The sequence below is a fragment of the Dasypus novemcinctus genome, chromosome 3, assembly GCF_030445035.2.
Source record: "Dasypus novemcinctus isolate mDasNov1 chromosome 3, mDasNov1.1.hap2, whole genome shotgun sequence".
Classification (NCBI taxonomy): domain Eukaryota; kingdom Metazoa; phylum Chordata; class Mammalia; order Cingulata; family Dasypodidae; genus Dasypus; species Dasypus novemcinctus.
Window position 1 is genome coordinate 142889615 of NC_080675.1, and position 288358 is coordinate 143177972.

Genomic DNA, 288358 nt, shown 5'->3' on the forward strand with positions numbered 1-288358 from the left:
CCTTTGGAAAAGCAGCCTTGTCCTGTTTACACATCCTCTCTCCAGATTTGCACAATCTGACCACAGAAACGTCACCGTCTAAGCCCAGGTAAACAGAGTTGACCAAATAGTCTCCAGTCAGCTAAAGCTCAGGGAGCCCAGAATCCTGTATGAGGCAACTGTGATAAACAGAGATGAAAACAGAGGAAACTTCCTGGTCTTCAGCTGCTGAAGGAGAGGTGTGTTCCCGTCTGGGAGAGGCCACGCAGAACGAGTTCTGTGCTCCTCTCTGGTCAGCCCAACCTTATGCCAGTCATGGTTGGAATGAAACCCACTCAGAGCTCAAGTGGGCTTCCAGGACTGAGATGACTGATAATATTCGTTGCTGTGCTGGGAGGAGTACTTGTTCTGACTTCAAGTGGGACAAAGAAGCTTTCTTTGGAGCTTCCTACCCCTGCCCCAGTTCTTGTCTTATGCATTTCTTCTTTCGATTTCCTGTTTGTATCCTTTTACTATAATAAAACTATAATCCTCAGTATAGCACTTTTGGTGAGTTCTGTTTGGTCACTTATGGACCCCCGACCCCTCCAGTTTGTAGCCAGTTAGTCACAAGTGCAGGTGACCTGGGCCGCGGAGCTTGCTACTGGTGTCTAAAGGGGGCAATCTTATAAAGAGAATTGCCCCTCACCTGTGGAGCAGGTTCTAACTCTGGGTAGTTAGAATCAGAATTGAGTTGTTGTTAGAAGTGTTAGAAGTTACTGCAGTATTTGAAGTTGGTGTCAGAAATTACAGAAGGTATTGAACTTAATGTAAGGAGGAGGAAGGTAGTCTTTTACTCAGCAGTAAGCGTTTGGGTGAATCAGGTGTCTTTCAAAAAACAAACTGAGAGAAGGGGCCTGTCTCTGGACTTTTAAATCATCTTCTTCAAAGAAGTTGGGTGGGAGAAGTAGGATGCAAGGACATAAGAGAACAAAAGGCTGTGCACTCCCCCATGGCTGTCAGCATGTGTCCACGTGGGGTCACACTATGCTGAGAGAGAGAGAGAGAGAGAGAGAGAGAGAGAGAGAGAGAGAGATATGCTCTACAGAAGCCAGTGTCAATGAGAACTCAGTTGGGGAAGGAGTCCCCAGGTCATACATCTGCATGTGTCATTGCCAAGTCCCCAGAAGCCAAAAAGCCTAGGTCAGCCTTTCAAGAACTGGATTTTCTCAGAACTCTGAAGCCCCAGAATGAAAACAGCCACCTTTAACTACCAGCTGTTTCAGGGACAGGATCAGAAGCACTTCACCTTCAGTCCCCATTCCAAGGCTTTTTTGCTTGTTTGTTTTTAACTTCAGTAAGGGAAAAAAAAAAAGTGTTTGTGTAGGGATCTATAACGTGGGTAAATCTCCACTGTAGAACGGAGGAGAGAATTTAAGAAGTGGCCCAAATCCTCACTAAGGGCTCTGCAACTGAGGCGAGGCCTTCACTTCCTAGGAGGGGAATGATGGGAATCAACTAAAGTAATTTATGTGAACTTACTGAGCCCAGCACTGTCCCTTAGAACCAGATAAATGTATTTGTTCTTTTCCATAGTAGATATTGTCCTTTGTGGGCAAACGGAGAGGAAGTAACTTCCACATTTAGCTGGTACTTTCTTGTGACTCTGTCCCTTCATCACTTTCATTCCCACCATCCTAGCCCCAAGACTTTTTTCTTACTGGCCTCTGTGATTCTGCTCTCACTACTCATATTCGACTCCTAGAGTCTATTCTCCACACAGTTGTCAGAATGACCCTTTTTAAAACATAAAATCTATTTTGTCATTATCTGGCTTATTTTAAACAGGAATGCCCCTACCACACTTAAAGAGTAAACTCTAAATTCTTCATCCTGGTTTATTGGGCCTTAACATGATGGCACCTTGCTGACTTCATTGCCTATCATTCTTCCCGTCACCCACTCCAGTCACACTCACCTTCTTTCTATTCCTGAGCTCACTAAGCTGGGTCTTGCCTGACTACCCAAACTAAATTAACTACCCCCATCACTCGATTTTATTTACTTCATAGGAAATGGTAATGATATTAATTCAAAATGGCCTTGTCTATCATTTGTTTACTCTTTTACTGTCTGCCTTCCCCACAATGCAAGCCCCTGGACTATTGCTTAATTTTCAGTGCCAACAGAGAGCCTGGCACATAGCAGGCTCCTAATAGTCGTTGGATAAATGATCCTTTCAAATCCTATCAACCCTGTGAGGTATGCAAGGAAACGGAGGTTCTTGGATGCTCAGAATTAGGATCCTGGTCTGTCAACACAGAGCTGGCCTTCCTTCCCAGGACACCTGGTCCACCCCTTCCCACCTTGGGAGCCGCTCCCTTAAGCCCCCCACCTTTCTCACACCCTCTCTCCCTCTCCAAGGAAGACAGGCCCCACTTCCAGGTCTTCTGCAGAGCCCGGGACCACGACGCTCGCACCATCCCACATTTGGGTGGCTTAGAGACACAGCCCTTTACCCCAAGTGGACCCTGCCAGGTCCCCAATCTAGGGCAGAAAGGGGTCCCACACCATCTATGGTAAAACAGGGCGGGACTCCAGGGCTACCGGTAGGATTGGCTCAACACGCCCACTTGGTCCCTTCCCTCGTTAGGGACCTTCAGGGCCAGGTGGGGAGGGGAGGGGGCTTCAGGTGTCAAGGACGAAGGGGACATCTAGGCCCGAACTGGGGATGGGCCGACAACGCACACCAGAACCTTTCTTCACTGCAGCCCTGTTTTCCCGCCGGTCGGCTTTGGAAGAGACGCCCCACCTAACCGTCCCTCCCCGCTCCCCGCCCCCCCCAGCCCTGTCTGCCGAGGCTCGCCTTCCTCCTCGCCGGGAGTTCTGGGGCTGCTGCTGCGGGAGTGTTCCGCGTAGCTCCGGGGCCCTACAGGAGTGGGTCGCTGAAGCCATCGACAGCGCCTGGCGCTTCCAAGCTCCGGCAAGCAAGGGCCTGCAGCTTTCCTCTAGCCAGGGCGGGCGGAGAGACGAGGCAGAGGAAGTTTTAGGCCTTAGGCTCGGCGGGCCGGGCCGGGTGAGACGCGCCCATCTTTCGCCATCCAGGACGCGCGCGGCCCACTCGGGACCCCGCCGGCGACCCGTACCACGGGCACGCGCCTGTCGCAGCCCGCAGGAAGGAGGGGTCCGGCCTGAGGCCCGGGGCGGCGGCCACCATGGAGATCCCCTCGGCCCAGCTCCGGCGCCTGAGGCCCTGGGGGCGGCCCTGACCGCCCTCTTCCCTGTCCGGGCTGGGTCGCGGACGTGCCCCTCGTGGCGCTCGGCCATCTCTGCGTCTTCGCCCTCCCCGGGCCGCGCTGCTGCCTGGGCGCGGCGGCGGCGGCGGCGGCGGCGCCCCGTTGAATGGGCTGTGGGGGCCCTGGCTTGAAGCGCTGGAGAACGCGGCCTCCGGGGGCGCAAGGCAGCAGCAGCGGTGGCGACCAAACGGGTGTTGGAGTTGGCGGCGGCCATGGAGGGCCTGGCTGGCTATGTATACAAGGCGGCCAGCGAAGGCAAGGTGCTGACTCTGGCCGCCTTGCTTCTCAACCGGTCTGAAAGCGACATCCGCTATCTGCTTGGCTATGTCAGCCAGCAGGGAGGGCAGCGCTCCACGCCCCTCATCATCGCAGCCCGCAATGGGCATGCCAAGGTGGTGCGCTTGCTGTTAGAACATTACCGGGTGCAGACTCAGCAGACTGGCACTGTCCGCTTCGACGGGTAGGTACAGCCTAACTCCAGCCTCCTCTCGGACGCGCACAGCACCCACCTCTTCACGAGTGCTCTCCCTCAGCCTCTTTCCATGTACATACTCACCTGTCCCTTTTAGTACTTTCTCTTGACCCACTACTGTCCACTTCGTCTTCCATCCCGTGTTTTACCACTCATCCTCATCGGTCCCTACCCTTTATTCCCTCTGTGGGTAGATAGCCACACCCTCTGTCTTGATATCTAATAGATATTCTCCTTCTCTACTAGATAGGCTGTGAACAAGCAGTGTGGAGGAAGTGGCTGCCTTTCCAGATTTTACCTTTATCAGTACGTGGGTTGTAACCGAGATCAGGAATTAACAAGGTCAGCAATTAACATTGACGACCTGTGTTTGATGAGTTATTTGGCCACTAAGTTTCTCCTTACCCCTTTTCAAGTGTGTGGTCCCATAAAGCTCTCAGCGGGGTTGCTGTGGCGTTAATGTCAAAATAAGCCCTTAGAACCAGTAGCAGTTCCAGCCTATTTTGGGATTGCCTCAACCAGACATTGGGAGGCATGATTTTGGCTCTTCCACATTGCTCAGGGTAGTTATATTAGGTGTAAAAATGGCACCAAACCAGATGTGAGAAATGATGCTATTACTAAATTAGTTGTTACCTTGTGATATTCTGGGGGAAGCGTTATAATTTACTGTTAATCCAGGTAGGATATTGTCGTAGTTAAAATTTGTCCTTTGGGTTTAATTGTACATGTTTCTTCTGTATAGTAATGTTGAACACAAGTTGTGAGGTTTTATGTTATGCTGTGTTCTGTGCTGGAGGATTTTAAAGTTTTGCAGATTACAATTGCATAAAGATTTTGCTTCATTCATTGCATTTTTTTTGTTGACCCCTAGCCAGTACCTAAGCTATTCTGGCATTTTTTTTTTCTTTTGAAATAAATGGGGTCCAAGCATAACATGTATCTTTAGCTTAGTTATTGAAAGGTGCCTGGTTAAAATCTGATTGAAAAAAGTATTTCTTTTTTTAAAGATAACTAGGAGTATTGTCAAATTTTGCTTGACTCTTTTTCAGGTTTAAATAACAAAGCTTTTTCTTCTGGGCTTTAGATGGGAGGAAAATATTTTAGCACATTATGTTTTAATAAAATGATAGCCCAAGGATGGTGGCTTATCTCCAGTACCACCTCTACAGACATTAAGGAGATGGTCCTCTTCATGTTGACCAAAGATGGCAACCTGATTCCTGCTTGCTGTCCTTTACTGGCTTCTGTGTCCTCTCTCTAACTCCCTGCATTCCCATGGCCTGGCCTACACCCAGTGGAGGAGTGAAGCGGAATGACCCTTGAACCTACATCTTCATTCCAACTGTTATAGGCATGTGCATCCACTGAGATGTGAATCTCTGCAATAACCCTGCTGGGAAGACTGCTAAGGAGATTGCGGAGGCCTATGTGGATAAGGGAGAATAGTGGGGAGAGCTTTCCTAGAGTTTGGAAAGCTTTACTTATTGTTCTCCTTCTCAACCATCAAAGAGGATGTTATTGAGATGGTAATTGAAAGAACCTGAAATGACTAGTAATATAGCATTGAGTCTTTATAATTGGACTCAATAAAAGTAGATCATCGAAACATTTTTGAGGCTCATATCACATCACTATATAGCTCAAGGAAAAAAAGGAAAATTATTAGACGATACTAAGAAAAATATTAAGCTGACCAATTAGTTTCCATTATTAAAATCAAGTGAAGTACACACTTGTAATTTAATTTTTACTTTTACATTATAAATTTTGGGAAGTTTGAGGTCAGAAAAATCTTTTAATCTTTTTGTCTAATGTTTTTCATCTTTAAAATAGGGGCAGTACTTGTAGGGTTATTGTGAGAGTTAAAGAAAATGTCTATGAGTATCTCTTTTCATGTAACATTTCCTAATTTGAGTTTTACATAGTTAAGGTTCATGTTCCTGACATATAATAATTTTATATTTTAAAAAACATTATGGGAAACAGATGTAGCTTAGTGATTGAGTATCTGCTTCCCATGTACGAGGTCCTGGCTTCAATTCCTGGTACCTCCTAAAAGAAAAATTAGTGCAAGAAAACATGGTAACTATGTTAGTATAACTGTGCTGTGTATTAGTTTTTCTTTTGTTTTTTATAGATTACATTAATGATCAATTTGAAAAAATGCTCTTTAAAATGAAACAAATGTTTGAGCAGTGACATATACTGTGTTTCCTTACATTTGATGCATTTTATGGTTTCACAGTACTTCAGTATTTGTAACCTCATATGAACTTTATAGTTACGTATCTGTAAAATGAGCATATTAGTATCTACCTGATGTAATTAATGGGAGGAGGTTGTTGAGAGGATTAAATGAGATATGTATTAAGTACTTAATATAGTGTTTGGCACATTGAAAGTATGTGATAAAAGCCATTTGTGTACATTTAAACTTTTTCTTTGAAGTGATTCGTGCCTCTATTTTTAAAAAATCTACTTTTAATTAAGGTATAATTTAAATCCAGTAAAGTGCATAAATCTGGTGCACAGCTTGACGAGTTTTTGCATGTTTACATCTATATAATCACCTCCTAGATCAATATATAGAACACTATTTTCACTCTAAACGTTTCCCTTGTGCCTTTTCTCAGTCAATTCCCCTCCTCTTCCCAGTGGTTATGATTATTTTGACTTCTATTGCCAAAGATCAGTTTTGCCTATACTTGGCCTTTCTATAAATGGAATCATACAAAATTACACTTTTTTGTGTCTGACTTTTTTTGCCTGTGAGACAGGGTCTGTGAGATTCATTGATGAAGTTGCATGTATCAGTAGTTAGTTCTTTCTTTGTATTCCATTGTATAAATATACTGCAGTCTGTCTATCCATTCTCTTAATGGTAGATATTTTGGTTGTTTCCTGTATTTGACTGTTAGGAATAAAGCTGCTGTGAACATTGTTGTATATGTCTTTTGGTGGACATTTACATTCATTACTCTTGGGTATAAACCCAAGGAGTGGAATTGGTCATTCATCGAGTAGGTGTATGTTTAACTTTAATAGATATGGCCGAATAGTTTTCCCAAATTGGGTGAACTAAATTATATTCGTAACATCAATTTCCACCAGGAATTTAGGAATTTAGTTGCTCCACATCCTACCAACAGTAATAAAAATGCCAGTCTTGTGTTCGTTGGCCATTTGGTTTGTGAAGTACACTGTTCAATTCTTTTGCCCATTTTAAAATTGAGTTCTTTGCCATTTTCTCATCAACTTGTCTTAGATTTTTTATGTATTCTTAGTCCTTCGTCAAGTATACCTATTGCAAATCCTGCATGGGTGGATTGCCTATTCACTTCATAATGTCTTTTGATGAGTAGAAGTTCTCAATTTTAATGAAGTTCAATAATTTTTTTCTTTTATGGTCTTTTTTTTGTATTCAATTTAAGAAATTTTTACTAACCCAAGGTTTACAAGTTTTTCTCACAAGCTTTTGTTGATTTGCTTTTCACATATATTTCTATGCTACTTTTCTAATTTTTGTTTGTAGTATGAGGTGTAGGGGTCACAGTACGTTTTTTCCCCCATAATAAGTATAATAAGTTGCTCCAGCATCACTTTTTGAGAAGACCATGCTTTCTACCTGAATTTAAGTGGAGCCTTTGTCATAAATCAAAGACTCTATATGTGTGGGTCTGTTTCTGGAGTGTTTTTTTTTTTTTGGTGGTTCCAATCTTTTTTTCTTTTGGCACACTATTTTAATTATTATAGTTTGTCCTTCAATTTTATTTCCCTTCAAGATTACTTTGGTTATTCTAGGTCCTTTCCATTCCCATTTCCACTTTAGCAGTGGCTTGTTAATTTACACATGCATACACACATACACTCTGCTGGGATTTTGATTTAGAGTGCATTTCATCTGTAGAACATTTTGGGAGAGAATTGACATCTCAACACTATTTAATCTTCAAACTATGAACACAGAATATTTCTCCATTTATGAAGGTTTTCTCTGATTTATCTTAGGAGTGTTTTGTAGTTTTCAATATAGAAGACTTGCACATTTTTCATTAGATTCATTGCTAGATATTGATGTTTTCTGTGCTGTTATAAATGGTATTTTTTTTATAGTAAAAATTTTTCCTTTATTGAACTTCATGTATATGATCATGGCAGTAAAAATATGTGAATTTAATTAAACCAAATTGTTTGCCGAAGGTACAATTTAGGCAACCACTGAAATGTGTCACAGTGTAACATTTCATTTTCTGGATTGATTTGTTTAAAAATTCAGTTAACAATTAAATGGATGTAGCTTATTGGTTGAGCACCTGCTTCCCATGTATGAGGTCCCCATGTACGAGGTCCTGGCTTCAATCTCCGGGTATTTTTAAAAGGACACTTCAGAAGGCTTTACATTTTTTTTTTTTTAAGTATATCTTACATATAGTAAAATGCACAAGTCTTCAATGTATAGTTAGATGAGTTTTCCCAAATATCTACCATGTAGCCACCACACAGATCAAGATATAGAACATCCCTACAGTGGTTTGGTTGATGGATATACATAGATACATATATGCTATATATATTTTAAACTTTTTAATTAGAGTATAACATACATACAGAAAAATGCACTAATTGAAAGTATATAAAAATTTCACAGAGTGAACATACCTGTGTTTAAGAGTTGCCTTTGTGCTTCATCCCATTCACCACTTCCTTCCAAAGGTAACCAGTAGCCTGACTTCTAACACTACAGATAAATATATACATGTAGTAATACAATATGCACTATTTTCATTTGACTTCTTTTGCTCATCATTATATTTATGTGATCCATCAATGTTGTATATAGCACTAATTGTTTCACTCCCATTGCCATAATAGAGTTAAGTATAATTTTTTAGCTTAGCTAACCTTAGGAAAAAAATTTCTGCTTAAATTTTTCTTTCTGATATAGTTTCTAAAACAACTAACATAAGTAGGGATTGGAGTGGCTTTATTGATTTACTAAGAGAAACTGTGGTACCTGGGCTATTGGGAAGGAGGAACATGCTGTGTTCTTAAAAGTCAATGCAACAACTTGGTGGTAAAGAAGTTACAAACTTCCATACCTTTCCTTTGCATTTTCTGAAATTTATTTAACCTTGCCAATAGAAAGTTGGTGATTCTTTAGAGTTTTTAAAATGGGTTTATGTATATTAGTATTAACAGTATTAGCACATGTTTGTTGAGCTTGTACTGTGTACAAGGTACGATGCAAAGAGCTTTACTTAAATCATCTGATTTTATTTTCATAAAAACTCTTGTCATATTAATATTCTGGAGAGCCAGGTCTCGGTCTCCAAGAAATGAATGCATCCTTTAAATTTGTTCGTGCTTCTGAGCTCCATTTTCTAACTGTTTGTTCTTTTCATGCATAGGTATGTCATTGACGGTGCTACCGCTCTTTGGTGTGCGGCAGGAGCAGGACATTTTGAAGTTGTTAAACTTCTAGTCAGTCATGGAGCCAATGTGAACCACACCACGGTTACTAACTCCACCCCGCTGCGGGCAGCATGCTTTGATGGCCGACTGGACATTGTTAAGTACTTAGTTGAAAATAATGCCAACATCAGCATTGCCAACAAGTATGACAACACCTGCCTAATGATTGCAGCATATAAGGGACACACAGACGTGGTCAGATACCTTTTAGAACAACGTGCTGATCCAAATGCTAAAGCACATTGTGGAGCAACAGCATTGCACTTTGCAGCTGAAGCTGGGCACATAGATATTGTGAAAGAGTTGATAAAATGGCGTGCTGCTATAGTAGTGAATGGGCATGGGATGACACCATTAAAAGTAGCTGCTGAAAGTTGTAAAGCTGATGTTGTTGAACTTTTGCTCTCTCATGCTGATTGTGACCGAAGAAGTCGGATTGAAGCTTTGGAACTCTTGGGGGCCTCTTTTGCAAATGACCGTGAGAACTATGACATCATGAAGACATACCACTATTTGTATTTAGCCATGTTAGAGAGGTTTCAAGATGGTGACAATGTTCTTGAAAAAGAGGTTCTACCACCAATCCATGCTTATGGGAATAGAACTGAATGTAGAAATCCTCAGGAACTGGAATCCATTCGGCAAGACAGAGATGCTCTTCATATGGAAGGCCTTATAGTTCGGGAACGGATTTTAGGTGCTGACAATATTGATGTTTCCCACCCCATAATTTACAGGGGGGCTGTTTATGCAGATAACATGGAATTCGAACAGTGTATCAAGTTGTGGCTTCATGCTCTGCACCTCAGGCAGAAAGGTAACAGGAACACCCATAAGGATCTTCTTAGATTTGCTCAAGTTTTCTCACAGATGATACATTTAAATGAAACTGTGAAGGCCCCAGACATAGAGTGTGTTTTGAGATGCAGTGTTTTGGAAATAGAACAAAGTATGAACAGAGTAAAAAATATTCCAGATGCTGATGTCCACAATGCCATGGACAATTATGAATGTAATCTCTATACCTTTCTGTATTTAGTATGCATCTCCACCAAAACACAGTGCAGTGAAGAAGATCAGTGCAAGATTAACAAGCAGATCTACAACCTGATTCACCTTGATCCCAGAACTCGTGAAGGTTTCACCTTACTGCATCTAGCTGTCAACTCAAATACACCAGTCGATGATTTCCACACCAATGATGTCTGCAGCTTTCCAAATGCACTTGTCACAAAGCTCCTGCTGGACTGTGGTGCTGAGGTAAATGCTGTGGACAATGAAGGAAACAGTGCCCTTCATATTATTGTTCAGTACAACAGGCCCATCAGTGATTTTCTGACCTTGCACTCGATCATCATTAGCCTAGTTGAAGCTGGCGCTCACACTGACATGACAAATAAACAGAATAAGACTCCACTAGACAAAAGTACAACTGGGGTATCTGAAATACTACTTAAAACTCAAATGAAGATGAGTCTCAAGTGCCTGGCTGCCCGAGCAGTTCGGGCTAATGACATTAACTACCAAGACCAGATCCCCAGAACTCTCGAAGAGTTTGTTGGATTTCATTAAGTGACTGGATATGTAAAATCGTTTAATGTGGTGCTAAAAAGTAAAGGACTTTAATCACAGACAATAGAATTATGTGTTCATAAATTCTACTTTTCTTTCCACTACACTTCCAATCTATCCTTCCTTAGTTCTATATTTGGTCTTCTTGCCCTATATTGATTTCAGATACCCCTTAAGCAAAGCCACATGGTTTAGGTGTGACTATAACCATGGTGTTTGGATATTGGTCACATAGAACTATTTGTTTTTCTTTTTCTTTTTTAAGTAATGAATATAAAATATTTTGTTTATGTGACAAGGGACATACATGATTTGAAGTTGATAATGTTTTGAACAGCTACCTACAAAAGTATTTCTGTGAAAAGCCTATGTCACAGTGTTATCTATACAGCAGTTCTGAGGATTTAATGAAGAAAAAACTAAAAAGTAATGGGATACCCAAATGTTGTGCACATACCAAACTGCTGTAGCTAGTTTTTACTCTTCCATGTTTATATGGAATGAAACAAAACATTGTAACATCAGGAAGTTTAAAAAATACATAGCTGCAGATTAATCTGAAAATATGTGCTAGCTTAATTATAGTTACACATTTTTAAAAAATAAATTATTGAAATCCAATTGCTTTCAAAGAATATTGATGGCCTTTTTGCCTTTAGGCTTAAGTTCTAAAACTCTTTAAAGTCTTTGTTTTAATGTAATTTATTTAAGTTGTGGCTACCTGCATTTGACTCATCCCCAGACATGTAAAATTATGAATGTAGTGTTTTCTTATGAAACAAATTGTCAAGATATAGTTATACATTCTATTTTTTGCCCCTTGTCCCTTCCTGTGTGGCATCTTTTAAAATTTAGAACCTGCTTTTCAGGAGGGCATTTTTAGTACCTACCTACTTTTGTTTTTTTCACATTTCTTTAGTTAGTTTGTGACAAGAAGTAGAAAAATCACTAATGTGGTATAGAAAAAGTAAATGTTCTCAATGATGAAATAATTTATAATTCCACTTTGAAAGGTATTTGAAAGCTGCAAATCTTCAACCACAAAATGTCCCTTATTCCTACAGGTTGTAGAGAGGCCTTTATAGTTTTATTGTTTTGTTTTGTTTTAACTACATTTTAACTAGCAGACTAAAAGCATTCTGTGGTTATTTTTTTAAGCATCACAGAAATTCAAGTAAAGGGTACACACCTTTCAATGATGTTAAAAATGATAAAGTAAAATTAGCTTGTATCTGTATTTTTTTCTCTAGTGCCAAATGAATGCCTTAGCTACTCATAGTGCATGTTTCTGTAAGTAAAGACCTGCAGCTTTTTTTTCCTTCCATAAAAAGCATTATAATGATGTTACAATATCAGGTATAAACAAACTTAAAAAAACAAAACCTATAATGTCTCAACCTTTTATGTGTGGATATTGTTTTGTGAAGTGTAAGAGAAAAGGTTGCAGTTGGATCAGTATAAAACAATGACCAAGCCAAAATTAACACCTAGGGCCTTAAATAAATGAGATGCCCCATAAAATGAAATGTTTCGAAGGGTGGGAGGGGAGCAAGGAGGGAGGTTTTAAAGACTTCCCCCCAAGAAAGCAGGATACTTTCACAGTTGTTCAGGTAGGAGTGTTCTGATGATAAATTCTGCCATGGCAATAGATTTCTAGTTTCCTAACCTGCGATTTTATGAGGAAGGTTTTTAGGCTGTTCTTAGGAAAGCATTTGAATGAGCCCTCATTTGAAAGTACTGGCCTTGATTTTCGCGGTGCGAATCAAGGAACCACTGTACCTTGCTCTTGTCAGCTCTGGTGGCCTGAAAATCCACTTCTTCAAGGTGAGTGAATCACATCTTTTCCATGGCTCAGGTCAGCCCCTTTATTTTTCAGATTTCGAGCCCTGCTTATTTGACATTTTGAGGAATAGCTATGACACTTGGTATTCAGTTGGTGCCATTATTAATGTGTATGATTTTTAAACACCAAAACTTAAAAATATCAGATAATGTTGCATGCTTTAAAAACATATTTTGTCCCTTTGGCTACCCAGGATCAGCACTTATTTTAGATATTACTTATTTATAAGGTGAGGATAATGATTATATGTGCATATTGAGACATCAAATTTTCATGACAATTTTTGAGAAGGGTGGACTGAATGCTGGAGAAAGGATAACTTGCTGATTAAATTGCTGACAAAGTTGAAGAAAAACTTGAACACAGTGGAATAAACTGAACTGTGCTAATGGTAACAGGATTTTTTTTTATTATAGTGTAGTACATTGTGCACTGTCTTGTAAAATAAATCCAAATATGTATTATGAAACACCTGTATAAAACCATTCTTGAAGCAAGCGATCTACATGCTGTTTTTTTAAAATTTGTTTTTAGTAGAATTATTTTAAAATCTGTTTAGCCAAACCTTTCCCAAACTTAAGTTTCTTTTATTTTTTTAAGGCAAATAAATAGGTACGAAAGGTGATATTCTACATTTCAGCTGAGAAATGTAGGCTTTTCTGCATTTTTCAGTCACCTTTGTCATTTTATGTTTATTATTGGTAGAATTATGGCTTATATTGTAATTCTTCCTTGTAGCATTACAAGTTCAATCTAAACTTGTTAGTCCTGCTCAGTAATTGATATATTAATATTGATTTGGATGAACCAGAGGCTTGGGTAGATGCTTTCATTTGGTAACCATGTGAAATTTAGGTGGGCCTTGCCCTTTTAATAGATAGAGCTGTTGAGATGGCTCTTGAGTTTAGGCAACTATTTAATTCAAGGTACGGACAGCAAATCCATCCCCTCAGTTGATAAGGGGAAATCTTTTACATAAGAACCCTGACATTAACCAGTTTCTTTCAGTTCACCCTGGGCTATAGTTCAACTACCTTAAAGTTCTTTGTTGTGGAAACTTGAAACAAACAAACCCCAAAGCAGACCATCTGTAAGCTTTGGTCTTGCTTGTTTCCGAGAAGGGTTTTATTTCATTATACTACTAGTTGATTAATAACTTGTAATTGTGAGAATCTTAGATAGGTATGACCACTATTTGAAGTAAAATATGTTTGGGGGGGGCAAGCTCCCTAAGTACTAACTCTGTATTTGAGTAGTGTTTTTAAAAATTAAAATCCTAAGGGAACTACACCCTGTCACCAATTTCCACTGTAGTTGAGGCAGCTACTTTATGAGTAAGACTACTTTGGATTCTTCAAGCAGAAGCATTTCTTTTTTTGGAATGGGGTGGGGTGAGGAGTTAGTTGCTAGATCTTAGATCACAGTTTGCGGATTTAGAAGCAGCCAGTGGTTGATCTAGTGAGTAGATGGATAGAACTATAAAGGACTTGTTTTTATGGTAGATTTTCTGTAAAAATCTTAAATGTTCCTTTTCAGGCTAGCCAGATGACAATTCTCTTTTCCTCAAACAAGGCACTCATTATACTGTAACATTAAAGTAGATGAAAGAAAACAAAATTCTGCCTTTTGCTCTGTGAAAAATTACTCGTCTATAAGATTTTATGCTGGTGTTTGTTCTGTTCTGAATATATACAGCTCTGTTCTGGGTACCCTCTTTTGAAAGTAGAATGCACCTAATTATGTATGTCAAATTGCAGGGCTTTTGCATACATTTTGGCAGACTTGCTCCAAATCTTCAGATAGGCTGGTTTGAACAGCATCCCCTCCCCCAAATATGGGATCTGGAATAAATAAATAATACACTGATGTTGGTGACAATTTATCAATTTTTTAAAACTGTAAAGTAAATGTGGTCTCTAGTCTTAGGTTTGTGGTGTGCATTCGTGTTAATGTATAGGGAAGGGACAATGACTTGATGGTTATGGGGAGTGTATCTTGATGTGTGTGCAAAGGTGAGTATTGCTAAATTATCAACAGCTCATTTATGGAGAGTCATGATGAACGGAACAATCAGAAAAATGAAGGAGAGGAGATACAAGCTTGCCAAATTATGAAGTGAACAAGGTTTTGCATCTTTTTATCAGGTGTGTAAAATTTGTGCATGGCTTTTTTTTTTTTTTGTCATTGCTTAGTAATTGGTAGAGGAGAAAAGATAACGGAAACACCTCAGCTTTCCTATCCAGTCTTTTCAGAGGTACTAGGTGGGGTGTATAATTTGACTGGCTTAACCTATTGAAACGATCCTGTCCTTTATAACAACTACCCCAACCCTGCAATCCTCCAGGTAGAGGAACCACATTGTTGTATTCTGGTAATTCACTGTGATTCATAACAAACCAGTGATGTCATTCTCTGTGCACTTTTGTCAAACCATTTATGTGACTTTAATAAAACAGTACACTTGCTGACTGCACCGGAGATCTATTAGTGATTTATATATTGCATGACATCTTCTATTTAAGTTTGACATGTAGAATCATTTTTAATTTCATAGTAATTGACAGTCCAAATAGCCCAGCTAATTTGAAACTAACAATCTTGCTGTGTAAAAGGGAAAAAATGGTGTTTGTCTTCAGTAAATGTTTGAAAATCTGCCTTGAAGTTTGTGTCTTTATTGTTCATTATGCCTTAGTTGAGAAGATCTTTTGTTGAGTTCATTTAAAAAAAGTCATCAAAGTTATACATGTTCATGGGATAGTAAATAAAAATTAAAAGAGTGAAAAAAAAGTTGCCTTCCCATTTCTCCCCATTTCCATTTGGACTGCAGAGTCAATCACTATTAATAGTTTTCTGAGTAGCATCTCAGAATATTTCTGTGCATATATGTATTATTTCTCCTTATTTAAAAAAAATGCAAACTTCCCTCTATTCTGCATCCTGTCTTTCATTTAATATATTCTGTTTTTGTCAAGGTGATTAATGAAAAATGGTATTTCATGGTTTTAATTTGCATTCCTTTATTATGAATGAAGTTGAATCTCTACTTTTTGCTTTTTGTTTGTCTTTTTCTTACTAGTTAGAAATTCTTTGGATGCTTAAGGAAATTTTTGGTCATATGTCAACAGTGTATAGTTTATTTTTTTATTTTAATTATGGTAGTTTATGTATTAAAGTTTGGATTTTATGTAACCAAATATGTCACTTTTTAAATGCCTTCTCTGTTTTGTCTCCTACTTATAAAGCCTTCCCCATTCCAAGGCTATAAATTTTACTCATGTTGTCTTCTAGTGTTTTTATGGCTTCTCCTTCCTCCGTTCTCTTCTCCCCCTCCCTGTGCTCCTTTTCCTCCTCACTGCTCTTTAAATCTTTCATCTATCTGGATTTATTTTGATATAAGGATTCAGCTAGCCAAGGGCCCTCTTAATTTTTTCCCACTGATTTGAATCATGAGCTAAATTCTCCTAATGTAGTTCGATCTTTTTATTCTTTATTTTGTTGTCCTGGCAGTGTGGTGGAGCTGTGGGGAATATTGTCTGGGTTCAAATCCTGGATGTTTCACTTATGAGCTCTGTGGCCTTGGGCAAGTTACTTTTATATCCAAGCCTCAGTTTTTGTAAATTGGGACAATAATATTATCTAACTTGGACTGCGATGAGCAAGTAAGATAATTGCTTAACATAGTGTCTGACAAAGAATGAAATGCCTGATAAATGTTAAGTATTATTAATACCTAGTGAGGCTAGTAATTCTTCATTTGTCTTTATTTGGAGAGGGGGATAATTATTTCCATTATTGTATGTCTATTTTTTTCATATAAATTTTGGTGTCATTTTGTCATGTTAAAAGATTTTTTTGTTTAGCATTGAATTAATAAATTAAGAAGACTTGACATTTGTACAATTCTGAGTCTTTTATTCCAGGAGAAAGACATGTCCGTTTAATAAAGTCTTTTATGTCTTTGTCCAGAGAGTTTTATAGTTTTTAAAAATGAAGCTTCTGCAAATATCTTAATTTGTTTTGTTTCTGTTGAGGATAAGTGCTTTTCTTCAATTATACATACTTCTAATGTTAATGTTTGTTCATGGGCACTTTAATAGTTTTGCCTTAAAATGTTTTTTTTTTTCCCAGTTGCTTCTTTGGATGTCCAAGATACAACTTGCAAATAATGGTAATTTTTCCCTTTTCGTTTTTTGGTATTCATGCCTCATATTTCTTTCTTTTATCTAATTACATTGGTTTAGATCATCAGAAGAGTATTAAATGGTGGTACTGGAATGCATCATTGGCACTTATTTGTTTTCAAATTTAGTTTTAGGGTAATCATTACATCCCTTTGCAGATCTGAAAAAACATTTAGTGCAACCCTCTCATTTTATTGATGAGGATACAGTCCCAGAAAGATATGACTTGGCAATCCAAGGTTACACAAAAACTGAGTGTTAGAGCAGGGCTTGGATCTGGGTGTCGGCCGGCTGAGCAGCACTTTTTCCCCTATTAGACTCATGCCAGAACCAGAGAATCTCACCTTAGAATCTTAGAACCAGTTCTGTGCCTGGTTACAATCCCCACCCATACTGCAGAAATCATCCAGGCAGATTTAAGGGCATTTTCTTCTATGTTTCAAGTAATGCCTGCTGTATTAAAATAACAGATGACCAAACTAAAGGAAATATTGACTGTAATGTTTTTCTTCAGATACTTCATCTAGAAAATTTCATTATGTGAGATGAAAAGCTTCAGGTGTATGTGCAATCTTAGCTTGTTGGCAAGCTTAGATGACATAATTTTTTTACATGTGCTTTTTAAATTTGCTGTGCTCAGTCCATCTAGAGAGCAGGACTAGGGTTTTGCTCTCACCCTAACCACTGGGAACAGATTTGGAAATGAGCATTTATTGAGTACCTGCTCTTTGTTAGGCACTGTGCCAGGGATGTGCATATGAAAATAAGAAAGATGGTCCCTGCACTTGTAAGCCTGTAGTCCTGCTAGATGCCCCTAGCATCTGAAATCTGATTTTCCATTTTTCCTCAGAAATTCTTATTTTTAATTTTCCAAATAAAAGTTAATGATGTTAACTTTTTGACTCTGGCTTAGGCAGCCTTCTGCAGACATTTCAGAAAATATCTTCATGTGAGTTGCTGCACATCATTTTTTTGTGCAGTACCAGGGAAAGAACAAAGAACATGCAAGACTCATTAGAAAGGATAGGTCCATCAAGGAATGGCACTATCCTCTGGCATGCCCCTTAATTTTTCTTTTTTTTCTGTGCACATACCCTGTTTTGAATCTAATGAGTTTGTTAGGTACGGTTTAGCCTATATCTTATTGAGAAGTTTCAGAGTCCAGGTGCAAACCGTCTGACCCTCTCCATGCTAAGTCAGCAGAGCTTCTCAATTCCTGTTTCAGTTTTTGAACATGCTGTCCTACTTTAGAGCGATGTCAAAGCTAATGGAATAGGCGCAATGCAGATTTTCTTGTGGTTGATGAAGCTTGACTGCCGTTTGAGGACAGCCTGGATGACGTTAATGTAAATAAATATAAGGATGATTTCTGGGATTTGTTTTTTACATTGTAAGAAGCAGTGCAGAATAAATGGTTGGTGTGATAGTAGCTGAAGGTAAAAGGAAAGGCCAGTGTGTTGTTGAATGGAAATATGGGACCCTGCATTACTATTATAATGGCTTTCTTAAGCCACCCAGGGCACATCTGGGCTGTAGAGAGACCTGTCCACTTAACTTCCTAGTTGGGAGGTGAGGGGTGGTTACAGTGAGTCATTAAGCCAGAAAAGGAGCATGAGTAAGTCAGCTGTTTCTATTACAGGCTTCCTGAGGCTTGAAGCCAAGGGACTGACTGAAACTAACATCTTATTTGGGGAGAATATTGATGCTCAAAGGTGTTGAATAGTGATTGAGGTGGCAACTTGTCTTTTTAAAAATGTCTAAGTGAGGAGAGTTCTATTTCTGGAAGCCCTTCCACTTTGCATGGGAATTACCTGGATACCTGCCTCCTGTTAAGGAAAACCACCTTCTATAACAAAAGTAAAACCCAGAAGCTCCACTGGACAAACAGTTTTTTGTTTTGCCAATTATTGCCATGACTAACAGGCCCAAGCACTGTGGAAGGACCACTGAGATGGGCCTGACTTTTTAAGAAATTGAAGATTAGGGAATAACACAATATTGTGTCTCTATATTGGTGGTTCTGTAAGTGTAATGTGCTTAGAATTACCTCATAGAAATTGGATTTGTGAGGTTAGGGGTGGAACTTAAGGCTCTGTGGTTCTGACAGAGGCCGCTGTTAGGACCCCACTTTGAGAAGCTCCGCTCTGAGTAGGTAAGCTGCTTTATGAGGCCTTCTGAACTTGTATGCTCATACCATTTAATGCCGGAAAAAAGTAGCACTGTTGTCTGGATTTCTTCTTTCCAGCTCCCGGTTGGCTGGAACTGAAGGATGCCATAATTAACAACCCTTTCTCAGCAGAACCCTGTACGACCGTATGAGAGCCTGAGACCTCTCTTGAATCTAGCCAGCATCTGCCTTTGGCTTCTGAATCTTCTCTTATGACCTGTCCCCATCCTATGAGAGGGGCCTCATGAGGGTGGGACTCCTCTACAGGCTCACCAGGTCAGAATCAACAGAGAGACCACCCTCTCATAACTCCTTGTTTGAGATCTGTCTCCTCCACTAGACAGACCTTAGACTAAGACCACCTCCTGTGGGCAGTTTGGTTTACAGCGAGTCAGAGCTTGTCCCAGGCATGTTTTCTCATGTTTTACTTAAATTGCCGTGGACTTGCTTAAGTACTGTGTGCCACTTAGAAATCAAAGCAGCTTGTTTATACTGTCTAGGGTGGACCAATAATGATTTAAAATATTGGGTCATTTCTAAGTTGGCTACAATTCCATTTTAGTACCATGCGTTTAGCCCTTAGTTCCATCCTAAATAATTATTCTTAACTACCAGATAGAACTTAATAGCTTCCATCTGTACACCACAGGATGAATTTTAATGTTTGTTTGAGTTTGTGCTTTGGGCTGCTTGCCTCTAAATGCCAAGATTTCTTCAGCTTCCTTCCCATATGGTAGCAAATATGCCCAAGTACTCCAAGAGTCCCCTGGGAAACTGGGTGACATTTACTGCAGCAAATCTTACCCTGGGAATTTGCTGTAACAAAAAGGTCTTCTAAGCTCCAGGCTGGAGCCTAGTTAACTTGAACAACATTCATGACAGCAAACTTCCCAATATTCGTCATAGAAGGTCGCCGGTGCATGCTAACCCTCTTTTTCTTCATTTTCCAGGCTGTGTGCTCACCTGCCTGTGGAGCTCAACTCTCAGCCTAATACAATTACCTGGGGAGCCTGAAAACAAGAACGATGCACTGGCTCTACACCCAACCAATTAAATCAGATTCCCTGACGTGGGTCCTCACATCGGTAGTTTTTAAACCACCTCAGCTGTTTTCAAATTGAGAAACACATGCGCTGCTAGCATGGGGCATTTTTTTTTTTTTGAGGTACTGGGAATTGAACCCAGGACCTCATACATGGGAAGCAGGCACTCAACCACTGAGCTACATTTGCTCCCCTGTTTTCTATTATATGCATTTTCTCTGTCTGCCCTGCCAGGCACACGAGGTCAATCCTGGATATTTATACTTAAGAGAAAATAAATTTGGGAAGGGTAAGTTGACAAGAAAGGGAAGAAGGGAGAGACATTCCAAGGGCTGAAGGCCTTGAAGATGAAAGTCTCCCAATTTCTCCACCTTTTGACAATTTAGTTGGTGTTAGTATAGGACTGGTGGGGGGCATGGCAGGAACCGAGAGGCCTCGGGGATAAAGAGTGCCTCTGACTGAGAGGCCAGAGGTTTCAGTCTAGCGACCTTTGGGCTGCATTCGACCTGAAGATACATTTTTTTTGGCCTAAAGTGTGGTCACACATGGCAGGGTTGTTTTGTTTTGTTTTAATGTGAATGCCATCCTTTAAAAATGAGGTTTCTCAGATCTGATGATGTTTACAGAGCACTGGGTCCTAAAACAATGCATCTTTAAGTGTAGGGTCATGGATTCTTATTTAACCAGGTTATCCCATTCGTGAGGGTGATGCCTGAAATGAAGAAATGTGATTTTAAAACTTCTCCTCCTGGGGAGCGGGTGTGGCTCAAGCAGTTGAGTGTCTGCTTCCCACATAGGAGGTCCCAGTTTCAGTTGCTGGTGCCTCCCCCAAACAAAAAAACAACAAGCACACAAATGATAGAACCAACTCAGGGGAGCTGATGTGGCTCAGTGGTCGAGTACCAGCTTCCCACTTATGAGATCTCCCGGTTCATTCCCCAGATCTGGCACCTGAAAAAAACAAAAATGAAAACAAAAAAACCCCACAAACTTCTGATTGTACTCGTAGAAGGAAAAGTGGGGTTTTGATACTCAGATTTTGGTTTCAGGGTTTGGTTTCAGTTACTTTATATAGATTTTTTGGTTCCTTCACTCCACCCTTCCCAGGTCAGGCTAGAATGACAGAGGCTAGCTTGGGAGATGGCAGTCCTGGCTTTGGTTTTGCTGTGGAACCTAGAGGCTACCGCTTAACTTCTTTGGTTCAGAGGGGCCTCACGTACGCAGGAATAAAACCAAATAACTTCTAAGGTTCTACTTCCGGATTCTTGGGATTACAAGAAGCCAACAGCACAAGAATAGAATGGAGACAACTTGGTTTAAGAGCAACCTATGTATAAAGGTGGTGAAGAAAGATGAGCACTGAGAAAGCAAAGCTGGAAGTAAGGGGGAGGGAAGCTCCAGCAAAACATTTAGGTTCTAACCATTTAAACCGGCCAAAGATCGAATGGGGCCTTTGGGAGAAATAAATGCCTCATCACTAGACATGTGGAACAGAACCAGACAGCCACTTGATGCTGTAGGGAGCAAATGGTGGGTTAATCCCTTCCCAGCATTTGCAGGCAATGAGAAGGAAGCAGGGAGCCCCTTATTTGCCTTCTCTCTTTCAAAGGAAAGTGTGACTATCTGGGACATGCTGTGCCCACAGAAGGGGATGTCAGCTCCTAGGTAGGGAGTTTTTAAATACTTTTTTTTTTATTTCTTAAAAATATTTACGACAGTAAAAGTCGTACTATGCAATAGGTAGACAAGTGTCTTTGATATGTTCCTCTTTCTACCTCAAAACAAGGTTAAGGCATAAATTACTCTGTTTGTCCTTGGGGCACCATCATGGGTGGTACCATTTGTCCCGCTGTGCCACCGAGGCCGCACAGGTTCCAGGGGTCCCTGCACGGGGTTGGTTCAGTGCATTCCAGGGAGGACCCCTCAGCAGGGCAGCTGAGCCCTTCTCCTGTGCCGCGGTGGACGGAACGGAGGACTGGGAGGCAGTCTGTGTGTAGGGGGGTGACGCAGGAAGGGCAGGCTCCCCATCCCTACTCCTCCCGCCCAGGCCAGGCCAGCGTGTCCCAGGGCGGCTGCGGCGGGAAGACTGGAAGAGGGACTTGGGGGCCTGGGGATCGCGTCACCGCGCGCTTCCCCGTGAGGTACGGAGGAACAGAGGCAGCCCGGGGCGGGGGCGGCGGGGGTGGTAGCAGGGAGGGGGGAGGCCACTAGCAGCTAGCGCGTGCGGAGTGTGCGGGTGGCAGTCAGTGTGAACGCACGGTGGAGAGGACAGCCCGTGGGTCTCCCCCACCCTGACCTTGGGGCAGGCGCCCCCATGCTGGGTCCCACCTGCCCGTCAGTCACAGTCTCTGCATCCCAGAGTCTTTCTTCATCCCTGGCCAGCAGCCGTCACCATCAAGCCCTTGGGCTGAGGTTCATTCATGGGAATGGGGGTGGTGGAGGGGGAGGACGGACGTGCTGGGGAGCCACTGGCAGCGTGGAGGGCGGGAGGGTGAGCAGAATTCAGACCCGGCTTCCTGCTGCCCCCTGGGGTCCCTCTGGGACTAGAGGGGAGGAGTGCGTGGGGTGGGTTTGTATTTACAGTCTTCCTCCCTGGGTCTCTTCTGAGGATAGGAATGCTTATGAATTCCTAGCACCGTAAAGGCTGGGGCAGCAAATGCCCCCCACAGAGCCTGGGGGAGGCGCTGGGCTGGGACTGGGTTGGCGTCCCTTTAAGTCCCTTGGGGTCTGTGATGGAGGTGTCACGGCTTTCCAGCAGGGCGCTCCCTGTAAGACCAGCTTCGGTTTCCATTCCAGAGGGAGCAGGCGCCGTCTCTCAGGAGGTGAGGTCAAGTGCAAAGCCGGCTGGCGTCCTCGCCGCCCCAGCCCTGTGGGGCCTCCGGCCTGGGCCCGCGCCCGCCTGGCCGAGTCCTGGCCTCCACCAAGTCGCAGCCTCCTCCAGAGCCTCACTCCAGCGCCTTGGGGTTCGGGTCCAGGCCGGGCTCCCGCCTGCGCTTGGCGTTTTTAAAGAACCCGAGCTGTGGGGAAGCAGAGGCAGCCGTCCTGGCAGGCAGGGTACACGCGAGGCCCCCTCCCCTCCCTGCCCCTCCACGGACCCTCCTCCTGCTTCCGTCCTCCCGGTGCGGACCCCAGCCCGCTCTGACGCGCCCCCCAGCACCCCCTCACTGGCCTGCACAGCGGGCCACGGCGCTGCTGGGCTGGACCAGGGGGGACAGGCCCTGGGCAGGCCCGCCCGGCCTCGCCCGGGCCTCCCTCACCTCCCCTTATCACAGGAGGAGGCTGAGACCAGGGGTCCTGAACCGGGTGCAGAGACAGGGAAGGGCTTCGGGGGCTTGTTAACCGCCTGACGATACTGGCGGCGTTTTGCGCAGTTGCGCGTCCCTGATTTTTTCTCGGATAAGGGGCGCCCTCGCTGCCAGGGTGTCAAGGGGCGCGTGACCCTCCGAAGGGTGGCGCCTCGGGCCGAGCGCTCTCTGCGGGCCGAGCCGGCCTGCCCGCCGTGGTGCGGGGCCCGGGCGCGCAGCGGCGCAGGGCGGGCAGCAAGGCCGGCGCGCGGGGGGCTCCCGGGAAGAAGCCCGGAGGCTGCGGCTCCCCGCCCCGCCCGTGGGCTCACCTTCCACAGTGCCAGGACGAGCAGGGCCAGGAGCAGAAGGCCCCCCAGGGTGCTGCCCGCCACGATCCAGATGGGCACCTGCGAGTCTTCGTGCTTCGAGACCTCAAACGTGACCTGCACCGGGAGAGGAGGAGCCAGGCCGGCAGCGTTACTGTCCTGGGGCCGGGCAGCTGGCACCCCACGGGAGAGGTGCGTCCCCGCCTCAGGGGGACGCTGGGTTATGGGTGGCACTTGGCCTGCAGAGGCTTCCTCGCTCCCAGCCCCTGCACCGTGGACACCCTGAAAAAATGCCCGGGCTCCCCGCCTCCTCCTGGAGGCCCCCTCTGCTTTTGGCCTCTGGGCACCCCGTCTCCCTGGAGTCTCACTGGCCACTTTTCTTGACACTTCCTCAGCATCTTCCAAACTCCCAAGGCTCAGTCCTGGGACCTCTTCTTGTCTACAGCCGCCCCCTGGGTGAGCTCTGATGGACTGACCCGTCAGGCACGGCAGGCACGGTGCCCAGGGCCCACGGTAATCTCAGGCTGATGAGAATATCTAATTTCTTTAAAAATCGGAGGAAATATGAATACAATCTAGCCTGGATTATCATATAGTCTTTATTCCAACGTAGTTGTAAAATGTAATTTTTAACATTTTTTATGGAGGAAGGGGCTCGCAGAGGCCAAGAGCCCAGGGCCCGTGAAAGTCGTCAGGCAGCCCCGTGTGCGCGTGCTCAGTCTGACAGCACTGACCCTCTATCCTCTCACCACCCCACATCTGTCACCTGGACTCTCTCCTGAATCCCTTCTCGTACCTGTCCAACTGTCTGCTTGGCCGGTTTGACATTTTTAACAGGCCCCAAACCCAACTCCTGCTTCCCCCCTTACCCCCAACCCTGCTCCTTCCCTGTCTTTCCCATCAGAGCAAACGGCAGCCTTGCCTTCAGTCCCAGTTGCCCAGGCCTGAAGCTTCGTATTCATCACTGATGCTCACTTTCACACCCACGTGGATCCATCAGCAAAGCCCATTCACTCCTCCCCACCCCAGAGCCCCCTGTGCTGCCTGGGCCCCCTCGTCTCTCTCCTGGAGCTGCAGTAGCTGCCTTCCTGCGTCCTGGCTCTGCCTCTGCCTCGCCCCGTCTATTCTCAAGGCAGCTGCTAGAGGGATATTTTTTTTCTTCAGGCAGTTTTGGGGATTGAACCTGGAACCTAGTATATGGTAGGCAGGTGCTCAACCACTTGAGTTACAGCCACTCCCCAAGAGGATCCTTTTGAACAGGAAGGATTCTCTGTTCCGCTCAAAGACCCCAACGTCTTCCCATCTCCCTCGGAGTGAAAGTCACAGTCCTTGTCCTGGCCTGCAAGGCCCTCTGCGCTCTGGCCTCCTCGCAGACCTCATCTCCTGTTCTCTCTACTCCAGCCCTCCAGCCACCTGGCCTCCCAGAGGCTGGGCCACGCCTCCATTAGGGTCTGTGCATCTCCTCTTTCCTCCGCCTGCAAGGCATTCCCCCAGACATCATCGACACGACTCACGCGTGCCCTCTGCCTGATGGTTTCTTCCTGTCTCTGTTTGATGGAGAGGCTTTCCCCACCTCCCCTGCATCAAATCCCACCTCCTGACTCTCCACCAAACATGCTTGCATTTTTCTGGACAGCCCTTATTACTTGACATTGCATATATTTATATTTATTGCCTTTCTCCCCACCTATAATATCCACCCCAGGAGGGGTTGTTTTGTTCATCACTCTCCTCAGTGCCTGGAACAGAGTAGGAGTTCAGGAAATGTGCTGCGTGCTGAAATGAATGAACCCCCTTCCACAGTACGATGCATTCCTGGTTCTCTACACTATCACCGCCTCTAAGTCAACACAAACCACTGCCCACGCCGCTCACTGCCTGCTTCTGCCGTATCTCACACAGCCTCGGTTTCCGTATCTGGAAGTGTTGTGAGCAATGAGCCAGCTAGCGCGTGAAGTGTCTGGTACAGTGCCTGCCACACAGCACAGCCTTAGCAAATGGCAGTCCCCTGACCTGTCTCCTGTGCCTGAAGGCGGGACATGGCTCTGCTTCCCACCCCCACAGCCAGTGAAGCCGAGCACAAGTGCTTATTTTTTGAGTTTCTGGATTTCTAAAAGAGAAGTTAGCTGTCCAGAGACTACAAGAGGAATTTTGGGGTGTTGGGGGGGCGGCTAGGAGAATTCACCTAAAACCCATGCACCATTGTGGGGGAGTGGGGCAATCTGGGGGTGCTGGTGCCTGTAACATACCTCCCCTCTCCTAGTGGGCTGGCAAATTCCAACATATCCTTCAAGATTCACTTCAAACCGTCTCCAGACAGCTTTCCTTGGACACCCTCGCTCTGACCCCCACAGCGCCCGTGCTCACCCTCCAGTTGCACCCATACTTTGTTGTCATTGTCCCTTGTTTGCCTAGTTCATCTCTACCCCCAGTGGGGTCTGAGTGCTAGGCACAGCACCCACCAAATGCTGAACGAAGGCAAGAACGAATGTAAACTGCTCCTTGGGCAGGTCCGTCCCCTCCGTGCTGCTGCTGGGCTTGGCACCCGCTATCGCCCTGTTTGTGACTGATATTTGTTTGATGGTTTTATTAAGGCCTGCCTCCCTGACCACGTCCATTTCGCTCCACGGCATGTCCTAGGGGCAAGGGGCAGGGGAGTTCACTGTGCACCTGCCACGCCAGTGCTGCCGGGCGCCCCGGCCGGCGTTTCTGGGCTGGCCGATGGAGGGCAGCAGTGTCCCGCTCCTGAGACGCCCGGTCTGCTTTTCAGAGGACTGGGTGTTTCTTCAGACCGGACTTCTCCTGTTCTCAGCAGAGCACCTCCCAGAGCCTCACCCTCTTCCGGACCCGACTCAAGCCAGTCTGACCTGTGATATTCTGGATTTACCCAATCACAAAAGAGTCCCAATGCGGAGACACCTCGCCTGCTTTGGTCTTCAAATTCAGTTTGCACCACACTTGCACATTTGAGATGCAAATGGGGGGAGGAGGGGGTGGGACGCCTTCCTGGAGCTTCCTGGAGTCTGCCCAAGGCCACGGCCTCGAGGCTGGAGAGCCAGTCAGTGGGCAGCCCCTCACTCCCCCGCTCCCCGGGAGGCCAGGGCTGGCAGCTCCCGGGACGTCTACCTCGGGCGCCCTGCAGGTCTATTTATCCGGCTTTTACTCTCTCCTCATCGCTCCGGTCACTGCTGGCAGGAGCACAGGGGCAGTGCGTGTGGGAGAACTCTGGGGGCCAGCGCTGGCCCGGGACCCCAGGAGCTCACCTGGCGGCTGGGATCCTCCTCGCGGAAGATGAAGGGGCTGTGGAACTGCCGCTGCAAGGCTGCGCTGACCGTGATCTTCAGGGACTTGTACTTGAGCTGGTGATGAGAGCCTGGTGGGCAGCTGGCCTGGGAGCAGCCCCCGGGGGAGACTCCAAACCGCCCTCCATCCCGCCTAGCCCCGTGCCCTACTTACCGCCTTGAGGGACCTCAGCCACAGGTTCCCCAGCAGGCGGAAACTGATTTCCTGGTTGGGGGCGAGCTTCACGTTGCAGTGGATGGAGACCACGTCGGAGTTGCTGTGGTTCTGAAAGGGACGACAGGTCTCGGGGGTGAGCGGCTGGGCCGCGGGGCAGGCGAGGCTGCCAGCCTAGCCAAGGGCCCGAGAGGGTCCAGCTGACTGCTGGACCACTGGGGTTTGCTGCCGAGAAGGATGCAAAGGGACAGAGGCCAGGGGATGGGGGAGAGGTTAGGGGTGGGGGAGGCCCCGGGTGGCTGAAGGACAGGTCCAGGATGGGTGTGGCCCGTGCTCCATTTGAAGTGGTGCCTAATGACCGGACCGGGTATGTTCCAACAACAAAGTTTGGTTCAATATTAGAAAATCTATAAATGTCAGCAACACACAAGGAAAAAAATTGTACAGGCACCATAACAGATGCTGAAAAAGCATTTCAGGAAATCCAGCCTCCATTCATGATTAAAAAAGAAACAATGGGAAACGGATTTGGCTCAACTGGTAGAGTGTCCGCCTACCACATGGGAGGTCCAGGGTTCAAACCCAGGGCCCCCTGACTCCTGCGATGAGCTGGCCCACGCGCAGTGCTGATGCGTGCGAGGATGCCGTGCCACACAGGGGTGTTCCCTGCATAGGGGAAGCTCCACACGCAACGAGCACACCCCATAAGGAGAGTTGCCCAGTGCGAAAGAAAGTGCAGCCTGCCCAGGAGTGGCACTACACACACAAAGAGCTGACGCAGCAAGATGATGCAATAAAAAGACACACAGATTCCTGGTGCTGCCAACAATAATACAAAAGGACACAGAAGAACACACAACGAATGGACACAGAAAGCAGACAATGGGGTGGGGGTGGGGTGGGGAAGGGGAGAGAAATAAATACAAAAATAAATAAATCTTTAGGGAAAAAAAAAAAAGAAACAACACAAAACTCCTAGCTGCTCAGGACAACTAACAAAATAATGTATGGACAACCCCCATCCTCAAAAGCAAAGGGTACCTATAAGTGCAAGCAAAACAGTTCCTGCCATCTGGCCTGTATGATCTAAGCCCCCTCTCCATCTGAAGCAGAGCGGGTGTCACCATTCCCAAATCCTCAAGACTGCGGAATGAACGAGCATAAGGGGGGAATGCAACCAGGACCAAAGTAGACCTATAGCAGTAAAGGAAGAATTTGTAACATTGGTATAATGATAGTGGTTACCGGAAGTTCTGAGTGGAGCGGGAAGGAAGAAAAGGTGAACATAAGGCTTTTTTAGGGCATTAGAATTGTTCTGCATAACACTGCAATGATGGATCCAGGCCATTATACATTTTGTACAAAACTGTACAATGCAAAATATAAACCACAATGTAAACCTATAGACCTTGGTGTAACAATGTTTTAACATTTGTTCATCAATTGTAACAAATGTACCACACTAATGTAAGATGTTATTAACAAGGGAAAATCTGGGAGGGGGGGAGTGGGGTATATGGGAATCCATTCTACTTTTTTTTGAGGTACCGGGTTCAGGGATTGAACCCCAGACCTTGTATGTAGAAGCTGGTGCTCAGCTACCGAGCTACATCTTCTTCTCTGAGTCAGCTTTCTTGTTTGTTTTGCTTGTTGTTAATTCCCATTTTTTCAGGAGGCAGGGGAACCGAACCTGAGACCTTCCACATGGGAGATGGACTGCTTGAGCCACATTGGCTCCCTCCCCTTTACTTTTGATGTAACTTTTCTGTTAGCTGAAAGTTCTCTAAAAATAAAGTTTATTTTATAAGGGGAAAAAAAACTCCCAGGGAACTTCCTGAATCTGAGTAGAGAATATTCATAAAATATCTACAGCATTATATTTAAGAATGAAAAATCAAAAACATTTCCTTTAAAATCTGGGTTGTGACAAGACTGTCACTGTTTCAATTTACTGTAACCCTGGCAGTCCTCACCAGAGCAATAAGAGAAGAACATTTTATTATGGGGATTGAAAGGAAAAACTATAACTGTTCAGTTTGCAGATGATATCTTAAGAGAAAACCCAAACAAATTGTCAGACAAATAGAGTTTAACAGGCTGAAGCGTTTATGTTGCTGCATGGCTGCCCACCCCAACTTTGCCCAACCCCAAATCTTCAGTAAAGTACACCACACAAAAAATGCTTTGGGCGAGGCACTCGCTTGGGCAAATAAGGCTAAAACAGCTACGTTTTACGGCTGGTAAGGAAGAGTGAAGGCATCTCAGAAATTGGTCAGTGGAGGCAGAGGGACCAAGAGAATGTAAACTGGAATGTGGCGCACGCCTTGGGGAGGGTTTTGGAATTTCTGACTCCTTCTGCAGCGCCAGGGAGGCCCCAGCCGACATGGTCAGACGTCTCCGGCACAAGCCCGGGAAGGCCCCGCCTCCGCAGGGCTGCTCTCAGGCTTCTGCTCCCGCCTCTGCTTATCTGTATCCTCCCAGCCTGGGAGGCCCAGGGGCAAGGCCATGGCTGCCCTTCCTGTTCAAGGCTGACTGTCCTCACTGTCAACCTCTGGCTTTATTGCAGGTTTATCACCTGGCTTCAGAAGCCCTCTTTTGTCTGTCCCACCATCTCCTATGAGATGGTGCGCTCAGGGCGGGCAGGAAGTGTCTTTTCCACATTTGGTTTCCTCTTGATTTGAGGCTGAGCCTGTACAGCTACCCCAAAAGAGCTTTTTTTTTTTTTAACTTTCATTTATTTTTTATTTTATTTATTTCTCTCACCCCTCCCCCCAGTTGTCTGTTCTCTGTGTCCATTCGCTGTGTGTTCTTCTGTGTCTGCTTGTATTCTCGGAGGTACAAGGAATCTGTGTCTCTTTTTGTTGCATCATCTCCATTTGTGCGGTGCCATTCCTGGGCAGGCTGTGCTTTCTTTTGCGCTGGGTGGCTCTCCTTACCAGGCACACTCCTTGCGCGTGGGGCTTCCCTACGCTGGGGACACCCCTGCGTGGCAGGGCACTCCTGGCGCGCATCAGCACTGCGCATGGGCCAGCTGCACACGGGTCAAGGAGGCCCAGGGTTTGAACCGCAGACCTCCCATGTGGTAGATGGACGCCCTAGCCACTGGGCCAAGTCCGCTTCCCAACAAGAGCTATTGACACACTTTTGGGTTGGGAGAGGAACAGCCCCTGAGGCGCAGGAGCGCCTTCCCGCACCTGGGCCCCACAGGGGTACTCACCAGCTGGCTGGTGCCGCTCAGGTCTTCCTCGGCGGGCGCTTGCCGGTACTCAGTGTTGTTCCCCCAGACGTTGCAGGACGCGTTCCCCTGCGCAAAGGACACAGCCGGCCCCACGCACAGCTCGGGCGCGCTCAGCCGCCCAGGGAGGATCCCCCGCTCCTCCTCTTTCCAGAGAAGGCCCCGCTGGGGCCCGCGGGCTCGTCTTCTCCTTCGGGCCCCCCCACGCCGGCTCCCGGGCACCTCGGTACCTGGTCGGCCAGGAAGGCCCTCAGCAGCAGCAGGCGGCTGCCGCCCCTGGTGGCGATGGGGACGGTGATCTTCATCATCACCCCGTGCACGGGGAACAGACCCAGGTTCTGGATCTGTGGCCAGAGAGGGAGGAGTCAGCGCAGCCGGCCGCCGCGCGGGGGCTGGAGAAGGAGGCCCAGGGCGGCCGGGCCCCGGGGCAGCCGCCCGCACCCTCCGCCCCGGACGGGCTGGGCGCTCTCTCGGGGTAGGAAACGGGGTCCCCCGGCGCCCCTGGGGTTTTCACTGTGCACGCTCCAAAGCGCGGCCAATGGGGCCGGGGCGCAGAGGCGAGCGCGTGGGCTGCCGGAGGCCGAGAGCGGGCGGGCGGGGCCGCGAGGCTGGCGGGCAAGGGCCCGCTGGACAAGCTGGGCAGAGCCCAGGGGTGGCGGGGGTGGCGGCTATTAATTGATTATGAGGTAATCATTAATGAATGAGGGCTATAAATAGTGAGCATGTGACCGCTCACATGAGGCTGACACTCGGTGCCAAAGCAGGAGGGCTCTGGGCAAGGCTTGGAACCCTAGCACCAGCACTGTATCCCCGGGGCAGCTGCTGCCTAGGAGCTGTGTGACCTTGAGCCGGTTACTAAACCTCTCTTGCCCAAGTTGTCCGTTTGTCTGAGGCCCAGTTTTCGGGTGTCTGTCTGCTCCCAGCTCTCACATGGCTGTAGGAGAAAGTGAAACTCACAGCAGTTCAGGGGTGGAGAGTTTGGGCCCACTGGGGCAGAGACTGCTCAACTGCCTCCCAATTCTCATTTTCTTCCTTCCTTCGTGACAGAACCCAAGCTGAAAAGCCATATTTCCCAGCCTCCCTCACAGCTAAATAACAATGTTTTAGCCAGTGAGAGGTAACTGGATTGTTGTGAATAACTTCCAGGGCAGTTTTTAAATAGGGGAGTGGGCATACTCTTAATGCCTTCCTTCTTCCTGCTGCCTGGAATAAGGACGTGATGGCTGGAACAGCAGCCAATTTTGAGCCATGAGGCTGACAATCAAATGCTGAGGATGGTGGAGCAGAAAGACAGAAGGAGACCCAATCCTGAATGACTTGTGAAACTGCTAGTTCTGCAACTCTGGACTTCCTTTGTGGGAGAGAATAAATCCTGGTGTGTTTGAATCACTGTTTTTTTCCCCAATATTTAAAAAATATATGTAGCTGGGAAGCAGCTGTGGCTCAATCAGTTGGACTCCCATCTACCATAGGGGAGGCCCTGGGTTCGCATCCCAGGGCCTCCTTGTGAAAGCAGACTTGCCTGCAAGCCCTGCAGAGTGCCGCCCAGCCCACAAGCACCACGGAATGCCGGTTCAGCAAGGTGACACAACAAAAAAGGGAGACAAGCCGGAAAAAACCCCCACAGAAGAGTGCACAGCAAATGGACACAGAGAGCAGACAGCAAGCAAAAAGCCACAAGGGGTGGGGGGGAGGATAAAATGCATATATATATATAGGTGTGTGTGTATATATGTGTGTATATATATATCTGTAGCCAAGCCCAACCTCGCTGATACATCCATCCAGCCCATCTGAGGACTAAGAGGCCTGAAGTCATGCAGCGAGTGGGTGACAGGGTTGAGGGTAGACCCCAGACATTAGAAATAATTCCAGGTTCCCTTCCCTGATAAACGAGGGGTCTTCAGCTTACGTTCCTTCCCTCTGCCTGGGCCCCTCCAGCCTTACCTTGAAGGCACAGCTGAAGGGAGGCCCAATGCCATCGTATCTCTCCAGCGAGCTGTTGGGCTTGACCTCGTAGTGGCTCAGGCTGCTGATCCTGCAGGGACAGAGGACAGGGTCGCCGTGAGCGCAGCCAAAGTTAGCTGGATGAGTAAATGAGCAAAAGAAGGTGTGGGCATGGGCCTGCCTCTCCCTAACCCAGGAAAAACAGGTTGCATCTTTGTCCATTGATTGGCTGCCCCAAGTGTTGTGCTGGGGAGGATTCTGAGGCCTTGCATGGGTTTAGCAGGAGCAAATGCTGAGCTCAGTCGGCAATGCCTGCCTGCTGTGGGATGGGGCAGGCATCACAGAGCCAGTTACTTGCCATCTGTGCCCTGGCCTCTCTGCCCGGGGATGGGGCCTCTTTTGTGCATGAACCTGCCCACGGTGCACTATAGAAGGTTCTGGGCTCGAGAGGTGGTCGTGGGGGGGCCTGAGCTTTCCTTCTGTGTGTTTGCTAAGTCTTAAGTTCTTCATTTGTCCGGGAGCTCCCAGAGGACAGGGGCTGCTTCCCCGTTGAACTTGGGGGCCGATAGCATCCCAAGGCGGGGTGGAAGGTGGGAGCGGTCTGCCCTGCGGGGAGGAGGGTTTTATCACCGACGTTGTTTAGAACTGCTGGTGCAAGGTGATGGTGGGAAGTAGACTGACTTTCAGAGGGCTCTGGTACCGTTTTCAGCTTCTTTGCAGACAAGCACCCGCTTACTGTCAGTGTGTGGGGTGGTAGCTCCCACCGTCCCTCCTTCCACCCTTGGCCACTGCTGGGGGATCCCCAGGGGCCGGGCCGGTGTCTCCTCCTTCCTTCATGGGACTCCCCGTCCCCAGCATGCAACAAGGCGGCCGCGGCTCTCTGATCCTCAGGGACACACGGGGCTTCCATCTCGCGGCGTCCCAGTGCCAGGGCCCCGGGACCTCGCGCCCCAGGAAGGCCCACCAGGCTGCCCCCGGTGGAGGCTCCCTCGTCCCGCGCCTCCCTTCCCCTGGCCCACCTGGTAAAGAGGATGTCGGCCTCATATTTGAGGGGGAAACGCAGGAGGGCCGTGTTGTCTTCCTTGGTGCTCTCCTGCTCGTCGCTGTCACTGCAAAGAGAGTCAGGCCATGACAGTCAGGCAGGAGCCAGCCCTGCCTCCGCCCAGCTCAGCCAGCACATCCTGGTGGCTCACGGCAGCAGGAGGGATCTAAGTCAGACTGAAGGAAGAACTGCCTGGCTTATCTAGGACTGAACAGCATTAGAACAGGCCACCGGGGGAGCAGGAGGTGTCTGCTTAGGAGAGGAAGGGCTGAGCTTTTGGAGGCAGAGGAATGGATGACATCAGCTTTCCTTGCCCCTTTTATCGGTGCGGTGCCCTGGGCCCAAGGAGTTAGGGAAAGCCTTTGGGCTGCATTTGGGAGGGCTTGAGCCCAGCTTGGCCACAGCTGCCTTGTGATCTCCTCTCTGGGCTTTGTCATCTGCTGCCCGGGGTCATCTGCTGCTGGGCTGCTGGACGCTCGAGGGTGGGAAGGCAGAGAACGCCCGTGGAACAAGCCTGCCTCCCTCCCCACGCGAGGAAAGACCATTCGGGTTCCCAGGAGGGCAATGTGTTTGTCCTTGAACCGCGAGGGACAGCGGCTGGAGGGGCCGCTCCCTGGGCCGGTCGAGGTCACTCCGCGGCGGCGGAAGGGCCTGAGAGTGAACCTCAGAGGCCTCCGCAGGGAGTCCCTGGCCCACGTGCTTTCCTTGACAGCGGAGCACCGGGAACGACCCGGGCGAAGAGTTGAGACTTAAAAACATGGTTTCTGCTCATCAGGACACTAAGTTTTATTCCCTTTGGGAGCAGGACCCCAGGACAGGTGTTGCACTAGAAAAGGGGTCCCCGGCCCATACAGACAGCCAAGGACCCCCTCGCCCACCCCCACCTGGCACACACGTGCCAAAGACACTGCCAGGCCTGTGCTTTCACATTCCCGCGAGAACGGACTGTGCTTTCTAAGGGCGTGGAAGAGCACGAGGGAGCCCTTCAGGGGGAATTCTTGCTCAGCTTTGTCTCACGTCAAGAATTTCCCCCAATGCACAATGTTGACCGGGAGCTGGGAAGCGAGCACACGCTGGAGACGTGACAGGGAGTGTGTGCGTGGGAGTGCGTGCGTGCAGGCGCGCGTGCGTGGGTTGGAGTGTTGGTGCGCAGGGTGCCTGGTGTACTTATTGCTCAGATCTGGAGAATTCCCAGGATTTTGGCTGTTTATGAGACTCCAGAGTAGAATCCCTCAAGTCACCACCAGGTCTGGGAGACAGGAAGACAGACAGTCCCACACAGAGTAAGCAGAGTTCTCTCAAAAATGAAAAAACTTCCAAAGAGAGAGAGGTGAACGGGAAAGAGCACAGGACAAGGATTAGCGTTCAGCTCCCAGTTTTACCCTTCTTGTGCTGTGTGTCATTGGGAAATTCCCTCAACTTCTCTGAGCCTCACTTTTCTTACCTGTACCTGGGGTATGGGGTGAGGAAATAATCTGTGCCTTGCATATCTTAAGGGGTTGCTGGGAGGATGGACTGAGCTGTTATATGTGCAGGACTTTATAATTGTAGTTTTAAAAAAATAATAACTGCTATATAAAGTACCATCTGAAGGTAAGGGACTGACATGGTCTTTTATATTCAAGCCACCCAAAATTGAAGAACAGCCATGCATGGCAGGTAAACACGGTGGTCCACACTCGGTGGGCCGACCCCGGGGGCCTTTTCAGATTTGGGCAATTAGAGACAGGACTTGGTGGTGGGAGGGGTCGTTCCCAGTGGCAGGATGGAGACAAGACAGCAGGACAGCAGGGCCCAGGAAGGGGCAGGAGTGGGGGGGGGGGCCCTGACCTGCCCGAGGCGAGCTGGATCTCCAGGTGGTGTAGGAAGACAGATTTGCTGAATTCAAAATCTAGACGGAAAGCCACCTGCAAGGAAGAGACATGAGCTGAGCGGGGCTGCGGGCGCTGGCGCCTGTGCATTTGCCTGGATCAGGCTCGGCCCCCCCGACAGCCCCACGGCCCCCCTGCGCCTTCTCCAAACGGGCTGGGGGAAGGGAGGACCAGGCGCTCAGGCGTGTGAGCTGAAGCAGGGGCTGCTGAGGACTCGGGCACAGAAAACAGCTCCTGCAGTGGGGGTTCCGGGCTGCAAGGCCAGCCCCGCGCCCTGCTTTTTGCTTTAAACGAAGGCAACGAGAAGGTGGCACCTCCAACCTCAGGCACCTTCTGAAGGAATTTTGGGGGAGGGGGGAGCCTGACGGTAGGAGGGAACGATGGGCATCGCCGTGTACCGCAGGATGTGGGGGCCCGAAGCGAGTGGCGCGGGCCCTCACCCACCCCTTGTCCCTGGGGTGGGGGAGAGAATGAGGCCTGGAGGGGGGCCGGCTGCCCAGGCACCTGGCAGGCTAAAGCACCTGCCTCCTTGCTCAGCAGCCCCCGCCACACTGCTGACCTGGGCCCTGACCTTGGCCCAGGAGGGGGCCCGGGGGTCCCCTGACTGCGACTCTTCTTGCCTCCTTCCCGCCCCACTCGGGATCCTCTGGGCTTCGGACCAGCCCCTCTTGCTCCCTGCAGGGTGAGCCTCGACTCGAGGTTTGCTCTGCTTCTCCCAGGTCTACGCGTCAAAGCGGGATCAAAGGAGCCCGTTGGTGCCTGCCCACCCCACCCACAGACTTGCCCGTCTCCCTGGAGGCGGGGGGCTCTCCGAGGGGCGCCGTCCCCCCTCGAGCCCGCGGGTCCTGCCCCCGAGCCCACTGTCTGCTCTAGCCCGGCGCCCGCCCCAAGCGCCCGCAGCCCATTCCCACTTGAGAAGCAGCGTGGCCTCCGTGAGGCCTTGCCCTGCTCCCAAGCCGGCGGGGAGCAGGTCTGCCCCCTGCCCCCGGGACCGCCGCACACTCCCCTCCTCCAGGAGCTGCCCCCTTGCCTGGCTGACCTCCCTCGGTCTCCCCACACCCCACCCTCTTCTCACAGGAGCTTCTGCGCCCGTGGCAGGTGCTCAGGGAGCCGTTATTCCCCCTCCTTTGCCGTAATAGAACGATGATGAAGGGGATGGAGATTTGAGAAACTTGTTAGGATCAAGGACAATGGGATTGGCCAAGAAGTGGTGGGAGAAGGGTGAGGGGCAGGAGATGTAGGAGGTCCCAAGGTCACGGGGCCTGGGTGCTCTCCGGGGGGTGGGCCAAGGCCAGGGCTGGCTGATGAGGTCGTTCGAATGTCATTTATGAGTCAGAAACAGATACACCTAGAAGGCACCCCAGGCTTCTCCATCCTTCTCTGTTCGCTTCACTGCTCTTTCCTCCCCGTGCCTCCCAGGGCCCCCCTGCCTCTCCCCCATGACACCCCGGCCTCCACCTTGGCCTTGGCTCGGAAGAAGGGGTAGCTGACGTTGCAGACTTTCTTGTGGAGCCTCTTCTCCTCGTTCACACACTCGATGCTGCCGTCCGCATCGTCCTGGGGGGTGGAAGGCACCGGGGACGCAGTTGGGCAGGGCCTGAGGCCTGGTTTGGGGGCCGCTCCCAGCTCCTCCCCCCACTCCCACCCGCCCACGCTGAAGCCCAGGGGCACCTCCGGGGCCCGGGCGCAGCTGGGCTCGTGGGTACCGGGCACAGGGGCCCTGCTCGGCGGCCTCCAGGGGCTGGAGAGAACGGGCGGGCGCTCGTGCATGTGCTTTGTCGTTCCTGCTGCACGTCAACCCCGAACGCGGGACCCAGCGTCCGATTACAGGCGGGATTAGCGAGGCCCAGGAAGGGCAAGTGGGGCCAGGCTCGGCCCGCTGGTTTGCACGCAGGCTCCAAAGCCTGTGCTTTTTCCACCTGAAGGAGCAGGAGGCCATTCCCCGGGCTCTGGCTATTCTGCCTCCCCCTGGCTTCTCGGGCCTTTGATTGCACAGTTTTCCATCAGAACCACTGGAAAGGATCTCTTTGGCAAAAAAGCGAAATTTTTGTGGTCTCACATGACTTTGCAACCTAGAAAAACTGAGTGGGCCGACCTTGTGGTGGGGCCTGTGGCTGGGTTGACCAGGGCTCTGTCCCCTCGGGGCAGCTGCCTTCCTGGCCGCCTGGGAGCACAGCCTCCCAGCACAGCCCCGGGCTCTCACCTTGCTGGGCAGGGCCCTGGGCCGCGATGCTCCAGGTTCTGGTCCTGCTTTGGAACCAACCTGCCGTGTGATCTTGGGAAAGCCTCTCTCTGGGCTGCAGTTTCAGTCCCCCCAGCCGTAGGCGCCCACCATCCCAGCCAGCCATAGGCACCCACCATCCCAGCAGGCTCTTCCTCCAGCCTCACGGCTGCAGGTCCAGCTACGACTGACCCACGAGGTGCCTTCAGGGGCTAAATGCACGCCAAGCACCCAGCGGTGCCCGGCCAGCCGACTGTAAGCCTGCAGCACACGGGTCCCAGGCTAACGTGTGGAACAGCAGAGTGTGCTGGGAAACAGGGGTGGCCCTGGGACTCAGTGGGGGGGGGGCGGTGAGGGGAGAGGTGGCAGGTGGTGGGTGGTGAAGCACGGAAGGGCTTGAATGCCACAATAAGGAATCTGAAATTTACTGTGACAGCAGCTGGTACTCACTGGATTTTTTTTTAGGAGGTACCGGGGACTGAACCAGGGACCTCATACATGGGAGGTTGGTGCTCAACCAGTGAGCTATACCTACTCCCCTCATTGGATCAGGCATTTTAAAGCCCGAGTAACTGGTTCTAATTCTTGATAGAAGGAGGCCGAGGTGTGTGTCTTGCCCCTGTTGGGGAGATGGAATGCTGGTCCCCCCACATTCCCTCACACACTCAGATACTCCCAGGGCAGTGGTGCTTGGCCCCTGCTGCACGTGCAAACCACTTGGGAAACTATAAAAAGACACTGATGCCGGCAGCCCTCAGACCAAACCGAGGAGACTCTCCAGGGAGAAGTCTGGGCGGAGGCTTAAGCTCCTGGGGGACCCTAACCTGCAGCCAGGCCCTGCCCCGGCCCCTTGCTTCCCGCCCCTTGCTTCCCCTCTGGCTGCCCAGGCAGGTGGCTGAGGTCTCACCTTCTGGATCAGGCTGGCAAACTGCAGGTTTGCTGACTGTGAAATGTTCAGGACGGTGCTGTAGGCGTTCTCACCCCTGTTTTCCAGGGAGGCCTCCACCGCCACTCGGCGGCGCGTGCTCTCTATGATGAACACCGCGGTGTCGAAGGACAGCGTGTAGGCAGAGCAGTCCTGCGCGGGCCTCCGCAGCACCCTCTGGCAGTACTCCCTGCAGGAAAGAGACCACCAGGGATCAGGCCGAGTGGGGAGCCCTGGGGTTAGCACAGATCGATGGACCTGGGGGCAGCCATCCCCTTGTTGTCACCTCCCCACTGTCATGTTTCCCTTTTGGTTTTGGCTGGTAGGAAGCTCAGAGTTGAATGGGAAGACAGGAGCCCTGATGGTCAGAATATTTGCTTCTTCATCATTCCACAAGGTTTGGGTGTGCTATTTCAACTTATTGTATATGTGATGGGATATATGTCTTCTCTCATAAATCCATCTCAAAGTTAGATAAACATTGAGCACGTATTATTTGAAAATGTATTATATGAATGTAAAACCCGACATTGTCCATTGTTCCCCTTGTATGCTAGTGCGTTTCTTCCTGGGGATTGTGGGCAACCTGCTCCATCTCTGCTTAGCATTGAGCCCAGGAGTTCAGTCAGTGGCCCGGAGGGGTCCCCTAGTCTAGGGGGTGGGAGGGTGAGCCCGCAGTGCTCTGGGCTCCCCTCCTTCACCTTTGGTCTGTTTTGTAGAGTGAGATCCAAAGAAAGGATTCATTTTCTAAGGAAAGTTGGAGAAGGTTAGGTTAGATGAGTGTTTTTTCGTTTTACAGAAGAGGCGACAGAAGGCCAGCGAGGAAAGGGACTTGACGGGAGTTGCACAGGAGCTGGAGGCAGAGCCTGGGCTAAGCAGGCCCCAGGTTCAGTGCTTGACCCCCCCTGCCTGGAGAAGGACGTGCAGGAAACTACCCAGACCCCAGAGCCGGGGCGGGGCAGGGCCAGGGAGGGCTGACTCACATGGCGGTGGGCAGGTCACTCCGGGCGTCCAGCACGAGGTCGGGGACACAGTGCTCGTCCTCATTGCATCCGTTCCAGAAGGGCACCTGGGCCAGGAAGAGCCAGGCGTGGGCGGCTGGGTGGGGGACCCACAGCCTCCAGCCCCCCACTGCTGGTCCATCCCTGCCCCAGCATACCAGCTCCTCTCCACCCACTGGTCGCCCGCTGGTCTTTTCTGCCCCTCTCTACACACCCCCGGCTTTCTCTCTCGCTTTTGCAGAGACTCCCTTCTCTAAAACAAGGGTCACAACTCAGCTCCTCCTGGGTCCCTCTCGGGTCTTAACCGAGCCGGTAGCACCCCACTTAGCCAGCGGGGCAGTTCTGGGCAACGTTTATCCATCATCTAGTGGGATGTGGGATGGAGGGCAAGGCCTTCGGTCCTGGGGAAAGAGGATGACGAGGACGTGGCTCCTGCTCTCAGCTCACGGGAAAGACAGGTGTGTGAACAAGCGATTATAGTGAGAAGTGGGCAAAAGGCGGGGATGTGGATGAGGAACAGAAGAGGCACAGGGAGGGAGCGGTTATTTTGGCTGATCAGAGACGGCTTCAGAGTTCCACAGGGTGCGGGGTCAGAAGGATGGGTGGTGGGGCGGGGGGGAGAGGGCGGCCCAGGAGGAAGGAGGCCCCGCGTGGAGGCAGAGGCGGCCCTGGGAGCTCTGGGTGCCCAGTAGGAGACGCAAAGCGGGCAGGAGATGGAGCGCTGGGCTGGGGGTCCCAGGGAGCGGGGCGCAGTCACAAACGCCCCGGGCAGGGGAGGGCCCGAGGCTGGGCTGGTAGCAGGGAGACCCCTGAGGCGGCTGCTGCCACCTCCGGGTGAAGGGTGACGCTGACGCTGTGGTGGTGGATGGGGAGGGCTCTCAGGCGCAGGGCGAAGGGAAAAGGGGCCTGGGACTCTGGCTGGGTGTCTTCTCCAGGTGCCTGGGAGGATGGCCATGCCGTTTGCTAATCAATGGAGGGGTTCCACTGAGGAGTTCTGTTTTGGGGCACGTTGAGTTTGTGCTGAGAGAGACGCTCGGCAGGCAGCTGAGGATTCGGGTCTGGAGCTGAGGGCCAGCAAGTGTCACTACGCGGAACACAGCAGAACCCAGGGCAGGGGAGGCGGGTGGCGCAAAGGCCACGCAGGCCTTAAATGCGTTAACTTTTCCCGGCGGAGAACTCCCTCGCTGGCTCCCAGGTCCACGGACTCTTATTTTATATAAGTTTCTGCCCAGCACGCCCCCAGCTCCCCATCGCATGACAATTTGCAGCTAGGAGCAGGCGCGCTGCAAGGATAGCTAGAAGGGCCGCTGGCAGGAGGCCGCACAGCCACAGGGAGTGGGCGAGCGGGCGAGTCAGTGAAGGGCGGGGTTCCAGACACTTAGGGGGCTCCTGAGGGTGTCATGCGTGGGGCATGATGCTCGTCCTGAAGACCTGAGGTCTCCACAAAAGACCCCTCCAGCGAAGTGGTGATGTTTGAGACAGATAATAGCCTTCAAAAGCTCACTGCCCAGTTGACTGAGAGGAACAATGTAATCTCTTACACTCAATTATATAGAAAGGCTCATTCACCAAGAGGCCAGATATTACGGTATTAGAACAGTATTGGCCATTTAGTGGATGCTAAATGGGAATTTGGAGAACAAGTCATGGGAAGAATGTTTCTAACTTGCTGGGGGCTGGAAATCCAGATCAACACGATTTTTAGAAATTTAGCTGCTACTCAAAGCCCTCAGTAATAAGCTCCCAGCCTTTTACAGCTTTATTTCTCATCTTTTCTTTTACTCACCTTTTCTTTACATGTACCTATACTCTGCTTCCCGCTTCCATGCCTTGGTTATACTCTCACCTCTCCTGGAATAAAAGCCCAACTTCCCCATCTCTGCATTTCTCAATCCTGTTTAGCCTTAAAGTCTAGCCAAAAGCTACCTCCTCCAGGAAGTCCCCCAACCTTCCCATTTGATTGCCTGATTATCTTTCCTCTGAGCTTAGGCAGCTTGCTCCCCAGTGACTATTATTACCATCTGTACTGAAATCACTGGTGTCAGAGCTTTGCTCCCTTGTGAGCTCCTGGAGGGCAGTGATTACCCTTCCGGTTAATTTGCATCACGGGCTATAGAGGGAATGCCAAATACTCCTTCATTCACTCTAGTGTCTTTGTAATTATTGCAATGGAAAAAAGATGAATGGCTTAGTGCGCCGGTTGCCCTCTCTCCTAGCTCTCTACAAAGGATTCCAGCTTTGCAGCCCAGTTTCCTCTCCTCTCTTGGACTGCATTTTAAGACAGCCTCCCTCGTGCTTCTGTGATGCAGACTCAGGAGCAGAGGGGGGGAGGTAAGGACAGGGGCTGGGCGCGTTGGGAGGTGTGGGCAGGGAGATGTCTCAGGAGCTGTGGGGGCTGATGGGCCTAACAAGAGAAGAGAGGGATTTGAAGAAGTCTTGCTGTTGACTCTACAATCCCTTCATTGTATTCAAGAAATACAAGTAAAGAACTCAAGTGATCCTGAAATTATTTCCTGCCTCAGCTTAACACTGTTCACAGAGACACTGCTCAGAGACTGGACTTCTTGGCCATGGTTATAAGAATATTGGGGTATATTGTGAAGTTGTTTCCTAAATTCTCAGGGTTCAGGCATTAGATAATTCATTTTATAAATTTTTTTCTGCTCTCTCAGCCCAGCTCAGACTTAATTGATGACTCTCTGATATTTTCTTTGAGTGGGATTTATATGGCGTTGCACACACAAGGAGCATCTGACTATCAGATAACAGAAAATTCTGGAACTCCTAGAGCCAGGGACTAGAAAATGTGATTGAGGAGCCTATGATGAGGCTAAAAACGCCTTATTTTGGAAATACTTAGTGGGCTGGGGAAATACTTAGTGGTCTGTTCATCAGTTAGTCATTCATCAACGAGATCAGCAGGCTCTAGGACTGGCTCAGGCTCTAAGGGGTGAGTCACCCTCATTTCTCAAGGAGGGAGATGGGTGGTTGAGATCTGAGGTGACCTGTGGTTCTCTGTATTACTTCTCGGCATCCACTCAGTGCTCTCCCCGTCTGGGCACATGGGAGCCTCACTCAGCAGACGCCCGGTTCTTGCCCTGCAGAAATCATCCTGCCAATACCGAGCATGGGTCGCGGGGGAGGAGGGAAGGTGCCGGGTTGTGGGTCTGCCGGGACGGGAGGTGGGGAAGGGCCTCTCTGCACTCGTCGCACCCCAGGAGCTTTGGGAGGTGGGGGACACGCGATGTGCCGAAGCTGCTGCCTGGCGCCAGGCTGTACCGAGACTCTGAGGGTGGTGGGCCAGCCGTCGTCCAGCAGGGGGCCGTGGTCGGGGTCCTCCAGGCAGTACTCCACTGAGAAGGCCACGGGCTTCACGTAGTCGGCGGTGTCCTGGGGGCGATGAGGGCAGCGTGAGGACATCCGTGTCCGCCCAGGATCGCTCCCGCTGAGTGAGAAGCTGCCGTAAGGGGCAGTGGCCCTCCTGGCGCTCGGGACAAGTTGGGGTTTTGTCCATGGCTGGATGGAGGCTCCCGGGGGCAGTAGCCGAAAAGAGCGCACCACGTGGAAAGGGACCCTGGCTCGGCTCCTGCCGGTCGAGCTGCCCGGGCCTTTCACCGAGCCCCGAGCACCCTCCCAGGCTGGGCTCCCACAGCCCCAGTGCCGCAGCCTCCGCCAAGTCAGGCAGCACCCACCACCCACCTACTCCTCCGGGCAGCCCTGCGCTGTTCAGACCCGTCATTGCCACTTCTCACGTGGCATTCGCACCACCTGGTTGTGCCTCAGCCTTCCCTCCCGAGCAGGGAATGGGCCACGAGCCTCGTAGCACAGTCCTAGCACAAGCTTAGTAGATACGTTGAGTTAATAAATGGAGAAACATGTGAATGAAGTAGGGAGTTCAGGCTGATCCTATGGATAGATGGTAAACAAAGGGGGTGCTCAGAGCTGCCTACACAGTCTTCCGCATGGAACCTACAGTTCCTGACACAAGTGGCTTCTTTGTATTACAGCAGTGGTTCTCAAACTTTAGCATTCACCAGAGTCACCTGCAGGCCTTATTAAAACACTGACTGCTGGGCTCCACCCTCAGAGTTTCTGATTTGGTGGGTCTGGAGTGGGACCCCAAAATTTGCCTTCCTAACAAGCTCCCAGGTGACTGTTGGTTTGGGGGCCCCACTTTGAGAACCACTGATCTAAACCACTGCACAAACATATCAGGGCCGAATATATGAACAGACATCAGGCCTCCTCGTATCTGCTCACTTTTCCGACCTTTGGTCTCTGCACACACGGACCAGGCCGGCTTGGAGTGCTCCCTGCGGCGTCTCGGGGCCCGGAGCTTGGCCTGGGCATTTGGTGACTCTGGATGCAGCAGGCTTCTTGTCCGCTTCCCTTTCTTTAAGAGGGGGCAGCAGGCCACTCCCCTGCTGGTGACACCACTGGCTTCCCTGCTTCGCCGGGCTGTGCCCTTCCTTCCTAGCCATGGGCCCCCTGGTTGACCCTTGTTCTCTCTGCTGGGCCTCCCTGAGGTCACGTCCCTCCTCTGATTTCATCTCCTACTGAAGAAACTGTGGGTATCTTCAATCTGGGAAGAAGGGATTTGAGATGGGGACAGGGAGGTGGTAGGGAGTGTGTCCTTTTCTCTGGGGCATGAGGTGGGGACCCGGGGGCCAAGGTCCAGGACTCTGGCCCCTGCCGGCCGCCTGCAGCCCAGCAGGAGCTCAGAACCAGGCTGGCACCAGCTGGGCTCTCCTCTCAGGGCAGGCACGTCTGCCAGCTCTGCGCCCCCTTCTCACAGGAGCTGGAGCTCTGCTGGCTGCTTTTTGTGTGTGTAGTATTTTAATGCACAAAAAGAACATCCCAGAACCAGAACACATATGACTTATTAACAAGGAGGCACTATATAAAGGAGACCCATCCCCCTTAGTAAATAGGAATATAGTGTAACTAGACATGAAAGGAGTGAATACTTCAGGGTTAAATGCAAGTTGAATACAACACTCATATATGGCTGATTATTAATAACTTATTTCAACTCCCCATCTGACGCCCTCTGCCGGGGTTTCGGGCTCACCAGGACGTGGAAGCTGATCCGCTCACAGTGCTCCTGGCCGGAGGAGAGCAGGACAGGCCTGTGGGTGTAGCGGTCCCCGCCCTCGTCCAGGTGTGCCCGCGGCATGTACCGCCTCTCGTCCATGGTGGCGTTGTACCTGATGCCTGGGGCGGGAGAGGGCAGGCAGAGCACACAGGTGGAGCCGCCTTCCCACCAAGACTCTGGCTCTTCCTTAAAACAGCATCACATCGGTCTGGGAAGTCTGCCTCCCACTTTGGTCAGGGAGGAGCTGCCCTCTTCCCCGCAGAGTGGGTGGGAAACTCCCGTGCAAAGAGCCAGCCATGGAGGGAGGAAGGGAAAGGAAGGGGAAGGAGGGAACCCAAGAGCAGAGGGAGGGACAGGGAGGAGAGGCAGAGATGGGACTGAGAGGGAGGGAAAGAGGAGGAGGAAGAAACGGAGGGGATGGGACGAGGCAGGAGTCGGCACACCCGCCCCTCTCTCCTTCACCTTCCCCAGCCCGCCCTGGGCTCCGGGAGGGCCCCTGCAGGGCGCAGCTCCTACTGCTCTAAGGAGGGGCCTGCCGGCCCTTCCCACCGGCTCCTCTAACCTACGACCCAGGGCGGGTTTCCCACCTGCAGCCTCCTTCCCTTCAACCAGGATGATCTTGGGCTAACCCCAGGAAGGGCTCCGTCCCTTGCTGCTCCCAGCCAGCCCTCCAGGGCTCCGGGGTCTGGAGGCTTTCTCCCTTTGTGGATGAAGGTGGAAGGAGAAAGGCATGGCGCGCGCCTTTGTCTTTAACTTTCCCCTGGACACACTTCTCATCTTCATCCAATCTGTCCTCCTCCTGGGCCAAGGAGGGGCTCTGCTGTCCCCATTTCTGCATCAGCTGGGTCCTGGGGCCTGCAGACGCTGCAGCTGTCACTTCCTGGGACCACGTGAGTCCAGGGCTGACGTGCTCAGGTGTTTGACCCCACCCGTGGCTGGAAGTGATGGGCCATCAGAAGGAAACCACCCTGCCTCCAATGCATAGCCTCTTACAAGCGGGGGCTCTGCTCCTGGGGCCTTCACTGCCTGGCCTCCTGGTTCCCAACTCCCTGTCTGCTGCACTCGGGGCCTGCCCTTCTGGATCCTGGCCTACCTCGTGGTGTCCACGCCCCAGTCTGCTTTACTGCTTTCAGTCCCCTGTTCTGATTCACATTCGGCACCTAGACAGACCGTTTCCTCATTCCCCTGCTTCTGCCTCTTGGCTGCCCCTGCCTCCACCTGGCTGGATTGCCCCTCTTCCCCTTTTGGAATTAGAGCATCGCATGAGCATCTGGCCGTCATCACGGGTGGCTTGAGGTACGACCTGGCATTTACAACCCATTTCAGCGAAAGCCCAGGCCTTGCAGCACGGCAATCACCTCTGGTGGGGCATGGGATGGGGCTGGGGGGAGACACTGGAGGAGCGGGGAGCGTGGAGGGGCCTGGTTTACCGACAGTGGCCGTTTGGAAATAGGGTGCCAGGAAGACAGGCGTGAAGCAGAGGAAGGCAGCCAGGCAGGTGGCGTCTCTGCCGCTGCGTTTGCAGTCCCTGTGGAAGATGTTGATCTTGGGCGGCTCAAAGTGGAGGCTGGCATTGATCTGAACTACGGGGCGAGCCCTGCAGAGAGAGAGCGAGAGAGTGAGCTGGGGCAGGGCAGGGACTCAAGGCTGCTCTGCTGGGACCAAGGGGAAAAGATGGGGCCATGCGGGAGCAGAATCTGCCAGTGGAGGGAGGCGGGTGCGGGCAGAGAGGATGCAGCGTCTCCAGAGGCCAAAGAGTTGGGTGGAAACACGCAGGGCGGATGAGGGGTTCGGGAAGCTCAGCGCCCCCAGGCAGCCCCTCATCACTTCCCTAAGGGCTGTGCTTGCTGCAGGCTGTATTGGCTTCCTTTGCCTCCTCGGTCACCTCGCAGAGCAGTGGTTTAGAGGAATCTGGAGAGCTTTGAGAAAGCACCCAAGCTGCACCCCAATTAAAGACCAATTAAAGCAGCATGTCTGAAGGTAGGGGTGGGCTTTGGCATCAATATTTTTTAAAGCAGTGCTTTTCAAACTTTAATTTTTTTGCAAATCCCCTGGGGATCTTGTGGAAATGATGATTCTGATGCAGTGATTGTGCACTGCTAACAAGGCCTTAGGTGATGGTGAGCTGTTTGTCCATGGCTCACACTTTGAAGAGAAAGGTTTTTAAAGAGCTCCAGGTGATTCCAATGTGCAGCTACTGTAGAGAACTTGTTACTGATCTATAGATTCCCCAGCTGCCCCAATACTATCTCATCCAGGTGGCTAAGGAAATGCAGAATTCCTCATATATTGCTCTAAGGCCAACATAATTAGGGAAGAAACTAAATGATGAGTCGAGGGGACTCTAAGCAATTTTACAAATTTTCTTTTAGTTATTATATTTATGATGAAAAAGTCAACATTTATGAGGAAGGGCTCAAATAACTATTATTTTTTTGGCTCAAAAATTAGCCAGCGTATGGTTAAATCCATGGACTCTTTCAGAAAGCAGTTTGTATCCCAGGCAGGTGTTTTTGTTTGTTTGTTTGTTTATTTATTTATCTATTTATTTACTTTTTAGCATCAGGCCATTGCTAAAGGGAGACCCTAAGTGCAGATGTATGGCAAATATTTGATGGGATGGTGCTGGAAACGAGGCCCTGAGAAAAGGAAACAAGAGGTCAGAGGGGGTTGGGTGGAAAGAAATTTTCTGTATTATATAAACATTCTTTCACACCAGGGGGGGAGCTGGAAGATCCCACAGGTGGTAAGAACACGCTCCGTCTGCCCCTGCAATTAGCTTGAAATGCTGAAGTGGAAGAAATGCTTGAGTAGCCAGAACTTGTAGGACAAATTCTAAGAGGGCCTTTTTTGACACCAGGTTGGTCTAAAATCCTAGAAGTCTATTGAGAAGAGGGCCTTGGACTCCAAGACCACTCATGGTGATTCTAGAAAAAGGACCACGATGGGATAAGAGCAGGCCGAGTTGGGCGGATGATGGGGAAAGACAAGGCACAAAGACGCTGAGCCTATCTCTGAAGCCCCATGCCCACCATGACCCTCTCAGAGCCCAAGAGTTCAGAGAAGTGGGGGGACCAACCACAAGATCACAGCGTTGCCAAGGGCGCCCACGGCTAGGTCGACGAGCCCGTCTTCGTTGAGGTCCAGTTGCCCGTGGATGCTGCAGCCAAAATACTGGAGGCCAGGAGCCAGCTCGGAGGCCGCAATTCTCTGCAGGGGCGGGAAAGCAGCAGCTGACCACATGCTCTGTTAGGATGGGGCAGGGCAGGGCAGCGAAACCTTAAGGGGTGGATACAGCTGGGAGCCATGGAAGTAGCCTGTTTGAAACCATCAAGAAGCTGCCTTATGCAAGGCGAATTCCTCCCCTGGCCTGTAGAGCACCTGAAATTCCTACCATTCCTTCAGATTATATATAGTGTCTGAAAACATTTCCCCATTCAATGTAAATACATATGTTCCTTGGCAGGCTTACTTAACCCATTGGCATCTCTGGCCTTGGCATATTAGACCATCTTTCTAATAAAATATGCAGTCTGAGGGGATGGGACATGGGCTGGGTCTGTTTTGAGGTGAGCAAGCTAGAAGGGAAAGGTTTCCCGCATAAAGCATTTCCAGAGAAGAGCAAGCCCCAGGAGTTCTTCGTGTGCAGGACTATGGGTGCCTGTGAAGGGGGTACGAGGGGGTCCTAGGCTTGGGAGTCTGTGCCAAAAGGGGTGATCAGAGGTCCTGCAGGCAAAATAGACCCATTTCAAAATTCTGACTCGAGGCAAGTACAGCTAGAATGTATCTGAATCCCCTCCTGTAAAGGAGCATGAGCTCCTGGCACCCTACTCCTTGGCTCCACCCATTGCTCGCACTGCCTCGGGGGCCCCGGGGAGCACCACCTGCTTGGGCTCCTTCAGGATGCTGCCTCGGAAGCCGTGGAAGATGTAGATGACTCCTCCGTGGTTGTCCTCCAGAGGGGCTCCCACCACAACGTCATTGTAGGAATCTTGATTGAGGTCTCGGACCGAGGCGATGCAGGACCCGAACCGGGCGTTGTGGTAGCCGTGGGAATCCTTCAGCGTTCCGTTGTAGACAAACCGGCTCTGCGGGATGGGCGCAGGGAAAGGCTCAGGGGCCAGGCAGGGGCTTGGGGGGGCTGTCCCCTCTGGCCCTCGGCTTCCTCCCGCCCCCTCTATTCTCCAGAAGAACCCTCTGGCCCCGGGATTCCAGCACAGAGGCGCTTCCTCTTGCCCCTGGCTGGCTCCAGCGGGCGGGCGCTGGCTTCTCTAGCACCCCGATTTCCCTCGTGGTCCCCTGAGTCCAAGCAGGGGTCAGGCGCCCCGGGAAAGGCTGCCCGCCCGGCCCGGCAGTACCTGTCTCAGGTGGTAGACGTACACCTTGCCCCGCTCGCGGCCCTCGCTGAAGTACATGGGCGCCCCCACCAGCAGGACGTCCGTCACGCCGTCGCTGTCCACGTCCACCGAGGTGATCTCGCTGCCGTAGTAAGAGCCTATCTGCGGCACAGGGAGCGGAGAGGCGAGTGGGGCCTTGCCCTGCGTGCCGGGCCCTGGCCTCACGGGACCCCAGCCTTGGGAGGGCGAGCACGTCCGGTGACTCGGAATCGTTGGTGACCAAATGGGCCCCTCTTCCCCTGCCGTCCCCTCTCCCGCCTCTCCCCCGGAGTGGCCATACTTCAGATTGTCCTTCTACCCTTGCCTCTTTTCTCCTTCAGTTACTTACCTCCCCTCCTTTCTTTCTTCCTGTTATTTATTTGAATTGATGGTCATTAATTCAGCTTACAAAAGTAATATAATGGCAAAAATTGAGGAAGATATTAAAAAATGTAAAGAGAAATAGTCCCAATACCTAAAGATAACTACTGTTAACATTTTGGTATATTTTCTTCTGGTCCTCTTCTCTAGGATGCGTTGCTTGTTTGTATGCATTTATTTAAAATAAAATTTAAATTTTTCTACAAATTGGGATCATACTGTATATGCACTTTGGGTACTGATTTTTTACTAAAATGATGCATTATAAGCACTTTTTTGATGATGTAGTATGTTTTTTCTACAACATGATCATTGTTTATTCCATAATATTTCAATTTGTGCAGGTACCGTAATATATTTGATGAATCCTCTGCTGTTGGTTATTTAGTGTGCTTTCAATTTTTAATGTCCCAGCTAACTCTGAGACCAGCACCTTAGATCATGAATCATAGTGACTTCTTGGCAGTGCTTGAGCATGTTCCTCTCCTGAGTTGGGTGCTGTGTGCCCACCTTAGTGAGGGCACCGTCCACCCAGCCCATCAAAACCCAACCCGTCAAGCCTGAGGGTCCCCCTGGCTCCATCCTCCACCTCTCCCTCCTGCAGTCTATAGCAAGTCCTGCCTGCTGGATCCCGGTATGTCTAGAATCCGTCTCCTTCCCTCCTCCACTGCTTCTCCTCTAAATGAGGCAACTCCCAAAGGGCCTTCCTGCCTCCAGGCTGGCCCCTCCGTCCATCCCCACGGGCCCCAGAGTGAGCCTCTCTCAGCTGGCCAGGCCTCTCCCTTGCCAGCAGGGTAAAGCCCAAACTCTTGAGCATGTGCCTGCTGGGCCCCTCCTTCCCTCCCTGCTGCTGTCCCACTACTCTCGGCTCCCACACTGCCATCCAGCCATGCTGAGTTATTTTTCTTCTCCAAAAACTCCAGACCCTGGCGGGGTTCTGGACTTCCCCCTGCACAAGCTTTTCTCCTGCCTGGACTCCCCTCCTCTTCTCTCTCCTCCAGCTAAAGTCTTACCATGCCTTAGATCTCAGCTGAAACGTCATTTCCTACCAGGAGCCTCTACTCCTAGCCTGCAGTGGGTGCCCCGTTTGCGTTACCTCGTCCTGGTTCTCCTCTCAGCCAGCACTGCCCCCTCCACTGGGAGCCCCTGAGTGCGGGGACTGCAGCAGGTACATCTGCTTCCAGATCTGCACAGTTCCTAGCATGCAGGAGGTACTTCATAAATGTTTATTGAACCAATGGCTTGCTTATGAAAGGGGACTGGCCCACGTGAGACATGTGATGGCTCTGGTTAGCGGGTGGCAGCCTCATGCTATCTTAGGACAGATTATCGGCCTCATTTCACAGGGGAAGGAACTGAAGCTCAGAGATTCTGAATCATGTGCCCAAGGTCAGAAAGCTGGGCATGGCCAGGTCAGGTTGGAACTCAGATCTGTATAATACCAGCACTCATGACAGTCCCTCCCTGCCATCTCCTGGCTTGGGTGCTTTCAGAAGAAATCTTTTCTCAAGGATTAAAAAAGCTTTTAACTAGAAGAAAGATAAAAATACAGGTGAGAAAAAGGAGACAATAAACGTGAGGGAGAGAGAGATGTGCCTATATAAAGTAATGAGGAGGCAGGCCCAGAGAGCAAGTAAGGGAGGAGGGACGGGGAGACTTGTCTAAATATGTGGCCTCGGCTAGGGGGTCATGGTGATTTGGAATTCACTTCATTTAGCTGCCTTCAGCACTGCGGTTTCTCCTTCGGATGTTGAAGGTAGAACTGGGCAGGGAAAATGTCATAAATTCATCAGCAGATTCCCTGCAGCTCTCAAGGTCTAGCCTTCCATTCCCGAAAGAGCAGGCCTTGGGAGGAGCGAGGGTGGGCAGGAGTGAGGCTGGGAGGGAGACTTGTGCCAGCACCCCTGAGACAGGATGAGGAACAGGGCACAATGGTTGCCTGCAGCTAGAGGGGTTTACATTAGACCTGGGGACGAGTCTGTCCTCAGGATGACAGGCCAAAGGCAGTAGAAGGCGCAGGAGACAGGGCTATTCCCAGGCTCAGGGGAGCAGAGGGAGGTGGGGCAGGCAGGGGAGGGCCTGCACGGGGCTCAGCCTTGGACAGGGATGGGCAGGGGGTGCCAAGGCCTAGTTTGGGAGCTGTTGGGGGCCAGTAGGTGGCATAATGCAAGAGAGTCCCATCGAGAGCCTGGCTTCTCAGCGTGTCCCAGCCATGACTCCATCACCTGACCTTGGACAGCGACGCTGCTTCTCAGGGCCTCAGCCTGGGTTAGAACCCCGCTTTCGGATCTTTTCACCATCAATGACTCTTACGGTTGCTTTCCAGTGTGCATTGATGACTGTGGTGGTTGGAACTATTTACTTGAGAAAAACATGCTCTAAATCCATTCCTGTGGGTGTGTGACTTTGTAAATAGGGCCTTTCTAAAACAATTTTTAGGAGGTACCAGGGATTGAATTTAGAATCTCGTACATGGGAAGCAGGTGCTCAACCACTGAGCTACAACTGCTTTTGATGAGGTTCTGCAGTTAAGGGGTGGCTCAACTGGATCAGGATGGGTCTTAATCCTATAACTGAAGGCCTTATAGGGAAGGTCACAGAGAGAGGAAGCAGAGGGAGCAACCAGAAGGTGAAAGTCAATGGAATCTGGAAGAGGAAGGAGAGGCCGGGAGAATGTGCACTACCATGGGACAGAGGAGCCAAGGACCACGATTCCCTGGCAGCCAGCCCGAGAACGCCACAGTCTTCTGGGTGGAAGCATCGCCTTGATGGCGCCTTGATTTTGGACATCTCCTAGCCCCCAAATCATGAACCAATAAATTCCCATTATTTAAGCCAACCTATTGCTTGGTATTTGCTTTAGCAACGAGGAAATGAAAACAGTGATCATTCTCAGAGGAGATTCGTAGCCACACAGTCTGGTTGCCAACCACCCCCCAGCTGGAGCAGTGGCACTGGCAGCGTCTGCCTTCTGCATTGCTACCATTCCAGGGGAAGAAAGAAGTTGGCCTCTTGGTGAGCCCCTGGGACCGTGCTGTAGGTGGATGCGCCGCTCCTGCCAGGCTGCCGGCAGCTCGAAGGTGGCTTGAGGAGCATGACTGCCCCTTCAGGATACCCAGCCTGGGAAGTGGAAGTCTAGATAGTCCCTCTAGCCCTGAACTCTAGGACATGGCCAGAGAGAAGCTGGCGGTCAGGTGCCTTGGTCTGCACCCGAGAGGTGGCTGGAATGGAACAAAGGCACCAGGGACAAGAGGGTCGTGAAGTGAAGGCAAGAAATTCCCCTGGGATCTCCTGCTGAAGCAGGGACCTGGCTTTGCAGAGGCTGTTTCAGAGCAGTAAGTAGCCACACAAGCAGGCCCCTTTGGCCTTCAATCTTGGTGTGAGTGAGGTACATGCCCCCCAAGTCAGCAAGGATTTTTGTGAGCCTGGGGAAAATTCCAGTCCTGTTAAGAGCAAGAGATGCACCCCAGAGTCCCCTCCCCCCCGGCCTCTGCCTGTGTTGGCTGGCCTTCCTGGCGGCCTGTCCCTCCTCCTCTGCCCACTGCTGCCCTCCTCCCCGCCTCCCCTCCCATTACCTGCTCTCCCCGCAGGGCCTGGTGGATGGTGAGGCTCCGGTTGTTGTGCATGGTGAACAGGATGACTTTGCCCGTGTGGTTGAACCGAGGTGCTCCAGCTACGTACACCTGCCCCTGCCTGGAGGCCACCACCGACGTGACCGTGTACCCTGGCACAGGAGGAAGCAGGCTAGTCTCTGGCGCCGTGCCCTCGGCAGGCCTTCCCAGAGCCTGGCGCTTGGCTCAGCTGTGCTGGAGAAGGCCAGCGGTGGGAGCGGATTTGGGAAGGCCGAGCAGATGCAGTCATTCCCAGGGATGGCTGGGGAGGCCTGGAAGAGGCGGGGCTAGGAGAGGGGTTTCCAGGGTGGGAGAAACCCACTGCACCCACCTCCTGCTGGAGGGAACGACGCAGTCAGTGAGACCCCTGGAAGACACGGCTGACCTGGAATGTCCACCCCCACCCCACCCCTGCCTCACAAGCGTATGGGGGAGCAGGGAGGAGGGAGTTGAGCATACTCTAGCTAGACTTCATTTTATTTTGGCCAGACTTTGTTTTTGATCCCCACCACTCTTGTCTCTTGGGGACCAAACAGGGCCCTCCTTATTACCATATCCAAGCTATGTGGTTTGCCAATACGTGGTGTGATGGCTGAAAAGGTGTGAGGAATTGCTCCGCTCTGGTTATTTCACAGGGGTCTCAAAGCTTTACAGACTCAAAGAAGGGAGCTACCCAGGCCCTTCTCAGCCCCACGTATATATTATGCAAATGAGAAAATAAAGGAAAAGCCAGTGGGCTCTTTTGGAACATCTACCAATCCATGGTCTCAGGATTGCTTTGCCAGATTGCTTTGAAACTCGAGCTTGAGTTGCCCCGCAGCTCCCACCCACAACCCAGGGGGTGACTGTGTGGCATCTTCAGGCAGCTCTTCTGAGAGTGGGGCTCCCAGCAGGTGTGCACAGCCCATGGCATCCGAGAGGCCCACTCTGCCAGATGATGACCAGATCTTGGATAACAGATCCCAGTTTCTAGATGAGTGGCGGGCTTTGTTGGCAGTTCCTGGACTGTTTCTGGGGAATGGATGTCACCTGTTGTGTGTGCATATGCGTTTGTATTCATGTGCTTGTGTGTACAGGTGTAAGTGTACATGTTGGGTGTGTATGCACGTGTGTACATGCATGTGTGCCTGTGTGTGAGGTAGCACTGTCATTCAACTCCCACTGCTTGCTCCCTGAGGGGCTGCCGCATGTGCAGATGGACTGCTTCAGTGCCAGGAGCGTGGGGTGAAGTAGGGTGGGCTGCTCTGGCTTCAGACCTCTGGATGGCCCAAGCTCGTGGAGGGGTGAGGTCTGAGGGGTGCTAGTGGTGAGTAACTCCACAGATGGTAGACTTGGTCCAGAAATTCAGGGAGACTTGGAGATACTGGGGGCCCTGGACATGCACCCCTTGCTGCCCTTGCCTCCAGCTCAGCTGTTTTAGAAAGGAATGAACCACAGTGGACAGGACTTAGCCATGTGTGGTCAGCGGGGAGCTGACCAAGAGTTGCAGGGTCAATGGCTCCCACTGGGACCTCTCACCGTCACACCAATGAATTGTGTGACATCTTTACATGTCCACTTCCAAAGTGCTTAATGAGAAGAGACTTCTGCTTGGATTGTGACCATTCGTAAATAGAAATGAGCCTGACTTTCTACCTGATTTGCCTTTTGCCTTGGGCAGGCAAGCCCAGCGAACATTTTGTATGCCAGAGGCCTAGTCAGGGCAGAAAGCTTTAAAGACCCGGCAACAGGTGACCTAGCGTCTGGAAGCATCCACGGAATCACATTTCAGGTGTGGGCAAGTTGCTTGTCGTTCATGCTACGTGTCTGGAGAGCCCAAGACCTGCCACCTCGGTGCTGGGTGTGCAAGGACCCCAGCTGAAGAGCGGGCAGCCTCAGAGCCTGGAACTGCCTGCGGGGTTGGGTACTTGAGCTGGCACAGAATATGGTTGGGGGACCCTCCCCCTGTGTGGTGCCCTAGGCATCCAGGCCCCGGGCCCACCCCTCCCGCCCGCGGCCACACCTGAGCTTGGGCTCTTACCCAGGTAGGCACCGTGGTTCTTGAGCTCCTCGGGGAACTCCGTCAGGTAGGCCTCGCGGTACGGAATGACCTTCCCGCTGCTGGTCTCCTTGAGCACAGCTCCGTTCCAGTCGTAGGCCCCGACAGCTCCCAAAAGAATCCCATCCTGAAGTGGGGGGGGGGGGGTTACACATCAGCTGGGTGCCCTGGGTGCTCCTCGCCCAGGAGCCGCACCAGCCACCTCGGGCGCCTGCTCCGGGCCTCTTCACACAGCGCTCTGCTCTTCCAGTTGGATTCTTGGCTTTGAATGAGCTGAGGAGACCTTCTCACCCCTTCCCATTCTTAGCACAAAATGGGTTAAGAAGGAATGCTCTAGAAACAAACTCCACATCCATAGCCAGAATCAAACCTCCAGTCTTCCCTGGACTTCAACTCCCCCAGGATATCTCTCCTTGCCATCCCTTCCCACACTCCCTCAGGCAGTGTCCCACGGCACTTGGCCGTCCTTGTTGTTCCTTCACAGTGTCTGAATTGCTTCCCTGTGAGTAAATCCTGCTGCCTGTTCACTGCTTGAGTAAAAATTCACTGTCTCCTTTGTGCCACCACTTGGCTTTGAGCCCGCCCAGAGCTCAAAGATATTAAATGAAAACACAAACAGATACAGATTGGGATAAATGTGATGAGGAAAAAAGCATGGTGAGTTCTAATTTATGCTGAAAGGAGGGCCAGGAAAAGCCTTTTTGGGTAAATGGCATTTACCCAGACACCTGAAAGACTTAAAGGAACAGAACCCAGAAGAGCTGGAGGCAGGGAGAGCTTGTTCAAAGGCCCCAGGCTGGAGAGCTTAGAGCTTTTGCTGTCAAGATATTGAAAGCAATTAGAAAATGACCTTGAATAAAAGGGTCAACTCAGACCAGCAGAATATCTCAGTCTACATATAATAACAGGAGTTAAAAGTGCTTTTTGACCTGAATAAAAGGGGGAAATGGAAAGGACAAATGAGTTTATATGGCTATGAGTCTTCAAAAAGAGCCGGGAGGTCATCAGAGGGGTTGCCCTTATGCACACCTCAGCAGAGTCCCAGAGACAGATAAAGTAGATATAACCTCAGGTATTGGTTCTTCTGAGGGCTACAGAGACCCACAGGTTCTATGCTCATGGCAGATGGAGTTCAGTGCCATGTCAGTTGGCCCTACTTTGGAGTTTGTGTTTCTGTGCGATGGAGCTGGACTCAGATGTGATCTTTGTTCCCAAGCCTCTCCTGTTACTTTTACCAGATCTGTAGTTGGGTTTAGTGTATATCCAGGGGACCTGAATCTCTGGACTGACCATGTGATAGCCAGGCCCTGAGCCTCAACAGACTTGCAGCTCCTACACTCTGGTTTATTGGACTTACCCCACTCAGCTAACAGGGAGGTGAAGAAGGTCAACCACCACATCAGGGAGCCAAGAGTGCCTACAACTGAAAGCAGGAGAATTGCATCCAGCATCCATGTGGAATCTAAGCCCCCTCTTGATATAGAGGTGGAGTGGACACAACCATTCCAGGGTCCACAGGATGGAGGAATAGAGTATGGATTAGAGTGGACTTACTGATATTCTATTCATGAACTATTGTGATTAGTAATTGAAGAAATGTGGCATCGGTGTGGAGAAAGTGGCCATGGTGGCTGCTGGGGGTAGGGAGTGGGAGGAAGAGATGTGATGTGGGGGCATTTTCAGGGGTTGGAGCTGTCCTGGGTGGTGCTGCGGGGACAGTTACCGGACATCGTATGTCCTCCCATGGCCCACTGGGTAGACTGTGGGAGAGTGTGGGCTATGGTGGACCATGGACCATGAGGTGCAGCGGTGCTCAGAGATGTATTCACTAAGTGCAATGAATGTCTCATGATGATGGAGAAGGTTGTTGTTATGGGGGGAGGTGTGGGGTGGGGGGGGGAGGTGTGGGGTGAGGGGGGTGTATGGGGACCTCATTTTTTTTAATGTAACTTTAAAAAATAAATAAAGACACACAAAAAAAGATATTGAAAGCGGTGTGGTGGGGCTGGAGCGTCGAGTGGGAAGGGGCAGAGGGGCTCGAGATAGGGCTGGCCATGTAAGCCAGGGCTACAACTGTAACAGCAAACCGCCAGGACAGGAGCTTGGCTTGGAGGGTTTTGCTCCACCACCAGTTTCAGGATAAGTGGAGGCTGCCTTGCTTGGGCAGGAAGACGAGAAGTCCTGCCTTCCCGAGGGCACCTTCCCATGTTGCTGACTCTAGGGCCCTTTCTGGAGTCCTGGGTCCACACACTCTCCAGGGTTCCCCTGCAGTCCCCCTTTGCTCTCAAACAATGCACACAACCAGCGAGTACAGGAAGACAAACAGCAAGCCCCTGGAAGAGGAAGAGAAGTCACCCAGGGCCTGTGAGGGAGGGGCTGCAGGAGGGTAGTGCGAGCCGGGGAGGGGCAGCTCCCTCGATGATGCGGTGCTTAGGGGGTGGGGGGGGGGGACTGTCTACATCCCAGCTTTGAGGCTTAAGCTGGTGGAGTCACCTCTCGCTCCCAGTGACCCTCCCTGAGCCTGGCTGGATGGCTGGGTCTGAGGTCCCCCCCACTGTTTGGGGCACCCCCTGCCCCGAAGCAACGGTGCCAATAGAAAAGTTTGATTTTGACTTTGTGCCATCAGAGCTGTCACTTAACACAGGCAGCGTCATCAGGCACTAGATTCTGTTGTTGGCAGTGGAAGAGGCAAGATTGTGGAAGGAGCAGCTTTCCAAGGTGTCCCTTTTAAGTCGCTCTTATCAAAGGCTTAAAGAGGGTAAACTACAACACAAACTATAATGCATGCGGTGTAGCAGTGCTCCAAAATGAACTCATCAAATGCAATGAATGTACCACCCTGAGGAGAGGGGTTGTTGATGTGGGAGGAGTGGGGGGTGGGGAGTGGGGTATATGGGAACCGCTCATATTTTTTAATGTAACATTCTGTGTGATTTATGCATTCTTTTAAAAAAGAAGATAAAAACAAAAACAAAGAAAACCCTAACACTCATCTTGAGTTTGCTGTTCTGTTTTTATGACTCTGAGGAAAGCTGCTCTTGGGAGGCCTGATGCACTTGGTTATGTTTAATGTAACACTTTATAATTTGCTGTCTTCCTCCTGCCCTGTGCTCAGGCCTCAGCTGGGAAGCTCCCACAGCCTGCGCCTGCCAGGAGCGGGGCCAGGCCTCCTCCGTGCTCTGCCACCAATGTTCACACTTGGGGTGTGCTTTGGGGAACTTTTTCTCATCCGGTCACCCATTGGGGCTTACAAAGTCCCTGTGAAGCAGTAGGACAGATGTTATTATCTGTACTCGAAAGATGAGGTCGTGAAAGCTCAGAGAGGTTCCTGAGGTCATGTCAGAGGCAGAGCGGGGACCACATCCAGAGGGTGGGCTGGACCCAGGAGAAAGCGCCCATCTGCTTCCCCAGGTCCCGTCTGGATCTGCACTGGGAGGAGCGCACTGTTGGGCTTCGCCCCTCTCTCTCCCTCTTCTCCCTCTCTCCGCCTGCTGAGTCCAGCTTGCAACTGTGGACCAGACGGTTTTGCTTCACAGAAAGGCCTTTGAAGATGAATTTTTGGCTTTGCAGATGACAGTTGATGTGCTGAGAAGGGCTGGCTCAGCCCAGGTGCCTGGGACACAGCTGGGGTTTAGGAATTCCATCAGGACTTTCTGGATTTGGCAGCCCTGGGCTGGTGATGCTCGCCTGCTCTGACCTCTGCCATTTTAATCCTTGCAGGGACGGCATTCCTGGCCCCTCAGTGGGAGTGTTTCAGAGGTCCTTTCCCAAGAGTGAGTTTTGGGGGCTGCAGGGGGAGCCTCACTGGAGACAGGCGTGGGCTGGGGCTGAGGGGGCAAGCAAAGGCCACGAAAACAAACCTCAGCGTGTTGCCATCTTTTTCCAGCTGGGGAAGATCAGGCATTTTGAGTTTGGAAAAAATCCGGAAGGACAGGTCACACCCCACCACTGCGGGCCAGAGCCTCGACAGGGGAAGCCAGTGTGCGGGCCCAGCTGGAAGCAAGCAGCAGGCATTCCTGGGAAGAGCAGTCCCATGCCCGGAGGCTTGGCACCGGCTCCCTGATTCATGGCCTCCTTTCCTATGGGCCACCCAGGCTCCCAGTAGATATCTCCAGGGCATGGCTGGGTGGCCCTGGACAGACGGACTCTTTGCACAGTAGATTTCCTGGAGCTCTGTGCAGAGAGAGGAAGCAGACTTGGCAGCCCCCAGAAGGTCTGAAGCCAGATCCACACCCTCTCTGAGGACCTGTTGCCCCCACTGTCTGGTCTTGCAAGCTTGACCCATAACTGTCCTCTTAGCCGCCTCTGCATCCATCCTGCCTTCCCAGCCATGCCGAATGCTCCCTGGGTATGTGACCACATCTTCTAAAACTCCATGTTCCAGCCATTCCATGTCCCAGACCAGGGACGTGGAGGCAGCATGGTCTGGACCAGTGGTCCCCAACTGGGGTGAGTCACCCCTTGGCCCCAGGGGACACTTGGCAATGCCTAGAGACATTGTTGGTTGTTACAGCTGGGAGGTGGGGAAGACTTGGCATCTGGTGGGTAGAGGCCAGGGATGCTGTGGACACCCTGCAGTGCTGAGGACAGCCCCTCCACAGAACTATCTAGCTTAAAAGGTCAGCAGTCCCGAGGCTGACAACCTCTGGCCAAGTGGTGAGAGCGAGAACTCGAGTCAGATATTCCCCAGTTCCAGTTCTGGCTCCAGCGTTCTCGGTGTGAGAACTGTGTGCCCTTGAGCAAGTTAACCCCCCTCTCTCTGTGTCTCAGGTTCTTCAGCTGTAAAGTAGTTTTGTTGTGAGAACTAGCAATGCTGATGCTTAGCACAGCGCTTGCAGCCAGTAAGTAAGACTCAGGGGTTCTTAACCTTTTTTGTTCCATGGACCCCTCTTCCAGTCAGGTGAAAACCACAGAGTCCTTACTAAGTCCACACTAGACTGTGTACTATTTAATAAATATATCACACCCGCACCAACGTGTCCCCACAAGAATAACGATTTTTTGAATTTCAGTTCAAGCTCATGGACCCCTGGTTAAGAACCCCTGAAGTAAGTGATACATTGTAACTTTTTCCATTCATTAATTCACCCATGAAGACTCCCCTGGGCAGGCTGGGAATTGAAGAAGAATCTGATCTCATAGTCAAGCTGGTGCAACAAGTGAGTAATTCCAGGATGTGAGAAGTGCGCTAATGCAGGTGAGGAGAGGCTATTTTGGGGGCCCAAGGCAGGGGATGACCAACTAAGGGAGAGGGTGGGGACATGGTGGGGTTAGGAAAGATGCTAAGGAAACCTTACTTGATTTATTTCTAAGTCTCAGACACTGCAAGTGCCAAGTCTCAAGATTCAAGTCCACAGATATTTTTCAGACATCTATCGACATCAGGCACTGGGGGAAATGTGGGTGCGTACGAGGCCCGAGGGGGCCAGTGCTGCAGGGAGAAGCTGCCATCCTCCTGGGGAGCGGGTAGGCTCCCCCGACCTGCTCTGTGGCCTCGGGCCTCGCTGACCCGGACACCGGGGCAGACCCAGGAGCGCTGCTCGTCCCGTGTTCTCAGACTGCATTCCCTTCCAGGGCAGGCACTAGTCGCCCTTCGCCCTGCGTGGCCCCCGCAGTCCTCAGCCCCACCTGGGAGGGGATCGCACTCCTTCCTCATTCGCTCCCTCTTCAAGTAACAGGAAGACTGGCTGCCTGCCCCGAGGTGTGGGGAGGGGAGAGGAGCTGAGGCGAGTGGTGTCTGGAGACTTCAGGGGACAGATCGGCCGGGGACTTCTTTGGAAGTGGGGAGAGATGGGGGCCAGCAATTCCTTCAGGCATGAACTGGGCCTTTATGTCCCAGGGACCTCGGAGAAAGAGAGGCTTCAGAGGGGAACACGGTCCACCCCTCAGTGCACTTACGCTCTAGTTAGGGTGACGGGACCAGGCTCACTGTGGCCTGGAGGCTTCCCTATTCAGAGGTGCACCCCTGCCAGGGAGGATCTGGGATCTGAACAGAGTTGGGCTTGCCGAACCCAGACCGGGTCCCCATCCACAGAGCACAAGCTATGGGTCAGGTGTAGCTACTCTCACATGTTATGTCACATCAACCTGATAATGTATGCTTTATCCCCATTTTGCAGATGGGCAGACTGTGATTCAGAAAGGTTAAATGATTTGTCTGAGGTCACAACAGCCAGCAAATGCTTTCCTTTTTGGTCTGTAATGGAATTAGAATATCAGATGGCAGAAATCTTCCTTGCAGCCCTTGGCTTTTAAGTGGCAACACTGCTGAGAAAGGTGGGTAGTCTGCTCCTGCACATTGTGAGACACGAGACCACCTAGAGCAGGGGTTCTTAACCTTTCTTGTTCCATGGACCCCTTTGCCAGTCAGGTAGAAACCATGGACCTCTTACTAAGTCCACACTGGACTCTGTATTATTTAATAAATATATCAAACCCGCACTAACACGTCCCCACAAGAATGCTTTTTGAATTTCAATTCAAGCTCACGGACCCCTGGTTAAGAGCCCCTGCCCTAGAGGGTATGATTGGAAGGGCCCTGAGTGTTCTCCTCCTCCCCCTGCCCTATCGGCTCCCATCCCGCCCGGGTCCTCTGTCGGAGTGGCATGTGCGGGAGGCTCTGTTCAAGAAGCCCCTTCTGGGAAACGGATGTGGCTTAACTGATGGAGCATCCGTCTACCACATGGGAGGGCCAGGGTTCAAACCCAGGGCCTCCTGACCCGTGTGGAGCTGGTCTACACACAGTGCTGATGTGTGCAAGGAATGCCGTGCCACGCAGGGGTGTTCCCAGTGTAGGGGAGCCCCATGCTCAAGGAGTGTGCCCCTAAGGAGAGCCGCCCAATGCAAAAAAAGCACAGCCTGCCCAGGAATGGTGCCACACACACGGAGAGCTGACGCAGCAAGATGACGCAACCAAAAGAAACAGATTTCTCGTGCCACTGACAAGAATACAAGCGACAGAGAAGAACACACAGCTAATGGACACAGAGAGCAGACAACGGGAGGGCAGGGTGGGGGGGAGAGAAATAAATAAAATAAAATAAAATAATAAAATAGAGAGAAGGCCCTTCTAAGGAGACTACACTATCGAGAGGGTAGACCGTGCTTTAGGTACTTCGATTCTGTTATTGGAAAACTTGTTTTCGTCAGGTTCAAAGTGGAGCCTGAGGAAGAGGTGGGTGCTAAGAAGTTTAGATGGGGTGTGGGCAGGAAAGACCCTGAGACGAGCCCTCAACCTGTCTATGGAGAGAGACCCTCACCAAGTACCGTGCTGGAAGCTGGTGGTCAGGGGCGGGACAGGGGTGTGGGAAGTGCATACTGATTGGGGATGTGCACTTCCCTGCTCATGCCAAGTCACAAGTTCGGGAGTCTCTGGTCAGAGGTCCTGGGAAGGCAGAGCCCAGGAGTGGGCAGGGACGGCCTGAGGACACGAGGCTGGGCTTCGGAGAACCAAATGAGTGGAAATGATTCTTACAAACCTTGGCCACCACATTCTGGCCTCATGGGGAGGGGACAGCTGTGCCTGCCCAAGCTAGCAGGTGGAGGTGTCCACTTGTTAGGGCTATGGGATTGGATTAGGAGGCTCAGGCAGGGTGTTTGGATGAATTTATTTCAGTTTTCACTGAACGAGAAATGTAGAACTTGTTCAAATGCAAAACTTGGAGGAAAGATTACACTTTAAGGCGTCAACAGCTAAGAACCCTAGGTCATAGCCAGTAACCTTAGCTATCCAGTCCTCAGGAGGGCACGGGCCGAAGAGGCAGGTGGGTGGTTGGGGCAGCTGATCTGGGTGGTGAGAAGCTTCCCGACCTTGGTCTGTTTCAAGACTTAACTGATGGCTGGTCCTGCTGGATCATCTCACGCTGGATAAAGGCCTCACTCACCCTTAGGTGATCAAGGAAAAGTGACCTCTTCCCATCTCTGGTGAGCCACCAATATTTTTCTGTAGACAAAATTCACCCCAAAAGAACTTCTTTTTTAAAGTTTTGTGTTGGGGGAGATTTATGGATTCCGTCGTATGAGATTCCTTCTGCTAAGCCCTGTGTAGGAAGAGTTCCTCAGCAGCTCCGTCACCAGTGGGTGTCACTTATTTGTAGCCCTCCTCTTCCCTCAACACCTCGACCTCATGGCTTCATTCTGAGGTGTGGATCCCTTCCATAAACTTTCTAGGAGATTCATACCCCTCCTTCTTACTCACCCAGTTTGACAGGGACTTTCCCACCTCAGGAGGCAGCCAGCACTAATAGAACCCACTTGGGCTCTTAATGATCTCTGCATTCATTTTCTAAATGCTAATGGAAACATGGGCTTAAAAATGTGTTCTAGAATTTGACCAGGGATCCATGGTTAGCCTTCCTGATGGCAATTTCTGGAATCCTCTTTTTCGTTTTTGCAAATCAAGTTTTCCCAAGGCTCTGAGCCTCCTTCAGCAGCCCGGGCTGCAATGCCTGTGGTCTGGAGTCCTGGACTCTCTGAGTGGCCAGGTGATGCCTGGGGTCTCCTCTCCTACCCTGGAATCTGGTCCTTTCTCTTGTTGCTTTTACATTTTCTAAATAGAAGGCTGGTTTTTCTGCTCATTAAGGAGGCAGCAGACCAGGAGATGGTGAGGTGGGCCTTTCCTCTGACATCTGAGAATGTTCCACTGGGGCCCTCCCTGCAGGGCCCAGAACCTTTCCTTCCAACATAACCAAAAAGGCTTGGGAAATCTGAAGGCTTCTTCAACACGTTTCCAGGAAGTGGACGTTTGAGGCCATCTGTGGAGCATTTCCGGAGGAGATGGTGCTGGCAGTCGGCCCAGGAGATGGGCTCACCCTGGCTTGGGACCTGCTCAGGCCAAAGCTGAAAGGCTGGCTGGACCCATCTTGCCCTGGACTCCAGCGAGGGCTGATGGACCCTGAGAGCCGATCAGCTGGACTCCCAGGGACAGGGTGGCTGTGGCCGATTGTGATGGCATTGGTAGCCTCGTGCTGAAATATCTCTCCACTCTAAAATAGCAACGCAACAGCCGGTCATGGTGCCAGCAGCCCATTGTCATTGCATTCATCCCTTTGGATTTTGAAGTCTTATTTTTCCCCCCTCAGGATTAGAGTCTCAGATTCAAAGGCAAGCACTGTCTCCTTAAAAGTTCTAGCTGACAAAACTTCCAGGGGACTGTCATTGGCTAACAAGAGCCAGGGCAATAGAGGAACAGCGACTGGTGTCCAGACGAGGTGGAAGAGGCAGTCTGGATCCCCTCGGATTGGGGGAATAGAAAAAGAGTTGGGTACATGTGGAAGCTGCACAGGCGGGCATGACCTTGACTTGACTCAAATAAGGAGCTAGGATTCTGCTCTCCTGGGTCTCCCACCCCCTGCTGGGCAACCCCATTGAATCTGCAGGGCCTCATCTTGCTGGACACACTGAGACGCCTGGGCCATTTTCAGGGCTCAGCCCCAGCTTTCCTGAATCCTTGAGGCCTCTCACAACCTTCTCTTCCCTGCAGGCTCCCCCTTCGCTGGACATGGCACGGGTCACGGCATCAGAAGCAGGAGAAGGAACTTATTCAAGAGTCTTTTCTCCAACTAGATCATGAGCTGCTCCAGCTGAAATGTTATCTTAATTTCTGAGCCTATCCCCAGTGCCTGGTACACAGGCTGACACTCAAGAAGATGCTCGAAAAAAATGTTGGGGAGTGGATAAAGGGGATACTAGGACATTTGTTCTTCCTCCCTCCTCACTGGCCCTGACCTCAGAGCTGGCCCTAGGCTCTGCCCACATTTCTTCCAGTCTGCTCCTGCCTTCTGTTCTCCTGCCCGAGGCTGTGGAATTCCTTGTCCTTTGGGGCACCCTGAAACACGACCCCCCAGATCCTTTCCCTGATCCTCCCAATCTTCTGATCCCCTATCCTCTTAAATATTCCCCTCCTCCCCCTGCCAGTCTAGGGCTTTCCTTCTGTTGGACCCTGAGACATGTGGCCTTGATCTAAACGAGACGTGCGCCTGGCTGGTTTGCCCAGGTGAGCGGGGGCGCCCCAGCAGCTCCACAGGTGGGTGATTCTCCTGAAGCTGTAAACTTTGGCCCAGGAGAAATCCATGGCTTCTTTCATCTCAAAATTGAGAACTGCTGTTCCCAGCTGTTTGCAAGTTGACTCCTGGGGGCAGGAATCATTTCCAGTTCATTTTGGTATTTCACAAAGCCCTGTACTTAGTAGCAGTGGACGAGGACTTATTAGATTTAATTAAATTGAATTTCCTTGTTTCCCAGTCAGCCCTGACTGCAGTCAGGAGACCGGGGCTGATCCTGCCGGCTGACCTGGGGATGGATGTGCCCTGTGCCGGCTCCTCACCCTCAGGCTGTGAGCTCCTTGAGCGCAGGGCTCTCGCCTGTGTGTCTCTCCCAGCATCTAGCACAGAGTCCAGCACAAAGAAGGGGCTGAAAAGATTTGTTGCTCTGACCACCTAAACTGGGGATAAGTAGTATCGGCCGTCAACCTTGCAGGGCTGTTCTAAGGGCATGAAAGGAGGTGCAGGAGCTTCCTGAAAAAGTTGAAAGTGTTCTGCAAATGTAACCTATTAGAATGGAGTAGTTGCATTTACATCTTGCTGAATGCAGGACGGTGATCGTGTGGCCATGCAGATGCAGCTCAGGAGAGCTGAGCGTGAGTTGCATTTCCCTTGGACTGCCTGCCCCATGCTGTGCATCTGTGCCCCTCCCCTCTAATTTGGGATTTCTGACTCAGACCCCCAGCAATGCCCTCTTGGCTTCTGTCCTTGCTCAGGGAGTGGCTGCTTGGTGTAGGGGAAGAGCACGAGATTGATATTTCTCCTGCTAATGTTACTTCACACCGCTCGATCTTTCCGTGACTCGGTTTTTCCCTCTATAAACTGGGAATGAGGAATCCTGCCCTGTCCACCCCTGAGAAGAGTTAGGAGAATTCAGTGGGATGACGAAAGTGATATAGAAACAGGATGGACACATAGGCCGTTCCCGGAAAATTCGGTGGTCGGCAGGACACATACACACCTGGAGCACCTCTCTGTCCCACGGGGAATGTGTTCTGACACACTTACAGCTTTCCCACGTGTTCTTCCTAGGAAGGGCTCTACAATTTATGAAGCATTTTCACAGATGTCCACTCCTCTGTTCACCTGGCAGTGCTGTGAGGTTTCAGTCCCAACTTAGGAACCAGAGCCAGGTGAAGCTCAGATGGGGCAAGTGACTCCCGGGTTGAGCCACAGACAGGACCTGACGCTTGTGAGCCTGTGAGCCCCTCCCCCCTGGCCCAGGCCCGCCTGGGACCTCTTCAATCTGATGCAGAGTCTGCACAGAGAGGGGGCTCAGGCTGGCCATCTGCCAGAGCCCATCTGCGCATCTGGATACCCTCCCAACACCCACCCGGCTGTTCCCCCGCAGGCATAGGCTGCTCCCGGCAGGGACACTATTAGAGGCACAGGCAATTGGTTTGCCACGTTGACCTAGTTTCTGCACAAGTGCCTGTGGACCTTGTCAACTGCAGAGTCAACGAAGACCTGGATTCCCTTTCACCAGCCCCAGAAGATGGGGCGGGCGGAGAAGAGAACCCACAGAAGAGAGAAAGAGACGATGAAAGACAAAGAAAGGAGGGATGGTGTCCCTAAAGAGCTGGAAAAGCGAGAGTGGGCGAGCGAGAGCTGGAGGGAGGGAGTTCTAAGCCTGTACCTCTACCACGTGCGAGGAAAAGCCCGTTTGCGACATTTCCAGCCCAAAGGATGTTTCATTCTTGTTGGTGCCTAAAAGAGAGGGACAGAAAGACATGAGCTCTGGACCTGAGAGCCCAGTGCAGTCAGGCCTGCAGCTCAACCCACACTCCTGCTTCCCAGGAGGCCTCCTCAGGGAGCACGACTCTCTGCTGACCGGCGTCTGAGTCTGACCCCCTCGGCCCCACCTGCCCCCAGCACCTGCACACTGAGGTGCACGGAGCGCCTTCCAGGTGGAGATGTGGGTTTAGTTTTTGTAGCCCACTTGTTTCTGAAAAGTGCTTGAGAAAACTCCTATTACAGAGCATGTATTTGATTAGGCTGTTAAAATAGGGGGAAACAATTGAGCAAAGTGTGCAGAGATACACATTCTACATTTTTGGCAAGAAATGAGATTCCCCACTGTGTTCATCCCTCTTATTCACCAGATTTGGCTCTAGGTGCCTTTGGATGGTTTCCAAATACCAATTCTACCCTCAGGAGGGACATTTGTCACCACTACATATTTGTAAAAAAGACCTTGAACATGTTTTTGGGGTCAGCGTTCTTGTCACCTGATGTGACCATTTTGATATAGGATACCACATTAAATATGAATTTCAGATAAGCAATGAATAACTTTTAATGTAAGCACCCCCAAATATTATATTTTATGTTTGACAAATTTGGCACATCTGCTAAGCTTGCAACCCTAGTTCAAAATTCATTTTACTGCTGAAGCAGCCTCAGCAATAAAACGAGGAGGCAATCAGTAAAAGCCACCTTTCAATGTTGTCTATAAAACACGGAGCCCACATCCCATTGTTGGCACTCACGGAGGAAGGACTCATGCTAAACCATTGCGCTTTGCAGGATTGTATTCTGCTCTTGGGGCTACTTGGCTGGGCCCTGGAGCATGGACCCCCTCTTGGCATGCCCCACTCACCTTCCAGGCTGAAGATCCTGTCCCCCAGGGCGTCAACGATGTCCTTGAGGGCCGCCTCGTCGGTGACATTGAAGAAGTGCTTGTCGTCGGGGTCGCTGGCTATGTATTTGATTTCATTTAGAAAAGTTTCTGGATTGATCCCCCTGCGGTTGTAGTAGCCCAGGACCTGCCAGGGAATAGGGGCAGGGAAGACAAACCAGGACATAGCACAGGCTGTGAGCAGCCCTGGCCGTGCCCGTGGCCTTGCGCATTCCTTGAGGTTTCTCTTGCTTGCTGGAACAGACAGCCTTGTGGGGCTGAGATAAGGCCCTGTTGTAAGTTAGAGGTCTTGGGGAAGCAGGCTGTGGGTGTTTTCTTGTTTTCTGAGGTTCCAGAACCTTCTTGAAGATGGAGAAAGTAATCAAACAACAACAAAGCAAACCTTTTGTGGATAGGCCCGGGCAGTGTGGAAAGAAGAGTCTCTACCCACTCTTCAGAAGAGAATGAAATAGGGAGAGGCTGGATGGGAGGCTCTCTTCACCTGGACAGTTTGGTACACTGCACAGAAATTGCCCCTTTGGAGTCTCTAGGGTTTGGTGGCAAAGCCTGCAGGAGGTGGCCGGCAGTGCCGGGCAGGGGGTGGGGTGGGTGGTAGGACTTACGGCCACAGCGTATCTGGTCACATTGTCCCTCTCGCTTTGCTGGATCACCTTCTCCAGGTCTGGGCTGTCGTGGGACTCGCCGTCCGTGATGACAATCATCACCTTCTTTGCCCCTTTCCTTCCACCCTTCTGGAAAGCCTCTGAGCTGGAATCCGAGCACAGGAAAGGCTCATGAGAAGGAAGTGATGGGGGCAGCCCCAGAAACCAGGACCGAGTCCCCTTGGACAACCCAGCCCCACTCAGAGAAGGAGCTGGATTGAGATGCCCAGACTCTTCTACCAGCTGCTCAGAAGGGTCTTGTATCTAATTGTTCTTAAAAAATGACTTTCAAGTGTGCTTCAGGGTCCTGACCTTGCTGTTTTGGGCAGGCAGAGGGGACGGGGTGGGACTGGAAGGGGAGTTTGGGGTGAGATGGAAACCTGTAGAGGCCCTAAGTTAGTGGCTCAAACACCCAGCTACACGGTGGAATCCCCTGGGAGTTTAAAAAAAAATACTGATGCTCAGGTTCCACCCAGATCCACGGGACCAGAAGCTTGTGCATCAGTACTTTTCGAAAGGTCTAAGGAACTTCCAGAGCTGACAACTACTTCCCTAACACTGAAAAGGTGATGTGTCTGAGTAATCCAACTCCAAACAGCGCCACTCCATAAAATACGTGGGATGAAGGCTGATGGAAGCTCTGATTTCTCCCATGAGGACGACTTTTATTCGAGTCCAGGCCAGGGGCCAACACCTTGGGCACGTCCACCCTTAGCGCTGCAGAGACGCTCCTGCAGCTGGCAACCCGTCTACAAAGCACGAAGACCCGGCGACTGAGCCATCGCTGGTCTTTTTTTTTTTTTTTTTAATATTTATTTATTATTATTATTTTTTAATTACATTAAAAAAAAATATATGAGGTCCCATTCAACCCCACCGCCCCCGCCCCCCACTCCCCCCACAGCAACACTCTCTCCCATCATCGTGATACATCCATTGCACCTGGTAAGTTCATCTCTGAGCATCACTGCACCCCATAGTCAATGGTCCACATCATAGCCCAGACTCTCTCACGTTCCATCCAGTGGGCCCTGGGGGGATCTACAGTGTCCCGTAATTGTCCGTGAAGCACTATCCAGGACAACTCCACGTCCCGAAAACGCCTCCACATCTCATCTCTTCCTCCCGTTCCCCACACCTAGCAGCCCCCATGGCTACCGTTCCCACACCCATTTCACATTTCCTCTGTGGACATTGGATTGGTTGTGTCCATTGCACACCTATGTCAAGTGAGGGCTTAGATTCCACATGGGTACTGGATGCACTCTTCCCGCTTCTAGTTGTAGACACTCTAGGCTCCATGTTGTGGTGGTTGACCTTCTTCAACTCCATGTTAGCTGAGTGGAGTAAGTCCAATAAGTCAAAGTGTAGGAGCTGAAGTCTGTTGAGGCTCTGGGCCTGGGTGTCATATTATCAGTCCAGAGATTGAAATCCCCTACATATATCTTAAACTCAGCACCAACTACAATTCCAATAAAGTAGCATGCAAGTCTTGTGAAAAGAGATCCCCTCTGAGTCCATTTCCGTCATGCAGAAACACCAGCTCCAAAGAAGGGCCATCTGTCATGGCAGTGAACCCCTTCTGCCATGACCATAGAACCCGTGGGTCTCTTTATCCCTCAAAAGAACCAATACCTGGGGTTGTATCTACTTTATCTGTCTCTTAGACTCTGTTCAGTTGTACATAGGGGTATTCCTTCTGACAACCTCCAGACTCTTTTTTAGAGACTCACAGCCTTATAATCTCATTTCTCCTTTCCATTTCCCCCTTACATTAGGTCAAACTGCTTCCCGAAGTCATGTTATTATATTTAGACAGGTATATTCTGCTATTCCACATTGAATCTTTAATTCAAGGTCATTTTCTAGTTGCTTCTTCAGCTGGTATGTGGTAGTGATCCCTCGGTGCCAGGGAGGCTCATCCCCAGGTGTCGTGTCCCACGCTGGGGGGAATGCATCACATCTACACGCTGAGTTTGGCTGTGAGAGTGGCCACATTTGAGTAACATGAAGGCTGTCAGGAGGAAACCCCCAGGCACAATGCTACTCTAGGCCTTGTTCTTATTGCAGGTGCATAAGCTCAAAAGTGTAGCCATTAGTATCAAGAGCCCACTGTTGGGCCCTCCTTCCTTCCTGGTTCTTGCCGTTGCACCTGGAGGATTGCCGCTGCTCTCCCAGGGCCCACAACAGTGACCCCCCGGCCAGGAGCCCAGTACCCCCCCAGCTGTTGTTTTTAATTGTTTCCACTATGAGTATATATAGACATTACCATATACCCTGGGCATATGCCCTGTATAACTCCCTGTCAACCATATATATCCTGTCAATAACATCCCATATCAGTATTCCTCCGCTGCCATTGTTGAACCACTCTGTGATCCAAAACTTCCCGTAAAGTGAATCCCAACATAATGTCAGCTTCAGAAGAGTCTTAGATCACCAAAATTCATATATACAATATACAGTATTTCCCCAGATCCACCATAAAACCTTTTCCCTTCCACAGCAATAATCTTTTAACTTATTCATATCATATTTCCTGAAACTGATGTACAGATTCCGAAACTATAGTTTTCAAACAAGGTAACATTTGTGCTTACTATGTGGTCCATACTTTAGGTTGTACAGTTTTCTAAATTTTTTAGTTATCCTATGTTTTGTCTTATGGTTTTCATTATTAGTCTGTCGTCCCCTATATGTTTTTGGTGTAATATTAGCTGTTTTATATTCATCCTCGTGTACTCTCACATAACTCCTCTTTTGCCCCCTTATTTACCTTTGTTCTATCCATTGCACGTCCATTTTCCCCTCCCCTTAGGGCCCACAACGCCTGCCAATCTAATGCCCTGGGAGCCGTCCTTTCTCACGAGAGATACAGTTCTCTCTATTCGACGGCATTAGTCTTCCCCAGGATATGGGTCCACCCCACCCAATGGTAGAACCCACCTTGGCAAAATGAGCCTTCAGCTATTCCCTCCGGAGTCCGTCCCGCATCAGACCATACCCCCTGAGCGTCCTAACCAGGTGACCCTCCTATTTATACTTTGATACGTTTTACTCAACATTTAGTTCTCAACGAACTTCTGGCACTCTCCCATGTTTGTATGTTGCCCCTCCCTCCCACCTATTTCTTGGACCATATTACCCCTCTTCCCATCCCCAGCCCCCCTCAAACCCAGAAAACCCCACCCGAAGGTAACCCCTTGCCCCCATTTTGTCCCTTCTTTGTGCTCATACTTACCCCCAGCTTATCACAGATTCCACCCCTACAGATATTAACTCACATCCTTCCTCCACCCCCTGATTTCCAGTAAGCCACTTTTCCAGACTCTAGCTCTCTGAGGCAGTTAACTTATTTCATATCATTGAGGTCATATAGTATTTGTCCTTCAATGCCTGGGTTGCTTCACTTAACATAAGATTCTCAAGGTTCATCCATGTTATCACGTGCGATTGTAGTGTATTGGTTCTTACAGCTGAGTAGTATTCCATTGTGTGTATATACCACATTTTATTGATCCACTCATCTGTTGATGGACTTTTGGATTGATTCCAACTTTTGGCGATGGTGAACAATGCTGCTATGAACATTGGTGTACATATATCGGTTTGTGTCCTTGTTTTCAGATCTGATGGGTATATACCCAGCAGTGGTATTGCTGGGTCATATGGCAAATCTATGGATAATTTTTTGAGAAACTGCCAAACTGACCTCCAGAATGGTTGGATCCTTCTGCATTCCCACCAGCAATGGATGAGTGTTCCCCTTTCTTCACATCCTCTCCAGCATTTGTATTCTACTGTTTTTTTCATGGCTGCCAATCTTATGGGAGTAAGATGGTATCTCATTGTAGTTTTGATTTGCATTTCCCTGATAGCTAGGGATTTGGAGCATTTTTTCATGTGCTTTTTAGCCATTTGTATTTCTTCTTTGGAGAAGTGTCTGTTTAAATCTTTTTCCCATTTTTTAAATGGGTTGTTTATCTTTTTGTTTTCGAGATATATGAGTTCTTTATATATGCAAGTTATAAGTCTCTTATCAGATATATGGTTGCCAAATATTTTCTCCCATTGTGTGGGTTCCCTTTTTACTTTCTTGACAAACTCCTTTGAGGTGCAGAAGGCTTTAATTTTGAGGTAGTCCCATTTATCTATTTGTTCTTTTGCTGCTCGTGCTTTTGGTGTGATATTCATGAAGCCATTTCCTATTACAAGGTCCTGTAGATGTTTCCCTACACTGCTTTCTAAGGTCTTTATGGTCTTGGCTCTTATATTTAGGTCTTTGATCCATCTAGAGTTGATCTTTGTATAAGGTGTGAGATGGTAATCCTCTTTCATTCTTCTACATATGGCTATCCAGTTCTCCAGGCACCATTTGTTGAATAGGCCATTCTCTCCCAGTTGAGAGGGTTTGGTGGCTTTATCGAATATTATATGGCTATATACATGAGGTTCTATATCTGAACTTTCAATTCGATTCCATTGGTCTGTGTGTCTCTCCTTATGCCAGTACCATGCTGTTTTCACTACTGTAGCTTTGTAGTATGTTTTGAAGTCAGGAAGTGTGATTCCTCCTATTTCGTTTTTCTTTTTCAATATGTCTTTGGCTATTCGGGGCCTCTTTTTATTCCAAATAAATTTCATAGTTAGTTTTTCTAGTTCCTTAAAGAAGGCTGTGTTGATTTTTATTGGGATTGCATTGAATGTGTAGATCAGTTTTGGTAGGATAGACATCTTAATAATATTCAGTCTTCCTATCCATGAACAGGGAATATTCTTCCATTTATTTAGGTCTTCTTTGATTTCCTTGAACAATCTTGTATAGTTCTCGATGTATAAGTTTTTTACCTCTTTAGTTAAATTTATTCCTAAGTATTTGATTTTTTTATTTACTATTGTGAATGGTATTTGTTTCTTGATTTCCTCCTGATCTTGCTCATTATTGGTGTATAGAAATGCTACTGATTTTTGCGCATTGATCTTATAACCTGCGACTTTGCTAAACTCATTTATGAGTTCTAGGAGCTTTGTTGAAGATCTCTCAGGGTTTTCTATATATAGGATCATGTCATCTGCAAATAATGAAATTTTGATTTCTTCCCTTCCAATTTGAATGCCTTTTATATCTGGTTCTTGTCTCAGTGCTCGAGCCAGTACTTCCAAGACAATGTTAAATAGGAGCGGAGACAATGGGCATCCTTGTCTTGTTCCTGATTTTAGAGGGAAGGATTTCAGGACTTCGCCATTGTAAACAATGTTGGCTTTAGGTTTTTCATATATACTCTTTATCATGTTCAAAAAGTTTCCTTGTATTCCGATCTTTTGGAGTGTTTTTATCAGGAAGGGGTGCTGTATTTTGTCAAATGCCTTTTCTGCATCTATAGATATAATCATGTGGTTTTTTTCTCTCAATCTGTTTATATGGTGTATTACATTGATTGATTTTCTTATGTTGAACCATCCTTGCATACCTGGGATAAATCCCACTTGGTCATGGTGTATAATTCGTTTAATGTGTTGTTGAATACGATTAGCAAGTATTTTGTTAAGTATTTTTGCGTCTAGGTTCATTAGAGAAATTGGTCTGTAATTTTCCTTTCTTGTGGTGTCTTTGTTTGGCTTTGGTACTAGGGTAATGTTGGCATCATAGAAGGAATTAGGCAGTGTTCCTTCTGTTTCGATTTTTTGGAATAGTTTCAACAGAATTGGTGTTAGTTCTTTCCGGAATGTTTTGTAGAATTCACCTGTGAAGCCGTCTGGCCCTGGGCTCTTCTTAGTTGGGAGATTTTTAATGACTGATTCTATCTCTTTGCTTGTGATTGGTTTGTTAAGATCATCAATTTCTTCTTTCGTCAGTATGGGCTGCTTATGTATTTCTAGGAATTTGTCCATTTCCTCTAAATTGTCATTTTTGTTGGAATATAGTTTTTCAAAGTATCCTCTTATGATAGTCTTTATTTCTGTGGGGTCAGTGGTGATATCACCTTTCTCATTTCTTATTTTGTGTATTTGCATCTTTTCTCTTTTTTTCTTTGTTAGTCTCACTAAAGGTTTGTCAATTTTGTTGATCTTCTCAAAAAACCAGCTCTTGGTCTTGTTTATTTTTTCAAGTGCTTTCTTATTTTCTATTTCATTTAGTTCTGCTCTTATCTTTGTTATTTCCTTCCTTCTTCTTCCTGTTGGGTTACTTTGTTGTTGTTTTTCTAATTCCTTCAAATGTGCAGTTAATTCTTCAATTTCTGCTCTTTCTTCTTTTTTGATATATGAATTTATGGCTATAAATTTCCCTCTCAGTACCGCTTTTGCTGCATCCCATAAATTTTGGTATGTTGTGTTATCATTATCATTTGTTTCAAGATAGTCATTGATTTCTTTTGAGATTTTCTCTTTGACCCACTGTTTTTCTAAGAGTGTGCTGTTTAATTTCCAAATTGTCGTGTGAAGTCTGGGTCTCTGTCCCTTGCAAATTTCCAGCTTGACTCCACTGTGGTCAGAGATATTGTTTTGTATGATTTCGATCTTTCTGAATTCATTAAGCCTTTCTTTGTGGCCTAGCATATGGTCAATCTTGGAGAATGTTCCATGTGCGCTTGAGAAAAATGTATATCCTGCTGTGTTTGGGTGTAATGATCTATATATGTCTATTAGATCCAGCTCTTCTAATATACTGTTCAAATGTTTTGTTTCTTTAGTGATTCTCTTTTGAGATGTTCTGTCCAGAGTTGATAGTGGTGTATTAAAATCCCCCACTATAATTGTAGATGCATCTATTCTTTCACTTAGTTTTTCCAGCGTTTGCCTCACATATTTAGAGGCGCCCTTGTTAGGAGCATAAATATTTATGATTGTTCGATCTTCTTGACAAATTGTCCCTTTCACTAAAATATAGTATCCTTCTTTGTCTCTCACAGTTGTTTCGCATTTAAAGTCTATTTTGTCTGATATTAATATAGCTACTCCTGCCTTTTTTTGGTTGTTGTTTGCTTGTATGATTGTTTTCCAGCCATTCACTTTCAACCTCCATGAGTCTCTGGGTCTAAGATGTGTCTCTTGTAGGCAGCATATAGATGGGTCGTATTTCCTTATCCAGTGTCCCAGTCTGAATCTTTTGATAGGTGAGTTTAATCCGTTGACATTCAGTGTTATTACGTTTAGAGAGTTATTTATGGTAGCCATATTTTGGTTGGATTTGTGTTTGTTATATTTTGTTTGTATTATTTTATTTTCCCCTTCTATTTTTGTCTTTCTTGTTGCTTTTACACTCTCCTCCATCTCTGACTGTCCTGTTTTTTCCTTTCTTCCTGCAGAATTCCCTTAAGAATTTCTTGAAGGGGAGGTTTCTTGTTGATATACTCTTTCAGTTTCTGTTTATCTGTGAATATTTTGAACTCTCCATCATTTTTGAATGCTAGTTTAGCTGGATAGAGTATTCTTGGTTGGAGATTTTTTTCCTTTAGTACCTTGACTATATCATACCACTGCCTTCTTGCCTCCATCGTTTCAGATGAGAAATCAGCCCTTAATCTTATGGAGTTTCCCTTGCATGTGATGGTTTTCTTTTCTCTTGCTGCTTTTAGAATTTTTTCTTTGTCTTGAGCATTGGATAATTTGACAAGTATATGTCTTGGGGTGGGCCTGTTGGGGTTTATGACCAGTGGAGTGCACTGTGCTTCTTGGATATGTACATCTGTCTCTTTCAGTAGATTTGGGAAGTTTTCATTCATTATTTCCTGCAACACTCCTTCTGACCCCTTTCCCTTCTCTTCTCTTTCTGGAATGCCTATAATACGTATGTTTGAGCGTTTTGCGTTATCATTCAGGTCCCTAAGTCCTATCTGGATTTTTTCTACCTTTTTATTGACCACTTCTACTATCTGTTTGATTTCCAATGCACTGTCTTCCACATCACTAATTCTCTGCTCTGCCTCTTCTAGTCTGCTGATATTTGCTGCAAGTGTATTTTTGATTTCTTGAATTGTGGTGTTCATTTCCATCATATCTGTTATTTTTTTGCGCATGTCTGCAATTTCCCCTCCAAGTGTTGTCTTCACGCTGTTAACCTCTTTCATTACCTCATCAAATTTGTCGGTGATAAATGTTCTGAGATCTTTCATTGCTTGTGCGAAGTCCTGCCCCCCTTCCTGATTTTCAGTTTGTTGATTGGATTCAGCCATGTTTTCCTGATTACTGGTTTGGTTTGTAGATTTTTGTTGCTGTCTTGTCAACATTTTTTCTTGACGGGTTTAATCAGTTCCTTAGCTTCTTTGTCTAGTCTTGGAGATTAATTAGCTGTTGTTTTTGCGTAAGTGTTATATCTTCTCTTTGTCACTTTGTTCTTCTTATTCCAATTTCTTATTGCTAGTTAAGCTCACTTTAAAGGAAAGTATTAGTGCTGGGGAAAGTCAATTGTGTAAGGAAGGAAAAAGTGTGAAGTAGTATTGGTGATATATGTTTACAAAGCAACAATATGAGTTCTGGGAGGATGGAGGTTAGATCATGTAAATTGTGTAGAGTTATAGTAGTAGGAAAGTACCTATAATGAGGTAGACGACTGAATATGGGAGGAATGTGGTACGTACTAAGAGGCTATTGTTTTCGTGAGAGAGGGAAAGAGAAAAGAAGGGTAATAGTTTCAGGGACGAATACCAGATGGAAAACTAAACAAAGGTATTAGAAATTAAGAGTTAGACACTTTGTGGATCAAAGAAAGGGAGATGGAATATAGGAGAGATAGCAGATGGTGGAGGATATCAAGTTGTAGGGGAAAGGGGATAGTGTAGATAGGCTAAATCTATTCACAGAGAAATGAGGCAGTGGAGGGTGAGGAAACCCAGCAAATGTGAGGTATTTCCTGTAGGACCTATTGTATTGTTAAGGTAAAATAGTATAAGAAGAATATTGGGGACAAGAAAGAGAGGATTGAAAAAAAAAAAAAAGAACAATAAGAACAACAACAACAACAAAAAATAAAAAATTAAAAAACAAAAAAAAAACAACAAAAAAACAAAGAACAGAAACCCCGCCGCCAGGCTCGGCTGGGCTCAGCTGGGCTCCGGTCCCCCGCCCGCCGCCCGCCGCAGCTCGGCTGGGCTCGGCTGAGCTCGGCTTTCCCGCCCGCCGCCCGGCGCGGCGTGGCTGGGCTCAGCCCCCCCGCCCGCTGCGGCTCAGCCGGGCTCGGCCGGACTTGGCTTCCCCGCCCACCGCTCGCCGCCGCGGCGCAGCGCGGCTCGGCTCTCCCGCCCGCCGCCTGCCGCGGCACGGCTAGGCTCGGCTGGGCTTGTCTCCTTCGCCCGCCGCCCGCTGTGGCACAGCGCGGCTCGGCTCTCCCACCCGCCACCCGCCGCGGTGCTAGCTGCCTCGGCTCCGCCTACCCAAGGAGGGAGTCCTCCACACGTAGCTGGGATCTCCGTGTATATTTCACAGATGGATCCTCTCTGTTACCTTCCCTCCAAATCGATGTCCAGACACCTCCGGACCAGGAAAAATCCCGAAACAGCCGGTCCCAAAGAGTCTCTGACGCCTCCCAGCTGATTCCCCCCAGGAGCTAGTAACCGGGAAGTTCACTCAGCCGCCATCTTGCCTCCCCCTCCTGAAAAGTCCCAAATTATATCTTATAGACCAGTCCTTTCCGTTACCTTCCCACCAAATCGATGTCCAGACACTTCCTGCCCTGAAAAAATCCTGAAAAAGCCTGGTCCTGGAGAACCTCCAGCGGTGCCCAGCTGCCTCTTCCCAGGAGAGACGGCAAGGCAAGCTCACTCAGCCACCATCTTGCCGGAAGTCCCCATCGCTGGTCTTGATGCACCTTGACCAGCCCGTCCTTTTGTCCATGAGGTTCCAAGAAGTACAGACAAGGGAATGACGTGGTCTGGCCCAGCAGGTAGAATTTTCTAATAAAGATCTAAAAATAAATGTTGCTGTTGGATTCTGCATGGGTTTGCCACATGATAGGGTAGAGCAGCCACGGGCAGAAGCTCTGAGATGTCAGGTTAAGCCTATCTTGGTGCCACAGGCCCTGGTTACCAGAGGGGTCTTTTGTTACACACCTAGCTGACAAGCTGACATGCATGATTTGGATGCTGAAGAATTCACAAAACCTGGAATAAATTAGTCCAGAATGTCTTCAAGCTCCTAGTTAAGAAAGAAAGAGCATCTACCATTCTCTCAGCAGCTCTATGCTATTCTGGATATGCTGACTTTAAAAAAAATCACTTCTAATATGAGCTGTGGACTAAAGGGCCTCAGAGGCAAACTTGACATGACTAGAGCAAATGTACTGTTTAAGGCTGAGCTCTGATATTCTGTCAGAGAAGATTCTAGATGCTTCCATGACCTCATTGAAAAGCCAGGCCCAGGAATAAAACTGCATACAAAAAAGAATGGGAGGTGGAATTGGATGTGGCTCAAGTGGTAAGGCCTCTGCCTATGATATGGGAGGACCCAGGTTTGATCCCTGGGGCCTCCTGGTGAAAAAGAAGAGAAAGTGTGCCTGTGCAGTGAGCCAGTGTCCCCGCAGTGAACAGAGTGCCTGCATGGTGAGCCAGGGTCCATACAGTGAGCCAGTGCCTGCACAAGTGAGTCACGCAGCAAGATGATGATGCAACAAAGCAGAGAGGAAGGGGAGAGTCAAAGTGAAGTGCAGCAGAGACCAGGAACTGAGGTGGAGCAATTGACAGGGAACCTCTCTCCACGTCAGAGGTCCCTAGGATTGAATCCTTCTGAATCCTAGAGGAGAAAGATGAGATGAGAAGACAAAAAGAGAAACAGATACAGAAGATCACAAAGTGAATGGACACAGACAGCAGAAACAACAGGCAGGGGTGGGGGAGGGGAAAACAAACTAATCTTTTAAAAAAAAAAGTGTGCGAGGAAAAAATATTATATATGGAGCCAAGAAAAATCTCAGAATCATATTCTGTGTAGTGGAATAGAGTGAATAGCTGCATGAATCATCAGATTTTAAATTGTGACTTTGTACTGTATAAAGGGACTTGGGTTCATTCCTTTGTAAATGAGAGGATACATTCCTTGAAAGCAGTGGGAGCTTTACGAAGCCAGAGTGATCCCATTGAATCGTAGGTCAGATCGTCCCTTTTCTGCTCAAAACCTGCATTTGGAAAAGCCTGGATCCTTCCAGTGGACCCGCAGGCCCTGTGTGATCTGACCCCGTTCTCTCTCAGAGCCCTTGTCCTCCTGCTCACTCCACTGCACCCACGCTGGACTCCAGGCTGCTTCAGCAACACAGCAGGCACATTCCCGCCCCAGGACCTTGGTCTGAGCTGCACCCTCAGCCTGGGATGCTTCCTCCAGATACCTTCCCAGACACCACTTGGCCAGCCCCTCCCCTTCTGCAGTCTCCACTCGAAGCCCCCCTCCCAGTGGAGCCTTCCTTCACCTCCCTGGTAGTGCTGTTATGGCCCTCTCCAACCTGCTCTCTTCCCCACCCCTAGTTCTGATCTCCTTCTAGGATACTACGCTGTTTACTCGTTTATTTGTTAGTTGATTGCCTCCCTGCCCAGAATATCAGCTCCACGAGGGCAGGATTTTTCTCTGTTTTGTTCACTGATCTATCCCTAGTGTTGAAACAGAGTGAGGCACATAATAGGCACTCAATAAATACATGGGGCATGGGAGAAGGCGCTCACACAGGTGGAGTTACATCACTTTGTTCAGGGACTGGTAGCGCAGTTTTGTTACAGGCCTCCCCACTCTGAGCCATAGGTGGCTGCCAGGTTCACCTTCCTAAGGTGCACGTCTGATGACACTCTTGTGGCTCATGAGTCTTCAGTGGCCACCCACTACTTGTTTTAGCTAAAAAATCATTGCCTTCACAATGTGACTCCAACCCATCTTTCCAGCCGTGGCCCACTCCCCTCGCAGGGAGCCCATGCCGCAGTCAAAGGAGCATGGTTCTGTATGTTAAAGGCCCCCAATTTCCCCCTCTGCTGCCCTTATCCTGGTGGCTCTCTCTCTGGAACGTCTGTGCTCCACCTCTCCCTGCTGGAATCCCACGGGTCTTCTGAGGACAGGTCAAATGCCACCACCTCTTGGGACGGTCTCTCACTCCTCACTGGGATGCTTGTCCAAGCTCCCCTTTTGGCCTGTGACTGTCCCCCAAGACTGGGGCCTCAGGTTACCATTTTTGTAACTCCTCTGGTCCACAGCCTACATCTTTGCACTTGGTAGGAGCACAGAATAACCAAGTGAGGAGACAAAACCTTTCACCTTAAAAGGCCCTGGCCATAATTTGGGACATGAACTTGGCAGGCTGAGAAGATCAGAACTGCAAGCCTAACTTGAGGTGAAGTTGCATAACCTAGTGGTACTCATGAGTCATTAATGGTTCAAATACCTGGTGAGTCACGTCCTTATAATGGGCTTGGGGTTGGTGGGCTGCAAAATAACACCGAAACCAGTGCGTTCCATCCTTGTCTGAGTCAATTAGGTTCGCACTGAGAAAGTGATAGCTTTGTGGCCACAGACTTCCTCTGTTGCCTCAGCTAGCCGTTCCACAAGGGCCAGCAGGAAGTCTCAGGGCTCAGCCAGTACACCTCCAACGAGAGCAAAGCAGCTAAGTGCCCATTCTCTGTGTGGAGGAGTAAGAGAGCCATCTTTGCTCAGAGGAAGGCTCACTCAGGAGAAGCTCGATCTGGTTTTATCGGCAAACAGAAATAGGCTAGTTGAGCAGTGACTTAACCATATAGAGTTGTGAGATTGGAAAAAAATTAATATTTGACCACATGAAAGATTGATATTACTAAATAGCTCTTACATTGTTGAAATCTGTTGAACACATCCAGTGGTCCTCACTATGTGTGGTGGGGTTATAAGGTAATGGGACTGAAGTCTCAATGACTGTAATAGAACTTAGAGTCATAGGTATAAAGTTTACACGCTTAAAATCTAAATGCCTTGGACAAAGTTATCTTAGGACTTTAGGCCTCAGATAAAAAGATATTGGGGAATTGCCTTTACAATTTGGCTGATTTCAGTGGAATCAAGTACAATGTTTGAGGCAACGGCAACATTAGTGGAATAGCTGTGTAGACGTCTCTGGGGACAACTTCCAGAGATAATATTCTTTGGCATGAGTGAGTTTTGGTGTGTATTTTAAAGAGCCAGTCTCTTTACGCTGCATTCTCAATTGTTAAATTTTTTCACATTCCTTCAATGACAAACATATAACCAGCCATTCCACAGCAAATCCTGCCCTCATTGAACTATGCACTTTTTACAGGGTGTCTGGGGCAGATCATATTTTCCACCGTTGACTGCAACAATGCCCCTATCCTGAATGCTCTTTTGCAATGTGACCTTGCCACTCCTCCATCAAGAAGTAGAAGCACATTCTCTTCCCCTTGAATCTGGGCTGGCCTTAGTGACTTGCTTGGCCAATAGAATGTGGCAGAAGTGATATTCTGGGACTTCTGAGGCTCGATCACAGGCAGCCTTGCAGGTTCTCCTGAAAAACTCACTCTAGGGTTCTCCCTCACAATCTAGCTGCCTTGCTGTGAGAAAATCAAGCCACCTGGCTACATGTGGGAGCTCAGGTCAACAGCCTTGGCTGGGCTCCCCTCCGAGCTCTTGGTCAACAGCCAGCATCAGCTAACAGCCGTGTGGGTGAGCCATTCCCGATGCCCAGCCCAGTCGAACCTTCAGATGCCAACAGGCCCAGTGGACTCCAGACTGTGATCATGTCAAAGACCTCAAGAGAGAGCCATCCCGCTGAGCCCAGACAACCCCCAGAACGTTGAGAGGTTCATAAATTATTGTTTCAAGGTAGTAAATCTTGGGATGCTTTGTTATACAGCAATAGATAACTACAAGAGTATCTGATTTTTTTTTTACCGAGCAAATTCTATGCCAAATGCCGTCCGGGTTTCAGTTCCTCCTCTCTGCTCGATATGGCTGGCAGCTTCCACCACGTCTTTTACAGACCTGTAGTCATTGAGGTGAAACTCATGGACCACGTCTTCTCCATACTGAACAACGCCGACCTGCAAGGTAGAGGAGAGGGAACCAGAAATTCACGACCCCTGAGACTTAGCTCTTCGGTGGTGAAGAGCCCTGGAGCCACCTCTGTGTCAATGACGGCTCAGGAGTTAGGAGGGCTGATGACTTTGCCTGGAGAGCAACGAAGGCTGAAGAGAGGAAAGTTTTGCAAAGTGCCAGGAATGAACTAAGACCCTGTAAAACCTAATTAAAAGAGAAGAGGGTCTTATATGTCAAGGTTGAGAAAATATCAACAACATCAATAACTTCAAAAAACAAACCCCAAATGCCTTAAAGCCCTACGCTAGGAACAGAATCATAAAACATTACTGTGGGGTGAGCGCATGGGTTTATTAGGTACAAGTGCCCTCCCGATGCTGGACTTCCTCCCATGTGACCCTGAACTTCCACCAGTGGGGAACTGGACACTTCACGGGGCACCCTGTTTTTAACAGCTCTAATTGTTACAGCATCGTTTCTTAGACCGACTTGAAATCTGCCTCCTTGTTACTTTTCCTCGGAAGTCCCCATTCCGCCTGCCAAAACAATATGGAACAAATCTACCCCCCTCGGTAGCCAGGCAGGGCCTCAAAGACGTGCTGGCAGCTCTTACCTCCTCCCCAGGCTTCTCTCCGAGAGCAGCAGGCCCAGTTTTCCTCTGGGCTTCTCAGCAGAGTTCTAGTGAGCACTCACCTTTCCCACCTCCCCTCACTCTCTCTGGCTGGTCAAAGCCTTTCTGAACAGGTGGCACCTGTCCCCGATGCCAGTGCTTGGCCCTTGAAGTGAGGCCTCGCCCAGCCTGTCCCTTGGTGTGGCCTGCCTGTCAAAGACTAGTGTCCTGGGCTGCGGGGCTCTGGGGCCGCCTGCCCTCCCCACCACCGACACCCTCTTAGGGCATACAAGATGCTCCCCCCACCCCGAGAAGGCTCCTGCCATTCCTGGGGTCGGGAGGGCTGTTGAGAGAAGGAAAGAGGCCTGGAGGCGCTCACCTGGATCTGCCCAGGGCCGATGTAGAACTTCTTCAGGATGTTGATGAGGAAGTGCTGCACCTCCACCCAGGGGTAGATGCTGTTGGAGCCGTCCAGGACGATGATGATGTCCATGTAGGTCTGGCACCCTGGGAAGTGGGACACAGTCACGGCTACCCAAGGAGACGGTGCCCGCAGATCTATGATTCTCCGCATGACTGTCCAAAGAGTGACAGTCCTTCTGTGTCATTCCCTGAGACGGGGGCTGGCTTAGGGCTGGATTTTTTTGGGGGCAGGCTGAGGGAGGAGCCCAGGGGTGCCTGGCTCTGCTGCACCACTCTGTGCTGGCTGCTTGAACAACTTAAACGCAATCCTGGCTACCTCTGCTCCTAATCCGGGAGTGATCGCCACCCGCTGGCCAGTGTTTCCGAGGCAGCCAGCACTGCCCAGAGCAGTAGCTCACTGTCACTTGTTGGACTCTAGCAGGCATGCTTGTGTTCACCACTGTCAGCCCAAATGAATGGGGTTCACTTTCAGGAGGGAGGTACGGTGCATGGCTAGGACTGTGGGCTCTGGGGTCAGACTGACCCCGGCTTTGACACTCACTAGCTGAGTGACCTTGCGCAACTTCACCTCACGAGGTTTTTTGTTTTTTTTTTAATAAAATAGGCATGATGCAAGTTGAGGGTTGTCATGAAGGATGATGTTCCCAAAGGGTTGCACACAAAGCAAACGCTCAATAAATCATAGCTGATCTGATTTCTATTTTTAGATCAACCACTTAGTTAATCATCAGGTCAAGCTTTCTAGCCTTTATCTCTGCCTCTGTTAGGTTAACATAAAGGTTTCTTTATATTTGTGTAATATTCACACCAAATAAAAATGAATAATAAAAACCAACAAAGTAAACTAATGAAACATCGGTGCCATAACTAATATACACACATATATATTTTAAACCTCTTCTAAAACCTAAATAATTTCCTTCTGTTTGTGAATGGTTGGGGATACTTTGAAATGTGGCATATGCCTTTTACCTGGCATTGCTTATTTTTTCCAGAGAATTTCCATGCTCTTATAAAAGCTACTTTACAACAACGCAGCGGGAGCCTTTTGTGTGTTGACTACTCAAATGATTCTTCATGGTAAGATGCAGTACATTGCAGTGAGTACTCAGAGGAGGGTGGGTGGCTTTCAGCTCAGGGCCTGTTGCAGGTTTCGTGTCTGATGGTGCATTTTAGAAGTGTTCGGGTGACTCATACGCTCAAAGTCACTTGGAAGCTCTGCAGACATCCTTGTGCCACCCCTGTGCTGGGTACAGGGTGTGCTGACCTGACACTTCTGGGGACAGAGCCGATCAATGTGTCCTTTTCCAGTCTGATTTAGCTCATCGTGTGTGGACTGAGTACCCACTATGCACATGGTGCAGGGGGCCTCGGAGGTGAAAGAGCCATAAATGCCTTGTTTTGGAGGAGTTTAAAATCTAGTGGCAAGGACCTGGTTTCTTTTATTTGGAGCCAGTTTTATTATTAGATTGTATTTATTACATTGCTGATTCCTTCCTTACAATTTCAAAGTTTTCTTTTTAAGATACCTTGGGAAGAACCTTGCTCTGGGTCTATGGTTCCTAACATTGCTGAACACTAGACTTCCTAGGGGAGCTTCACGCACACACACACACACACACACACACACACACACGTGTGCACTCCTGGGGCTTATCCCAGACTTACTGAATTAGAACCTACCTGGGTGCCTGGAATCTGTATCTGACAAGCTCCCAGGTAAATGCTCAACCAGGTGAGAAGAGCCACGCCTTGGCAGGGAGGACACAAGGAGCCCTGCGTGTTGGTGACGTGGTCCTCAGTGGCCCTCTCCTGTGTCCTGACAGCTGGCCTCCTCCCATGGCCCTGGCACTGCCTCTGCCATTTTGTTTGCATAGAATCAAGCCCCCTCACCCCCTAAAGAGGCCACTTCCCAGGGCCCACTGGACTGATGCTCCCTACCCTCCCAGGACCATCTCTCCACCTCTGCCGGGCCCTGCTGTTTGGAGGGAGGCTGCTGGCGAGCCCAAGGTGCTAATCCCCTCACCTTCTATAGAACGGGCAGCAGCTGCTTGGGTGATGATATTTAGTCGAGAGGAAATAGTGAGGCTTGGAGCCAAGCCGTCTGGGGTTGCAGGAGACAAGGTCTGAGCATTACTTCCCCACATTTCCTTGGTGGGCGGGGAGTGAACAGGAGGTTTTGTGTTCCACGAGGTGCTGGGCAAGCGGGACAGAACTCCCAGCTTCCCACGAGCATGCGCTGGGTGAAACTGTTACCAGGAAGATTTTTTTTCCCATGGCCCTCCACATCTAGCTACAAGGCTACTGCATTGCCTGACCTTGGAGGACTCCATTCACCTTGCAGTCTAAGGGAACGGTGGCCCCAGAATTGTGCTCTGCGCAGCCTGCCCACATCCACAGTAGGCTGCAACCTCTTCCACGCCCAGGTTTGCAGTGGGCCTCCCTTCCTGCCAGGATGTCTTAGCTCAATTGACCCTCACCATCGCTCTGTCGGGGAGGGTGGGCAGAGGCACAGAGAGGTGAAATGTCCCCCAAAAAGCCAGGGCAGGGTGGGCCTAGAGTCCAAGTGCCTGTGCCTTGCAGCGGCAGGATAGCTGTGAACGCAGCCCTGAGCTTGCCCAGATGGTCAGCCGCTTGGCCCAAGTCTGCGGCTCTGAAGTCACTTACTTTGGAGAGCTGGAGCCACAGTCTTGGAGAACCTGAAGTTGGAGTTGACCCGGGAACACATCCCCGTGGTGTAGTAGGAGCTCCCGCACTCATGCGACCAGAGGGGGCTGCAGGCCTGTGAAGCACAGTGTAGACCACCATCAGGGGGGCTGCGGGAGGGTCCTTCCCCACCTCCATGACTCAAGGCAGACGCCCCCGTCTAAGTGTGGACAGTCCCAGGGTTTAGAAGTTCTTCTTAGAGTCTAACTGAGCTCTCTGGCTGTAGTATGTACCAGTTCCCTTTGTTTCATGGAGAATGGACAAAATCTAATCTTGGTGTCCTACTTTGTTTTTTTAAGTGTCCCATTCTCCATCGTGCCATTTAGGCCTGTGACCCTCCCTCACCCTGCCTTCTCTCTTCTTATTAATCACCCCCCTCCCCCCACCATGAACAAATGCTAGGCAGACCTGGGGAGGCCTTTTCATCCAGGGGAGCAGACCCTCAAAGGGTCACTAGATAAACTTCTCTGGCAGAGAAGACACCTAAGGTCCTTATGGGGCAAATGCCCAAGACTGGGTTCCAATAATATGCCTGAGGCTCTTACCAGGGCAAGAAAAAAGAATCTCTCTGCTCTTTTTCTGAAATATGCTACCAAAAACATTGACCTCAGCCCCTCATAGGAAGATGTAGTGAGAAGTTCTTCTCAGGATCTAAAATGAAAGCCCTGGCGTAAGGAAAGCCAGGGCTAAATTTTGTGCCTCTTTTCATTTAGGGAGTAATTAGTTCCAATCCCAATTCTCTTCTTTAATTAGCTTTCTTGACTCACCCAGATCTTAAAGGTTTTGCTCTGTGTTCTTTGCTGAAGCGGCTGTAAATTATTTTTGCAAGTAGGGTGAGAATAGAGAATAGGAGATGGATGGATGAGGAAGGAAGGTGGACGGATGAATGGCTAGATAAACAGAGGAGCAAATAGATGAACAGGTGAGCAGCAGTTGAGTTCCTACATGGTTGTTTTTAAGCCAGAGACTTAATCTCCCCACAGAGTTCCCAGAGGGTGAATCACACCTCTCAGGCGAAATCAGGTTAGTAGGAAAGTGACAGGGCGCCTGGGAGGCAGGGCAGCCCCTGGGGGCATGCGTGTCCACAGGCCAGGGCCCTGCTATGTCTTTGGTTGGGGATGATATAGGGCCATGGGCTGTCCAGGCAGCTGGGCACTTCCGGCCTTTGGCTGGCAGAGCCGCGGTGTCCTCCTCAAGTCTCTGTGCTCCCTGCTCGGATGGCTTACCTGTCTGCTCCGGTCAGGGGCAATGGGCTGATGTGTAAGAAAGAGGGCCGTGGTGGGCGGTGTGTTCTACAGGGCTCTCCGGGCTCCTTTTTCTTTGAAATCCTTTCTCTCAGCTGTTTCTAGAAACTCCCAGTCTGGAAGGCTTGCCCACGCGGGTAGCGTTTCCCTCCGATTTGGCAGCGAGGAGCAGGCAGTGCCCATCAACCCCGCCAGCGGCACTTGCTGTCGCAGGCGAGCCCTGGGGCGCTCGTCGGGCAGGTGCACAGGCCTCCACGCAGCCGCTGCTCTGCCTTCCTGCCCCAGCGCCGAATTCCACACGAATCTTTTGCTCCCGGAGGGCAGGGGCTGGGTTAACTACTGAATCCCTGGGCAATGGGCCTAGCACACAGTAGGTGCTCAAAAACCCTGCTGACTGAATGCGTGGATGTCTCCACCACCTCAGCCCAAACCCTCCTTGCTTCCTTCCTCACCGAGGCCCCTCCCCTGCTCCGGAAGCCTCCCCACCTGGTCCCGTGCGGTCCAGATGGGCTGTCACTCGGAACCCCTCCCGCGGTAGTGGCGGGTCTGTTTTCACTCATTTATAACTTTCCTTCAAAGTCTTCATAAGGTGTGTGGTGTGCTTTGCCTCTTTTATGGGAACCTGGAGCACAGATTTGGCCTCCACCTCAGGAAAGGAGCTCCCCCGGGGCAGGGCCGGGACCCCAGGGCTGCTGGTTACCTCAGGCCCCGCCCCTTCTCAGGCATCTGCCCCGTGCCCCAGAGGGCGTGCACCCAAAGGGGCTCAACACTTGGTCTCTTGCCTGGACAATCCACCTCTCAGATTTAGGGCAAAGCCACCCAGAGTGGCATCCGCGGGAGGCGCGTGGAGGAGCCACTCCCTGGAGCTGTAGGGACGGGCCACCAGCAGGTGCAGCACGTGGGAGCAGGCATGGCGGGTGTCCGCAGGTGCGTGAAAGGGGGCGTTCAGCCCCACCCACGCCTCTCCGGCCCCGAGCAGCGGGTCCACGGGGGCAGGAAAGGTTGGTGGGACACAGGGTGCGGGAGGCGGGTGACTCTTACCAGGAAGCTGTTGTCCTTGGGGTTGGTGGCGAGGCTGAGGCCCAGGCGCATGTTGTCCTTCCGCTCGGACACGTTGGACAGGGTGACCCTTCCTGGGTGGGAAGGAGATGCTCAGCCTGCAGCCGCACCCCCCACCGGAGCCGCCGCTGCCGCCCACCACCAGAGGTGCCTGCGGCCAGCTGGGTGCACGCAGCACCCTGGGCCCCCCCGCCCTTCTGGAGCCCCTGCTCGCCTGCACAGCGGGGCAGCCCCTCACAGTTTACTAAGGCCTCACCTGGGCGTGGGTCACAGCTTCCTCACCACTCCCTGTGAGATGAGGAAACGAGTCTCGGAGCGGCCAAGCCACCCGCCCACGGTCACGCAGCAGGCGCGTGGCCGAGGCTTCCAGCTCCCAGCCCAGGGCTTTTTCCTGCTCCAGCCATCTGACTGGCCCCAACTCCCCCTTATACTCCACCCTGAATACACACAGCACCCCACTTATGACAGCTTCCTCTGCACAGTGTCCCCTCTTCGTCTTTCCTCAAGCCCATTTTCCATCAAAACTTACCAGTCCTGGGTCCTGCTCTCTCGGAGCCCCATTCTGTCCTCCCCTGATAAACTGACATGTGACCATGAATTCTCCCTCCCAGGGAGTCAAGAGCAAATTCAACAAGAGCCTTCTAGAGGCACAAGGCCTTGCTCAAGAACATCCGATTCTGCAGTGGGCTGCCAAGAGGGGTGTTACGGAAGTGTGAGAAATCATCCTGGCTTCCAGGGGCGCAGGACAGGGGTGGGGTGGGGCCAGGGAGTGGGGCATCAGCACAGCCTGGATAGGCTGGACCTTCAGGCACAGGACTGCTGTGTGGGCTGGGAGGGAGGGGCAGCTGTATTTGTTGTCTGAGCCCTTTGGTTGCCCTTGGTTTTCAGTCAGCCTTCTTTTGAAATCCAGCCCCTCTTGGCTGAGCAAAGAGTGACGGGATTGTTTTGTTTGGTCTGTCCAAACACAGGCCAGAGAGAAAGTACTAGTGACAGCCTTGGTGTTTCTATGGAGCTTCATCATTTATGAAACACTGTGCCCAGGTGGCCTCCCGTGAACTTCTCTAGGCTGGGAAGGCCTGGGAGTCTCCATTTCCACTTTATGCAGGAAACTATCCAGGTGCAGACAAGGTCAGTGACTTCTACAAGCCACTCCCTGGTAAGTAATAGAGAGGGGACTTGAACCCAGGCCATCAGGGCCCTGAGTTTTGTCCATCAGATGGCAGGACCATGATGGGATGCAGGTGAGAAATCTGGAGAGGATGCTCCAAGCTGCGCTGTGCAGTTTCTGCCCCTTGCCGGCTTGGGGAATCCACCCCCATGTATTCAAGGGGAGACGCTCTCCTATCACAGGGACCCCTCTCTTTCTCCCCCTTGCCCGGGGACTAAAGTCCTTAGGGGACTGTGCCAGTCAGGAGACCGGGGCTTTGGAGTAAGACAGACTCAGTTCAAGTCCCGCTTCTGCCAGGACATAAGGATTTGGGGCGGTCGCTAACCTCTTTCGGGTACGGCCTGTCCCCCTGTGAAACGGAGAGGCCAAGTCCTCCCGCAGCCGCTCCGTGTCAGGGTCCCAGGGCTCAGGCCCCTCACGCGGGGCCTGCCTTCCAGAACCGCATCACGGCCTCCGAGCCCTTCCTTCTCATGAAACCCATGACTTCACCCAGGTGCTGGGAGGAAAGCTGCCTGTGCAGGCTCTGAGGTGTGAATAACTGACGCCCACGTATCTTCCCCAGGTAGAGCAGAGGAAAGAGCCCTCCTGGCTTGTTGAGGCTCAGTGCCAGGAAAGGCCCGAGGAAAACCCGGGTCTCAGGTTTCCCAGCCTTGCGTCTTTCCCTGTGAGGATGAGCTGCCTGGCAGGCTCTCCCCAGCGGGAGGGAAAGAGCTACCCCTCTCATGAAGTGCATGCCGGGGGGTGACTTTCCTCTGTCCCGCTCACAGGGTTGTGCACTGCCTCCCAGGTTTATGCCCCAGCTCAGGGATGTTTTCCAGGGTCTGATGGCTGCACATCTCTCATTGCCAGCAGGGGCTCCTCCTCTCTTAGGAGGGAAATGGGGTTCATATTGGAAACCAGAGCAAAAGAGGAAACGAAATGATTGGTTCATGTGTCGTATCCTTGCCAGGCCCAGGAGCTTCCCTGGGTAGCCGGGGCTCCAAGCCCAGTACTCACATCTTTCATCACACCTTGCTCGCTCACTCTGCCAGTCACACTGCTCTTCATTCAGTTCTCCAAAAGAGCAAACTCATTCCCACCCCAGGGCCTTTGCACCTGCCTCCCCACTGCCTGGAATGCTCCTCCCTAACCTGACCCCTTCTTACCATCAGTCATTGCTCAAATGTTACCTGCTCCAAAAGGCCTTCCCTGCCCATCTTACTAAGGTGGAACCCTCTCTCCACCCCCTCCACTGCTCGTGTCTCTAATCATAGAACTCAGCATTTATCCCTACCTGAAATTATGCTGCTTTCTGATTTGTTTACCATAGTACTCTAGCCCCTTCTCAGCAGAGTGCTTACTTAACTTTTTGTTCCTGCTGTATCCCAGAAACTAGCACAATGCTTGGCACATATCAGGTGCTCATTAAAGGTTGGGAGACATAGGAGACTAGGGGTCAATGAGTCCTCCCATGAGCAGACGGAGGCTCAGAGAGATAGCGCAGCAGAGGCACTGCACGGCTGGGCGGAGAATCCTGGCTTGGTCTGTTTGGAAGCCTGCCTTCTTCCAGGCCGTGATGGCTGGCGACCACCGGCCACCGCTTGGGGCTTGCTGCCTCCCTTAGACTCTTCTCACTGAAGTTTGAGCCCTGCTGCGCTTGGTCTTGAACTTCCCACCCACGGTTCTTACGCAGATGTCGGCCGCGGGAGCAGCCAGCACCACGTGACCGGCCAGCTGGCTGCCCTGGGGATCTGAGTTCTTTGGACTTTCTCTTTGATGCCGGCCTTTTCATCCACAGCCTATCTCTTGAAGCTCTGCCATCTTTCCCGCCAAGCCCTGCTGCTGCCCCAGCCCCAGTCTCTCTAGGGAGCCTCACCCCTCCCCACTGTACCAGGGAAGAGACCCCTCCTGGAAGAGGAGGAACTGAGGGTCCTGGCCCCTGGAAAGGCTGGTCCCCCCTGGCAAGGCCTGGAATCACAGCTTCCTTGTGCTCTCTCCCGAGGAGAGATGGCCCAGGTACTGTCTGATCTTCAAGACAAAGTGGACGTGCTTTAGTGGGTGGTGTGTGTGCTTTAGGGCACAGGCACCGGTGTGAACACACACGCATGTGCAGGCACACTCACACAAGCGCACACACAAGTTAAAATCTTACAGTTGTGAAACTGTAGCCTTCCCAGGGGCTGGGGAGGCCTCGAGCTGCTCACGGCAGCCCCCTCCTCCCTGTGACCATGCCTGAAGCTGTCAACCAGGAAGAGGGCCCTTAGTTCCAGAAGGCGGGGCTGCCTGGAATTCCCGCCCTGCTCCTAAAGATCCCGAGGCCTTTGTCTCCCCACCTGTTGAATGGCTAAATATCATATGGCTGTTGTGGGGATTAAATGAGTCACATATCTAAAAGCGCTTAAAACAGTGCCTGGTACACGTGAACACGTACAAGATCCATGGATGTTAGCTCTTGTGATTATTTCTAAATCAGGAAAAAGACAGGGAATGTTTTTTTCCTTTGACTTGAGAGGGCAGTGGGTGGGCCAGAGAAGGCTGTGGCCTGGGGCTCTGGGTTCAAATCCTGACCCGGCCCTGAAAAGCTGTGTGACTGTGGGAAAAGGGCTTCCCTTCTCTCAACTTGGCTTCCCCATCAATAATGGACCCAGTACCAGCTGGGTCACGTCACGGGGGGCTGCGAGGAGCCGATGTGACCGTAGACGTGGATGTGTGTGCCCCTGCCCCCCCCAGACAAGAGGTGGCCTCCCGGTGGAGAGCCCTGCGGCCCGGCCCCAGTTACCCAGGTTGAGCTTGGTGCAGTTGCCGTGGATCACCGGACACTTGTACACGTCTCCTGTCTTCTGGTGGCCGTTGGTTTCCAGTGGGGCACCCACAACCAGCCTGGGAAGGAGGACAAGAAAAGGGAAGATGCTGGCGAGGCACTTCTCCCTGCAAAGATTGGAGCCTGATGGGCAGTAGAGGAGGCGGCGGGTGGGGCTGGAGGTCTGTGGTCACACGCAGATCCTCGGGCTTGGACCATATCTCCCCAGGGAAGGACACTGGGCTTTCAGTGTAAAGTCACGGGGCCAGTGGCCTGCTCCAGGCCCTTGCAGATGACCATGTGGACCTTGAGATGGGACAAATGGGAGGGAAGCAGTCCCTGAGAGAGGAGGGAGAGGCCTTCAACCTGGGGTGGGCAGGGCAGACATCATGGAGGAGGTGACTCCTGAACCGGGTCTTGATGGATGAATATGAGTTTGTCAAAAGAATAAATGTTGGGAGGATAGTGACGGGGGTCATTCAGGTAGAGGATGGCGGTTTTGGAGCTGTAGGATCTTGGCCGTCTATCACACCCTGCAGGGGCCTCGTTCTTGGCTGGTGAGCCCTCTTGCCATTCCTCAGACGTGGGGCCTGTTGCTCAGGGTCGTGGCTATCCGCTGAGCCACTAGGTCTTTGCTCAGAGTGGGCAAGGCAGACAATGGGGTCTAAGAGTGGCCAGGGGGCAGCCACCTCTTTGGAGCGTCTGCCTTGGGCCTATGTTGTGTGTGTGGGTTGAATGGTGTCCTCTCCCCCAAAGCTATGTCCACATCCTAACCCCAGGAACCTGTGAATGTGACCTTATTTGAAAAAAGCGTCCTTGCAGATGTAATTAAGTTAAGGATCTCGAGCTGAGATCATCCTGGGATCTGAAGGGGCCTGAATGCCAGTGACAAGCATCCTATGAGAGACACACAGAGGACAGGCACAGGGAGAAGAGGACCACGCGAGGACGGAGGCAGAGATCAGAGTTACACAGCCACAAGCCAAGGGACATCTGGAGGGGGCAAGGCAGGGCTCTTCTCTAGAGCCTTCAGAGGGAGTGGGCCCTGCCGGCCCCTGGAGTCTGACCTCTGGCCTCCAGAACGGTGAGGGAATCGCTTTCTGTTGTAAGCCACCCAGCGTGAGAGATCTGTTACGACAGCTCTGCGACAGCACCTTGCCGTGTGCATGCACACGAATTTCTAGGGAAAGCCGAGCGGCCACCCCTTTCCTGACCTGGCCGAGCCCCAGCAGGGAGGGCCCTGGATGAAAAAGCCAGGACTCCAGGGATATGTGCTATGGCTCGCCTCCTTTTGAGGGTGAAGGACCGGAGGCCCCCAAGCTCTCTCCTTAGGGTGCCCCTAAAGCCCTCCTCTGCACCTCATGCCCTGCCCAGGGGTGAAGGTGGGACTGCCCAGAGAGGCACACGGGGCAGCAGGAACCCAGTGCTGACCTGAAGCAAAACCCTGAAGCTGGTAACATTTACCTTCAGCACCGCCTGCTCGCTCTTTCGGTGCTACGTGCCTCGGGCATGTCTGGGACTTAATGACTTTGGGTGCCCGTCTGGCTCTCAGCTGGCCATGGCCTCTCTGCCTGCATGAATGGCCACAAGTGACTCAAGAACGGCGCGCCTTCCCAGGGACAGCCGCACTCTCCTGGGAGGAGGTGCCACCGCCTATGGCAGCTCTGGAGGTCTCCCAGATCTTCAGGGATCAGGATGGATCATGGTAGATTTGGGGCTCAGGGGCAGGTGAGACCTTGGGGAGCAAGGAGACCTTTCCAGACCCCTTTAAATTTGGCTCTTTCAACAACTTCCCACTCTCTAGTAAACATGGACCAATCCAGGAGCTGCTACTTGTTTTCTGACTTAAGATGGTTGAGAGGAGATGGACTGGAGGTTTGGGCTACACAGAAATGAAGTGGCTTCTTGTGGTCAAATAATCCCTTGTCCTCACCTCCCTCTTGATGCTGTCAGGAAAGAAAGCTAGGTCTGAAGTGGGAGTTAACAGAGCTCTGTTAGAAATTAAGAGTCTATGAAATAGGAGCTGGGGTTTCTCCCCTGGGGAGCCAGATGATGACAGATTCTAAATATATCCCCTTATTAAGCATGCCTATTTTGACTGGCAGGAGTTAATTGGACCCATAAAATCTGTTTGTCTAGACGATGGTGATTTTTGGCTACTTAATTCTGCAAGGGATTGTGTGGTTGAGGCCCCTCGAGACTTTCCAGTTAAGAAAAGAGAGGTCAGTAAGCGAGTCTCGGGCCCCAAGGTTGCTTTTCTGGCTGCCCAGATTTTCCAGGTCCACCTGACATGGGACTGAGTCTTCCTCAGGGACCTGCCCTCCAGGTGGTGGATGCTTTCTGGATAGGGTGCCTTTGAGGAACACCTCTCAGGGTGCCTCTGGGAGAATCAGACACCGTGCAATCTAGATGAGAAAACCCACAGCTGGTTTCTAGACCAGCCATCCCTATTGGTCTTCTAGAAAACACCCCAATAGCCTGACAAGGCGGAAGCCCCACAGAGTGGAACTCTGAGTCCCCAGTGGCCTACTTGGAAGGTCCCTAATGCAGGACGAGACCCTGGACCTGAGAATCCAGGCCTGGGTCTTCATCCTGGCTTGGTCACCGGCTTGCTGTGTGGCCTTGAGAAGTCGTCGAACTTTCTGGGCCTTGGGTTTTCTGAGCTGTGGAGTGAGATTAACAATTCCTGCTCTGCATAACCTCACAGGGTCATTGAAGGACATCGTGGATGTTAAAAGGCATCGGGAAGCAGAAGGGTTGTGTCGAGGTAAGTAAGCCTTGTGACTTCCTACAAGCCATGTGTCCCGGCAGTGGCCAAGATGAGATAATCTGGCAGTGAATTCACCAAGTCACAGCGACTCAAGTTTGTTACAAGCCTGGGCTTCCTCCTTTTCAAGACCAGGGGCTGCCCTGCACTCCCTCCTCCAAGGCCTCATCTCCCTGGAGCTCCTCGGCTCTCCGTGAGGCAGCAGGCAGGGCTTTCCGTCCCCACGCTACAGGTGCATAACCCGAGGCCCCAAGTCGGGAGCTGGCCCCAGGCCCCACAGCTAACTTGTGGCGGAGCTGAGGCTGGAGTTCTGGGGCAGCTTCCTTTTTGCTGCCCCAAATATGTCTTTGCCAGCAGGGAGGGTCGGGGCCAGGCCTCCTTTCCATCCTCGGATCTCGGCATCACGTGTGCCTGCTGGGCTTGAGGTTTTGAGGACATGATTCAGTCTCGCTGAATCGCAGGGGATAACTGCGGAGCGCAGGGAAAATGTTTGCGTCACCACAGAGACCAGCCAAATTGCTCCTGGGGTCTGGCAGCCCCGTCACCCCCTTCGGCCCAGCCTTATATAGCCATCTGAGGCCTCAGGGCCCCTAGCGCCTCTCGGGGGCTGGATACCCTATACCTTCTGGCGTGGGCCCCCGACTGCACGCACGGCCATCTCCAAAGGTTGTGGTGAGCGCTGGCCCTTTCCGTGGGCTGCGCGCCGTGAGTCACCAGCTGTGGGCTCCCGGCATTTTTCCCGCAGGGGCGCAGGGGGCAGGGCTGCCACCGCTGATGGGAGGATCTGTGGCAGGCCTCTCGGCCACAACCCTGTGTGACCCCTTCCCTGGCGGCTGCCCTTGCCAGGGAGAGCCACCCTGATGGAGGCTGGACATGGCCCGGCTGGGCTCCCCAGCTCCCAGCAGGACACAGGCTGTGAGAAAGGGCCCTGGGGGGCCCCCACCTGCCTCCCTGCACGCCCCCCCCTCTCCCCAGCGAGGCCCTACAGGAACTCATCCTGACTCTGCTTATTCTCAGGTCCATTCTTCACGACAGTTTTTGTTTCCAGACTTTTAAAATTATACACGCCTATCAGAAAAAAAAGGTGATGTGTATCCCCAGTATATGTAAATTTATATGTAAATTATATCAGTGTACAACTGCCAATCTGTGTATGAAATACTAGTAATTCTATTGTCTTTTTTTCAGATAAAATATCAATCTAAAGTAGACTTGAATCACTTTATTTCTGTGCCCCATGATTTTGTCTTGCTCATGCCTTGTGGCATGCACCTTCTGCTCTGGAGACCATCACTTTAAGATCCAGCACACAGCCCCACCTGCTCCAGGAAGCCCTCGCTGATTACTCCAGGCTTTCCACATAAACCAGCATTTAATCCCCGCTGCTTGGCATGGCCAGTATTGTAGTGTCGTGAGCTTCTTGAGGGCTGAGACGTCCTTGTCTGCCCTGCGGTACCAGTCTAGGGTGGGTTTGAAGGCACTCAGAAAAGAGGTTCCCATTGATTGCTCTAACCTTCTGTTTGCCCAGCCTGCAGCAGCAGCTGCTTAGGGAGCTTGTGGCTTTGCCTTGGGGCCAAGAGAAACCCCCAAATTTAGTACCAGAAAAGGGGTGTTGAGAAACTCGAGCATTTTCCTTGCACAGATGTTCAGTGGAATGACCCCGCTTCCTTTAAAAGTTGATATTGCTTGCTTCCCTGGTTTCAGTGACCCCCTCCCCACCTGTCCCTGTATCTGTCTGGGGATTCAAGGACTCTGGCTCCACTCCCACCTCCACGGATGGAGCACATATTTCATGCTAGGCCAGCTTTATCCCCTGGTTGCAATCAGAGTGAAATGAAGACTTCTGCCTGGGATGCAGAGACCAAGGTGGCCTCTTGGATGCCATAGTGTGTGGATACAAGGCTAGGATCTGCTGGCAGCCACCCTGTGACTACGAGTGATATGGGCTGATGCGTTGAGGGGGGCAGGGCTGACAGACTCATCAAGAAAAAGAGCCGAAGTTCTATTGTTGTGGTGAACCCCTGGATCAAACCATACCTGAAGCCTCAGATATATGCACAATAACTAGCTTTTACTACATCAGCCTGCTTGGGATAAGTTCTAGGCATTTATAATGGAAAACATTCTAATGTTTAGAGTGTGTAAGGCAAAAGAAAAAGCACATAGTTAAAGTTACCCTTAAAATCCCATGAATCACTGTGCTATGATGCTATGAGTGGCACATGGGAAGAAAAATCAATGAGGGAAGAGCAGATTCATATCCCCAGCAGCAACTGGGACATATACTGGTGGATGCATAGAAATGTCCCGTGGCCCAGTCTAGTAGGAACAGAAAGCCTTTTGTTCTCTTTGCATGTCACTAATTATGGCTGCTTAGACAGGGCACCCTGCACTCCAGATGTCTCTGGCCACTGGGGGACTGGCCCCGCAGACTGTCAGAATGGGGAGTGAATGTGGGGGTTTCTCAGGCCAGCCTCATCCCGTACCAGGAAGCATCAGGCGCATGGGGTAGGGAAGTGCTGGGCCCGCGTCTCAGAGCAGGCGGGGGCAGAGCTGGACCGGCCTGCAGGTGCTCCCCAAGATGCACAGAGTGGGATGCCAGAGGCAGGGCTGGGACGCCTGGCCCAGCTCCACCTTTGACCGGCTTGTCTGGCTGGATGGGTACAAGTGGCCGTGCTCCCTGACACGGGGTGAGCCCTGAGGCCGTGAGCACCTTTAGGCCATCAGATGCTTGGGGAAGGAAGGAGGAAAACAACAAGTGATGGCACTACCACTTGGTGACATCCTGAGCCCAGAGGCCCACATGCACTGTCAGGGGAGGCAAGATGTGGGTTCAGTCCCCTCTCTGGCCACCCTCATTGACCACCCTGTTCTCACTGACTATCCGGTTCACTTTTATTTTAATCAAACGTGTTTTGTTGTTACTCTTTTCGTTTTAATCAATCACTTTCACACCTGCAATTGCCTTGATTTTGATCACCAATGGCTTTGAGGCTTGTAGGGCAGTTTGTACTTTGGTTGCACAGATGAGGAGTCAGAGATTCAGAGTGTGGAAGTGACAAAAAGACACTGGTCAGCTTCAGAGCTGGGACTCCTCGTCCAGTGCTCTCTTCACCCTTGTGAAGAACCGGGAAGCTCAGCTCTGAATACTGCCCGGAGTGTGTGGGGTTGCCCTCCCTGGTGCCAGCCAGGCCTGTCCCCCAGGGGCCTCTTCCCTCTTTCCTCTCCCACTGTTGCCTTTCTCACCTGCTTCTCCCATCAACAGCTCCCTACCCTCGTCCCCTCAAACTCGCCCCAGGCTCTTTGTCCCATTTCTCTCCAGGCTTCATTTTTCATTGTTCTGAAATCAGATAGGGGCATCAGGGAGGGCTTTCTCTTGAGAAGCAGAGAACTCAAGGGGAACAAAGGAGAGGCTATTCCTTTAGCGAGGCTTTTTTCTCGCTTTCTCTCTCCGTGGAAAACATAATCTCCTCCAGCCAGCGGGAGTGAGTACCGGCTAATGTGTTCAAGATGGGGCTGGGAAGTGCTGAGCAAGCAAGCGGGAGCGTGGGGTGGGTGGAGTGGCTCTGGGGGCAGGCAAGGGCCTGCCTTCCCAGGGATCTGCCTCAGGGGCAGGTCGGCACCTGTACGTCTTCCTGGGCTGGTTGGAGGGGCTTGTGGTTCATCGTGGCTCCCACACCTGTCGAGGCCAGGAAAACGAAGACCCCTCTTTTTGCCAGCATATCTCTTACTTGCCTCCCTCCTCAAAACTCTCATTAGCGGTGGAGATCCTTTGTGTGTGTTTTACGCTAATATGTATTCACAGAGCTTTACATACATTTCTTGTGGCTGGTGACTCGTGCCCTCATTCATCCATTGATTAAAATACATTTATTGAGCTCCCATATGTGCCAAGAGCTGGGGACACGATGTCGACTATGACATTCTCCCTGCCTTCAAGAAACTCCAGTGCAGTGGAGGAGACAGGTAGGGTAAAAGGCAGGAGCAACACAGCAGGGTTCTCCAAGTGACTCCCAGGAGGTAGCACCAGCCTCCCTGGGAGCTGGTTAGAAATGCACAAGGTCTTGAGCCCCACGCCAGGCCTGGGGTATCAGAAACGCTGGAGGTGGGGCCCGGCAGCCGAGCTTTCACAAGTCCTCCAGGAGGAGTGGATGCATGCTCAGATTTGAAAATCACTGGGATACAGAAGGACAGGCTTGGGTGGGGGTGGGGCGTAGGCATGCTGGGCCTTGCTGGGCTCAGAGAGCCCCACATCTATTCCAGTAAAATCTACACTCTGTCACCTGAATGCTGCTCACTTCTCTGTCCCTGATTTTTTTTTTATAATAACCAGCTATGTCTGCTGTTCCAGCTGGGTCCTTCTCATTCATGGTTTAGGGCTCAGCCACCATGGCACCTCCCCAAAGAGGCCTTCCCTGACTACCCTGTCACTCCCCATCTCCCCACCACCCGTCTTCATGGCACTGTGCCCTATCTGAGGCTTTCTTATATGCAGCTTTTTAATGTCCAAACCTCCTGGTGAAATACAAGCTGCAAAAGAGTTAGGACCTTGTTAGTCAGGTTTGAAGCTGTGGACACCCCAGTGCTCAGAACTGTGTCTGGCACAGAGTTCGTCCCTGAAATAGAGTGTTTGAATGAATTCGCTAATTGCCTGGCTTACTAATTCAATATAATGCAATTTAGGGCAATTGAGGGCAGTTCCTGCTTTTCCTGTCAACACCCATTGGTCCCACTGCAAAAGTGAACAAACTCCTGCCAAATGGGACCGAAAATGCCTGGGCTGCTTCCCGGCACCCCAGGCTTTTAAGGATAGTGGCGCTCAGCCCTTGCCAGTCATCAGAATCCCCTGTCAGGAGAACCTGACAAATGCAGGCTCTTGGGCGCCACCTCCAGAAGGTTCTGGTGCAGCCAGTCTGGAAATTTTTGAAGGTTCCCAGCTGGGCAGGCAGGATTGGGAGTCCTTGTTTGAAGAATCTCCTGAAGAAGCAGATATGAGCCCCCTGGAAAAATAAAGCAGCAGTCTGTCCTGGAAAGTTTCACTACATCTGGGATTGCAGCCATAGCAACTTCCGTGACTGTCCAGGAATGGTCCTGGGTTGGATTTATTTTGTTCGTCATGAAAACACATAAGAAACACCTACTTTAACTGGTTCAAAAAAGTACTAACTTATTTAAGAAGTATTAGTTTGTTTAGGTAATAAAGGAATACATGTTTGCTGTTTTAGTGTTCTTATGGCTGAACTGTGCGAGGTGGGAATTCAGAAGCCCTGCCTCGGGAAGTGGACTTGGCCCAGTGGTTAGGGCATCCGTCTACCACATGGGAGGTCCATGGTTCAAACCCCGGGCCTCCTTGACCTGTGTGGAGCTGGCCCGTGCGCAGTGCTGATGTGCGCAAGGAGTGCCAAGCCACGTAGGGGTGTCCCCGCGTAGGGGAGCCCCACGTGCAAGGAGTGCGCCCGGTAAGGAGAGCCGCCCAGCGCGAAAGAAAGTGCAGCCTGCCCAGGAATGGCACTGCACACATGGAGAGCTGACACAACAAGATGATGCAACAAAAAGAAACACAGATTCCTGTGCCGCTGACAACAACAGAAGCGGACAAAGACGACGCAGCAAATAGATAGAGAACAGCCAACGGGGGTGGGGCGGAAGGGGAGAGAAATAAATAAATAAATCTTTAAAAAAAGCCCTGTCTCTCTTCCCAGCCCAGCTCTCTGTAGGTCACACCATCAGTAGCATGGGGCACAGACAACCTTTAGGCATTTTGTAGAGAGCTTAAAATTGGAAGCATTCTACATACAAGCTTCTCGATGGGCTTCTTTCGCTTATTTTATACATGGACATCTTTCTGTGTCAGTATGTATCGGTACCACCGTTAGGCTTGGTGATTGAGACCCTGTCCTGGGTCTCACTTGCCCTCCTCTGCCAGTGCCCCTCCCTAAAGGGTGAGGAGTCCTAGGGGCCAGGGAGACGGGCCCACCTAGAGCTCATGTCCCCCCACCCTGTGTACTGGGGATACTGGAATGCTCTGTCCGAACAACCTGGGCTGCTGCCAGGGCTGCACAGGTCTCTTGCCTAGGTCTGTCTGATGGTGACTCACATCACCCACAACACACACACCCTGAGGCCCAGGGGTGTAGACAGAGCTGGGTGCGCCAGCTGGGGTGTCCACATGTGCAAAGCCCCTCAATTATTGAGAGAGAACTGTGGGTGGGAAAAAAGATGGTGAGCCAAGGGCCAAAGCTGCCATTTGCTTTCTTGTCCTGGCCACTCAGATGTAGGCCTAGTATAATAGACAGCATAGCTCGACCTCATTTTTAGAGTGGGTGCACAGTGTTACACTTTTCTTTTTAATCATTTTCCTATCGATGGACATTTGGATTATGCCATTTTTCTAGTATAGATGTGCAGGTGCTCTTCAAGAATTTTCCTATTATGCATGCCTTTTATAGATTCTAATATATAAAAAGCCTCCGTGCGCAAGTAGCCCTGAGGGGCAGTGAAAATAGCTGACGCGGAGCCTGTGGAAGGAAGTGGAAGCAGCGCCTCCCCACTCCGAGCTTGTTGACAAGAGTCACTATGGTCGCTGATTTCACCGGCTTGGCTCCCTCGGTTTTTCCTGGAAACTTTTGGTTCCACCTCAGTTTACATCCAAACGACAGTTTTTCCTAAGTTGCAGAAGTATGTAGGACAGAAGAGGGAGGAGTGAGGGAAGATGATTGCATAGAAGGGAAAATGAGAGCCTGACCCACTGACCGAGAAGAGTCACAGTGGCCAGGCTGGGCCCATCGCATTAAAGGGCGCCGGCCTGTCAAAGCCAGCCAGAGGGGGCTGCTTGTCTTTCCTGCCCTGCTGGCGGAGCCCTCCCGGCCCCACTAGCTGAAGGCCCCCTTCCATCCACCGTAGGACCCCTCCTTCCACCTCTCAGCCGGAAGCCCTTTGCCTTGCTGCTTCCTGTTCCTCTTGTCCCCGTCTTTTCTCTCCTCTAGATAATTTGCCTCTAGCTAGCAGAAAGACCCTGATTCATCTATGAATCTCCTCAGTGCTGGCCACAGTACCGTGAACTGTCAAGGGTTTGGTGAGTGAGTAAACAGATGCAGACGTGGGGGACGCCAGTCACTTTGCAAAGATGAGCTGAATCTTCACTCTGCTTCTTGGGGTGAAGCTGGAACCAGAGCTAGGCTGGGCCCTTCCAGGGCCCACCTGCAGACGGACCACCCACCTTGAGGTGCCCCTGGCCCATCTCTCTCCTGGCAGGTGATGGTGGTCTGTTCTTCCACCAGAGAGACCAAGCAGACGGTGTAAAAACCCCCTTTTCTTTTCAACATGCCTGACAAACCCTTGCTTATTTCTCCAAGTCGCACTCGGTGTTTTGTTTTTTTTTTCTTCCCAGTTTTATAGCAGTGCTCTCCTCTGAAAATGAAACATAAGCACAGCAATATTTGGACAGATGTTTCTCAGTGCAATATATCGCTCTAATGTTTTGGTATGTGTGGGTCTGACCATCCTCAGCTATTGCTTGGTAGCCAGGAAAGAAGCCTCAGAATTCCCTGTTCTTCATCTCGGGAGGACGGTAGTATTACACATTATGTGATCAGTGTGCACGACAACAGTTCAGCTCATCCACCCCCGGCCAGGGGAGGTGACTGGGCAAGGAATGCTAGTCCCAACTGACTGGGGAAGATAGCAAGGCCCAGAGAATGCCGAGGATTTACCCCGAACCACATTGCCATGTCAAGGCTGAGACAAAAACAGAACACACGTCATCCCTGCTGTGTCTGGTGTTTCCTGCAGCAGCCACATAGATTTGTGTGATATAGAAAAAAAGAAGGACTGGAGGCAAAAGGCCAGATGTTCCTGGGCAGCCATGAGCCTATTGACCTGTTTCTGGTTAACTTTGCTCTGCCCGAGGATGAGCCATGTGGCCTGAGGAGAGTGGGTGCTCAGGTGTGGTGGGGGCAGAGAGCAAGGTCACTCCTCAGCCATGTGGGAAGCCTTCCTGGAGGAGGTGGCTCCAGGACGGAGCCTTGAAGGATGAAGAGATGCCACCCAGATGAAGAAGGGCTGGGGACCAGGGGGAGGAGTAACAGTCAGCCCCTGGGTGCATTGTTTCTAACAATGGGGTTGGCCGGGTCTGGGAATGGACCCAGAGGTGACCAGCCAAGTCCCCAGCTCCACAGAGCTTGTGGCTGAGTCAAGGCCAGGCTCATGCCATTCTCCCCAGCCATGCCTCCCTGACGTTCCACATGTCCTCCCACCCCCTCCCTTGTCTACAGAATGCTACTGAAAGTGGCCCTAAGTATTGCTGTGGCCCCCCTCAGGGTACCCCCATGGGTCACCCCTCCTGCTTCAGGCACTGAGGAGCACTCTCAGAGTAAGCCTGGAAAGATTTCACCATCAGCCCATGAGGACCTCAGACCTCTCTAGAAGGAGAAAGTCCACAGTCCTAGAACCTGGCTGAGCTTTAGACGTACTTCTTAATTAGAAATTTAAGAACACTTGTAAGTCTTGGATCGGGCTGAGGAATTTGCCATTTTTAAAGCTTTCACAGGTGATTCTGTCCTCCAGCCAGTGTTGGGAACCCCTGGATTATATTACCAGGTCACACAGGGACTGAGTGCAGGTGCCCAAATAACAAACATGGTGTCATACATTCCTTGGCTTTCAAGGCACTTCCTATGAACAAGCATATAAATGCATGCATACATGGATGTATGTTTCAGAGGAGTTTGCTAGGTGCCAGGCTTTGTGCTAGGTGTTTTCTCTAGCATTGACTTATTTTATCCTCATAGCAGCCCTGTGAGCTGTGAGGGAGACAGTAACACTACTTTGAAGCTGAGGACACTGCAGCACAGAGAAGTGAGGTTGACTCACTCAAGGTCACTGGGCAGCTGTGTGGCCTCCCTCCCACTGGGTTCTTTCCTGACCTCTGTGAGTTAGATGGGCTGTAGGAAAGCAGAGTCTTATGCTCCCCTTGCTCCCTGTTGGGAATGTAAAATGGTGCGGCTGCTGTGGAAAACAGGTAGGTGGTTCCTCAAAAGTTAAAACTAGACAGAATTTCCATAGGTCCAGGCAATCCCACGTCTAGGTAGATAGCAAAGAGAACTGAAAACAGGAATGCAAACAGATGCTTGTACCCCGATGGTCATAGAAACCTTATTCACAACAGCCAAAAGGTGAAAGCAACCCAAATATCCATCGACAGATGAAGGGAGAAACAAGATGTAGTGTAGACCTAAAATGGAATATATTCCACCGTAATGAGATATGACGTTCTGACACCTGCTACTACACGGATGAACCTTGAAGACATGGTGCTGAGTGAAATAAGCCAGACTCAAGAGGTCAGAAACTGTACGATATTCCACTGACATTAAATGCTGCGAGCCTTCTGCCCTTCGAGCCGCACGTTGGGCGCCAGTTGCTGAGAACCAGCTCAGCAATAGGTTTGCTCGAAGGGAACGCAACGCAGACCTTACAGAAATAAAGGAGAGAGAGAAACACTAGAGAGGAACCAAGGGTGGAACCGGGAACTCACAGCTTCAGGAACTGAGAGCCTAGACCCTAGTTTCTGCATCATATTTATTAGGAACTCCAAAGCAGCTGTTCCTTATCAGCACAGCGACGTTTACAGTAACTGGGGACAAGTGCAACAAATAGGGAACAGGTAAGCCAGTTTCCCACAACAATTAAATATCCAGAATAGGCAAATCCATAGAGACAGAAAAATAGGTGGCTATCACTGGGGGGAGGGCAGATGAGGAGTTATTGCTCAATGGGTGCAGAGTTTCTGTTTGAGATCATGGAAATTTGTGGTAATGGATGGTGGTGAAGTTAGCATAACACTGTGACTGTAACGAATGCCACTGACTTGTATGGTCAAAAGTGGTTAAAATGGGAAATTTTATGTTGCATCTATGTTACCACACACACAAAAAGAAGTCACGTTCCGTCAGGGAAGCCCTATGTTGCATCAAGCAATCATTTATTATGCGGAATCCTTTGAAGTACTTTCTGTCTGGGTCAAGGCTCAGATTTATTTTCCTCTTCTCCCTTCTGGATTATGACGAACGGTTCTTCTTACAGAATTGTTATTATTTTGAGAAGCCATAAAGAAATAAAAAGGCCGGGACTAACTTGAACCATTGAGGGATGAAGTCTGTCATTACATTTTTGGAAAACTCCTCCTAGTTGGGTGACAAAATCATTGATTCAACAGTTGGGAAGAGGCAGTGGGGAGAGCGCAGAGAGATGCAGCTGCCGCAGGATGAGCAGCGCGGGGCTGGGCCGGGCCACTGTCCATGACCCCCTGGCCTGTGGCCTGACTTTGCGTGGCCACCTCCTTCCAAGCTACGCAGGGGAGAGAAAGTCAGGAAGTCTCAGTCTCTCCCATAGAGGTACCATTGTCCCCAGACTCTTTATAACAAAATCATCCAGCTTTGGGATTCCCTAACATTTCATCTGGATCATACTCAAACTTCTAGATCCTCTGTCTCTCCCGTCTGTGGGCTGGTGCCAAGCACTGAAGGCACAAAGAGGAATAGAAGGCCAGCCCTGCTCTCCAGGACTCACATCCCCTCCCCTCTTTTTTCTCTCTCAGCGCTCTTTATTCTCCACCTCGTCTTTGCCTCTCTTCCCTCCTTTCCCCCATTTCATTGTCTATTTCTCTTAATTAGCTTTTCCTGCAACTCCTTCTCCATCTCTCTCTGCTTTACTGGCTCAGGATGCTTTATTGCAGCTAAACTAGGAAGAAATGATTCAAGAGGGAAAGTGGGGAAGATTTAGGAATTCCAACAGGAAAGGTCAAAAACCTTGTCAAAACAGCCTCAATCAATAAGAAGCAGTTTGCCATTGGCTGTGTGCCTGACTGTTGCAGCTGTATGGAACAGAAGTTGCTAAAAGAGAAGAAAAGCCATATGAAAGAGTTTGAAATCTCTGAGGAGCTCTTGATTCTTCACAAAGGAGTAAGGGAAAGCTATAAGGAGGTATTCTATTGAAGCCTAGGAAAACAAGGGCTAGGTTAAACGGTGATTGAGCACAGTTAAGATTAGTGAAAAAAGGCATTTATGGCATACTGATTTTTCTAATTGCATATAATATTAAAACATACACATTACACTTCGTGGTTTTAATAAGGAGTTCTGTTTTTACATTTTATATGCCTAACAATGAAAGCACATACAACCCTGAAATAGTGACTTCTATGGGAAGCTTGCACAGAAAAGCCATTACCAGGAAGCCTCGTGTCAGTGATGATAATTGCAGATAAAGTGCCAAGGAGCCATGACTAACTTAGTAGCAATCTTGAAAATTCAAACCTATGAAATTATTGAACGACACTCTTCAAGATGGAATGAACTTCAGCATTAGTTTGTTCTCCACCTTATGGGAGGAGGTCCCCTTCCCTCTCCTGCACTAGACTTAGGATGTTGTGAGTCATAGAATGAACAGCACTGGCGTCAGAGAAAGGAGGATGGTGGAAGAACCCACGGGCTGCAGGGAGGGCAGGGGTGGACACAGAAGATGCTGAATTGGCAAACCATTTTGGCTTCCCTTGGCTCTCAAATTAAATTTATTTTCTTTCTTGGAGGTTAGTAATCAGGAGACTTTCCATTCAGTGTTTCCACTACCAAGATTGTGCTTCTTACCCCCAAAGCTTGCAATCCATGGACCCCTGCCTCTTGGAGCTCAGTGCTTACAGGCATTTCATGACCTTGAGGACGAGTCTTAGCTCCAGCTCTGTGTAATGTGTTTGTGTGTGTGTTAGAGGTGGACTCTTGCTGACCTATACTTCAAGACCTGGGGCTATCCTGTGTTGGTTTGGCAATTTAAAAAAGATAGGATGAGTGAGTAAGAAGAGAAGAGAAAAAATAGCCTGGGAGATGCAAAGGGGTTTGAGGGCTGTCTGTAGGCTGCATCTTAAATGAATTCTCCCTGGGTTCTGGGGCTGATACACACAGTTCTCCTTTGCTCCTCTCAAAGCTGTGTTGTGTTTTTGAGGACACTCATGGTGCCCCAGCTCCTTCCAGGGAAGGCCACTGTCTGAATTTCCACTCCCCAGTCCTCTGCAGCTCCCTCTCCTCTTGTCCGTGGACTGCCTGCCGGGGTCTGCTGGGTGTCTTGGCCTGAGGCCCTGGGCCAACACTTCCCTACGAGTAGTTTCTTCTCTCTCACTTTCTTTATCTCTCGTGTACAGCGTGGTTTCATCCTATCCTGGGCTTTGCTTCTGTAGTGATTTATCCTTTAACCAGAATGAGTCATGGTGTCTGATTTTATTTGTTCCAAGAGAAAATAGCAGAGGGCATTTACGTGCTGTGGTTTGGGGAGCTCGCTCTAGCAGACCCAAGCCAGAAGAGCAAAGGATGTTCCTACCAACATTTCCATAGCACCCAAGGCCATGGCTGACCCCGGCCTGACAACTGACCCTGGCTGGGCCATCTGCATCATTGTGGAGGAGGAACAGACTCAGATAACAGGCCCTCGAAGCCTCTCCTCAGATGTCATAGCCTTTCTCCAGGGTGGTAGATAACACAGGGAACTAACTCATCCAGCATCTGTCCCAGGCTAGACACTGTGTACACTATCCCCTATTTATTCCTCATTAGGGCCCTTTAGGGTTGGCACCACCAGACCCATTTCACAGATGAACAAATTGTGGTCCAGAAAGTCGATGGGACGTGGTCATGTTCTCATGGCTTGGAAAGTGTGATGCCAGGTTTGTGTCCTTCTGAAGGCTAGACTTTCCCTGCAGTAAGTAAGCACTCACTCACACGTGCCTTCCTTACATCTGCTGAGGCAGAAGCCCTGTGACCGTCCTGGGATACCACTATTACCCCATGGGAAAGGACTGCACGAGAGGCTGGGGAGCCTTGGGGTTGGGGGAAGATGGAATAGCAGGGCTCCTGGGCATCATCCCTGGACCTACTCAGCAGCTGATTTTTGTGGATTTGTTCCTCATGGAGAACCTTTAAAGTCAACCTGCCATTCCACTGGTAGTGGTGCCCTGGATTTAGACATGGAAGACGCTTGTGAAAGTGCAAACTTGTTACCTGGGAGGTCAGTACACAAAGCCATTGTAAATGAATAAATGCCTTATCCAAACTAGAATTTAGTTTAATTTAATGACTCTTAAGAGATGGGACCAAGGATGAGGGGTAGGAGGAGGGAGGGTGGACTAACCCTTTGGCAGTTCTCACCTAAGACTAGTCAAGCCGGATAGAAGTAGCACAGAAAGTGGAACCAAAACTGGATTGCAAGTTGGGAGGCCTGGGTTTTGGTCCTGGCTGTGTCACTCTGTCTAGTCCCTTTCTATCTCTAGACCTCAGTTTCCTCACCTCTAAAATAAGTGAACTGGAGTCAATAATTTCTTTTCTTCTTCTTCTTTTTTTTTTAAAGATTTATTTTATTTGTTTCTCTCCCTTTCCCCCCATTGTCTGCTCTCTGTGTCCATTTGCTGTGTTTTCTTCTGTGTCCGCTTGTATTCTCATTAGGTGGCACTGGGGATCTGTGTCTCTTTTGTTCTGTCATCTTGCTGCATCAGCTCACCTGGTGTGTGTGGCGCCACTCCTGGGTGGGCTGCACTTTTTTCACATGGGGCAGCTCTCCTTGTGGGATGCACTCCTTGAGTGTGGGGCTCCCCTACACGGGGGACACCCCTGCATGGCACTCCTTGCGTGCATCAGCACTGCGCATGGGCCAGCTCCACACGGGTCAGGAGGCCCTGGGGAACCCTGGACCCTCCATATGGTAGGTGGATGCTCTAACAGATGCGCCACGTCTGCTTCCCGGGTCAATAATTTCTAAGGCCCCTCCCAGGCAGCGGGAAGATGCCGTGGGGGATGAAGGAGTCCTGAAGGCCAACCCCACCCATGTAACTGCTTGGCCCATTGGGCATCCTGTGCCTGCTTCCAGCTACTGTGTCCCTCCCCATCCCACCTCTGCCTTTGAGAATTAGGGTTCGCTGAAGACCATGGCACTGGTGACCTGTCTTCAGACCAAGAAGGCGTCCTGTCTGCCTGCAGCTTCCACCAGCAGAAGCCACTGCCTCTGCAGAGAGGTTCTGGGGAGAGAATGGGTACCAATTTTATGCCAGATAGTCCATTCCAAACCTGGTCCATCTTAGGGGCTGACCTGTGCCTGTCCAGTGTGTGCGCGCAAGCCTTTGAGAGGTAGGGCGTGGAGTGGGGTCGCGGGGTCTGCAGGAGCCCACTTAGCCTGAGTGGAGGATTTGGTTCCAAGCCTGGAAGGTTTCTGAGCCTCCCTGTCCTTGGCCTCAAAGCCATGTGCAGGACACTGCAGCACACAGCCTTTTCAGCGTCTGACCACACGAGCCCCGAGTTAAGTTGCCGCAAAATAATCCACAAGAATCCTTCGAAGAGACGGGAAGGCTGTCCAGGACTTCTTGTGACTTTGGCTGAATCAAGCCACTAAGTCTTTCCTTTCGTTGCTGAGGGTGATGAAGGATATGTTCAAACTGTGCCTCTTCCCCAAGAGAAGCTCCTGTTTTCCATCAGGAAACTCCAGAATTTAGAAGACCAGGATTCTGGCAGGGTTCGGACCAGGGCTCTGCACACCTCCCCACTTCCTCCTGGAAGAAGTCCCCTTCCTCCGATTTCAAACTTCCTCCTGCCGCCCCCCGCCTCCCCAGCTTGCTCGGCCCCTCCCTGTGCGCATGCTCCAGTTGGTCCCAGCGGGGGAGGGGAGGAAGCCACCCGCCACGCCCACCGAGGCAGGCCGGAGGCTAGAGTTCCAGCAGGGCTGGTGGAGGCTAATTACCACCGCCCGCCGCTTCAAAAGACGTGCTGCCCTTATTGGGCGGCGGCGTGGGGGGCGGGGACAGGGCAGGCTTCTCTTCCTCCTCCCCACTATTCCCGCAGACATCCAGGGGTTCTTTCCCCAGCGCCTTGCCTCCTCTCTGAACTGCTCCTCTGAGGAATGTGGTTCTCCCCACAGGTCTCCCTGATCCCTTGCCCAAGCTGAAGGCGCCTGTCCCCAGCTGCATGTGGATGACCCTTGACACTTAAGGCCAACGGGTCCAAAGCCTAACTCATCTCTTCCCCCAAAGCCTGTCCCCTTGTTGCTGGACTGAGCTTTTTCTATTAAGGGCACTGCTATCTTCCCAGTCATCCTTCATCCTGTTTCATCTTCAGCCTCACCTCCTTCTATTCCTGCCCTCATACCCTCCATTCCAACTACATTGGCCTCATTGTTTCTTGAACATTCCAAAGCATACACTAACCTCAGGGCCTTTGCACTGCCATTCTCTCTGCCAGGACTGCTCTTCACTCAGGTGTCCATGTAGCTAGATTCTTCCTTTCTTTTGAGTCTCTGATCCCCATCAAAGCCCCACCAAGGTTGGCCCTGACAGTCCTTATAAAGTAGCAGCTCTTATTCCTACCTACAGTAATCAAGTCTCCCTTAACCTGCTTAGTGTTTTCCCATTGTACATATCACCATCTGACAATGGACAAATTAATACTGACAATGGACAGTAGAAGAAAAGGTTACCAGGGTAGAGACTTTGCAATTTTGCTCCATCGAATTCCCAGGACCTAAAACAGGTGCTCAAGAAATATTAATTGAATGAATGAATGGATAGATGAATGAGCTATTGATGTTTACAAAGCAGGCCCCTCCCTCCAGTCACCACGCCTTGGCTTGAGCATCTGTCTGCTCCCTTAGACATCCCCAGCTTTCCTGCTGGGCTCCTTACCTCTAGGGTCTCCTCCCTCAATCTATCCTCCCCATGGTAGCCAAATTGATGATCCTGAATTACATCTCTGGAGCACCACTCTCCTGCTCTAAAACCTCCAGTGGCTCCTCATTGCCACCCAGATACAGTCCCCTCACTCTGGAGTTTAAGAGCCCGGGTGGCAAGATACATCCCAGTCTTCTGCCTCAGGGTTCTATTCTCTGACCCTTCTCCTCCAGCTACGTGGTTTTCAGCCTCTGTACTCTTACCCTCACTGTTTGTTCCATCTTTTAAACTCTTCTTGCCCGTGTCCGCACATATGGAAGCCACCTCCTCCACGACACTCTCCCCATTTCCTCCACCACTCAGTCCTGCCAAGTTGGAAATTAACTCGGGTGAACTCCCACAGTCCTTTCTATGTACCCTCTGTTGGTACTTGTTATCTGGGCCTGGGTTTTGGGGAGCATACACCCTCTCTTCCCAGCCAGGCTCAGCACTTGCTCTTTCTGCATGTTTCTGTGAATCTACTCAGTGCTGGGCCCGGGGTTGTGGTGGTGAACTGGACACCACAGCCTCAGCGCTCCCAGGGCCGAGAGTCTACCAGGTGGTGAGGAGTGCAGCAGAGGAAGACTGCTTTGGGAGGGGCTGCTTCTTTCTTGTGCCCCCTTGGACCTAACAAGGCCCCTGCCCTGAGTTGGGGGTGGGGTTGGTTTGTAAAACTGGGCACCAGACCTGGCTCTGACATTAATTACATCATCTTTCTGAGTCTCAGTTTTCTCATCTGAAAAATGGAGATAATCCTACTTCCCATACAAGTTGCTTGAGCCTCTGAACCTATACCTCAGGGAGCTCATTATGGGTTGGATTGTGTCCTCCCCAGAAAAAATGTTGAAGTTCTAATCCCCAGTGCCTGGGGCCTTTGAAAATCGGATCATTACAGATGGAATTAGGCAGGTTACCATGAGGTCATACTGGAGTTGGGTGGGCCCTTAATCTAATGCGACTGCTATCCTTACAAGAAGGGGGGAGAAGACACAGGCAGAGGAGAAGATGCCACGGGACAACTGAGGCAGAGATTGCCATGGATTGCCAGCAAGCCCCGCCACGAAAGAGGCATGGAGCAGAGGTTTCCATACAGACCTCAGGTGTCAGCCCTGCTGACACCTTGATTTCAGACTTGTACCCTTTAGAATTGAAAGACACTACATTTCTGTTGTTTTAAACCTCTGAGCTTGTGGGACTTGGATATGACAGCCCTAGGAAGCTAGGACACCTCCTGTTCTTAAAGACCATGGAGTCCCAAGGGTGCCCTTCCTGGAACTCGGGGTGGGGTGGGGTGGGTCGTCAGGTCCCTGCTCCAGTGTCCTTGAGGGACCTTGAGGGAAGGAGGAGAAATGCTCAGCCTTTCTGAGAGCTGAGGCATTTTCTCTCTCCAGGGGTGAGAGCTTCAATGATAAACTGGAAACTTGTGGGGCCTAGATCTGTTTTTTTCTCAGCACCAGGCGGCCTCCTGCTCCAGGGGACTAAAAGTTTCAAGAGGCCCTCTGCAAACCCTGTGTTGGAGCTACTGGAACATCAATGGTCTTAAAAACCAACTGATTTAATGATTTCAATGTAAATTCATTAGAGACATGTGGATTAAATTTCTCTGAAAATACACAAGGGCTTAAGAAGCAGGGGCAGAGAATACTCAGATCAAGAGGAATTTGTTTTCTCTTTTCCTTTTTTTTTTTTTTTCTGTGAGTGTTGCTTTTGTTGCTAAAACCAGGATGTGGAAAACTGTTCAAGATGTCTGAAGGATTAGTGTACAGTCAGCTTTCCCTTGTTTGAGTTCTGAGTTGGGGTGAGGTGCATGGAAGGTGAAGGGTCAAGAAAATAAAGCAGCAGCCCCCATGCCCCGTGCTCATTCTCCAGCTATTTACAACACTTGTGAAGGTGCCCTTGTCCAAGCAGCCCTTGTTCAAAGAGGCTCACAGCCTGGTAAGCTGGGGCTAGATCCCATTGGTGTCTGTGATAGATAACGTGGGTAGATCTTTCTCTGTAGCAATATTGGGACCTGGAGTTTGGGGTAAGGATGGCAGGTACTGACGCTCTTCCCACTGGTGTGTCCCAAAGTCTGCCTCCAAGTGGCAGAGTCACTGCACTTCAAACCCTTGCTCTTATCCTTACTTTGAGGTTCCTGCTGGCATGGAGCCAAATCAGTAGGTGTCATGTATAATAGCTGGTGGGCTCCCAAACGATGTTGGCATCAGCCTCTTTTTCTACGATCACCCATCCACAGGGATCTATGTCTGAATACAATTCTTTGAATGCTGTCTGCAGGCCAAGGAATATGGGGGAAAGGAAAGGAAGCAGGAAGGGGAAGCAATCAAGTAGGATATGTGATGGGGTTCACACAAGTGGGGGCAGGAAATCCTGAAGGGCCTATGGGTTTTTGTCTGTTCTGCATGTGACTCCAGCCTCCCCGGTTCTCTCAGTCCAGTTGTGTTGTGGCAGTGAACATGCTCAGGTCAAATGACCACAGTGTGCGTGACCCTGCCCATCTCTGGTACCATCTTTCTCCCACAGCCCTGGTGCCTGCTCCCACAATGCTCAGAGCAGCAGAAGCAACCAGGAATTGGTTCTATCATACTTCTCTGCTCACCTAAGCCCAACCTTTAAGACCCTATTCAAATAACCCTCTTCTATGAAGGCCTCCCAGAAACTCTAGGCACAGGGATCTTCCTTTTCAACTTTGCCTATTTCTGCTGTGAGCAAGACACTGCTGGCTGCTCCCAGGCTTTGGGGAGATGAAGCTGGTTGGCCAATAGGCGAGGTGGGCCATGGGCCTAAGTGACACCAACATAAAGTAGGAAGTGATATGTGCCATCAGAGAGAGAACTCAGGGAGGGTGAGGCCATTTTTGGCTAGAAGAAAGACCCAGAAAGGCATCATGGATGAGATGGCCTTACAAAGATGAACATAATTAACACCAGCTCATAGTTTGTCTTTTACTGCATTTTAATTGTTTCAAAGATATTAGCAATGCCTCCCCAACTGGTCTGTGAGTTACTTGTGAGTGAGACCATGTCCAACTCATAAAAATATTTTTTGCAGAGTCTAGTAAAATAAATGAACAGATGTTTAATAAACAAACATTGGTCAAAATATTTTTCTGGGGAAAATCAGTTCCAATAAATCCTCAATCATCTATATGAGGTAAATAATATCAATGTGAATCTTATGTCTGAGCTGGTAGAGAGAGGTTCAAATCATTCAATCAACATTTTAAAGTATGTTCTTTTGAGCATCTATAAAATGCCAGGGATGATACCCCAGATTCCAGGAAGAAGGCCAACAAAACAGGCAGTTACTATCCAGTTTAATAAAAGCAATGAAAAAGGAAATGCAAAATTCTGTGGGGGTAGCTAATCTATTGATGGGAAGGGATGGTGAAAGAAGGTTTCTCATAGGAAATGACATATATTTATGAAAGAATATGAAAGAGTATTTTCAATTCCAGCCATAAACAACTATGAAAGCCTGACAAAATAAACAAAATAATTGTTTTCAGATACTGAACAGTCACCAATGAAAGTCCAATCCTTGAGAGAAGGGAAGCCCAGGACTTGACCCCCACATTCACCCTGGCTTTCTTTTGGAGGACATTTTCCTTCTTGTGGTTCAGGGAAATAAGGTTCAAGCAGAGAGCAGCAGTCTTGCTTGGTGGAGGAAACAGTAATTGGATTTGGGCTTGTAAAGCAGGGTTGGGCTGGGGTCCACGGTACCAGAAAAGAGAGAACCAAAGAAAAAGAGCCCCACTATACGCCAAAAGTTCCTCTCAAGTCTTTGGCTTACTCTTGAGCTGTGCTTGCAGAATGTGAGACTCTGGGTCTCTCAGAGAACAGCCACTGGGAGGAGAAATTTCAGAGGCTCCCCAGTGCTGGAGAGATTTTGGGGTTCTGGCCAGCCAGAATGGAAAGACCTTAGTGAAAGGGCTGGACTTGCAGTTGAGAGCTCAGAAAATCCATGACCCAGGAGTAAGGATCACACTCTAGGAGTAGGGGGGAAAATAAATTAGATCTTCCCTAACTAAAACCAAAATCAAGCCTTGAAAATATCTAGGTGATTTTACCATTACTTTAACTGCCTATCAGAATAAAATTTAGCATTCTTTAAAGGAAGGTAACATAATCTAAAGTCTCTGCAATGTATCATACACAATAGAGTAGGATAAAAAAATTATTAAATAAGCAAAGAATCAGGAAAATGTGACTGATAATCATAAGATAAAATAGCCAATAGAAGAAGACCCAGAGATGATACAGATATTGGCATTAGCCAACAAAGAATTCAAAATAACCTGGACTAATGTGTTAAAGAAAATAGTGCTCTCAGACTTTGGGGAAATGACGCTGATTGGCCAATAGAAGAGATGGGCAATGGGCAAGGTATTGGTGGTGAAGTGATGTATGGGAGCCCTGTGTGATGTTATACATGTTTATTTTGTAAATGCACCATTTTTACTATATAGTTATTGTTTATGTATGTTCATGTATGAATGATATACTTCAATAACATTTTTTTCTAAAATAAAAAAAGAAAATCATGTCAAAGATGGATGAAAGGAGAAAGATGATTTTAACAGATTAGAATCTGTAAAAATGAATCATATGAGCATTCAGGAATTGCAAAATAAAATATCTGTAATTAACAAAACATGCAACTGCACACTGGATACAGCAGAAGAAAGGATAAGTGAACTTTAAGACAGGTGAAAATATCTAAGTTAAACCACATGTAGAGAAAAAATGGAATAAAAACAGACCAGAGAGATGAAGAGTATGTTGAAAAGACTTAACATACATGCAACCGGAGTCCAAGCAGAAAAGGAGGGGAAGAATGGGACAGACGTTAAACTTGAAAAAATAAAAGTAGAGAAAATTCCAAATATGAGGAAAGACACCAACCTACAGATTCAAGAAACTTAGGAAACACTAAGGAGAACAACTAAAATTAAACTACACTTAGATACATCAGAGTCAAAATGCTAAAGTTAAAGACAAATAGGAAAACAGAAAATGGCATATTACATAATAAATTGAAGTTTGACATATCAGCAGAAACCATAGAGCTGGAAGAAATGGGATGACCTTCCAAAGTGCTAAAAGAAAAACTGGCAGCCCAGCATATTATCCTAGTAGAAATTTACTTCAAAATGAAAGTGAGATAAAGAGGTTTTCAGACAAAATGCATAAACACAAACCAAAAACCAACCCTCAAAGCTGAGAGAATCATTATCAGCAGACATTCACTGAGAGAAATATTAAATAGAGGTTTTTGGCTAAAGGGCAATGATGCTAGATGAAATATCAGAACTGTATGAGAACATGAGGAACACCACAAAGGGTAAGTAGGAGGGTAAATGGAAATGAACATTGGCCGATTAAAGCAACAATAATAATAAAGTGAAATTCACAACATATGTAAAGGTAAAATACAGGGCAAAAATGTCGCAATGGATGGGGCAGATAACTAGAATTAAACTATTGCAAGTTTTTTGTGTTGTTTAGGAAGTGGTAAGAATACTGATTTGCAATAAATCAAGAATGCATATTGTAATTTCTAGGAAAACACTAAAAAGTTAATAAAAGAAGGTACAACTACAAAGCTAGTAGTAGAGAAGAAAAATGAAATAATGAAACACTTGAATAATCCAGAACAAAGTCAGAAATGAGGAGTAAAGGGACAAAATCTAGATGGGGCAATAGAACATGGCAACATTGCAAAACAATTGACTTTAACCAAGTATATTAATTATTCTGTTAAATGTCATTATCCAATTAAAAGGAAAGACTCATCAGACTAAATATAAAAACCAACTATTTGCTCTTTAAAAGAGACACATTTCAAATATAAGGACACAGAAGAGCTGAAAGTTATATGATGGAAAAGATATATCACACAAAACTCACCAAATGGCAACTTTATGTATATTAATATTAGACAAAGTAGACTTTAAGGCAAGAAATTTTCTGAAAGATAAAGAGGGACATTCTATAATGATAAGTGGGTCAATTTAATAGGAGCATTTAACAGTCTTAAATTTGTATGTGCTTGATTAAAAGAGCTTCAAAATACATAAAGCAAATGTTGATGGAAACAAAAGGATAGGGAAACTCCCAGTCATAATTAGAGATTTTAATAGACCTCGCTAAGAAACTGATAGAATAAGCACACAGAAAACCAGCAAGGATGTAGGTGATTTGAACATCACAATTACCAAGTTGACTTAACTGACATATACAGAGAAATACTTAATAAACTATAGAACAGAAATTTTTTTTCACATGCACTGGGAATTTACCAAAATAAACCATAACTAACATCACAAAGAAAGTTTTAACAAATACCAAAGGATTTAAATTATACAGTGTATCCTATCTGACCACTGTGGGATTAAATTAGAACGCCAACAGAAAGATAACTGGAAAATCTCCAAATGTTTGAAAATTAAGCAACATACTTCTCAGTAACCCATGGGTCAAAGAAGAAATCATAATGGAAATTAAAAATTGCTTTAACATGAAGGATAATGAAAATATAAAAATTCATGGGATACAGCAAAAGCAATACTTAGTGGGAAATGATGGTATTATATGCATATACTAGAAAAGAAGAAAGGTTGGAAAATCAATTTATATAAGAAACTAGGAAAATAACAGCAAATTAAATTAAAAAAACAGAAGGGAAGAAATAAAAATTAAGAATAGAAATCAATGAAAGAGACAACAGGTTCAGTAGAGAAAATCAATAAATCCCAGAATTGATCCTTAGAAAAGATTAATAAAGTGGATATACCTTTGGCAAGACTGATCAAGTACAAGAGACAACATAAATTACCAATAAGAGAAATGAAAATGAGGGCATCACTATAGATCCTATAGACATTAAAAAGATAATAAGAGGGTATATTATAAACAATATTTCATTAATACAATTTCAAATTTGAATGAAATGGACAGATTCCATGAAAAGCAATATGAAATCTGAATAACTCATTATCTTTGAAGAAATTGAATCTATAATTAAAAATCTTCTCACAAAAAAAATTCTAGATGTTTCCCTGGAGGATTCTTCCAAATATTTATGGAAGTATTGATAATAATACCAGTTTTATACTCTGCCAGAGAATAGAAAAAGTGAGAAAACTTTCCAACACATTTTATGTGTTTCTGACAAGGGCATTACAGTAAAGGAAATTTACAGGCCAATATATCACATGAACATAGAAACAAAATTCTTGACACGATATTAACAAGTAGCATCCAATTACCTTATATATACATGTAAATTTGAATGCATGCCAAGTGAAATTTATTGCAGGATTGCAAGTTCAGTATAACACACAAAAAAAATCACTCAATCAATGTAATTAACCATTTAAAAGACTAAAGATATGTTTGGATGTTCATTGGGTATTGTCATAATGGATAGAGCTACACAGGAAAACTGAGGGAATGCTGAGTTCCCATCTTGGGGAGCTCTGCCACTTTCCCCAATTGAACAGCAACAATTCCCCAAGTGCAAGGACAAATACCAGTGAAGAAGGGTGGTCCAATGATGGGCCCTTGATACTGATGACTATGCTTATGAGCGCGTGTGCTTGAAATTTCCACTAGGCCTAGAGCTGCAGGGTGCCTAAGAATTACCTCCTGAGAGCCTCCATGTTGCTCAAATGTGGCCACTCTCTAAGCCAAACTCAGCATGTAAATGCATTTCCTTCCCCCAAGCATGGGACATGACTCCTGGGGATGTGCCTCCCTGGTGCTGAGGGATTATTATCATCACCAGCTAGTGATGCAACTAGAAAAAGACCTTGATTAAAAGGGCAAAATGGTAAAGACAAATGAGTCTACATGGCTAAGAGACTTCAAAATGAGTCAGTAGGTCATCAGAGGAGTTGCGCTTACACACATCTCAGCAGGACCCCAGAGGTAGCCAAAGTAGATACAACCCCAGGTACTGGTGCTCCTGATGGCTATGGAGAAACACAGGTTCTACAGTCATAACAGATGGCTCTGGAGTTCAGTGCCTTGCCAGTGGGCCCTACTTTGGAATTTGTGCTCCTGAATGTGATAGAGTTGGACTCAGATGTGACCTCTCTACACATGCCTTTTCTGTCACTTTTACTGAACCTGTGGTTGGCACTGGGGTTTGTGTATGCTCAGGAGACTTGAGTCTCTGGGCTGTCCATGTGCCACCTGGGCCCTGAGCCTCAGCAGAGTTGCAACACCTACTCTCCAGTTCTGTTGGACTTACCCAGGTCAGCTGATGGGGAGGTAAGAATGGTCAACCACCACATCAGGGAACTGAGAATGTCTACAATTACAAGAAGGAGAATTGCATCCATCAGCCATGTGGGACCTAAGTCCCCTCTCGATTTAAAAGTGGAGTGGACATTGCCATCTCAGGGTCCTCAGGATGGAGGAATATAATATGGATTGGAGTGGACTTGCCGGTATTCTACTTTAGAACTGTTGTGACTCTAGCAATGGAACTAATTATACCATTGATGTGGAGACAGGGGCCATGGGAGTTGCTGAGGGCAGGGAGAGGGAGGAAGAGGTGTGATATGGGGAACTTTTAGGACTTGGAGTTGTCCTGAATGATATTGCAGGGACAGATGCAGGACATTGTATATCCTGCCATAATCCGCTGGATGGGCTGAGGGAGTGTCTGATCTACAATGTAAACTATGGTCCATGTGGTGTGGCAGTTCTCCAGGGTGTATTCACCAAATGCAATGAATGTGCCTTACTGATGAAAGGGGATGTTGAATTGGGAGGAGAGGGGGTGTGGTGGGGAGTGGGTATATGGAAACCTCTTATGTTTTTTAATGTAACATTTTGTGCTATTTATTTATCTTAAAAAAAAGATGATAATAAAATAAATAATTTTTTAAAACTACCACTTTAAAAAATAAATAAAACAATAAAAAGAACTATGTAATCATCTCAATCTTTGCAGAAAAAGCATCTGATAAAATTCAACATCTGTTCACGTAAAAAACCTAAGCAAACTAGTAATAAAATTGTTTCAAACCTCTGATTTTGTTTTTCTTCTTCAGTATTGTGTTGGTTATTCTGGGTCTCTTACCTTTTCATATAAACTTTAGAATCAGTTTGCCAATTTCCATATTTTAATTGGGATAACATTGAAGATATAGATCAGGTTGTGAAGAATTGACATGTTAACAATATTGAGTTATTCTTTCAATGATTAACAATGTACTTGGTTACAAAATATTGAGTTTTCCCTTTTTTACTGGAATAACAAAGAATGTTCAATATTACCCCTTCTATTCAGCTGTATACTAATGGTTCTAGCCAGTGTAATTAAGGAAGAAAATGAAATAGAAGGCAGTAAGACTGAAAAAGAGGAAATAAAACTAATGATTTTAGATGATATAATTCTATGCATAGGAAATACAAGAGAATCTATAAGCAAACTATTAGAAATGATAAATGGAGTAAAGTTTCTGAATAAATGTAAACATACAAAATTAATTTTATTTTTTTAAACTCAGTAATTTTATTTTTATTTATTTATTTTTAGGAGGTACTGGAGATTGAAACTGTATCCTCATGCATGGGAAGCAGGTGCTAAAACCACTGAGCCTCTAATTGTATTTTTACATACTAGCAAAAAAGATTGACAAATGAAATTAGAATATTCCATTTTAATAACATAAAATATCAAATACTTAGGTATTAATGAAAGATATGTAAGACCTACATTGAAAATTTCAAAACATTATTGAGAGAAAATGTAAAAACGGAATCAATGTAGAGATATAAATGTTCATGGATTGAAAGACTCAATACTAAGATTCCATTTTCCCCTAATTGTTAAAAAAATTCAAAGCAATCCAAATTCAAATCCTAGCAAGTTTTGTTGGAGGAAACTGACAAGCTGATTCTAAAATTCACACGGAAATATAAAAGATCCAGAATAACCAAAATGATTCTGTAGAAGAAGAACAAATTATGGAGAACTTCACAGTACCTGCCTTCAAAATTTAATTTAAAGCTACATTTACCAAGGCAGCTTTATTGGGACAAGTTTAGACAGACAAGCTGAATAGAATAGAGTCTAGAAAAAGACCCACACATTATAATTGCCTGATTTTCCTCAAAGGTGCCACTAGAATTCAGTGTGTTTGCAGGAGGGAACAGTCTTTTAATAAATAGTGCTGGATCAACTGGATATGCATATGGAAAAATAAACTGTGTCCTTTATCTCACATCTTCCACAAAAACTAATTTGAGATGAATCATTGACCTAAATGAGAGAGCAAAAACATCAACCTTCTAGAAGAAAACGGTGGAAAATATCTTCATGATCACGGGTGAGGCAAAGATTTTTTAAACGAGACACACAGAAACTTGAACTATAAAAAAGACAGATAAATCAGACTTTATTAAAGTTAAGAATGCCTGTTCTTCAGAAGACACAATTAAGAGAATGAAAGGGCAAGACACGGACTGGAAGAAGATATTTGCAATATACCTATTTGACAAAGAATTTGTATACAGAATATATATTTAAAAGTCCTCCAGGGGAGCGGACTTGGCCTAATGGATAGGGCATCCGCCTACACATGGGAGGTCCGTGGTTCAAACCCCGGGCCTCTTTGACCCGTGTGGAACTGGCCCATGTGCAGTGCTGATGCGCGCAAGGAGTGCCGTGCCACGCAGGGGTGTCCCCTGCGTAGGGGAGCCCCATGCATAAGGAGAGCCGCTCAGCGCGAAAGAAAGTGCAGCCTGCCCAAGAGTGGTGCTGCACACACTGAGAGCTGACACAGCAAGATGATGCAACAATAAGAAACGCAGATTCCCGGTGCCGCTGATAAAGATAGAAGCGGTCACAGAAGAACACACAGAGAATGGACACAGAGAGCAGACAACGGGGGGCAGGGAAGGGGAGAGAAATAAATAAAAAATAAATCTTAAAAAAAAAAGTCCTCTGAATCAATAAGAAAAAGACACACGATGCAATTAAAAATGGACAAAAGTCTTGAGCAGACACATTACAAAGGAGAATAGCAAAATGGACAATAAACTTAATGAAAAGTTACTCAGCATCATTAGTTATCAGAGAGACACAAATTAAGCACATATTGAGATACCATACATACCCACCTGAATGGCTAAAGTGGAAAAGACTGATGTGAATAAAAAGTATTAGTGAGGGTTGGGGGGCACTGGAACTCTCTCTCTCTTATGTTATTAGAGAGAGTGTCAATGGGAACAACCTCTCTGGAAACAATTCTTTGCAGTTCCTACTAAAGTGAAAGTAAAACTAAAGCCTACCCTTTAATCCAGCATTTCAACTCCTGAGTATATTCCCAACAAAAACGAGTGCACGTGTCTATCTAGAGACCTGTACAAGAATGTAATTAGGAACTCTATTCAAATTAGCCCCAAACTGGAAACAATCCAATACTCACAAACAGTAGAATGAATAAATAAGTTCTGGTAAATTGATCCATGAAGTATGATATATTTGACAGCATGATTGAATTTCACAGACATAATGTTTATCAAAAGAGGTCAGATACAAATGAGCACCTACTGTTGGACATCATCTGTAGCAGGGGTTCTTAACCTTTTTGGTTCCTATGCCAGTCAGGTGAAATGAATATTACTGTAATTTATTTATTGCATACATTCATAAGTGAAGGAAATGCTAGATTTCAGTTGGAGGTCAGAGAAAATAACAATAATAAGTTGATTTTTTTCAATTCAAGCTCACGGACTTCCTGAAATCTTTCCATGGACCCCTTGAAGGTCTGTGGACCTCTGGTTAAGAACCCCTAATGTAAACGAAGATCGAACACAAGCAAAAGTAACCCGTGGTGATAGGAGTCAGGCTAGCTCCCTCTGGAGGGGCACTGCCTGGACAGGGGTTACAAAGAGACTTCTGGAGAGCTGGAAATGTTGTACATCTTGTTCTAGGTGGTGAGTACATGAGTGTATACCTATGTAGAAGTCCATGGAGTGCAGGGAAGTGGATGTGGCTCAATCAATTGGGCAACCATCTACCATATGGAAGGCCCTGGGTTCACGTCCTGGGGCCTCCTTGTGAAGGCAAGCTGGCTGCCCACAGAGAGCCAACAGCCCACACCCGCGAAGAGCTGACACAGCAAGATGACACAACAAAGAGAGACAAGCAGACACAGAAGAACATGCAGCAAATGGACACAGGGAGCAGACAGCAAGCAAGCGGCAAGGGAGGGGATAAATAAATAAAAATAAATCTTAAAAAGAAAAAGTTCATGGAGTGCACACTTAAGATGCCTACACTTAACTGTGTGTAAGTTATACCTCAATAGAAAGATAAGAGACTCCTTTACGAATAATAACAACAACAACAACAGGAGAGAATTAGCCAGATCCAGAGGTGGGGTGGGATGAGAAGAGAAGGCGCAAAGGAGGCCTGGGGACCTGGAAAAACTGAAACAGTTCACTCAGGCTGGAATGTTGAGGCCAGAAAGCAGAGGGTGGGGGGATGGAAGGGGAAGAGACCTGGGAGGGGGCAGGGGCAGTGCAGGACATTCACAGATGATCTTCCTGTGCCCCCTGACTCCACGGGGCTTCTAACAGGGCCCTGCAGGAGCTCAGGCCTGTCCACTCCAGGAGGGAGGGAAGAGCCTTTCCAGGATCAGCCAAAGACCAGACAGCAGAGGGCAGCGGGGGACCAAGGGGGAGCGTGCCTGAGCATCTTGCTGGGGTGTTGGGATGTTCTAAAGTGCATCGGTGGGGACGGCCGCAGGACTTAGTAAATTTACTAACAAGTCTTTGAGTTGTTCACTTGAAATGAGTGAATTATATATAAAAATATGCCTCCACCAAGATATTAAAAGCCATCAGAGGGAAGCGGACTTTGGCCCAGTGGTTAGGGCGTCCGTCTACCACATGGGAGGTCCGCGGTTCAAACCCTGGGCCTCCTTGACCCGTGTGGAGCTGGCCATGCGCAGTGCTGATGCGCGCAAGGAGTGCCGTGCCACGCAAGGGTGTCCCCCGCGTGGGGGAGCCCCACGCGCAAGGAGTGCGCCCGTGAGGAGAGCCGCCCAGCGCGAAAAGAAAGAGCAGCCTGCCCAGGAATGGCGCCACACACACTTCCCGAGCCGCTGACGACAACAGAAGCGGACAAAGAAACAAGACGCAGCAAATAGACACCAAGAACAGACAACCAGGGGAGGGGGGGGAATTAAATAAATAAATAAATCTTTAAAAAAAAAAAAAAAGCCATCAGAGGTGGCTTCTTCCCTCTTCTCGACTGCCCCTGCCTGGGGGTGGCTCCTGGGGTCTTTCCTGCCCTTTGCCTCCACTCAGCCTCACGCTCAGTCCCCGTTACCCCACATGTGCTCGTGCTTTAACCTGTGAGCACACTCACATCTTCCCTGCAGAGGCACCTCCCAACGGCTCTCCAAGTGGCAGCCCCCGCTGATGAGACAAGGCCACAGAGGCCCTGGCAGGACTTGGAGGGGTACCTGCCACATAACCCAGGCGAGGAGGGGGTGTTCATTCCCATTTCACAGACGAGAAAATTAAGGTCCTGAGAAATGAAAGCTCAAGGTTGCACAGTCAGGGGTTGATCTTTTGCAACCTCTGACCTGCTGGGATGAAGGGTCAAGTCCCTGGAGACGGAGGGGTGGGAAGGAGGGGCGGGGTATGGGATGGTGCCGCTGGGCGCAGGGCAGCAGCACTTACTCACCACTTCCTGCCGCCGATTTCATGCTGCTGCACTGTGTAGCCAAAGAAGGCGTTCCTGGGGCCGGGGATGACCCGGGGCGTCCTGGTGTCCATGTTGAAGGAGTCTGTGAACCCTGGGGTGGGGAGGAGAGGAGAGGCAGGTGGTCAGGTGGACGGAGGAACAGGCCCAGGGGTGCCGTGCGGTTGTGGTTGTTGGGGAGAACGTTCCCCAGTCTAGGGGAGTCTCAGATGAGGTAGGGGGTCCACAGTTGGATGGGAGAGGCTGGCCCCCGCCCTGGAAGAGCCTAGAATCTGGTGGGGAGGCAGACTGTCCAGCTCTTAGGGACATTAGTCTGAATGGAAGACCCAGTCCCTCCCAAGAGAGTTGCCTGTCTCTTGGGGGAGAGACAGCCTTTGGCCTCAAGGGGCCAGAGGACAATGGAGGAGACATGATGCGTGACCTGGAAGAGCCCATGGTCAGATGGGAGGACAGAAGCCCTCTCGTGGGGAGCTCTACACTGAGTTGGGAGACACTGCCCTGCTCCAGCAGATCCAGTCTGATGGACAGAGTGAGGATGCCCCAGGGCAGGCGCTTACTGCTTCCACGAGGGCCAAGCTGAGTCTTCTAGTTGCTCCCTTGAGGAGCCCCATACTGGGCCTGACCCTTCTCTTGAACCCCGGGGTCCTTGCAGCCCCTTCTCTGGCCCCTCCTTGCTCCTGCAGACTGAGAAGTCCTTGGGGGCCCCGCGCCTGCAGCTGAGCTCCTGACTGCTCAGTGCTCGACCCGCACAGCCAGCTCCCTCCCTTCTCCATCTTGCCTTCCTCCAACTCTGCTTCTTGCAGCTTCTGTTTTCCTCTTCCTTTTTTTCCTTTCTTTGCCCTCCTCTTTCCTTCTTCTTTTCCTCTTCCTCCTTCTCCCTCTCCTTTTCTCATCTCTCCTGCTAAAGAGTCAGGGAGTGAACACCCCCCTCGGGGGCTGCCGGGGGATCACTGCCTTCTAAACTCTCTGCGAAGCCCTGTGCCCTCCTCTAGGGCTGCTGTGGGGCTGGGGCAGTGGAGGCAGCGATCCCGTAAGCTTTTCACCCTGGCCCGAGGGTCTTCCCTGTTTGGGTAATCACAGGCCAGTTAACTAGATCCCATCTGCGGGGAAGCCTCGTTTGCCCCTGTTGGCATTTTTGTGCGAAATCACAGCCACATCTGGGCGGCATCATCTGCTGTTGCAGGAGAATGAGCAAGTATCAGGCACACTTGGCAGACACAGGCACAACCCCAGGGAGGCTGCAAGACGAGTCCAGGTCCACTGCGGGTTAGCACACAGTCAGAACGAGAGCCTCAGGCGCCGCTCTGCGACTCTTACCCCCTGAGGCACTTCCAGGGTCTGTCTGGCCTTGTTACACCTGGGCACGGCTGTCGCCACCAACAGGACCACCAAACTCGGGCCCTAGGGGATTTAGAGGTGAGCACCCCACCATGAGCCAAAGCCTTCCGGTAAGTGAAAATCAGCCAGCAGAGTGGAACTGTTATCATTGCCACCCTTCATAAACTTCAGAGAACATTCACATTGCGGTATTTGATTCCCCTGACAACCTTGTGATGCAAAGGAATTATTATCCACAGAGAAAACCAAGGATCAGAGGCTAACTGACCAGCCAAAGTCACAGAACCAGCCAGCAAGAGGATAGGGACCCAAGCCCCGAGGCCAGGTGTGTACCGTGGACGTCCTGCTTTCCCTTCCCTGAGCACTGACCTCCCAGTTGATGTGCTCAAGGGTGATGCTTTGGGCAATGACCTGAATAAGGCCTCTTGTACAAAAGCAAGGGTTTCCTTCCATACTTCCTTTATTTTCCCATCAAACTGAGACAGTGCCCAAAAGTTCCATCGTTAGAGTCATGGAATCAGCGTCCCTGGAGGTAAAATTGGGAAAGCTTAGATTAGGGATGCTAGATATATGTTATCTCACTGATCCATGCTGATTGATTATCAGTGCTGCCAGGGTCACCGAGTTAAGAAGGATTCTGAGGTCAAATCTGGCCTCAGTGGGGAAAGAGTAAGTAGTTTGATCCATGAGCAATGTCTGCCGTGGGTACAGGAGAGGGCAGGTGCAGCAGGGGTTTATGGAGCTGACAGCATGGTCTGTGTGATTCCTAATCTACCATGTGAATTTTGTGTTATGATCCCAGAATGGGGGTGGGGGAAGACTACCTTAATCTATCAGGGACTTTAAAAGCCCCTTGGCTGGAAGGGGCTTATTAGTCTGGTTAACAGCAGGCAGCATGGGGGAAGAGAACCTTGATCAGGTGAACACGGAGGGATGAAGAGCACAGGTTCCTGGCCTGCAAGGGCATGTCACAGAGGAGAGAATCTGGTGTCACTTGTGCAGAGCAGGAGGGCACTGGGTGGGCAGAGAAGGGCCAAAGAAGTAGAGTCGCCAGTGGCTGAGAAACTCCGCCTCTCTCCAAATCTGCCCTAGGAGCACACAGGCACACGTGCAGGGGCACCTCCCAGAGCACACACTGCCTAAAGGAGGGGTAACTTCCCATTTGGCTCCCTAGCACCCCCTAGGGCCCGTTCTGCATTTGAGCCCAGCAGGGGGAGGTGACGCTGAGCAAGAGGAAGATGTATTCTGGCTGTCGGGGAAACCGGACCCACCACCAACTCCCAGGCTGGCAGCGGGAAGAGGGCCAGCGAAAACAAAGCCCGAAGTTGTGTCTTCAGGGTCTTCTCCACTCCCGTACCCTGTCAGTGCTTCTTGTGTCTCCACGGCCAGAGGGACCCTTTCAAAACCTGCTGATACCCTCCAAGGGTTTCCTGCTCCACTCAGAGCCAAAGTCAAACTGCTTCCCGCAGCCCGCAAGGCTGAGTGGCCCAGTCCACCTGTTTCCTACCCTCTCCCCTTCACTCTCCTTGTTCCTTCAATGTGTCAGGCTGTCCTTTATCTCTCCTCTGGAAGGCTCTTCCCTAGTTACCCGCGAGGCTCCCTCCCTCATGCCGCTTCCCCCCCCCCCCCCCCCCCCCCGCTCTGATGCCATCCTATCTCTAAGGCATCCCTGTCACTCTCTGTTCCCCTTGCCTTGCTTGCTTTTTCCTCGTAGCACATGCCACAGGCAGATGGGATATTATTTGTTTACTGTCATGCAGCTGATATTTTATAGTGTCTTGCATGCTCTAAGTGAAATGACACCCAGCTATATTCTCACTGCTCTATCCTCTGCCTCACATAAAGATATGTCTCACAGTTAGTGGTCAACAGATATTGGTTGCTTGAATGGTTAGAGTCCAGGGCCCTCATTTGGCTGGGACTCACTCTCCCCCCAGTGAGGAAAAAGTAGAAGAAAAGAATATTTCCTGAGCATTGGTATATTCCAGGCACTATTCTAGGTATCTAACCATTAGCTTTATAGTAATTAATTAGATCTCACACCAAACCTGTGAGATAGATATTCCCACCCTACAGGAGGTGAAACAACCTGGCCCGGATCACTCAGGTGGGAGCAGAATTGAGCAGGCATGTCAGTGTGCCAGAGCGACGGTACCCCTCTCTGGGACACCGGCCTTTCACAGGAAGAATGCACTGGGGAGGAAGGAGGATTCTTTTTGGAGGGGAGGTCTTCCCACCCTGCTTCAGTCCCACCTCCCAGGCCTCTGGGTTCCAAGGGGGACACACAGATGGGAGAGCAAGTGGGAGGCCGTGCTGTGCTCCTTCCTGTGGTCGAAGCCCTCCTTTGGGGCTCAGGTGGCCTCATCTGGTGCCTTCATTTGGGGTTCCATCAAGGACTAGTCCTGCCTCCCCTGGTACCCCCAGGCCCACCCTCCCTTGGGACAGGATTAGGGCAATCTGGCCACAAGGAAGAGGACAAAACCCTCAGCACCAGGGCATTAAATTACAAAGTGCTGGTTTCTCCCCCCGAGTCTGCATTTGCTTCTGACCAAACTGAGCCAACCAGGGAATGGATTTCCTAAAAGTGATGTCAAGTCCAAGGCTCTGACCTCGGCGCCCGACAAGATCTCTGGCTTGTTCCTCTGATGGGGACTGGCGTTTGTGCCAGAGAATGCACTCTTTTCAGAGATTTATGAGCCCCAAATACCCACAAAACAAAACAAAGTTGTTTTTGACAGGAATCAACTGGCAGTTTTCAGAGGCACCGGGAGCCTGGCCGGGCAGCTCGCCACTTTCCTGCCCTTGATATTGATGACAGAGGAGGAAAAAACCACAGTTCCTGGGCTGCTGTCTCGTGGATTGTGGCCAAAGTTACATCAGCCGCTGCCCCCTTTCTCAGAATCTCTTATCTGTCCTTTCTAAAAGGCATCAGTCTGTCCCAAGAAGAGATGGAAACCACGACAATGAGCTTGAGCATGACTTGGGGCTCCCATATTCTCAGACCCCTCTCACCAGGATGGGCAGACACAGTCCCAGATGCTGAGGGACCCTGGAGAACCCATGGCCACAGCTCCCGTCGACTGCACAGCTCCCCGGGGAGTGCTCCCGCTCTCGAAGGGGCACTGCTGAGCATCCACGCTGCGCTGGTCCCTCCTCACTGCAGCCAAAAGGCCTTGTGGGATGCAGACAGGAACTGCTGCTGCCTTGCTTAACCCCTCTCCCTCTAAATAGCTTCCCAGGACTTTTGGGAGAGGGTCCAAAATCCTCCATGTGTCCCCAAGGCCCCCTGAGCCTCCCCAGCGTTGATGTGTCCTAGTCACCAGGGCCTCTTTCTGTGCGCCCCCCCCACCCCTTTTTGCTTCCTCCCATCTCCGGCCTTTCCACATGCCATTCTCTCTGCCTGTGCCTCTGAGGAACTTCCCACCATCCTTCAGATCTCAGCCCCAAGGTCTCTCGCCTCAGCCCCAGGCAGCCTCCACCATGCCTTGATTAAGCCAGATCTTGTTCAATGATCTCATCACTTCCTGTACTTCAGCCTGGACCGATTGCTTTCTTAGCACAGTTAGCAATTGTACATTTTTATAGTTTATATCATTTTTATACAATCATTATATATTTGATGGCTTCTGTCTCTCCACCAGGACGGCAACTCCATGAGGATGGGCTGTTGCATGTGAGCTCATGCTGGATCCAGCACCCAGCATGATGTGCTTCTGAGGGGTGAGCACGACAAGACCAGGGCACGGGCCCTGCCCCGAGGGGCTTACAGTGCAGCTGGGGAGGAGCGAAGCCTGGAGACCATGTGGAGGGTGAGTGCTCCCGGGTAACCTCCAGGCTATGGCTGTCGAGGAGGGGGAAACCCCTGTGGCTGGGGTGGTCAGAGAAGCTTCTAGAGGTGTGGACCTGGCCTTGAAGCCCAGTGTATAGGAACCAGTGAGGTGGGTCAAAGGTGGTAGGCAGCATTCCTAGTGCCAAGGCAGAGCCAGGAAAGGAGCAGGGGGCTGCCAGGAAATGCCAAGCTCTTCTCTCCCTCCTACCAGGCTCATTCAGGGCAGGGTCCAGGCATGGAGAGCACAAGAGCTGTGAGTTCATAGAGGACCTGTCTCCAGGATTCATTCACTAAATAGGTGACCTTGGGCTAGTTATTTCTCCTTTCTGGGTCTCAGTTTACTCATCTGTAAAATGGGAGTAATAATATCTACCTTGTAGCGTGGCTGATGATACTCAATGGAGTCACTAACCTATGGCTGGGTACATGGAATGTACTCACTAAATCTTGATTGAATTGAACCTAATCAAGATCCCCTGTTCTTTGAGCTGCCTCAGTGCCTTTGTCCATACTGTTCCTTCTCAACCTTCAAGGCCCAGCTCTGATTTCATCTCTCCTTCCTCTAGGCCTGCATGGCCCTTGGTATGGATTATTCATGGCTTCTGTCACTCTCTCCCTTGGACCTTCTTTCTTATCAAGCTATGAGCTATTTAGGATAATATCCATGAGTGACTTTTTAACGTTTTTATCTTTATCTTGTGCTAAGAAGATATGGATAGAATTGCCTGCTGAATTTCTCATCTTCTGAGAACCTGTTCTCAGAACCTGTTACTGCCTTAGTTTACCTCCTAGTTCCCTGACTTAGATACTGGCAGTCCCCTACCATTTAGATAATAATAAAAATAATAATAACATGCATGCACATAGTACTTACTATGTCACAGGCACTGTTCTAAATTCACTTAATCCTTATGACAACTCTTTGAAATAAGGATATTATTATTATTATCATTTTACAGATGAGGAGACTGAGGCACAAAGGAGTTAAGTAGCTTGTCCAGACCACACAGCTAGGAGGTGATAGGGATGAACTCTGAGTTCTCATGGGTCCTATCCCATCCTGTCCTATCACCATTCAGCCTTCCTCTATCCCCTCAGCCACCAAGTCCTTCAGGGGATTGAGTTACTCACAGTAGGGATCTCTCCCAGACTTGTACTCCTCCAACCCATTGCTTCTTCAAAATCTATGCATCCCATGTTGCATGCCCCCAGATCCTGCCCACTAGAGACCTAGGTGGCAAATTTCCAATCATTGTGGATGGAACATGGGAAACCTGGTATCCGAGAAGGATAGAGCAGGGACCCAAAGGCCTGGCAGGTCTATATGAAGCACCAAATTTGAGCTGACAGCAAGAAGAAGCACTCAGTGGAAGCTAAGAGCAAAGACCTCTTTGCGGCCTTCCTGTTGCCAGAACCTAGGCCTTGGCTCTTTCCTTGGACTGGGCTCTAGGGTGCAGATACACTTGTATAAGCAAGTGCTTTTCTTTTCCTTGGATGGTGGAAGCTGGAAATATTACCAAAATTCTCTGGTATGATCTCCCTCTTCTCAGTTTTACTTGGGCTCCAAGAATCTTCATACCTAAAAGAAAATCACATATCTACTTTGGCTGTCTCTGAGATCCTGCTGAGATGTGCATAAGCGCAACCCCCTGATGACCTCCTAACTCATTTTGAAGACTCTTAGCCATATAAACTCATTTGTCTTTACCATTTCCTCCTTTTATTCAAGGTTTTTTTCCAGTTGTGTCACCAGCTGGTGCTTGGTAGTAATCCCTTGGCAGTGCCAGGGAGGCTCATCCCTGGGAGTTATGTCCCATGCTGGGAGGAGGTAATGCTTTTACATGCTGAGTTTGGTTTAGAGAGTGGCCACATTTGAATAACATGGAAGTTCCCAGGAGGTAACTGTTAGGCACCTGCAGCTCTAGGCCTAGTTGAAATTTCAAGCACACAGGCTCATAAGCATAATCATCGGTATCAAGGGCCCATCATTGAACCATCCTTCTTCATTGGTCTTTGCCCTTGTACTTGGGGGATTGTGGCTGCTCCATTGGGGAGTGTGACAGAGTTTCCTGGAATGGGAATTCAGCAGTCCCTCAGTTGTCATGTGAAACTCTACCCCTGAAGGCAGGGAGAAGGAAAAAGAGGTGTGATGTTGGGGCATTTTCAGAACTTGAAGTTGTCCTCAATGATATTGCATGGACAGATGCAGGACATTATATATCCTGCTATAACCCACTGAATGGACTGGCAGAGAGTGTAAATTACAACATAAACTATAATCCATGCTGTGTAGCAATGCTCCAAAATGTACTCATCAAATGCAATGAATGTACCACACTAATGAAAGAAGTTGTCAATGTGGGAAGAGTGGGGGTTGTGGGGTGTGGGGTATATGGGAACCTCTTATATATATATATTTTAAATTTAATTTAATTTTTTATTGTCCCTTTTTAAAAAAGATAAATAGATCACACAAAATATTACATTGAAAAACATAAGAGGTTCCCATACACCCTGCTCCCCATCTCCCACCCCTCCTCCCACATTGACATCTCCTTTCCTCAGTAAGGCACATTCATTGCATTTGGTGAATTTATATTTTTTAATGTAAGATTTTGTGTGATTTATGAATCTTTCAAAATAGATAATAAAAAATATAAATAAATTTTAAAAAGACTACTATAAAAGCACAATTGAAAAAAAAGCAAATCACAGACAGAGAGAGGGAAAGGGAGACTCGACCTTGAAACTGGCCTATGTGAAAGAAATGGGAAAGTGGACCTCCTGCTGCTTTAGAAGAAAATAATACTTCCCATAGTAAAAAAGAAATGAGCTTTAAAAGATGACTGTTTTGCATCATCTGCATCGCTGTCTCTTCTGCCTGAGCAAATAACCAAAGTGTGGCAGTTCCAGTTCTGCTGCCAGCTCTCTTCTGCCCCGAGGCCATTGTTTCAGAGACAGGCATCCAAGAAGGCCAGGCTGGGTTTGGAGCATGGCTGGTGAGGCCCAGGAACCCCCACCTAGAGCCCTGTGACACATACCAGTGAGATATGAGAGAAGGGGTGGGGAGAACATCGAAGGAAGAAGAGGCTATCCAGGCTCTGGGGACCTTGGACTCCGGCAGAAGCAGGAAGACCTGCAGCCCTCTTGGGAGACTGAGTAACTACACACCCACCCAGGAGGGCAGGGGCCCTCAGCCCTACCCCTGAGAGCTCCCAGGCTTGCAGGAAAGTGTGCAGTTCCTTTGCAGGGGTGGTGGCTCGGGGCAATAGGGAAATTGCACTGGGAAGTGGAGGCGAGCTTTGCAGAGGTAGCAGCTCTGCTTGTCCCTCCTCATGTGGAGATGTTTAATGAACACTTGTTAAGTGACAAGAGCTAATTTCATACCTCTCCTCTCCATTTCAGACTCTGAGCAATGTAGGGACAAGGACTGAATTTCATTTATCTCTTTATTCCCACCATAGGACCTGGGGCATAGTAGGTAGTTAGTAAAATGTATCGAATGAAAGCAGAAAATTCATTTCTGCCTAACAGCAGCATCAATAAACACTACTGAGTACCACATATGAGGCAGTTAAATGTATTCATTCATTTACTTCTCATAACAATACCATGAGGTAGGTATTCTACGGCATTTATTTTTTAGGTGAGGAAACTGAGGCACAGAGTTTACCTAACTTGCCCTAAGTCACACATCTAGTAAGTGGCAGAGCTGGGATATGATAACAGGTGGTCCCATTCCATAGCCCATATGGTAGATTAAACAGTTGGCCCCAATTCTTCACTTCTCTGTATCTATATTCTTTGCCATGTGACTTGGCAGTTCCTCCCACTAAAGGGGCAGAGAATATTTCCCTACCTTTGGACTTTGGGCTGGGCCATATGACTTGTGTTGCCCAATTAAACTAAGCAGAAGTGAAAGTGTGCCAGTTCCTAGCCTTGACCATAGGAAGGCATTGTGTTTCTCCTTGATCACTTGCCCTTCTGCATCAATGTGAGAAACATTTGCCCAGGTTAGCCCACTGATACTAGGGAAAGGAGGAAAGACATTTGGAGCAGAGCTGCCCCAACTGAGTTACCCCAGTCAAACCCAGCAGAGATCAGTACTCATCGCCCCCACCACCAACGAGATGCATGAGCAAGCCCAGTGAGACCAGTAGAGCCACTCAGTTGAGTTTAGCTTAGGTCAGCTGACCCCCAGCTGATCCCAGACATGTGAACTGAATAATCAATTTTTGTTGTGTGCCACTCAGATTTTGGGGGATTATTTGTTACATAGCATTCATATGGTAAACAGATAACTAATACAGCCTGATTTTTAAATAATGGACAATGAGGAAGGAGGAGGGATAGAATGATTAGACAAAAGCATAAGGAGAATGGAGGTTGGAGATCTGTAGGGACTCATTGTTTCTTGGGAAGTAACCTGATCATACTTTTTTCAAGATCCCACCTGGAAAGTCTGATAGGAGGCAGGGCTGGGCCTGGACCTGGTCTGTCAAGGGGCAGTTGTGACCTCTTCCTACCTGAGCCATGCACCAAGCCTCACAGCTGGGCTGTTCTGCCTTATCCTGGGAATGGCAGGTACAGACTGACAGACCAACAGCCACCCAGTGTGTCTCCCAGGCTCTGTGCAGCAACAGCAGCTCCACAGCACAAAATCCCAACTTTGTCTTGCTTTTTCTCCTTCCATTCACCACGGTACATGAGCTCCCCATCAGACTAGTTACCTCTGGGTCCAAGGTGGTATGTAGAAAACATGTAATCAGGGAGGGCTAACTTACTATGATTTTATTTTTAAGGATTTCCTGGAACACAGTTTGAGAATCACTATTATGGTTTCAGACCCTTGTTGGTCTAAGTAAGGAAAGTACTGCCTAGAAAGGGATGAAGATTTGTCCAAGATCAACAATATTTCTTCATGTCCATCTTAGTTCTCTACTGCTCCTTCTGGCTAACCCTTCTCTACTGTCCTTCAATTTAATCAATTTTTATTTGGGGTCTACGATAATCCATGTCCATGTTAGGTAGTAGGGACACCGTGTTGGGTAAGATATGTGGTTTTTGGGAGTCCACAGCCAAGCTGGCTGGATCAACAGACGTGTTTATAAGTCAAAAGAGCCCAAAGTAAAGCTGAAAGAACTTTGGACCAGGGCCAGGTGATCTCGTTTCTAGTCTCAGCTTTGTCATAACTTGACCATGTGTCCATGGAAAGTCACTATGACTCTCTGGGACTTGGTTTCCCCATCTATAAAATGAGAGAGTTCAGTTCTCTGACATCTAAAGCCCACCCCTGGTCCATTTCAGTAAGGTTCTCTTAGTCAAACATGCAGCCAGCTTCCAGCTATTGGCACGCGAGCATCTGTCTTGAGTCTCTGCAAACAATTTAGAATTTGAGGCCAACCAGTGTGGAGGAATGCAAGCTCATCTTAATACTGGCCTGAGCCAAATGCATTTAGAAAGGGAATTCTCCAGGCAAAAATGATAATATTTTGCATTCCCAAGCCAAAGGAAAGGATTAAAGAAAATCATCACCCTAATGCTCTACGTTAGCCAGCTCCCAGCTCCCTCTCCCCCTGCCTGATTCACGGAGACTTGGCTGAAGGGCCCTCCTTCTCTGGCTGGGGCTTCAGGGCACACCCAAATGTCAGCGAGTTGGAGGCGACTGGTGGGGGTCCAGGCAATGTGGTCACATTTCCACAGAAAGCCCAGCCCAGCCCCAGAGCTGGACTTGTGCTGCTAAAACCTCAGCGAGGAGTGGTTAAATGGGTGGGGGGTGCCACCATGCCCTTTAGTCCCGTCATTTAAAAAATTGTGGACACCAGGCTGTGTCTACCGATTACTTGACCTTGGACCACCTGAGGCTTTTTTCTCCCTGGGGTCTTCTGAGAGTAGAGGCAATGATGCCTGGGTGGGGGGAAATTGGCTGGAGGGCAGAGAGTCAGAACTGAAGGCCAGAGGATGGACTCCTGACTGTGGGAACCTGCGAGGGGCCTGGGACAGCTGGTTTTAGAACTCAGAAAAGGGGACATTGGAGTATAATGTCCACCCTCTGAGAGCTAGGTCTCCTGTGAGAAGCTGACCTAGGCTGGGCTGGCCTTTGTTACCAACCCTAAAAAAGATACTTTTCCTCTCTGGGGCTCAGTTTCCCCTTAAATAAAATGAGGGAGGTGGACCAGGTGGTCTAAAAGCATTTACAGTTCCAATATTCTCCCCTGTTATCATTTCCAAATCCACCTCCCCTTAGAGGGGAACAGCAGGGTGATCAGTGCTGTGGGGTCCCCCAGTGGGCAGGCAGATGGTCATTGACCCTGCAAGTCTCTGTCAGTTTGGCTTCTAGGACTGGGGCCCTTCCCTCCCTCCCGTCTAGTTCTTGGGTCCCTCTGCCTCGAGCCACTTGTGAGCGTGAGCTGCTCAGCACGCGGCCGGGCCTGCCCTCCTGGAGGATGGGGCCGTGGGGTTGGTGCAGGCTTGGTGATGCCAGGCCAGTTCCTACCCCCAGGCCCTGATCCCTCCGGTGCTTTACAGCACACTTGCCCAAACTTGGGTCTCCCCAGGATAGGGCCCAGCCCCTCCTCTTTACTCTTGCAAAGACCACCCTGTTTTGTAGCCTCTCTAATCAACTCATTGGCATCCTACTTCTTTACAGAATGACTGCCCTTCTGGCTGTGGTTTTGTGTCTCTCTGGTAACTGGTCATTATCCCCCTGCTTTTTTCTCCAATGGAATCATTATGGAGACTATCCTCCTTTTTCATATTCCACCAACCGCTAAATCACCACCCAGCCACCTTCTTTCCTTTTCCTTTCCTCTGGTGGAGAAGCAGAAAAGAACCTCGCTTCTGGATGGAGTCTCCTGTTCTTGGCTTTCCCAGCCTCCCTGCAAGGGAAAAGGCTGCTGTCTGGGGACTCTGGCATGTCTGTGTGTGTGTGCACGCGCGTGTGCACAGTCGAGGCATTAGCCAGGGAGGAGATGGGAAGGGATAAAGAGAAGAAGGAATTATTTCTCCTGAGGGAGTCCAGAGAAAGGAGAAGGGTTTAAGGGACAGACAGGACCTTCCATCTGAAGCCCGTCTACACCCACAGCCCGGGCAGCGCAGGGCAGGGAGCGGGAATCCAGCAATGGAGGCTCCACAGAAAAGCGTCATCTCTCCCGTGGTCTGAGCACACCACCCCTTTCTTAGGGGAATCTCTCAGGGAAATGACCTCATTTGGGAAGCAGCACACCCCAGTCCACACCCACCGTGGATTATTCTGGCAGCTGCTCTGCGTGCTCAGCTGGGTAGAGGCAGGGCCTGTGTCCTGAGAGGCTGGGCCCGAGGGCCGGCCTTCCCCAGGAGGAAGAGGCCCTGGTCAATGTGACCTTTCGTGTCCTCTCGAAGGTTTAATGTGTAAAAGGAAGAACACACAAGGAGTCAGAGAGCTTCCTTATGGGTGCCGTGGGCGGGGCTGGCGTCACGAGGAGGCTTCTCAAGCTCCCCCTTAGCTCTGAGAGCCTTGCGGAAGCCCTCGCCCGTGTGCAGTGGTGCTCACTGTGTGCAGTGGCGCTCACTGTGAAGAACTTCCACGTCCATGATCTTATTCGGTCTTCACAAGCGGCTTCGGATCCACTGTCTGCACATAAGAAGCTCGCCCCCTCCCACCCCAAGCCTTGGCTCTCGGTCTGTTCTCCCCTTTCTGGCCCCTCTTCTGTGCCCACCCATTAGGGGTGCCCAGCACCTGGCCTGATGCATACCTCACCCCCTCTCCTAGGCCCTTCCCTGACTGCCCTGCCTTCTCAGGCTGCCCTGCTCCTGACCCAGCTCTCCTGCTGGGGTGGAGAGTCCAGGGGACAAGAAGTCAGCCAAAGGCTGCACCTGCACCCCCTTACAAACCAGAAGTGCTCAGCTAATAGGAAGTAGATACACATGAAAGGGGCATCCTGGGTCACGGCCTCTTTCATTTCCTCACGGGAAATGCAGACTGAGGAAGGCCACCTGGGATGACCAAGTTCTTAGGCTGGAGGGGGAGTGCTTGGAGCAGGGATCGGCGCTCGGCAGTGCCGGGGGAATGCTCTTGTTCCACTCCTGTCTGGAATCTCCCTGGGAGATTCGGCGGCTGCTCTCAGGACACCTCCCAAGTGCCAGGAGCGCCTTACCACAGTGTTCCATTCAATTCCTACAAGTCCTCATAGAACAGGTGAGGAAATGGATGCCCAAGGCTGACCTGCCCGCAGCACAGGTATGTCTGGTGCCGAGGCCTCTTCCTGCCCCTCCACCCTCTGCTGCTTCCCAGGAACACCGTGCTGAGTGTCCCCATCAAGGCCAGCTGCGTCTGTGAGAGGACAGGCAGGGCGGCAGGGAGCCGTCGTTGGTGGGGTCAGGTACTTCTCCCAAGCTGGGCCGGAACCAGGCATGCTCTGTTTGTGAAGCTCTCCTTTGCGCCGAAGCACTGAAGACTCTACACTAACCTTATCTTTAGTGCCCATGGGAGACTACATCATGTCGAGGGGTTTTGGTCCTCTGCACGGAACCTACACACCGCAGGCTTTCAATAAAATCGACGAAATAAACCCAGGGGTGAGTGGCTGGGCATGGATGAGCTTGTCAGATTAACCCAACGCTTATCCAAGAAGGACCCAAGTAGACAGGACACAGCACAGGCTCGCTCTACCCATGTCCTCTGCCAACGCAGCCTCCTTCTCCCAGCCAGGCCCTGGTGGGCCCTCCTGATACATTCTGGGTGCCTGGTGGAGCCCCCCCACCTGCCTACCTCTCTCCCCTACTTCAGTCTCATCTTGTCATCAAAAAACTTACTGGTTCCCTGTCCCATTTCCTCAGTGCCCCTGGAATCTCCCTGGGAGATTCGGCGGCTGCTCTCAGGACACCTCCCAAGTGCCAGGAGCGCCTTACCACAGTGTTCCATTCAATTCCTACAAGTCCTCATAGAACAGGTGAGGAAATGCTAATGTGTAACGTATCACAACCTCCCCTTGGCTCTCTGAGGCATTTGCAGCTCCAGCTGAGGAAAAATTCTCTCAGTGAGAAGCCATCACGGGTGGGCAGCCTGGTGCAGCAGCGAGGGTCCGGTCTCTGGGGGTCTTTGGGCAGAGGCTGCTGCAGTGCTGCGGAGCAGACAAAACACTCGCTGATGCAGCTGGGAGGCGGGCTGAGTAGAGGCACTCCCGGGAGCATCCAGAGAACAAGCAAGTGCAGCTCAGAGCCAGGGCGCACTTCAAAAAAAAGAGAGATCAGGAGCTTGCCAATGCACTCGTTAAGCAGATGTCAAACTCATGGGAAACCGGTCTAAACATTGAAAACAGCAAACACCAAGCAGAAATTTGCTGTAACCAACACTTTCACCTGCCAGCCCTGGACAAAAATCTCATGTCTTCAGAGAACACATAGATCACCTCATTCAAAAATAAAACTCACAATGCTTTGAAAACCAGTATGTTTTTCTGTCTTATATCATTTAGCCCTTTCTCTAGCCAGGAAAACGAATTAAAATCGACATTTTTTTTCATGCTCTTAAGAACTGCTAAGAAGGATATAAAAACATACCAAACCATGTGGAAAAGGGGAGCCGAGAGATATGACCACAAATACACACCTGTAGGATCTCACCGAGACAGGACTCTCACCGAGAGTCCCCAGATTAGATCCCAGCTCACAGTCAGGCCACCCCCAGGCCCACGGCAATCATCCAGGCCCCCATGCGACATATTCACGTGGCTGTCTCAGAGCACTGCACACTTCACATGGCTGAAAAGGAACCCTGGAACCCTAGGTTTTCTTTCCCAATTTGCTTTTCTCCAAGATCTCCCCAATCAGGAAATGGTTTTGTCACCAATCTACTTGCTCAAGTCAGGAGCTTGGAAGTCCTTTCTCACATTTTTCCTTCACATCCCATCAGCAAATCCTGTAGGTTCTAGCCCCCAGTTCCTCCCAAATAGATCCATGACTTTCTGCCTTCTCTGCCATCACCCAGATCAAGATACTCAGATCCTTTAACGCCTGGCCTTTGCAAGAGCCTTGTAACTGTTCCCTCAATGTTTGCTCAGCTCCAAGCTATGCTCTTCACAGTGCCAGAGTGACCTTGTAAAAATGCCTAGTTCCTAGCACTTTATAGCTTAAAACCCTCCAGGGTCCTCCCATTGCATTGGGAATAGATCCCAGAAGCTTCCCCAGGACTCTCCTGTGCCACCCTCATCATCACTTGCTACCTTCCAGCCATAATGCCTTCCTTCTCATTCTCCAGCTTCTGAGAAGTTTTCTCTGACCATGGTATGGAGAAACCATAATTCTCCCTCACAGAATCTACTTTCCTTCTTTTACAATTAAAATAATTACAGATGGTCATAAGAACTATTTGCTTAGTTGGATACTATCTTCTTTCCCACTGGAGTTTAAGTTCCAGTGGTAGGCTGGATCTTGCTCATGAGAGCCGATTGTGTGCAATCGCTGCTATTTGCTGACCTCATGTTGGCATCTTGAAATTGGTCATGGTGGGACTATTTACACCATGATAATTGGCAAATGCTACAAATCAGGACTTCCCCTGACCCATCCTGAAAGCCAGAGCCAGGATTTGTTATTAAACATTTAGCAGGACTCCAATGGAAGGCACTATGTCTGTCTCCCCACTTTAGCCTCAGCAACTAGAATAATGCCTGGCACAAAGTAGGTGCTCAGTATGCACTGAAAGAAATAGGAAAAAAAAAATGAATGGAAGTATTCAGGCCTCCAGGAGTCTCAAATGCAACACACCCCTTACTCCCCTCCTCCATAAGAGTTTGAAGAGGAATGTGATACTGGAACTCAGAAGGGAAGGAACTCAGAGTACTCAGTTTGGTGGCTTCAGAAGCCCTGGTTCTAATCCCAGCATGTCCTCTAACTCACTTTGTGACCTTGGACCACTTTCTTCCTCTTTCTTGGCCTCAGTTTCCTCATCTGTAAAAGGCACCGGATTAGATACTCTAGCTCTAAGTCCCTGAAAAAAACACAAGCCCATTTATGCACACTGTGACGTTTCCTTCACCCCCACTCCCACTACACAACTGCAGGGGGTGCTGTTCACACTGTAGCTGATGCGAGTTAAGGAGTGCACAGCCTGCAGGGTGTCCCTGCCCACTCTGACTCTGACCACTGATCATTTCAAAGGAGCCAAATTGGACAGTGAGTACCTCCCTTTCCTGATCTACTACCCAATTCAAAGAGCTCAGACAGTTTGGTTTTGGTTTCCAACTCCGAAGCTTGTCTCCTGCTTGTCGCGGGAGTGTGGATCAAGAGCGCTGTGCATCTGGGGTTAGCGCCAGCCCAGGGAGTGTTTGGACAAAGGAAGAGCAGGACAAGGCACAGGACATCAATTTGTGGCAGGGCTTTCCCTTGGAGTAGAGGAAGTAGGGCAGTGAGGACCCCGAGAACCACTGGGCCAGGCCGCCGCTGCCCTTTGAATGCAGACTAAAAAAAGGAATTGCGGGGGCCCTTCCCTTCCAAGCCTGTCGGCCCGCCCTAAGTGCCACATTCACACCCATCTGAAAAGCTCTCTGGCTGCACCGGAGCCCCAAAGAGGTTCACCAAGTTAGCTCGAGGCCGTAGGCTGGGCTTGGTGGGGGCGGGAGCCCTGGGGAGTGGAAACGTTTTGGTTTCTTGAGAGTTAGGCAGAAGCTCTTTCGGTTTTCAGTGTGTGTCAATTCCTCCCGGGTGCAAAACTTTCTCAAATATCTACTGCAGCTTTTAGGCCCTCAGAAGAGCTAGAGGGCCTTCGACACCATCTGTCTTTGCCAGAAAACAAAGGCCTGCTTCTGGAAGTGGTGAGCTCCCTGCTGCTGGAGGGATGTAAGCTAAGGATGGGTCTGTGGTTGCTGAAGGACTGACTGCACTGAGCCCACCCAGGCTAGATGAAGTTTTAAAATAGTGTCTCGGTCGTCAGCGTCTTTCTCATCAGAATTGAGGCTCTGGCTCAGGAAATGGTCAGGAAAGCACAGAAGCATACCTCCAAAGGGCTTTTGGAAACATGAAGGCCAGCATTTTATTTTGCAAGTGATTGAACAGAAGTCTTAAGAGGGCACGTGGCTCACTCAATTTAGTATCAGAGCCTGGACTTGATCCAGGGATCCTCATCTGCATTCCAGAGCTTTTTCATGGCCCCAGTGGAGGGTCTAGGGAGGGAGGGGTGTATATGTGCCCCAGGCTTTGACTTCCATACCTGTAACGGTCAGGATTGGCCCAGACTGGCCCAGATGGGTTAAGTAATGGCTGGTTTCAAGTAGCCTCTCCTACGAAATCGTTAGGGGAGGGGTAGGTAGCAAGTCTGACATTCTACCAGCCATGAATTCCGCAGTATGAATTAGGTGCTGGTCGTTGTCCTGCCCAGCAGGCCGAGTAGGCTAGAGTTTGAAGAACAGGGTGCACTGGCTGGCAGGAAGTGGCCAAAGCAGCGTCAAGACCCTAAGAGGGGTGTGTGTAGGTGGCAGGGTGACGAGATGCTCCACAGAGGAGGAGAAAGCAAACCGTGTCTGCTGCCCAAGGGGCCCGGCTGGCCTTGCAGAGAGTGGAGATGTTGCTGGTAAGAGGAGCTGGAGAAGCCCAGAGTAATATGTGTTGCTTTGGTGGTGGTTCAAGAGGGCTTCCTGGAAGAGGAGGGCTTCTGGAGTGGTCAAAGCCTGGGGAAAGAGGCATTCTCCTCCCTACTTTAACACACATCCCCAAAAGACATTCATTAGGCAGGAGATAGGGGGCTTCCTCTTCTTTCATGGGGGACACAGGCTTATTGGGATCCCCATCCCCAGTGGTTCCCTACTGCCCTGTCACCTCCTCCCCCCCCCCCCCCCCCCACTCCCCACCAGCCCCATGCTCAGCAAAATTTTGATCTGGAGATTTTGGCCTCTGGTTTCACATAAAAACTCCTGCCCCCCCGATGAGTCAGGTACCCTGTGCAGACCACTCTTCCTGGCCCACCCCAGCAGCAATGGGGAAGTTCAGCAAGTCCACGGCCAACCCAAACAGCGCTGCCAGAAACAGAAGGGGACCTGGTTACCCAGTGGTGAGAAAATGCTCTCCTGGGTCTCACCCTGGGGTGGGCTGAGCAAGAGAGAAAATGGCCACTCCCGTTGTCTGGACACCTGTCACCTTCTCCAGGCTCGGCTGAAGAGCCCTTGACCAAAACTCCAGAAAGAGAGAGCCAGAGAAGCTGAGAAATCATGCCAGAGAAGAATGGAGTCTAGGTCTGTCTCACTCAAAAATCCTCCAATCCATCCCCGCCCCTGTCACTCTTCGGTTCTGGTGGTGAGGGCTGCTCAGTGTAACCCTGGGCTCCCCATGGCTGCTGGGGAAAAGAGTTTAGAGGGTACAAGGGTGAACATTAAAAACTTGACTCTGTTTCTTTAAAGCATATTAAAAAATTATAGGCAAATCAAAACTTAGATTCCACAGCAAGTATTGCTTAGGATGAGGTTAAGGAGAAAGAATGAGCCTATTTAGTCAATTTAAAAAAAATTATTAAGTGCAAGTAGTCAAGGTGTTACACAGATTGGCCAAAGTTGTGCAGGCAGTACAGGCAAAACGAGAAAGGAGGAGGGCTTTTGAGCGAGAAAAATCTGGATTTGGATTTTGCTCCCTTGTTTAGCAGAAGCTGTATGACGTTGGGCAAGTCATCCTCTCAGAATTGTAGTCTCTGGAGTCAGACTGCCTGGGTTCAAGTCCCAACCATCACTTTATCACCTGCATGATCTTGGGCAACTTATTAATCTCCACATGCCTCAGTTTCCTCATCTTTATAATGGGGAGGTAGTAGTACCCACCTCAAAGAATTATTGAGAGGGTGAAATGGGTGCTTGTATCAAAGCTTATTCATGGCAGCTCTCAGTGAATGTTAGCAGGTTTTACTATTGCTATCAACATTTACCAAGTACCTTTTCCCAGCCAGGCATTTTGCTTGGTTTGAAGTAATATTTTGAATTTTCCATACTAATCGAACAGGTAGGCATTATAATTTCCATTATACATTCTAAAGAGAGAAAATGGACTTTCTCACATTTAATAAGTGCCAGGGCCAATATTCAAACACCATGTTAATGGAATATGCCCCCTCACATGGACCTAGGAGGGCTGAGACTCAGTCTTTCCACCTGTACAATGGGTTTTGCATCCTCACCCAAGCCACAGGGGCCAATTCTGGTCGGGTGCTTCCCGGTCACTGGGCTGTAACCTGGAGTCTCTTGTTCAGCCCTCACCATCTTCTCAGGGCACTCCCAGCTCCTTCTTGGGCACTAAATGACATAGCCACGTTCTGTGGTGCATGGATTCTGAATCACTACTCTTTTGTGGGAAATGAGGCATTTTAAACTTCTGCTCCATCCCCTGATTTCCTGGGAAGTTCCATTATATACTCATGCTTCCACTGCATAAAACAAGACCTTTTGCACATCTCCTTGTGTCCTCTCTGAATCACAGTAAATAATGCCAAATAGCATGGAGAATCTGCCTGATTTGAACACAATCGTCCCCTTGTAAGGCCCTCCCTGCTTCAAGAGATCCTCCTCTCCCTCAGCGACCCTTCTTGCCCTGTCTATCTGCAAGTGAGGCTCAAGAGCCACCAAGCTCTTCTTGTCTGGAAAGAAAATTTTTAATAACAAATGGTGAATCTCTGGACTGTCCATGAGACAGCCAGTCCCTGAGCCTCAACAGACTTGCAACTCCTACCCTCTGGTTTATTGGACTTACCCCAGCCAGCTAACAGGGAGATGAAGAAGGTCAACCACCACACCAGGGAGCCAAGAATGCCTACAACTGCAAGCAGGAGAATTGCATCCATCATCCATGTGGGATCTAAGCCCCCTCTCGATATAGAGGTGGAGTGGACATAACCATCCCAGGGTCCACAGGATGGAGGAATAGAGTATGGATTAGAGTGGATTTACTGATATTCTGCTATGGAACTATTGCGATTAGTAATGGAAGAAATTGTAGCATTGATGTGGAGAAAGTGGCTATGGTAGCTGCTGAGGGTAGGGAGAGGGAAAAAGAGATATGATGTGGGGGCATTTTCAGGACTTGGAGTAGTCCTGGGTGGTACTGCAGGGACAGATGCTGGACACTCTACGTCTTGCCATGGCCCACTGGGTGGACTGGGGGAGAGAGTAAACTACAATGTAAACCACTATCCATGTGGTGCAGCAGTGCTCCAAAATATATTCACCAAATTCAATGAATGTGCCACGATGATGAAAGAGGTTGTTGATGTGAGAGAAGTGGGGTGAGGGGTATATGGGGACCTCATATTTTTTTAATGTAACATTTAAAAAAAATAAAGAAGAAAAAAACAAATGGCCACAAAAGTGTCAGGACCAAACACATGCTCACCAAGGTGACTGTTTCTTAAAAAGGGGGATTGGAAAGAGGGTGATGCTTGACACCAAGGGTGATTGATTCAGTAATGGGATTTCAGGCAGCTGTTGCGGGCTGGTGGGGAGATTCTCACTGGTGGATTGACTGGTTCTACAGCTATTCATTCCGTGCCTGCTCTGGTTAGGCACCGTTCTAGATTCTGGGACATGTAAGTGAACAGAACAGACAGGAACCCTCGCTCTCATGAAGATTACATTCACACAAGGTGAATAAATAAAATAGGTGATAATATTAGATAATGTTAAATGCCTCAGAGAGACCGAAGCAGAGAAGAGGGATAGGAGGGGTTTTTGCACATGGGAGAGCAACTGAGGCGGGCATTCTCGTGAGGAGTGCTGGAAAGGCCTGGGTAAGAGGTGATGCTCGAGCAAAGACCCAAGGGAAGCCCTGTGGGGAAGAGCTCTCCAGGCAGTGGGAACAGCCAGCGCACAGCCCACGGCGCCTGGAGTGTCTGACAACATCCCAGGGGCCGTGCGGGAGGAGCGGGGCGAGCAAGAGGGGAGGGATGACGTGACGTCCGAGAGCCAGTGGGTGCCGGATCACTCAGAGTCAGAAGGGGAGCCTTGGAGGATCTGGAGCACAGGCCTGACACCACGTGCTATGACCGACCTTTGACGCGAGCCCTCTGGCTGGAAGGTCCTGAAGGGACAAGCAGATGCCGGGGGTCGGTTGACACAAGCCTTGGAGCCTTTCTGCCTCCACCCCACTGCAGTGCCCAGACCTTTGCCTGCCTCTGGTGCTCATCCTGTGAGAGCAGAGGTGGAAAGACTGATGGGAGACCAGGGCTTTTACCAGAAGGGTGATGTGGGACCAGCAGAACTTCCTGGCTGGGGCTGGGAGAGGACCAGGCTTCAGCTGTGCTAGAATGCAGTCAGATCCACGCTGGAAAGAAGGGAGAGAGCAGGGACGACCTCGTGGACGACTCCGACCCGCTCAGGTCGGGCGGCAGGGCTCTCTCGGAGCCGTCCCTGGCTGGCCTCGCCGCAGCACAAGCACATTCCACAGCTGACGTTTGGCTTGTGGTCTGGCCTGGCCCTCTCGTTGGTTTCTTCTGCTCTAAAGGACTTTTAAAATCAGAATCTCGGTTCTCTTGAAGTTCGGGGCATGAATCACTGCTTTGGGGTTTGGGAAGGGGACGAAGGCCTCCTCCGCGGGAGCTGCCTCCCGCTCAGGCCCACACGCCACCGCGGCTCACAGTCAAAACGCCTCCAGTGGGACTCGCTTCCCAGCCCTCAGCCAACGTCCCCAAAGGCGGGAGGGCCGCCTCTGCCACCCTTCTAGCATCACAGAGTCGACATGTGCGAAACGGACGCAACTCTCCCGTCCTCAGACCTCATCGTCCCACACGCTCTCTCCACAGTTCGCGGGCACCACCCCGTAACCCCAGATACCTCAACGAGAGGGTCGTCTCCTTCGGCTCGCTGGCGGCCGGCCTGTCAGATTCCATCCCTCCCAGGTTCATGTTCCTCTCCCATCTCACCACCTTCACCTCAGGCTCTGGCCTCCTCTTGCTTCCGGCACCGCAGTAGGCAACTTCCTGTTGGCACCTGCTCCCAGTAATTGTCCTGTTGCATCCCATCACTCCCCACCCTCGCTTCTCAAAACACAGGTTAGAACGTGCCCCTCTCCTCCCTACAAAGCCCCAGTGGCTCCCTAGCTGCTAACTCCACATGCCTAACGTGGCGTGAGGTCCTCTCTGTCCACTATCTCATTCTTGCAGCTCCCCTTGGGGCATGCTCCGGGAATCTTGCCGACCATACGGCTGTCGGTTTGCCCAGATGCACTCTCTACCCACTCCCTCTTGCTGCAACCTAATCCTCCTTGGATTTCTAAATAATCTCTCCCACCTCTCAAATCCCATCGTTCTTCATCTGTAGCTCGCTCATAGCCCTTAGTACTTCCTACTGTGTATTGTAGTTATTTATCCAGAGATCTTCTTTCTACTACTAAACCATATGCTCCTTGAAGGACAGAACTTATCTCTTCTCATCGTACCTAGAGTATCTGGCACAGGGCCTGGCTCACATAGTCTACTACGTGACTCCTGGAGGTATGTGTGCAAAGAAATGCAAGACAAGCAGATGCCCTTAAATATCTTCCATTTACTTGGACCAACCGTGGTTTCATTCATTCAGCATGTATTAACTAAGCGTCTACTATGTCAGACCCCGTGTTTGGGCTGACATACAGAGGTCGATCCTGGTCCCATGGTGTTCACAGTCCAGTGGGGGAAGATGTTTGGGCAGTTGTGCTCAAGGCTATCATGAGAAAAGTACAGGGTATCGTGAGACCATGCTGGTGGGACCCCGAGTGCTGATGAAGGGGGTCAGGTGAGGCTTTCAGAAGTGTGGTCAAGAAGAGACTTGAGGAATAAGTGGGAGGCAGCCAGGAGGAAGGAAGGGGAGAGTAGAACAGGGTCTAGAAAGAGTAAGTGTGGGGGCCCAAAACACTCGACGCATCTGGGAAACTGAGAGACGCTCAGGGTGGCGGGGGCGCCGCAGGGGTGTGCCCACGTGCGTGGTGCTGCTGCAGGGGGGTCCTGAGAGCAGGCTGGCGCCAGCCATTCGGGGTCTGATTACTCTGTTAGAGTCTGGACTCAACCTGATGGCACTGGGGAGCCACTGAGGGTTTTAAGGAGGGGCACGACTACAGCTCGGGTTGTGTTTGAGCCTACTTTGGCTGCTGTAAGAGAAAGGTACGGATGGCTGAAGTCGAGGGCCATTGGTGGGAGTCCAGGGAGGAGGCTTTCAGGTCCTCTTGTGAGGGACGATGAGGTTGAGTTTGGGCAGGGGCCTCCTGCTCCAGCCCCCAGCCAGCCCCCTCTCCCTCCTTGATGGAGTAGACCTTTCCCAGCTGGCCTGGGTTCTGTTTCCTCAGTGCCCCATCCTGAGGCAGGCGCTTCCTTCACTTGAGCACTCAACAGCTTCAGAGGGGCCTGGAATCACGGGGTGGGAATAACCTAATGGGTTCAGGCCGCCCCCTGCTGGCCGCCCCCCGCCTGCCCCGCCTCCGCTCCCTGTCTGTGGGTAGCTCTGACTGGGATCCTAGGCCAGAGCTAGCGCCCTGGAGCTTCTCTATGGCTTTCCTGGTTCTCCTGCATGGGGCCACACAGGTAGCTTAGGGCCCTGTGGGGGACACAGATCAGTACTAATGAATAACCTGCCAACCCCCGACTTCCACTCCCCAGTCCCAGAGCTCAGCCTCTCAAACCCTGGTCGAGTCTCCAGCCCAGGCTGGCTGTGAATCCAGGACAATGAGGCTGGGAGGTGGACCAAAAGGTGCTGAGAGTCAGGAGACCTGGTTATGTCTTGGCTTTTCCACAGATTTGTGGTGCAATCCTGAGGAAGTCATCTCCCTTCTCTGGACAGTGGTTTCTCTTCTGCTTGATTAGGGGTTGGGTTTAGATGACTTCAGCGATTCTTGGCCTTGGATCCACATTAGAATTATTGGGAGCTTTAAAAATGACCAATGCTGTGCTCCACTGTGGAGGCTGACGATGTGTTCTGGGGTGATTTTCTTGTTCAGCCAGGATTCAGAGCCACTGGATTTGCTGGTTCTTTTCCTACATCTTACTGACTCTCTGCAATCCCATGATCGATCAAAGGGGGACCAAAGTGGGCAGGTAAAGACCCCAAACCTGAAGAGCCACCCTTTGTTAGGAGTGTTAGCCCTGCGGGGCCATGCCACTACAAACACTTGAGGGCAGCCAGCAGTTGAGGGCAGCCAGTGGTGAGTCCAGCAGTTCCAAGTGCTGGCTTCTCCCATTTGCCAAAGTCAGTGGGTAATTCCACAGCCCAGGGTCAACGGCTTGGAAGTTCCTCCAAATGGCTCATTTAGTAGTCCTGGGACAGTAACTGGAGACAAAAACATCTGAAATTCCTGGCTTAAAAAGCCACCAAAACACCTGTTTATATAACTGCTCCATGGATACCACCTGCCCTCAAACACTCAGCACAAGCCCTGGGGTTTGTGTGATTTGTGGGGCACACCCACTGCGTGCACCTTGGGGACAGAGACTGCCTTATTTAATTTAGAAACCTCAGTACCTGGTGCCTGGGGTTAGTGGGTGCTTAATGTTGGCCAAATGGCCAAGTCACTCCATTTCTTTTTCATGGTGCTTTCCTTGTTAATTGATAGGCCTGGGGGAGAACCACCCAAGCAGGGAGGCTACATGGGCATGTGACCTGTGTAGCTGTAGGGCCCCACACTCAGAAAGGCCCTGTGCTGGGTACAATGTTCTGCTATGGCCATCCTGAATGCTTCATAACTTTTAATTTGGCTCTGGGCCCCGTTAATTATGTAGTCGGCCCCACATATGAGGTAAGTGGTATGAATAAATGCAGAGAAGAGCTATGCCTACATAAATATCTATGGGGCTGTTTGATTTCCACCAATTACTGACCATGAGGGACTCCCTTGGGAACTGACCTTGGGGGAAGGGGAGGAGATGGAAACTGGTTTGTGGTCTTCCAGGCAGGAGGAGAGGCAGTGAGTCTGGAGATGGGTCAGGCTGAGGATGGTGAGGACTAGGGTCATTCCAGCGGTTCACAGAGAGTTATTTAATGATCTTGACTTAACCTGCCTGCTACAGGTGTAGAAAAGTCACTATTAAAACTTCCTTCCACTGTTTGAAGCTTTGCTTTCTCCTTAAGTTCCCCCTGAGAAGTAGCACATTAGGTTCCCAGCCTCACCCTGGGTCAGGAGATTTGGCACTGAGTTTCCATATGATCCTGGACAGATCACTCAACCTTTAAAAGCCTCAGTTTCCCCAGCCATCTAATGGACACAGGACCTCTGGCCTGGCCTGACCTGATTGGTAGAATGAACACGTTAGCTCTTTGCAGACTGCTGGGCCCATTTCACGATTTTTCCTAGTCTGTGGCCTTCCTGAGGCCCAGTCCTCCTGAACTGACCTGGAAATCTGCAGGGTCAGGCTTTCTGGTTGCCTGGCCCAGCTGGGTGATGCTGCTGGGGGAAGAAAGCCGTCAGCCCCAGCTGCAGAGGCAGCCTCTGCTCTGTCTCATCCTGTTTGGAATCCTGGGGCTGTTGCTATAGCAACTTGCCTAACTAGGCCCACATGCCACGTGGAAAAACCTCTGCCCACTTTAGAGCAGCATCACCCAAACCACAGGCGGGCTTCTTCCTTCAAGACGAGGCTGCCCGTCATCAACGAGGGCTGGGGCGAGAGACATCTGACCGTGATGGAATAGAGGCTGGTGATGCTGGAGAATGCCCGGCAGGCCTCTTCCCTCACCTCTTTCCTCTACTGGCTGTCCTGGGGCCCAAAGTCCCAACACGAGTCCTTTATGCCTTTGGCTCAAGGCACAGCCCAGTTAAAACGTCTTTGGGTAAGACACATCAAGTTGTCACCACGCCTGAGCCCTGCTGGGCATGAATTCATTCATAAGTCCTGAAGCTCAGAGCAGGTTTTGATTAGGGCAGTGGAGGCCAGTGGTGGCTGAGGAGGTGTGCCCAGCTGGACCTGAGGATGGGCTGGAGTGGGAGCCCCTGGGTGGTCAGTGTCCCCGAGTATTGAGCACTTGGGGGCTGGTGGTTGAGTCCCTATTGGCTCTGAGCTGCCGAACAAGTGAGGGAGAAAAGCTCCCACGTAACGAGGCAAGGTGTGAGGGCGACTTCGTATTAAGCCTGCATCCTGTGTGGAAGAGTCCCTGTCTATCTAGCTCTGAACTGGCAACAGAGTCTGAGAAAGGAAGTGGTACTGCCCCTGGGCTGTCACCCCCTTTGAGGATAGCTGTTTGCACACTGGGCTCATTTCTCCTTCAGCGAGAGCATCTTATTTGTCTTTCTACTCCCCCAGGGCCCATTTCTGGAAAAATATTGTGCATGGATTAAGAGCAGCGGCTTTGGTGTCAGCAAATCCCTTAGTACAAATACAAGTCCATCGGCATGACCTCGGACGAGCCATTTAACTTCTGAGTCTCCCTTTCCTCCTGGGTAACCTTTCCTCCTGCAGTAGTGACTTCATGTGGCTGCAGCGAAGTCTAAGTGAGAAGTGAGAAAGTGCTTGATGCAGGCCTGGCATCAATCAAATAATAAATGGTGGGACTGGTAATAACTGCTACTGTTAACTGAGAGCGAGCTGGGTACCAGACCCTGCTCTAAGCACTTTACACAAATGAACCACACTCATCGGCCTGGGAGTTGAGTTAAGGTTCTCCCCATTCTACAGCTGAGGAAATGAAGCCCAGAGGGGCTTCTCCAGGGCCACTCAGCTAGAAAAGATTTGAATCCAGGCAACCTGGCTCCCCAGCTCACATGGTGATTATTACCATTTAACAAGCACTTGGGCGAAAGAGGAAATGAAAAGACTGGGGCAGGGAGGGAGAGAGGGAGACTTCTGGGGGGTTAACGGCACTGATTTTGTTACTCCAGGTGGGATTTCACACATCTTGTGACATAGGTCACAGTGCGCTGCATGAAAACCCTCCATGGAAGGATCCAGAGCTCATTTATTTTTGGTTACAACTCCAGGCTCCCTCCTCCCCTTTTCCCCTGACGGGTAACAAACCTGAGAACTGAACTAAGAAGGCATTTTGGATTTTATCTGATGGGGGTGGGGGCGGTCCATGTTAACCTCCCCATTGCAAGCGGCCCATATTGAGGGTGAGGCTATGAATCGATTGTGGGGAGTGGGCTGACCTCAGGTGGCTCTGAGGTCCCAGGATTTTCAAAGGTGTGTGTCGGGGAGAGCAGGGTGTTCCCTGGATGACTTAGGGGAAAAGAGTTTCAAGGGGCTGTGAATTCTTGCTGGTAGTTGGAGTTGCAGTGGTTTGGTGATGGGGGCTGGGGGTGGGTGGCATTAAGTAATGAGGAGCAGCAGAGAACCCACTTTAGAAATGTATTTGTGCATTTTCAAGTGTGATTTGTTGCTGGCCCTTCCTGAGTCAGCCAGAGGCTGTCACGGTCTGGGGAGGAGGGTAATGGATCTTTTCTCTTTGCAAATGCACTAAACAATGTTGAACTTTGACTCCCAAAATAAGATCTTGAAGCCATATGATGAAACAATAATATCCAAAGTCAGGCAATTATGGAGAGAAAAGAGGACTTTAAAAAATCTCTCCAACTCCCTTCTTTGTAGCAAGAGCCAAGGCAGGCCAGCTCAGAGCATAGTTTTCTCCTAAGCCATGGGGGAAGATGATGGGAAGGAAGATCCCCTGCAGCTGGGAGAGGAAGGAGAGGAGAGAAAGAGGCTCAGAGAGAGCAAGAGTCAGGTGAGACCCTGCCTGAGTTCCTCAAGGGCCCACTGCCCCACGTGGGGGGGCTGGGGAAAGACGGGGAAGACGAGGAGACAGACTTCCCATCTGTGGGGGATTCACTGAGGTAGAGATGGTTACAGTGAGTGAGTAGAAAGAGACTCCTCTCCCCTCTCCTTAGGCCCTTGGGTTTGCACGTGGTATGGAAGGATCCTGCAGCTTCTCAGCTGATGGGAACTGAGGGGCTTGGCTGACAAACTCCCAGCAGAGTGGGCATTAGGGCATGCAAGGCAACAAACTTTTTCTCCTCCTCTGCACCCCCCTAGAGGTGGAGAGCAGAGCTGGCACCTCTTCAGCCTTTGCTCGCCCATGGTGCCTAACGCTGTGTTTTGCCCATAGGAGGTTTCCCCATTGAATAGGACCCTAGCCCATGGGTCCTCTCTTCTGCAACACCACAAAACGCCCACACTGAGAGGACACTGACATCAGGACAGACTCCATGGCAAAAAGTCCCAGATTTCTCATTATGATCAAGACTTTGGGTCAGTTCTTTGGGGGAAGGGCTGCAAAAATCTTTGTTTATTCATGGCTCTGGCAGGCCTGTCTCCTCTGAGCTCACAGGACCCTGGCACTTCCTCTAGGCTTCACCCATGGACTTGAATTTGAAAGCTATATCTCTGTGCATCCTTAGATTCCTTACTGAATGATCAGCACCGTTCAGTAAGGGCTTCACGATGAAGAAGATGGTGTTGAAGATGGAGAAGAAAGATGACCTCATTAATACTTAATATGTGCCAAGCACTTTCTGAGCACTGTAGGTACATTGGCTCATGTAGTCCTTGTAATAACTTTATACGTTCTGTTATTATTCCCATTTTTCAGGTGAGGAAACTGAGGCACACAGCTGCTCAGTAAGGTGCCCAAGGGCCCAGAGCAATAACTGGCAAAGCCCAGACCCACTGCAGGCACTGTGACCCTGACACAATGTCTGCTCCTGCTCTGTGTCCTTATGGGGCCTGATGGATAATAGATGCTCAGTAAAAACAGGGATCTTTAAAGAATGTCACCCTTTTACAACCCTTACCTAGATGTGTTATGATCATAAAGTTCTGGTCAATGGATCTGTTCTCTCTCAACATCAGCCACAAAAGAATTTGGACTTGTTTATTCCTTTTCTTTGCACTTTTGATAATTTTGCCCATCCTACCACCATGCTCAGCCTGTGGCAGGTGCTCTAGGAGGGTAGAAACTCCGAGTTCATAATGGCCTGAGAGGACTCACACCAAAGCTGGCCTAGGACAGGGCATTGCGCTAAGTCTCCTCCAGTCAAACCAGCTGCCACCCGTAGGCAAGCTGCCTTCCAGGGGTGTGATGTGATGCTCAGATGAGAGGCAAACATCAACCCTGCCCTGCAGCCAGTGGCCTTAGACCCTTCCCATCTTCAGGGTCCAACCTGACCACAGTCAGTATTGTGGATTAAAAATAGTTGTCTTTTATTCTTTATCTAGTACTAGGAAAAAATGCTTGAAAATATGGACAGTCCCACTTTAAGGCCTGTCCACTCTCTACACATCCTTCAAGGCCCAGTTCAAATTATATCTCCTTCTCCAGGAAGCCTCCCTTGCTTATCCTACTGGATTTGAATTTGTATTGTTTGAACCCCTAGCCCTTCATCTTCTCTGCACCTTCGAGTCCCGGTGATGCCTTGTTCTCAGCTACAGGCAGGGCCCAGATTGCATTTGTGCATGGGCCCCCACACCCAGCTCCTTGCAAGCAGATGTCAGTCCAGCATCGATTGATAGTTTTAATGGATCCCATATTTCAAGAATCCAAACTGACCATATATAACTGAGGGTTGGTTTCCTCTATGTAAAAGGAAATCTGAGTCACAAGTCCTGTGTTTTCAGAGGTCCTTTAAGGCCCCCTCTTCTCTCTTCCAGCCCCTACTTGAGTAACGACCTTTGCAATTAACCTTTACAATTAAATGCGACTGTGCTCCAGGCCCTGTGCTGGGTGCCTTTCTTACAGTGCTGCATTTAATCAGCTCGACAACTTCAGGAACCCAGAATTTCCATCTCCATTCCACAGATGAGGAAACCTGTTGGAGAGGTTGCATGACCTGCTCAGTGTTGCACAGCTGGAGGCCACAGGGCCCGAACTGGAAACCAGGTCTGATTCCAAAGTCTTGCCACTTAGCTTTCTGAGGTCCCAATTGTCCCTACACCCTGAGGCAACCGCTCCATCTCAGGTCCCATTTGGGCTCTGGGGTCCCACAGGAGTGCATTCCCTTCCTGGGCTGGATCTCCTAGTGATTTGAAAACAGTCCCTGGATTGTCTCCCCTCCTTCTTAAGGCACGAACTTCCCTTAAGCCTCCCCCTGCAGCTGGTCTCTAGATGTGTCCTGCCCTGGTCACTCTCCCCCCACTGCAACCCCTAAAAAACCCCCACAACTTAAGGCATCAGTATTTGCTCCCAACTGTGGCTCTAGGATCCCCACTGAACACTGCCAGTGAGAGGCCCTTTCCATTACAGCCTCCCAGGACCAGACTGAGACCAACAGGGCGGCGCACTTGTTACGGGGTGGTATTCCTGTTGGGGTGAATGAGCGCCGGCTGCGGATACCCTACCCGCGCTCCTTGCGGGGCTGCCCTCCTGCTGCCGCCGTATCTGATCCCGACCACTGGTCCCACCCCCGCCTGGAGCCCTGGCATCAGGGAAGGCCAGGCCAGGCGACCTCCTCCAGCCATTCCCTGCGGATGGTGCTGCTTCCGCAGTAGCAGCGGCTGCCACGAGAAGGGCCCCAAAAGTTTTCGCTGTGGGTAGAACAGTGCCGCAGGCGCAGCCCCCGCAGGGCGGGTAGGGCGCGGGCGCCTCGTAGGGGACCCCGGTGTCCTAGTACCTCACCACCGGGAGCCGGGGGCTGGTCTCTCGCTCCTGCCACGCACCCCGCCGGCCGGAGGTCCCGCAGCGCCCGGACACCTGGAGTGCATTCAGTTGCGGCGCGCGCCTCGGTGACAGCGGCTGCCCTCCCAGGTTACTGAATAATTGATCATTCTGTGCGTAGATTGAGGGGCGAGGCCCCTTCCCTACACCGAGTGGCAGGTAAAGCTTCCCAAGGCCCTGGAACACGGGGCCGCGCTAAGGGGCCGATCGCGCCAGGCTTCGCTCCGCTCCCGGCGGGAGGGTCCTGGGCACCGTCTGTTCCAGGGGCCTCTCCCAGGCTTGCCGGGCCGCGGTGCCTAGTCCTCCCACTCCGGGATGCTCCCCGCGCGCCGGGCAGAAGAGCAGCCTAGGCGGCGCTCACTCGGCGTCGAGCCCCCTGCTCCAGCCCCCGCCGCACACCCTCCGGGCTCGGACCCTCAGTGCCCCCCGCGGCGGCACCGGGAACCCGGGCCTGACCCTTGGAGATAACCTAGAGCGCCCAGTGGAGCCACCAGTTCTCGGCGCTTTTCAATTTGAGCTCCTGCCACTCTTCCCAAACACACCCGACTCCGGGCTCTAAGTCACCTCGGCGCGCCTCCCTCTTTTATGGAACTTGGCGGAGCCGCTAGACTCAGTCAGTGACTGGGGGACCCAAGTCCCCAAGAGCAGCCAATGTCCGTTCCAGGGGGGCGCACCGCGTCTCGCTCCTGGCAGTTGGATCCGAGGCCCTGGCGGGCCGGGGAGGGTCCCCCAGAGGCGAGGGGAGAAGAGGGGGGCACATACCTGGCCACAGGCTGAGTGCCCAGGCCACCACGAGGCTTCTGGGCAGGTCCATGGCCCGTGGCAGGGCGGCGGGTGCCCGGGGCGGCGCGGCGGGAGGCAGCGAGCCAGAGCGGCAGCCTGCTCGGCGAGGCGCCTGCAGCCGGCTCTGCGCTGGGAGCGGCGCGGGGCTCCCTGACAGCCCCGGCTCTTTCAGAGGAAGTGGGAGGGCTCCGGCGGAGGGGAGGGGCGCCCGGATGCGACTCCGGCTCGCTCCAAACTAGGCCCCTCTGCCACCTGGACAGAAGGCGTGCTGCGACTTCCAGGCTTCCACGCTGCCACCAGATCTCTTCCTGAAGAGAAAACAGCAGAGGACCGCTCCCGCGAACCTCCAGCCCCTCCAAAGTCAAAGCCTGTTCAGAGAAAATGGTTTATTTTCCCATTTTACAGAGAAAAGAGCTTTACGAAGCTGACAGGGGTGCCTAAAGCAATTCAGGGACATGGGTGGTGACTCGGGTCTCCCCTGGCCAGAGGGAATGGATGCTCCTCAAAAGTCCATTCTGAGACATCCCCTGCCTCCCTGCACACTAGGGTTCAGATGTAGAGGCTTCAGTTTCTTCTAACCCTGGAATAAATGCAGCTCCCTCTCCATTCCCACCCCACCCCCACCTCCAAAGACCCCCCAGCCATTCTGCGGCATCCAGGAGGACCAAGTGCCCACGTTTACATAATGGTGAAGGTCTCCTTTGCAACCCGACCGACCGCCTCCTTCCCAGCCCTTCTCATCACTGGCAATTACATTTAAAGCACATTTATTGTGTGAGCTTTAAATCAGGTCCTGGGCCATAGCCCGCGGGTGTGCAGGGTGGCTTTTCCAGCAGGGAAGAGCGCCCAGGCAGAGGGTAGGATGACAGCACATGAGTAGTGATGGCACGACTGGAGCTGAGGTTCCACATCGCTTCCTCAGAAAAGCCTTCTCTGCACCCCCACAGCCTGCCCCCACCAGATCACTCCCCAGGTATATGCTTGTCTGTGCTTGGTTGAGAAACTAGACTTCAACTGTTGTGATCATTTGATTAACTTTTCTCTCTCTGTCTATACTTAAAACACCATTAGAGTCTCTGGTTCACTACTGTGTACTTGTGCCCCAGCACCCAGGTTGGCTGGATGGGTGGGTAAGCAGAGACTGCATGTGGGTGCACAGAGGGTAGGGTTTTCTGTCTAGGATGGATGGAAAGGGCTTCCCAGAGGAGGTGGCATTTGGGTTGGGTCCTGGATGCTGAATTGCTTTTTAAAAGAAAGCCCAGGTTCACACACACAAGGTGTGCGGGGGGTGCTTGTGTCTGCCGTCTCAACATCCATCCCCACTCTTCTTGGAAGCTGCCCTGGTTTTTACTTGTGTATCCTCACCTCCTTCACTCAGTCCATGGACTTTTTTATTTTTTAAACAAATCATTTTTATTGGTACATATTAATAAAGCATATAATTCACCCAAAGTGTGCAACCAGTCATATTTGGTTGTGTACTCATTACTTCAATCATTATTAGAGCATTTTCATTGTTTCATAATAACAATTAAAAAAAAAAAAACCCAGACAAACAAACAAGAAAATTCTTCACTTCTCAGTCTGTTTCCACTGCCGCATATAACAGCTGTTTCTGGCTATTCTTGCACAATTATTTATTTATTAAGAAGTTTTATTGAGATATATTCATATACCATACAAGCTATCCACTTTTGTATATTCTAGCATAATCACAATGTTGTGCATTCATCACCACAAAAAAATTTTAGAACCATTTCATTACTCCAAAAAGAAAAATTCCACATGCCTTTGCTTGCTTCCCCAGTCCTACATAACCACTAATCTAATTTCATCTTTATAAAATTGATTTATATTTACATTTTATATAAGTGGAATCATACAATATGTCACACAATATTAGTAGCACAATATTAGTAGTGCAGTCATGCAGTATTTGTCCTTTTGTGTCTGGCTTGCTTCACTTGACGTAATGCCCTCCAGGTTCATCCATGTTGTCATATGTTTTTTTGTTTTGTTTTTTTTAAAGCTATTTTCCTTCTTTTTTTTTTTTTTCCCCAAAGATTTATTTATTTGTTTATCTCCCCTTCCCTTCACCCCCCCACCCCGGTTGTCTGTTCTCTGTGTCTATTTGCTGCATCTTCTTTGTCCGCTTCTGTTGTTGTCAGTGGCACGGGAATCTGTGTTTCTTTTTGTTGCGTCATTTTGTTGTGTCAGCTCTCCTTGTGCGCAGCACCATTCCTGGGCAGGCTGAACTTTCTTTCCTGCTGGGCAGCTCTCCTTACAGGGCGCACTCCTTGTGCGTGGGGCTCCCCTACACGGGGGACACCCCTGCGTGGCACGGCAGTCCTTGCGCGCATCAGCACTGCGCATGGGCCAGCTCCACACGGGTCAAGGAGGCCCGGGGTTTGAACCACGGACCTCCCATGTGGTAGATGGACGCCCTAACCACTGGGCCAAGCCCACCACCTGTCATATGTTTTATGACGTCATTTCTTCTTAAAGCTGCATAACATCCTACTATGTGTATATACCACAGTTTCTTTATCCATTCATCGATTGATGGACACCTGAGTTGTTTCCAACTTTTGGCAATCATGAAAATGCTGCTATGAACATCGGTGTGCGTATGTCTGTGACATGCTCAGTTCTTCTGGGTATATACCCAGTGGTGATATTGCAGGGTCACAGGGCAAGTCTATGTTCAACTTCTTTAGGAGCTGCCAAACAGTCCTCCACAGTGGCTGTACCATTCTGCATTCCCACCAACAGTGAATAAGTGTTCCTATCTCTCCACATCCTCTCCAACACTTGTAGTTGTCTGTCTTTTTAAAAGTGGCCATTCTGATATGAAATGATATCTCGTAGTTTTTGATTTGCACTTCCCTAATCTTTAGTGATGTTGAACATTTTTTCAAGTATATTTTTTCTTTTTTCTTTTTTTCTTTTTGTATTTATTCTTTCGACAAATGTCTATTCATGTCTTTTGCCCATTTTTAAATTCGGTTGTTTGTCTTTTTAGCGTTAAGTTGTAACATCCTTTATGTATCATGGATATTAAACCCTTATCAGACATGTGATTTCCAGGTATTTTCTCCCATTGAGTTGGCTGCCTTTTCACCCTTCCAACAAAGTCCTGTGAGGTGCAAAAGTGTTTGATTTTGAGGAGGTTCCACTTATCTATTTTTTCTTTTGTTGTGCATGCTTTGGGTGTAAGTAATAAGAAACCAGCACCCACGTTTCCTTACATTTTTTTCTATTAGTTTTATGGTCCTGGCTTTTATATTTAGGTCTTTGATCCCTTTTGAGTTGATTCTTATATATGGAGTGAGATAGGGGTCTGCTTTCATTCTTTTGATTATAGATATCCAGGTATCCCAGCACATTTATTGAAGAGACTATTTTGTCCCATTAACATGGACTTGGTCGGTTTGTCAAAAACTAGTTGACCATAGATGTAAGGGTTTTTTTCTGGGCTCTCATTTCTATAATATTCCACTGATCAGTGTGTCTATCTTTATGTCAGTACCATGCTGTTTTGACTGCTATATCTTTGTAATATGTTTCGAGGTCAGGCAGTGAAATTCCTCTCATATTGCTCTTCTTTTTTCAGAAAGCCTTTGGCTATGCAGGTGCACTTTCCCTTCCAAATGAATTTAATAATTGCCTTTTCTATATCTGTAATGTAGGCTGTTGGAATTTTTATTAGTATTGCATTGAATCTATAAATCAGTTTGAGTAGGACTGACATCTTCACGATATTTAGCCTTCCAATCCATGAACACAGAATGTTTCTCCATTTGTTTAGGTCTTCACTGATTTCTGTTAGCACTGTTTTGTAGTTTTCTGCATATAGGTCCTGTACTTCTTTGGTTAAATTAATTCTTAGGTATTTGAGTCTTTTTGTTACTATTATAAATGTATTTTTCCCCTGATTTCCTCCTTAGATTGTTCGATACTAGTGTACAAAAACATTATTGATTTTTGCATGTTGACCTTGTATCCTGCCACTTTGCTAAACTCATTTATTAGCTCAAGTAGCTTTGTTATAGACATTTCAGAATTTTCTAAATGTAGGATCATGTCATCGCAAATAGAGTTTTACTTTCTTTTTTTCCTATTTGGATATCTTTAATTTTTTTTTCTTGTCTATTTTCTCTAGCTAGAACTTCTAGTACAATGTTGCATAAGAATGGTGACAGTGGGTGTCCTTGTCTTATTCCCAATCTTAGAGAAATGCTTTCAGCCTTTCTCCATTGAGGATGATGTTGGCTGTGGTTTTTTCATATATACCTTTTTTTTTTTTTAATATTACATTTAAAAAATATTAGGTCCTATATACCCCCACCCCCTTCACCCCACTCCTGCCCCCATAGCAACAATCTCCTCTCATATATGCCTTTTATCATACTGAGGAATTTTCCTTCTATTCCTATCTTTAAACTGTTTTTATGTAAAAACGGTGCTGGATTTTGTTGAATGCTTTTTCTGCATCAGTTGAGATGCTCATTTGTTTCTTTTTTCCTTCAACTTGTTAATGGGTGTATTATGTTGATTAATTTGATTATGTTGGACCAACCTTGCATACCAGGAATATATCCCACTTGGTTGTGATGTATAAGTCTTTTGATACGCTGTTGGATTCTATTTGCAAATATTTTGTTGAGAATTTTTGTGTCTATGTTCATTAGAGAGCTTGGCCTATAATTTTCTTTTCTTGTCTCGTCTTTATGTGGTTTTGGTATTAGGGTGACGCTGGCGTCATAAAATGTGTTGAGTCATTTTCCCTCCTCTTCAATTTTTTGGAAGAGTTTAAACAAGATTAGTGTTGATTCTTTTTGAAATGCTTGGTAGAATTCATCTGTGAAGCCATCTGGTCCTGTAATTTTCTTTGTTAGGAGATTTTTTTTTTTAAGGATTTATTTTTATTTATTTCTCTCCCCTTCTCTGCTGTCCCCCCACCCCGAGTTGTCTGCTCTCTGTGTCCATTCGTTGTGTGCTCTTTTGTATCCACTTGTATTCTTGTCAGCAGCATCTGGAATCTATATCTCTTGTTTTTGCATCATCTTGCTGCATCAGCTCTCCGTTTGTGCGGCGCCACTCCTGGGTGGGCTGCGCTTTCTTCACATGGTGCGGCTCTCCTTGTGGGGCGCATTCCTGCGTGGGGCACCCCTACACGGGGGCACAGCACTCCTTGCATATGGCAGCAGTGTACGTGGGCCAGCTTACCACACGGGTCAGGAGGCCCTGGATATCAAACCCTGGACCTCCAAATGGTAGGCAGACGCTCTATCAGTTGAGCCACATCCGCTTCGCTTTTGTTGGGAGATTTTCAATAACAGATTCAATCTCTTTAAATGTGATTGGTTTGTTAAGTTCTTGTATTTCTTGTAGTGTCAGTGTAGGTTGTTTTGTGCATTTCTAGGAATTTGTCCATTTCATTGAGGTTGTCTAGTTTGTTGGCATGCAGTTTCTCATAATATCCTCTTATGATCCTTTTTATTTCTATATGGTCAGTTGTAACTTCTCACCTTTCATTTCTGATTGTATTTAATTGCATCTTCTCTCTCATTGTCTTTGTTAGTCTAGCTAGCAATTTGCCAATTTTGTTGATCTTCTCAAAGAACCAGCTTTTGGGTTTGTTGATTTTCTCAACTTTTTAAAATCAATTTCATTTATTTCTGCTCTAATCTTTATTATTCTTTCCTTCTGCTTGCTTTGCTGTTCTTTTCCTAGTTTCTCCATTGTTCAGTTAGATCTTTGATTTAAGTTCTTTATTTTTAAATATAGGCATTTAGGATTATAAATTTCCCTCTCAAGACTGCCTCCACTGTATCCCATAAATTTCGATAAGTTGCGTTCTTATTTTCATTTGTCTCAATATATTTACTAATTTTACGTGCAATTTCTTCTTTGACCCATCGGTTATTTAGGAGTGTGTTGTTTAGCTTCCACATATTTATGAATTTACCTCTTTCCTATCTATTATTGATTTTCAGTTCCATTCCATTATGATCTGAGAAGGTGCTTAGTATAGTTTCAATCTCTTTATAATTATTGAGAGCTGCATTGTGCCCTAACGTGTGGGTCTACCCTAGAGAAAGATCCATGAGCACTTGAGAAGAGTGTATAACCTGCTGAGTACAGAATGTTTGGGTACAACATTCTATCTCTGTCTATTATATCTAGCTCATTTATCATTTGTTCAAGTTCTCTGTTTCCTTGTTGATGTTCTATCTAGTTGTTCTGTGTAATGATGTGAATGGTGTGTTGAAGTCTCCAACAATTATTGTAGAGATATCTATTTTTCTCTTCAGTTTCCAGGGTTTGCCTCATATATTTTGGGGCACCCTGGTTAGATACATAGATATTTGTTTATTTATAAAATTATAAATAAAATTTATTTATTTTTCTCTCAGAAGGTAACAAGGATGAACCTGTGCAAAGCAGGTGCTCATACATGCAAAGCAGGTGCTCAACCACAGAGCTACACCCACTCTGCCCTACATAGATATTTATGACTGTTATATCTTCCTGGTAGATTGTCCCTTTTATTAATATATAATGGCCTTCTGTATCTCTTATGGCCTTTTTTGCATTTAAAGTCTGTTTTATTTGATATTACTATAGCTACCCCTGTTCTTTTTTGGTTACTATTTGTGTGGAGTATCTTTTTCCAACCTTTAACTTTCAGCCAGTTTGTTTCCCTGGGTCTAATTAGAGTCTTTTGTAAAAAGCATATGCATGACTCCTGTTTTTTTATTCATTCTGTCAGCCTATATCTTTTGATTGGGGAATTGAATCCATTCACATTCAATGATATTACTGTAAATGCAGTATTTACTTCTACCATTTTATTCTTTGGTTTTTATATGTCGTATCTTATTTTCGTTTGTCTTTTTACTCTTTTGGTTATCCTTTCAGCTATTCTTTTTCTATACTCTCCTCCAAGCCTCCCTCTCCTGTCTTTTTCTTTCAGGCTCTAGGGCTTCCTTTACTACTTCCTGCAAAGTTGGATTCTTTTTTACAAACTCTCTTAGTTTCTGTTTGAGAATATTTTATACTCATCTTCATATTTGAAGAACAAATTGCTGGATAAAGAATTCTTGGCTGGCAGTTTTTCTCTTTCAGTATCCTATTTTTATCCTACCACTGTTTTCTTGCCTCCATGGTTTCTGATGAAACCATGGAGGCAAGTCTTACTGGGCATCCCTTGTATGTGATGGTTTGCTTCTTCCTTGCAGCTCTCAGAATTTTCTCTTTATCTTTGGTTTTTGACATTCTGAGTATTATGTGTCTTGGAGTAGTTCTATTCAGATTTATTTTGATTGGGGTATGTTATGTTTCTTCTCTTTGATGGGAGTTGGGTAATTTTCAGCTATTATTTCCTCAAATACTCTTTCTGCCCCTTTTCCCTTCTCTTCTTCTTCTGGAATTCCCATGACACATATGTTGTTGCATTTCATGTTGTCATTCAACTCCCTGAGCCCTTGCTTTATTTTTCCCATTCTTTTCTCTCTTCAATTTTAGCTGTTCTGTCTTCAGTATCACTTATTCTTTCTTCAATCATTTTGAGTCTGCTCTTGTAAGCCTCTAATGTATTTTTGATTTTACCTAATGTGTCTTTCATTCCCATGATTGCTGCTACTTTTCTATTCAGATTTTCAAATTCTTTGTGTTAACTTGATGTCTTCTTGATGTTATTTATCTCTTTAGCCATATTGTCTTTCAACACATTAATTTGGTTTTGGGAATTTGTTTGCATCTCATTAATTAGTTGTCTCAAATCCTTTTCTCTTCTGGGGCTTTGATATATTCCTTTTCTTTGGCCATGTTCTCTATTTTCTTAGTATGGCTTGTAATTTTTTGCTGTTGTCTAGGCATTTGATTAAAATAATAAGTTTACTCTGATGCTCAATTTCTCTCTTTCATAGGGATTTAGTGGTGGGAGGCTGTGTGTTACTGCTGTTCTTTGATTCTTGATTCACCCTGTTTTGGTCTTTAGGATTGTCCCTGTCAGGTGCTCAAAACTGGGCTCTGGACCCAGTAATGGGTTGCAGACCCACTTCCTAGAGCCTTGGGGCAGGAGGCTGGAATTACAGGAAAAAGTCTTTCTTACTTTTAATTTCCTTGCATGCACTTCCTATGTCTACCAGCAGATGGCACTCTTTGGCAGCCCTGTCAGTTCAATGCCTGGAGGTGTGTGTGTGCTGCAACACAGACTGGATCCATGTGATATAGGTCCTGCCTGGAGGCTAAGAGTCTTGTAATTCAAACTTTCTCAGAGACAGTTCTCCAGTCTTCACTGACAGCTTCCTCTTTTTTTCTCAGTAGGAAATAATTCCACTCCCTGCTGTGTCCTTAACAATTGGTCCCAGTTAGTAGGGATTGAGAGGGTTGGACCTCTTTAGTCCCCTGCTGGCTCCCAAGGCAAACAATGGCACAAGCCCTCCTGGCCTGGAAGGGCTCATGGGACACAGCAGACCAAATTTGTGGGTCAAAAGCTGAGTCAGCCTAAGCTGTGTCCCTCTCTCTTTCCCCTTCTGGAGCCCCCTTTGTCTGTAGCTGCCAACACAGAGGCCTGAGTAGTCAAAAGTGTCCTTAGTGTAGAGCAAGGTGCGGGCAATAGTGGCTGCCTGTTTTAACTCACAGTTTTGCCACCGTGATTCTTTTCCTTTGTCCTCCTCTCTTCTAGGTGTTGTCCAGCCTTCCCTTGGTGTCCTAAACCCTAAAAGATTTTTTCCTGGCTGTTTCTGCCTGTCCCCTAGCTATTTCTCTCAGCCCGTGGACTTTGGGGGAAGTTGATTCCACCTCTGGGATGTCAGTGTGTGTATGTGTGTGTGTGGAGAGAGAAGAGAGAGGGGGAGTGAGAAAGAGAGAGGAAGAGAGAGATGTGGTTCAGGTTGAAACATTCCAGTGTATTGCCATTCCTTGTCCATGGTTGAGGGAAGGCCAATGTAATAAATGAAAACATTTTCTGGGAAACAAGCTCTTTTGCTCTTCTAACTAACTAGAACTGACTCACTAACTCTCTCCTTCCTCCTGCACCCTCTCCCAGCCTGGGACAAGGAAGCCTGTAGGCTAGAGAGTTGACAGGGGTTGGGGTGGGGAAGGGGATATCTGGTCTTGGGTTGAAGTGGACACTGGGATGACAGAAAGCAGAAATCAGTTCTAGAAGGATCTTGTTGAGCCCTTGCGTCAAGCCAACCTTTAAACCCACTCCCCTAAGGACTTTCCAGGTATGTGATTTCCCTTAATTGTTTGAGTTGGTTTGAGCCAGGATGCTCTGAACCTAGAGCATCCTACCCAATATAGCTAACTAATGGGCTGGAAACCATTTTCCTGCCCCCCACAAATTCATGCTCTCCCTAGTGGTTCTCAAATTCTAGGTGCATGGGAATTTCCTGGAGCACTTGTGAAGAATGAAGATTCCCTAAATATCAGGCATCTCTAGTGGGGCATCCCAGGCACCTCTGATATGCAGGTGGTCTGAAGGCTGCACTCTGAGACCATACACTGCTTGCCACAGGGTCTCTCTGGTTGTTGTGCTGCTGACAGTCTCCAGTCTACTATTCATTAACTTCCATGTTCTCCACCAGGTGCATGAGGATCCTGAAGAAAGGTGTGGGTGCTTTTGTGTAAGGTGGGAGGATGGTGGGGAAAGAGGTGTGCCTTCACTTGTTCTTTCAGCACATATTTGAGTGCCTACTGTGTCCCCCCAAGCTCTGCAGAGCACACAGGGTGAGAAGCCCACACTTGAGGGCTAATGATGGAGCCAAGAAGGTGAGACAATCTCAGCATTTAAATAATCACAAGGCAGCAGCAGAGGGTGGCAAAGGCACAATCTAGATTCTAAGGCTGGAGAAGCCCAGAGCAATGTCTGAAAGGCTTTATGGAAATACTGGGATTTGAGCTGAGCAGTGATAGTGGCAATTATCCTTTACATGTATATAGTGCTTTTTAATTAATTAATTTTAGTAAGATGCAATTCACATATCATACAATTCACCCATTTAAAGTGTACAAGTCAGCGGTTTTTAGAATATTCCCAGAGTTGTGAAACTATTACCACTATCTAATCAGACAACATTTTCATCACCCTACATGACCCTCCAGTGCAGTGACCCCCATTCTCCCATACCCACAGGCACTGGCAACCAGTCACCTATTTTCTGTCTCTGTGGATTTACCCATTCTGGATAGTTCGAGTAAATGGAATCATACAATATGTGACCTGTTGTGTCTGGTTTCTTTCACTTAGCTTAACATCCTCAGGGTCATTCCATGCTGTACCAAGTATCAGTACTTCATTCCTTTCAATGGCCCAATAATATTCCATTGTATGGATATACCATATTTTGTTTATTCATTCATCAGATCATGGGTGTTTGCATTGTTTCTAATTTTTGGCTATTCCAAATAGGGATGCTATGAACACATATCTACAAGTTTTTTTTATAAACATGCAATTTAAATTCTCTTGGGTATATAACCAGGAGTGGAGTTGCTGGGTCCTTGCTAACTCTGTGTATAACATTTTGAGGATCTAACTGCCAGACGGTTTTCCACAGCAAAACTTTACATTCTCATCAGTAATATATGAAGACTACATATAGTGTTTTACTAATTTTGAAATCCCTTTCACAGCCATGATTTCATTCAATATTCACAATAGTCCTGCAAGGAATTATATTAATTTTTTAATAGATGAAGAGATTGTATGGGTGAAGATTCTTCCCTTTTAAAGTAACAGAAACTCAGCACAAACTGACTAAAGTTGAAAAGGGAATGTACAAGCTCACAGAAGTAGGAAGTACAGAAGTGGACTGGCTGCAGGTATGGCTGGATCAAGAGCCTCAAATGAATATACTTTTTGCTGACTTCTCCTAGCTTTGCTTCACCGTCTGCACATTTCCTGCAGCAGAGAGGGTATCTCTTCCTGTCTAGAAAGCAGTCAGCAGTCCCAAACTTATATGTAACTGATTCTGAAAGGAGAGAGACAGCCTTCCTTCCTAACCCCAGAAGAAAAGTCCAGGGTGCTAGTTCCTGCCCACTGTAGGACAAATCTCAGTGTCCAGAAGAGAAGGTCCCATGAAGAACTCAGCCTGGGGTGTGCCCATTCCTGGGGTGGGACTTGGGAAGAGAAGGGCAACTGTGACTGATAGCCTCACCAAGATCACGTATTATAGGAAGGAGTTCCCCAAAGGAACCAGGAAAATGGGAACAACAACAACACAAAATCCACAGATGCTAAATCCCCTTCAAAAATTTAAACTCAGAGTAGTCAGGGATTTACCCAAGACCCCACAACACCTACATGGCAGCACTGGGACTGAACCCCAGTCTTCTGGCCCCAGACTCAGAGCTCACCCCCACACCCCGGCGGGATGTGGGGAAGCAGGTGCACAGGCTGGGACCACAGGAGCAGGTCCTGTGGGCAGGTCCCCTGAGCACCTCTGCCTTGTGGGCACCCTGGGGTATCCCTGGCCTTTGCAGGAAGGAATGGTGGGAGAGATGTCACTCCCTTCGGAGGACCCAGGTGTGAGCTGGCCACTAAGGACAGAAGCCATGGGTCAGCAAGGACTAACTTCCCCTTTTTCCTGAAAAGTGCTCGGGGCAACCCGATTTGCTTTCCTTTCAGAAAGGCACTCCGTTCTTCCTACTTCTTCTCTGCATTCTCTACCTCTTTGACCGAGGGTCATGATCCCTGCTAGTTGCCCAGGACTGAAGGGTTTCCTGGTTCGCTGAGCTTTCAGTGTCAAAACTGAGACAAATCTGGGTCAAGTTGACCACTCTGTCCTTCTCTCTATCTTGAACCCTCTGCCTTGCTTTTTTCAACTTTCTTCTCCAACTCCCTCTGCCCTCCAGGTGTCTTTCTCTCTTTCCTTCTCTCTTCTCTGCTCTCAGAGCAGCCAGTATCCATTACCAGTGAGTGGATGTCCACACTGGGGCATGCCCCAGTTTCTAGGCTCCTGTCTACCCCCCACCCCCCACCCCCCAGCATTGGATCTGGCCTTCTCCCTGTGCCTTGTTAGTTGGTTTGTGCTTAGGAAATGCAAACCCCCTTATTTTATTTTTCAGATAAATTTAAAATCTTACAGTTATTGGGAAGGCACATCCTCTGAAAGAAAAGATATAATAAATTCCAAAACCCCAAAGGAAAAAAGTAGAAAAGAAAACTGCAAGGTTGCTTTTGTTATCTGCCATTTGAATGATGTGTGTCACTGCTGATCGGGAGGGAACTGTGTGTGTCACATACAGATGGGCTTGGAAGGCTTTCCTCAGTTTCTGTTTATCTTGCCAACAAAGCAAGGCAGGTTAACTTAGCATAAATGTGTTTACACCAATAGCTGATGCCTGCCCCAGTCACTTTCTAGTTCAGAGTCTACTGCAAAATGTTGGAGGCGCCGCCGCCGTTTTTTCTAACCCTCGTGACTGGCCCCAGTCTTGTTGCCCTGCCGAAGGTCAACGACTGGCTCTTGTACCGGAATCAAGCCTCGACTGAGTCCAGGAGGCTATTTTGTGATTCCATTTCTCAAGCCTCAAGTATGTACAGCCTTCGCAGTAAAGATATCGAAGGGAAGGAGTGCGGCCACAACACAAACAGACACTCAGGGTGGATAAAGAAACATCCCTTTGAAGAAAATTACATCAGAGGACAAGAGAGAATAAAAATTGTCTTGAAAATCTACGGCTATCAGCCAATACCCTAGTCCAAAGACCATTTCTGAGGGCCTTAGGTGAGCTCATCTTTGACATGGGGTCAGACTTGAAGAGTTGCGGCAGTGGTTACAATCACGATTTCAGTTGCCTCCATGGTGAGCACTTAACAAGGGCGCAGTGTAGTTCCGGCACTTTCTCGGGTCCAGCACAGCCCAGGAGGTTCTCCAGGACTTTTGTCCCAGCCCCGGGCTGAGCCGAGGTGTCACGGAGAAGCCCCGCTCCATCTGCGAGCACCAGGACAAAGACTCGGACTTCAGGGGGCTCTAGGGCAGAGTCACGCCCTGACACAAAGACACTGAGCACGGCAAGGAATTCCCGCAGCGCGTCAGGGTCAGGGCAGGGGCGCTTGGCAGGGAACAGGGAGTGCTTGTTGTTCACCAAGTTGAGCATGTAGTGTTAAACCAGAAGTGGTCCTGGCCTCCCCGCAAAGTTCCTAACCAAGGAGAGGAGGGACGTACCTACAATGATCGCCAAAAAACAGCTTCTATTTATCCACCACTTGTGGTATGGGACACTTGACTTAAATCATTTCCTCTAAGGCTCCTGGTAATCTTATGAAGGAGTATCATTACCATCTGCCTTTCACAGATGAAGAAGTTGAGAGGTTCAGGGAAGTAAGGTCCCAGAACTAGTAAAAGGCAGACCCAGGATTTGAACCTGGTCACACCTGGCTCCAGATTCTGAGCTCCTGAACCTCTTGGCTTCATTGCTTTTCAGTGAAGTGCTGGATGGTAAATCAGACAGTGATCAGAGCAACCCTAGACATTTGAACACAATGTCAGGGAAGCACAGAGGAGGGTAAAAGAAAGAGGTGACATCTGAACAGGGCCTTGGAAGTAGGGGTTTTTCAGAGGGGAATGGAGAAGGGCATTCTCTTTTTTTTAAGTATCAGGGATTGAACCCAGGACCTCGTATGAGGGAAACAGGTGCTCAGCCACTGAGCTATATCCACTTCCTGAGAAGGGCGTTCTAAGTAGGGGAAACTGCAAACCTACGAAAATCTGGGCAAAAGTACAACAGGTCAAGCTGAGCCCAGGGAAAGGTGTACAGGGGGAGGCAGCAAAAATGGAAGAACAGAGCTGATCCCAGTTTCGGGTTTCGTCCAGTCAAGGGGCAGCTTCCTCTGGTGGATGTGGGGAAACGGAGTGTGCCTCACGTCCGCTCAGGCTGGCCATGCGGGAGCCACTTCTTTGGTCTCTGAGTCTGGTCAACCTTGAGTCTCTCCATCAGTAGGAAGCTGTGTGAAGATACGCTCCCCTTTCTTCGCAGGCTTCCACGGTGGGGGGCATGATTGGGCCAAACACAGAGACAGACACACACAGACAGACACACACCCCAGCAGCAAACAATACTCTTCAGACCCAGCACCCTCAGATCCGTATTAAGGAAGAGAAACTTTCTCCTAAGTAAGCGTTGTTTGTACAGTTGACCCTGCGTTTTGGAGCTACCACTTTCCATAGTGTCTCAGGGTGGTGCTGGCTCCTTGGGGATCTTCCTCCCACTTCCGGATGATGGCTAAGGGGCCTGAGTGACGGGCCAGGGCTCCACTGCCAGAGACAGAGCCCGGAAGGGCACGTGGGCTATGTAAAGTCCCAACCTTTTCTTCAGTTTGTGGGAGGTCAAATTCCAAGAAGGTAGTAAAACAGTTTATTGTTACCCCTGACCAGCACATCCTAGTTTTGGGAGGAGAAGAGTGGTGAAGAGATAAGGGTGGAAAAATTCCTCGGGGTCACATTGTGAGAGAAGTCTAATGCCAGAGAAGACGTACAGCCTTTATTTGACTGGTAACAAGAGGTTTAGCGATTGAGAGGGGTGGGAAGGTCCGTGCCCAAACTGATCAGGAAGTCAGAAGCCGGCAGCCCTTTGACCAGTTCAGAAAGGCTATTTGTGGAGGTGCCACTGCCTCAGGGGTGCTCTCCCTCCCCCTCACCCCCCCAAGGCAGCAGGTGCTTTCACTGCCATCACTCGAGCTTCCATAAAGATGCGGGTGCCCCACCCCACCCCCGCCCAGTCCCGCTGCCCCCTGGATCAAATCAGTGCCCGGCTTGACTTTCAGGGCCTTGTAGAATGGGACCTACTTCCGCCTTCCCTATTTTGCTTCCACGTCTCTCTCTAAAACAAGCCCCGCGCTCCCCTGCGACCTGCAATCAGCGGCCCCAGGGCATGAACCCCAGGGCATGAACCCCGGGGCCAGCGGCCCTCCTGACTAGGGCTCACGGTGAGCTCTGCCCTGGGCCGAGGGCTCCTGCGGCCCCCTCTGTCGCTCGGGTGCACCGGGCTTTCTGTTTCCCTGAATGGAGGGTGTTGCAGACATACTCCCCCCCGCCCGCGTTCCCTCAGCACTCACCGTTCCTGTGAATTCCAGATCCTACACCTTCCAGCCGCAAGACCAAAGGTCCTCTGTCCTCTGGAGCCCTCCCAGCAAGCTGGGGGTGCAGCCTCCACCAGTGACAGGTGGGAGCGGTGGGTGGTACCCTGGCTCCCACCCCTGCCGAGCAGCAAGCCTGGGGCATGCTCCACACTTTCTCCCAGAGGTCCCCGGTGATGCTGGGTCCCAGTTGCCCCCAGTGGGAGCCTGCTCTCCAGTACACCTTGTACTGGTGACCTTCCTTTTCCTCTCTTACTTCCTACTTCCTTTGCCTCCCCCCAAAAACTACTTGCACTTAAATTCCGTTTCAAGGTCTACTTCCAGGGGAAACCTCCCTAAGGCAACAGTTGAGAGAAGTGTAGCAAACTTGCCCCAGTTGCATAGCCAGAAAGTGGTAGAGTCCAGATTTGAATCAGGAATATGGGTGGGACACTGAAAGGGCTTCCAAAGTATTCTAATTATACTACTTCCAGACTTTCTCACATTTGTGCAAGCACCTGGAATGTCTGGGAATGCCAGAAATTCTGCCGTTTGAGTTTCTGGCTCTAGGCACAGTCTTTGAAAAAAGAAAATTCTTGGGCAGCAGACTAGCCTATCCAGCTGTATCAGCCATTCACGCCTTCCTTTCTTTAAGCACCCTGAATTGAGTAGGAGCTTTACTAAGGAAGAGAATGGGGAGACACCTTTGCATGGAATGTGGGCAAGGAGCACCAGCCCTCCTGCAGCTGGAAGGACTTGGGAGGAGGGAGCGGCCCCTGAAAAAGGCACCTGAGAGGACCACAAAAATGAGCATGCCCTGTTTCCCCACGTGGCTGAGAGATGGTCCTAGCACTCTGCGCTCCCGTCCTCAGGCTGCAAAGGCATGCAGGAATTTCGACACCATAAATTGCATAACTAATCTTGGACACTGACAAGAAGGAGCATAGCTTAAACCATAAAAACATTGGCGACAATATGGCCAATGACGAAACCCACTATGTAATCTCTGCCTCCGGTCAACCTCACTAAACCCAAAGGCCAGAATTTAAAAGGACGCTACCTCCCCCTACCCCTATCCAGAAACTGTGCACTTGGATGGGGAGAAACCAGGATTGAGGAGTTGACCCCGTCTGTGTGATCAAACTCCAATGGGTACCTGTTCAGAGATGCCGTTTTCCCACACTTCTTTCTGCAAGGAGGACCGGCCGCCTGGTCCACCCCAGACATCTCCAGCTGCTGCTATTTATTCTCAAGCATATGTGAGAAATAAACAATTCCAAAGAACTTTGCAACCAGGGGCAGAGGCCACTTGATAGCAGTGGTAGTGGGGAGGTATGGTGGAGGCGGATGTTTTAGTTGCTGTTTGGGTTACAAATGCTTCCAGGGGCATTTTTTCTCTGCTGAGCATTAGAGTGGATGCACGAGTTGGGCTTAAATCTTCTTGAGAACATCCTCCTCAGTGAAGTTCCCAAATCAAGCGTCATTCCTTACTATTGCTGCAGGGAAATGGAGATAGCAGCTTCCTTGGTCTTTGCTATGACTCAAAACAGGCTCTACAAATGGCTGTCGGCCCCAGAAGTTGCTCATGGGTCTCTCAGGAGCACGAGAGTAATGGTTAAACATGTAGGCTCTGGGGTCAGAGAGACGTGAGTTAAAATCTCAGCCCAGTCCCTCATCAGCTGGGTAACTTGCCACTTACAACCATTTCACTGACTGTAAAATGGAAAGGATAAAACATTGAACTCTTATAGAGTGCTTACCCAGTGCTAGACAGAGTCCTAAGTACTTACATACATTAACTCATTGAGTGATCACCACAACTCTTTGAAGTTGGGGCTCTTATTATTCCCATTTTATAGATGAGAAAATGGAGGCACAAAGAAGGCCATAAATTGCCAAGGGCACTCAGCTGATAAGTGGAGGAGCCTGTATCTGGTCACAGACAACCTGACTCAAGAGTATTACATTGCCTCTTGGGTTGGTTGCTGTGAGGAATAGACTAAATGCAGCTTTTAAAGGGCTTGGTGCAGTGCCTGACAATAAATGTTGGCTTTTATTATTAACAACACATGAAACTGCATAAAACAAACTAGTTATCTGCACTGTTTGAGATAGCAATGCCTGCCATTTATTTAGCCTCCTAGAGAATTCAAAGGACTTTCCCAATTATGTCTCCCATTGCCCTCCCTCAAGCCCTGTGAAAGCAGTGGGGCAGTTTACAAGTGGTCTGATTATCCCCACTGGACGGATGTGGACATGGGGGCCCAAAGGCCAGTGACTTGCATTAGGCCACATACTAGGTCTCTGATCATCTGTCCTTCAGCAAACCTTCAGAACTTTGGACCATGTGGGCTGAAAAATACGCCAAGGGACCATCAGTAATTTATTCTTTACTACGTTTAAATCAGATTCTATTTACCCAAACATTTTTATACCCAACTGTATAAAGTGTGATACAGCAATGACAATTTATTAATTGTTTATACTCTCCTTTTGTACAATAAGAATGTGAAAGTTTACAATAAAAAGCAGATAAACAAAATAAATCACCAAAAAAGGATAAAATTCCAAAATTCAAACAACAGAAATAATATTTGTACAGCATTTTCCAGTTGGTAAACATGTGTGATTTCATTTCAACCTTACAACAACCCACCACTGGACATAATTGTACTAGAACCCTGGGTTTATTATGAAACCCAAGTCCTTCTCCACATTTTCCAATTATTTCTGTTGGAGTATGAGGTTCACAGGAAACCCAAGGAAAGACCCAGCTCAGAACAGTGCAGATACTGAGTCTAAAATAAATGGATTCTCGCTCACACAGAGCAGAATGCTCTCAGATCCTATTGTTCAGACCTGCTTCATCCCTTTTCCCCTTCCCAGAGGCTATTGAAAAATCTGCCTTAAACTTTACAGTGAAGACAAGCATTTCAAGAAAAAAGCAACTACTTGGCTCAGCCATACCAACTGTGATCCCTAAATAACTGCCAATTTATCTTCACAGCACCAGTACTCTTCATTTATAATGGCCAATGGATTTGTAGTGTGGTTTTCATTTTGAAAGATCATGTTGTGATTCACTTGCTTTCCCATTCAGAATCAACTTTCAGGCAAAGCATGCCTTTAAAAACATTAAGGGAATGGACATACCTGGAAACTTTATGAAATGAACAGTAGTCATTATGCTACCTGATTTTCTACAAAATATATTTGACAAGCCAAAATTCTAGGATATAGACATCTGGAAAAAATCATTTCTTGGGATTAACTTCTCAAGAGATTTTTTAAAGTTAATTTGGGAAATTAGCATTTCACTTTACTGCAAATCTTTGTTACATTTGACTGAATTGTCATTCACACATTTAAAACAATTGCTCTTGGGGCCGCGGACTTGGCCCAGTGGTTAGGGCGTCCATCTATCACATGGGAGGTTCACAGTTCAAACCCCCGGCCTCCTTGACCCGTGTGGAGCTGGCCCATGTGCAGTGCTGATGCGCGCAAGGAGTGCCCTGCCACGCAGAGGTGTCCCCCGCATAGGGGAACCCCCACACATAAGGAGAGCTGCCCAGCGCGAAAGAAAGCGCAGCCTGCCCAGGAATGGCGCTATCCACACGGAGAGCTGACACAACAAGATGACGTGACAAAAAGAAACACAGATTCCCGTGCCGCTGACAACAACAGAAGCAGACAAAGAAGACACAGCAAATAGACCCAGAGAACAGACAACCGGGGTGGGGCATGGGGGAAGGGGAGAGAAATAAATAAATAAATAAATCTTAAAAAAAAAATAAAAAAACTAAAATATAAAACAATTGTTCTTGGGTATGTATGTGTATATGTATTACACAAGCACAACAGGATTTGCACTAAAGAATTGTCATCGTAATACTATTGGATAGCTTAACTTCATATGTGTGTGTGTGTTTTTTTTTAAGATTTATTTATCTCTCCCCCCTCCCCATTGTTTGCACTTGCTGTCTGTTCTCTGTGTCTGTTCATTGTATGCTGTATGTGTCTGCTTGTATTCTTTTTTTTTTTTAGGAGGCACCAGAAATGGAACCCAGGACCTCCCATGTGGGAGGGAGGTGCCCAATCACTTGAGTCACATCTGCTCCCTGCTTGTTGTGACTCTTGTTGTGTCTCCTCATTGTGTCAGCTGTCTTGCTCTTCTTCTTTAGGAGGCACCAGGAACTGAACCTGGAAACTCCCATGTGGGAGATGGGCACCCAACTGCTTGAGCCACATCTGCTCCCCGCATATGTGTATTCTTAATTGCACAGAAAGTCAGTAATTTGTCACAATGGGGTTTTTAATATTTGTTTTAAGTGTTGGCTATTTCTATGTTTTATAAAGCAAACCAGAATTTCCAAAAACAATGAGGGAAACCACAATAAATATTTCTGCCTTTCAAAACAAACAAACAAAAAAACCACCCGAAAAAAAAAACAAAACTAAATAAAAGAAGAATCCTGGGCTTAGGACAGCTAATGTAATAGACAATAATATAACAATACTCAAATATCCTACCCCGATTGAGTTTTGCTTGTATGTTCTAGCAACTACTGAAAAGTAGAGTTAATGTTTCTCACTACATTTAAGTAACATACTCTGAAGCCAGAATGGTTCCTTTTATTTCCAGCCCTGCTACTTGCTAACTGTGTAAATTTTGGCAAATTACTTAAGCTCTCAGTGCTTCAGAATCCTCACTATTGAGTGACAGTATGTACCTCATGAGGCTGATGTGAGGAATAAATGAGCTAATATATGTAAATTGCTTAGAAAAATACCTGTCACAGAGTAAGTAAATGCTATTTGCTTATATAAACATAAACCCAAAAATAATCTCCCACCAATATTATGAATTTGTGTCTCTCCTTATAATTTTGTTATTTTTTTCTTTTTATATTTTGTGGCTAAATTGTTAGGTACATACAAATTTAGATTATCATATCTTCTTATTGATATGAGCCTTTAATTGTGATAAAGTGTCATTATCTTTCATAATGTTTTTGTCTTAAAATTTGCTTTGCCTAACATAATATATCTCTATCTCTATCTATATCTATGTCTCTCTCTATATATATACACTGGCTTTCTTTTGGTTGAAGTTTGCATGGATTATCATTTTCTATTGTTTTGCTTTCAACCTTTCTGTATCTTTGTTATTTAGATCTATTTCATGTAAGCAGCACCTAATTGTCTTTTAGTCAATTTTGTTAATTTTGTTTCTTAATTGGAGTTCTAGTCCATTTACATTTAACTGCTATGTTTGAGTTTAAATCTACCATTTTAGTATTTTTTGTATATTTGCCCTGCTTGATTTATGTTATTTTCTTTTTTCTTTTTAATAGATTTGTAATTATTTTATTTTTCCCTCTGTTAGGTTGGAAGTAATAAATGAATTTGCTATTATTTAATGAATTCTGCTGGGAATTGAATCATGCCCCCCACAAAAGGCATGCTCAGGTTCCAACCCACGGTCCTGTGAATGTGAACACGTCTAAGTAGGGCCTGTGAAGATGTTGCAAGGTGTGCCCAAACTGAAGGAGGATGTGCCTTAATCCAATATGGCTGATCTTACAAGCCAATGAAATTAGAGTTGGAAAGAAAATCCATGGTGAATAGCCAGAAGCCAGAAGTTACAGAAACTGGAGGAGAAAGGAGAAAACATCACCATGTGATTGCCATGTGATGGAAAGCCAAGTAACCTCCAAGATTGCCAGCCAGCCAGAAAACTGACTTTGGGAGGAAACCAGCCTTCTCGCCTTTGAAACCATGAGCAAATAAATTCCTACTGCAAAACCAACACATTGTATGATATTTGTTTCAGTAGCTGGGAAACTCAAACAATTACTCTACAGATTTCAGGGTGCATCCTTGATTTATTAATATTAAGCCTAATTTTAAGTAGAGCTTTTTATCTCTTAGACAATGCAGGGGCCTCAGAACATTTGCAGTTCAGTTGCTATCCTCCTGATTTACATACAATTGTTTCTGTATATTTTAATTCTATTTTAAACCCATGAGACTTTATTATTTGCCTTCATTTAATATTTAGATTTATCCACATCTTTACAATTTTGTTGCTTTACCTGGATCTTTGATATTCTATTTGGGATTATTTTCCTTCTGACAGAGGAACACCATTTACTATTTCCTGTAGGGCTGGATTTCCTGACGTTGATTCTTCTCACCTTTTTATGGTGAAAATGCATAATTTCACTTTTATTCTTGAGCTATGTTTTCTCTGGGCATAGAATGTTTGATTGACATTTCTTTTTCTTCTACACATTGAAATAATCATTCCATTCTGACCCTTGTTTCTATTGAGAAATCAGTTGTTAGTTTAATCATTGTTCCTGTGAAGGTAATATGTCTCTTTTTCTGATTCTGCCTTTAAGATTTTTTAATTTTGGTATTGAGAAATTTTAGTCTCAGGTAGATTTATTTTTATTTGTCTTCCTGGGATCAATTTGGCTTTTTAGCCTGTGGATTTAAGTCTTTCATCAGTTTAGAAAACATTGTGTTCATAACGTTTTTTCTCTCCTTTATGCCTGGGACTCCAATTAAACATTTGTTAGACTTTCTCACGATATCCTTCATCTCTCTTACCTACTGTAGCAGTTTGATATAACTGATGAATTTCAAAAAGAAATATTGGATTATGCTTGTAATCTGATCTGTACCTGGGCATGATTGAGTTATGATTAGGGCGTTGTGTCCCTACCCTTTGGTGGGTGGGGACTCAACAGATAAAAGGCACAGAGAAGAACAGAGTTGGGGATTTCTGATGTTAGATTTTGATGCTAAACCCGGGAAGTCAGCACCCAGAGGAAAGAGAAGCCAGCTTCATGGTGGAAGGAACCTTGAACCCAGTGAAAAGCAAGCCCCAGGAATGTAGGAACCCAGGAAGCCTGAACCCTCGTAGACGTTGGCAGCCATCTTGCTCCAAATAGACTTTGGTGAAGGAAGTAATTTATGCTTTATGGCCTGGTATCTGTAAGCTCCTACCCCAAATAAATACCCTTTATAATGCCCAGCAGATTTCTGGTATTTTGCATCAGCACCCCTTTGGCTTACTAATACACCCATTTCTCTTTTCTCAATTATTTTTTTCTTATGGTTCATTCTGGATATTTTCTCTGTCCTATCTTCTAATTACTAAGCCTTCCCTTAGCTAAGTCAAATTTCATCCTCTGAGTTCTTATTTTGGTTAATTTTTTAGTTCTAGAATTTCTATTTGGTTCTTTCTAATTTTGTTAATATTTTAAAAAGTTTTTTATTGTGGTTATATATATAAGATAAAATTCATCATTTTAACCATTTTTAAGCATACAATCCAGTGGAATTAATTATATTCACAATGTTATATTACCATCACCACTATTTGTTTCCAAAACTTTTTCTTTCCTCCAAAGAGCAAATTTAATCCAATAACTCTCCATCTCCATTCCTATACTTGGATCTTGGTAACCTATAATCTACTTTTTGTCTCCATGAATTTGAATATCCTAGCTATTTCATATAAGTGGAATCACACCATATTTGTCCTTTTGCTTCTAGATTATTCACTCAACATGTCTTCAAAGTTCATCCATGTTGTAGTATGTACAGAACTTCATTCCTTTTTATGGCTGAATAGTATTCCATTGTGTGTATGTACCAAATTTTGTTTATCTATTTATATGGCACCTTTTGGCTATTGAGAATAATTCTGTTATGAACATTGGTGTACAAGTATCTTTTTGACTCCCTGTTTTCAATTCTTTGGGGCATATACCTAGGAATAGAATTGCTGGGTCATATGATAATTTATATGTTTAACTTCTTGAGGAATTGCCTATTTTCCACAGTGGCTGCACAATTTTACATTCTCACCAGCAATGCATGAAGGTCCAATTACTCTGCATCTTTACCAACACTTAGTAAACTTTTTAATTGTCTTTTTATCTTCTCAATATAGCAACATCATTATTTTAAAGTATATGTCTGATAATTCTAATATCTGGAGTTCTTGTGGTCTGTTTATACTGTATGACTCATTTATGTTGTTTTGTCCCCTCATTTGACTTATTACCATTTATTGTGCAAAGGTCATTGTATTTGAAAATTGTTTTTAAAAATAGAGTGCTTGGGAAGCAGATGTGGCGCTCACAATTGGGTGCCTGCCTACCACATGTGAGGTCCTAGGTTCAGTTCCTGCCTGGTGGCTCCTAAAAGAAGATGATTAAGACAGTGAGCTGAAGTAATGGGCTGGTGTGGTGAGCTGCCACAACAAGATGATGCAACAAGATGATGCAACAAAGAGACACAATGAGGAAACACAATGAGAGACACAACAAGCAGGAGCAAAGGTGGCCCAAGCCATTAGGCACCTCCTTCCCACATGGGAGGTCCCAGGTTCACTTCCCAGTACCTCATAAAAAAAGGAAGATGAGCACACAATGAACAGACACAGAGCGGACAGTGAGCGCAAACAATGAGGTAGGGGGAGAAATAAATTAATTAAATAAATCTTAAAAAAAAATAGGGTGCTTGAATTTTGTTATCTTCTAGAGAGGATTATTTGCTGCTGCTAGGCTCCTGGCATCATTCAGATCACCTCAATATGGTTAATAATTTTAGTAATGTTTTAGGGGTTGAGACATTTTTAGATACTCAGATGTCTGGAAGCTGGGTTGCAGTCTGCATGAATACTGGTTGATTGGCAGTTCACTCTTACTCCCAAACAAAACTGCTAGGAATTTACCATGATCCCCACGTTGGCAGACTCTGAATGGCAAATTTTTCCCTAGCCCCAAAAGTTTAAAAAATGCTTCCCAGTCTTCCAGCTGCATCTTCTGGATTTTCGAATACTTCTAAGACAAAGCAGCCCCAAATGCCAAGCTCACCATTCTGGGCTTCCTACTTCCTCTAGTTTGGTCCAATAATTTTTACTACCTTGGTAGCATTCCCATATTTTCAAGTTGATTTTTGAGAATATTTTTGTAGTTTTTTTAGTTATCCTCAGAGGGAGAATTGGTCTAGATTAGTCAACCTACCATTATTGGAAATGCAACCCAAAATATAGCTATACCATTTCCTCAGGATGGACATTTGTTATCTCATACAACTCAGCCACAGTTTTCTGGTGAATCTTCTAGCATTTCCTACCCAAAAGAAGCACCACAGGAATGGCAATTGTATCCACTCTTACCTAACAACACCTTGAGAACTAGGAGATTGATTTATTCATTTGACAACTATTTTTGCATGTCTGCTATGTCCTGGGCACTGATCTAGGCCCTGGAGATAGAACAGCAAGCAGGACAGCTATGCTTCTTTCTCTCACATAGTTTAAAGTCTGTAGAGAGAGGAGGACAAATAAAAAAATTGCTACACTCAAATGTCATGAGATATCAAGAGGAAAATTGATTGAGAAAAAAAATCAGTTGCAATAGGAAGAGGGAGAGGGTGCCAAGTACAAGAAGAGTTACATCAATTGTAGTGATTTATCTGCAAGTACCAGAAAACCAGACCAAAATGGACTTAAAGAGATGGAGGCACTCCAGACAGAGGTCATTATGACTCTACCTCCTCTGCTGCCTCTGCCTTATCATTGCCCGTGAGCTGGTAGCAAGATGGCAGCTGAAATTCCATTCATCTTACCTGGTCGAGGCAACAGCCATAGGAAGAAAAGGTAAACTCCCCTCATTGTTCATTGGACAGTATTGGGTTACACGCCCATTTCTATACCAATCACTGGCAAAGGGAATGAAACTGCCATGGTGAGCTTAGACTAGTCACAATCTGTCCCTGAAGCTGGGGATGAGACTGTCTTTCCTTGACTCATGGGGGGAAAAGCCAATTCCTGAATGAAACCCGGGTTCTGTTAGAAAGGAAGAAGAAAGGAGTGGAGTGGTCTTTGGGCAGGCAGTGAGCAGTGTCCACTGCAGGGGTTGATGGTCAAGGTGAGAAGTCACCAAAGACAATCCCCCTAATCTTTTCCATATATATTCTAATGTGTTCATCACAATAACTCTATAATTAATAGTAACCACTAATATTTTTGAGTATTCATATAAGTTAATTCAGTTTGACCTTGACAGTCCAGTGAGGTAGGTCTGTTATTTTCCTCACTTTATAAATGGAAAAACTGGGACACAGTGTTGAGAAGCTTGTCCAAGGGTTTACAGTTGGTGGAGCCTGTATTTAAACCCAGGTAGTCTGGTTCCAAAACTTATGCTTAACTTCTTTGATAGTCTGTCTTTAGCCAAGTAAATGGAGATTATTATTCTGACTTTCAGATAATGAAACAGAGGCTCAGAAATATGAAGGTTCATTTATTCACTCAATGAATATTTATTGAGTTCCTTTAAGATTCTAGGGGTGGAGCTAGACTCTAAGGATGCAATTATGATAGTTGCCCCAGTAGTGCCTAATTCATTGGTTATTTATGAGTTGGTTATTTGTGAGTTTTGAATGAGGCACTGGTGAGTGAGCTGCCAGCATGTGCCAGGCATGGTCTACGTGGCTGTGTAAGGTCATACGGCTGCTCAGATTTAAACATCCATCTTTTGTTTCCAGATGCTGGGAAGATGCTGTGGCAGAACCGAGATCTTGTTAAATGGGGAAGTACCGGTTTGCTTATCCACCCTTCCATCTATCCATGCATGCATCCATCCTCTTATTTGTTTATTCACCTGGAAAATATTGACTGCCTACTATATGCATGGTGCTGACAATCTGAAGATGACCCTTTAGAAGCTCACAGACTGACAGAGGAGACAGACATGATGTGGGTGCCCTAGAATGTCAGGGGTGCTTTACCACAAGAGGTCAGTGCCAAGGATGAAGCAAGGGAAGAACTCATGAGGGGGGGGGGGTGTGGGTTGTAAAGACCCTGGGTAGATGCCAGAAGCACCCATGGGAATACCTTCTGTCCCTCCCCCACAACAGTAGGGGCTGATGACCCCTCTGTTCCACACTGGAGTGGAACTGCCCATCAGGATTCCTGGCCAACGGCTGGCAGACTTTGAGTAAGCCAAGAATTTCCCAGCACGAAGAGACTTTCTGCTTCCAAAACTGTGGAGGCCATTTAATTGGGGTGCTATCTTGGGCATGTCTTTTCCCCTTATCACACCTTAGTTTCTTCATGTGAAGAATGAGGATATTGGGCCATGTAATTGGGGAGGTCCCCTGCAGTTTTACCTGAGGATACGTTCATAAACAGTGTCTCATGAGACTTTAATTACTCCATGGAGCCATCGCTGTCCCCTGAGCTGGCCCCCACTTGCCTCCCTTCCCTCATATCCACACTGGACACATGCTTCTGGTCCACACACTTTCCCCTGGGCAGGGATCAGCTTCTTTGGATAATTGCTTCCAGGAAGAAGAACAACAGCAACAACACTAACAAAATTCAGCAGAAAGAGAAGGCCATGGCTTGCTCCTTGGACTGTTTTTGGAGGTTGGTACATTTCATTCATTCGGGCAGCCCAGCTTTTCCCCAATTAGGACTCTCATCTTTAAATTATATGGTGCCATGGCCTGGTAGCTCTATTTTTTTCATTCCTTTCTTGTAGTTCCACAGGATTTCAGAAAAGAGAGCCAAGTTTTCAGTTTTTCTCTAAATCTATTTGTTGCCTAAAGATCTGGGAGAGGGTCTGCCACAGCTGGAAGGGGAGATGGAAATCCAGCAGCTTCTGATACTTCCCCTGCTGGCCCATCACAGCCTTGTGGGTAGGCAGCAGACTGACAGCTGGGCGGGCAGCCGGGGCAGCACCCACAGGAGGCACTGGGCTGTCTCAACCTTGTGTGCCTGGAGTCTGGCTGGGTTTAGTGCTTCACCCGGGCAGCATTGTGGGATTCTCTTATGACCTGTATTCTTTGTTCTCTATGGAGCAAAATTGATTGATTTCTTCAATGAAATCACCTGAGTTCTTAGAGGGAGGATGACTGGAAAAGAAGAGTCTTCAAACTGTCCAGACCAAAGAATGTGAGTGGATCAAGGGATAAGCCTTGTGGAAGGTACAGGGAGGGGTCAGTACTTGCCCACTGTCCCTGGGGCATTCAGAGGAAGATTGTATAGGGCCTGGCACTACCACTGACAAACTGTGTCACCTTTGGCCAGTCTCTTTACATCTTTAAGTCTCACTTTCCACTTTTGCAAAGGAAACGTATTGGGCTAGGTCATCTAAAAGGTTGCTTCAGGCTATAAAATACTACAAGGTGCTCAGAAGCATGGTCTCTACAAGCATGGTCTCTTTTAATCCCAACTCTACTATTTACCAGGAGTGGAGGCATGGGTAAATGAGTTAACCCCTTTTCACTAGGGGGTTGCAGTAAGAATTAGGTCGTCTACTGTTTAACAGTGTAGCACATGACCTAATATAAAGTAAGCATTCAGCAAATAAATTATGAACTCTAAGGATAATAAAGCCAATGAGCCTGAGTGCTCAGCTGTGCCCAGTTTTCTTCTACTTGCTCTTCCTGGGGGTAGACACTAGAAAGCAGGTACAGTGAACTATTCAGGAGCTAAAGGTGGCTCGTCAGTCCCCAAGGCTGGAATTTCCTCTCCAGGCACTCAGACCAATATCTAGTTGGCCAACAGATATTAAGGCCAGAGCCTAGAATTAGTGGTTACTGCTGAGGATGAGGCAGAGAGACGAGAGGCCAGTTGAAACATAGCAAATGCAAACGTATGCTACGAGAGTATGGAGTGCACCATACTTGGGAAGAAGCTCATGATTCCAACCAGATGAAAGGACCCTTCTATCATTTTTTTAAAAAGATTTATTTATTTATTTATTTCTCTCCCCTTCCCCCCTGCCCCCCGCCCCAGTTGTCTGTTCTTTGTGTCTATTTGCTGCGTCATCTTCTTTGTCTGTTTCTGTTGCCAGTGGCACGGGACTTTGTGTTTCTTTTTGTTGCGTCATCTTGTTGTGTCAGCTCTCCGTGTGTGCGGCGCCATTCCTGAGCAGGCTGCACTTTCTTTCATGCTGGGCAGCTATCCTTATGGGGCGCACTCCTTGTGCGTGGGGCTCCCCTACGCGGGGGACATCCCTGCATGGCACTCCTTGAGCGCATCAGCACTGCGCATGGGCCAGCTCCGCACGGGTCAAGGAGGCCTGGGGTTTGAACTGTGGACCTCCCATGTGGTAGACGGATGCCTTTATCCACTGGGCCAAGTCCGATTCTCACCTTCTATCATTTTGACGATGGCGGCACATGCAGTGCAGCTGTAATCATGGTGAGGTGAGAAGGTAGGGTGGTGGGGGACCCTTGACCCTCCCTGACCATAAATCAGAGACTTCTGGCCATGCTGCCCACAAAGGCCATGGTGAACAATCTGCCAGGTCATCCATGGCCACTTGAGCAACACTCTCAGTGGACTCATCTGACTACTATGACAGTGTTAGCACCCATGTGGCTAGGAGCTGGTTTCTTCTCACTGGGTCTTATTCTCCACTTTTGCAAAGTGATGGAGACTTCTTTTTACTGCATTGTGGCATACTGGATACCATGAATGACTCTACCAAATGAAACAACTAATATTGCTGTGTAAAGAAGAAAAAATATTTTTAAGTATGCCACTGAGCTGGCATAAAGATAAGGAATCACAGATAAGGTGAAACTAGAAATCCTTGGATGTAAGTTGCTGTTAAAGCTCTTTTGAATTGTGAGTTTCTATAAAAATATGGGGATTTCGAGCCTTTTGTCTGGCTTTATGGAAGCAGAGAACAGGGTAGGGAGCCTAGAGGCCACCCAAGGTGGAAAATCTAGATCTCTTTTTAAGAAATTAATTAAGAAATTTAGCAGTTTTATTGAGATATACTCACATACCATACAATCTGTCTAAAGTGTATAATCAATGGCTTTTTAGTATAATCACAATGTTATACATTCATCCTCACAAAAATTTTTAGAACTGTTCATTTTTCCTTTTTAGGAGATCTCTTTTTATAAAGCTAGGTTATCCTTTAGTGTTAAGGGTGAATAAGAAATAAATTGCAAATAAGAGTGAAGCACTGAAACTATTTTTTAAAAATCTTCATTGTAGATGGAGAGAGAAAAATAACTCTGAGAATTCAAAACTACAAGCTGCCTTTTAAGTGAATTTACAGCCCAGATTCATACTATTGGTATGGTCCCCAAATGTAAAATAGAGAAATTATTTTTAAGTGGGCCTAGATTGGAAGAAACCAGTGTAAGTCATCTCTAAACTTTGACCAGCCCTCAAAGAAATCCCAAAAATACATTTCCAAGGCAAATGAGCAGTTTACAATAAAAACAAAATAAAACAAAACACACAAGGAAGTAGGAACCAAAAGGCAGAGTTAGCAGAAACAACAAACAACAGGTCCACAAAGACTTCATATGCTGGGATTGCCAGACAGAATGAGTTTAATATGTTAAAAAAAATTTTAAAGTAGTTTAGCAATATAAATGTCGAAGAAGCAGGTTTGAAACAGAATCAAGTAAATTTCGAAATAAAAGACATAATAACCGAAACTAAAAACCTAAATGAATTGGTTAATGAGCAGATTAGACACAGCTGATGAGAGAATTTGTAAATTGGGAAATAGTTTCAAAGAACTAGCCAGAAAAATGTAGTTTAGAGACACAAAGAACTAAAATGTATGAAAGGAAAGGGGCTGCTAAGAGACCTGGAGGGTGGAGTGAGAAGTTTTAATGTATTTCAAATTGATGTAAAGAAAGAGGTAGTAGAGAGAGTGGTAAAGAGACAATGTTTCAAGAGATTAATACTAATGATTTTCCAGAATTTTTGAAAGCTTATAATTCTTATATCCAGGAAACCTAATTAATTCCAAGAGAATAAACACACATACATGACTCACATGTATCTATGCATATCACATGAATATCTTAAAAGCAGCCAGAGAGAAAAGACAAATCATCCACAAGAATATCAGAGAAGCAGACTTGGCCCAATGGATAGGGCATTCGCCTACCACATGAGAGGTCCAAGGTTCAAATCCCGGGCCTCCTTGACCTGTGTGGAGCTAGTCCATGCACAGTGCTGATGCACTCAAGGAGTGCCCTGCCATGCAGGGGTGTCCCCCGCGTAGGGGAGCCCCATGTGCAAGGAGTGCTCACCAAAAGGAGAGCCGCCCAGCGCAAAAGAAAGTGCAGCTTGCCCAAGAGCAGTACCGCCCACACTGACTGAAGCTTGGGGAGCACTCAGATTTGTTGAGTGCCTACTTCCAAGTACGAGGTCCTGGTTTCAACCCTGGTACCTCTAAAAAAAAAAAAAGACATTTATCTTCTGTGTCTGCTTATATTCTCATTAGGCAGCTCTGGGAACTGATCCTCGGACCTTCCAGAGTGGGAGAGAGGCAATCATTCTCTTGTGCCACCTCAGCTCCCTATTCTGTGACGTCTTCTTATTTTCTCTCCTCTGTGTCTCTTGTTGAGTCATCTTGCTGTTTCAGCTTTCCATGTCGGCTGGCACTCCCAAGCAGTGTGGCATTCCTGTGCTGGGAGGCACTCTGTGTAGGCCAGCTTGCCCTCATGGAACCCTGGACCTCCTAAAAGTAGATGGGAACCCAACTGATTGAGCCACATCCATTTCCCATGGCCTTGTGTTTTCATGTGATTCATTTATTGGTCTTTGTCACATTAGATAAATTTTTAAAATTAAGCAAGGTGGGTTCTTTTCATTGAAATTCCTTGAAATTTGAGTGATCAATTTTTGCTTTTTTTATGTAAAGATTTGTCCAGAGGAGTTTAATTTCCTCAACTTTTTGTTAAGAGAACATCCTCCAACTTCTGGAGGAAAAAAATGCTTTCTCTAAAGTGATAATGCTGTAATTTGGTTTGGTTTGAGCAAGATCTTTTGCTTAAGGAGTATTTTCATGGTAACTTATCCCTCAGCTAATGTTTTTTTTTTTTTTTAATAATTTCACCTTTCTGCATATTAACATTTTGCTTATTGGCAATCTTTTACGTCGTCTTCTGAAAAATTTTAAAGTAATTGGGATGATAATGTTGAATAAATTTGTTTCACTTCCAAAATGCAGGTTTTGAAATTCTTGCCTTATTCAGCTTCCTCAGAATTCTGTTTATTCCTAATATTAGATGTGTGTAGCTATTTGCTTGGGCTAGTCTGCAAGACACCCTCTATAATCTAGTTTTGCTATGAGATTGTCCAGCGAAAGTTTTCTATCTCTCTTCTTGATTCTTCTTAAGATCAGGGATGCTAAATTTAAAATTGGTATGTATTATCTCACATAATGTGAAGAGGCTTACTGTTGTGAAGTTTTGTGATCTTGGTCTCATTTTTTATTATCTCACTGAGAAAACCAATGTTATACTTAAAAACACTTTTGTCTCTTTGAGCATCTCTTCTTGGCAAATGTTTTAAAGTTGAGATTTGCTTTTGGCACTTTCACCTCGTGAAGGTGGCCATGTAAAATTAAGGAACATGTAAGCAATTTAAAAAGTACCTTTAAAGAACAATTCACAAATTATGCTTGAAATCATAAGGTGATATTTCTTGAGTACCTTTTATGAATATAGTTGCCTTAGGCATTCATTGTAGGTTATTATAGTCAATAAAACTTAGCAATGTTTCATATTCTATTTTACTGAGCCTTAGGACAGCACGGGTGGGCTGGAGAAGGGCTCGATGCACAGGGTCTCCGCAGTGTCGTCTGCTGGGACAGCCAGCCCCACAGGAGCTGGGGCCTGAGGCCGCGCCGCTGGACTGGCGCCGCCGCCCTCGCCCACTGTCTTGCTGCCGTCCAGAAGCTGGTTGTCCTTGTACAGCCGCTGCTCGCCGGCCGGCCGCTCGAGGATGCCCTCCACGATGCGCTTCAGCTCGAAGGCGGTGCTCCATTCCTCGGCGTCGGTGAAGACGGCGGTCCTGTGGCGCGGATCCTGAGGAACACGTCCTGGGGCCGGTGGGCGGCGGGAGCGCGGCTCCCGGGGCCCCCGCGCCCCTCCCCAGGTCCCCGGCCCCCCGCCACCCCAGGCCCCCCGCGCGGCCCGCGCCCTCCCCAGGTCCCCCGCCCCGGACCCCGGTCCCCATAGATTTATTTTTATGTGCCAGGCATGGATTGGTGTGTTTCCTAATGTAAATTTCTGTCACTTTAAAATTGAGACTATGCTTTATCTATTGTAGAATAATTTAACAAATGGAGAGAAATATAACACTGATTACAAAGTTAAGCCCTTCCATTTTAAATATTTTTTTTAAAAAACATCTAAACCTATATTTTTATAGCATGTCAAATATTTACTTAGGGAATCTTATTTTATTCTATTTTACCTATTATTGTATATTCACAAATTCAACACTGATAATCAAATTAATCATCTGCTGACATTCAGCACTAATACTTTGAAAGTAGTGTTCTTTCAAGATGAAACACTATTTGTAGACCATTTGATTTGTCTACTGAGGATTTAAAAACCTAAACTACTCATTCTAAACTTAAGCTTGTAAGCTTCACGGAATTTAAAAGTCTTTTTACTGTCCGTTATTAAACTCGAAGCCTATGAAAATCTAAACATTTAGTACTTGCCCTGGGATTAAAGGAAGCTGTCTTAAGTTTCTTAATCCTCTCTTCCTATTGATTCACTTCTTGACGGCCCTACAAGAATTTTCTTTTAATTAAAAGGAGGACCGTTTACATTAGTGAGAGAATGGATAAAGACTGTGCTTTCCAACACCCATCCTCCTTTCCCTTGCTCTTTGGATTTAAAGCTTAAGTACATTCCTAGATAGGGTGATTTTTAGAAGTTAAACTTAATATTCTTGGGACTTTTGTGATATAATAGCGATGAAGACGTCATCAGTCTATTATATCTTCTGTTAATGGTTGGTGGTTGATTTCTTAATTGTTTCCCATAAATGAAAAATGGGCATAGTCAAATGGTAGCCTTGAAAGTGTGGCTGATGGTCAACGTGACTTTGTTAATAAGAACTAATTTAGTCATGCCGCTTGATTATTCAGTGAAGTTCAAGTCCCAGCAAAATCATAATCAGGAATGAATAACGTTGCATTCTCTCTCCATACATGTGTCTGAGTACCCATGCCTAACTTGCTTCTTCTTTCTATCCTTTGTTGGGATTGAAATATAGGTTGTCCAAGCTAAACATAGTTTGCTGTGCCTTTGAAAAATTTAGGATAGGAAGTATGCAAGATTAATTAATACAATGATTGTTTTCTTTACAATTCAGGTGGCCTTTCTAAACTTGCATATTTTAAGAATCATGTTCTCTCATGTGTTGATGTAAGTTTATGTCACTTTAAAAGCTATGAAATAAAAGTTTACATGATTATATGTTATCCTCTCCAGGGATCTTATGCCATAACCTGGACGAAACTTGAAGACATTATGTTGAGTGAAATAAGCCAGACATAAAAGAACAAATATTGTATTGTTTCTTTTATATGAAATAACAAGCAAAATCATAGAGACAGAAGGCAGAATAGTGGTTTCCAGGGGTGGGGAGAAGGGGAAATGGGAAGCTGTTGCTAAAAGAGTATGAGGTTTTCCTCGGAATGACAAAAATAGTCTGGACATAGATAGTGGTGAAAGTTACATAATATTGCCAAAGTACTTAAATGTCAAAGAGTTGTCCACTTAAAATGATTTTTATAATGTCTACTTTATGACATTTATGATAAATAAATGTTAAAAATGCTAAAAAACAAAACAGAAAAATTGGAGTAAAATAAAGACATTTTCCAACAAACAAAAAACTGAGTTATAACCAAAAGACTCCACTGAAGGAAATTCTAAAGGTTTTATCTTCAGCCTTTGTTAATTCAGTGTGCAGATGAAAATAACCAGGGCAATTACTAACAAGTAAATATGAAATATTTAACTTTTAATAAAGTAGGGGGAAAAAGGAAAAGTACCCTCAATAAACACAAAAAAGAATGTAGCAGGGAAAAGAGGAAAAAGTAACTGTACATAATAAGATACAAGGAGTAAATCTAAATATACTGATAATCACAATGAATGTAAATGGAGAAAACTCAAGTTAAAAGAGAAACATTGTTCATTAGATCAAAAAGGAAAATGCTAATAATATGCTGTTTATCAGAGGCATATTTAAAACAAAAGAACAATGAAAGCTCAAAAGGCTCAGTATGGAAAAAGATATACTAGGCAAATATTAATCAAAATAAATCTGGAGTAGTTATATTAAAAGACAAAAATGTACTTTAAGACCAAAAGCATATTTAGAGTTAAGCAAGTATATTGTACAATGATAAATAGGAAAAATAATGAAAATATGAAAATTCAAATTTATATGCACATAATAACAAATCCTCAAAAAATATATAAGGCATAGTTCACAACAATGCAAGGTGTTGGTGGGGTGATGTATGGGACCCCTATATGATGTTATGCATGTTTGTTTTGTAAGTTCACAACTTTTACTATATACTTATTATTTATTGATGTTCAAATATGAATGATATACTTCAATAAAATTAAAAATATATTTATTGGTAAAAATTTATAGGTCTACAATGAAAAATAAACAATTTGCCCCATAATGAAAGGTTTCAACACATCTCTTCCATTATCAACAAAATAAGAAAGAAATTGATAACAGCAAAAAAAATAAGTTTTGATCTAATGGATGTATACTACAGAACATTGCACCAATTAGAGAATACAGAAACTTTCAAGCATATAGAAACCATTTGTGAAAATTGACCATATGCCAGGTCACAAAACTCTTCTCAATGCATTTCAAAGAACTGATGCCCTATAGATTGTGTTGTTTAACCACAATGCAATTATGTTAGAAATAAATAGCAAAAAGATAGAAAACCCCCATACATTTTAATTTTTAATGTCTCATAATACTGAACTAAAAATTCAAAGAAGTAAAAATGGAAATTAAAGTACTTATAACTGAATAATAATAAAAATACTATGTATAAAAACTTGTAGGAAGTTTTTCCTAGAAAGTTAAAGCATTTATAACTTAAAGCTTTAAATTATTTCCTTAGAAAATAAGAAAAATCATATTTAATGTACTAAATGTCTAAAACAATCTTTAAAAAACCCACAAGAATAATCCCAAAGAAAGAAGAAGGAAAGAATTAATAAAGATAGAAGCAGAAGCTAATAAAAATAGAAAATAAGTGTACAATGGAAAGAATTTAACAAACCCAAATTTGATTATTTGAAAAGATTAATAATATTGATAATTACCTAGCAAGGCTAATCAAGAAAAAAGAGAAAATATAAATTCCAATATCAGAAATGAAAATGTAGCCATCATTATAGACTTACAAATTTGAAAAATAGGAAGATATTATGACAACTTTATGCAAATAAATTTGAAAAATTAAAGGAATTGGACAAAGTTTTTTAAAAAAACCACATTACTAAAGCTGACAGATGATACAGAAAATCCGAACAGCCCAATATCAAAGAAATTTAATAGTTTACTTACATGCTTTGTGGGAAAAGACTGGGAAGAAATGGATTTACAGGTGAATTCTTCTAAACATTTAGGGAAGAAATAATATTAATCTCATTCAAATTCTTCCAGAGAATATAAAAATATGGAACACGTCCTGATTTTTTTTTAAGCCAGCACAGTTTTAATATTATAACCTGGCAAGAATTACAAAAAAAAGAGAAAAGACCAAAATCTCTTATGAACATGGTAGCAAAATGTTACTCAATAAAACCTGGCAGTATATAAAAAAGGATATGCAAGCTAGGATTAAAATTTGAAATCAATTAATTTAATTCACAACATTAACAGTCAAAAAGAGAAAAACCATATGATCATCTTGATAGTCAGAAAATGCTTTGACAAAATTCAGTATCCATTTATGATAAAATCTCATAGCAAATTAGAGCTAGAAAAGAACATCTTTGAACTGATAAACTACAGCAAACATCATGCTTAACTGTGAAATATTGCAAACTTTCCCTCTGAGATAAGGAATGAAATAAGGATGCCTGACAGAACTTCTCTTCAGTGTTTTACTGGAGTTACTAACCAATGTAATAAGGCAAGAGAAAGAAATAAAAGACATAAGGATAGGAAAGGAAGAAATAAAACTCTTTTTATTCACAAATAAAATGAAAATGTACTTAGAAAATCCAAAATGAATCTATAAACTATTAGAATAAGTGAATTTGCTGTGTCATTGGATACAAGGTTAATATACACAAATCTATTGTATTTCTATATACTAGCACTAAGTGGGAAATGAAATTGTAAAAAAGACACAATTTATAATATCAAGAAACATCAAATATTGAGGAATAAATCTCTCACAAAATATGTGCAGGATCTCTATGCTGAAAATGATAAAATATTATTGAGAGAAGTTAGAAAATATCTAAGTAAATGGAGGAATATAGCATATTCATGGATTGGAAGATTCAATGTTGTAAAAATGTCAATTTCTCCTAATTAATCTATAAATTCAATGTAATCCCAATCAAAATTTGTGTGTGTGGGAGTATGTGTCTGTATTTGGATGAAAATTAAAAAGCTGATTCTAAAATTTATATGGAAATGTAAACAATCTAAAATATTTAAAACAATATTCAAGAAAAATTAAGCAGGAGGACTTTCATTACCAAATAGCAAGAACTCTTATAAAAGTATTGTAGTTAAAAGTGTGGTAAATAAACAAGCTAATGGGACAGATTGTTGAGTTCGTTAACAGATCCACACATAATTGGTCACCTGATTTGTGATAAAGGAAATAGTGTAGGTGACAGTGTAGACACTGCAGAATGGATTGTCTTTTCAATAAATGGTGTAAGGTTTATTAGATATCTACACATAAAAATGCATTTGGTTCACTGCTTTAACATGCAAAAAAATCAGATCCAGAGGGATTAAAGATTTAAATGTGAAAAGCAAAAGAATATAAAATTTGGAGGAAAATATTGGAGAAAATCTTCATGTCTTTGAAGTAGGCAATGATGTCTTAAATGGAATACAAATAGCAAGCAATAACCATAAAAAAGAAAATGAAAAATAAAACCACATTTAAAATGGAACTACTGTTCATCAAAAGGCACCATTAGGAGAATGAAAATGTAACCCACATTTTTAGTGAGCTATCCCACTAAAGACTCATATCCAGAATACATAAGGAACACCTACAAATCACTAAGAGAAAGACAAATATCCCATTAAAAGATAGGCAAAATGCTTGATCCATAGACATTTCACAAAAGAGGATACCCAAATTGCCTTTAAGTGTATGAAAAGTGGTCAACTTAATTATACTTAAGAGAAATGCAAATTAAAACCACAATCAGAAGAAATTTGGACCCCCTACTTCACACTTACATAAAAATAACTCATAATGGATCATAGACCTAAAGGTAAGAGCTGAAACTATGAAACTCTTAGAAGAAAACATAAATTGTAGTGACTTTGGATCAGGCAATGATTTCTTAGATACAACACCAAAAACACAAGTGATAAAAGATTAATAAGTTGAACTTCATCAAGGTAAAAACTTCAGTGCTTCAAAGGGCAGTATCAAAAAAGTAAAAAGTCAACCCACTGAATAAGAGAAAATTTTGCAAATTATATATCTGATAAGGTACTTGTATCCAGAATATAGAAAGAATTCTTACAATTCAATAACAAAGACATATGACTCAATTAAAATAATTAATACCACTGAATTGTAAACTTCAAAGAGATTAAATAGGAAAATTTGAGTTGTATATATGTTACTATAATAAAAAATACAAAAATTTAAAAATGGGCAAAGGATTTGGATAGATAGTTCTCCAAAGAAGATATACAAATGGCTAATAAGTTCAGGAAAAGATCCTCAAATCATTAGCCGTCAGGGAAATGCAAATCAAAACCACAGCGATACCCACTTGATACGCACTGGATGGCTGTAATGAAACAGAGAGATAATAACAAGTATTGACAAGGATGTGTAGACACTGGAAACCTCCTACACTGCTGGTAGGGATGTAAAGTGGTACAGCTGCTTTGGAGAATGCTTTGACAGTTCCTCAAAATGCTAAATACAGTGTTACATAAGACCTGACAATTGTACCTCTAGGTTTATACCCAAGGGAATTAAAAACATATATTCACAAAAAACTTGTATGTGAACGTTCATGGCAACATAATTCATAATAGCCATAAAGTGGAAATATCATAAATATTTATCACCTGATGAATGGATAAATAAAATATGATATATTCATACTATGGGATATTATCTGGCAGTGAAGAGAATGAAATTGTGATACATGCTACAACATGAATGAACTTTGAAAACATGCGAAGTGAAAGAAGGCAGTCACAAAGACCACAAATTGCTTGATTCCATGTATATGAAATATCCAAAATAGGCAGATTTATAGGGGACAAAAGTAGATTAGTGGTAGCCAAGGGATGAAATGAGGTAAGGCAGGCGTGGGGTGATGAGGAGTGACTGCTAATAGTGGGCACACGGTTTCTTTTAGGAAAGATGAAAATACTCTAAAATTAGACGATGATGATGGTTGGAAAAGTCTATAGATATGCTAAAAACCATTGAATTGTACACTTTAAATGGGTGGACTTTACTGCATATAATTATATCTCAAAAAAGGTGTTTAACGAAAACATGCAATGAGATACAATTTCAACCCCACCAAAATTGTTTTTTTCAAAATAAAATTGATATTTTATTATAATCTTTTAAATTGCACAACTCCAGGCTGACAATCAGCACACAAACAGTCACTAATCTTTGGAGTAATTTTCCATACCCTCTTTGAAATCCCTGAAAGGAATTTTCCAGTTTAACCCCACAAACCAACTAGGGGTACACAGAAACACTAAAGTCTTTTTGGTTTTAACCACAGTATCAAAGTGCTGTTACAGGTCCATCCCTCCTGTCCCCTCACCCCTATGCCCTGTTGGTTCTCTCATCTGTCTGCTCACTGCTTGCTTGCCTTCTCCAGGAGGCACCAGAACCAAACCTGGGATTTCCCCACAAGAGAAGGGAGTGCCCAACAGCCTGAGCCACATCTTCTCCCCATGAGCTGTGGCATTTGCTGGCTTGTTGGACATCTGCTCATTGCGGTGGGAGTAGCATCTAGTTTGTTGCAGTAGGAGTGGTGTCTAGCTCGTCTTTTTTTTTTTTAGGAGCCACTGGGATCCGAACCCAGATCCTTCCATGTGATAGGTGGGCGTACAACTGGTTGAGCTGCATCTGCTTCCTGGGTATTTTTGCTGGATTAGAATATAGTTAAGAATAAGAAACCTACGTGTAAAACTCTGGGAGTGGTGAAACAGGAATTGTGTCCCTCCTGCCCTGCAAGCTTTGTTCCCTTTCCTGTCACTGTTTTGCTTTGTCTCTTTATACAGGGGCTGCCTTAAACTCTGCAAGACTCTTTCTTCTATTCCAAATCACATGGACAGCTGGTGATTCGAAACTTAAATCACCAAGTCTACAACTGAGAAATTTGAACCCTTAGGTTTCAACTCAAAATAAATCTTATTTCAAGGTAAGTAAACGAATTTGACTGGCTAGCAAAATGCTTAATTCTTTCTAAAATCATAAGACAAAAATCAGGTAATCTACATTTCCAAAATGATCCACAGAGCACCCTCTCTCCTATTTCCCTGCCTCAGGGCTGAGAACTGAGTCCAGAGCCTGAGAGTTCTAATATTTGCGGCTTGGAGTACTTGGTGCTCAGGTAAAAAAAACTCCCACAAGGCCCATCCTTGATTAACACAGATTGTATCTTTAAATACGATGGAACTAAACTGGAGACCCTCCCTCAGAGAAAGCTAGGACAAACTGAGAGCCTGAGGATCTCTATTCTAATAGACTAAAACAGCACAGTGGTACATGAATATGAAGCCAGCAATCTTCCAAAAATATCACCATCATCTTCAAAACCATATGCTTCTTTTTTTCTAATCAGGTATGGGGGGGAGGGAGCATTCACATGTATTGCCCACCAACACATTCATTTTAACACAGGAGAAGATATTTTAAGAATATGAAAAGCTTTTCAGGGCATCTGTTTTCAGGCAAAGACCACAATAACAGAAATACTTTCCAGAGTTGGCTCTTTCTAAAGCCTATCTCAAAAACAAGAGCAGCCAACTTTCATGAGGTCCCAAGAGATGTTCTGGCAAAAATATTTTCATTTTTCTCAAGTTATATGCTGTCTTCAAGTCCAACTATTTCATATATGTATAATCCTTTTCTGTTAGCAAAAAAAGGGGACTTTTAAAAAATCTCCAAAATTAATATTTGTACAGAATGAAGGTAGAATTTTGGTTGGCCCTACCAGAATTTTAAAATGAAAAAAGGAATGAACAGTTGTTGGCACGAATGAGGAACAGCCAGAACTTTCTCACATTTCTGGTGGGGATGTAAATTTGTCCAATCATTTTGTAAAACTGTTGCACAATATCTCCTAAAGTTGAACATATAGGTACCCTGTGATTTGGTAATTCCACTACAAAATATATTCCCAAAAGACATACTAGAATGTTTTTAACCACACCATTCATACCAGCCTCGAGCTGAAAACTACCAAGTGCCCAAGAACATGGGAATGGATAAATCAGTTGTGGTGTATTCACACAATGTAATACTGTGCTGCGAGGACAATGAATGAGCTACCATTACACATAACAACATGACTAAATCTCAGAAATACGATGCTGAATGAAAGCAGCTAGGAATATATACTATATGATTTTATTTACCTGATGTTTAAAACAGCTGAAAACTAACCAGTACTGTTAGCAGTTAGGTTAGTGCCCACCCCTGGTGGGTAGTGACTGGAGGGGCATGAGGAGGCTTTGGGGGATGTAGTTAATGTTCTATTGCTTGATTTGGGTGCTGTTAAAACGGGCGTGTTCAGTTTGTGACAATTCAGTGGGCTATTCAATTATGACATATGTACTTTTCTAATGTATATTATACATCAATTAAAAAGTTTTAAAATAGCAAATACAAAAAAAATCTAATAAATCTAATAGAGATGGGTAGTGCTTTATGGATAAGGTTATAAAACTTTATTGAAAAACATTAAAGAAGACCTAAATAAATGGATAGAGAGACCATGTTCTTGGAGAAGACTCAGTACCAACATGATGTCAGTTTTCCCTAAATTGGTTTGTAAGTTTAGTGCAATTATAATTAAAATCCCCCTAGTTGTGGGAACTTAACAATTGATTCTAAAATTTGTATGGAAGAGCAAAAGGCCAAAAATAGCCAAGACACTCTGATTTAAAAAACAAAACAAAGCAGCAAGCACCAATAAACTTACTATTCCATATATCAGGACTATCATAACAATATGATAATTAAGACAGAGTGATATGGGCATAGGGAAGAAATAACATAGAAAACCCAGAAGTAAATCCTTACATATGTAGAAACTTGATTTATGACAGAGCAGACATTGCACATCCATAGTGTTGGGACAATGGGTTATACATACAGAAAAGAAATGAAATTAGTTTCCTACATTACACAACACACAAAGATCAATTCCAGATAAAATGAAGACTTAAATATTAAAAAAAAAAACAACTGTAGAATTATTGGAATGCAAAGTAGGAGAATGTCTTTATGACCTCAGGGTAGGGAAAGATTTCTTAATTAAGACACAATAAGTGCAAACTGTAAAGATAACAACTGATAAATTTAACTACATTAAAATTAAGAAGTTTTGTTCATGAAAAGACTCAACATCGGAGCGGATGTGGCTCAAGCAGTTGAGCACCCGCTTCCCATATGGCAGGTCCTGGGTTTGGTTCCTGGTACCTCTTAAAAACGAAATAACAAACCGCAAGCAAATAAATGGGAAAACCAACTCAGGGGAACTGATGTCATTAGTGGTTGAGCACTGGCTTCTCACAAACAAAGTCCTGGCCCCAGTACCTCAAAAAAAAAAAAGACTCAATAAAGAGTAAAAAGACAAGGCACAAACTGGAAGAAGATAACTGCAATACATAAAACTAATAAAGGATTGAATAACATCCAGATATACAAATATTTTCTATGAATCAATTTTAAAAAGACAAAATTGAAAAATAGGCAAAATATGTGAACAGGAATTTTTTTTTTTTTAAGATTTATTTATTTATTTAATTTCCCCCCCTCCCCTGGTTGTCTGTTCTTGGTGTCTTTTTGCTGCGTCTTGTTTCTTTGTCCGCTTCTGTTGTCGTCAGCGGCACGGGAAGTGTGGGCGGCGCCATTCCTCGGCAGGCTGCTCCCTCCTTCGCGCTGGGCGGCTCTCCTTATGGGTGCACTCCTTGCGCGTGGGGCTCCCCTACACGAGGGACACCTCTGTGTGGCAGGGCACTCCTTGCGCGCATCAGCACTGCGCATGGGCCAGCTCCACACGGGTCAAGGAGGCCCGGGGTTCGAACCGCGGACCTCCCATGTGGTAGACGGACGCCCTAACCACTGGGCCAAGTCCGTTTCCCGTGAACAGGAATTTTATAGAAGAGGAAATATATGTAGCTTATAAATGTATAAAAAGAGGCTGCAATTTCCTGATTATTGTGTTAAAACCACATTAAGACACAATTACACACTCATGAGACAGGCAAATTTTAGAAATTTGACAATAGCTAGTGTTGGTGAGAATAAGGAGCGATGGAACTCCCTTCAACTCCTGGTGGGAGTACAGATTGAAAATGGTCTGGAATTACCTAGTAGAATTTTTTTTTTTTTAAGATTTATTTATTTAGTTATTTCTCTCCCCTTCCCTCCCCCCACCTCGGTTGTCTGTTCTTTGTGTCTATTTGCTGCATCTTTGTCTGCTTCTGCTGTTGTCAGCGGCACAGGAATCTGTGTTTCTTTTTGTTTCATCATATTGTTGTGTCATTTCTCCATATGGGTGGTGCCATTCCTGGGCAAGCTGCACTTTCTTTCACACTGAGCGGCTCTACTTAGGGGGTACACTCCTTGCGCGTGGGGGTCCCCTATGAGGGGGACACCCCTGTGAGGCAGGGCACTCCTTGCATGCATCAGCACTGTGCATGGGCCGGCTCGACACGGGTCAAGGAGGCCCGGGGTTTGAACCACGCACCTCCCATATGGTAGGCGGACGCCCTAACCACTGGGCCAAGTCCGCCGCCACCTAGTAGAATTGAACATGCACAAACCCGATGATTCAGAAATTCCACTCCTAAATAAAGAAACTCTTACACATGTGTACCAAGGAACACTTCAAAGAATGTTCACAGAAGAACTGTTTGTAATCACCCCAAACTGGAAACAACTCAAGTGTCCATCAACAATAGAACAGATAAATATTTTGGGATATATGCAAACAAGGGAATGCAACGAAGAGGTGGAATGAACTAACGACACTGCTTAAAAACATGATGAATGTCAAAACAGTGCTGAGGGGAAGCGGACTTAGCCCAGTGGTTAGGGCGACCATCTACCACATGGGAGGTACACGGTTCAAACCCCCGGCCTCCTTGACCCGTGTGGAGCTGGCCCACACACAGTGCTGATGTGTGCAAGGAATGCTGTGCCACGCGGGGGTGTCCCTGTGTAGGGGAGCCTATGCAAGGAGTGCACCCCATAAGGAGAGCCGCCCAGTGCGAAAGAAAGTGCAGCCTGCCCAGGAATGGCGCTGCATACATGGAGAGCTGACAAAACAAGACAATGCAACAAAAGGAAACACAGATTCCCATGTTGCTGACAACAACAGAAGTGGACAAAAACAAGAACACGCAGCAAATGGACATAGAGAACAGACAACGGAGGGGTGAGAAATAAATAAAATAAATCTTAAAAAAAACCAGTGCTGAGTCAAAGGAATGAGTCACAGAATAATTCATACAGCATGGTTCCATTTATGTCGTTTTCTATAAATAGACAAGACTAAACACATTGTTTATTTCTTTTTAAAAAGCATCATTGATGTGGAGACAGTGGCCACGGGAGTTGCTGAGGGCAGGGAGAGGGAAGACGAGGTGTGATATGGGGGCATTTTGGGGACTTGGAGTTGTCCTCAATGATATTGCAGGGACAGACGCAGGACATTGTATATCCTGTCATGGCCCACTGGATGGACTGGGCCACAGTGTGGAGTACAATGTGAACTATATCCATGTGGTGTAGCAGTGCTCCAGGGTGTATTCATCAAGTGCAGTGAATGTGCCACACTGATGGGGGAGGTTCTAATGTGTGGGGAGTGGGGAGGGGGGAGTGGGGGATATAGGAACCTCTTGTGTTTTTTAGTGTAACATTTTGTGTGATCTATGTATCTTTTTTTTTAAAAGACAAAATATTTTTTTTAAAAGCAGTTTTCTTGAAATATATTCACGTAGCATACAATTCAGCCAAGGTGTAAATTCAAAGTACATTCACAGAGTTATGCATTCATCACCACAATCAATTTTAGAATATTTTCATTACCCCAAAATGAAAAATCCTTACCCCTTAGCAGTTACCTCTCAATCCCTCTTTCCTTCCCCAGTCCTACATAACCACTATTTCATTTCTGTCTCTATAGATTTATTTATATTTACATTTTATATAAATGGAACCATATAGTATATAGTATTTTGTGTCTGTTTTCTTTCATTTAGCATATTGTTTTCAAGGTTCATCTGAGTTGTAGCAAGTATCAGTATGTCATTCCTTTTTTTAATTAGAGAAGTTGTAGGTTTACAGGAAAAGCATTAATAAAATACAGAGTTCCTATATACTTCCTATTATTAACACCTTGCATTAGTGTAATACATTTATTACAATTGGTGAAAGACATTTTTATAATTGTACCATTAACTATAATCCATGGTGGGTTTTCTAAATTCATTTTGAGTTAAATTTTATATGTGGTGTGAAGTAGGAGTCCAACTTTATTCTTTTGCATGGGAATAGAATTTAAAAATACATATTATCCACTCACTGGGATGGCTATAAGCAAATGACAGACAATAAATACCAAGTGTTACGGAGGAAGTGGAGATATTGAGCCCTCATACATTGCTGGATGGAATGTAAAATGGTGCAGCCGCTTTGGAAAACAGTTTGGCTGTTCCTCAATATGTTAAAATAGAATTTCCGCATGAGCCAGCAATTCCAAACCTGTGTATCTACCCAAGAGAACTGAAAAACTTGTTTAGAAATGTTCATAGAATCATTATTCATCATCTGATAAATGGGTAAATACACAAATGTCATCACCTGATGAATGAACAAATAAAAGGTGGTATATTTATACAATGGAATATTGTTTAGCAATAAATGAATAAAATATTGATACATGCTACAAGATACATGAATCTTGAAAACGTTATACCCAATGAAAGAAGACAGATACAAAAGGTTACATATTTAAATAAATAAATAAATCTTTAAAAAAAAAGGCAAGTGGATGTGGCTCAAGCAATTGGGCTCCCATCTACCATACAGGAGGTCCAGGGTTCAATACCCAGGGCCTCCTGGTGAGGGCAAGCTGGCCTGTGTGGCGAGCTGGCCCATGCAGACTGCTGGCCTGCTCAGAGTACTGCCCCATGCAGGAGTACTGGCCCATGCGGAGAGCTGATGCAGCAAGATGATGCAACAAAAAGAGACACAGAGGGAAGTGGATTTGGCCCAGTGGTTAGGGCATCTGTCTACCACATGGGAGGTCTGCGGTTCAAACCCCAGGCCTCCTTCACCCGTGTGGAGCTGGCCGACACGCTGTGCTGATGTACACAAGGAATGCTGTGCCACACAGGGGTGTCCCCACGTAGGGGAGCCCCATGCGCAAGGAGTGCGCCCTGTAAGGAGAGCCGCCCAGTGCGAAAGAAAGTGCAGCCTGCCCAGGAATGGCGAAGCACACACGGAGAGCTGACACAAGATGACGCAACCAAAAGGAAACAGATTCCCGTGCCACTGACAAGAGAAGCGGACAAAGAAGAACACGCAGCAGATAGACACAGAGAACAGATAACTGGGACGGGGGAGGGAAGGGGAGAGAAATAAAATAAATAAATCTTTAAAAAAAAAGAGAGACACAGAGAAGAGACAATAAAAGACACAGCAGACCAGGGAACTGAGGTGATGCAAGAGAGTAATCATCCCTCTCCCACTCTGGAAGGTCCGAGGATCAGTTCCCAGAGCCACCTAATGAGAAGACAAGCAGACACAGAAGAACATGCAGTGAATGAACACAGAGAGCAGACAATGGAGGGAGGGAGGAGAAAGAAAGAAATAAACCTTTTTTTTTTTTTGAAAAGGTTACATATTGAATGATTCCATTTCTATGAAATGTGGAGAATAGGCAAATCCACAAAGACAGAAAGTAGAGTAGTGGTTGCCAGAGGCTCTGGGAAGGGGTAAATGGGGAATGACTGCTAATGGGTACAGATTTCTTTCTAAGGTGATAAAACTCTGGAATTAGTGGTGATGGTTACACACCCATGTCAATATATTAAATATCGCTGAATTTTATTCTTTAAAAGGGTGAATTTTACAGTAGATGAATTATATCTTAATAATAATAATAACACAGATTAGATAGTAAAACTAAGGAATGCTTAACTCCAAATCAAGACAGCGGTGATCTCTAGTGGGAGGTGGGGAGGTTATGACGGGTTGGGATGGGCAGTTCTACCTCATTGGTAATGTTTCGTTTCTTAGCCTGCATGATGTATGCATGGTGCCCTTTTTTATGATTATATAAACTATACACATATCTCTTGTATATTCCTGTATTAATAGGTTACAATAAAAATAATAATAAAGTGAGGGAGTTGGATTAGATGTTCTCCTGGAGTCCTCTCTGCCCAGACCATCTCCAGCTCTGTGGACGTGACAGATAGGTAGAGGTGATCCTTGAGCACAGACACAATGCTGCTCCAGAACCACGGAATGGTAATGTACCTGGGCTTGACGTGGACCTGCAAAGGGGAAGGAGCCCTCCCAGGCTGACTCTCCAGGTGGGGCGCTGGAGGTCAGTGGCTGGTTGTCTCCTGGAAAGCCTCAAGGGGGCGCTCATCGCCTTGCCGTTCAGCCAGGTGTACCCAGACCTGGCAGCTGCCAGTGCCTCCCCCAACTCCCCCTGGAACCTCCACCTTAGGGAGAGGGTGGGGCAGGTATTGATGAATAAAGTATAAAACAGACGCTTCTGACGGGTAAACCTAAATGCTACATTATTAATTCGCAGTGCGAGCACAGTCCTGCTGGTGGGTCCACCATGCTCTCTTCCTGATATGGTACTGAATCTCCAGCAAGGAGTGGCTTGATGCACTCACAGAGAGAACAAGGGGAGCTGCAGGGACAGAATGCACGTTTAATGTTTCAGGTCCATCACCTTGAAGGACATCCCTCTCACATCTGTTGGCCTTGTCAGCAAGGCTAAAATCCTCAGGGTCTCTTGACAGAATTCCCTGCATCTCTTGCCTCACCAGGGAGATGTGTCCTTCATTCAATCAACTAATATTTGTCTAGTGCTGTTGGGAAACAGGTCTCTTGCTGGCCGCTGGGGGATGCAGCAGGGAACCGAATGGAAGTTACAGTCTAATGGGGGAGGCAGGTCATTAACCACAGAGCTAAAAATAAAGACACATTGTGATAACCGCAATGGAAATTCAACTGCTCTGCTCATGGATGAACCCTCCACCCTAGAGCACAGGTATGTAGGCTGAATAAATGAATGGCTAGAGATTGAATGGCAGGAATTTGTTATGTTCATGAAAATACTGCCCCCTCCATAGGCAGCCCTTCTCTCCCCTGCACCCTGCCAGTGCTGGTCTGGGTACAACACCCTTTTCTTTTCTACTCTTCTGGGATTGGCCAGCCCTCCCCATCTGACCTACACATTCTTTCTTTAGACCTTTCCATCAGGATACATCGCTGATGAGGGAGCCAGTCTGCCTCTTAAGGGAACTTTGCTTCTTTCTGCCCTGATATAAGTTCTTGGGGTGGCACTGCACTGAGACCACCAGCCCGGCAACACCCCACTGGTGATCACCGTGCAGTCCAGGGCTGAAGTCATTAGAGCGCCCTGGTGGTGAGATGGTGATGATACCCCATCTGGGAGAAAAAACTGCAGCCCAGAGATGAAAATGCTCGGGCGACTGGAAGATGCCACTTCCTGTCCACAGCGGGGCACGAGCCTGTCCAGCCTGCTGTCCAGACATGCCAGGCAGAAGTGGGGGTGGTGAGGAGAGGTCACTGCAGAGAAGACAGAGCAGGCCAAGGCCCTTGAAGATACTCAGAGGGGATCAGAGGGTGTGAAGGTGGTTGCCGAAAGACAAAGAGAGGAGAAAAAGGACAGGCTTCTATGGGCAGCGGCCAAGGAAATTACACCGCCAGGGAGGAAGGCACCCACTATTCTGCTACTACTAAAAGAGACACATGTCTTCTGAAAATAAGGAAAGCTATCCTATGGAGAGGTCAGGCCAAAAGCCCATGTGGCCTGGGCTAGGGGCACTAAGTCTGCCCCAAGGCTCCTAGCAGCACAGCCTCCTCTCTGAAAGGGTGATAACGATGGTCTCTACTGGCCACTGACTGCCCAATTCTCCAGGAACCAGGGAGAGGTCACAGTCTAGTCAGACAGAACTAACCCACATTTCAGAAACCAATGAGAAAGGGTGTAAGAAGTGGCCAGATGGTGGATAGAGACAGAATGAGTTTCACCTGGAGGAAGGGTGGTCAAATTATTAGAGCAAGATCATACATCCCACCCCTAACTTGAGTGTCGGCTCTGCCACTGATAGACCATGGGACGTTGGGCAAGTTACTTAACCTCTCTAGACCTGCAAAATGTAGATAAAAATAGCATCTCCTTCCTAGGATTTATATGAATAATCTCTGCCCCTCTCTCAGCATAGGACTTACGATGTGCTAAACCTCAATGAATGTTAGTTCTAATAACAGTAATAATAGTTATTATTATCATCCTGGTTCAGAGAAGGGAGAGAGGATTGAGAGAACCTGGGGAAAGCTTCATGGAGTAGGTAGAGTGACTGCCCTAAAAAAAGAGTAAAAATCAGATATGTGGAAAGGATGGCAGCAGTGGGAGAAGCCAAGGCATGGAATGGGGAGGGGTTGGTGGAGGAGGTAGCTGGTTGGTGAAGAGCCCTCAAGCTAGAGCAGAGTTGGAGCTGGGGTGTCTTGCGAGATGAGACAGGACAGTTGGTGGGACTAGGTGAGGTTGAGGGTGTCTTGAACCATATCTGAAGAACTCTCAGCACCTTAGTAAAGGCAAGAGCTCCCAGCAACCCGCTCGAAGACTTCCTGGAACTGTCCCTGCCTCACTTCCTGAGCTCTTCTAGTCTCAAGAGACAAACTTGCCAGGTGGCTGCCATTTTGGAAAGAACACCCTGTGGAGAATAAGGAAGGCCCAAGGTCTCCTCCTGCTCTAACCGGCTGAGTGACATTGCACTAGTCCCACCCTCTCAGGGCCTCAGTTTGCTTCTCTGTAAGATGAGGGGGCAACTATCTGATCTCTAAAGTTCTTGCTGCTTTGGGATATCTGCAGAGAACAAGTCCACCCTAACCTATCTACTTTTGTTGCAAAGATTTGGGAGGACAAAGCTCCAGATATTTTATTTGGTTGGAGTTCATGGAGAGGTTGCCATGAGCCTAGCCTCGCAGTCTTGCCCGTTTTTAGGTCTGAAAATTAACAAGGCAACTGTTGTCTCTAGTTCTGAATTTCAGGACTAATATTTTTTTAAAACCTCTTTAAACACGAACTGGCTCTGGATTAACCCACAGGCAGCTGTGGGGCGGTGGCAGAAGCCTGGACCTAGGGGTGGGTGGAAGGAGCTGGAGTGGTGGCTTGGCCACTCATCATCTACTTGCTCTTAGTTAAGATACTTAACTTTCCTGAACCTCAACTTCCTCATCTCTAAAATAGGGTTAAGGGCTGTCATTGCACAGGGTGGAAAAGCAGGTAGAAAGTGATGGAACAATAATAATCCCCCAAGTGAAGTGCAATGGCAAAGATCAACAAGGAAGGATGGTCCAATAATGAGCCCTTGATACTGATGACTATGCTTATGAGCTTGTGTGCCTGAAATATGAACTAGGTCTAGAGCTGCAGGGTGCCTAAGAGTTACCTCCTGAGAGCCTCCATGTAGCTCAAATATGGCCCCTCTCTAAGCCAAACTCAGCATGTAAATGCATTGTTTTCCTCCCAACATGGGTTATGACTCCTGGGGATGGGCCTCCCTAGCGCCGAGGGGTTACTACCAATCACTAACTGGAAAAGCAACTAGAAAGAGACCTCGAAAAAAAGGGTCAGCTCAGACCAGCAGAATATCTCAGCCTACATGTTGGATCAAGTGTTAAAAACTGCTCTTTGACCTTGAATAAAAGGGGGAAATGGCAAAGACAGATGAGTTGATATGGCTGAGTCTTTCAAAAAGAGTCAGGAGGTCGTCAGAGGGGTCACGCTTATGCACACCTCAGCAGGACCCCAGGAAAAGCCAAAGTAGATACAACCCTAGGTACTAGTTCTCCTGAAGACTATGGAGATCCACAGGGTATATAGTCATGGCAGATGGATCTGGAGCTCTGTACTGTGTCAGAGGGCCCTACTTTGGAATTTGTGCTCCTGAGTGTGATGGAGCTGGACTCAGATGTGACTTTTCTACACATGCCTCCTCTGTCACTTTTACTGAACCTGTGGTTGGTACTAGGGATGGTCCATACTCAGGAGACTTGAATCTCTGGACTGCCCATGTGCCAGCTGGGCCCTGAGCCTCAGCAGAGTGGCAACTCCTACTCTCTGGTTCGTTGGTCTTACCCAGGTCAGCTCACAGGGAGGTGAAGATGGTCAAGCACCACACTAGGGAATCCAAGAGTGCCTACAACTGTAAGCAGAGGCATTGCACCCATCATCCATGTGGAATCTAAGCCCCCTTTTGATCTAGAGGTGGAGTGGACATCACCATCCCAGGGTCCACAGGATGGAGGAATAAAATATGGACTCGAGTGGACTTACTGATATTCTATTATAAAACTATTGTGACGAGTAATAGAAGAAATTTTAGCATCGAGGTGGAGAAAGTGGCCACACTAGTTGTGAGGGCAGGCAGCAGTAGAAGAGATGTGATGCGGGGGCATTTTTGGGATTTTGAGTTGTCCTTAATGATATTGCAGGGTCAGATGCCAGACCTTATATATCCTTCCATAACCCACTGACTGTACTGGGGTAGATGTGAACTACAGGGTAAACTATAATCTGTGTAGTGCAGCAGTGCCCCAAAATGGGTTCACTGAGTGCGATGAGGGTGCCGCAATGGTGAGGGAGGTTGTTGGTGTGGGAGGAGTGGGGTAGGGGGGTGGGGGATATACAGGAACCTCTTACATTTTTTTGTGTAACATTTTTTTGTGTGATGTATATATCTCAAAAAAAATACAATTTACAGAAATGACGTGGTGGGGGTTGGGGAATGGATTATATGGGAGCCTCTTATGTTTTTTGTTTTTTTTTATGTTTTTTAATGTAACATTCCTTGTGATCTATTAACTTTAATTTTTAAAAAATGTATAAAAACAAAAGAAAGTGATAATTGGGAGATGCCAGTGGAAGTTGGTCATTACATTCTTACCTTGTTTTTGTCCAAAATGTTGAACCTTGTCTATCACAAGTCTTGGGAGCCAGAGTAGTTATTATTTTCTCTCTTTCCTGGTTGAGAAACTGAGGCTCAGAATGGGGAGGTGAATTTCCAAAGCCACGTAGCAATGGCAGAGCTAGGATTAGAAAGCCACTTCCTGTCTCCTAGTCCCTGATGGCTGACAGGCAGGCAAACCTGTGTTTTTACAACCACGAGTGGAGATCTTTGAATTCACCATCCTCGTCTTGCAGATGCCCCGCCAGGTCATTCTTGTGCTGTCCCTGGGGTCTGTGCTGCTGCCTTCGGCCTAGCAGGGCCTCCTGGGGGCAGCTTTCCAGCCTGGGCCTTGAGCAGGAGCCCCTCCTCCAGTCAAGAGGCCCCCAGGCCCAGAAGGCACGACAGGCCTGGCAGCTGCCGACCACAGTCAGCAGCGGCCCCCGATTCCAGGAGCTGTCCCGGAAGCTGCAGCCCAGGCCTGTAATTTCCAGGCTGGGCCGGGACCAGCAGCAAGCCCGCTGCTGAATCGGTCACTCAGTCAGTCCTGCCTTCTTATTTCTGGGCTCCTCGGCTGAGCAACTTCGCATCAGGAAGTGGAGCTCAGGAGCCTGCCCTCTGCTTGGCAGGCCTGGGCGCTGGCCAGCTCCGTTCGGGCCTTCTCCTGTCTCTGACCTGCTCCCAGAGCTCTCGGAGCAAAAAGCAGGCCCCTCACCCCCCAGCCCTCCCCGGGCCTCCCTCCTGCCTCCCTCATCAACTGCAAACCTTTCTGGCTCCCTCCCCCCTGGCTGAATCATGCATTCCTTCTCCCCAAAAGGCCGCAGTTGGGGTTTCTGCGAGGCGATCTGACAATCTATGCAGATAGCTGCAGGACATTTACCCACAAAAAAATGGGAAAAAGGCCCAGAAATTAGAGAACTTGCCCCTCTTCTTTACCCATCCCCCCGTCACCCATCGTTTTGCAAAATGCCTGTGTTAAGCCAAAGAAGAGATGGCTGCTTGGAGGGCGAAGCAGAGACATCCTGCAATCCCTGGGTGCCTACTTTGTTCTTAGGGTGCCAAGAAGCTGGGCATCCCTTCCTGGACCCCCACGTCCTGCAGAGGAGGCTGAGGAGTCTGGGGCCTGACGAGGGGAGGCTGGTGTCCACTCCTAAAAGACCTTGGTGTATGCGGTCATGTCTCCACCTGGACCGTGCAGTCCACCTGGCTGTGTCCCTGCTAGTCCCTTTCATCTCTTTCCCACCTTGAAACCAGAGACCCCTTTCTGAAAGGTAAATCTGCCTCTGACTCCTCGGCCTCCCACTTCACCCATCCATAGCTCCCTACTGCTTTGGGGGAAGTAGCACTACTGGGCCTTCATGGCCCTGCCCCGGCTGCCCACTTACCCTACAGCAGCCTTCCTTCAGCTCCCACAGCTGTATCCCTCCTGCCCCAGGACCTCTGTGCATGCTGCTCCCTCTCCCTTAAGGACTTGGGCCTGTCTGGTGCCTGATCAGCCCCTGCTTATCCTGCAGTCCCCAGTCCATGTGTCCCCAAACCTTTCCTGCCAGCTCAGTCCCAGCCCTCCAGAGTCCCTCCTCAGGGACCTCCCCATCACAGCAGAGTCACGGCGCAATTGTCTGGGTCTCTGTGTGTGTCTGCCTGCTATCTGATTCGGGTCTGTCTCCTCCACTGGACAGTGAGCTCCACGAACATAGGGTGCTTGTCAGCTTTTGCTCACTGCAGTCCTTAGTGCCCTGCTTGGCGCAGGGTAAGTGCCCACCCACGTTTGTAAAATAGGGGAAGCAAATACTTCGTCTCCCTGATGCCAAACTCCTGTGGCCCAGGAGCTCTTGCTGAGGTCATGTAGGGTGCAGAGAGGACGACATGGTGAAGGCGAGGGCTGTGGATGTTTCGGTCCCTTGGCAAGCAAGTGAAAGATGAGTGTGTGCATTGTTAGAAAGTGTGCAAATGTGTGTGCATATGTGTGTGCACGCATGTGTGTGTGCATATTGGCATTAGTGTATTTGGGTATTAATGTGGAGGCGTCATCCCGGGGCCCACACCCTCCTGTCAGTGCAGAACCCCCTTCTACCATCTACTTGACAGAGTCAGCAGCCTCAGCCTGGGCATCCCAGTAACAGGGGAGCTCGCCTCCCAAGGAAGTCATATTTAAAAACACAGACCCTGAGGTCTGGCCGATCTGGGTTGCAATCCCAGCCTCATCACAGAGATGAAACTATTCAGAGTCTCTGTTTCCTCCCTTGGAGAACAGGGATCATTCCTACCTTATAGGATTAGGGTGAAAATGAAATATAAGAATGTATTTAATGTCCTTACCACCACAGTGCTTGGCCCTTGAGGAGCTCAATCACTAGGAGCTTGCAGCATGACTAAAACCCAGATTTGGCTCTCCTCCTCTGAACAGCCTTTGGTTTTGTCCCAAGACAAAAATGAGCAGTTATCAAGTCTTTATCATGTCCCTCAAAAGTAAATTCACTCCCCAAGCATTAGTGAAACCATAGCACTTATCCAAGGTTTTGAGTTCAATTAAAGGGAGGTTTGACATCATACCCCACAACATAACCAAAGCCCCAAACACCCTCCTCATCATGTTTGCTCTGCCCAAGGCTCTCCCTCCCCCCATGCCCCATAGCTCTTCTTCGCCTCCCTTCCCCCACCCCGCTCTTACTACTTCTACCCCCAGCAGTTCAGCTCTGGCCCAAACTTGCATACACCACTGAGGAAAAGAAGAGCTCGTGTTCTCCAGGCCCCCAGAAAGCAGTTTAATAGCAGTGATCATGCTATTAGAATTTTGCCCCTGGTGGGCTTACCCTGCCCTCCAGCCCAGCTGCTGGTCATTATTCCTCTATCCGACCTATGGCTCTCCATAAGAGAAGTTTTGGTCAACACATTTTTACCCCATTTTTAGAAGCAAATCATGAAGCAACCCATTCCACTGCAGGGCAAGTCTGTGATGAAGTTCTTTCTCACACTTAACTGAAATGTCTCCCTGCACCTTGCTCTTGGTGGGCTCTAGCAGAGAAAGTCCCCTGAGGTCCACACTCCCCTTCGCAGGTCAAGTCCTCCAAGACTCAATAATGGCCATTGCATCTCCTAAAGCGCCCCATTTCCCACGCTGAGTGTCCTCAGCTCCTCCCACCCTCTCCAGGCGATGGAGCACCCACAAAAATGTCTCAGACCTCTCCACGTTACCCCAGCCACACCAGGTGGGGGGCTGCTCTCCACGTTACCCCAGCCACACCAGGTGGGGGCTGCTCTCCACGTTACCCCAGCCACACCAGGTGGGGGCTGCTCTCCACGTTACCCCAGCCACACCAGGCGGGGGGCTGCTCTCCACGTTACCCCAGCCACACCAGGTGGGGGGCTGCTCTTTTCATCGATTTCCTCTTAACAAGATCTCTCCGTTATCCTGAGCTTCAGCTTTCTCAGGAATTCCAAATCACGCTTTTGCATTTGTTCTTGACTAGGTGTCTGTCTGTCCTTTAGCTTTTATATATGTCCTTTTGCCTTGGTGGCTCATGAGAGTGTCTGATGCTGCGCTGTTGGCTTTATCATTCTTTAACTCCGTTGTATTGGGTTGTATCTAGCCACACTCAGCCCGATTTTCATTTGCTATTATAAACTATAAGATGTAGTTTTTGCCACTTGCTTCTAAATTGCTTTGGAGATTATTAAAAATGCAGATTCTGGAATTGATCCCAGACCTACTTAAAACAAGCCTCTGGGGATGGGGTTCAACGACAACGTTTTAAAGAAACTCCCCAGGAATTTTGATGCCCAATAAAAATTGTGAACCACTGTAGCAAGGAAACCAGAAATGTTCTTAGTGAAATCAAGACACTTTGCAAATTTGATTGCCCTTAACCACCAAGTAAATTTGGCTAAAGAAGGATGAAATTCTTGACCGGGGGGAGGGGGGAGGGAGAAACTTTTGTTTCGTTTTCTTTGATAAGAGGTGATTGTTGATAAGAGGTGATTGATGTAGCAAATTCTTCATTGGAAAAATTAATGTTTTCTGCAGCTCCTGGGTGCTTCGAAAAATGCTTCAGAAGCTAATGAATTGAGCTAGTTCCATACCCACCTACCAATTGCTCGTCCATGCTCTGCATTTATTTATGGTTCAATAATATTTATTGAGCACTATCTTGTGCGAGGCACAAGGGATGCATCAATGAACAAAACAGACAAAAATACCTCCCTCATGGAGCTCACTTTCTAGAGGAAAAAGAATAAGCCTGCAAGGACAAAGAACACAAAAGGAGACCACAGCAGGAAAGTGATGTCAGCTCTCTTTTGAAAGGATAAAATGCAGATTAGACAGAACATGTTTTGACACTTATATTTGCCATCTACTGTTCTGAACACTTAACTCATTTATTTCAGTAACAATTCTCTGGTATAAGAACAATTAATACCCCTCCCCATCTTACAGATGAAGAAATGGAGATTCAGAGAGGTTAAGTAAATTGCCTGAGGTCACACAGCTAGTTAGCAATTGAACCAGGATTTAAGCCCAGGCAGTTTGGCTCCAGAGCCCAGGTTCCTAACCACTGTACCACACTGCCTCCAGCCAGGCTAATACGGCCAAAGCCTTACTACCCACTTATTCCCCCTGCACAGTCAGAGGGAAGAGGCCGGGGGCCTCTCTGAACCTCAATCTCCCTCTGTCTATGTTTTGAGCCTCCCTTCCCCCATTCTTTGAAAGTGGACAATGTAAATGGAAGGAAGACCTGGTGATGGGCTCTCCATGGCCCACTCTTCTCCAGACAGGGACATGAAACCTTGCCACTGGGGCCTGTCTCAGCTGCTGGGGCTCGTCACATCCCATAGACCCCAATGCACACGTCGGCGGCATTGGCCTCCACCTCCATATTTATTTATTTATTTAAAAATTTTTTTGAGGTATCAGGGGCTGGGAACTGAACCTAAGACTGCATATGTGAGAAGCCGTCTTTCAACCACTGAACCTCATAGGCTTCCCTGAGTTGTTTTTTTTGTGTGTGGTTTTTTCGATCTGTTTTGCTTGTTGTTTGTTTTTGTTTTTCAGGAGGCACTGGAAATGGAACCCAGGAACTCCCATGTGGGAGACAGGTGCTCAACAGCTGGAGCCACATCTTCTCCCCTCCCTATCTTTTTATTTATTTATATTTATTTATTTATTAAAGATTTATTTATTTATCCTCCTCCCCTGTTGTTTGCACTTGCTGTCTGCTCTCTGTGTCTGCTCATCTTCTCTTTAGGAGGCACGGGGAATTGAGCCCAGGACCTCCCATGTGGAATAGATTGCTCAATCACCTGAGCCTCCTCAGCTCCCTGGTTTTTGTGTCTCTCATTGTCTTTCCTCTTTTGTGTCTTTTTGCTGTGTCATCTTGTTGCATCAGCTTGCCACACCTGCCCACTGCACTAGCTTGCCTTCTCCAGGAGGCACCAGGAACTGAACCCGGGACCTCCCATATGGTAGGCAGAAGCCCAATCGCTTGAGCCACATCTGCTTCCCCCTATCTTTTTAATTAGGCAGTTGGACAGGGTCCCAAATTCAAGTGCCTGCAGGGGCCCAGCAGGTAACTTGAGTAAATGATGGGCTGGGTTGGGTGGAGACCACTTGTGGTTGAGAATGTCCATTCCCTGGGGAAGTGGCAGGTGTCTCTCTGTTCCACTCCAGCTGATTGCTGCCGTGTGGGAGCGTGGACTTCCAATTTTAAAGGGAAGCTACAAAGCTCAACTGCTACATAAAATTGCCCAATGTTTTCCATTATTGGCAATCAATTCACAATTTTGGCATCTCTTTGTGTGTGCGACACAAGACATGCCAGTAGTGGCCTGTGGATCACCACAAAGGCCTCCTTCCAGCTGGGATGCCAGTATCCCGTGAACAACACACACTACTGTGGGGACACCTTTCAGCTTCTGAAGGTTGTAGAGTATAAAATGTTTCCTATGAAATTAGTGGAATTTTCCAAAGTCACCCTTATCAGGAAGGCAGAGATTCATTCTTTTCAATATGTGGAATGACCCCAGCTTCCCTGGACTGTTCTGGTCTAAGGTCAGGGCAGGGAGTTGTTTCCAGGCTGTCTGGCCCACCCCTGCTGAGGCTCTGTCCTTGGGATTGAGACACATACAGATAGAGGTGGCCCATGAGGAAGTCATGAAGAAGTCCAAGGGTGGGTGTGGGATACAGGAAGGTGGGGGGAGAGAGGCTCAGAAGGTGATTAGAGACTGTGCCAAGCCAAGGAGAGGCAAGTGTCCACCCAGGAAAAGGCTAAAGTTCAGGAGAGGCTGGATCTTATGTCAGAGCAGAGAGGGCAAGGACCTAAGCAGTAGACTAGCAGCCAGTAGACGGGCCAGTAGCTGGAGCCGTGGGAAGACAGAAGTTGAAGCGGGTGTCAGAGTGCGAGGGGTGAGCCTGTGGTTTAGGAAAGTGAGCAGTGAAGCTGGGCACACAGGGATATGGGACTTCAGTGGCAGGCCCAGCCACCTGGGCAGGGCTTGGGAGCTTCCAGCCAGATAATATCTGGGCTTGGTCCATCCTTCGGTGGCTCCATGTCTGCTGATGGGTCCTTACATGGGTCTGTGGCTCCTCTCCTGACAAATGGGACAAGACAGAGTGGAAGTCTCAGCTCCAGGGCTTGCCAGAGGCACAAGTGAAAGATGGGTTCTGACTCCCTATGGGGAAAAATGAAGCCCCACGCCCCCCCATACACACACAGGAACACACTCTCACACATGCAGACACATATTCTCACAGTCATACAGGTATGTAATCACACATGTTCCTACACACTTGCTTATACACAGGTGTACACAGCCTCCTTCCTTTACTATTCTGAGAGTGTTAAATATGGGGTGGTTAGGGCTGCAAAGGCTGCTGGTGGGATTGGTTGGGACATTTGAATTATAGAGGGAAGAGGTTTTGCTGTTTTCTGACATTGGAACAGAAGATCTATGACAAGCTCCTTACAGTCCAGCTTTCTACTTCTCCTAGTCTGCCATTGAACTTTTCATAGTTCATTAGTAATAAGAGCATCAACAAAGGAGAGAGCTCTTCAAACAGCATTGAATTGGCATTTGTCCTACCAAAGAGTGGAAAACACATTTTTGAGGTGAGATTATTTATAGCAGGGAAGTCATTTTAACCAAAGCAACTAGCCTAGTGGTGTAGTTGCAACTTTTGACAATAACATTTTATTCTCCTTCTATTTCTGCAGTATAAACTTTCTTTCCATCCTTCTATAAATATTTATTTTGCCCCAGCTAGGTACCAGATGCTAAGGACGCAGTGGTGGTGGGGGTGAGCCCCAGCCCTCAGGGAGCTTCTGCTCTAGCGTAAGATCAGGCCAGGCGAGCAGAGGGGCTTTGTGGGTGCTCAGATGCGGCTCTGGACTGAAAAACTCTGTGGACTTTCCGGATGTGCAGCCTTCCCTCTGCCTCTCAGACATTGCTCCAGGAGACACTGCTGGGCCCAGTTTTTGTCATCACTCCCAGAGAACAGGGCTCAGGAAGGCTGGTGAGAGGCACAGCGGAGCCTGGACTCCAGCTCTGTCGGCTCTTTCCTTGCAGAGGCACTGGGGCAGGGCTGCTTCCGTCGCTCACCCCCTCTCCTCGGGAAAGAGCCCACAGATCAAGGTCTCCCTGCTTCCCCCACTTGTGATTTCTAGCCAGGCTCCCCACTGTCCTGGGGGCGGAGTGGAGAAAGAGCCACTTTGGGCTTAGCCAACTCCCTGTGGGGCCTCAGAAATCAAAGTCTCATCTGTCCAGGTATGTTTCTAAGGTCAGTGCTAAAGTCCTGGCTCTACTTCCTGGACAGGGATCCTAGTTTCCTTCAATATCTTTTCCAAGGATGCACAGGCACTTAGTTGAAGGGGTTCCCACTGGGCAATTCTAAGATGATTTAAATAAAAACCCAAGTAATTTGGAATGGTAATGAAGTATAAACATTGGGGGGAAAACGCATTGAATCCATGCCCTAACAAATATAGAAACAAATACACACACATAGGCATGCATGGGGGAGAAGGGAAGGCAATTTTCTGGAATGTAGAATGCTCCATGCTGATTGGCAAATGTGGTGGGGATGCCAAAGTCAAGACTGGTTAGGCAAGTGTCATCAATGGACACAAGATCTAGGGGAAATTTTGATGATGAGTTAAATATTTGCATGGTCTAGCAGTGTTTCTTTACAGATTGGTTATTAGTTCAAGGGTGAAAACAGTAAATTTTCAGTGGGGAAATTGAGTGACACCTTGATCAGGTGATCAAAATTAGCATCATCAGTGAGGGCCAACAGTATCATGTGTCTCTAGATGTGATAGCCTGAGAAAGACCAAACATCCTCCACGTGGTATTCCAACCAGAAATGCGTAAGCCGAATGTAAACATGAAGCAACATCAGACAAATCCCAAATGACAAAGGCTCTGTTGAAGAAAGGACTGTATTATTAAAAAATGTCAATGTCATAAAAGACCAAAAAAAAAAAAAAGTCTGAGGAACTGTTCTAGACTTAAAAAGACTAAAGAGACATGACAAATAAATGTAATACCTGATCATATCCTGATCCTGTACCAGAAGAAAAAAAAATTCTGCAAAGGACATTTTTGGGTCAATTGATCCAATACAGATGTTAGATTAAATAAAAATGATAGATTTACTGAAGTTGATAACTGTACAGTAGTTACATATATTTTCCTTAGGAAATACATACTGAAGTGTTTAGGGATAAAGCACCAAGATGTGTAAAACTTACTCTCAAATGGTTCAGAAAGAGAGAGCTTGAGAATGGGTCCACGATTAAGCAAATGAAGTAAACCGTTAGCTATCGGTGAATTGGGATAAAGAATATGCAAGGGGGGAGGTGGATGTGGCTAGAGTGATAAGGCCTCTACCTACCATATGGGAGGACCTGGGTTTGATTCCTGGGGCCTCCTGGTGAAAAAGAAGGGAAAGCATGTCTGCACAGCAAGCCGAGTGCCCATGTGGTGAGCCAAGTGCCCACATGGTGAGCCGAGTGCCCGCACAGCAAGCTGAGTGCCCACATGGTGAGCCAGTGGCCGTGCAAGTGAGTCACGTAGCAAGATGATGAAGCAACAAAGACAAAGATGAAGGGGAGAGTCAAGGTGAAGCACAGCAGAGATGAGGAACTGAGGTGGCGCAATTGACAGGGAACCTCTCTCCACATCAGAGGTCCCCAGGATCAAATCCCGGTGAATCCTAGAGGAGAAAGACGAGAAGATAAGACAAAAAGAGAGATACAGAAGATCACACAGCAAATGGACACAGACAGCAAAAACAGCAGGGGAGGGGGGAAGGGAGTGGGAGAAAAAAATACCCTTTAAAAAGAGTATGCAAGGTTCTTATACAATTCTTACTCCTGCACATTTTTCATATGTTTGAAATTATTTACAGATAAAAAGTTAAAATGGGTGAATGCTTATAGTATTTCCCCTTTTGGGAGGGTATATTTTATAAATTTTTCCCCTTTAGATGCTGTGGTGGTTGGAAGCTGTATGTACCCCAGAAAAACAGGTTCTTAACTTCAACCCATTCCTGTTATTTAATCCATTTTTGGTTATCACAGCTGGAAGGGTGCTAAACTGGCTTTGGAAGCAGAGGCCAAGGATGCCGCCAGGCACCCTGCAGTGCACAGTGCAGCCCCCCGCAAATAATCATCTGGCCCCTGGATGTCAACAGGGCCAAGACTGAGAAAGTCTGATTTCAACCCTCTTCTCAATTCCAGGGATGAACCCACATTTGTCATGGTGCGTTATGTACTTTTTCCCTGTAGGTTTAGGTTTGCCAATCTTTTGTTTAGGATTTTTAAAACTGTATTCATAACTGAAATGCGCCTGTACTTTGCACCCTTTTCGTTTTTGTCTTGTTTTGTTTTGTTTCTTTTTTAGAGAAGTTGTGGGTTTACATAAAAATCATGCCCAGAATACAGGGTTCCCGTATACTACCCTGTTATTAACCTTGCCTTGGTGTGGTATGTTTCTTACAACTGAGGAAAGCACATTTTTATAATTGTACTATTGTCCATGGTTTAACTTAGGGTTCACTATGTCAAGTAGTTCCTTGGATTTTTAAAAAAAATTTATTCTGGTACAACCTAACATTACCTCTTTAAATGACATTCACATATATAATTCAGTCCTGTTAATTATGTTCAAGAGGTTGTGCTACTATCACCACCATCCATTACCAAAGTCTTTCCATCACTCCTTATAGAAACTCTGTACATTTGAAACCTTAACTCCCTATTCCTTACCCTCACTCCACCCCCTAGTCACCTCTATTCCAAATTCTGACTTGATGAGTTTGCTTATTTTATTTCCTATCAGTAAAATCACATAATACTTGTCTTTTTTCACTCAATATGGTGTCTTCAATGTTCATCAATGTTGTTGCATGTATCAGAACTTGATTCCTTTTTATAGGTGAATAATATTCTATTGTGTGTATACACCACATTTTGTTTATCCATTTGTTCGTTGATGGGGGCTTGAGATGCTTCCATCTTTTGGCAATTGTAAATAATGTCACCATGAAATCAGTGTGAAAACAACTGTTCAAGTCCTTGCTTGCAATTCTTTGGGGAAGTGGGATTGCTGGGTCATATGGTAATTCTATACGTAACTTTCTGAGGAACTGCTGATTGGTCTTCCACAGTGGCTGCACCATTATCCATTCCCACCAGCAATGAATGTAGTCCACAACAGTGACTGCAAACAGTACGAAATGGTAACTCATTGTGGTTTTGATTAGCATGTCCCTTATGGCTGTGATGTTAGAGCATCTTTTCATGTGCTTTTAGGCCATTTGTATTTCCTCTTTGGAGAAATGTCTGTCTATTCAAGTCGTGGGCCCATTTTTAAATTGGGTTGTCATTTTGTTGCTGTGTTGAAAGATTTTATATACTCTAGATAGTGGTTTCCAAATGTTTTCTCCCATTGTGTAGGCCCTCATTTTATTTTCATGATGAAGTCCTTTGATGTGTAAAATTATTTTATTTTAATGAAGTTCCATTTATTTATGTTTTATTTTGTTGCTTGTGCTTTGGGAGTAAAGTCTAAGAAAACATTGCCTACCACAAGATTCTGAAGGTACTTCTCAATGTTTTCTTTTAAGAATTTCATAGTTCTGTATCTCACATTTAGGTCTTGATCCATTTTGAGTTGATTTTTGTATATGATGTGAAGTGGGGGTTGATATACATTCCTTTGTAAATAGAGAGACTGTTTTCCCAGCACCACTGGTTGAAGAGACTGTTCTTTCCCAGTTGAATGGTATATGCCCCCTTGTCAAAAATCAGTTGACCATAAAAGTGGGGGTTGATTTCTGACCTCTCCATTGATTCCATTGGTCTCTATGTCTGTCCTTGTGCCAATATCATGATATTTTGATTACTGTGGCTTTGTAATAAGTTTTAAGATTGAGAAGTGTAAATCCATTAACATCATTCTTTTTCAAGATGACTTTGGTTATATAGATGCCCTTGTCCTTCCATAAAAATGTAATGATTGGCTTTTCCATTTCTACAAAAATGTTTGCTGGAGTTTTAATTGGGATTGCATTGAATATGTAAATCACTTTGGGAAGAATCAACGTCATAAAATGTAATAATATTTAGTCTTCCAATCCATGAACATAGAATGTCTTTCTGTTCATTTAGTTCTGCTTTGATATCCTTTATCAATATTTTGCAATTTTCTGTGTTCTAGTCCTTTACGTCTTTGGTTAGATTTATTCCTAGGTATTTTATTCTTTTAGTTGTTTTTGTGAATGGGATTCTTTTCTTTATTTCTTCTTCTGATTGTTCAATGCTTGTGTATAGAAATGCTGCTGATTTGGGGGCATTGATCTTGTACCTGCTAAATTGCTGAAAGCACTTATTAGCTCTAGGAGCTTTGTTGTGGATTCTTTAGGATTTCCTGCATATTGGATCATATTATCTGCAAATAGGGAAAGTTTTACTTCTTCCTTTCCAATTTGGATGCCTTTTATATCTTTTTCTTGCCTAATTGCTCCAGCAAGAACTTCCAGTACAATGTTGAATAGCAGTGGTAACTGTAGACATCCTTGTCTTTTTCCTGATCTCAGAGGGAAAGCTTTCAATTTTTCACTATTAAATATGATATATGTCCTTTGTTACGTTGAGGAAGTTCCTTCCATTTCTAGTTTCCTGAATGTTTTTATCAAGAAGGTGTGTTGGGCTTTGTCAAATGCCTTTTCTGCATCAATTGAGATGATCATATGCTTTTTTCCTTTTTTACATTAATTGATTTTCATATGTGGAAATACACTTGCATATCTGAGATAAATCCCACTTTCATGGTGTATAATTCATTTAATGTGCTTTTGAATTATGAATGTCACAAGAAAGAAGCAACATGACATGTACAAAGGAGTCTGGACAAGATTAAATGCGGATTTCTCATCAGAAACCATGAAGGCAAGAAGGCAGTGGGACGACATGTTTAAACTGCTGAAAGAAAAAGAAAATTGCTAACAAGAATTCTACATCTGGCAAAATTGCCTTTCAAAAATGAAGGAGAAATTAAGATACTCTCAGATAAACAAAAGCTAAGGGACTTTGTCACCAGTAAAATGGCCCTACAAGAGATGCTAAACTTGCAGAGGTTCTTAACAAGGGGTCTATGAACTTGAATTGAAATTGAAAAAAAAAACATTATTCTTGTGGGGACATGTTGGTGCAAGTGTGAAGTAGTTATTAAATAATACACAGTATAGTGTGGACTTAGTAAGGGGTCCATGGAACAAACAAAGATTAAGAACCCCTATAGAGGGAAGTGGACTTGGCCCAGTGGTTAGGGCGTCCATCTACCACGTGGGAGGTCCGCGGTTCAAACCCCGGGCCTCCTTGACCCATGTGAAGCTGGCCCACGTGCAGTGCTGATGCGTGCAAGGAGTGCCGTGCCACACAGGGGTGTCCCCCGCATAGGGGAGCCCCACGCGCAAGGAGTGCGCCCTGTAAGGAGAGCTGCCCAGCGCGAAAGAAAGTGCAGCCTGCCTAAGAATGGTGCCACCCACATGGAGAGCTGACACAGCAAGATGACCCAACACAAAGAAACACAGATTCCATACCGCTGACAACAGAAGTGGACAAAGAAGAACACGCCGCAAAATGGACACAGAGAACAGACAACTGGGGGGGGGGGGGGGAGAGAAATAAATTTTTAAAAAATCTTAAAAAAAAAAAAAGAACCCCTATAGAGTTCAGCAGCTTTAAAGGAAAGTAAAATAGACAACTGATTGAAGCTGCATAAATAAAAAACAAAGATCTCCAGTGGGAGTAAAGATGTGGGTAAATAGAAATGCTAATCCTATTGTACTTTTGGTTTGTATCTCCATTTTTACTTACTAGAAGGAAAATGCATAAATTGTAATCATAAATCAGTACTTTGGGGCTCATAATGTATAAATATGCAATTTGTGACAAGAACTACATAAAGGTGGGGGGAAGGAAGGGCACAGGAACATAGTCTGTGTATACAATTTAAGTTAGGTTGGTATTAAAGCAAACAAGGTTGCTAAAGATTTAGAATGCTGAATTTAAGCCCCCTCATAACTACAAAGAAAATATTGGGGAATAGAATATGCAAGTTGGCGGCGGACTTGGCCCAGTGGTTAGGGCGTCTGTCTACCACATGGGAGGTCCACGGTTCAAACCCCGGGCCTCCTTGACCTGTGTGCAGCTGGCCTATGAGCAGTGCTGATGCTCTCAAGGAGTGCCCTGCCACGCAGGGGTGTCCCCCGTGTAGGGGAACCCCACGCGCAAGGAGTGCGCCCCGTAAGGAGAACCACCTAGCGCGAAAGAAAGTGCAGCCTGCCCAGGAATGGCGCCACACACATGGAGAGCTGACACAAGATGACGCAATGAAAAGAAACACATATTCTCGTGCCGCTGACGACAACAGAAGCAGACTGTTCTGTTGGGGGTTGGGGGAAAAGAGAAATAAATAAATCTTAAAAAAAAAAAAAAAGAACATGCAAGTTCACGGAGACAGAAATTAGAGGGCAGATTGCCAGGGGTGGTGCAGCCAGGAGCCCCAGCCGGACTCCAGAGCAAGTTGCCTTTTCTGCACTTCCGCAGTGAACAAGGCACCTTATCCTGTCTCCTCCTTTCCACATGGCCTCATCCTTTTCTGTAGTCACAGTGCAACAATTCTCCTGGGCAATGAGAAGATAATGCATAATGGGTGTAGGCTTTCCATCTGGGGAGTTGGGCAAGTTTTAGTAATGGAAGGTGGTCAGGGGACCGCATCATTGTGAATGTGATTAATCTCATTGAATGGTCTGCTTGCAAGTGATTGAGATGGGAAGGTTTATGTTGGATATGTTTCCACAATTAAAAAAAAGAAGGAAGGAAGGAAGATCAACTAAAGAGACAATTAAATGACAATTAAATGCAATGCATTATCCTGAATGGATTGACTAGGGAAGGAGAAGAGGCTCAAAGAGACATTATTGGGACATATGAAAATACAGAATATAGCCTGCAAGCTTTATATCAATGTTAAGTTTCTTGAACTTAACTGTAATTAAGGAGGTTACCTAAATGAATATCCTTGTTCTTAGGAAATGTACAGGGCAGCATTAAGTGTTCCAAGAGCATGATGTATACAACCTACACTCAAGTGTTCAGAAAATGGACAGCTAGCTAGCTAGATATAGTTGGAAAAAATGATATAGCAAACATGGCAAAATGCTAAAATTGGTAGAGCTGGGTATCTGGGAAGTAGGCATATGTTGGAATTCTCTGCATCATTTGTAATTGTTCTGTAAATTTGAAAGTATTTCAAAATTAAAAATTAAAAAAAACATATATGCTACTTACTTAAGGATAGACATATAGAGCAGTGGAATAGAGTTGAGGATATGAAATCAACTCAGACATCTATTGATTATTGATGAGGGTGTTGAGTCCATTTTATGGGGAAAGATTAATCTCTTCAACAACTGATGCTGAGAAAACTGGATTTCCACATTTAAAAGAAGGACGTTGGACTCCTACCTTCTACTATATCAAAAAGTTAACTCAAGGGGAATGAATATAGCTCAGTGGTAAAGCATCTGCTTCCCATGTACGAGTTCCTGGGTTCAATCCCCCATACCGCCTTTAAAAAAAAATTAACTCAAAATAGATCGACAAACTATAAGAGGTTAAACCATAAACCTCTTAAAATAAAATTTACAAGAAAATCTTCATGACCTTGGATTTGGCAATGGATTCTTAGATATGACAACAAAAGAAAAATACAAATAAATTGGACTTCATCAAATTTAAAATTTTGGTCCATCAAAGGACATTATCAAGAAGATAAAGACATTTTGTTTTACAATGAAGATGATAGTTACTTTTCCTAGTATATGGTCTTGTTAGGAGGATCAAATAGCTTGATGCCTATCAAAGCAATTTGCACAAAATGTAAGAAAATAGTTACTCTTTTAAAAGGAACTTGAGGTCTGGCAACAGAGCTAAGGAATATTCCGCTAATCCTTCAGGCAGAGGCTCTTAAAATATAATGTGTATAAGAATAACCTGAGGAGTGGGGAAGGTGATCAAAAAAGGCAGATTTCTTCCTTTTCACAAACACCCCAGGTCACCCCAGCACACACTCTGAGAATTGTTGCACTGTGACTATAGAAAAGGACAAGACATGTGGAAAGGAGTCAGGATAAGATTTGCCTTGTTCACCAGGGAAGTGCAGAAAAGGCAGTTTGCTCAGGAATTGAGCTGGACTCCTGCAGGAACGCTTCTCAGGTGGGACCCGGAGCAAGGATTCAGGCGCAATGAGTTTATCAGGGTTGTGCACCCAAGAAAACTGGTGTGAGAGTTTGAATTTTGTGAATCCCAGAAAAAATATACATATTCTTAAACCAATCCATTCCGTTAAGGGGCCTCTGATTACATCACTTGCTAAGATCGAGTTCGAGCTTTTGATTGGACTACGTCAGTGAGGCGTGAGCCAGCTTGGGTCTCCTCTTGCTGGATCTGAGGTAAACGGAGACAACACTGAGAAAGAAGAAGAGGAAAAGGGAGCTCTGCCATTTTGGATCCCGCCATGTGAGAGAGGACTGCAAGGTCGCTAGCAGCCAAAGCTTAAGCACGAAGTCCCCAAGAGGCTGGGCCCACGGAGCAGCTCAAGGCTGAAGAGATGTGCTTTGGGAGCTGGGCTCTGGGAGACCATGAGCCTGGAGGGAAAGGCCAAGACCTGGGCAGGGGCCGTGGGCCATCTTGCTTTGCCATGTGCATGTGGCAGCACAGCAGGATCACCAGCAGCTGACTTTGGTGAGAAAGCATCTCTGTTGACAACTTGAATTGGACTTTTCACAGCCTCGGAATATAAGTTTTACCACTAACAAATTTCCTGTTATAAAACCAACTCATTTCTGGTGCTTTGCCTCAGTAGCCCTTTGGCAAACTAAGACAACTGGTAAAGCAGGATACTTAAGGGGAACAAGCTAAGCAAATGTGCAATTGCAGAAGTCCCACCCTCAGCCAGATTGCAGGGGAGAGGTCTGAAGTGTGAATTCCACCTTGGTGCTCCCACGCCGATCCGTCACTGGCTATGAGGTGGGGTGTTCAGAAATCATCACGTCAATGACCACCTCTCCCTGTGGTGAGACTATTCCAGCGTCCAAGAGGAGCCTCTGAGAGTTCCAGGTGCTAGCTGTCAGCAGCAAAGCCCTGAGAAGCGGGAGCTGGGCTCCGGGAGCTTCTGAGCTGGGCACCAACGGTGTCCACGCCACAGGACTTGGACTGTACCTGGAGGCTGGGTGCATAGTTAAGAGGAAGGCATTTCAGAATCCTGGACTGGAGGGTCCCTGGGGCAGAGTCAATGCATTCAGACCTGCCATTCTTGGGATCTTATTTCTCATGCCCCTAGCAAAGCACAGATAGAAATCCAGAGCACTTTGGAATGTCCCCGCCTTCCCACAGCCTCTCCTTCTCAGGTTCCCCGCCACACACACATGAAAATTAAATATTTTTAGCTGTGCTCACTTGCTGTCTGTCTCTCCAGACAGGGTTGCATAAGAAGGGACAGTTTCCCTCCCCGCAGGATTGCAGTGGGGCAGTTAAGCGGCACACAACGGATGGTAAAGCCATTTACACGCCCAGAAGCAGCCAGCCTGGCTTAGGGGAGTTGGCAGGTCTAAACCTCTTGGCACAGAAAGGGAAAACCTGATGAATGCCAGGGAAGCGAGGTGACTTCATAGGGGGCCGACTCACCATGAGGACTAAACACAAGCCCACCCACTGCCCTGCCAGCTTGGACTTTTGGAATTACAAATATGACCTTTGAGAGCAGCTTATCTGAATCAGCCATCAAAAAGATGGGGAACTGAAGCCTTGACGTGGGGCAGGGGAGAAGCTGACTTGTGAGGAGCAGAGCCCAGTCTAGTCCCAGGGTCCCTGCTAGGCACTTTTTCCAGATTGTTCCGTTCTAGCCCTGCAATGGGGCAGGCTCATGAACACCATTTAAAAAAATGAGGATACTGGCTTAGAGAGGTAAAATAATAACTTTCCCTAAATTCCACAGCTAAGGATGGAGTGGAGATTAGAACCCATACCCACTTTGTTTCTAGCCAAAACCCTTGTTTGTTTTTCGGAAACTTCAGGTAAGTCAAGGAACAACATTCCAGTCAGCCAAGAGCCTTTGCTTGTAGGTTCCCACTAAAGTATCAGCTCCTGGAGGGTAGGGCACCATTTCTTTGGTCACTGCTGTATCCCAGTGCCTATGTCCTGTGGTAGGTGCTCAATAAACCATCTGCTGAATGAATGGATGAATGAAGCAAGCAAGCATTTATTATGCACTCTCTTCATGCAGCTATTTGTCCCATGAAAGAAAAAAGTATCCTTGGTCTCAAGGTGCTTGTGCTCAAGTTGATAGGACAAGATACACCTGTGGGAAACACTGGAAAACGGTCCCAGGTGATGGAGACCTGCTGTGAGCTAGTTTGGTCCAGGTGGGCCTGGGAGCAGCTTTGGGGGTGGTGCACATTCACCACCGCTCCACCTGCCTTGGCCCTTGACGTGAAACATTCTCCAACTCCTTATGCTCAGCCCCCACCAACTTCACACCTTAGCTTAAATGCCGTCTCCTACAGGGGCCTTGCCCAATTCCTTCTAGGAGTCAGTGGATTTCTCCCACCTGAGTTCCCATACCTCTTGACCAGTACCTCTCTTGCAGCACCTGTCCTATCTCCTTTATTGGACTGCAAAATGGATGTCCGGTTTACCATGGAGAGCCATGCACAAAAAAGAACTCTGTACATACTAGCGCTCCCCAAATGTGTGATGAGTGAGTCAGTGGAGGACAGAGAGAGCCATCCGATGCTTTCCGGAGGGGGTGGTTGTCTCCGTGGTAGATTCTAGGAGCACAGGTCTGACTCCCCTGTTCAAACACCCCTCGGTGTGGTGTGATTCTCAGGTCTACTGTTAGCTCTTTGCTGCTTTGAGTAGAAGCGGGGACCTCTATTCCCCTGGTTCACTGAAGTCCTTGGCTTCATTTAAACTCATAGATGGAGCAAGTAGGAAAAGGCAAGGTTGCCATTTAGTGCTTATATTTGCAAAAAGGCACCATGGCTATAAATACCCTCTGTGTAATATCCTGGAGAAGTGGTTTGCAAACTGGGCTCTGAGCCACCCCCGGGCTTCCACAAAGAGCTCGCTTCTGTCTCATTAGTTTATGTTTTTCCCCTTCAATTTGTTTGAACAAATTTCACATTAAGAAGTTTATGGATCCACAATATGAAACCGTCTCCCCCTGTCTCCCCATCTGCCTGTCTTTCTCTGAGTTTCTGGGTTCCCCCCCACCACCAGCCACCGTGGGTGCTGGGGCCTGGGTGGCCTTCTGAAAGCTTCCCCACAGCCGCGGTCCCTTCCCACCACATTGCCAGCCTGGAAGACAGGCTTGTCCCCCAGCACCCAGCACATGCCTGCACTCTCTAGGTGCTCAAAGACTCTTCTTTAGTTTCTTCACACAAGAGGAAAAGCAACGTAATTGATAGATTCAATGACTTGAGGCGCTTGGGCATTTGGCGAAATTACTGATGAACACAACAGCTCTTTTGGAACACTGAGGGCAGTGGCTATGGGGAAAAGCCAAGTAAGTGGAGGGGGGAGGCAGGGAGAAGGCAATTACTAAGTCTCACCGCCTCGGGCCATGCGGTCCCCACGTCCTGCAACCCGAGGGGCCTCGCACAACAGCCTGTGGCTGCCCAGCCTCCAGGTGAGCCTCCACTCACGCCCTCCAGAGGGCGCTCCCCTCCGGCAGCCAGGACCGAGCGCTGCGCCCCAGCTGTGGGGACCCTCCCGAGGAGAGGTGGTCTGAGCAGAGGTGGATGTGGGGTGGGGCTGTTTGAGAAGGGAATCCTGGAGTCCCAGGGACCCAAAGCGTGGTCTAGAGGGGAGGGCGCTCCCCGGGTAGGCACGCCCCCTGGCCCGAGCCGCCTCCTTCCCTCGGGAGAGGCAGGCGAGGTCAGCCTGGGCCCAGGGAGGGAACCCGGAGCCCGGGTCAAAGTGCTTGACGCAGGGGGGGAGGTTACATGCACAAGGCAATAAACATGGCCACACTTGACCCATCAGGAGCGATTTTACATGGCTATAATAATGTGGGCACTGCTCACCGATTTGGCTAAAAATTGTGATTTTGGTAAGTTGGAGCCAAGGAAGTAAGAGAGACATATGTAAAAGTTTTCAATCCCAAACTACTGTGATGGGAAACCAGGAGATTTTATCCAAAACAAACAATCCAAGAATGAACCATATAAACATACACATCCTTCTTTCAAAATATGGGTACCACTGGGGAGAGGAACGGGGGGGGGGGCACCATAGTTTTTCCATTGTCTTCCAGGGTGATTTTTGAAAAGGTGTTTTGTGAAAAATGAACCGTGGCTTTGGTAGCCATGTGGAGGACGGGTGTGGGCAACGAGCCCCCAGGCAGAGGCCTTTGGAGGCTGCTGGGAGGAAGGAATGGGAGGGGAGGGTCAGCTGAGGGCAGGGACCCCACGGGCAGGCCAGGGGGCGTCCTGGGTGGCTGGAGGTGGGGCCCCAGGCTGCGGGCCAAGTCCTGCCCTGGCTGTGCCTGCTGCCGCGGCGCAGTGCCCCCAGCCTCCCCCCTGACCAACTCGCAGTCGCCTACTGCCAGCTTGGGAGGGGGGACTGGGACTCCCATGACAACAGGGCAAAGAATTCCAGGAACAGAGAAGGAAAACCATGAAATCGAATCTGGTTCTGACATTTAAAAAAATAGCCAATAGTTGAGATTTTTAAGAAAGAGGAAAAACAAAAACAGCGCTTGGTTCGTGAGTCACATGGACTTTTCCCAATTACCAGCTCGTAGGCTCCAAATCCAGCTTCCGACCAAGAAGCTTTGGAATGTCCGTCTTGGCGGCCAGGATGCTGAGAGCCAGCCTCTTTGGCCAACCTCACGTTTGACTCTTTCTTATGGAAATATTCACCCTCTCTGCCCCAAGCCAAGACCTGAGAAAGACCCCTGGACTGGGAGCTGGGAGAACTGAGGCAAGCCATCCCCTCTCAGGGCCTCAGTTTCCCCATCCGCAGAGTGAGGGAGCTGGACTGAAGGGTCTCAGGGCCTCTCCCAGCTTGGACATGGACTGCTGGGCTTTGGTGTAGAACGAGCAGACGAGGTTGCTGTGGCTACCCCCTTGGCATGTGGCCTGTTTTGTTATATTTTAGGGATGCATTCTTTTGTCAAAAGACTTTGGAGAGAGTACTGAGCCTTGACAGGGGCTTCCATTCAGAAGACAGGGTAATTTTTCATGTAGAACCCATCCGTCCTGTGAATTTGAAGGAAGGAAAGAACACTGCTTACGGGCTGGGCTGACCGGGAAGGCTTCTCATGGAGGTTGGGTTCAGCTTGAAGCAGAGGGCTCACCTGCTTTGGAGCGGGTCCACGTGCCTGACCTTTAGGGGAAAGAGGCATGCAGCAGAGCAGAGGGTTTGAGTAGTAACAACGGGTTGGGAGATCTTGGGGAGCATGCTCCTGTGGCCCACAAGTACCCCTGCAGCCCCTCTGTGGGGGGTGGCACCTGCCCAGGCACGGTGGCCGTGAGCCTTTGACAGGAGGAGGGGGTCGAGCTTCACCCGCTGACTCTGGAGAAGCCAGCCCTGACCCTGTGCCTGATGGAATCTTCCAGCGGGACCCCTCAAAGTTGGAGCAGAGCACTCCGGTGCCCAGACAACGAGATGCCCAGAGAGGGGTGGCAGCCTCAGGTGACCCACGGGCTTGGTGGTGAGGGCAAGACTCAACCTGGGAGTCCTGACTCCCAGCCAGGGTCCTCTCTTCAGCCCTCACTGCCCTCTCGCAAGGGCACGCCCTCAGGCAGCCCGAGAGATCCGCGGGCGGTGCCTGACCTCACCAGCTGGCCCAGAGCAGCGTGCGTTCAGCCAGAGGGGAAGGTGGGACCGGGCCGAGAGCGGGGTTCTGCTGGCTGCCGAAGCCCTCGTGCCCTCAGCACTGTCTGGCAGTCGTGGCCCTCTGGCCTGGGCAATGACTCTCCCCTGTTCCCACCTATGGAGGTGTCCCCCAAGGGAGGGTCTAACTGACCTCAAAATGCCCCTCCCTGTCCTGAGCTCTGGGACCCACATGTGAGTGGACTGTTTCTGCAGTGTTTGTTCATAATAGCAACAAGCGTCCCCTCCTCCACAGCCCTCTGATAGCAAGATGCTGTCACACTAGGTGGGGCTACAAAACATCCAAAACCAAGCTTGGGTTCAAGAAAGCATCTGGACGTCAAGCGTGAGCTTGTTCCCCAGCTCCTGGCTCATTTGCACAACTCCAGACCTCTGTGGTGACAGGGTCAGACCCCCTCTGCCACATCTCAGCCTCATGAAACCCCATGACCCCGACACAGCACCACTCAAAACATAGGTACCCCAGATGTCAAGCTTGAGAGGAGGGGGCCATGGGACCCCAAAGCCTTAGAAACATACCTGACTTTCCTATAACTCATCTTGTTACTCCCTTGCTCAAGAACTAAATATGCTCCCTATTGCCTATCACAGAAAGCCCAAACTCCCACAATTGGGCTCTATTAATCTGTCCAACTCTCTCTCCCATGAGTCTCTAACATGCAGCCTCAGCTCCAGCAAGTTCCTCCATCCACATCTATTTACATACCACCAAGCATTCCCCTTGGAACTCAGGCTGCCATGAAGAATTATGTGCTGTTCCTTGCTGGACCAGCAGGGAGGCTGACACGTTCATAGGCAATGCAGATACCGATGCTCAGAGCTCTGGCAGAGGTGGGACAAAGCATTTCAGAGGCATGGAGGATGATAGAGACACAAAGCCCAGGACTCTGGTTCATTATCATGGGAGGAGAAGAGAAGAGGAAAACCCCTAGCCCAGTTGCTGCTGAAGTGAGGTCCACAAGCCTCAAGATGAAGCCAAAACCCAAAAGGAGGTCAATGTCAAGAGAACTGCAGAGAAACTAAACCAGAACAAGCTATCCCTAAAGCCCACTTAACTGCTGGGCTTTCTGGTTTCATGAGCCAATAAATTCCCTTGAGCTGGGTTAGTTTTCCTATTCTTAGCCACAAAAAATCCTGATACATTGACTAAATCCTATCTCAGGTCCAGGCGAGAACTACCTCCTTAGCAGAATGCTCCCTGATCATCCCAGCTCAAAACGAACCCTCCCTCTGTGGAAGTCCTGAAAGCACATTATTTAGAACCCGCTCGCACAGTGCCTTGTGGTGGTTATTTACCATCTGCTGCTTCTTGATTATGGAGCTTGTGTAGGAAGTCAGGGACAGTGGTCATCTCCCTCAGTCCCCTCAGTCCCCAGCGCAGCACAAGGTGCTCAGTGAGTTCTCATGCATGTGTCTGGGTGACTCGATTCCAGTGCCCCGTCGAGGGCTGCCACTTTGCCTGAGAAGGGCTCTGGCTGATTGATGGTCTCATGGGAGATGGTCCCAGGACTCCTATGAGAGGGTGCAAATATGGCAAAGGGAATAGACATTTGATCCTGGAGGGATGGTGGGGGCTCGGTGTCTGTCTCAGTCAGGGTTCCACAGGAAACAAAATCCGCCCCGTGTGGGTTCAACTGAAGAGACTCCAGTGAAGACTTGTTACAGAGTGAGGGATGGGACTGAGGTGTCACCATCCCCATTGCGGGAGAGACCGGGAAGGAAACATGGTATTGGAGCCTGTAAGAGCTGGAGAAGTGGAGCAGGGCCCTGCGAGGAGCTGTGAAGGGAGCAGCTCCTGCCAAAGACATGAGCAGGAGCAAGAGGAAGAAATTCCTGGACCTCTTCCTCCTCCACCCTGCGATCACCTGCCAGCCTTCCACCGGCCTGACCCGGCTGGAAGCCAGCCAGCAAAGGAAGTAGGGAGATGCCATCCCAGGTGTCGACCTTCAAGGGCATGGGAGAGGGTGGATAGTAGAGTGAGGGTGGCAAAGGGAGAATAACAGTGACTGATGAGGCGTCAAAGCTTTCCCTGCAGGGAATTGTGCCTGGCAGAGGGGCTCAGGCTCCAGAGGAAATCGACAGAGCTATTCATGAGGCTTCCACAGCAAACCAAGTCGCCCTGCCTCTGGGGTGTGGAGATGCAGCTGCCTGGAAGGAGTTTTGGAGATGTCTTCATGTTACTAAGCTGGGCTGAAAATTATTTTATTTTATTAAAAAAATTTTTTTTTTTGCTGTGGAATCCCATTTGTCCTTTTGTCTTCCATAGTATGGGATCTGGTAGAGAGAAGATATGCTTCAAATGCTTACTGAATGAATGGATGAAGAATGAGTGGATGAATGGATGGATGGATGATGACTGACTGTGGGCAAGCCCCTCCCACTCTCGGCCATCCAACGGTCCACTGCGATGACGTCGAAGTGCCGCTCACTGCCATCGTCTGATGACTAATGTTGTGAGAGCGGCATCCTCCTGTGCCTTGAAGCCCGGCTTGCTGTGCCTGCCCAAATGCGGCCAGGTGACAGTACTCGACGCTGACTTTGGCGCTGTCTGGGTGACTTCACCCAAAGGAGAGTTGCTCACACTATTAGTGTGGGAACTGGCCCCAGTAACATTACTGTGGAGCTGGTGAGAATTCCCCAGGGCCAAGGCAACTCCATTCAAGGACTCTGTGGCCAGGGTTCAGAGTCAGACACAGATGGGGTGTGACTCTCTAAGCACAGACAGGAAATGTCTTTTCCCAAATATCTTTTCCACTGGTGCCTAAAATTCCATCATTCATGATTTATTCCAGTGGGTTCAGCATTGCCCTATTTTTGTGGGCTAGTCCCTGCTAAAAACCTTGACATAGCAATGGAGATTTCAAACAGAAATCTCAAATCTTGATTGCCCTTTATGTCCACCTTTGTACGGGAGGCTGGGATAGATTCAAAGGTAATAACAGTGAGAGGAAAATAACACTGTTTATTGAGCACTTACTATGTGACATGCACTCCACACATTGCTTACTTGCTTACATATCCCAACCCTCTGAGATACATACTTTTGGTCTCATTTTATAGATGAGGAAATTGAGTCACAGAGAGGCTAGGACATTTGCCCCATGCAACATAACTGGGCCTGTCCTGAGCTTAACTGCTATATAATGTGATGTGATAGTCCCAGTTTGTGAGAGTTTACATCTAGCGGGGAGAAAGCTATGGAAGGTGACCAGAATCAATGCTAAGTGAGGCACAAACAGTAAGTCATGGGAGAGTCATGCTTGTGTGATGGGGAAAGGTTAGAGGTTTTATTCCAGCTGGTTCTTGAAAGAGAAAGAAGGACTTTCATGGACTGACAAGGAAAAAGGGTAATAAAGACCATGAAAGTGGCAGGAGCTGAGCCAAACCCTGCACTATCTGTTGGCCTTGAGGAGGCTGGAGGATACAGAAGTTAAGGAAAAGGGGTCAGAAGTATGGGCCAGATCGTGGAAGGCCTTTGGGGCTTGGCAATGGGGAGCCATTGAAGGATTTTGCAGAATGAGATTCCATGAGGTCTGTTTTAAAATACTCCCTCTGTGGAGAAACTGTCAGAGACCAGAAGGGCTAAGGAGACATGATGACTAAACATAATGTGGCAGCCTGGATGGGGTCCTGGAACAGAAAAGGAACTTTAGGGAAAAACCAATGGCATCTGACTAAGAAGGGAGTTTAGTTAATAGAAATATACCCATGTTGGTTCATGAGTTGTGACAAAGGTACCATAGGATGTTAACAGGAGGGGTAACCAGGGGAAGGGCATATGGGAACTCTGTGCTAGTTCTGCACATTTTCTGTCAGTCTAAAACTGTTCTCAAATAAAAAGTTTATTTAAATTAAAAAAAAAAAAGAAAACTCCCTCTGGCAGGAAGGATGGAGGATGCAGTTGAGTGAGGAGGAGTGGCCCGGAGGCCTGTACTCTGCTGGTACCAGAGGGGCTGGAGGGAAGGGGCAGAGAAGAGGAACACGGGCAGTGGTTGAGACAGGATTTGACAACTGGTTGGGTGTGAGGACTGAGCTGGAGACATGAGTCAAGAGTGAAGACCCGAGGTGGGGCAAGGTGGTGTCTGAGTAAGTACACCGTCGTCCTCTCTCCTATAAAGGACCAGCAGTGTGGTGATGGAGTCTTGCAGGAGCAGTCTGTTTTGGGAACCTGAAGGGTGGGAGGTGTCTGGACATCGATCTGGAGAGACTGCAGCAGAATTGGTGCTTGCTCAAGGTGCTGCAGGCAACATTTCCTATTTGCTGTGCTTCCTCATCCTTGATTACCTCTTTTCTGTGTGTACTGATTTTGGCTACCAACGCCATCCCCTTTCCTTTACATCATTCTCTCCTCCATCATTTATTGTTTCTGTTACATTCCACTTCTCTTTGTTTAGCCCCCAATATTTCTGACTTTTTATCTCTAATATCTTTAGTCTGTTTTTTATTATTTATTCACTTTTTATATTATTATCCTTTTTTTCTTTTTCCCTCTCTCCTGACCACACTGGCCTTTTAATTCATACTATATTCCTCCACATATTCAGTTTTCTATCTCATTATAGGTACTTCACTTTTTTATGGTTATAACTATACACAGCTTAATCAGTTAAATACCCATTCTCCCAGATCTCACATGGCTCTTCTGCTAACATTCACTATCAATACTACTATTATATTTTTTCTTTTCTTAACCCTTTTACTTTCTCTGGACCTAATATTTTCCTTCAAGAGAACTTAGCCAACAACAAGGAAATAGAATAAGAAGAACAAAGTGACAAAGAGAAGACTTAACATGCACACAAAAACAAAAACTAATTAAACCCCGAGACTAGATGAAGAAGATAATCAACAGAATAAACCCAATAATATAAAATGATGAACAGACAGCAACAAAAAACTACAGACCATACCAAAAATCAGGAAAACATGGCCCAATACAATGAACAAACTAAAAACCAGGAAGAGAAGTGAAAAACTGAATAAGTAATTAAAGCTCTCAAAACATGTATCATGGACCAATTCAATGAAGTGAAGGAAGAGATTAAGCATTTTAAGAAAACACTTGGAGAGCATACAGAAGAAATTGTGGTCATGCTCAAAAAGATAACAAATATGATGGGGATCAATAGCACCATCCAAGAAATCAAAAATACACTCTCAGCAAATAACAGCAGATTTGAAGAGGCAGAGGAAAGAATTAGTGATGAGGAAGACAGTACACTGAAATCAAACAGATAGTAGAATTAATTGATAAAAAGATAGAAGAAAAAATCCAGCAGGGACTTAGGGACCTGACTGACAATGCAAAATGTACAAACATATGCATTACAGGCATCCCAGAAGGAGAAGAGAAGGGAAAGGGGACAGAAGAGGTGTTGGAGGAAATAATGGCTGAAAACTTCCCAAACCTATTAATGGGGATGGATACACATGTCCAGGAAGCACAACACACCCCAAACAGCATAAATCCCGACAGGCCTACCCAAAGACATATACTTGTCAAATTATCCAATGCACAAGACAAAGAGAAAATACTAAAAGCAGCAAGAGAAAAGAGAACCATCACATACAAGGGAGGCTCCTTAAGATTAAGTGCTGATCTCTTATCTGAAACCATGGAGGCAAGAAGGCAGTGGTATGACATAGTCAAGGTACTAAAAGAAAATAATTTCCACCCAAGAATACTCTGTCCAGCAAAGCTAGCATTCAAAAATGATGGAGAGTTCAAAATATTCACAGATAAACAGAAACTAAGAGTATGCCAACAAGAAACCTGCCCTTCAAGAAATACTAAAGGGAGTTCTGCAGGAGGAAAGAAACGAACAGGAGAGATAGAGTTGGAGGAGAGTGTAAGAACAACTAAAACTACAAAAAGAGAAAAAAATCAAACAACATAAGATAAACACAAATCCACAGAAAATATTGCTAGCATAAGTAATTCCTTGAAAGTAATAACACTGCACATCGATGGATTAAACTCATCTGTTCAGAGACACAGATTGAAAGACTGGATAAGGAAATATGACCCATCTATATGTTGTCTACAAGAAACACACCTTAACCCAGGGATTCAAGGAGATTGAAAATGAATGGCTGGAAAACAATCCTACAAGCAAACAATAACCAAAAAGTGCAGGTGTAGCCATATTAATATTGGGCAAAATAGACTTTAAATGCAAAACAACTGTGAGAGACAAAGATGGACACTACATATTAGTGAAAGGGGTAATCTTTCAAGAAGAAAGAACAATTATAAATATTTATGCTCCTAACAAGGGTGCCTCCAAATACATGAGGCAAACACTGGAGAAACTAAGGGAAGGAATAGATGCCTTTACACTTATAGTGGGGGACATTAACCCACCACTATCACCATTGGACAGAACACCTCAAAAGAGAATCAATAAAGAAATAAAGACTTTGAACAATATACTAGAGGATCTGGACCTAATAGACATATACAGAACATTACACCCAAATTCAGCAGGATATACATTTTTCTCAAGTGCACATGGATCATTCTCCAAGACAGATCACATGCTAGGCCAAAAAGCAAGTCCCAATGAATTCAGAAAGATCAAAATCATACAAAATAATTTCTCTGACCACAGTGGAATGAAGTTGGAAAACTGCAAGGGCCAGAGACCCAGATTTGGCACCAAGATATGAAAGCTAAACAACACATTCTTAGGAAAACAGTGGCTCAAGGAGGAAATCTCAACAGAAACCAATAACTACCTTGAAACTAATGAAAATGATAACACAACATATCAAAACGTATGGGATGCAGCAAAAGCTGTACTGAGAGGGAAATTCATAGCCATAAATTCATACATCAAAAAAGAACAGCTAAAATTGAAGAAGTAACTTCACACTTGGAGGAATTAGTTTAAAAAAAGCAACAAACTAACCCCAAAGAAAAAAGAAAGAAATAACAAATATCAGAGCAGAACTAAGTGAAATAGAAAATAGGAAAGCATTTGAAAAAATAAGCAAAACAAAGAGCTGGTTCTTTGAGAAGATCAATAAAATTGACAAACCCTTAGCTAGACTAACAAACAAAAAAGAGAGAAGATGCTGTTACACAAAATATGAAACAAGAAGGGTGATATCACCACTGACCCCACTGAAATAAAGACTATCATAAGAGGATACTTTGAAAAACTATATTCCAACAAAAACAACAATTTAGAGGAAATGGACAAATTCCTAGATACACATAAGCAGCCTACATTGACAAAAGATGAAATCAATGATCTCAACAAACCAATAACAAGTAAAGAGATAGAGTCAGTCATTAAAAACCTCCTAACTAAGAAGAGCCCTGGGCAAGATGGTTTCACAGGTGAATTCTACAAAACATTACAGAAAGAAATAACACCAATCTTGCTTAAACTCTTCCCAAAAAATTGAAATAGAACAAACAGTGCCTAGCTCATTCTCTGATGCCAACATTACCCCAATACCAAAGCCAAACAAAGACACTGCAAGAAATGAAAATTACAGACCAATCTCTTGAATGAACCTAGATGCAAAAATCCTCAACAAAATACTTGCTAATTGTATTCAACAATACATTAAACAAATTACACAACACAACCAAGTGGGTTTCTTTCCTGGTATGCAAGGATGGTTCAACATAAGAAAATCAATTAATGTAATATACCACGTAAACAGATTGAAGGGAAAAATCACATGATCATGTCTATAGATGCAGAAAAAGCATTTGACAAAATACAGCACTCTTTTTTTTTTTTAAGTCTTATTCCTATTTTTTATTTTTATTTATTTTTTTAATATTTATTTATTATTATTATTTTTAATTACAATTAAAAAAATATATGAGGTCCCATTCAACCCCACCGCCCTCGCCCCCAACTTCCCCCACAGCAACACTCTCTCCCATCATCGTGATACATCCATTGCACCTGGTAAGTTAATCTCTGAGCATCGCTGCACCCCATAGTCAATGGTCCACATCATAGCCCAGACTCTCTCACGTTCCATCCAGTGGGCCCTGGGGGGATCTACAGTGTCCCGTAATTGTCCGTGAAGCACTATCCAGGACGACTCCACATCCCGAAAACGCCTCCACATCTCATCTCTTCCTCCCGTTCCCCACACCCAGCAGCCCCCATGGCTACCGTTCCCACACCCATTCCACATTTTCTCTGTGGACATTGGATTGGTTGTGTCCATTGCACACCTATGTCAAGTGATGGCTTAGATTGCACATGGGTACTGGATGCACTCTTCCTGCTTCTAGTTGTAGACACTCTAGGCTCCATGTTGTGGTGGTTGACCTTCTTCAACTCGATGTTAGCTGAGTGGAGTAAGTCCAATAAGTCAAAGTGTAGGAGCTGAAGTCTGTTGAGGCTCTGGGCCTGGGTGTCATATTATCAGTCCAGAGATTCAAATCCCCTACATATATCTTAAACCCAGCACCAACTACAATTCCAATAAAGTAGCAACAGCACTCTTTCTTGATAAAAACACTGCAAAAGATAGGAATAGAAGGAAACTTTCTGAACACGATAAAGGGTATGTATGAAAAACCCACAGCCAACATCATTTACAAGGGTGAAATCCTAAAATCTTTCCCTCTAAGATCAGGAACAAGACAAAGATGCCCACTATCACCCCTTCTATTTAACATTGTGTTAGAAGCAGTACTTGCTCGAGCACTGAGGCAAGAACCAGATATAAAAGGCATCCAAATTGGAAAGGAAGAAGTCAAAATTTCAATATTTGCAGATGACATGATCCTATACATAGAAAACCCTGAGAAGTCTACAAGAAAGCTTCTAGAACTTATAAATGAGTTCAGTACAGTCACAGGTTATAAGACCAGTGCACAAAAATCAGTAGCATTTCTGTACACCAATAATGAGCAATCTCAGGAGGAAATAAAAAAACAAATACAATTTACAATAGTAAATTAAAAAATCAGATACCTAGGAATAAATTCAACCAAAGATATAAAAGACTTATACACAAAACTATTCAAGGAAATCAAAGAAGACCTAAATAAATGGAAGACTATTCCCTGTTCATGGATAGGAAGACTAAATATTATTAAGATGTCCATCCTACCACAAATGATCTACAGATTCAATGCAATCCCAATAAAAATCAACACAGCATTTTTATTTATTTATTTATTTTAGGTTCCATTATTTACTTTATTTTTTTGTCTTTTTTTTTTTAATGTTACATTCAAAAACATGAGGTCCCCATATACCCCCCATCCCCCTCACCCCACTCCTCCCCCCATAACAACTTCCTCCATCATCATGAGACATTCATTGCACTTGGTGAATACATCTCTGAGCAGTGCTGCACCTCATGGCCAACGGTCCACAGCATAGCCCAGACTCTCCCACAGTCCACCCACCCAGTGGGCCATGGGAGGACATATAATGTCTGGTAGCTGTCCCCGCAGCACCACCCAGGACAACTCAAAGTCCCGAAAATCCCCCCACATCACATCTCTTCCTCCCACTCCCTACCCCTAGCAGGCGCCATGGCCACTTTCTCCACACCAATGCCACATTTTCTTTGATTACTAATCACAAAAGTTCATGAATAGAATATCAATAAGTCCACTCTAATCCATACTCTATTATTCCTCCATCCTGTGAACCTTGGAATGGTTGTGTCCACTCCACATCTATATCAAGAGGGGGCTTAGATTCCACATGGATGCTGGATGCAATTCTCCTGCTTTCAGTTGTAGGCACTCTTGGCTCCCTGGTGTGGTGGTTGACCTACTTCCCTTCCATGTTAGCTGGCTGGGGTAAGTGCAATAAACCAGAGTGTAGTCTTTTGAGGCTCAGGGCCTGGCTATCACATGAACAGTACAGAGATTCAGGTCCCCTGAGTATACACTAAACCCCAGGACCAACTACAGATCTGATAGAAGTAACAAGAGAGAATTGTGAAGAAAGATCACATCTGAGTCCAGCTCCATCACACAGAAACACAAACTCCAAAATAGGGCCAGCTGACATGGCACTGAACTCCATCTGCCATGACCATAGAACCTGTGGGTCTCTGTAGCCCTCAGAAGAACCAATACCTGAGGTTGTATCTACTTTATCTGTCTCTGGGACTCTGCTGAGGTGTGCATAAGGGTGACACCTCTGATAACTTCCCAGCTCTTTTTGGAGACTCAGAGCCATATAAACTCATTTGTCCTTTCCATTTCCCCTCTTATTCAGGTCAAAAAGCACTTCTAACTCCTGGTATTATATGTAGACTGAGATATACTGCTGGTCTGAGTTGACTGAGCATTTTTAAATAAACTAAGAAAACTAACTAAGAAATTTATTTGGAAAGGAAAGAGGCCTCAAATAGCCAAAGACATGTTAAAAAAGAAAAATTAAACTGGAGGAATCACATTACCTGGCTTCAAAACATACTACAAAGCTACAGTACTGAAAACACCATGGTATTGGCACAAGGATAGACACACTGACCAATGGAACCAAATGGAGAGTTCTGATATCCTCATATACATAGTCATCTGATATTTGACAAGGCCACCAAGCCCACTCAACTGGGAGTTAATGGCCTCTTCAACAAATGGTGCCTAGAGAATTGGATATCCATATGCAAAGGAAGGAAAGAGGAACACCATCTTACACCTTATACAAAAATCAACTCAAGATGTATCAAAGACCAAAATATAAGAGCCAAGACCATAAAGACTTTGGAAAACAATGTAGGGAAACATCTACAGGATCTTGTAATAGGAAATGGCTTCATGAAGTTCATACCCAAAGCACAAGCAGCAAAAGAACAAATAGATAAATGGGACTTCCTCAAAATTAAAGCCTTTTGTACCTCAAAGGAATTTGTCAAGAAAGTGAAAAGAGAGCCTACACAATGGGAGAAAATATTTGGTAACCATATATCTGATAGGAGACTTAGATCCTGCATATATAAAGAACTCCTATATCTCGAAAATAAAAAGACAAACAACCCATTTGAAAAATGGGCAAAGATCTGAACAGATGCTTCTCCAAAGAAGCTAAAAAGCACATGAAAAAATGCTCCAAATCTCTAGCTATTAGGAAAATGCAAATCAAAACTACAATGAGATACCATCTTACTCCCATAAGACTGGCAGCTATCAAAAAAACAGAAGACTACAACTGCTGGAGAGGATGTGGAGGAATGGGAACACTCATCCACTGCTGGTGGGAATGCAGAAGGATCCAGCCATTCTGGAGGACAGTTTTGCAGTTTCTCAAAAAGTTAGCTATAAATTTGCCATATGACCCAGCAATTCCACTGCTGGGTATATACCCAGACAATCTGAAAATAAGGACACAAACCAATATATGCACACCAATGTTCATAGCAGCATTCTTCACTATTGCCAAAAGTTGGAATCAACCCAAATGCCCAACAATGGATGAATGGATAAATAAAATGTGGTATATACATACAATAGAAAGCTACTCAGCTATAAGAGGGAATACAGTACAAACACATGTGATAACATGGATGAACCTCGAGGACCTTATGTTTGAGCAAAGCAAGACATGCATTGAAGGACAAATACCACATGACCTCTCTGATATGAAACAAGCAAACAGAGCTGTTTCAGAGAGCTAAAGACTGGAAGATAGGCTTAAAGGAATTTAGGGGGGAGAGGAAGATTGAGAGCTGAGGCCTACATGGGTGAAGTCTATGATAAGCTGGAGGATTCACTGGGACTTGATCCTGGGGAACTCTGATGTGGAGAGAGGTTCCCTGTTAGCTGCATTCCCTTAGTTTCTGGTTTCTGCTGCACTTCACCTTGTCCCTTCCCTTCGTCTCTCTTTTGTTGCATCATCATCTTGCTGTGTGACTCACTTGCATGGGCACTGGCTCACCATGAGGGCACTTGGCTCGTCGTGCAGGCACTGGCTTGCCACACGGGCACTGGCTCACTGTGCAGGCACACTTTCTCTTCTTCTTTTTGACTAGGAGACCCCAGGGATCAAACTGGGTCCTCCCATATGGAAGGTGGAAGCCCTATCACTTGAGCCACATCCACTTGCCTGGGCAAGAGTCTTAAATATGTATTTCAAGAAAAGAGAATATACAAATAACATATAAATATACAAAAAGGAGCTTAAAAAAAAAAAAAGAGTGAAGACCCAGTCCCAAGTGGAATGCCACCACAGATGTGGCCTCATGGAAGGAAGGATGTGTTTGCAATACATCAACCTGGGGCATCTTGGGGGAGAAGTCAAAAATATCAAGTCCAATGCCACCCCTCGTCTTCCCAGATTCTGATTGTTAATAGCTGTGGTTTATTTGGTGGCAAGATTCTTAACACATTGTGAAGGACCAGGGATTTTGTTTTTGTTTTAAGGTATTTCCAGTCCAATGAAGATCAACATTTTGGTTCTATACTCTGCTCAATGAGATGATTCTGCGGAGCCTGTGATTGGATGTCAGGCAACATATAAGTGCTATAAAAGTTTCTGAACACTTACCCTCAATTTCTCCTTTTCTCTCTCTGCAGAGCAGTAAAAACACAGGTTATGAACTAGCACTGGTTTGCTTTGTGGTACATTAGTTTCTTTAAAACTTAATCCAAGAGTTAGGGACTATGGTTTTCAATTTACCGATGAGAAAACTGAGACTCAAAGCAGTTTCTGCGCTGCCCGAGGTCACACACAACAACTAAAGAGCAGGGAGGAGGGACTGAACCTGCAGTCTGCCTTCTCTGACGCGAGGTTTCCCCTCAAATCACGCCACCCCTCAGTCGCTCAGGCAGCCCTGTTGCCTGACCTCTTTTTCTCCTGCCTTCAGGTTGTTTTCCACACTTGTCTTCACTCCTTGTCCCTGGAGGCTGAATCATGGGTCACTTCGGCTCGAGAACAGTAGAATGTGGAGGGGAGTGCCTGGAAAAGCCTTTGCCAGAGGTGACCTCACAGCCGTCTCCCAGGGCCCAGTGGCTGAAGCATGCAGAGAGCTCAGGGCCTGTGGAGACCTCACCAGCAGGGCTGCAGGCACCGGCCCTGACCCTGACGTCATCCCCAGGTCTTGAGCCGAGGGATTGGAGAGAGAGGGAGGGAGGGTGACTCAGGGTCCCTTCCAAGGATGACCCCTTTGGTGAACCCGGAAGCACTTCTGGTAGACCAACATGGTCTACCCCATGCCAGGCACAGGGCCGAGTGAGGAGAAATCAATTTGTGTTTATTTTCTGCTGCTATGAAAGAGGAGGAGGATGGAAGATCCCTCCACTTTTGTTTCTCACATTGTGTTCTCTCCTCTCTGAGACAGAAGCTGGGCTCTTGACTCCCTCTCCTCAGGGACATGTGCAAGGATGAAAGAGAGGTGGACTGGAAACAATCTCCTCTTCAGGCTCCTGAGAGAACCCGAGCATATGGAGGAGACGATGCCAGGGAAGGACAGAGGCAGTGCCTCTGGGCAGGCGAGCAGCAACAGACGGCAGGAAGGGGCTGGAAGTCGGCGGGGCTGTGAGTAGTGGGGCTGGAGAACCACATGCTAAGCAAGGGCTGTTCTAAGTACCCAGGGAGGCTTCCAGCCTCCTAATTCATTCATTCATTCATTCATTCACTCATTCACCAATTACCTACTATGTACATGCTCTCACCTAGGTTCTAGAGATACAGTGATAAATAAAACAGAGTTAAGAAAACAGAACTTATTTGCACACTCCATTGCACAGGGTTAGACTAACTCCTGTTGCTCCTAGCTGTGATCTTTCCCTTTCCCCAAATCTGCCCCTTCCCACTTCTGCTTGCTTGGCCTATTCCACAGCAGAGACACTCGTGCATGAAATCTTTCAGTGGCTCCATTTTTGCAAGTGATAAAGTTCATGTCCCTCATCGTAGCCTGTGAGGCCATGAGAATGGAATAAATGTCAGTATGTGACAACCACGGACACACTCCCTGGCCCCCATGGGTGCACGTTTTCCCTCCCACTCTATAAGGGCCGGCCCCTCCCCACACCTCATTTCCCATTGCCCTGTCCGGAGCTGTGTGCTCAGGGCACACACAACCCCTCCTTGCATTTCCCTTTCAGACCTCCACATCCTTCCTCATGCTGTTTCCTCTGCCACAGGCGATGTTCAGATTTTCTCTTTCTCTGCATGTTGAAATCTTATTAATCTCTCAAGGCCCAGCCCACATGAAGCCTTCTCTGATCCCAATTCTTCTCCCTTTAGCAACTTTTGTAGGGCCAGTCTAGTGTGACAAAAATCCCTCCGCTTTTGATTATCTGGAAATGTCTTAATTCTTCCCTCATTTTTGAAAGACAGTTTCGCCAGAAATAGAATTCTTAGTTGGAAATATTTTCTCTCAGCACTTTAAATTTGTCATCCCTCTGCCTTCTTGCTTTCATGCCTTCTGATGAGAAATCATCATTTAATCTTCCTGAGGCTCCCTTTTATGTGACACGTTGTTTCTCTCTTGTGGCTTTTGGAATTCTTTCTTTATCTTTGGCATTCAACAATTTGATTATAATGTGCTGTGGCCTGAGTCTATTTGGGTTTATCCTGTTTGGAGTTCGCTGACCATCTGGATGTGTATATTCATGTCTTTCTTAAATTTGGGAAGTTTAGAGCCACTATTTTTTTGAATAGTATCTCTGTTCCTTTCTCTCTTCTCCTTCTGGGACTCTCACAATGGCTATATTTATATGCTTGATGATGTCCCACAGGTTTCTTGGGCACTGCTCAACTTTCTTCATTCTTTCCTCTTTCTGTTCCTCAGACTGGATGATTTCAATTGTCTTATCTTCAAGTTCACTGATTCTTTCTTCTGCCAGCTCCAATCTGCTGTCGAGCTGCTGAAGGGAATTTTTAATTTCTTTTGCTGTGATCCTCAGTTCTGTTTGGTGCCTTTTCACAATTTCCATCCTCTATTAATATTCTCTTTGTGTTCATCTATGTTTTTTCTGATTTTCTTTAGTTCTTTGCCCATGGTTTCTTTTAGTTCTTTGAGCATATTTAAGGCCATTTTTAAAAAGCCTTTGGTATGTCCCAGGTCTGGTCTTCCTCATTGATGGTTTCTAGTACTTTAATTGCCATTGCCTGGGGCCATTTCTTACTGTTTCTTTGTATGTTTCATAACCTTTTGTTGGAACCTGGACATTTTAATATTTTAATGTATCATCACTGGAATTCAGACTCTAAGGCTTCTGTTCCTTAAGTTTGTATCCAGCTAGTGTTATGACAGAGCTCTCCTTGAATGCCAGGAGCTAATAATAAAAGGGAAGAAGAAAACACCTCTCCAAGTCTTTGCAAATTGACCTATGCCAGAGCTCTTCTTCAGGGCTTATCCACACAGTAAGTTTGGAGAATAGCTCCTGGTCAAAGTGTAGGGGTCTCCCTGATCATTTTTGTGCCTGCCTCCTGTCTTAGAATTTCTCTATTTAGGTAGATACAAATATCTCTTCTTCTGTAGTTTCCTCACAGCCCTGGACACTGCACTGTATAAACTACACCATCAATCCCTTGCTCCAGGCAGCACAACTTGACTGCTGTCCCACAGCGTACTGTATGAGAGTTCTGTGAGCTGCCTGCTGCATATAGGGAAAGTTCTGGGACAGCGAGTCTCTCAGGCTACCACCAGACAGTGTGTGAGACATACATGTTCCTGGTATGTGCATGAGGGTTACCCTGTTACCTCCTGACCTGGGACCAGGGAGCCATGCCAGTAGCACAGAGCAGGTAAGGGGATAGGGCACAGACCAGAGATGGCACCTAGGAGATCCTACCACTTTTAAGTAGTGTTTTTCTTGATTCAGTACTCATACTGTTACTGCAGTCCTTTAACTGTTTTCTAGAGCTTTTCATAAGATGTTTCTGCCAGTTCTTGCTTGTTGTTCAAAGCTTCTGTGGGAGGGCCAGAGCCCTGAAGTGTCTCACTCATCTGGTCTATTTTCAGGCCTTTATATTCTACTTAGCAGCCTCAGAAGTACATAGTGAAGTAACTCCTCATTTAATGACATACCTCATGTCCGGTGGTGGTAGGAAGTTTGGGAAATACTTGCAAGCTGGGGTTAGGGTTTTTCTTTTCCAAGACCCAGATGCTTCTGGGAACCATTATTCCCAAGGGTAGTTTTTTGAAGACTTGTTCTTTTCAAATTTCATGGGCAGCCTAGACTGATTTGTCTGTCTAGGAATTTGAGGGGTTAAGAGAAGAAACAACCTTTTATAGGAAAAGGGAGATCAAAGCCAACTGGCTTTTCACTAAATCAACCCAGGTTGATTTTCAGGATCACACCTCGTTAATGGGGGACCAAACCACACCAGGTTGGTATTTAACAAGTTGCCCTTCAGCATGCTCTGTGTTTTTGTCAGCATTTTCTAGGCAAACTACTGTTTCTCCTGGTGCTAGCACAAGATCCAGCGATCTCAAAGCAGGACCCAAACCCACCAAACAAGAGGTCTTGTGGTTTATCTCCCAATATATATGGGCCTTCTTTCTCAATGCTCTTTTCCCCCTTAAAACACTTACTTAGATTTCTCTAATGCTTTGCAGCTTGAAACACACCTCATTTGACCTCATTATTAACATGGGATGGACAAGGATTATTGTTTTCATTTTATGAGTGGCAAAACTGATGCTCAGAGAAATGAAGGGTCTTGCCCAAGGCCACACAGCTTGAAAAAGGCAGAGTTGGGAACTGAACCCAGAGCACCTGACACCTCAGCCAGGACTCTTTCCCCAACATCAAGCACCTCTGAAGGTGTCACCTCCACCCCCAGTGCAGTGGGCCTGTGTGCTCACCATGGCATAGTACCAAGTGAGCTCACCTGCCTGTTTCCTTAGGTAGAGCCAGGTCAGGTCTCCAGGCCTCTCAAGCTCCTGCTCCCCTCCCCAATGCTGGCTTCTTTCCTAAAGTCTGGGTTTTTTTAGCTGTATTCATCAGTTGGAAAGAATCTGAAAAGTACTCACTCTAAAAGGTAAATGAAGGCCACTCAGCCCCTTGCAGGTCAGAATAGACAGAGCCCTAGATTTGACGTTAAGTACAAATCCCAGCTGCGGCCTTGGGCAAAATGTGGGCCTTGTTGTCGTCTCTGAAATGGAGACAGTAGTTCCTATCTCAAAATGGCTTTTAAAGATCAGACAACCAAAATGATTTATCAGTGGTACAAACAAAAAGGGTTACTAACAACAGCAGCAAAATGGTAACCTCCTCAGGCCTCCACATTTCTTAGAAGTCTGTTATTCTCCCCACTTCACTGATGGGAATATCAACACTCAGAGTCTCCAAGACCACACAGTGAGCCGATGGAAGGTTCAGGCTAGATCTCAGCTTTTCTTATTTCAAGGTCAATGTTCTTCCACTTATCAGAAGTAAAAAATACTTGCCTATCATGTAGCATGTCTGACTTGTGCCTGGGTCCATCAACATCTCCCAGTCTTCAGAAAGTAGCTAATAAGTTATTTCATAAAATCTCATATTTCTTGGATGCTTTTGGCTGCAAATAACAGAATTCATAACTAAACTCAAGGAAGATATATGATATCATATAACAGGCAGTCTAGCAGTTCCAGAGTTGATGGATGTGGAGCTCAAAAAAGTGCCACCATCAATAAGCAAGTGGCAGGGTGGATGCAGTAGTTCCAAGAGAATCACACAGGGAGAATTGAGCTCCGTGAAGAGAGGCATTTCCTAGTAAGGATGCTTTTCTAGAAGTTACTCCCTGCACCCTCACCAGACTTTCCCTTATGTCTCATTGGACCAGGCTGCACCACATGCCTAGGTTAAACCCATCACTGGCAAGCCTAATCAACATATACCCCTGGGGTGGGACTGGGGCTAGACATCATCTTCTAAAACACGTAGAAGATGACGTGATCTGAACAAAATCAGGGTTCTGGCAATAACCTAGAGCATGCTGTCCAGTAGAGCTCTCTGCAATGCCAGAAATGTTCTATATCTGTGATGTACACTGTAGAACAATACAGCTACCATATTGGGCCTCAGGTCTCGAGGGTGCAAGTGAGTGTGCATGTGTGCATGCATGTGTGTGTGTTGGTGTGTGTGTGTGGCTATTGAATAGGTAACCAAGTGTATGCCACAGAATTAAAAGTCACTAAGACTTAATGAGCTCTACTTTCCTGGGAATAGTTATATTTTGAATAAGAAATAAGATCTTAGATTAAAAGACAAAAGACCTGGAATTTCAGGCATTCAGAGGAGCATGAGAGAGCTATAGAGAGGTGTAGACTGCCACCTATAACCTCTCCATGGAAGGACAGATGCCCCATCCTCTTCTCTAACCCCTAAAATGGAAAAAAAAAAAAAAGGTTAATGGTAGGTCATAAACTGGGGGTATAAGAGGGAGATAAAAAGCTCTCAGCTGCCCCAGGCCAAACAACAGGTGAGGAAGTCTCTGTCCCAGGACCTGAGGGGAACAGGCTGCACCCCACATTGTTTCTCTTATCTTCTGCTTCTCAACCCTCCTTGCCTCCCCTCCTTCTCACCTCTTTCTACTCTTCCCCTGCCTCCTTGTTCTCAGCTCCCCTGCCTTTCCTTGCCTCCTTCCCTTTACTTCCTTCCTGGTCCCTTTCTCTCTTCCATTCCTTTCTTCTTTACTTCTCATCATCCTGTCAGATTTTAAACTGTGGTCAAAATATTTCTGCCAATGCCTTCTCATTCCTGAGTTTGTCAAGTCCTCCCAGGCCCTGCTTCTAATTCACCCCTCCCTGTCCCTGGCCTGAAATGCCTACCTCGGAGGAGGAAACTTTTGGAGACAGAAGGCTATAAATCTGACCGTGGAAACCCCTGGCCCCCAGGGAGACCATGGCAGGGGTTGGAGGAATGATTTGGGACAGGGAAAGGGTTTCCCGGAGCCCCTCAAGTTCACACTATGCGGTGGGAGGTGGTGAAAGCTTGGCACATTCCCTGGGGAGGATCAGGAGATCCCCCAAATCCCTGATTGACCTAGGATTCTTGGGCAGCCCATGGGGACATGACTCTTTTATTAAGGAGAGTAGAGGCAGCTTGAGACTCCCCCATGCCCTCCCCTTCTTGGCTTGAGGGGTTTCAGAAGAGAGCACAGCATCAGCAGAAGAAGGGCCTTAGAGCCCAGCTGGTTCATTAGCCCCATTCCTCAGCTGGAGCAGGGAGAGACTGGCCCCTGGGCACAGAGCATACCAGGTCCTGGAAGTTTCCCTGCTTGCAGTGGGCTGGCTGGGAGCTGGAGTAACTGGATCCCCCCAGGTTGCAGGAAGCAACTGCTCCTGACTTGAAATTGCCACTTTCTGAAGGTTTCCACTTAACAATTTGAAGTTGTCTTATGAATCCCAAAAAGACAAAATTATGTTCCTAAACGCATCTACTCCTGTGGGTGTAGTACCCTTTGATTGAATTAGATTCACTTTAGATCACTTGATTAGATGGCTTTTGATTGGACTATGTCAGGGAGGCATCAGCCAGTTCGCGTCTCCACCCTTTTGCTGGGTCTGATTGAAACAGAGACATACAGAGGGAGAGAGAGAGAGGAAAAGGGAGCTCTGCCATTTTTGAACCTGCCATGTGAGAGAGGACTCAAGGATCGCTAGTAGCCAAACTTAAGCAGTAAGCCCCCAAGAGGCTGGGCCCATGGAGCAGCTCAAGTGGAGACAAGCCCTGCCGTATGCCTGATAGCTCACATCTGAACTTGGGAAGAAAGTGGAGCAGCCAAGACTGAGAGAGAAGGCCAGAGACAAGCCCTATGCCTGGTTGCTCACAACTGACCTCCAGGAGCTGGGCCCGAGAAACTGTGAGCCCGGGGGAAGGCAGAGACCTCTGCAGAAGATATCACCTCCCACCTTGTTTTACCACGTGGCAGTTGACTTTGATGAGTAAGCATCTCTGACAGTGCCTTGATTTGGACATTTCATGGCCTCAGAACTGTAAGCTTTTATCCTAAATAAAATCCCCATTATAAAAGCCAACCATTTTCTGGTACTTTGCATCAAAAGTCCCTTGGCAAACTTAGAAACTTCCCAAATTTCTGAAATCTGTGAGCTGGTCAGGGCCTCAGCAGCTCTTGGGAAGGTCGAATGACTTCATCAGAATTCTTTCCAGTTTCTGGTTTTTGCAGTATTTTTAAGGGCAAAATGCCATTACCCAGACCCTTCCCAAAAGCCCAATGGCTTTCAAACAGGACAGAAAGGGGCTTCTGCTCTCCAGGAAAATCCTCTACCCCCATCATAAACTGCCTGGGTAACCCTACCCGGCACGCCCGAGCGGTCAGTGCTGGCTTTGTTCAGGGATGGGGCCTGGTAGAGGTATCAAGTCTGAGCGAAGCGATCGCTTTCCCTCCTGGGGCCTGCGTGGGCGGGGGTACCAGGGATCCTGTGGCAAGCAGTGCAGCCCACCTGGGCGATGGTAGATGGGCCTGTGACCGCCAAGACCCCCGGGCACACAGAGGTGAGGGGACCTCGCCCCGGCTAAGGAGCTTCATCACAAGGGCCCTGAGTGGCTACCAGCTGGGCCTCCTCCTGCACTTTGCAGGCCCTTCCCTGAGTTCCTGTGGGCCCCTGCTGGGCTCCCTGGGCTCCTTCTACTCCCTCCCTCCTTCCCTCCCCCTCCTAAGCGCTGGCACTGAGCCTCCAGTCACATGCCAGACCTCACTCCCTCCTTCCCTCTTTGCCTCTGCATGAAGTGCCTCCTCTTCATCTGCCCACATAGTTCTTGGCTTCTATTAAAGTCCAAGTTGAAAGCTTCCTCTTCCTTGAAGCCCTTCTTGACTTCCACCCAGAATTGAGCAATTTCCTCCAGGTCTCTGATGACCCAATTGCAAGGTATGTTGGAGTGAATCACAGTCTGCCTTACTTTAGAGTTCACCATACATGTTGGTTACCCCCAATGCTTCTCTGGCCTATCCCTCTCCCTGCACCCCCAACTCAGTGCCACCCCCAGTGTCCTGTTAAAACTGGACACTTAGTCCCTTTGGTGAGGCCCACTCATTTTGCCTCAGTGTGAAAGTAATGGCTACATTTACTGAGCACTTACTATGTGTCTGGTGAGAGTCTAAGTATTTTATGGACATTAACGTACGTATCTTCATAATGACCTTATGAAGTATATACTAAAATTACCTCACTTTACAGATGAGAAAGCTAAAGCACAGAGACATCAGTAACCTGCTCAAAGCCACACAGCCAGTAAGTGGCAAAGCCTGGATTTAACTCTGAACAGGCTGGGTCCTGAGTCAGTGCCCTTTAACCTCCCTGCTCTCTCTGCTTGAAGTGCTTGTGAACGTGGGGTCTGCCTGCTGGGGTTCGAATCAGGCCTCTACCTTCCCTACTGAGGGGACTCTCCCTGACCTGGATTCCTCAAGAGTGAAATAGGGATAAGTCCCTACTTTAGAGAGTTATTATGAGAATTCAGAGAAAGTGCATGCATGAAAGGCATTGCACAGAGCCCGGCACAGGGTGAGTGGCTGTGATTTGCAGAGTGGTTCCTGCTCTCAGTGCACAGGCCCTGAAAAAAAGAAAAAAAAGCAAGCAAAAATCACCCAGAAAACAACAGGACAACAGGCAGAGGCCCAGAGTAACAAGAGAGAAGCCACAAATGTGGAAGCTAGAGTGTATTTTATAACCAAATCATTTCGACCATATCCTGTTGCTCACGCAGAGCAACCCAGTACCGAGTGGGAATTGACTACACAGGGTGTGGCTGTAAGGCGGGTCGGCGGCGGCCGTCCTGGAGGATGGCTACCGAGAAAAGGGGAGAGCCTGGAACCGTGAGCTGTGCTGGCAATACTTCAATTTAACTGGATGCTCGCCCAAGAGACTGAGATCCTAATAACCTGACTGGATCACGAGCTCATGGAACTCGGCGAAGATTTTGGCAGGAATGACTTGAAGAGTGTGATTCTGCTCTGAGCAGATGAGGGATTAGAGCAAACAATCTGTAGACTTGAGAATACAGTGGGTTTGCCTTTGAGACCCCCTCGTTGGTCTGGTCAAGCACTTCCGGGTTGTGTATAAAGTCCCGTGGGAGGTGAAACCATCCCATCTGCTTTTGAGGTGATCCACTCAGAATTTGCCTGTGGGAAGGGTCTGAGGAAGCAGGTGTCAAAGTGGAGGGAGCTTTGAGCAGTGCCTTGAAGGAAAGGAAGGAAAGACAGACAGAGAGGACATCAGAGTGGAAGGAACTGCGAGCAAAGGCTTTGAGCAAGGAAAATGCAGGGCAGCTTTCTGGAAGCCTTGTGCCACCCTCACTGCTCACAGGCCCTGGTTCCCCTCTCACCATCTTCATGCACCTCTCCTCCTCATTCGGCCCCACTGAATTTGGGTTTCTGAAAATTGCGAGCAGATGTCTATTCGCCTTCTTCAGGTAGATGTCAATGTCTGTACTGAGACTCTGGAGCCCTTCCAGACCTCCGAGGCTTTGCTCCAATCCCCGTCGCGCTCATGCGCACGGCCCTTTCATCCCTGGCTGTCCACATCTGGTTTGGTGCTGGTGGAAACTCCATCCCCAGGGAAGCCAAGGGAGCAGGCTGCTCCTGAGCCAGCCAGCGAATTCCTGAAGTGTTAACAGGTTGGTTTTCATCAAAAGATGCGGTGGCTCTCGACGGCCAGACACGTCTATTCAGGGTAATGATATTTGCAGGCTCCAAGGCCTCTCTTCCAAGCTCCTGTGCACGGCAGTTCTCTGACTCCCAACATCCATCACCGTTTGCGTCCAGGCTGTCCAAGATGGGCTTAATGAGGCCTTCTCCACCCTCCCAGGGACCTCCAGGCTTGGAGTCTTACTCCCAGAGACCAATTCCTGTAACCTTGATTCATACAGCCAGGAGGTACCAGGGACCCAGGGCTCAGACCCTGGGCAAATGCAGCCCAGTCTTGGGTCTGGTGCTCTAGGCATGGCCAGCAGCCCCCTTTGCCTCTGATCCCAGGACAGTTCACCCATGACCTCCCCTCCTGCCAAGTAGATCAATAGGCTCTGCATGTTGGTGCCCCTTAGAAAGGTAGTGCCCCTAGCTGGGGGTAAGACAATGGCAGCCGGGAGACCAGAGTTCAGTTTTGCCTTTGACTGGTGGATTGACTTCTAGCAAATCAGCTTACCCCTCTGCCCTCAACACTGCCTGGGTACAATTCCTGCCCTTCCACCCATGAGACTGCTGAGAAAATTAATCAATGACATTATGTAACTGTGTCAGCTGTTGGTATGCCAACTATTTGTAGGAGTTTGAACTTATTTGTTTTTAGGACCCCATGATACCTGTATTTTCTTTATATATAATTCAGTTCAGCTACCCTTTTAGCACCTCCCACAAAATAATTTGAGAGGAGTAAGTTTTCTAGATCAAGAGAATGATCAATGCCTACCTATGGTTTCTACATTGACATTCACAGTATCCTGGAAAATGTTCCAAGTCCCCTTATACAAAACTGTTTAGAGAGTTGATGTGAGGGCAGGCCACTTCTCCCTTCTTCTAACCACCCCATCACCCCCCACAGGTGACTTCAATGAGAGGCTTATAGTTTCTACATTAGAACCAGCTAAAAAGGACTGTTCCTACTTTTCTCTCCCACCTCCTCCTGCCCACCCCATTTCTGAAGCTGGGTGAGGTATCTCTTGGATGAGGAGCCAGGGGAGTGTTTCAGGGTGCTGGTTAGCACACTTGCCCCCCCCCCCAAATGGTGAGCCCATACAGCAGGGATAACTGAAGCCACACGGGGAGGACGGGCAGGGCCCACAGAGCTGGCTGCAGCCTCCAAGTGGATTTGCAGGTGGGCAAGTTTGGGAATGAGCATACAGTGCTCTCGTTTGCCTCCTCTACTCCCAGGCTGCTGCCACGCAGGATCAGTTTGAAGTCACAGTAATTAGACTCTGTGACTACTACTGTCCACCCCTTAAGTGGGTGGGATTTGACAAATACACCAGGTTTGAACAATGATATCCAGCAGGTCACCTAAGGCAAGAAGGAGCAAGCAGGTACAGTAGGCACAGGGACTCATTTACTCATGAAATCCACATTCATTCATTCAAGAAGTATTTTATGTACTAGGTGCCAGGCCCTGGGCATGTAATGGTTAGCAGGATGATTCTGGTTCTGTTCTCCAGAGCTTACATTCTAGTACGGGAGATAGGAAGTTGGATCAGCAATCGCAGTACAGTGTGACAAGTGCTGTCTGGGCCATGGGAGCCTGTGAACAAGAATACCTAACCTAGACAGGGCACATCAGGGAAGACTTCTTGGAAGAAGTGACATTTAAGCTGAGGCCTAACAGATGGTTTTTTAATGAGGGCCATTTTGTTTGTAGAAACAGAGCTTCTCAAATTAACTCAAATAAAAGGATTGGTCATGGGGCTGTGTAACACAGGGACTCTAATGGTGGATGATGGAGTATAGTTAACAGGACAAATACGAGAATGTTTTCTCATGAATAATAAATATATAATACTAACATAGGGTGTTAATAATTGTGTGGGTTGAGGGAAAAGACACCAAAAGTAACGTATAAGCTATAGTTAGTAGTGATATTTTGATGATGCTATGTCATAGTTTGTAACAAATGTAAAACAATGCAAAGTGTTGGTAATGGGGAGATGTATGACAGCCTTGAATGATGATATGCATGTTTGTTTTGTAAATTCACAAATTTTACCATATACTTAGTGTTTATGTTCATGCATGAATGATATACTTCAATAAAGTTTTATTTAAAGAAAAGATTGGTGATGGTGGTAGGGGGGTTGAAAGGATACAAGGACATCTCATGAAACCCAAATGCAGACAGAGTAGCTCATGGTATCTGAAGTCTGGAACTAGGAATTCTGAAAAAGTTTATGGTTTTCATTGGTCAGCAGCTGCATGACATCCTTCAATTTTGCTCGTCTCTTTCTTTCTACCTCTATGCTTTTCTCTGTGGTTGGCTCTATTTTTTTTTTGCTCTTTCCCAGATGGCTTCCTCCACTTACTTTTTAGACCTCAGTACATATACCACGTCCTCCGAAGGCCTTTCAATGCCCACACTAGAGAAGTGGCCTCTTGTTACTATATCTCATCACCCTGTTTATATTATTTGTAACTTATCACAAGCTGCAATTATTTCATTGGTTTATTTGTAAATTTGTTTTTCATCTAGCTCTCTCATGAACTTAGAACTGTGTCGTGTTGAAAATTCAGATTTCATCCTAAGTGCCAGGAGGAGTGACAGGATCCAATTTGTTTTCAAAAGATTCTGGGGCTGAAGGTGAAGAATGATTTAGGGCCAAGTATTGCCTAGCATGAGGCCTGGCTCAGAGTAAATGCTCAATAAATGATGACCATTACCACCAAGTCAGGTCACCAATGTCAGTGGTCTGGTCAAAAGGTGATGGTGGGCCTGGGTTACAGAAGCGTCAAAGCGAATGGAGAAAATCAAGTGATTTTCGAGACATTTAAGAGGAAGAAGAGGCGGCGGACTTGGCCCAGTGGTTAGGGCATCCATCTGCCACATGGGAGGTCCACGGTTCAAACCCCGGACCTCCTTGACCCATGTGGAGCTGGCCCATGCACAGTGCTGATGCACACAAGGAGTGCCGTGCCACGCAGGGGTGTCCCCGCATAGGGGAGCCCCATGCACAAGGAGTGCACCCCGTAAGGAGAGCTGCCCAGTGCGAAAGAAAGTGCAGCCTGCCCAGGAATGGTGCTGCACACACACGGAGAGCTGACACAACAAGATGACGCAGCAAAAAGAACACAGATTCCCATGCCACTGACAACAACAGAAGTGGACAAAGAAGATGCAGCAAATAGACACAGAGAACAGACAACCGGGGGGGGGGGGGATGTGGGGGAAGGGGAGAGAAATAAATAAATCTTTAAAAAAAAAAAGAGGAAGAAGAGAGGAGATTTGGTGCCTGGATAGATATGGGAAAGAAGGAGAGAGGAAAAAGCAAGAAGGACTCCAGGGTTTGGGTTATGGCAAAGGGGTGGTTGGCCCAAGAGATGGTAACTGTATTCCAGGACACCTTGACTTTAAGATGCCTGAGGGGTATCAAAATGGAGATGGTGGTCATCTGTAGTCTGGAATTCCCTAGACAGGACTTCCTGTAGATACAGATTTGGAAGTCTTTCTTGTAGAAAGAGTAATGGAAGCCATGGAGAAGCTCCCAAGGAGCATATGTATAAAGGGAGATGAGAAAATGGCCCTTGGACAGAACTTTGAGACACATTAAATTTTAAGAAATGATTAGAGGAAATTAAGCCTGCAGAGGAGCTTGGGAAAAGCTAGAGAGGGAGGAGGGAAACCATAAGAAGTGGCTTCATGGAAGTGAAACAAAGGGTATTGAGAAGGTGGAAAGGGGTAGTGGTGTCAAAAGCTGTCATGAAGTCAAGTAAGATGAGAAAAGAAATATATCCCCCAGAATTTATTGACAATCTTGGGCAAAGCTGTTTCATTCCAACAGGTGGGGGGTAAAAGCCAGACTGCAGTGTGGGAGTGTGGGGTGAGCACCATAAGTGTGGACAACACTTTCCAGAAATTGGGCAGGAATGGGAAGGAGAGAGAGAACCCATAGATTGGTGAGTAGAATGAGGAAGTTAGGAGAGGATTGTTTGTTCATATTTAAGATTGGAATAATGAGAATATGTTACATCCCCAAAAGAAGAGGGAGGGGGGCGGTGAGAACACAGGAGAAAGGGTTGGAGAAAGGTGCCAGTCCTTGAGAAGGCAAAGAGGCAGGACCCAGCGCCTGCAGCGATGAGGAGCCCACAAAAGAAGAAGGGAAGGAGAGTGGATGAGGCAGCTGTGTTGGGAAGGGTCCACAGCCAGCAGCTGGGAGGAACCCCAGGCAAATGATCCACCATGGCAGCCCAGCTGGGAGCAAAGGGCTGTGGAAGATCTTGAAAGAGGCTTACACACTGCAGGCTCAGACCTGCCTCTTTCTCACCCTCCCAGGCCTGCTGAATGCCTACACATCCATGAGTGATCTGCTAATATATCACATCCTTAGGAAAGCTACCCTGAGTCTTCCACAAGGGACACAGTTCCAGAGATATGCTCTCCAGCACTTCACACTTGTCCTTCAGAGCACTGTTCTTTAAAACCTGAATTACAGAGAGTTGACAAAATTATTCTCCTCGGTTTATGGCATTCTGTTATCTTCTATCCACACCAAGGCCCCTGGAGTAGGTTAAATAATGCCCCCTCTCCCCTAAGATGCCCATGTGCTAATCCCCAGAACCCATGAATATGTTACCTTACATGGCAAAATGGACTTTTCGGGTGTGATTAAGTTAAGGACCTTGAGTTGGGGAGATCATCCTGGATCATCCAGTGGGTCTAATATAACCACAAGAGTCCTTATAAGGGGGGGGGGGGGGGCGACAGAAGGGCCAGGGTCAGAGAAGGCGATGTGAGGGAAGCAGAGCCAGTGAAGGAGATGGACGATGCTATGTTGCCAGCTTTGGAGATGGAGGAAGAAGTTGCAAGCCAAGGAGTGCAGGTGGCCTCTAGACTAGAAGCTGGCAAAGGCAAAGAAACAGATTCTCCCCTAGAGCCTCCAGAAGGAGCCAGTCCTGCCAACCCTTTGGCTTCAGCAGAGTGAGACTGATTTTGGACCACCAGAATTGTAATTAACACATCTGCATTGTTTTAAGCCACTGTGTTTGTGATCATTTATTACAGCAGCCATAGGAAAGTAGTACAACCCCCATCTTGTTTTACTTTTTGCATTCACCCCCCATCTTATTCCAATTCCCCTCCCTCTCATGGGCCCTACTACAATGTATTTCATATATGCCCTATGTCTAAGGACATGTATGTTTATATCTTGAGAAAATATACAGTGCTCTTTTATGTGTATATATTTTAAATTTTTATAAATGTTGTGTTTTTGCTCTTATGCTTTCTTACTTTGATCACACAACACCAAATTTTAGAAAATCTGTGATGTTGTTTGTATACATCCAGTGGGCTGCAGCTGCCAATTACATGGGATTCCACAATATGCATGGACTGCATTTGACTTAGCCATTCATCTAACGGTGAACACTAAGATTGTCACCAATGTTTTGTGGCCACCAACATTTCTGGGGTGAACAGCCTCACACATCTTCATGGACCTGAAAGAGTGTTTCCCTGATTGTACACCCCAAGGTGGATTTTTGAGCCATGAGCTCTGCATATAGTTCATTCACTAAGAACTGTCAGTTGCTCTTAGAATAGATGCTCCTATTTTCACTCCCACCAGCACTGCCTGATGGCTCTGCTTTCTCCATTTCTCCAACAATGGTTGGCAATATCTGACTTGCTAATTTTGGCTACTATTTGGGTGTAAGGGGACATGTGATCATTGTTTTACTTTGCATTTCTCTGAGGGCCATGAGCTTGAGAATTCTTTCATATACTTCTTGGTCATTTGGTATTTTCTATGAATTGCTTTTTTTCTTCTTTGCCTATTTCTCCTTTGGAATCGATTTGCATCTTAACTTGTTGATATGCAGGAGTTCCTTATGTATCTTTCTATATCTATTCTATTTAAGTCATTCCAAATACTTTCTCCCAGTCTATTTTTCATTTAACTTTGTACATTATATTCTTTTTTAAATAAAAATTGTTAATTTTAAGGTAGACAAAAACTTCCCCCTTTAAATTCCATGCATTCGAAGCCTTGTCTAAGAAGGTATTCCCCACCCCCATAGTCAAAAGATATTTTTTATGCTTTGTAGATTTACCTTTTACATCCAGTTAGTATTTACCTTTGTTATAAATCTTTACAATTGATCTACAAATAGCTTGATAATTCTTTACTTGGTTAATTGCTAAATGATTTGGTGATCTGTTGCTGTGGTGAAGAGAAGCCTATTTTCTACTCTATTTTCTAGTTGATCATTGCTATTCTAGAGGAATAATAATGAATTTTGAGGTTGATCTTATATCCAGTCAATTTAGGAACTATACATATTTATACATATTTTCAGTTCCATTAGTTTTTCTGTTGATTGCTAATTTTTATGAGTAGATAATCAGATTATCTACAAGTGATAGTTTTAACTCTTTCATTGCAATCATTATATTATAAAACTTGTTTATTTTTCTTATCTTATTGCATTGGCCAGGTCCTCTAATACTATGTTGAACAATAATAGTCAGGGTGGGCATCCCTGTCCTGTACCTGAACATAGAGGAAATTAGCTAAATGGTTTTTTATTTATTTCATGTAAAATATATTTGCTGTAAGATTTTAGTAGAGAGTATTATGAAGTTGAAGAAGTTCCTTTCTGTTTCTAGTATCTGAGAATTTTTATAATAAATAGATGCTAAGCTATTCAAATACTTTAATACTTTTTATGCATATCTTGAGATATTTTGTGGTTTTTTCTCCCTTAGTTTCTTTTTTTTTTTTTTTTTTTAAAGATTTATTTATTTATTTAATTTCCCCCCCTCCCCTGGTTGTCTGTTCTTGGTGTCTATTTGCTGTGTCTTGTTTCTTTGTCCGCTTCTGTTGTCGTCAGCGGCACGGGAAGTGTGGGCGGCGCCATTCCTGGGCAGGCTGCTCCCTCCTTTGCGCTGGGCGGCTCTCCTTATGGGTGCACTCCTTGCGCGTGGGGCTCCCCTACGCGGGGGACACCCTTGCGTGGCACGGCACTCCTTGCGCGCATCAGCACTGCGCATGGCCAGCTCCACATGGGTCAAGGAGGCCCGGGGTTTGAACCGCGGACCTCCCATATGGTAGACGGACGCCCTAACCACTGGGCCAAAGTCCGTTTTCCCTCTCCCTTAGTTTCTTAATGTGGTGAAGTCCATTGTTAGATTTCCTGAAACTAACCCATCTTTTCATTCCTGGGATAAATCCTTCTTAGTTATTGTGATGATTAAGTTTGTGTGTCAACATGGCTAGGTTATGGTGTCCAGTTGTTTGGTCAAGTAAGCACTGGATTGTTTGTTACTGTGAGGATATTTCATAGATTTCAGTTGTTAGATAATTGCATCTATGGCTGATTACATCTGCAATCAACAAAGGTGATTGCCTTTAGCAATAAGAGAAGACTTATCCCATCAGTTGAAGGTCTTAAAAGGAGAACTGATTATTTCAGTAGTCAGAAAGAAGGATTTCTATCTCTACCTCAGCCAGCCAACTTGTCCTGGAGAATTTATGGAAACCTTCGGAGTTCCCAACTTGCAGCCTGCCCAACAAATGCAGACTTGCTAATTCCCATGGTCACGTGGGACAATTCCTATAATAAATCCCATAATATTTATAAATAAATCCTGTCAGTTTGACTTCCCTGGAGAACCCTGACTAATTTAATCATGATGTGTTATTATTTTAAATATATTATTGGATTCCATATGCGAATATTTTATAGAAGACTTTAACAGCTATGGTAATAAAGTGAAATAGCCTATAATTTTCCTTTCTGGTGCTATCCATAGAGTTTTGAAAGACAGGTTATAATGGCCTCATAAAAAGAGTTAGGCACATTTGTCTCTTTCTATTGGGGTGGAATCTAGTGCTACCCAGGCCTGGCAAAGGTGGCAGAGGTGATCTCACCATATGTTCTCCTCAAATCTAGCTTTTCTGAAAATAAAATAAGGCCCCTCAGGGATGTGGTTTTACATGGATTTCTGAGCCTGGTCCTTTCAGAGGGAGTTTATCAAGACTGCTAATGGAGGTCTTGACAGAAAGAGGGGCGAGTCATCAAATAGGTAACAGCACACCCAGGACAGGCCCCCATTTGGAGCAGAACCCAGGACTGGGCAGAGGGTCCCCAGCACAGAGCCATGGACTCAGAGTCAGGTTTTGAGTTCAGGTTCTGCCACTCACTGGCTGTGTGATCTTGGGCTTTGTGATCACTTCCCTTCTCTGACTCTGGGTCTCTAATATGTCCTACATTGTTTAGAGATGATTTGAGGCCCCTTCTCCAGCTATGATTTGTTAGTGGTTAGGGGGTCAGTCAAAAAGATACAAAGATTCAGATGAAAAATTAACAGTAAAATTGTGATAAAATTCAAGTTTTCTTGAATTCGGTCAGTAACTTATATGGATAAAAATAGTAATAATGTTGTGTTTTATTGCAAATCAACAATTATTCCTGAGGGCCGATGTGCCCTTGAGGGCAGACACTGTGCCCAAAGGATAGTCCTATGACACACATGCATTGGTCACACTTTCATCTAGTGGGGGAGGGGTTGGCCATTTTCCTTACTTTTAGTTGCATCTCTTGGCATGAGATGGGCAATGCTTTGGCAAGTAGCTCAGTAACAAGACACAAACCAGCTTCATCACACATGGGTGTCTTCCTTTCTTGTATCTTGTAAAGCATTTGGTAGTGACTGTGAAAGAAATTAGGAAATTTATGATCATTCTTCCAACTTTTTGCACTAATATCACAATCATCCGTTGCACTCTTCTATGACTTTCTCCATGCATATTTTGTTTCAATGCTGAACCATAGTTGTTATTGTCATTTTTTAAAAAGATACTTCAAATAGTAATTCAACTGAACACATATGGTACCAACAACACAATACAATGCACAGTTGAAGTGGCAGTATTGTGAACATCCCTGACCAAGTTGATCTATGCACAACTATATCATGACAGCCACCTGGCCAAAGGCAACTTGTGAGGCTCCATTGATTACAGACACATCCTGATTTCAGGAATATGAAAATGTGGGGAAGCCATGCATCAGTGAGCAGTCCTAGTGGGGTTGGGGACCAGCCTGGACCCTGTGAGCAGCTCTTACTACTTCTGTGCACATGGTAGCTCCATGCCTGATCCCCTCAGCCAAATGGCTTCTGCTCTGGGCAACCTCACAACGTGTGTTCGGCTTCTTAGCAACTTGGGCCGTGGAAAACCTTGGAACTGCCCCCCTCACAATGACTCCACTCAGAGCTCCTGAGGGGTCCTATAACTCACTTCCCAAGGAAGCAAGAGAGCACTACTATGTCAGCTCTGTCCAGGTCACCCAGAGCTAGGCACCCCAGCCTGCCTCTCCCAGAGAAGCTAGAGCCTGTTTAGGGCAAGCCCAAAGGTACCCTAACATGCTATCCAGTGCCCCTGCTAGATGGCGGAAAGGGTCCTAAGTTCAAGTCCTTCTTCTCCCACCATGGAGTGAACAATCTTAGGAAAGTAACTTACCTTCTCTGAATTTCAGTTTTCTAATTTATGAAATGAGAATCTACATCTCTGTGAAGAGGTACAAGATAAAATGTTGGAAATTATTGTGAAAACTGTAACATGTTATTATAGAGTAGGGGATGGTGGTAAGGATGATGATGATAATGGTGATGGTGATGATGGAGGGTGATACCTTTATCATCTGGAGCCTCATAGTGGGCCCAGAACATTTGCTCCTAGAAATCTAGAGGAACAAGTACTGGTTTTGAAGTCACACGCTCTTCAATTCCAGGCACCACCTTTTACTAAACATGTGTCCATGGGTAAGTAGCCTCTCTGAGCCTTGTCATCTGTAAAATGAAACTAATAATAGTCAAACACTAATAATTTTTTGGAGTATTTAATTTTGAATTAAGTGCTTTACATGCAACAACTCATTTTAATCCTCACAACGTTACATAGATGAGGATACTGAGGCACAAAGAGGTTAAGTAAATTGTCGGAAGTGGCACTACTGTCAGGAGGAGTTACTTCATGGCCGTGTGGTTCCTGGGTCCTCACCCAGCTGCCATGCTCTGCTCCTGAGTGTCAGCAGGGGGATGAGCACCAAGGCTAATAGTACCTGGCACATAGTACTTGCTTGCTAAACCGTAGCTTTCTTCAATATCAGTAGTTAAGCCTAAAGACCCCGGGAGAAATGTTTGTGGGATCCAGGTGATTCTGGCACTGAACCCGTACCCAAGACCATCCATATTTTACAACGCCCTTCCACAGACAAGGCTCCATTTGATCCTCATGATGCCTATGAAATAAACAGGATAAGATGAGCTATGCAAAGACAACACCTAACCCTCCCAGCAAAGCTTTCTCCTCCCTCACAGCAAAGTCCAGTATAGGTTAGTTTTGTTTCATGCAGTGACTCAGGGACCCAGGCCACCTCCATCTTGCAGCTCTACCATCTCCTTCTCCACAGAAGGACTGCAGAAATGCCAGGATGTTCTAATATGTTACACCACTTCTACCCCCATTCTAACAGGAAGAACTCAGTTACAGGGTCCTCAATCTAGCTGTAAGGGAGCAGTAATTATATTGTGAATCTAGGAAGAGGAAGTAGTATGGTGAACCCATAGCATCGTCTTGGCCACAGAACATATCATCATCCCTGTTTTACAGATAGGATACTGAGACTTGAAGATTGTATGATTTACCCAAAGCCACATGACTCAGAGGTTCTTTGACTCGTGTGTTAGAACTTGTGCCTGGACACCAGCTGCTCCATCTTTTCTTCTCTGGAGACATTCTCCTGAATAAGGATAAATTTGATAATTTACTGAGTGCTTCCTGTTTGCCCAGGCAGTGTGCTGGGTTCTTCGGACACATCATTTCATTTTACCGTCATGACGGCCTTTGAAAGTGGGGTCTCTTAGAGATGGAGAAACTGAGGCTCAGGGAGAAGGAGTGACTTGCCAGCAAGTGACTGATCCAAGACCTTTGAGCCTCTAAAGCCCAGACTCATGAGCAGTGTTACATGGCAGCTCTGCCAGGCAGGGGGCCACCACCTCACTTCTGGACCTGTTGTTGCCTGCCAGCGACCCTTGTATGTAACTTTAGACTTCTCTAGCATTCTCATTTGTAGAAAACAAAAGTTCCTACCAGGCCTACTGCCCAGGGGTGGTTGAGGATCAAATGAGTGGAAGAATATATTGAAAAGGTCAGAATGCTGCATAAGGGGAAGGGATTTTTAATATCTTCGAAACTGATCTTGTCCATTTCTCCTTCCAGGTTTCCTCGCTCCTCCTTAGGAAGAGAGGACATCACTGCTGATCATTCTGCAGGGCACCACCAGGGTCTGTCCTTTTGAAAGGCCTCTCCTCCCAGCTTCCTGGGGCTTTTTCCAGCTTTCAGTCTGTTGCCAGTGACCCTGAGGAGATTGCCAGTTTCTCTCCACAGCGATGGAAATAATTATCTCCTTTCTTCCTATTTGGACAGTCGTGCCTAGTTGGGCTCTTAAATATGATCTTTGTTTGCATCGCATTTTCAAACCCTCATAGGTTCTATTTTTACTTCTCTCACTGGAGGAACTCTCTGGAAGGCGATTTTAGCACAAAGGCCCTAATTAATTTCCCCTGCCTTTAAATATTTTTTCAAAGCATGTGTTTTGAAAAGGACATTTTTAAAAGAAATCCATGACTCTAGAGGCAGATCCCAACAAATTTTCACTGCCTTCCACTTGGAAAGCAGCCTTCCCCTTGCTGGCATGGTAGCCTGGCTCCAGCAGTTCTGTTTTGCAGCTGGTAGGTTGCTCCGCCTCCCAGTCCACTCCATTTATCCCTCAGACAGCAGAGGGCTGGCAGGCCAGGCGGTGCAGCCTCTCACGCCGCAGGGTCTGAGGGTCTAGGTTGGAGAACATAGGCCTTTGAAGGCCGAGCAAATGTGAGGGGGGAAAGGGAAACAGTGAGGGCCGGAAACATGAGCACACAGAACTGGGGCCTTTGGAAAAGCCATCAGGGCAGATTCCTTTCCCAGAGTGGCCCCCGAGCCAAACCATACCCCTTGGCCAGTGATTTACTATCAATCAGGTCGTCCAACTTTGAAATGACATTCCTTAAACTGCACATGTCCTCATAAAGCCACAGGGAGTCTCAGCATGAGATCCAAGGGTGAGAGAGAAGCTTTTGTGATCTAGAACACAGGACTGGGGAGACAGTTTTATTCTTTGGGAGTGATTCTGTTTTCTTGGGAGTGATTCTGGTTTTCAAGTTCCTCACTGAAAATAACTTGTTTTGAAAGAGCCGATGATTTTTAAAAACACACTGGAAAAGGTTCTCTCATTTCCAGCTCTCGGCTGCCAGGGTTTAGGCTCCAGGTTTTTGGAATGAATCCTAAACCAAGGCAGGAATTTAGAGGCCTGTGAGATGTGACTTGAGAAGCATCTCTAGCATTTAAGAGCCCGTTTCTGAAATCCCACCTTTAATGCTTCATGCTTCAGAATTTTAGGGACCATCCCTGCCAAAATGAAAATCATTTTTAGCCAGCACATGAAAGGTGTGGGTGTCAGGGACCTAGGAACCAGCCCCTCTTCCCTTTTCCGTCTCCTCACTTCTCCCTTATACTTCCCCTCTCCTGTCTTCTCTGCTTCTCTAGGATACTGAGCAAGAGTGGTTTCGTTCTTCCTGATGCGCTTTTTTTTTTTTTAAAGAAGGCCAGTAACAAGAGTTCATTAAGAAATGCTTAAAGGAGATACTACACACCCAAGACATGGTGCGGGCATATTACAGGGTGACACATACCCAGATGCACTTTATTTATTTATTTTTGTTTTAAGGAAAATTGTATTTTTTTTCTTTATTTTTTTAAAATGTTACATTCAAAAAATATGAGGTCCCTATATACCCCCCACCCCCCTCACCCCACTCCTCCCACATCAACAACCTCTTTCATCATTGTGGCACATTCATTGCATTTGGTAAATACATTTTGGAGCACTGCTGCACCACATGGATAGTGGTTTACATTGTAGTTTATACTCTCCCCTAGTCCACCCAGTGAACCATGGCAGGACATACAATGTCCAGCATCTGTCCCTGCAGTACCACCCAGGACTACTCCAAGTCCTGAAAATGCCCCACATCATACCTCTTCTTCCCTCTCCCTACCCTCAGCAGGTATCATGGCCACTTTCCCCACATCAATGCTACAATTCTGATGCACTTTAAAGACCAATTCCTGAGACACTGGGCTTTCAAAGAGAGAAAAGGTTTGTGCATACAAAGGAGCACAGTGGCCTGAAGGCCAAAAACTGCCTCCTGGAACTGCAATAATTCTGATAATTTGTATTATCCAGATTTAGCAATTTATGCTAATAAATAATTGGGGTGGGGCTGACCCAGGTTCTTTCATTAATAAACATTAAGGGGCTGAACAGGATGGGGTGGGTGCCAAACTTTGGTGAGTCACAAGGTTACAATCATTATCAGAGATCAAGGCATCTGGGATAGGGACTACGGAACAAAGGTAAGTTACAAGGGTTTTCATATGAATATTAATCAGAGGAGGGTGGAATGGTCACCCTTTCAATACAAATGTTCATATACAAAGGTAAGTTCCACCTGGTATAATCATAATAATAGCAGGCAGAAGTGACCCTATACAAGGGTAAGATCTATCTGGAATAATCATCACAATGGGAGGTTTTTAGTTGGAAATGGCTGTATACAAAGGATGAGATTGGTCCAGTCAGTTGCAAGAATTTCAGATATCAACTTTTAGCTATTTTATTATTTATTAGAAGTAAAAAGGCATCTATATAATGATTTAGTAATCATAATTGAGACTTGAGTCATAGCTGGGACCCAGCAGAGAACATGGCTGAGAGACCCCACCCAGAAACCCCCTGAGGGAAGGCTGCTACTAAGAGTAAAACTGAAAAGACCCTGCCAAGATCCTGGCCATGAGATCCCACTTAGAACTCTTTCTGGGGTAAAGGGGAGGCCCCAGATAATTCCAAATAGGCCTCCCTGCTAGTCTTGGGTAATCCCCAACAAAAGGCGTCATCGCTGGCCCCCTGAGAGCTAACAGCAGGGGTAACCAATGAGAACAGCAAACAAGTGGGCTCCTTCCCCAGCATTAGGGAGGTGGAGGAGTGAACAATGGCTTTAATAAAGGTAGCCCCAACCCCCCAGTGTGCTCTCTTTGCCTGGAGGAGCCCCGATCTACAGCTTGGGTAGGAACTTCTGTTCTTTTGTCTCATTTCTCAATAAACTCTTTTTTCTGGCCTAACTAAACTGGTATGTTCTTAAATTCTTTTACGTGACATAGAGGAATCCAGCATCCCCCAAGTTCATTTGGCGAGCCAGCCAGGAGTACTAGGAGCAGGTAACTCTCCCTGACCTCTCGTGAGGACAGGTGAGTCTAAACTGTTCATTATAACCAGTCAGTCTGTGTCCCCTTTTGGTTGCCCACCATTCCCTTCTTCTATTTTAAATGGGTTCCTGGATAGGCTCCCACAGGACATAAACTCAGTCTGTTCAGACTGCAGCTCCCTTTACAAAGGTGGCAGGGGCAAGCCCCCATGCCGTGTAGATTCAAGGAACCTCTGGGTGAAATCATCCTTGAGACCTGACTAGGCATGTGGCCTGAGTCGAGGAGTCTGCTGGATGCTTACCAGGCCCTCTCTGTGAGTTCAGAATGGCTATCACCTGTTGTATTGTTTTCTTAGGCCACTAGTTAACTCCTTTTAATTAGAAGCACCTTTAATTTCTGACTACTGCTGTCCTTATTTGGGTCTGTTAGATGCTTTGAAATGTCTTAGAAACTAAAAATGCATTCATTGGTGAGGCTTTGGTCCCATGCTTGGTAATACAGGGAAGTTCTGTTCCTTCTCAGTCCCAGGGAGGTCCTGCGATTGCCTTGGAGCACCTGGCAAGCAGCAGAACAATTAATCTCTAATCTCTTAATGGACTTTTAATGTCAGTTTAACTGCAAAGCTCCCTGGTAGTGGCCATAAAATGAAACCACTTCCTAAGACCTCTGCAAGAGTATGCCAAAAGAAAGGTATCAAACCAATTCCTTTTCTAGGGAAAGTAACTTGGCTTCTGTCTAGAATCTGGGTTCCAAACATCTCCAAAGATCCTAGGATGCCCCAGATATACCCAGTGCACAGCTCTGAGTCCTCGGGAAATTGAGAACCAGAGCAGCAGCTCCAAAGGTCTTCCAAGGCCTGAGAAACTTGGGAGCTTTGTTTGGAGGGCAAAAGTTGAGTCAGGGACACCAGATCAGCCAACAAACTCTTCTCCTTTTTTCCCTAAAATAATAGATGTGGCCTCTAGCACATCAACAGACTCCCCAACGGGGTGTATTCTCAAGAATTGGACAACCTTGCCCACCAAAGTTTTGAGGAAAAAGAAACTGATCTTCTTCTGTAACACTGCATGGCTGCAATACTGCCTTGAAAACAGCCAGCAATGGCCTGCCAACAGCACTCTAAATTATAACCTTCTCTTGTAGTTAGACCTCCTGGGTAAAAGGGAGGGGAAGCGTTGGAGATTCCATATGTCCAACTCTTTATGGCTCTATCTCAGAACACAAGTTTAAATGGGTCTTGCAGGTTGTGTTGCACTCGGGAAGCAAACTCACCCGCAGAAAAGAAAGAGCTACAGAAAAAAGATCCAGAAAAGAGAGAACCAGAGAAAAAGGAGCCAGATAAAAAGGAATCTGAACAGAGAGAACCTGAAAAGGATGGTGATATCTTTGATGATCCCTCTTCAGTTCTCCCCAGCATTGTAACTTGAGGTTCCCTAGCCTAAGGCCCCCAAAGCTGAGGCCCCCAAACCTATGGCCCTCTTGGACTCACTGCCACACACCTACACCTTATGAAGCTGGCTAATAAAATAGAAAATCATCAGATGGATCTAGAACTTGGCAAAGAGTCAACATGGACATCAATATCCCCAAGATGGCTGCTGGAAGACCCCCTGCCACACACACACAAGAGTCTGCCATTCAGAACAAGATTTCCTCCGGAAGTCAGGAGAAGCCCTAGATATTCCCCAAGGACTTTATAATTGGGCCCTCCTGGGGAATTGATGGATGGGTTAATCAATCAAAACTGCAAATAGCTGGAACTCCTCCCCTGCCATTAGCAAAGGGGCAGAATAATTAATGGTTTAAAAAGCAAGCACGAAGATCTTTTGCTCTCTTGCTTGTCCCTGTCCCAGTGCCAGTCTCAATGCCAGTCCTGCCCTGTTCTTGCCCTGGTCCTGCCCTCTGCACCCTGCTCTCACCATGTTCCCCTGCATGGATCAATATGCAAGTAAAACCTGGACATTTATAACCTATAATGGGAAATTGTAGACTGTAAATCAGTCTGCTTTATCACTTTTCAGCCCCTTCCTCTCTACCTGGGACCCCCGATCTGTTATTTTCTCCCATTTCTCTTCCCTCCCTACCTTAATACATTACTGGCCTAACTCACCCAACGTGATCTTGAAATTTATTTCTGCAGCATAGTCAAGAACCAAGACAAAATATGATTACACTATGTGCCCATAGATAGTCCAGCAGGAGTCACCAGGAGTGGGGGCTCTTTTCACCCTACCATGGGGCCTGAGAACTACCTCTACCCAGTAAGAGAAGTAGGACATGGAGATGCAGGAACAGTTAGAGTCCATGTACCCTTTCTCTGACAGATATAACTCAAGGTAAAAAACAGTTGGAGTGATTTTCATAGGGCCCAGGCAAATTTACTGAAGAATTCCAGCACTTGGCCCTAAATTTTGAGCTAACAGGGGAAATATGCATGTTATCCCAGCCACATGTTGCACCCTTGAAGAAAAATGCCTCATCTGGGAAGAGGCCCAGAGACATGCCAATAAGTTAGGGGTCCAACAGCCTCAGCAACATGCTGTAGGCGTCATGGCAGTCCCAAACACAAACCCTGGCTGAGACTACCAAAGGGGAGAAGCAGACATAAGGGAAAGAGATCACAGGAGCATGTTTATTAGAGGGAATGAGAAAGTGTGTCATCAAGCCCATTAAGTATAATGAGCTGCAAGGAATAACCCAGGAAGAAAAGGAAAACCCTGCCCTGTTCCAAGGGAGACCAGAGGAAGCCATGAGAAAGTACACCCAGGTCAATCTGGACTTACTGGAGGGACAGATTATGTTAAAACCTACTTTATTGGACAATCAGCTCCAGATATTAGAAGGAAGTGAAGCCAGCTAGTAAGATAGGGAATCAATAGATGGGTCCAGAACCTGGCAAAGAGTCTACATGGACATCAATAACCCCAAGATGGCTGCTGGAAGACCCCCACACAAGACTCTGCCATTCAGAACAAGATTTTATCTGGAAGCCAGGAGAAGCCCCACATATTCCCCAAGGACTTTATAATTGGGCCCTCCTGGGGGATCAATGGGTGGGGTAATCAATCAAAACAGCAAACAGCTGGAACTCCTCCCCCACCATAAGCAAAGGGGTAGAATAATTAACAGTTAAAAAAGCAGGGTGAGAACCTCTGTGTTGCTCAAATGTGGCCAGTCTCGAAGCCAAATGCAGCAAGTAAATACATCACCTTCCCCCCAGCGTGGGACATGACTCCCAGGGATGCCTCCCTGGTGCCAAGGGGTTAATACCAATCACTAACTGGTGATACAACCAGAAAGAGACCTTGAATAAAAGGGTCAGCTCAGACCAGCAGAATATCTCAGCCTACATGTAGTATCATGTGTTAAAAGCTGCTTTTTGACCTTGACTAAAAGGAGAAATGACAAAGATAGATGAGTTTATATGGCTAAGAGTCTTCAAAAAAGAGTTGGGAAGGCGGCGGACTTGGCCCAGTGGTTAGGGCATCCATCTACCATATGGGAGGTCCGCGGTTCATACCCCGGGCCTCCTTGACCCATATGGAGCTGGCCCATGTGCAGTGCTGATGCACACAAGGAGTGCCATGCCACACAGAGGTGTCCCCCATGTAGGGGAGCCCCACGCGCAAGGAGCATGCCCCATCAGGAGAGCCGCCCAGTGCAAAAGAAAGTGCAGCCTGCCCAAGAATGGCGCCGCACACACAGAGAACTGACACAACAAGATGATGCAACAAAAAGAAACACAGATTTCCGTGCTGCTGACAACAACTGAAGTGGACAAAGAAGATGCAGCAAAATAGACACAGAGAACAGACGACTGGGGTGGGTGGGGAGGAAGGGAAGAGAAATAAATAAACACATAAATCTTAAAAAAAAAAAAAAGGGTTGGGAGATCATCAGAGGGGTCATGCTTACACACACCTCGGCAGGACCCCAGGGACAGCCAAAGTAGTTAAAACTCTGAGGGCTACAGAGACCCATAGGGTATATGGTCATGGCAAATGACCTTGGAGTTCTGTGCCATGTCAGTGGGCCCTACTTTGGAATTTGCGCTCCTGAGTGTGATGGAGCTGGTCTCAGATGTGACCTTTCTACACATGCTTCTTCTGTGACTTTTACTGAACCTGTGGTTGGTGCTACTGTTGGTGCATACTTGGGGACTTGAATCTCTGGACTGTCCATGTGCCATCTGGTCCCTGAGCCTCAGTGGAGTTGCAACTCCTACTCTCTGGTTCTTTGGGCTTACCCAGGTCAGCTAACAGGGAGGTAAAGATGGGCAACCACCACAGCAGGGAACCGAGAGTGCCTACAACTGCAAGCAGAAGAATTGCATCCATCATCCATGTGGCATCTAAGCCCCCTCTTGATATAGAGGTGGAGTGGACATCACCATCCCAGGGTCCACAGGATGGAGGAATAAAATATGGGTTAGAGTGGACTTACTGATATTCCACTATAAAACTATTGTGACTAGTAATGGAAGAAATTGTAGCATTGATGTGAAGAAAACAGCCATGGTAGATGCTGAGGGCAGGGAGAGGGAAGAAGAGATGTGATGTGGGGGCATTTTTGGGACTTAGAGTTGTCCTAAATTATATTGCAGGGACAGATGCTGGACATTATATATCCTGCCATAACCTACTGATTGTACGGGGGGAGAGTGTGAACTATAGGGTAAACTACTATCCATGTGGTGCAGCAGTGCTCCAAAATGTGTTCATCGAGTGTAATGAATGTGCCACAATGATAAAGAAGGATGTTGATGGGGGAGGAGTGGATGGGGGTATGGAGGGTATATGAGAACCTCTTATATTTTTTAATGTAACACTTTTTGTGATGCATGTATCTTCAAAAAAATACAATTTACAAAAATGATAGGAGTGGGGGTGGGGAGTGGGTTATATGGGAACCTTTCATGTTTTTTTATTTTTTTATTTTTTATTTTTTGTTTTTATAAAGGGTATTTATTTGGGGTAGGAGTCTACAGATACCAGGCCATAAAGCTTAGGTTACTTCCCTCACCAAAGTCTATTTGGAGCAAGATGGCTGCTGATGTTTGTGAGGGTTCAGGCTTCCTAGGTTCCTCCCTTCCTCAGGCTTCTTTTTCCTGGGATCAGGGTTCCTCTCTTTCCAGGGTTTGCTTCTCTTTCCTCTGTGAGTTTACTTCCCAGGGTTCCAGCTTTTCAGGCTTCCGCATCAAACTCCAACATCAAAACTCCAGCATTAAAACCCTCAACTCTGTCCTTTGCCATGCCTTTTATAAAAACCCTGAACTCTGTCCTTTGCCACCCCTTGGTGGGTGGGGACTCAAGCCCTAATCATAATTCAATCAGGCACAGGTACAGACCAGATTACAAGCATAATCCAATATTTCTTTTTGGAATTCATCAATTATATCAAACTGCTATAGGGGGCTCACTCTAAGATCTGTGTCAAAGGACTTTGCCCCCTGGCTTCTGCCTGGTTCAGTTGGTAGCTGGCTAGGCAGGGGCCAGAGAGAAGAAGCTGCATGGTGTTAGCCCCCCCAGTCCAGCCTGATCACTGAAGACCACCTTTGCCCCTCCTTGGTACCAGGGGGCAAGTGCCCAACTTCCTTCTTTTTTTTTTAATTTGTCTTTACTTTTTTTAATGTTACATTAAAAAAATATGAGGTCCCCACATATCCCCCCACCCCCCTCTTCCCACTCCTCCCATAACAACAACCTCCTCTATCATCATGGGACATTCTTTGCACTTGGTGAATACATCTCTGAGCACTGCTGCACCACATGATCCATTGATCATGGAGTTTACCCTCTCCCCCAGTCCACACAGCGGGCCATGGGAGGACACACAATGTCCAGTAACTGTCCCTGCAGTACCACCCAGGACAACTCCAAGTCCTGAAAATGCCCTCACATCATGTCTCTTCTTCCCACTCCCCACCCTTGGCAGCTACCATGGCCACTTTCTCCATCTCCATGCTACATTTATTTCCATTACTAATCACAATAGTTCCAGAATAGAATACCAGTAAGTCCACTCTAATCCATAATCTATTCCTCCATTCTGTGGACCCTGGGATGGTTATGTCTGCTCCACCTCTGTATCAAGAGGTGCTTAGATTCCACTTGATGGATGCAATTCTCCTGTTTGCAGTTGTAGGCACTCTTGTCTCCCTGGTGTGGTGGTTGACCTTCTTCACCTCCATGTTAGCAGGCTGGAGTAAGTCCAATAAACCAGAGAGTAGGAGTTGCAAGTCTGTTGAGGCTCAGGGCCTGGCTATTACATGGACAATCCAGAGATTCAGGTCCCCTGAGTATACACTAAACCCCAGTGCCAACCACAGGTCCAGTAAAAGTGACAGGAGAGGCTTGTGAACAAAGATCACATCTGAGTCCAACTCCATCACACTCAGGAACACAAACTCCAAAGTAGGGCCAACTGACATGGCACTGAACTCCAGAGTCATCTGCCATGACCATAGAACTTTTGGGTCTCTGTAGCCCTCAGAAGAACCAGAACCTGGGGTTGTATCTACTTTAGCTGTCTCTGGGACTCTGCTGAGGTGTGCATAAGGGCCTCTGATGACCTCCTGGCTCTTTTTTGGAGACTCATAGCCATATAAACTCATTTGTCCTTTCCATTTCCCCCTTTTATTCAAGGTCAAAAAACATTTTTAACTCCTGATACTACATGTAGGCTGAAATATTCTGCTGGTCTGAGTTGACCCTTTCATTCAAGGTCTTTCTCCAGCCACATCATCAGCTGGTACTTGGTAGTAATCCCTCAGTGCCAGGAAGGCTCATTCCTGGGAGTCATGTCCCACACTGGGGGGAAGGCAATGCATTTACATGCTGAGTTTGGCTTTGAGACTGGCAACATTTGAGCAACATGGAGGCTCCCAGGAGGTAACTCTTAGGCACCCTGCAGCTCTAGGCCTAGTTCTTATTTCAGGTGCACAGGCTCACAAGCATAGTCATTATATCAAGGGCTCATTGTTGGACCATCCTTCCTTATTGGTCTTAGCCATTGCACTTGGGGGATTCTTGCTGTTCCATTAGGGAATGAGGCAGAGCTCCCCTGGCCCGGAACTCAGCCATCCCCCAGCCATCATTCCCAACTGTAACCACTATGAAAATATCCAAACATTTTTATGTACCCCGCATATATGCCCTGGAGAACTCCCTCCCAACCATGCACCCCCCCACCAATAACACCCCACACCAGTGTTCCTCCCCTGCCACCATTGAACCCTCTGTGGTCCAAAACTTCCCCAAAAATGAAGCTCAGTATATTGCCAGGTTCCATTAATAGTAAAATGGCATATAGTGATGGGATTAAAGGTTAGATATAGAATACATACTAATTTAGAAAAATTAAAGTGAAAATAAATTGGGGTATCAAACAATTTAAAAATGAAAAAGCTTTGTTTTTGATGTTTTGCCTTCCATCACTGCAGTAAGTGTTGCCCTGTATGCACATTGGTAAGGCAACTTCTTCCATCTCTTCCTCAGTGTCTATGTCCTTTTTCTTTTTCTTTTTCTAATTATTAAGCTTGCCTTCCCAAAAGTTTTAGACCACAATAATTCATATATACAATATACGGTACTTCCACATATTCAACATCAGACACTTTGTCCCTTCTCCAGCAATAATCTTTTTACATGTTCATACTATATTTACTGCAACTAATGTACAGATATTGACACAATAGCTTTCAAACAAGGTTACACTTGGGTTTACCTTGTGGTTTATGTTTTAGACTATACAAGTTTCTAAATTTTTAGTTATCTTATGTTTTACATTATGATTTACATTTAAGCCTATAGGCACCTATACATTTTTGGTGTAATTTAACATGTCCTATATCCTTCCTTGCATAATCTTGTGGAACACTTCCATTGCCCCACAGTTACACTGATTACACCTATTCAATTCCTCTTACCCCTCCCCTCAGGGCCCACAGTGACAATCACTCTTCATTGCTTGAAGGGCCATGTTTAGAGATACTTGGAACAGTGTTGAGGGCTTGACATGCTTGACTGCCCTAAGGCTTTGGGAGCCACCATTTCTCTCTCGAGATACAATTCCCTCTATTTGAGAACATCAGTCCTCCCCAGGATGTGGGTATACCTTCACTTTCATTGTATGCATCTCCATCCAATGATATAACCCACTATCACAAAATGAGCACTCACACACTCCTTAGAAGCCTGTCCTGTGTCAGATTCTCCCCTTTAAGAATCTTGAACAGGTAACCTTCCTCATTACATATTTGAAAAAGTTTTCTCAACATTATATTCTCAACCACATACCTGACAATCTCCTATGTTCATATGTTCTCCCACCCTCCCCCCAATTTCTTGGGCCGTATTACCCATCCCCCCATTCCTAGCCCCTCTCAAGCCACAAAGCCCCACCCAAAGATATCCCTAATCCCCCATTTTATCACTTCCCTGTAAAAATACTTACCTCCAGCTTATCATAGATTTCACCCAGGTAGGTGTCAGCTTGCAACCTTCCTCTATCCCCCAAATTCCTTTAAGCCTATCATCCAGTCTCTAGCTCTCTGAGGCAGCTTGGTTTACTTACTTCATATCATTGAGGTCAAGTAGTATTTGTCCATCAATGCCTGGGTTGCTTCACTCAACATAATGTTCTCGATTCATCCATGTTATCACATGTGTTTGTAGTGTATTCATTCTTAAAGCTGAGTTGCACTCCATTGTATGTATATACCACATTTTATTTATCCATTCATCTGTTGCTGGGCATTTGGGTTGATTCCAACTTTTGGCAAGAGTGAAGAATGCTGCTATGAACATTGGTGTGCATATATCGGTTTCTATCCTTGTTTTCAGTTCTACTGGGTATATAACCAGCAGTGGAATTGCTGGGTCATATGGCAAATCTATAGCTAGCTTTTTGAGAAAGTGCCAGACTGTACTCCAGAATGGCTGGATCCTTCTGCATTCCCACCAGCAGCGGATGAGTGTTCCCATTCCTCCACATCCTCCCCAGCATTTGTAGTCTTCTGGTTTTTTGATAGCTGCCAATCTTATGGGAGTAAGATGGTAGCTCATTGTAGTTTTGATCTGCATTTCCCTAATAGCTAGAGATTTGGAGGATTTTTTTCATGTGCTTTTTAGCCATTTGTATTTCTTCTTTGGAGAAGTGTCTGTTTAAATCTTTTTCCAATTTTTAAAAATGGGTTGTTTGTCTTTCTATTTTCAAGATATAGGAGTTCTTTATATATGCAGGATGTAAGTCTCCTATCAGATATATGGTTACCAAATATTTTCTCCCATTGCAGAGGTTCTCTTTTCACTTTCGTGACAAGCTCCCTTGAGGTGCAGAAGGCTTAAATTTTGAAGAAGTCCCATTTATCTGTTTGTTTTTTTGCTGCTTGTGCTTTGGGTATGAAGTTCATAAAGCCATTTCCTATTACAAGGTCCTGTAGATGATTCCCTACGTTGCTTCCCAGAGTCTTCATTGTCTTGGCTCTTATATTTAGGTCTTTGATCCATCTTGAGTTGATTTTTGTATGAGGTGTGATTTGGTAATCCTCTTTCATTCTTTTACATATGGGTATCCAGTTCTCCAGGCACCATTTGTTGAAGAGGCTGTTCTCTCACAGTTGAGAGGGTTTTGTGGCCTTATCAAATATTATATGACTGTGTATATGAGGATCTATATCAGAACTCTCAATTCAGTTCCATTGGTCAGTGCATCTATCCTTGTGCCAATACCATGTTGTTTTCATTACTGTAGCTTTGTAGTATGTTTTGAAGTCAAGTAGTGTGATTCCCCCAATTTCATTTTTCTTTTTCAATATGTCTTTGGCTATTTGAGACCTCTTTCCTTTCCAAATAAATTTCATAACTAGTTTTTCTAGTTCATTAAAGAATGCTGTGTTGATTTTTAATGGGATTGCATTGAATGTGTAGATCAGTTTTGGTAGGATAGATATCTTAATAATATTTAGTCTTCCTATCCATGAACAGGGAATATTCTTCCATTTATTTAGGTCTTCTTTGATTTCCTTGAACAGTGTTGTGTAGTTTTCTGTGTATAAGTTTTTTTTACATCTTTAGTTAAATTTATTCCTAGGTATTTGATTTTTTAATTTACTATTGTAAATGGTATGTTTCTTAATTTCCTCCTGAGATTGCTCATTATTGGTGTACAGAAATGCTTCTGATTTTTGCACATTCATCTTATACACTGCAACTTTACTGAACTCATTTATAAGTTCTAGAAGCTTTCTTGTAGACTTCTCAGGGTTTTCTATGTAGAGGATCATGTCATCTGAAAATAATGAAATTTTGACTTCTTCCTTTCCAATTTGGTTGTCTTTTATATCTGGTTCTTCCCTCAGTGCTCAAGCAAGTACTTCTAACACAATAGAAGGGGTGATAGTGGACATCTTTGTCTTGTTCCTGATCTTAGAGGGAAAGATTTTAGGATTTCACCATTGTAAATGATGTTGGTTGTGGGTTTTTCATATATATCCTTTATCATGTTCAGAAAATTTCCTTGTATTCCTATCTTTTGCAGTGTTTCTTTCAAGAGAGGGTGCTGTTTTTTGTCAAATGCTTCCTCTGCATCTATAGATATGATCATGTAATTTTTTTCCCTTCAGTCTGTTTATATGGTGTATTACATTGACTGACTTTCTTATGTTGAATCATCCTTGCATACCCAGAATGAATCCCACTTGGTCGTGGTGTATAATTCGTTTAATGTGTTGTTGAATATGATTAGCAAGTATTTTGTTGAGGATTTTTGCATCTAGGTTCATTAGAGAAATTGGTCTGTAATTTTTCTTTCTTCTGTTGTCTTTATTTAGCTTTAGTACTAGGGTAGTGTTGGCATCATAGAATGAGTTAGGCAATGTTCCTTCTGTTTCAGTTTTTTGGAAGAGTTTCAGCAATATTGGAGTTAGTTCTTTCTGGAATGTTTTGTAGAATTCACCTGTGAAGCCATCTGGCCCAGGGTTCTTCTTAGTTGGGAGGTTTTTAATGACTGATTCTATCTCTTTACTCTGATTGGTTTGTTGAGATCATCAATTTCTTCTTTTGTCAATAGAGGCTGCTTATGTGTTTCTAGGAATTTGTCCATTTCCTCTAACTTGTCCTTCTTGTTGGAATGTAGTTTTTCAAAGTATCCTCTTTGATAGTCTATTTCTGTGGGGTCAGTGGTGATATCTTCTTCCTCATTTGTTATTTTGTGTATTTGCATCTTCTCTCTTCTTTTCTTTGTTAGTCTAGCTAAGGGTTTGTCAATTTTATTGATCTTCTCAAAGAACCAGCTCTTGGTTTTGTTTATCTTTTTGAGTGCTTTCTTATTTTCTATTTCATTTAGTTCTGCCCTTATCTTTTTTCTTTCTTTTTTTCTTCTTCCTTTGGAGTTACTTTGTTGTTTTTTTACTAATTCCTCCAAGTGTGCAGTTAGGTCTTTAATTTTAGTTCTTTATTCTTTTTTGATGTATGAATTTATAGCTATAAATTTCCCTCTCAGTACTGCTTTTGCTGCATCCCATGTTTTGGTATGTTGTACTATCATTTTCATTAGTTTCAAGGTAGTTATTAATTTCTTTTGAGATTTCCTCCTTGACCCACTGTTTTTCTAAGAGTGTGCTGTTTAATTTCCATATCTTATTGTGAAATCTGGGCCTCTGACCCTTGCAGATTTCCAGCTTCACTCCACTGTGGTCAGAGAAATTATTTTGTATGATTTCAATCTTTCTGAATTCATTGAGACTTTATTTGTGGCCTAGCATATGGTCTATCTTGGAGAATGATCCATGTGCACATGGGAAAAATGTATATCCTGCTGTATTTGGGTGTAATGTTCTGTATATGTCTATTAGGTCCAGCTCCTCTAACATACTGCTCAAAGTTTTTGTTTCTTTATTGATTCACTTTTGAGATGTTCTGTCCAAAGTGTATTAAAGTCCCCCACTATAATTGTAGAGGCATCTATTCTTTCACTTAGTTTTTCCAGTGTTTGCCTCATGTATTTGGGGGTGCCCTTGTTAGGAGCATACATGTTTACAATTGTTCATTCTTCTTGAAAGATTATCCCTTTCACTAATATGTAGTGTTCATCTTTGTCTCTAACAACTGTTTTGCATTTAAAGTCTATTTTGTCTGATATTAATATAGCTACTCCCGCCCTTTTTTGGTTGTTGTTTGCTTGGAAGATTGTTTTCCAGCCATTCACCTTCAACCTTCTTGAATCCCTGGGTCTAAGATGAATTTCTTGTAGATAACATATGGATGGGCCATATTTCTTATCCAATCTTCCAATCTGCATCTCTTAATAGGTGAGTTTAATCTATTGACATTTAGTGTTATTACTTTCAAGGAATTACTTATATTAGCCATATTTTCTTTGGATTTGTGTTTGTCTTATGTTGTTTGATTTTTTTTTCTCTTTTTGTACTTTTAGTTGTTCTTACACTCTCCTCCAACTCTATCTCTCCTGTTTGTTTCTTTCCTCCTGCAGAACTCCCTTTAGTATTTCTTGAAGGGCAGGTTTCTTGTTGGCATACTCTTAGTTTCTGTTTATCTGTGAATATTTTGAACTCTCCATCATTTTTGAATGCTAGCTTTGCTGGACAGAGTATTCTTGGGTGGAAATTATTTTCTTTTAGTACCTTGACTATGTCATACCACTGCCTTCTTGCCTCCATGGTTTCAGATGAGAAATCAGCACTTAATCTTATGGAGTCTCCCTTGTATGTGATGGTTCTCTTTTCTCTTGCTGCTTTTAGTTTTTCTCTTTGTCTTGTGCATTGGATAATTTGACAAGTATATGTCTTGGGGTGGGCCTGTTGGGATTTATGCTGTTCGGGGTGCGTTGTGCTTCCTGGACATGTACATCCATCTCCCTTAATAGGTTTGGGAAGTTTTCAGCCATTATTTCCTCCAACACCTCTTCTGTCCCCTTTCCCTTCTCTTCTCCTTCTGGGATGCCTATAATGCATATGTTTGGGCATTTTGAATTGTCATTCATGTCCTTAAGTCCCTGCTGGATTTTTTCTATCTTTTTATCAATTAATTCTACTATCTGTTTGATTTCAGATGTACTGTCTTCCTCATCACTGATTCTTTCCTCTGCCTCTTCAAATCTGCTGTTATTTGCTGAGAGTGTATTTTTTATTTCTTGGATTCTGCTATTGATCCGCGTCATTTCTGTGATCTTTTTGTGCATGATCACAATTTCTTCTGTATGCTCTCCAAGTATTTTCTTATTGCTTACTCTCTTCCTTCACTTCATTGAATTGGCCCATGATACATGTTTTGAGAGCTTTAATTACTTGTTTGGTGTTCCACTTCTCTTCCTGGTTTTTAGTTTGTTCATTATATTGGGCCATGTTTTCCTGATTATTGGTATGGTCTGTAGTTTTTTGTTGCTGTCTGGTCATCATTTTATCTTGTTGGATTTATTCTGTTGATTATCATCTTATTCTAGCCCTGGGGTTTAATTAGTTTTTGTTTTTGTGTGCATGTTAAGTCTTCTCTTCCTCACTTTTTTCTTCTTATTCTATTTCCTTGTTTTTGACTAAGTTCCATTGAAGGAAATTATTAGGTCCACAGAAAGCAAAAGGGGTAAGAAAAGAAAAATATAATAGTATTGATAGTGAGTGTTAGCAGAAGTACCATGTGAGATCTAGGAGAATGGATATTGAACTCATGGAAGCTGTATATAGTTATAATCATAAAAAAGTGGAGTACCTATAATGAGATATTAAACTGAATATGGGGAGAAATATATTATGAATTAAAAGGTCAGTGTGGTCAAGATTGAGGGAAAAGGGAGGACATTAATATAAAGAGTGAATAAATGATAGAAAATAGATGAGAGGTATTAGAGATAAGAATTCAGAAATATTGGGGGCTAAACAGAGAGAGGTGGAATGTAAGAGAAACAATAAATGATGGAGGAGAGAATGATGTAAAGGAAAGGGGATAATACTGGTAGTCAAAATCAGTACATACAGAAAAGCAAAAATTGAGGATGAGAAAGCACAACAAATAAGAAATGTTGCCTGCTGCACTAATATAAAAAAAAGAAAGGGGGGGAGGAGAAAGAAAGAGAGAAGGGGGAAAAAGCAGAGAGAGGGGAGGAAAAAGAACAAGAAAAAAAAAGGGGTGGGATAAAGAGGAAGAAAAAACAAGAAAACAGACCAACAAAAAAGGCCAGAGAAGGCCTCAGGCGAAGAATCCTCTTAGCAATTAAATAAATTGCTTAGGAGTCTGACCTTCCCCCTTTCTCCCTTCCTCACTTTCTTCTCTCCTAAGGCAGCAGGAAGGCTGCATGAGGGCTCTTGTAGGAAATTCAAATGGGTCCCTGGTGAATCAACTCACCTGAGAAAATAATGACTCTTAATTTCTTGAGAGAGCACCCACCCCTTTCCAGGAACCCTAAATATGCTATTGGAAGCCTGTAAAGCACGTCCTACTGTCCCTCTCCCTTAGGTGTACTACAGGGGGGCTAGTTAATTTTCTGACTCTACCTTCTCCCAGACCAAGTTTCCTATCCTAGGACTTTTAGGTAAGTCAGGCTATCTCACCAGATTTGCCTCTTCTCTATTCCTAGGCTCTCCCCAAGTCAGCTAATATCTCCTCCAAACTCAATAAAAAGGGGTGGGAACCAGAAAATTGAACCTGCCCTCCTTGGCCCCTCTGTATCTCCCACCTAAACTCTCCCACTTCCGGGGTTAGTCCGCGTGGGGAGGGGTAGGGCAATGCCGGATTTCTGGGAGTGCTGGGCTCGGGTAACAGTGGCCTGGGAGAATGTGGACTTGGGGTATTTAGCGTTGGCCGTGAGGGTTCAGGGGACACAGGCTTGGGGATCATGAGTTTGGGAGACATGGGGCTTGGAAACTCCGCCCCACGACCAGCAGTTCTCAGTGAACACCATGGCTCTTAGCCCTAGGCTGGGAGAGATTTACCTTCCCATGGCTTCTGTGTTCAGTGTTAGAAACCTGCAGTTCTACCTTGAGCAAACACCAATTCTGCTGCAGTCTCTCCAGGTCGATGCCCAGACACCTCCCATCCTGCAGGTTCCTGAAACAGCCTGCTCCGGTAGGACTCCATCACCACACAGCTAGTCTTTTGTAAGAGAGATGACGACGATGTACTTACTCAGAAGCCTCTTGCCCGCCTCCCCCCTCATGTTTTTTAATGTAACATTCTGTGTGATCTATTAACTTTTAAAAAAGATAATTATAAATAAAGCAAAAAAAAAAAAAGCAGTCTGTTATCTACTGTCTGGTAGCTGTGCAGACAAAGAATTAAGATAAAAATATGTAAAATACATATCATGAATACTAAAATATCTGACAAAGAGTCAATACTTTAAATAACAATCATTCAGCAAGACAAAGGATAGAACATGATAATATGATAATGTTAAACTCAGCCATGGACACTCTTGCATGAATTCATGGCATAACATGGGATGGGTAGAACCAGAGAATCTATAGATCTGGTGCAGTATGAGCTGGCTATGATCAACAATAATAGAAAACACAGTGGATACACACACTTCATGAACCCTACATGAGAGAAAACAGAATTTATGCTCATTAACTTTAAAAACTGCTTCTAGAACTACTGTTTTAGGCCTAATTCTCTGTAACATTATTTGGTATCATTTTCAGTTACGTGAGTTTGTGTGTAAGTGTGGTTATAATAATGATAAAAGGCTTTTGGCATCTCCATGAGGCTCAGATTATGTAGATAAATTTGAACAATTCTAAATAATTAAATTTCAGCAGTCATGGTTTGAAATACCAACTGGAAAAACAAATACACAAAGGAATTTTATTTCAAATAAAATTGTTGTATAAGCCTTAAAAAAAAAAAAAAAAAAAAAAAAAAAGGCAGGCACAAGGCCTGAACTCACTCTCTCACCTTTGGACCCCAATTCTGGCCACCTTCTCCTCCACTTGGATCACTACACAAGTAAAACTGGGGATTTATAATCTATAATGGGAAATTGTAGACTGTAAATCAGTCTGCTTTATCACTTTTCAGCCCCTTCCTCTCTACCTGAGACCCATGCATGATCTATTACTTTCTCCCATTTCTCTTCCCTCCCTTCCTTTATAAATTACTGGCCTAACTCATCCAACGTGCTCTTGAAATTCATTTATGCAGCATAGTCAAGAACCTAGACAAAATCCAGTTGCATGTTTGGCGAGCCAGCCAGAAGCTTATTGGTGAGTGAAACAATGGCCTCCAGCCTGTTTAATGCCTTCCTTTGGTTCTCCATTTTAAATGGGTTCACCTACAAGCCCCCACAGGATGTAATATTGGGAGGGAAGAGGCCAGAACATGGAAACTCTCTGAGTCTGTGCCATGCACCAAGGCTTATGAGATCTAACCCCAGCTGGGATGGCTGGGGCATTGGGCAGTGGCTCAAATCATGGCCCTGCCAAGACAGAGGTTCCCCGGCAAAGCGTTGAGCACTGTGAAACTTCTTTTTCAAGTCCTTTTAGCAGCCAGTGGCTTTGCTCTTGGGCCTGGCTGCCATCATCTTCTCCTGTCCTCTCCCCTCATGGGCAGTGGCAATGACTCAGAACTGGGGGCTTGTTCCTCCCAGTGGCTCCACGCCTTTGCAAGCCCGCCTTCCACATCTGCTCTGGGATGAAGTGGGAAGGTGGTGGGCCCGGGGGGGCGGTGTCACAGGACAGGCCACCCTTTATAATTAACCTTTACCCATGTTTTATCTTCCTACTTCTTTCTACTGAATCTCTCATTAAAGGTTTGTGTCAAAATGGTTTGTAATGTCTTAAAAACTGTAAAATTGAAAATGCCTTTGCTAGCAAAGAAGTGCTTACCTCAGGGCCCCAAGTCCTGTTAGCTAGAACAATTGATCTCTCATCACTTAATGGCCTTTTGATGGCTGGTCTAACTGCCAAACTACCAGACTGTAAAGTCATAAAACTAGGACTATGACTAATATCTCTGGAAGAATAGGAGAAAGAAGCTTTCTACCCCTTCTCCAAGAGGAAGCAATATTTGGCTTGAAAGGCATCTGATCTATTTGGTCTGTCTTCCAAGTCCAGAATGGCCTCAGAAATGCCCAGTAGCAGAAGCTCTGTGATTCCCAGGGTGGTGGGAATCAGAAAGCAGCCAAACACTCCCTGAGATTTCAGGTGCTTCTGTTTGGGTAGCAGTGCAGTCAGTCTCAGACCCTGGAATGTCAGGGGTGCCAAGAACCAGAGCAGTAAACTCTGAACAGCCCCCAAGAAATTCCTTGGGTTCTTCTGTTCAGAAGGTAGCCAAACATCCCCTGAAACTCAGATCAGGTACTTTGGTTTTGACATCTGCTCCCAGGGTTTCCCACCAATTCAGTTTAAGTGCTTTGGTCTGAACTTTAGGGTTTCAGGAATCCCTCAAGACCTAGGTCAGCAACAGGGATGCCTGTAGTCAAGGCTGTGAAATTAAAATTCTCAGGATGCCGAGAACACAGAGCATCAGCTCCAAATTATGTGGAGTGGTGAATGTTTTAGTCAGACTTGGACTCTGGGATGCCAGATCAGTCAACTAAAAAGTGCTTCTTTATTCTTCCTAGAATAGTGGAGATGGTCTCTAGCCCATAAGCAAACTCCCCAAAGGAGTGTCTTCTCAAGAATCAGGAAATTCTGCCTACTACTGGTCTATATGGCCACAGTACAGACAAGAGCAGCCTCTGTATGAACTCTGAATTCCAGTTAAGCCAGTGTAAGAAAAGAGGACAGATAGATCTGAGGCCCAGAAACCTCATGTCATGTCTCCCTAAAGAAATGAGGAAATAAACCTCAAACTTTTACTAACTTCCTTTTAGAAACAACCTTCTCAGTTTAAACACAATTGTGCCTATAAAATGTGTGAATAGAGATCAAGATCCAGATCAGTTACTAAATGTTTCCTGGAAAATAAGAAACCTCCTGTGCCATCAATTAAAACCAAAAATTCCTAGAAATGCTAAGGGTATAAAATTCTCTCTTCTGTTTTAATCTGTGCTTAACTTTGTGTTCAACTTTGAAATCTGTGTTTAACTTTGTCAGTTTGCTTGCTCCTAGGAAATCAGATTTGGGGCTCACCTGTTATAAATTGGATAATGGTGAAAGGTAACCTAAAAATGAGTCTTTAAATATCAATACCATCTGTGAGTGGATTTGATGTTCAAATCACAAGTGAAATTCATTCAACTGCTAGAAAAGCAGAGAAACTTCACAAAGTTGTTCAAGAGATAGACTTCAGCATTGTCAAACTATCTTGTGTATTCAAACCAGGCCTTCAATACACTGCAGGTTGCCTCTCCATTTGAGTTATTGGTTAGGTTGCTCACTGACTCCTAAAACCATAAAAGATATCTACTATATCTCTGGTTGTGCTCCTGAAGTCAATGGAGACTACGTTGCAGTTTCAAATTCCTGTAGCAGCTAATGATTACTCAATATAGCCAAATGTACAATGGATCTTGGCTCCAGACTGGCACTGTTTCATAGTGCCAAAGGGTGCTATGCACCAGGCCAGTGGAATTCTGGAGCCTACCTTCTTAACTTCTCTCTAGTGTCAATGGTGCTGCAGCTTGCTGGCTACATGAGGACATACACAGTGGAGCAATGATCACAAGAGTACTGTGAGTAGAACTTAAACACAATTGGCATTATGGCCTGCTCCATGGAGAGACAACATGTAAGGTGTTGCAAACCTGGAACTTAAATCTATTAATTGCAGCTCAAAGAGAAACTTATGCATTAAATAGTATTAAGTACTGTATATATATCCTATTCTAGATATATTCCTGATGTTTATGTTGATGTCTTTTGCATTCTAGACCATATGCAGAGAAACAGTGAACATGTTAAAAATCCTCTAAACTTCATTTTCTAAGTCGTTAATGAACATGCTTATAAGATAAAGCAATAGTCACCTTGCCTAAGAGTAGTGGGGGCAACAACCCTTTTAACTTAAAAAGCCACCAAATTAACTTGGGTGTAACCTCTCAGTCTTCACCCCACACCAAGTGGAAGACATGCTTAGCCCATGTCTCCCTCTTAGCCCTTATTCCAGAATCTGCCCTACTCATACCCTGGGGAGGACTGGCAAACCCACATGCCATAATGCCAGGGTTAAGCATTTTCCACCAGAAGGGAAATAGCAAATGAAGTGGCTAGGACCCACTTCAGCTTAGCCCCTTTGAGATGCTCCATGAACAACCTTTCCTCACCCAGGACTGAAAACCAGGTTCTAGTCACAACTTGGTAAGAAAACAAGCCTCATTCTCAATTAGAGCCAAAATGGAAGGAACTTTATTCTGTAGTTCTAATCACTCCTGTGGCTATTAAAGTTAAAAGAATTTCCAGCTTGGTGCACTAACCCTGAGTGAAGCCAGCTGCCCAAGAAAGTGCCAGTTCACCAGAAAGCACCTGACAGGATGTACAAGTGCCAGTCATTGGGTGATCTGAAATTCCTCTTTGAGTCAAAGCTAAGTAGTGTCTGTGTCAAAGCTGTTCCCTCCAATCCTAGTTCAGATGCCGATTGTTAGGGGGAGGGAAAACCAGGCACCTCTTTAAAAAATCTTGTCTGTTTTCATCTCCTGTAGCTTAACTAAAAGGGCAATGCCTCTTCTCATTCCTCTCCTCTACCATAAGAACTGGGATTGACAATTTATACCTAACCTCGTTGTCTACTGCTATCTTTCCCTAGAGTTAACCAACAGCATAAAATAACTCAAGGAAGAATACTGTTTCCCACCAACTGTGAGAACATTCAGTCTTTGCTAACCTTTTCTACTTTTATGGGCCAGTATCCTCTTAGTTGGATCATATGTTCTCAAATTCTAATCAAGTTTATTTCTTCCAGAATCAACATCTTGTTAGTTTACACAGGGACTTCAACCAGCTTTGCCCAGGATGCCAGATCCATTATCCTCTAAACGTGATAGAGCAGCAGAAGGCCTATTGCTCCTAACTGGCAGGAAATAGCTACAGAAAAATAGCCATCTCCCTTCAGCACCCCTTTAAAAATAAAGGTATAAACTCTCTGAGGGGGGAATGAAACCAGCTAGTATGATAGGGAATCAATAGATGGGTCTGGAACCTGGCAAAGAGTCCACATGGACATCAATAACCCCAAGATGGCTGATGGAAGACCCCCACACAAGATACTGCCATTCAGAAGGAGATTTTATCTGCAAGCCAGGAGAAGCCCTGGATATTCCCCAAGGACTTTATCATTGGGCCCTCCTGGGGAATTGATGGGTGGTAATCAATCAAAACAGCAAACAGCTGGAACTCCTCCCCTGCCATTATCAAAGGGATGGAATAATTAATGGTTCAAAAAGCAGGTGCAAGGCCCGAACTCTCTCTCACCTTTGGACCCTGATTCTGGCTGCCTTTGCCCCCACTTGGATCACTACGCAAGTAAATCTGAGTATTTATAATCTATAATAGGGAATTGTAGTCTGTAAATCAGCCTGCATTATCACTTTTCAGCCCCTTCCTCTCCACCTGAAGCCCATGATCTGCTATTTTCTCCCATTTCTCTTCCCTCCCTACCTTAATACATTACTCACCTGATGTGCTCTTGAAATTCATTTTTACAGCATAGTCAAGAACCTAGACAAAATCCAGTTATAGAAGCTCCAAAGCTAGCACTAGGACTGCAAACCCCAGTGAATTCTCTTTTAGAATCAGCTTTTTCCATCAGCAGAAAGAAGGCTCACCTCATAGTGGTCACCTCTGCTCAGGCTCCAAGGATTCAAGATCCTTTTTCATCTGTGGAGAGCTTGACCACTGGAATGAAGACCACCCCAGGTCATTGCAACCCCACAGGAAGGCCTCCAGTCCCTGTCCCCGATGCAGAGAACAGCGCTTTGGGCTCGAGAGTGTGCCAGACCCCAAAGGGGGGTAGGGCAGAGCACGACCATGGGCCCTTATGGCAACACCCGGGCCAAAAATTGGCTCCTTGGACAACTCCGTGGAACACCAAGGAGGAGCCCTGTGTGACCTTCTGTGGCAGGTAAGAATATTAACTTTTTCATAGCCACCTATTCATTTCTGACCTGTCACTCCAAACCTCCCTCTTCCCAAACCTGTCCTGTAGTGGAAGTTGATGGTAAATGTAAAATTAGATCCTTTACTGTGCCTCTTCTCTGTCAAATAGGAGACCTAATAGTAAGTCATTAATTTTTAACTCTCCTTGTGTCCCCCACCCTGGTACTGGGATGGGACTTACTTCGTACTCTGGGGAATGCATCCAACTAGTTGGGATAAGATGCCTGTAGCCCAATGCTCAAAAGAAGAATGTGGAGAAATGGATATGAATCAAGCAGTTGGGCTCCCGTCTACCACACAGGAGGTCCAGGGCCTCCTGGTGGAGGCAAGCTGGCCTGCGTGCTGAGATGGCCCACACAGAGTACCAGCCCATGCAGGAGTGCCTCCCCACATGGGAAGGCTGGCCCGACGCAGGAGTGCCCCTCTTCCCCGCCCCCCCCCCCCCCCCCCCCCGCCCCATGCAGGAGTGCTGCCCTGTGAAGAAGTGCTGGCCAATGTGGAGAGCTGGCGCAGCAAGATGACGCAACAAGAGACACAGAGGATAGACAATAAGAAGATATAATAGAACAGGGAGCTGAGGTGGCACAAGAGAATGATTGCCTGTCTCCCACTCCAGAAGGTCCCAGGATTGGTTCCCAGCAATACAAACAGACACAGAAAGAACACACAGTGAATGGACACAGAGAGCAGACAACAGGGGTGGTGGTGGTGGGGGGTTAATAAATTTTTAAAAATAAAAAAAAGAAGAATGTGGAACCTTGTGCTTACCATGACTCTAGATAAGGAACTAGATGCCAGGTCAAAGCCATACCCCCAGGAAATCAATAGTAAAGTAAATCCTATAGTATGGGAAACCAGGGTACCCAGACGGGCCCTCCAGTTTCCCCCAGTTTCTATCGCTTTAGTAGAAACCAGCCCTACTCTCATAGAAAGCAGTACCCCTTAAGGAGGAAGCTGTTAAAGGCCTCTGGCCCATGATTTAAAATTCTTGGAGAATGGCCTACTAATTCCCTACCAACCTCCTTGCAACACACCCATTCTTCCTAGTAAAAAAAGCCCAATGGCACTTACCAGCTGGTTTAAGACTCAAGAGTAGTTAACACTTTGTTATACCTGTCCAGTCAGTTGTACCTAACACTTATACTCTGCTAAACCAGATCCCAGAAACCACGGCTTGGTTTACTGTTCTTGATGTAAAGAATGCCTTTTTCTGCATTCCTCTCCACCCAGACTCCCAATTCCTTTTTGCCTTTGAATGGCAGGAGTCCAAATTTAAACCTCCAGTTCAGCTTACATGTACCATGTTGCCATAAAGGTTCTGAGACAGCCCCATTTTTAGGGGGATGCCTTAGCTCAGGACCTAGCTGATGTCCACTTGCCTCAGAGTTCCCTCTTACAATATGTGCTTTGCTTTGCAGTTCAACAAAGGAAATATCCGATGCCAACACCATGTTAGTCCTTAATTTCCTGGCCAATAGGGGCTACAGAGCATCGGCATCCAAGACACAAATCACTC

The 288358-nt window shown here is 46.8% G+C and overlaps 2 protein-coding genes, 1 long non-coding RNA gene and 1 pseudogene across 5 annotated transcripts; 2 read left to right on the forward strand and 2 right to left on the reverse strand.

The window, feature by feature from the left end:
• The first annotated feature begins 2763 nt into the window (after positions 1-2763).
• FEM1B (fem-1 homolog B) lies at positions 2764-15277 on the forward strand. Its single transcript, XM_012522407.4, has 2 exons — positions 2764-3714; positions 9138-15277. Exons 1-2 carry the CDS (start codon positions 3467-3469, stop codon positions 10771-10773), a joined length of 1884 nt encoding a protein of 627 aa, XP_012377861.2. The 5' UTR covers positions 2764-3466; the 3' UTR covers positions 10774-15277.
• A 6026-nt stretch (positions 15278-21303) lies between these two features.
• On the reverse strand, positions 21304-155976 carry ITGA11 (integrin subunit alpha 11). 3 transcript variants are annotated; one of them, XM_058294400.2, is made up of 30 exons: positions 155824-155976; positions 124333-124444; positions 92096-92196; positions 88152-88243; positions 85828-85942; positions 83117-83244; positions 81984-82132; positions 68097-68241; positions 67456-67621; positions 66493-66563; positions 54799-54943; positions 52743-52891; positions 48769-48909; positions 48295-48498; positions 47490-47620; positions 45841-46007; positions 44387-44529; positions 42595-42705; positions 39298-39383; positions 38297-38504; positions 36627-36725; positions 35128-35204; positions 33275-33364; positions 32256-32346; positions 30539-30652; positions 30291-30377; positions 27074-27184; positions 26881-26976; positions 23621-23734; positions 21304-23024 (listed from the first exon to the last, which is right to left on the reverse strand). In XM_058294400.2, the coding sequence occupies exons 1-30, from the start codon at positions 155873-155875 to the stop codon at positions 22953-22955; spliced, it is 3567 nt and encodes a 1188-aa protein (XP_058150383.1). In that variant the 5' UTR covers positions 155876-155976; the 3' UTR covers positions 21304-22952. The 3 variants fall into 3 exon arrangements, with proteins under 3 accessions (XP_058150383.1, XP_058150384.1, XP_058150385.1); XM_058294401.2 differs by lacking the exons at positions 92096-92196; positions 124333-124444; positions 155824-155976 and adding an exon at positions 88699-88999; XM_058294402.2 differs by lacking the exons at positions 92096-92196; positions 124333-124444; positions 155824-155976 and adding an exon at positions 88426-88454.
• On the forward strand, positions 150050-150980 carry LOC139438039 (uncharacterized). Its single transcript, XR_011647909.1, has 2 exons — positions 150050-150252; positions 150723-150980. It is a non-coding gene; the product is annotated as an uncharacterized lncRNA (long non-coding RNA).
• A 31537-nt stretch (positions 155977-187513) lies between the features above and the next one.
• Positions 187514-188958, reverse strand: LOC131276767 (elongin-B-like; annotated as a pseudogene).
• Positions 188959-288358: the final 99400 nt, after the last annotated feature.

Bases quoted from the DNA above. Each gene is read 5' to 3' on its own strand.
- FEM1B (XM_012522407.4), top strand. From the start codon at position 3,467: ATGGAGGGCCTGGCTGGCTATGTATACAAGGCGGCCAGCGAAGGCAAG. The intron at 3,715-9,137 runs GTAGGTACAGCC...TTTCATGCATAG, and splicing joins GGCACTGTCCGCTTCGACGG to GTATGTCATTGACGGTGCTA.
- ITGA11 (XM_058294400.2), bottom strand. From the start codon at position 155,875: ATGGACCTGCCCAGAAGCCTCGTGGTGGCCTGGGCACTCAGCCTGTGG. The intron at 92,197-124,332 runs GTGAGTAAGTGC...CCTCCTTCCCAG, and splicing joins GAAATCGGCGGCAGGAAGTG to GCTGGTTGTGGGTGCCCCAC. The intron at 42,706-44,386 runs GTGAGCCCGAAA...CATCGCCCCCAG, and splicing joins GGATCAGCTTCCACGTCCTG to GACACCGCCGACTACGTGAA.